This window comes from Thunnus maccoyii, chromosome 7 (assembly GCF_910596095.1).
Source record: "Thunnus maccoyii chromosome 7, fThuMac1.1, whole genome shotgun sequence".
Lineage (NCBI taxonomy): Eukaryota > Metazoa > Chordata > Actinopteri > Scombriformes > Scombridae > Thunnus > Thunnus maccoyii.
The window spans coordinates 22,811,117-23,039,712 of record NC_056539.1 but is presented as its reverse complement, the minus strand read 5'-3'; the positions used below and the strand labels follow the sequence as shown (position 1 = coordinate 23,039,712).

Below are 228,596 nucleotides of genomic sequence, written 5' to 3'. Positions count from 1 at the left end.
TGCAGAAGTCAAAGGGAGCAGGGCAGGTGTGCAGGGAAAAGCAGGCTGGGGAGACAGGAGGAAAAACAAAGGGCAAACAGAAAATCAAAAACCCAGAAACATAATCCTCGTACATATCCAGCAAGTTCATCTAAGAATATACATGAATAAACTTAAATACACAAGTACACTATAACCTGCAACCCCTCTTATTTACAATTTCATGATGATGCAGTTCTTCAAACACAGCACACAAAGGCTGTAAATGCAAATTATTCACATCTACAGAAACAAATGTTAACAAACTCCTTTTTCATACTGTGTTGAGGATGATGAACCTGTCAGTCTCTGGATAAAGACATCTGTTAAATGCTCTGAAATGAAGACGTGGAATGAACTGCCTACTGTATAACTTGCTGCATCTTTGGAGTCTAACTAGATGTGTCAAACTCCTCAGTCATATTCCACAACTTCTTTATAGTGTGAAAGCAAACTCCCACTCCCACTCAGTCCAGTTCAACAAACGGGAAAAGTCTGAGGGCATCTGGTGGACTGGTGGAGGATGGCAACCAAGGCACAAAGACCAGTCTGTGACAGGATCATGACAGTTGTTATTTCAGTATTGTTGGTCCAGTAATTCTGCAGCTGTAGTGCTCTCCGCCCTGCTCCCACCTACCTCATCAGAATGACGTCAATGTATCCTTCAGCCAGGCCCCAATTAATTTATACTTTGCATCATCCTGCAGACTCAAACTTCTATTTTATACAAATGTTTTCCTGCGTTTGACTCGCGTGACTCAACTCTTCCAATGAGGCAGTATGCGACTTGTCTCAAAGGGAATATGAATGACTAAAGAGACAAGATCAGCGTGCAGAAACAATGAATAAAACAAAACAAGGAGGCAATCTCTAAACTCAATGATGCTCGTTGCCGTGAGTCAAAGCACATTACTGAGCAGAGCTGACAGTTACAGAGCTACACTGTGTTTGTGTTATTTAGCAGAGCCGCCCACACAACCCAATATAGATTCAAGTCCTCTCTGCAATTCCAAAACCTCCTTCTGTCAAAACAATCAGAGCATATGTAGTAATTCTAATGGTTATGAAATTATAATGATGATGCCACCAATCAGCATACCAACAACACAGCTTACACACAGTACTGTAGTGGGAGAGTAGAGATAACATTACAGAATTGTAACAGTAATGATATTAACTTATTTATATAGCACCTTTAAAAAAAAGTTCTAGTGCTTTACAGTAAAATAAAACATTAAAAAACAATAAAATCCAATGTGTAAAAGGTAAAACAAATAAAACATAATTTAAAATATAATTACAACACATACATAATTACAACACTTAAAATGAGTTTTAAGAAGAGATTTCAACAGAAGATGTTGCATCTTATCGTGTGATGTAATGTATGAAGTGATGCTTTTTAGGTAGCTCGGTGTTTTGTTCTGGGCAAAATCTTACCAAGTAATATCATAAAAAGTTTTAAACTCGTGTGCGTTCATGGACTTGGATCTGTTGGTATTTATGTTCAGTTTTCAAGGTGTCTCCTCTGTCACTAATTCACAGCAGCTAGCATGTGAAGCTGGCTCGTGCGACTTCAAAAGGATAAGGTTAGTTGTAGTTCAATATGCATCATGTCTGGTTTACTAGATTCAGTTGGATTACATGTCTCATAATTTCCTGTTGTCCTTTCCCTTTTCAGAAACCATCTGGTTTCGGCAGCTGTGTCTGGTGCTGTTTTGTCAGAGGGGTCTTCATTTCATTTTCTGATAAGAGTGGAAACGCTAAAACTCCAAACTAGAGCTCAGTAACCAAAAATGCGTCTGGATGCATAAAGGTTAAAGCAGTATGTGCTGTGTGCTGGATCATTAGTCTGCGTCCTGCTGGGCTCCCTGACCTTTACTGGCTCAGCCAATTAGCTTTTTAAAAGGCTCCTAATGAGAATAGCTCCTCCTCGTACAAGAAAAAAGCTACACAGCAGAGAGCATTAACCTACATCCTGTACACACAAACACACACACACACATATACACACATACACCTCCTGCTTTTGTGACACAGGTGTACATTGACATCTTATAACCTACATTTACATATTGTACATACACATATGTATACCACACCTGTCCTTGTTTTCATTTCTCTAGTTTGCATAACTTGTCCTGATTTTTCAAGCAGACACACAGTGGCAGTCTCTAACAAGCAGGCGCATAATCACACACACCAGTCTCATTTTTCAACACCAATACACAAGAAAAAGCGTTCACAAAGGCACACGCACTGCAAGCCGTTGCTTGTTACAGGCTGTATTAGTGTATGTGTGTGTGTGTGTGTGTGTGGGTGGAGGAGGGTGAGGCTCGGTAAGGCAGACACACAGTAAACCTTATTAAGGAGGAGAGTAATGTGGTTGCAGCTGAATTAGCAGCAAACAGCAGCAGAGCATCTGTGTGCTGAATGAAGCATGAAGATCTGATGGCTCTGATTTACAGTCGAGACCTTAAAACAAAGTCAAAAGGAGATTGTTTTTGTATGACAGGCTTTGGTTTGCACATTATCTGAGAAGATGGTGGATGCAATTGATAATTTAGATGTGTTAGTTGTTTTTTTTTTTACATTTACTGTACATTCATATTTTGGGCATTGGGTTGATGCCAGAGTAGTAATAGTAATAGTAATGTCTGACTATCTACCAACCAGAGTAGAAAACAAAGAGCTTCCTTAAAGCTTGTTGTGGTGTGTCTGTAAATCTATTTGTGTTCTGAAAACCAAGATTTTTTCAGATTGTATCAATAATATTGTTGATTTAATACTTACCAGTGTCAAAATCAAGAAATTTGCACCATCTGTTGTTGCCCATTTGTATCTTCAAGAAATTGCAATATTCAGACTTACATAAACTTATTAAAATGTATGACTCATTTTTTCCGGACATGTTTGTGACGTAATATGACCTTCAAAAGCTGTCTAATCACACTTTCAGTCGCCTCAGTGATCAGTAATGACATGATCAGTTCAGTCAGACAGAAATTAACCATGTCTGCTCACTTGTGTTGAGACAGTCTGCTGATGGAAGACAAAGACTTTAAATATGGCCACCAGAGGGTGTCTTTCTACACCTGAAATATGACAAAAAGATGACGTTTATTTTAGAATGGATAAAAGGATGAGAATTAAACTGAATTAGTTCAGTTAGTGAAACATTTGTCTATGATGTCTACAGATAATTGTATCAGTGTCAGCCTTCAGAAAACATGCTCAGTCGAGTCCTTTTTGTTGGTGCTACAGTGTCATATGTTGCCAAAATCACAGGAATTTAAAGGTTAGAAACATTAAATGTATCTCATATGGCCAGTAGACCTGCTCCAGTCTTTTCACTTCTTTTTTCAGTGAGGGATTTTCACAGTGTTATGTTTATATTTTTCTTGGTTGTGGATTTTCAGAAAGCTTACTGAATCAGCCTCCTCACCAAAATGCACAGGAACAATTAGCTGCATAATCTGCTCTCCCTCCTTCCTTCAAACCATCCCACCTTCCTCCCTCTATTGTTCTTTTTATTGTCTTCCCTCCAGTTCAGCTCCATGTGCATTGAAATTTTCACTCGGTGTTTTTGTATTTCTGTCTGCCTTTACATGGTGATTGATTCTGGATGTTTGTGTGTGTGTACTGTAAGTATGTCCGTGTGTGCTTACTAATGGGATGTGTAGTACTTGCGTAGGTTTGTGTGTGAGCAGCTGTACACGTGGGAATTCATACGCTGTGTGTAAATGAGCATGTATTAAGTCACACTCATCCGCTGAAAGATGATTTCTGAAAGAGAGCCGCCTTTATTTTTATCCCAGTGTCAAAATTCTTATCAACTGAATTAATTTGAAGACAATTGGACAAAGCTTCATCCTCCTGCTAATCCCTAAGGCCTCTGGTTCTTCTACTTGCACACACACTAGCAGAAGCAACACTTATATGAAAGCTTTTCTTTTTTATTGATTGAGTTTTACCACATTCAGTTTGAACAACAACATGATACAAAAACAAAAATGTGTGCATTCACCCCCCCAGCCGACTCTTGTGAAAATTAAATTAAAAAAGAAAGTAAAACAATTCGAAACAAAAGTAAATGACAATAGACAAATACAGCGCTGCATAGTCTCTAGACAGTTCAAAAATGTTCAAAATTATGAGTTTCCAAAAACTTAATATAAGGACTCCATAAGCGAGCAAAGGTCTTGTCCTTCCTTTCTATGATATAAGTCAGTTTCTCCAAGGCTAGACTGGCTGCCAGTTCCTTTGTCTATAAACCCACAGAAGGTATGTCCTTGCTCTTGTATAAGAGTGCAATTATCCTTCTGGCTTGTGAAAGTCCAAAGTCAACGAGTAATTTTCCTTTCCAATTATCAAGCTGATACATTCAACCACACTCTTCAAGAATTGCTGTAGTTTCGTACAATCCCATAGACAATATATTAGTGAAGCCTTTTCCTCCCTGCATTTCACACAAGTGTCCAAAACTTCAGGAAAGTTCGCAATAGCCACTTGTATTGTAATAACTTCAATTTTGTATTAATAGACTGTGTCTGGGCCTTAAGACATGCAGTTCCCCCATCTCCTTCATGAATATCCTCCTTCATGTCTACTCTCTATGCCTCTAGCTTTCTGGAGGACAAATTATTTGAGTTTAACAGTAAACCATAAAACAAAGAGAACTGATCTTTACCATTCATATGTCTTAGAGTTAGTTCCTCAATTTTAGACAATAGAGGTACAGACAATAGTTGCTTATGTGTGGATGAAATATTTCAGCTGTATTTAAAGAAATGCTTTTTTTTGTGAATACCATATTTCAGATTACTTTCTACATAAAGGCCTAAAGTTTTTTCCACACTTTGTTAAACCACAACTTAAATCCTCCATCTGCGTTCTGTGTGAAACAAATTTTACCCCATATGGGGGAGGAAATTAAGCTTTTCTACTATACACATACACATGACACGCTTAGTTAACAATTTCCTTGTTACTTACTCCACACAGTACTTTAATAATCAGTGCATGTACATGTGTGTGAATTTGCCTTGTTGAGGCAAGACCATTTGTGGAGCTCTTGATCAAAAGAATAGTCTGAAAGAGCTCCATAGGCTCATATCAGAAACAATGACATCCCCCTCAACTTCAAAGAAATCTGGGGAAATTTGGTTATTCGCTTTCTTGTTGAGCTTTAGATGAGAGGATAGATACTACTTTCATGTCTACTACTCTCATGAGTACGGTGCTTGAGCCATGGATGTATAAAGAGAACTGGATACAGCATTGGATGCGGGGCCCTGTTCATTCCTATGAAAGTTGCTCAGTGGTGCATAAAGCCAAAAAAGCCACTTCCCGCTGTAAAAAATTACACAGATGAAAACATACTGTCTCCCCCCACACACACACAGACACACAGCTGTGGTAGCAACTTGTCAGTCACAAGGTAGCCACGCCTTAAAGCATACCCTGCTTTATCATCAGTTTTACTCTAAATTGGGCCATAATTTACAAAATGAACATCATGCTGTATTGAAGAAGACTTTAAACTATAGACTTCCCATAGACTTCTATACGAACCAACTTCTTTTTGGAGCCTGTGGAGTCACCCCCTACTGGCCGTTACAGAGAATGCAGGTTTATGGCACTTCCGCATTGGCTTCACTTTTCAGACCTGGAACTACCCGCTTGGTTAACCCACATGACAAACACAGGACATCAGGACCCTAATGAGCTAATGGAAGCCATACAGAACTGTTACTATATGGTTTTAACTATAACTTAAACTATAAAGATAACTCTCTTGACATACTTGCTGATAGTGTTTCTAGAAATCTCAACAGAACAATAAGCAATTTTTGTCTTTTTAACTGAAGTGACCATCATTGATCCATCTGTTGATTTTGTGTTTAGCTTCTACTACAGATGTGTTAGTTAGCCGCCACTGTCAATGTTGACACTATGGTTACTGTATCTAGGTAATAACTGACAGCACTGGCTGTAGAATCCATCACTTATTTATATTATTTATTTCATACATTTTTAAATTTTCATTTGCCACCTGCTGTGCTGACATTCCCGTTAAACTCCTTGCCCTGCTGCCTGCCAGTCTGAGTGTGAGAATTTATGGCTCTGTGAATTAATGGAGGCCTTGAAGAGACCCTGGGCGCAGAGGAGAGCTGTTTGTTGGAGGGACAGAACTGGACTGAGGGAAGGACTGATGGCTGGAGGCAGAGAAGAGGGATGAAGAGCTCATCTCTTCACCCTTGTCCTCAACCTTCCCCCTTATGACTTCACATGAAAAACGTGGTGTCCCAGTTTAAACTATGTGAAGTGAATGCCATAGAACAGATCTCGTTTTAAGGAGTATGAACCACTTTCACTAGTTAGTCACATGTTGGTGATTCAAAAATATATGCCAGCACCATCAGTTTTATGTACATCTACATTTGACTGATATTTAGGCAATTTAATTTTTTCACAATTTACTAATTTATTATTATTATTTATTAATTTATATTTGCATCTGTATGTATATTTGTGGGGATTGATACTGTTGTTGATCAATAACAATACCCCACCCCCACCTTCAGTCCCATCTGCTGTCATTTGCAATTGCTCAGGGATCAACAGATCATCAAAAAGCTTGTACTCTGGTAAAAGATTAGAGCCAATTCCAAAGCAACTATATTATTCTAGTATTCAGCATGATGGAATATATGGGTTCACTGTTGAAATTAAAAAATGTGAAAGTATATTTAAAAATACCAGTCTTGTTTACACAGCTGTTGTCCATATTCAAGTTAGACTGCTTGCTATACTTCCTGCTGTTCTCCACCTGGATGCAGATGTGGCCAGCATTGTTTGCCAGCAGCATCCAGCTGCAGCTGAGCCCCAGGCTCAGTTAATATGCGATGGCACACACTGACAGTTCCATTAAACCGTATTTATGGCAGCCACAAATAATCGATATGCAGAAACACCAGGCTGTCCGCATTCGCAGAATTGTCTTTGGTCCAGCAGTGCAATGCATCAAAATGCCATGCTCAGTGACAACAGAGACAATATGCACCATCACTGTATTGTTTGTCCCCATGGACCTCTCTCCCTCATTTTCTCTGTCTCTTGTCTTATCTTTCCTCCCTTATTGTCATCTTTTCCTCACCTCATCCATTCTCCTTTTGTTATTCCTCTCTATTCGAACAAACACTTCAGTCTATACTGAAAATCTTTCAGTTTTTCAAAGGTTATAAATTATACTGGGCAAGGTAGAAAGTACTATTGTATATATGTTGAATGTTCCTGTAAGGAGTGTTTGCCCTCAAATAAGTACTGTGCATCTCTGTAGTTAAACCCTCTCTACTCACTCCACAATCAGTCCCTTTGGTGCAGTAGACAGGATTTGTTCAACAAAAGACAGTCAGCTATACAACATATCGAGGATGAACAGGGTCAACGTTACAAAACAGACCAGCAGTGTTCAGGCTTACACAGCCACAGAGCACTAACTGTCAGTGGTGGGACTCACAGCAACCCCTCAGTTGAGTCATTCATTACGTAAAGATACAGTTTGCAGCTTTTTTCACTAAAGACAGTTCCCCTGGGATAGTGGAGGGACAAACCAATATACACAACACGACAACTGTAGAGTCATGAAAAATAAATGTGGTCAAAAGTGGAATTTCTAAAAAAAAATGCTATCAATGTTTAGTACTGGAGTTATTTTGTTTTTATTTCAACACATGGTTACTATAGAATGGTCAAAGTATTTTGTGGTTGATATATATGGTAAAGTTCAACAACTAAAACACTTGGTTACAGTTATGGTGGGATTTATTGCTGGTCTGTGCTGGCACATGAAGTCTGGTCTCTTGCATGGAAGTCAGATGCATTATATACCAATCCACCCACCACCCCAACCTCCACACCCTTGCTTTCCACCTCATTGCATAAGAGACACACTGCCTTCTCCATTGGCACTGTGTAATGTTGGCACTGGATATAAATTATGTGCTGCAGAATCATGCATTATAAATGTGAAGCCTACAGATACTCTATAAAGACTGTGTTCGTATAGTAGCAAGAGTAAAAGTACTCATTCACTACGACAGAGGCCCAGCTAAAATTCCTGGAAGCAGTAGTTCCAGTTTGGTCAGGCGCCCCATTGAACATGATGGCCAGATTTAGTTGTTTGAAAGCCTCTTAGGGACCCTGTCCTTTTTACGTCTCTAGCCACCACTACTGTTTGGGGAGGCTGCCTGTAGAGGGTTTTCTTAGCACAACCATGCTGAGAAACTCTGCAAGGTTACACATTCATCTTTCCTCTTTGCTGACATATTGTCATCGGACTGTGACATCCAGCACATACTGAGGTAGTTGGGGGTGTCCTGGTTGCCTAAGGGTAGCTTAGTCTGTGGTTTGATACCAGCTAGAGACCTTTGTTGCAAAAACACTTGGGCCATTTGCAGCCAAGTGTGACTCAGTTGGGATAAGAACCAGCACCTCTAGGTCTTAAGAGGTGGTACTCTGCTGGAAAATGTTTGATTGGGTTGGGAGCATATTGCTGCCCCAGCTAAGGGAGTTGAGAGTGTGTATATCAGAGTCATTTTCACACCAAAGAATAAGATGGAGGGAGTGTGATATTGACAGTGTATTGGTGTGGTATCAGCTGTGATGTAGGCATTCTGCCACTGCCGTGGTGAAGTAGCAGTTAAGCTTGAAGGCAAAGATTTTGAGCCACCACCTTTCTCAGCTATTATCATGCAGGTGGTGTCTTGGACAATACTTGAAAACAGGAAGAGTAGCCTCAAGAAGGAGCTTGGAGTTGGACTTGCCACTCCATTGTGATGAAGGAGCCAGAGGATGTGGTTTGAGTATCTGACTAGGATGCTTTCTTGACACCTTCCCATAGAGGTATTCTGGGCACGTCCAACCAGGAGGATATGGCTAGGGAGAAGGACGTCTGGGCTACCCTGCTTATTAGTCTCCCGCCACAATGTCCTCGACCCAGAGTGTAAAATGGATGGATCAATCAATGAATGGACATTCTTTCATAACTGTATTAGTTACTTCTACTCAATGGCAGTAATATCAGTAAAAATATTTCCTTTTGGAGCTTTAAAAACAGTTCTTGCCAGGGTGTTGTGGTTGTATTTGGAACATTTCACTTAACAGAGAGAAAGTGTTCCCTGGAAAAGTGCCCTGTAGCACTTCTAGTTGCTATTGACTGATCATGTAGTATCATTTGTTGTGATTTGAAAAGTTGCATATCTTCACTTCAGTTAGTATAGATAGATATTAATGTTAACTGGCTATATGCAATCATCTTAAACTGATATCTGTCATCAGTTGGGTGAGAAAGTAGCGATGAATGAAGAGCAGACAGAGCAGCAGGTCACCTGTTGAATGGAGTCACTTACAGCCAGCAACATAATGCTTAGTCATGATCAATCATCACCCACATGCCTCTCCTCTTCTTCTCACCTCCTCTCTCCTCTTCAATTTCATCCCCATCTTTCTTCCTCTGCCCTCTGTTCATCTCCTGTTTTTTCTTCTGCTCTTCTCCATGCTTTGTTTCTCTTTCTGCTCCCTCCCTCACCAGTAATAATTGTATTTATTAAGTTATATTTTAAAGTGATATTGACCCCTTGAAAATTAAAGTACTGCATATAGTACAACGTGACAATTTGAAGAAATCCCTTATAGAACATATTGTCAGCACCTATCTTCAGAACTTGCTTACTAAAAATGTTGTGAGAGCAGAAATGAAAATAATTGGTTCTTGTGAAGTTGTTGGTGGGTTTTCTGGTTATGGCTAGATCGAACCTCACTTTTGCCCAATGTCATGCATTAACCCATCTCCCAGTTTAGTTTAATATCCTCTTTGTATTTGTTTCCCCCTTGCTTTGCACAATTTCTCATAAGATTACATGTTCTCTAGAAAAGATAACAGTAAAGACATGACTCATTTTTAGGCTGACCAAATTGAAGCTCACTGAAAAAAGCTGAGTGTAAAAGAGGATGAACATGTTACCCCTTATTGGTGAGGCACTTTGCTTAGTGGTAGAAGCAAGTGTAGGGCAACTCCATGACTAATACAGGAAGCTCAAGGCCTTTCTACAACTTCCTACCTTTGAAAAAGCAGAGTGAAATATATCTGATCACTCAATTTAAATATTTCTGTTAGTGACTAAGGTGTAAATCCAAGTCAGATGTGACATACATTTTGTTTAAATAGTCAAATAGGTTGGAAAGAGCAAAAAATGTACATTTAATTTCTCAAAGTTAGCCTTCCATACTAAGGCAGTTGACATGGAGTGAAACATCTACCTCTAGTAACCTGCTCATGCCCAATAGAAGAGATTTAATCATTTTGTATTGTATATTTTTCAGTGTGAATGGCAGAAACTTTCAGAAAGCTATCTGAAAAAGTTTGTTTGGATGGAAAAATTGACATGCAAACTGATCTTTATTCACATTAGTGGGGACGTGGCCAGAGACACAACAGTCAGTACACTAAAATACCAGGGATGGGCAAGTCCAGATAAGCATCAAGTCAGAGCTGCCTCCCAGCACAGGAAATAGCATTATCTTTGTTTTCTCCTACACACAGACACACACACACACACACACACTGTCAACACACACACACACACACACACTGTCAACACACACACACACACACACAGAGTGACCTCTTACTCACCAGAGAGCCCCAGGTTGCCATAGAGATACTGCTCCCTCTCACTTCAAATCAGCTGGCCATTTGAAGGCTATGTGTGCATACATGCGCATCCATTTAGTTTTATGGTTGTTTCTTCATATGCATTTTATATGTCATATGCAAACAGGGTCAGCAGCTCTTCTTTGTTAATTTTATTGCATAGAGGCTCCACCTCTGGAGCCCAGTTGTCATTACTGTGGCATCTCATCGCTGGACCTTGACCTTTCAATCAAATGATTGTGGTGTGACTTCAGATTTTCTATCGGTGTAGTTTTAGAAGGCCGCGCTCTTTTCTCTGTTCAACCATGAGGCTATGACTGCTCATGCTACCAGTTCTTTCTCTGTTTAATTCAAACAAAACATTAAAATGTCGCTTTCTGAACAGTAAAGGATTTCACACTGTCCTTCATGGAACAGCGTCTCCTGTTTCTTTCCATCTGTCTCCATATTGAACTTGACAGTGGGAGTCAAACCTCTGGCTTGAGCTAATCACTGTAATGGATAGCTTGTCTGGCAGACTGATCGAACAAGACAACAAGCCAATGTTCATCTCATTGGTTTAGGCTCTCATTAAAATAAATGGTTGAAGTCTGTCTCATTAATACTCATCATAAAGTATTAACCTGCTACCCCACCTGTCGTTGAAACAGCAGGTGCCAAACCATCACTTCAACTTGACTTCTGCCTTTGTGTGAGGAATTTTTTTACACCATTTCTTCCAATTTATATAGTTAAAAATAACCTATCCTTGTATTTTCTTGACAATTCTATTAAATTATTTTCAAAACCAGTGTCACCTATGCCTTGAATGCAGCATCTGTGATCCAGTAACTGAAGAATAAGCCTGTACCAGTCTGAATAAAATGTAATACCGTAAGAGTGTTGCTGCTGGAGGACTGACTGACCTAGAAGTTTGAAGCCCAAACCTAGAATCACACATGAGCAGCTCACTGTACCGTCCCCAGAAATAGTCAGGTAAATCAAACTCTTCTTGCTGGTAATGACCTCTGCTCCAACTGGTTCTGTGCTGTGGATGTTCTCCTGCATTGCAGATGAGCTGGACTACCTAGTTAGTCTGTGTGTATGTGTAGTGTGAGTTTACAGGTGGGGTCTGAGCTCAAATCCAATATTTTCTGGGTTTTTTTTTAAGTCTTATCAACAGAAGAAAAATTTCAGGTCAGATTTAAACCACATCCATAAAAAGCTTGAAATTGCGTCGATGAAACAATCATGCATAATTGAGCAAGCATCTTTAATTTCTTGATTATAGAAATGTCAATGTTTTCCACAGCTTGTTTTTACACTCCATTTTATGTTTGGATTAAACAAACAAGAAATAATGTGTTGCTGGTAGGTGATTTTTGTTACCTTTGGACAAAGTTAGGCTACTTTAGATGTTTCCCTGTTTCTACTCTTTATGCTAAGCTAAGATAACCAGCGCCTGGCAATAGCCTCAAATTTAGCAAACAGACGTGGGAGTGGTATCAATTTACTCTAACTCTCTGCAAGAAGTAAGTGTGTTTCCTTACTGGCATGTAAGGACCATGCCTTAAGTTTGGCTCCCACTGCATCACCCATTACAATAGTTTCTTTTTCTTTTTACTCATATATTCAGGGATAGATAAAGCGCTCTCCTCTGATTCACATTCATCCAGTTAAACTCTGGGAGCTGGCCAGGACAACCAGAGTCTACTGAGCAGCACCAATAAAGTGGCTGGGGGACTGCACTACTTTCTGAAGAAGAAAACGGGACAGTGTGTTGTGTTCACTTTTCTCCCGAGGTGTTTCCAGCTGTTTTTGTACCACTGACCAATTTTCAAGATAAAAAGGCCTAGTTCTTCTTATCGACCCAATCTTTGCCTGTATTTTGGGCAGCTAGGGGTAAAATCACTTTCTGCAGCAGTGGAGGCAGTTTTCTAGCTGAATGAACACAGATGAAGTACTGAGCTGTACAACCAGCACTCCCTGCAGCTTTATCTCTTCGAACTATCATGAACAGAAGCTGCTGTTTCAGGGAAAGTTGTCTCCTTCATTTTCAACATTCACGGCACACAACCACAGACTCGCTGCCAGAAATGTTACTTATACCTGCAATAATAAACTTTTTCTTACTGTATATAAAAGTAAACAGGCCATACTCTGCGTGATCGCTCTGTGATGCAAGAATTTTCAGTGTTTTTCAATCATTTGATGTGTTAAGAGGGATTTATTTGGCTTGGTCAGTGGTCAGATTGCTGTCAATGTCACAGAGCACAAAGTGTCAGACAGACAAACACTAGAATTTCTGTCTGTGGACACTTTAAGGGCATAAGACCCTCAGCCTTAGAACAGATATAAGGGAAGGTTTGACAACACTTTTTGCCACTGGAAGAAAGTTGTCACAAAGTCCTTTAATTTTCTTTCATGTGAATGGTACTTTTTTTGAACTTTTTTTTCTTGTTTTGGAATAAAACTTATAGTATTCTTGTCCTATTGCTGTCCACACCCTTTCAAACAATTACAGTGAAATTACAGTGATATTTCACAGCATAAGCTAAGACTTATTTTCTTATTTCTGTCTGTCTGTTCACAATGTTGCCTCACAGCAAGAAGGTCCTGGGTTCAAACCCCCAGCCATCCCAGGTCTTTTCTGTGTGCAGTTTGCATGTTCTCCCCCGTGTTTGCCTTGGTTTCTGCTAGGTGCTCCAGTTTCCTCCCACCATCAAAGACATGTATGTAAGGGTTAATACTCCTGTCAGTGACCCTGACCACTGGCATTGGCAAAAGAACTGGAGTTGGTCCCTGGGCTGCACTGTGGCTGCCCACTCCTCCTAATGTGTGTGTGTGTGTGTGTAGGGTGGGTCAAATGCTGAGGATCGATTTCCCCACAGGGATCAATAAAGTACTTCTTCTTCTTATTTCAATTTCAAAAAGGAAACTTGGATGGACACCAGTTAAATTATTGAGGTAAGGTTGAAGGCTGCTGCTCTGCTGTGCTCTGTCACCATATAAAATAATTCCTTTTAACAGATGAGAGAAAAAAAATCACATCATGAGATCGTAGTAGTAAAGCATTTTAAAATCATCGCAGTTTTAAGTGTCAAAGCATTGCCTTAAATTGGTAAATCTGCACTTTCTGTATTGGTGCTGGGATATGTGCTGTGCATTGACTCTCACATAAACAGAGCACTGATTTTCTTATTAGCAAAAAATTTTAAAAGACCTCCAAAGGTTTGGTTTGCACAGAGCCTCTACATGAGATGTGCTGCAAAAAATAGCTGTAAATGAAACCACTATTATGACTTTTCGCACTTAATTTACAACAAATCTTACAAAAGATTTGTTTGCTCTCACTCACTCAGTCTGTTCTTCTTTGTTGAAGCTTTTTAATACTATAGCATATGATATGTCATTAATCTGAATCCCAAATCAGAAACCAGATACCTAATGAATTCCCTGACTCCCACCATCCTCATCTTCACAGCTGGTTCTGGGATTCAGCAACACAACTCATGTCTATGTTTTGTAGCACAGCTCAGCCCTCTTTGGTCAGCCAGTCCTGCCTTCTCTGTCGATATTTGCGTTGACTTGGTTGCCAACAGTAAGTAGATTAAGGGACCAGTGATTGAGGGCAAATCAATTACTGTAGCTCAGTGGTCTCTGTTTGGGGGTTTACTGTAGCATTTATTTACTGTTGCATAGCAAATCCCTCATTGATTCCTTCTCTTATATGAAGATTCTGAACAAACTGTAATATTCAGGTTATATTCCCTATTCACAGTTTATGTGTCTGTAGTGATCAATAGTTACTTTATTATCACCTTATATAATATAATCACCTGATAGAAGATTTGAAGAAACACATAGGCTACAGTGTTATTGTACTTTTTTTGGCATTTATCATCTAAATCGCTTGTTTCTAGGGGCCACTGTAATGCCAAATGGGGAATTACAAGAAGTCATATTGTGATTTATGATTTGGTATGTGTGATAGTATCCCTAGATTCTGCTAAGCATACTTAATTGGCAAGTATGACCTCAGTGTAGCCTACTTTTTAAGACATCTTATCATTTCCTCTAATTGCAACCTTCCGCAGATATTTTACAGTATCCCTTTGAAATGTGCCGTAAGCATTAGAGTATTGGTCCTTCGCCAGAGAGGTAGGCTGGTGTGTTATGTGGGGCGGCTCCTCTCCTCCCAGACCGCCCAGTATCGGACTCCGTCATTTCGCCTTCTCGTCCCTCACTTGTTGGATGTGTCCGTTTGAATTTCTCTCTGTTTTCAAGCTTCCTGGTGGTTCTTTACCCTCTTGGAGTCTTGAGTCAACCACTGCTGTGAGTGAAGGTTAACGCGTTTTTACGCGTAAAAAGCGCTTATCCCGAATCGTTGTCCCCGTCCTTACCTGTTCGTTAGCTCTAGTTGCTGCGCCGTGATTATGCTCCGTTTTTCGGTATCTGCTGTTAGTGGCTTTCTCTGCAGGCGTCCCTCTGACCTCTAGTCTGTTGGTCCCACGGCGGGAGTGTTGGGTTTTCCTCTCGGCGTTGTGCGTTCTGGACCCCGGGTCATCCTTGGAGAAGTTCCGCCGCAGTCCCATGCACAGCGCTTCTCTGCTCTCCTCCTGCTGCGATAAGGATGCTGGTGTCTTTTCATGGTCAAACTCCACAGGATTAGCCCGAGTTGAACAAACGGACCATGTAACCAGATCAGGTATGTGCACTGATAAAAGAGGGTTAAGGGGATCAGATTTTCTGATGGTTTGCTATATTTGAGCGTTTTCAGATTCTGGATTCAAATGTCAGTGGCTGTAGTTGTATCTCTGACAGTCACGCTCAGTGTGAAGGAGTAACCCCCATTCAGTTACAGTGTCAAAAATGTCACATTGCCAAAAATCTGTGACTCCAGCTATCTTTCCACTTGTAATTTAACGTGAAATGTGCCTTTAAAGCTGCCAGAGGAGATGAAGTGACAGTGGAGCAGCTCAGCAGTAGCTGGACTCTTGGGGTTTTGCCATTTTGCTTCTGCTATGATCTTCTTTCACACTGGTTCAGTCTGGACTGGGTGGCCTCTGCTGCTGCTGCTGCTGCTGGCATTTGGGAGACAGCATCTTCTCTAATTGAAAAGATGATGAGCAGAGGAAGGCAGTGACTGGCAGAGGCTACAGCGGGGGTCCCTACTGGGGTCACCTGTATTATAATTACATCATGGGTATACTTTGGAAGGAAAGAGAGCAGTAGGTGAAGGTCTCGGTGGGTTGAACAAATCACTCACACTGCAGGGGAAGAGAGATTCAATTCTCACTGGGGCTGCTGGTGTAGAAAATGGTTTGGTTTAAAGTGTTTCTCAATATTTTAGACTGAATATTTATTGATAATCTGGATATAATTAATGGATAATTGTTTTATGTAAGAGATGCTAGACTTAAGAAAAATCTTCATTTCACTCAGCCACTGTGGAAAAGTGAAAGATATTCTTAAATTTCACCGTAATGACTTTAAATCTTAGGTGACATCTAATCCCACTGTACAATAATGATATATCAAAATCACCAAGGTTTGTCTCGCCAAAATTATTTTGTTCATTTTTCTTTTTAAATGAAGTAATTGCTGTGTGTTGGTTACTTTCATTATTGCTGGCTGTAAGAAGAATTCCTTTTTTATAGATACAGTGGACATTTTGCAATAAGAAATAAAAAAAAAACGTAAACTTCTCTAATCTTGAATGTTATTTTTTTGTAAATTACCAATTTAGATCATTACATTGTGTTTAAAATCTGTCTAATCACTTGGGATGGCCTGTGCAATAAAATGGTTGGTGACTTAACCCTTTGTTAAAGTCCCCCCCCCCCCCCCCCCCCCCCCCATTATATAATGAACAAATTGGCAAAACCACAGTTAGATATGCCTTTACTTTGTGAACATGGCAGCATAAGTACAGTATGTGGTGTGCATTGATCTCCCACATCAATACCCAGCAGCAGGTGCCGTGCTGCTCTGACCCATTTCTCACAGAGGGAGGCTGGAAAATACAGCTTGACTAAATAACTGTAGAACAGCCTCTCTATATCCCCCTGTCTCTACCCTACCACACACACACACACACACACACACACACACACACACACACACACGCTTCTTAATTCCTCCACCTCCAGTAGCTGTGATACAACAGGAAGTGGGCTGATTTCCCAGAGGAGTCTGCAGTCGGGGCTGTCACAGCTAACACAGCAGCAACAGACAAAATGTATTTAATACACAGGTTGTATAATGGTGTGCTGTGCCAACAGTTCAAAACACTGTGGGAAATTACAACTAGCTGCTAGCAACGTTTGGTCTGCCAGAGCTAAGTTGTTCTGTAACAGCCAGTCTGGCTGGGAAATTAAATATTTCATTAACCTCGCTTCATTTAGGAAACAGTTAGCCTAAGCAGCCTTATTAACCCCGACAAATCCTCATGACTCATCGTTAAAGCTGCTTGGAGATCGTTTCTATCACAAACTTATCTGATTTTCACGTTTTTGGAATACTGAGAAGATTTGACCCTCTTTGGACCGTCCAAACCTCTCAGACAAACTGTCATTATTCGGTGTTGTGGTTTCACCTGACAGCAGCGATATATTGGTCACATACACCCATACCAGCCTGTGGAAGTTGTATGTTATTAAGCAGTGGAAAAGTTGCCCCAGTGATGCTAAAAAACAAATCTATTGGCTAATGCAGACACCATTCACTGGCCTTGTGTAAATGTCAGTATTTTAAAAGTTTTATAGCTTCCATGGATAAATGTTCCTCCAACATTTTGAAGTATCTAAGTCATGGTCGGACAACTAAAAAATACATTAAAGAACCTCAAATTGAAGAGTAAGACACAGTGGTAGAAATGATGTCATTCTGTCAAACACATATGGTTGAATTTTGATGTTAAACATTTTTGTATCACATCCAGTCAGGACTGACATAAAGATCTGAAGGTTAGGTGGCATTTTTTGTGACCCAAGGCATACTGTTATCAAATTATTGCCAAAACAGAGCCCCAACATAATCTCTAAAGGACTTAAACCTCAAAGTAAAGCCATTCTTACCACGGGAAAGGCCTGTGCTCCATACATTCAGTCTGTCTTGCTTTCTGAAGGCAGACCACTGTACTTAGCCTACCTTTGGTTGTAAAGTCATGTCTCGGTTCCTCCTGCTGACAATCCACTCAATGTATTTTCTGGGACAGTATTCATGGAAGAGTGTTTTAAGTTGTGATAGAAGTGCATATATGTGTCTGTGTGTGCGTGTGTTTGTTGGGTTGGCGTTGGGGTGGGTAGGGAGAGTCTAAAACTGCCCAGGGAAAGGGAAAGTGTTTCAGTGTTTCAGGAGTGGTGTGTGAATTATTGAAAAGCCCTCAAGGTTTTTCTGGCTTGCTGGATCGGTATTTCTTGCCGTACAATTGCAAGTCGACTCTACTATAGTCACACATTAAAGGTGAGACGAGCTGTGTCCAAAACTGCACTGCAGCATTAGCAGGACAAGAAACTGAACTCCAATGTCTACTTCCAGATTCAGTCAGTCAGACCAGCTCATCTTAAGGTATACCAGCTAAAATGTTAGAGTAGATTTGGATCTTCAGAGTGTCTGGAAGAACACTCGGCCACTTTTACCGATGGATGTATTAAACAAAGGATGAGGAACCCCTTCGTTCCATTAAAAGCTGCTCCCCCATCACAAACACCGAAAAGTCTCCAGTTTCCTATGATGATTATGATAATGATTAACAATTAGAGTCTGTCTTTGGCTGAGCCTGGTTGACTTCCTGTATTCATATTTTGTGGCTTCTCCAAAGAGCCACTTGATAAATCTATGAGGTCATGACACTGGAGTAGGTAAGAAGATTTGTTGGACTTTTCTCAAACCTTTTTTGCTGTGTGAAATATTGGATAATTTGACCTCTGAGGGTGTGACTTATTTAAATAAAATCACTCAAGAAGATTAGAGGGAAAATCTGTCTTTGGTGGAACTGCTAAAAACCCATAAACATCTGAAGAATGACAGGGGCCCCAACTAGATACTACTACAATGTATAGGCTTATCATATGTGTTTTTATATATATCTTACAAAGCTGCAACGATAAGTCAATTAGTCGATTGTCAAAAAATGAATCGCCAACTATTTTAATAATCTAAATATTAAATTACATTAATCCTTAAACATTTGAAGGGTCCAACTTCCCAAATATTAAGATATGCTGTTTTCCTCGTCATAAATGACAGTTAATTGAACACTTTAACATTTTAGACTGATAGACAGAACAAGAAAACTGAAGACATAACTGCGGCCTCTGAGACAATGTAAATGCAATTGTAAAATATCACTTTTTACATTTCATATACTAAGGGATTAATTGACTTGAGAAATTGATAAAGTAATTTGAAGATTGAATGATAATGGAAATAATTGTTTGTTAGTTGCAGTCCTAATATCTTCTTGTAACTATAGCTGTAAAATAAATGTTGTGAAGTAAAAAGTACAATGTTTTCCACAGAAATGTAGTGCAGTAGTAGCAAGAAATTGAAAAACCCGAGTAAAGTACCTTAAAATTGTATTTAAGTGCAGTACTTCAACAAATGTACTTACAGTAGTTACTTTCCACCACTGCATCTATCGCCTGAGCTGGGATGGGCTCCGGCCCCTCTTGACCCTCTACAGGATCAGCACAATCCTAAAGACTCTTTTATTCTGCTGGTACAGTAAATATTCCCTCTTGTAAACAGTAAATCAGAATCTGAGCCACTTTTAGTAGATGCAAGGTCCCCGTTGCTTGACCCAAACAAAGTTACAGTCACAATTTTAACCCTTTGAACCAACAAGAGACTATCCTGCAAGCTCAAGAATATGAGCAGGTATTCATTTTTTTTATGACTAGCTGGCTGGGATCACAACTTGTAACTCTCACTGTAGCGTTGTGGAAGATGATGTGCGGCGTGTGGATGCGATCGTTGCTCTGAAGCGCAGCCAGGCTGGGTGAGGATGAGGCCAGTCAGAGGAAGGCTTGTTGGCAGAGCTGGAGGCCTCTGGAACAGAAACACTGTTATCTGCTAACGTAGCTCTACTGCTGCTGGCTGCTGTATCTGTGGTGACTCATCAAAAAAAAAAGAAAAAAACAGACACACACACACATACACATACAATCCAGACATAATCCGACCGACAAACATACGCGCACACTAAGACACCCTTAAAATGATATAATACTCTTTGACATTTACATACTCGCACACTTACGCACATGCACTGAGACATAAACACAGACAAATACAATATTCTGAATTCTTACAAAGACACACGGTGATAATGATGAACAAAAACACACTCTTTGCTTTTTATTACTATAAATCAGAGTGACATTTCCTTCAAATCAACAACCACATGAAATCTTTCAACTCATCCATAGATTTCCTGTCATAGACATTAATAATACATGAAAGCACTACATGGCAACATAACACAAATTGGAAATGTGACAAAAGCATGAGTCGGACACAGTTGCCCTGGTCAGATAAATAGAATCGCCCCTCCCAGTAGGAAACCTGTTGTTACGAGTTTGGAGTTGAACTAAGTCACCGGAGCTGAAGATCAATATCCACCACTCATGACCATCACACCCTTTTATTTGACCACCAATTTCAACTTTAAATAACCTCCTTTAGTCTTTCCTAAACCTTTCCTGCTGAGGAAACACTTTCTCTCACTCGTCATACTTTGAGCTTCTCATATTTGTCTTAAAATATCTTCTTTTATGAAATTTCAGCCCTTTGTTGTCACTACCCACCAGCTCCCCAACTTTGTTTTATTCATCACTGAAATGTGGAACTGATCCAGTAACGGCTCTTTTACACAAGCACTGCTTTAAGCTTAAATATAACATTTACACTTGCGGTGAGTTATTTTACTGACGCTCATATGCAGAGTGAGCTCCAATACTGAAAAATAAAAAGGTCAGAGGTCACAGGACCCAGATAATATTCCTGTAACCTGAAGTGAACATGGAAGAAATATGTGCTGAAATATATATTCAGATATGAATAAAACATGATGCACAGCTGAGGTTTAGCTGTAATCCCGCTGACTGAGAATTTCAACTTGAAATGATACATTTATTCATAGCGTTTAGGATCCGGTTCATTTACTCCAGTCTGCGTCTCTCACCTATCATCCTTATCTTAATCCACTGTTATATACAGAGTCATAAACATGAACTGATATGGTATACTGTTCCCCATAACACATTTTGCACAGTTAATGTTTTTTGGATGATTTTTACTGCAAAACACCTAAATTTCATATAGTATATTTCATAAGTTTCACAAGTATGTAATTTCTAAAGGATATTGGATATTGGATTTTATGAGGGCACACTTTAAAAACCTCATGAAATCGAACAGAATCAATTATTGTATTTTATATATGATATATAAGATGACATCTGACATGCATTTCACTAGAGAGGGTGTTTTTGGTCAGTTGTGAATACTTTGTGGAAAACTTTACATGCACAATAACGCCATAAAAATACAATTTTATATGATCATTTTAATCATACTGTGGTTATAATTAGTTTTTAGTTTTTCGGGGCAAGCAAAAGCCTTACACATGTTACCTAAAGTATGTCAGAGGTCACCAGACAGTGACTATCATGTGCTCTCAAAGGAAACAAAAGTGCATGCAAACCAGGTATTTAATGAATCCATGTAAAACTGAGAAATCAAACTACTTCAAACCACATAAACCTTGTAATCTATATATTTCCTGATGGTGTTTTCTGTGAATGCAATTGATGGTCTTCTGATGAAATGTGTGTGTGAGGAGGTTGTGTCTTTTCCTCAAAGACATTTATTTTTTTATTTATCTATTCCCTCCAGCTTACACCGAAGTAGAAATTTAAATCATGTCACAAGTTGCGTCTCTTTTCCTTTGCCTGAAGATGGCACCTGGAAAGTAAGCAGCTATTGTTTCTACTTGCCATCTTTATTTCAGTGATGCCATCTTTATTTCAGTGATTATGGACATGTCTTCAAAAACTGTGAGATTTGTTAAATTATCTCCTAAGTTTTACTGATGTTTATTTTTGAAAAACAGAGGTGACTCGTGTGTAATAATCAGTGAAAGTCTATTTACCTGAGAGCCACAACTTAACTAATGCAGGCGGAGGAGAAGAGATTTGAGTCTTTGTTTATCCTGCAAGCGTTTCCTCTACAGTGTGTGTCTGCCTGGTTGTCAGCAGGATGGCAGGATGGCACAGTGGATTTAGTTACTGTCCTGTAAGCTGAAGGTCATAGGTTCAGTTTTTTTTTAACAGCCAATTGTTGAAACGGCCTTGAATAACACACTGAAATTCATACCTACTCACTCACTGTCAGGCTAGGGGCGAAGAAGACAGTCTTCAGGCCAGTTTACTTCCAATTTATCTGTCCTGACAGTTGAGGGAAAGCCTCGGAAGGGACTGAAGGTTGACAAAAACTTGACTTTACAGACTCAGTTTTGACAGACTGATAAGGACGGTCATGTGTTATATTTACAGTACAACGTCAGGTCTTCCTGGATAGAAATGAAAACATAAACGTGGAAGTACTGTGCAGTTTGTTTGAGGTCTAAACTTTGGAGATCTTGAGAAACACAGCTGCTGCACTACTTAACATTAACTGCTGTGTCATTAATATCATTTGTATATGCTTAAAAGTTACCATCAATAGTATGTATAGTTAGAATGAAAGCAAGTAACTTTCAGAGGATTGAAAATGTTGATCACAGTAGTTAAATGCATCAAGCTTCATGCAAATACATGGTTGTAACGTTAATGGTTCAATTCCTTATGGGAGAATAAGCTCCTCTGCTCCTGAGCAAGGCACCTCAGTAGCCCTACCTTCCTCATTGCTGGCTTTGCCATCTGTGGCTACGCTCCCTCAGTTTATTAACTGTCACAGATAAAATGTCCATGTGAATGTATGCTAATGTAATATTCGTGGTACATTACTGCCTCAAAGATAGAAGCTGGACCATTTCATTTCCTTTTATGAGACTGGCGTGCTGACCAGCAGAATGGAGGTACAGTAATTACAGCTTCTCTGGCTGCCCGCTGCCCTATACCGGGGTATGCGTTCAACGATGCTGCACTGCTGCCAAGTGTGAAAGAGAAGCTGGCATATCGGAGGACGGCAGGGGAGGAGTTGAGCTGTTATAATGAAACCTCTGCAAACCTCATAAAGCGGGGGGGGGGGGGGGCACAGAGTAGTATGCATGTTTCATGTCAGGTCCTTCCTCTGCTCAAGTTCTTCACTGTGAATCTGTCTGAACTGGACATAAATTAACAGGAAAATCGATTCAAACCTTCTAGTTTGAAGTGTCAGTGGCTCAGTGATTAGAAATGTCCCTTTATAGCTAGATGCTGTAGTTTTTTGTTTCAGATTGATTTTGTACAGTCTTAACTAGCTTTGGTTGTGACTGCATGTTTGTCTGTCGGCATGTTCACCCTATGAATAACCCACAACCTGTTCAGGTTGCCTCTTTGCCTTGTAACCAATGCATACTGGGATAGACTTCCAATGAGCTCAGTGTATAATTCTGAAGTGCAGCTTTTTAGTGTAGTGGACCACCATTTATAAATGCTTTAAAAGTTGTAACTGATGGCTTTATTTATGATCAGTACATCATTTACTAATGCTTTATAGGTCAGTTAGAGCCCTCAATAAGAATGACTTTTGGGTTGCCAGTCTGTAAAAAATACCACTGGCTGATCTTAATCCTTCCTATTTGGTAAAAATGCAGTTATAAATGTTGGTGATCCATTAATAAATGCTCATGACTTTCTCACTTTCTAATAAGCCATCAGATCAGTAGTTATAAATTCTAATAAATCATTAATAAAGAGTTTTTAATCCATCTAGTCTGCAATTTTAAATGTTAATATTTTGTTAATTTGGTCCATGTCATCTATAGCCCTTTTGCAGAACCTGCCAACACAAAAGCTGTTCTTATTAATGGCTTTTAACTGATAAAGCATTAGTAAATTATTTTTTAACCATTAATATAGTCATTAATTACAGCATGTAAATCCCCCATAGAGGATGCCTTATTAGAAAGTGGTACAGATTGTTGTTAAATGGATTATGTCTACTGTAGGGCAGCAATTAATGATTATTTTCATTATAGATTATTCTGCTGATTATTTTCTTGCTTAATCATTGAATCATTTTGTTTATAAAATGTCAGAAAATAGTGAAAAATGCCCATTATAATGTCTTAGAGCCCAAGATGTCGTCTTCAAATGTTTTGTTTTGTCTGATTAACAGTCCAAAATCCAAAGAAATTCAGTTTACTATCATATATGACACATAAAAGCTTCAAATTCTCACATTTGAGAAGCTGAAACCAGCATTTTTTTCTTAAAATATGACTAAAATGGTTATTTGATTATCAAAAAAGTTGCAGATTAATTTTCTGTCGATCGATTAATCGATTAAACAATTAATCATTGGAGCTCCAGTGTAGCTCTAGCGTTGTTGAGAACAATTAATGTGTGAAAACTGATATTGTAATGATTCTATCCTTCTTCAATCTTATGTCTCCTCCTCCTTTCACCTTTCAAATCATTATCTTAAGTTGTTCTTATTGAAGTTGAAGTTGTCTCCACTGCTGCAGCCAGTCGTACTATTCCGCAAAGTTTTGTTAGCTGAAAACAATAATATCACACAGTGCCCTCCTCACATTGTGGTGCTGGTCTGCATTTAAGAACAGGGATGTACAGGATGTTCAGAAGAAATATTCAGTGTCAACCCAAATCAGCATAATATTATGGTATGGTAAATGATAAAAGAACACCAGAAAGACCCCGCTGTTGCAAAAGAAAAACAAGTAGGCAGCAGTTATGGACAACAACTTGTGCAGCTTTACAGTATCTTCCAGTTTAGCAGAGCATTGCTGCAGGCTGTCGTGGGGAAATGGACTGAGCTGTGTGCTCTTTTCTGGCACCAGTCTGCTTTACATTCATGTCGTCAAATCCTCCTTCTTGCAGTAGTTTATAAGCTCTCTGCTGCAGGATTTGTGCCTGTTGTGATTTTTAATGGAGTCACCAGAAAGCACTCCCAGACGCCAGGAGCTCCTTCACTGATGTGATTGGATCGGATAGATTTTCAGAAAATGTTAAATAATTATGCTGCGTCATTATGCGTTTTGTGTCGTGTCTGTTGTCTGACCACGCTTTGCTGCCATCAACCATTTATTAAGATGAGACTGCCTACTGTCATAGATTGTTTTAGTTTTCCTGAGCTACTTTCTATCAAATTACACAGTTGTGTTTTCTCCAATAATTGCGATTTAAAAAGTATTAATATTGCATAATTCATGCATTGAATGCAGCATTTTCACAAAAAAGAATATAAACAAACACAACACACAGGATGAAATAATAACTTTACTGAAATTGTAAACTTTAAGATAAGAGAAGAGTTGCAAGATTAAAAACAACGTAGTGTTATTAGAAAAGCAAGGTTAATCAAATTAAGACATATTAGAAGAAGAATAGAGAAACACTTGTGTGAGGTTAAACAAAAGCCTCATATATCTCTAAGTAGTGTATTTAAGCGCACATTTGATGAAAGCCCAATTCCCAGTTTTCCTTTGAGTGGGGTACAAACATCTAAAATATTGGCAGTAAATCTAAAAAATGTTAAGTGTTGAAATAAAACTCTGTCTGCATCCATTAATTCTGAGATTTCCAAAATTTGTAAACATTATTTTATTTTTTTAAAAACTTTTGAACACTAGCAGTGATCATAAAGCAAAAACATCAGTAGTTTTGATGGTAGAAATTGCAATATTAGTCCAAATAGTAGTAGTGTTAGGAGTCCAGTTGTCACATCGGCAGTAACAGCAGTAGTCGTAATAGCTGTTATAGCCATAAAAACGAGTAGAAGTCAGTTAAGACACTCATAGCCATCACACTTGCCTGGATATCTGTTGATGGGCCTTTATGGAAAGGGGTGAAATTGAATTTGACATGTGTATAAAAATTACAGACGGACCCAATGAATCTTTCACTTCCCATGTGAGTAAAGGTACTCACCACATCTTGAGTCACAGCGAGTGCGTAGAAAGGCTGAATCAGGAGCTGGCAGACTCGAGTACAGTAGCCTGTATAGCTGCATAACAGCATAATGTACACCAGTCATAAATCTGCCAGCACTGTATACGGCATCAGAACATGCTCCAGAGTGGATGGAGTGAAAGACTCAAACTGTGTTCCAACTCTCTGTCGTCCTATCTCTCTCCATCTTCACGGCGACGAAGCCGTTTTATCGCCTGTATTGATCATGTGCTTTTATAGGGCCAAGAGGATCATTCTGGGGAGTGGTTCCTCACATTCATTGCGTTCTTTGCCCCAAATGACCTCGAGCAAAATCAAGTAATTGAACTAAAATGTTCGGTGTCATCAATCTCTGCCCACTGGGCCGTAACTGCTGCGACAGCTTAAGAGGGAAGATGGACTAACGGTTGGTTGAGCTCCTGTAGGTCGCACAGTACATGAGGAAGGTTTTCAAGGTCACACCTAAGTGTTTGCATCCAGGAAGCTAATCTACTTATCATTTGGAGCTTTATGCTGTCAAAAGCAAGTAGTTGTCTTGTGAAATAGTGATGGACAGTTTTTTATTTTGTAGTAAATTTTGGCATGAGGATCAAAAGGTTAGATTGGATATACAGTATATATATTTAAGTCTTATATCTTGATGTGTCCTTCTGGGTCTACTAGTACCACAAACGTATGCTCTCGTAGCACTGTAGAATTATTGGCATCAAACATCTGAACAGATTTATTTGAAAACACTTTTCAATGCGTGGCAAAACCCCTTTCAACCATTAATTATACAATATACAGTAATTAATTGATGAATGGCAATATGGTGAATCCACAGTAATCCTACAGGAGATGTTTTAAACATGGAACACAGTTTTCTATTCAAGTTTTAAATAGTTACTTAAACACGAAAATAGCAAGAAAGCTGGGTTACAACTGTCCTCTCCTGGTTGAACAGCTTCTGAAAAGACGTCTCCACTCTGTTTGATGACATCATACCGAAGATTTTAAAGTTGTCTGACCAAAGTGGGCAAAAAAATGTTCACGTGCCCAATGGGGAGGCAACTTTATCTCCGTATAACTCTCCATAGTGTTCACATGCCAAATGGCCCCATGACCCCCCCACCCACCACTTCCACCACCCAACACCCCACTTTGGCACTTTGGTTGACTTTTAAATGTCTGTCGGTGGTGGGAAGAGACTGAAAGGGAGCATCTAGTTACTCTTTAAAGATGACAAGATTTCCACCAGTAAAAATTTAAAATTTAAACTCAATTAATTTAACATACAGTTAAATCAATCCAATGTAGATATATTGGGATATAGTGGGATTAACAACATGGACACAATTACAAACATACAGTTTTAGACGTACAGACTGTGTTTCCAGTAATATCTCTTCAGCACCAAGGACAGCTCACATTCCTGTAGAGCAGAGTAGACCACCCAAAGTTTTCTAACTGATTTTATGTTTCCAGTGAAACTTGCTGCATGTACATTTCCCCAGAATTTACAGTTAGAGATTCTCTGCAACCACCAGCACAAAGGAGCTGTGTACAGTCAGCTGTTGTCACATTACAACATTAAAAACTAAAATCAAATAATCCAAACAGTTATCCCTTGATTTAATTTGGAGCCACCACTGTACAACATTAAGTTTCCCAGTGCAGCTTCAACAGATTATGTGCTTTTTGTTTTGACATTTTACCCATGATTCTACTTTTACAGTGAATAATCTTCATGAAGAAGAAACACCACATTTTCTAAACCGAAGCCCTAAATTGTGTTTACTTCACACCCACGCATGTAAACAAACACGTACACACATGCACACACACACACAGACGCCCACACCCGGCCGCAACAGAGACGTCGGAAAGAGAAAGCAGATAGAGGAAAGCCTTTGGAACGCCAGATAACAGGATTAGACAAATTACATTTCAACTGTGACCATGAATCCCGTTTGGATGCGCAACTTGTTTTCTCTCTCTGTACAACAGCAGCCATAGAACTGTGGCGTGAGATTACAAAATGGTGGTTTTCCAAAATAATATGTGCTGAAATTTATCATGAATCATTGCTGAGGTCAACACCTGAAGTTGTAAGGAATAGAAAAGAGTTTACAAGAAGTATGGTGAGTTTTTTGTCGACAATTTAAAAATATTTATATCCAGTTAATCAAATTGTCTCAGGCACCCCTCCCAAAAAGAGAAATCAGAGGAAAAAAAGAAAACAGAAAAGCCACAAATTAATCAGAGCATTTTCAGAGCCAAAAAGCACCAGTTTGTCATAAATAAAAGAAAACCAGTGAAAAAGAGGTGACAATGTGTCCTCCCATACTTTATGTCTATCACAGAGAGGTAAAGTATGGTGAGTTTAATGGAACAGATGAGCATACATAGAGATATACACATTCTCAAACTTATCTTCAAACACTGTCTTGTGCTATGTGGTTTCATTAAGAGCACTTCAGTTCCTCTCCTCCGGGCAACCCTGAACAGGATAAACAGCTGGAGAAGGAAGTTTGTTAGTCTTCCACTTACCTCATCCACATTTTGGGGGTGTCAGAGCGTCAATATTCAAGGCAAAGTAACCTTGTAAAGGCAGCCCACAGTTTCCATTTCTGTCATTTCTGTCTGTCTGACAAGGCCATGGATGAAAATGCACTGAAAGTACAGTCGATGACTGACAGTTCTCTCCTTCACTCGAACTTCAAGATGAGCACCTCCCAGACCTGAATGTAATGCCCACATTCAGTGCTAGGCTGTCTTTGTTTGGCTTCTGATTCTAAAACTGCAAAAACTTGCTGTCAATCTTTTTTTTTTTTTTAAACTATCGACCGAAATTATTTATTTAGCATTGACTGAGTAACATGATACAGTTAATTAAGTATTTGTCATTTTAAATTAATAACACTAGTTTAAATAGTTGAACATAAGTTTCAGAGTCATGATTTAAACACTCTCTAGTGTTCACTAATCTGGTACCTGGTACCAATCAATTCTCACTGGATGTTTCTTTGAGTTAAACCGTGTATTGCAAATGAGGGTTGGGTACTAAGAACCAGTTCTTAATTAAAACCGACTCTGAAAAAATAGGTACTCATTAAGAATGTATTTTTTGACTCTGCTTATTAACTTCTGCTGCTGTGCTTTCATCTACATTGCCCAAATGTCAACACAAGTATTTAAAATGTGAACGAGAGCCAAGATTGATCAGCATATTCTCCATGAGGATTGCTAAAATCTAACTATACCCAACCCTAGCAAAATAATTTGCCCTCAAGATGTAGACTGGCTTTATGTAGCTTTGTCACAAGCTCACTTCTGTACCCTTCAGACAAAAAGTTTAACATTATGAAATAGTCATGTTACTGTAGGAACACCTTCAAGAGATTTTTTTTACCTGAATGGATTCATGAACGTCTAAGCTTTTGAATGTAAAATTGTCCTGTATGTTTTAAGAACTAAGTAAGAATATAAGCATTTATTTTTGAAAACTTGCATTTTGGACGTTTCTTGGCCGATACAGGGACACAAGTCTTGGGTGAAAACCTTTATCTCCAAAATGTGAACAACTGAACCAGTCTCACTTTTAGCTCAACAACAGTGCATTTTTTAGGATTTGGTGGTTTTTGACTGGCTTTGACACGCTGAAAGTTCACAATCCCTCATCGATTTTTATCCAACTGAGAGGTAGTCATTTATTCCAAGGAGCGAGCAGGTTTGTGTCTTGCTAAAACATACCTTATTGGGAAAGAAACATTGGAACGTCAAACCTGTGGCATTTATGTTACAAGCTGGATGGCGTTCGTAGTGTGTTGAAAGAGGCACAGACTCACACAGGCTGAACGCTGGCCTGAGCAATTTAAGATCCAAAGAATCAATCTTGTAAAAATCCTCCAGGGTAGTCAAGGTCCTTCAGATGCTCCTGAAGACTGATGGCCGAGACTCCAGAGGGAACACTCCATCAGAGAGAGAGGGAGGCAGTGAGGTAGCTTGTAGATATTCTCATTACTCTGATTTGCCAAAGACAGCGTCTGGGAAACCTGCAGTTAAATAACACGAAGACAGACAATATAACTCATAGGATAGAGACAAAGGAAAGCACTAACAGAAGTGGGTGAAATGAAGTGCCAACAAGCTGATACAACAGGCTGATAAAACCCACAATAATGTAAAGACCAATGATTGCAGATGTAAATGCTTTTAAACATCAACACAATGTACTGGAGTGCAGTGTATCATACCATCGCTTAATCTAACATAATGGAGTGTAACAGAGTGTAGCATTTACAGTATAGCATAACAAAACATAATGACTCATATCATAAAACATAATGTAATGTAGCAGTTAAATGTAAGATATTATAGCATAGCATAACACGTAATGCAGTGCAGTATAACTAAATATGTAGTGCACCATAATGCAGTCTATCATAGCCTATACAGTATGTAACGTAATACTTTTACGAGTTCATCTGTTTTTTTACTTGAATTTTGTTCTCCCAAGTGTCAAAATGTTCTATTCTCTGCAGTTAACAATAAATATGGTCCTTTTGTGGCGAGGACACGTCATAATATGCTAAAATTGTATATCATTATACTCTGATATAGCCATTTTTTCGTTTTGCCCTAACAATCTGTCTATCCGTCAATTTGTAGTGACAGTTGGTATGAGAAGTTAATGTTTCTCACAACAAATCAAAGAAATATGCTGATTTAATTAATACTTGTTATTTCTGTAATTTGACTTACAGCTGCGACTTGTGCAGCTGCAAAGACGCCATCTATCATTTATCAATGTTTTTTGTGCCATTTTTCTGTAGCTATTTTTTATTTTAAAAAATTAAATTTTTTCAATTTCATTTTTGTAAAGGTAGCTAGCGAACTACGTAGGAAAATGACATCTCCATTCTTATTCCCACCTACAAAGCTCTGATTTGACAATTGTCTCTCCAACCAAGGAAAACAGTCATGAATGAGCACATTCAAACTGAACAAATTAGAAATACGGACAGTGATTCAGGAGTCTGGAAGCAGGCTACTTCCAAGTAATTAAAACAAAAAAAACAAACCAATAAAAAGTTAACACTTTAACTTTAATTGTCTCTGTAACTTTTTGAGTTGTAAAGTAAATGAAAGTTTTATTATATGATTTTCACAATTTTTTTTTAATTTACAAAATAAATACAGATTTTTAAAAAAGCTATTAATGAATCCTTCATATAAATGTAACATAATATGCCATTAGTATGGTGTAACATATTGTAATGTGTTGCAATCAGATGTAAGAGTTCACCATTCAAAAACATTAGCACCGCTAACAACCTCGGGATACACATAAGCTGACCAAGATGACTGACAGGTGTCAGAGTGGAGAATTAAACAGTGATAGTGGGATAAAAAAAAAAGTACTTTTATGCCACAAGCCAAAATGTTACAGATACAGTCTTTAAAAAAAACCCCAACAACTTGTCCAAAAGTAATGTATTATTAAAATGTGCTGAATCCAGAAGTTCCAACTTACAAGGTGAAATACCAAATGGTCTCTGGGTGGATTTCATCACCAGTAGTGTTCAAGTTAGCTGAAAAGATAGTTAAGATGGGTTTGTCAGTTAGATGGAAATAAAAAGTCCTCCTGGGCCTGGAAATAACAATTACATGAGTTCTTCTGCTTCAAATGTGTAGGACTTAATCAGACTTTATAAATACAGTACATTACACAACAGTATCGAGTTGAATTGTGGATTAGAAATTTATGGGGAGCGTTGAGGTTCATTTAGTAGATGAAATGCTGCTAAGTGCTGTGAAGACCCTGCTGTCTGTTCGAATGGATGTTTTATTAGGATGTCCTCATTTCTTTGGTAATGCATGAGTACATGTTTGTCTGAGTGAATACAGCACTGTATGTGTGTGTGTATGTGTGTGTGTGTGTGTGTGTGTTAGAGAGAGTCTTATCAGTATACAGGGCTCTTCAGGCAGTACGGGGGATTGAGGGCCACTCTAATCTGGACCCAATAGTGACTGATCCAGCTCTCTTTTCGTCTGTGCTCAGCATGCGTGTGTGTGTGTGTGTGTGTGCTGATGCAGATATCTTATTTTCCTCTACAGTTTGTCAAATGAAGTGAACTCGGATTAACTGAAGCAGCAGGTCTTTCTCAAAGTGCTTGCAGAGCAACATGTAAACAGGAGAAAACAAATCTGTGTGTGATTTTATGTGTCTGGGTAAAGGATGACACGGTGACAGCGGTGACTCCATTTCCATTTCCTCCATGCCGTACAAGTCACAGGGCAGGCATTAATTATGAAAAATAGTTTGGTGTACTGAGTCTGAGATTGCACGCATTGGAGAAAGTTATGATGAATGATGTTAAGAGGAGTCTGTCAGCTGCCATCCCGTTTGGTCTCCACAAATAATTGAAGGGTAGTGTACTTTCTGACAGAAACATGGTTTATGAGCTCAGGGCCAGTGTAGCGGTGCGGATCGCCGCCTCTGGGAGCAGCGCCGCCTGCTTTTCTTCTCCTCAGTGGAGAGTCTGAAAGGCACTTTCAGCTCGTTGTGTTTTTAATGAAGAAGCCCATTCAGATCCACTTACACCACTACATATCATCAGACAGAGATGTTCAACATATCTCAAGAGTTATTGTGTAACGCAGTTTGGCTCTTTGATTTTTTTGCTGAACTCACTTCTCTTTAATCTCCCTCCGCTGCTTCTACGTCAGTTTGTTCCTTTGTCCAGATTTCATAAAAAAGTACCACTTATTACATCGTAATTGTGTGTTTTGAGTGTTGTGCAGGCTTACTAAATTGTTAGAGGATCACTTCACCATCAATTTTACACATGAAGATCAGTTTACTAGTCATGTGGAGCACAATTGATAATGTCTTCTGTGGCTTTGACACTGCTTGAGAGAATAATTGCGGTGATTAAATCAATGGTTATCTCACTCTGGGATTGAAGACTTCAATGTTTTTTGCAGAGAGCCTACGTTACAAACTGGGGGCATTTACCATGCAGGGAGGACCTAATGAAAGATTTGTTCTTTTTTATAAATATATATTTTTTGACATTTTATGCCTTTAACAGATAGTGAAGGTTGAGAGACGATAGGAAGCAAGGGGAGAGAGACATACGAGTATGACATACAATAAAGGTTTGGTGCTGGAACGGAGCCATAAACATTGGGGTTATGTGGCATGCGTCTTAACAGGTAGGCTACCAAGCTGTGCCAACCTGATGAAATTCTATTGAATTGCATCATGGGAAGTTTGGGATCCGGTGATTTTTAAGCTTAATCCTGCCTAGGGACTAAAATTCAAGATATCTGAACCTCTACTGCTTTGATTTTGACCTCTCTTTTTAAACTCTGTCTATTGCAAGTGGAAGCACACTACTAAATTGCTGGAGTAGCCCTTTAAATTTCTTATCACAGATAGCAATAAACCAGTACAAAAGTAAAAAAAAAAATATCCAAAATTGATATTGATGTAATTGTTTCAAGCTTATTATTTATTCCCTGGTAGTACACAACAACAAAGGATGTCAGTATATAGTATATTAACTGACAAGATCATACACTATGAAATATAGGGCATTGTCTCTGGCAGGAAGTGATGTAATGTATCTTGCGGTAAACAACATGAACAGGCTCAATCTCATTAAACTGGTTTCTTATTAAATCTGGATTTTATTGACACCTTGCACCACGATAAACTGACTGAGTTCATTTATCACATCACATGTGCAGAACAAACAGTTCTCATGACAACATAACACACGCTAACACATGTCAAGCAGCATCTTAATCATAAGTGACAGACTGAGAAATCAGCTCATGGTGCAGATGTGCTTTATGTGAATGTGTACACCAACCTCCATAAACTGTTTCTGTCTTTCTTCCACCTTCCTCCTTACATACAATGCTTCCTTTCCTCCTCCCTTTCCTGACACCCCCAACCTATGCAAAAAAATGCCTCCCCCGTCCACTCCAATCATTGGTTTGACGAGTTTTTATCAGCAGGAATAGATTTCACTTCACCTGGACAAGCCTCAGCCTGCATTAAAACCCCTAACCAACAGAGTCCCTCGCTGCTAAATCACTTTTACAGCTGCTATCCCATAATGCCGCACATGCATGTGTGTGTGCGAGTGTCTGTTTGTGTGTGTATGAGTGAGTGAATGGGATGGACATGTTTAAGTTGTGCAGCAGTTGGAAACTTTGTTTTTCAAAGTAATTCTCTGCAAATTTTTTTTAAGTATTATGAATGTTGGTTTATTTTCTGTGTGAATGCAATAGCACAGCTGACCTACAACCTGTTTAGTAAAGAGTATCCATTTTCTATTCCAAGCTCACTGGTTACACTTTCCTATTGAAAAGGAAGCGATATGTTTTAGAAATAATACATTTTAAGATGTGCTTGTAATAAACAGAAAGACTGGACAGTTAGCGCAAATAATGATAATAACCTCAGTAGACTATGAAAGGAAAACAGCCTACAGAAAATTAAACTTCATTAACTTCCTCTCTTCCTCTCTTCCTCTCTTCCTTCCAGCATTTCCTTTTTACTTTTCTTTGGTTGATTACTTAGTTTCCTCTCCTTTCCTCTTCCTTCCTCTTTCGGGTCCTGTCTGTTTTTGGTGGCACCTGGAAGTTGCTCAATGTCCTCCTGATCAGATTCTTCTATAATTGTTTCATCCTGTTTTTCCATGCTGTATTTCTGTAATTTTGCCACCTGGGGTCTATTTTGGTACACACATCTATTGCATATTTGTCCATCCTAGAAGAGGGATCCCTCTTCTGTTGCTCTTCCTGAGGTTTCTTCCATTTTTTTCCCTGTTCTTTTGGGGGGAGTTTTTCTTTATCTGAATCAAGGGTCTAAGGATAGAAGATGTTGTATTCCTGTACTGATTGTAAAGCCTTGGTTTGTTGGTTGGCTTGGTTTGTGTGTCTGTGAGAGATTTTCCGTTCTCTTGGTGCCACCTTGTGGAGAAAAAGGTTCAAAGCTTCATGAATTCAACTGATTGAATTTCTGTTCTCATTTTCTGCTTCCTTCCTTCCCTCCTCCTTCTCTTTTTTCCTCAGAGATACAATGTGTCTGTCCAGTGGTGTGACTTCATACCTTTGACCTCTGATTTGACTTCAGTTAACCTTTACACCCCTCGAACACTCTTCTGATGTAAGTCTATCCATCCATCCATCCATCCATCCATCCATCCATCCATCTATCTATCTAATCTTTAAATAACCACCTCTGTTATCTCTCGGCTTTCAGGTGTTAAGCAACTTTGCAGAACGTGAGTATAATAATAATAATCACAACTACTAACATAAAAAACATATGAGTATTTATGATTGTAATTAAATGTCTGTTTCTGCTGGTGGAGGAGGGAGAATATTTCAGTTATACAAACTAACTGTTATAATGTCTGTATTTAACTAATTTACTGTACAATATGCATGTCATCTTTCTGATTTTCTCCATGTAATTGTAGAAAAGCCTTTGACTTTTGCTCTAGTCTGTTAACATACAATTTAGAGGCTCTATTTTCCTTCAGATTATACCTGATCTCTGTTTAAAGCTATACTGGCCTACAGTATGTGTGATTTCAATAAACTTCATATCTTTAGAGTGGAGAGGAGGCTTTTGTTGATGATGTCCCTTCCTGTTCCTGTGTCAGAGTTTGATGGAGAGCTGGTCGGATGACAGCTGGAACTGTTGTCATAACCGGAGGAATACTGGCCACAGTGATACTTCTGTGTATCATAGCTGTGCTCTGTTACTGTAGACTCCAGGTACTCCTCTTTATGTGTGATTGTGTCAGTTTTATAAATGTGTAAATCCCACACTAACAGAGATATGAGACATGACTGTAATTGCTGTTAAACATACTTTTATCTCTTCAATTTGCAAGATATAAAGATATAAAGATTTGAAGATATAAAGATACTGTAATTAGACAATACTGGCACCAAGAAATTCTTGTTATTTCAATTATTAAAACTTATAGTTTTCTGTACTTTATAATTCACAGTACATTAGGCAGTTACTGTACTTGATTTGCCACAGCAAATAAAATAATTCACAAACGAGTGTGTGCACAATTCTAAACCTCTATCTAAACTAAGTTAGTAATTTATTTGCATATTCTAACTTGAAGACTTATTTTCTTGTAGTTTTAATAATAAAAACTTCTACCTGTTCTCGGTGCATTTTATCATATTGTAGGAATGTTGTAGAAATGGGGGCTACTATTTTACAAAAGACAGAAAAGGCAGATAATTGTTCTAATATCAAGAAGATGAAAACTGAGTCTTCTAAATTCTTGAAATATTTGTATGGAGTGCAGCCTGTCTAATAACTCAGTGAGGTTGTATACTTTGTATCAGTGTTTGAGACCTTAAGAAATTAAGTAAGAGACCTTAATTACACTTTTGCCATACCAACAATTCTCTTTGTAGTACTACTGCTGTAAGAAGAATGGGTCTGACAGCGGCTCCATCTCTCAGCAACACTTTGCCTGCAACGCCTGCAGTGTCCCCGGCCTGGACGGGTCGATCATCACCCCACTGTCCCTGTCACCGCCAGAGCCGCCTGGATCCTCCAACCCCTCAAAACCTACAAGGGGGGGGCGCAGCTACTGCCCTACCTGCTCCCCCTACGACTCCCCCTTTTACATCCGTACCACCGATGAGATGCGCAATGGCGGAGAGCGCATCACCTACATGCCCACGCACTATGAGAACCAGGCGCTGGCGATGCCGCTGCCCGCCGTCCGAGGCTCCTTGCTGAGGGATGCCCAGCGTAGCAGGCCACCCGATTTCTATACCAACACCCGAGCCATCAGCACCGAGGTGTGACCACCCCAAACCGCCCCCCTCCCCCAACACCACCACCCATACGTACCTACACACACACACACACTCCTCACTCTCTTCACTTGCACACACATCTGTACCACCACTAACAAGACCCACAACAATGATAGTGACACCTACTGCAGCTGTCAGTGGGGACAAAAGGCCACTGGTACATAATCACGTTTATTTAGGGTTTGGGGTTTGGGGGGGATTAAAAGCCAACTGCTGAAGACTAAAGTGTAGCAGGGATTATTTTCAGACCTATTCACTTTATACGCATAAAGTTTTCATGTTCACAAATACAGTAATTCTGTTATTGACATTAGATAAAACTGTAGCTATAAGTTTGTTGGATGAAGAAAAAAATTGAGAGTATGGTTGTACACTGTCTGTTGACTGTTAACTGTGTCTTTACTGACTGAGGGCTATCTTAGATAAATTATGATTTTCCCTTACTATTATCTATCTATAACTGCCAAAAAAAGACAAAAAAGTAGTATGATGAAGCAATTTTTTGTCATGGTTTGCAGAACGGAGACTAAAATGGGTTTGCAACAGTTACAAGGGTAAAAGAAGAAAAAGTCAACACCCCCTCTGTAGTTTTCTGGATCTCTGGAAGCATGCTAGAGCTACAGGAAGAGGTTGGACAACTGAAGCTTTCTCTATGCAAGGTGTTTGGCAAACTACTGCAGCTCTTCATCTCCAGTCATCTCCTTTCAGCAGATTTCATCTCATCATGTAACTTTATCAGTGGAATATCGCGAGCACGGTGCATACCCAGTGAGATAGTAAGAAGCTGCACATGTAGATAGACCTGCAAGCATTTAAGGCTGGATTGTGGATTGCTTAAAGCCTCTTAGGTTGCCAGGTCCAGCACTGAACTCCTTGTTTCTCTCCTAATGTGTAAACTTGTAAAGGAGCAAAGACGCCTGAGTCCTACAAGGCGACATCGGCAGGCCTGAAATGAACTGAGTGAACTTCTCTCTACTGACAGTAATGCAAAAAGTCTGAAATGTAAATATTAATCAGAAAGCAATGAACGCATCTCTTGATCCCGTTGTGTTCTTGAAGGATTTGAACATGATGTATTTTGAATGAAGGAGTGTGATTTACTAGTTTGTGCTATTTTGTCTACACACTCCTCCTATACTCCTGTACTACTCTCATGTTGATACTTTGAAATGCAAATAACCATGTTTTTCTTTTCAAGTTGTTTTTTTTTTCATATAGTGAGAAAGTCAAAGTCCACATTTATGTGAATTAAACTGTTTCACAGTGCTCATTTTCTACATGACACCTACCCAGCATTGCTTGCGATACACAATAGTATTTCCTGTTATATTTGTCTTATTTGTCTGTGAACAGCAGGACTCAGTGATGCTGAAAAAGCAGTGCACGGTGTGATAATGTTGGATAATTTTGCAGGATTTTCAGACAGGCCTAGTGTTATTCTTCAAAAATGCTCTTCCCAACCTCTTTTCAGCAATGCACAACATAATTACAATTTAATTGAATAATTAAATACTGCAGTGCCATTACACAGTACACCTTCAAACCTCTCAAGACTATTTCACACCAGAATATATTGTTTTCCTTGGATGAATTACAAACGGCAAACAAGTGTACAGAGGACTGGGAAAAGTTCATCACTAAAACTCAACAGGTTTTATTTTAGTGATCTAAATCATGTCAGGACTGTCACTGAAAGACGATTCAGTGGAATAAAACCAATGTTTCTCCATGTTGTTCTCATTGTCACAGATAAGGAATAAATGTCATCATTCATTTATTTAGCCATTGTATTAACTATCTATTTTACTACTTATGTAACTAATTATCTTTAAAAACAGAATAAAAAGATTTTTAGAATTGTGGGTGAAACAGAAATCGTACATGATAAATATGAAACAGTAATATTTGACAGTGTTAACTTTTGACAATTAAAGATTTGTAACTGCTTGAAATGGCTTTTTGTGTGATTATTGACAAAACTACACATACTTACACAAGCACATGAAGTCTATTCAATTAGAAATACTTTTCACAGATGACTGTCTGCACGTTATATTCATTTGACTTTCATCACAATGTTGAAGGGAAGGTTTTTTTTCTTTTTTTTTCTCCATAGGTCATGATTTTAATTATGATTTATGAAGGCCATGTGAGCTCTGACCAGCTAATGATTGTCATGAGACAAACTACCGACAGATGCTTAAATTAATTTTCAGAACAAAGCATTCATTTTGCCTGTGTTCTTTCCTAATGGAGTGTCAAGTTAGGAAAAAAGTGACACTTTTCTATTGTCTTCTCTATTTAATCACCTGAAATAGAAGGAGAGAGAATTAAAAAATAAAACTTGACCGCACAGTAATACATATTTTTATACATGATAAAATATACATGTATGTGTATATGTATACAATAATAATAACAACAACAACAACAACAACAACAATAATAATAATAATAATAATAATACATAAATTATATAATATAATTTAATTTATAATAAATAAAGGCCTTTATAGCTATACGTATATACTATAATAATATGCTAGTAGAAATGCTCAATAGAAATGACTGTTGAGTGAATGTAAATGTGTAAACTGGACTAACTTGCAGGAGGACCGCGCATGCGTGACATTACGCTAACATTCCACACCGGAAAGCGTGTCACTAAAGTACCGAGTGATTCATCTTCTTAAACACATACGATCTTCGCTGCAACTCTTCTGACAGCTAGCAAGCAACTCTACATCGCTTTAAACAAGTAAGTTGACAGCTTGTTTTATCAACTACTGTGTTCATTTCAGTGCCTCGCGTACACGCAGCGCAAACAGAGGTGTTGTTTTTCCCTTTTTCTTTCTTGTCATTTTCCTCCGGAGGCGGACGGGGTGTTGCTGTGTGAGGTCGCTCCTCCAAACAGTCAAATAGTGGTCCAACTGTTTTGGACTTCGAGCTGGTTAGCTTTAGCCCTGAGGTCTAGCCTGGCACTCGTAGGTACTTCCTGTTTAGCCTGCACTCACCTGTTTACAGCTAGCTGCTTGTCCACAGGTCAGCCTTATTGTGGTCGCGGTGAGAGGAAAAGCCTGGTGACTATAGGGATAAGTTAGCTTGGCGCTAGCTAATCTTGCCTTGCTTGTCTCTCCCTATGTGTGTGTGAATTATGTGTCTTCATTAGCTGCACTCGTTTCCTTTACAGACCTGCCCAGTTGTGTATATATGACCAGCTCGAAAAGGCATTTCTTACATAATATGTGTCCTAATTCAGTTAATCCAGTAAATGGCCGTTAAACAGCTGCTTCAAGGGATAAAACTAGCCTGCTGCTGATGCTGTGATAGACTGTGAAATCTGGTCCAGGCCTCCAGTGAGAGCTGCAATAATATCACACAGCATGAATTAATGGAGAAAGATTTCAAGATTTTTTATTGTCATTCCGACTCATGTGAACGTAAAGGAAGATTTCTCAGGTGCTAGTGCAATAAGATATAAAAAACAAACAAGAAACAACACACGTTAAAATTGCACAAGTATAGAATAAAGACTGAAAAATAATAGTGAATATGATAGTAATTAAAAGTATAAGTTACAGCTTAAAAAAAGTACTAAAGTATGAAAGTCATAGCAGCAGTAGTAAGAAGGCTGAGTGTAGGCAGGACACAGGATACTACACAGCAGTGTAAGCAGTAGTCATATAGTAAAGTGACAGTATATTTAAAGTGACTGCAATGTTCATTTTGTTTGGGGGGAATTTGAAGCTGGGAGAAGTGTTACAGAGGCAGAGTTTATCAGCCTCACTGCCTCAGGGAAAAAAAACTGTTCCTTAGTCTGATGGAGCAGTACCTGCTGCTGTAAATGTCACTGATGGCAGGCAGACTGTTCCTGATAATCTTCTGCACAGGCAGTACCACCTGCTGCAGTGCTTGTCTACTGGCAGCGGAGCAGTTGCCATACCACACTGTGATGCTGGATGCGAGGATGCTCTCCACCACACACCTGTAAAAGGAAGTGAGGACCTGAATATTAAGTTCAGCCCTTGTCAGTGTGCCCCAACACAGATTTAATGGAGTTTTAGACATTCAAACCAGCATTTACAAACACTGACAACTGTCTCCTTGCCTGGAAATCAGAGCATCATCACTTGAATTAATGATGTCATCAGGTGACACTTTTTTGGAATTGGTCCATTTACTTGTACACTGTGTTAGTGACCGTGTCAATGGGCTCATGGAGCTTTTGTTAGAGATATTCTATCAAATTGAGTTTTATTTCATTTGAGGGCTTGCAGTTGTGAAGTAGGAAATGTTCTTATAGCTCAGTAACATCCCTGCAGCTGTTGTCATAGTGTCACAGCATTTGTTCCTCTTTCTGTGGTTCAGCTCCAGAATCATCACTACAGCCTGTGTCTTTGTTGATCAACTGAAGGGGAGACTTGACACTTAAAATTCACAAACCAGAATAATATAAGCAAAAAATATCACAATATGTTTGACCTTGAAATGGATTATGTGTGACAATATTTTGGGGATGACACTTGGTGCTTTTAGGAAGTGATCAACACGATATGAGTCACAGTATTTAAACTCAGCTTTTAATATTAGGAAAAGACACATTGTTTACAAGAGCAAGATATGATAATACCTACAATCCAAAATCATAACTTACCATATGGTTGATCATATTTGAAATGTAAAGTAGCTGATGAACTAATGATAAAATTAATAGTTTCCTTCACCTGTCTTGGCAGTATTGAATGACAGAGAAACACAGGTAATAGTTTAATTGGTTGTATTAAGCCTTCTGTCGTGTGTCTTGATGGAGAGGTACTTCTTTGTCATTAAGAAGTAGCATTACACAGCCAGCTAGAAAACTAACCAGTATATCAGGACTTATTTGGCTCATATTTCCAATTCATCCCTCTGATTCACTGACCTGCATGATCTCCGCCTGGTCTTGTTGTATGCAGTGTAATGTTGTTGCAACAGGTTGTCACAACAGTGTACTTCAAGTTGAAACAGTGCACTATTCATGTAGGTATTTAAATGAAACTACCATAAACAGACAAAACAGATGATACCGTGTACTTGATGATGAAAATAACCTGGAGGACTGTGGCGTTGGACCAAATGGGAAGTGATTAAATGGCTGGTATTAGGTATCCCTAGAAGGCAAACACCTTTTTGTGTTCATCAATAAGCCTCGGTGCCGGTTTCAGTTCCAGTGAATCAGCGGGGCTGCGTGGAATCACCTGGCTCAGTCTGGTGCACATGTTAGTGCTGGCTGAGGTTGCTTGTAACATGATGTGTGATGGATGCTTCTGAATAGAGGGGTTTTCTAGTCATCTAGACACCAGTGTACTGATTGCCATTAATTATTAGCCCGTTTGATAAACTATGATTTGATTGCCTCACAGTCAGAGAGTACAGTGGCCAGCAGGGACAAAATCTGAGAACAGGCAAAGACCAAAGACTGCACATTGATTATGCTTTTTAAATTGACATTGTCTCAAAAAGTTAGTGAAGTTAGACACTGCCTAACCCTAACAGTGTTATTGCATCAATACCCATTGAACAGGTTTGCTATGCTGCAGTGACAAGTCTGTTCAGTGTGCTTCTGTCCCATTTATTATCTTTTTGAATTGACACAAGAAAGCTGCCGTCAGCAGGTTGGGCAGCCTTAGCTGTGTTCATAGAGCAGGTTGAGTTGTTGCCATCATTATAGTCAACCAGAAGAAACACAAGGCCAAATTGATGCCTGTCTTTGGTTGAGGGAATGGTGGCCAATAGGAACAGTTTGCCTTATCACCCAGCCCTCCTGTGAAATGTCAAAGGTTTGTTTTCACTCATTCATCTATAAATATATATATATAACTTATATCATAGAATTTGATTACAGATTGGGTTTTGTTCTTCCTTTGTTGTCCTTATGTTATTCCTCCTATGTGGTGTCCAGGTCCATAAAGTTTAGAGTTCTGTCATAACAAGCTTTTAGATCTGCAACTAATGATTATTTTTATAATCGATTCATCTTCTGATTATTTTCTCGATTTAATAGATTAATTGCCTATAAAACATCACAAAACAGTGAAAAATGTCTATTACAATATCTTAGAACACAATGTGACTTCTTCAAATATATTATTTTGTCTGGATTACAGCCCAAAACCTAAAAATATTCAGTTAACTATAATTTAAGACCAAGATAAGCAGCAAATTCTCACATTTAAAAACCTGGAACCATCAAATCTTCAGCATTTTAGTATGCTTGACAAGCTTTACAGTGTTCATTGTGTGTGTTGACACTGTTGTATCCGTAACAAAACAGCAGGGCGACTCAGCCTGTAGACACACACACACCCTTACAGACGTAATGTGGCTGGTTAGCCCAGTGTCTCTGGGTGTTGTGCGGCACTGTCTACACCACCGGCCAGTCACAGTTTCCATGCAGGCAGTGGTTGGGTAGCTAGGCTGCCAACTGGGACCATACTGGAGGAGCAGGCTTTTAATGACTGGGTGCAAATTTGCTACCATGTTTACAGTTGAGTTGCAGCCAAAGAGGAAGAGATTGTCCGACTACACAACGACAGCAAGAGCATCCATAGCTAGAAACAGTTCAATCTTTAAAAACTGTTGTATGTATGTAATTACAGTGAAATGAAACGACCACATCGTAAAGTAAAATTTGTCTTTAATGGATAAATCAGAGTCACCTACCACATTTTATGGCAATAGTTTGGACATGATAACATTTGAAAAGCAATGTTTGGTCTTTGTTTGTTTTCTTTCTTGTTATCTATCTCTCTTTTTCCTGTTGCTGGTAAAAAAAAAATAGTTTAGCAGGTGCAGCTGTAGTTTACCTATCTCTTACACAAAATATTCTGTTTGTGTGTGTAAGAGAGAGAAAGAGAAAGAGGGAGATTATGGGATGTTCTGTACTGTACTTGCACAGTCAACATTAAGTGACTATGATTAATAGCCAGTCCAGTTTGGCTGGAGTGTGTTTACCACATGCTTCACGTCCAGTCTGACTCGACAAGGAGAGACAGGAGCTCCAACAGAACCGATGGCAGACTTTTGTTCTACATTACGTTAGTTTCCCAGCATTCTCTGTCAGTATCTGTGTTTTTGATCTGGGTTCTCTCTCCTTGCAATTCCTTGTTTAAGTGAATCAGTGGGAGTGTTGCTTGTCTGCATCACGCTGATCTGTGTAATTGAATAAGTGTGATTGGACCACGTGAATCTGTTGCTTTCCTCATGTATGTCCATGTGCACATGTGTTTGTGTGAATATAATTTGCCTGGGTTAAGACTGTATGAATGCCGTTTGCATGCATGTAATCACGTCCCTGTGTGTGAATGAATGCCTCCCTTATGCATTTGTTCTCAAACCATGCGGGTATTTTTATGGGTGCTCCTCCACAGTCTCATCATAAACGCTGCCGAATCAAGAGCTGTTTGTTTGCTGCTAGGGCTGTACAGTATTTACATATAATGCACTGTGTTTAATATATTGTCCTAAATGTAAGACAATACTGATTATAAGATAACTCTCTTCCCTTTTGCAATACCTGGTTTTAGGTAACAACTTTTTGAAGATAAGTAGCACTCTGAAAAGAGCAAGGTAGGCAGATATTTGACATATTTTAATGAAATAGAACACACTAAATTAATTCAAATTGAATAAATGTATAAAAGAAATAGAAGTGGGTGCACTGTGGGTGTATTTGTGTTACATATGGGTACACTTTGACATATTGCTACACCATCTCAATACTATATTCACTGTAGTTACAGTACATTTGTAAATGTGCTTAGAGGGAAGTAATTATGGTTTGTGAAAGCTGAAAGCAGTAGGTCTGCCAGGCTTCACTTGTTTCTGATCACTGATTAATATAGCTACCAGTTCTCTATCTTTAGTTAAACAATGTTTTAAAGCTGTTAAAAAAACCCCTTCTTATTCATATGTTAAAAATATTCTTGCTTACGTGCTTATAGCCAGGTATCAACTAGCTTAGAATGAAGACATGTTTGTTTGTGGTATAGTCCAGCTCATGGCAAAATGAATGAGCCAGCTAGATGTAACATGTAGAGACAATGGTCTGATGCAGACAAACTTCTGCTCGGTGTTTGTCTTTTTATGCTGCGGTGTCATACCACTACTGTTTTTGTTCTCATGGCCAGTGCTGCTTTGTTGATGTTGAAACAGAAGTTAAGTTAATGTCTTAATTACCATAAAAACAAGGCACGATATCAAACCAAATACGTGTTTACTCTTACGGACATTCATAAGAGTCTATTGGCTTCATAGCCCATACAGACCTGTCACACACGCACACACACTCAATTATGGATGACTTATCAGGTAAAGCATTAGCAATAATGTTGCAAATAGAGCCATCCACATCCGCAACGAAGGGAAGTTCACTGACCACATTTAGTTGCCAGCTTGAACCTGTTAGAGACTGTGACATGCAACTGGCAAATGCCTGAGTGATCTCAATGACACTTAATCACACTCTCAAGCACTGACAACATTTCTAGGAGTTGTGCAACAGAAGATTTCTGGTTGGGTTTACAAATTGTTCTTACTTCTTGGCTGGTATAATGAAATCAAAGGTGGTTTGTTCGGTGATTGAACAAGTATTGGCCCAGACTTGTTACGTATAAAAATGTGGCCTACAAAACCAAATCAGGAAGTTGTTTGGCTGGTGTCTGGCACGTCTTTGGTGTGTTGGTGTTTGGTGGTAGGGTGTGTTGTGGTTTGATGTTGCTGTACAATGTGGCCTAATAAAGGCGGATTTATTTATTTATTTAATAGGAAAAACATCTCAGGTCCTAAGCTGATATCTAAGTGTATAGAAAGCACTGTCTATGACTTCAATAATCAAGTAATTCTATAACTGACTATTATTACGGAGAAGAATTTTTACAGACTCCCTAATCTGTCATGGAAATGTCTCTTAAAGCAGTTCTGTCTTTACAGTGTGGTGCTTAAAATGTACACCGGCATACCAGAAAACATCTGCACAATCTAATGCCATCCCCTTTGTTGTGTATGCAGGCTGTACTACAGAGCTGGGTGGACAGGAGAGGGAAGGGGAGAGCTTTAATCCTGGTCTCCCCAGCCAACCCTGAGTAAACCAGCCAACCATGGATGACAGCTCCTCACTGGGCAAAGTCAGCAGCTCTACAGAGTCCGTGGCCACCGTCACCAGTGAGGAGTTTGTTCTGGTACAGTCTAGCGCTGCTGGGTCACCACAAGGCTCTGAGGGCAAACCAAGACTCAAGGTCAGAACCACACAGCAACAGACTTTTACATCCGATTTGAACAATATAACATATAATATTCATGCCCACATAGGATTTGACAGCAAGTGAGACAAGGTGAAGGACGAGGCTTTTTTCTCTCTTCTGTAATTAGTTTAGCTAAAGTATTTACTCAGTCCAAGAAGCTCCGTTCTCTCTTCTTCTGTATCTATAGGAATCCTTTTCCTCACTCTATTTTTACCTTTCTTTGTTTCTCTTTGCCCCCTTCCTCAACGTTTTTGTCTTTTCCTCTCTCCCTTAGATGTCTTGGAACGGGAGTGAGCAGTTGGAGAAAGCAATGGAGGAAGTGTTGGATGATGATGATGATGAAGTGAAGGTGGAGAAGAGCAGCGTGGAAAAGATGGAGAAGCACAAGGACCCAGAGAGCCAAGTCGTGGAGCCTCCACCTCCAGGTATACGCTCTGGATCTTTCAGGTCCATTTACAGTCATTGTGTCTACTTGCAGGCAGCAGTTCTTTCATTCACCCAACCATACATCACAACTGGGATGTCAAGTGGATGATACTTAGTGAATCAGTATTACTTCAAGTTAGTAAAATCTATAGTTTTTAGTTTTTTCTTTTTAGTTTTTAGAGTTTTATTGTTTGGCACTGTACTCACTGCAGTTGAAAATATCCCTAATCCTACTTTTACTGTAATGTAATAATAATCACAACTGACCAATGTCACTCTGACAGTAAGTATATCTAAACTGTCATATTTTAGTGAGTTTGGATGTATATCATCTAGGATGTGGGATAATGAGTCGCAATAAATGGATGACATGATGGATCAGTTCAGGCAAATCTTAAAGGCTGAGACCATAATGGAAAAATGTTTGGAAACAAAAATCTTTCATTATCCTTTCTCTGTTAAAGTTATTATGGGATATAGGTTTCAGAGATGTATAAGTATGTATAAATCTTCACTTTTCATTTTCACTGGAATTTAATGTTAGAGTGTGGGAAAAAAAAACCCAAAGTGCATCTTTGCATTAATAATGTTTAAAACAGAGCTGAACACCCTGAAAAGATTTAGCTGTGTGCATGCCTTCGACATACCAAAATCAGATTAGCAAGGCTGGTATCTGAACTCTGACATTGACTTAACTGCTCTGTGTATCAGTGGCCCAGACAGCTCAGCAGACATGAGTGCACAAACAACCAACACAGTGGTGGATACAGCGCTCTGTGCAGCTCAGTGCAGGATGAGTTATAGGTTCAAATCCCACCAGAACATTTTATTATTGAAACTGCATCCATTGTGCATTGCAATTATATTGATTATCTGGGATCTATGGAGTCACTTGACCAACCACATGTTAATTGTGTATTGGAATGAGACATTTTTTGTGATTTGATTCTCTCCTGGCAAACTTTGATGTAGCATTATGACTGTCCTTATGTTTTTGGTTTCATTTCCATCTTTGTTCAGTCCTGGTTTTGGTTTAGAAATGAGTTTAAAATATCTTGTACCCCTTTGTCTGCGGTGTGATTTTAAACCAGTTTCATTTGGAGACCAGAGTAGAAACTGATAAGTACCTCTTTCTGTATGCATTTTCGGGTGAAGTCAGTGGAGGATGATGTAGATGTGTGTTATGCTGTTCAGATGAAGCTCCTCACTTTCAGGTGAAATGTAACTGCTTGGGAGACCATGTGTCACAAAGGAAGGAAGTGCATTTTTGTCTCTTCCCCCAGTCAAATAGTGGAGTTAGCAACATTGTTAATAGTGGAGTTTGTAGCACATCAAACTGTAAAAAAATCAAGATGTGTTCAAACTTTTGCATAGCACTATATAATTATTTAGAAATATACTGTATGTGATGTATAACAGGTCTGGTTATTCTGGCAGCTGCTGAATGTAGGAAAACAAACCAGATCAACATTGGAAACTACATTTTAATTTCACTTCTGCCTTTTAATAACTAAACAGAGTTGTTTCATACATGACAATGATAATGACCATTAATTCTAAATGGAAGTACCTTTGGATGGTCAGTTGCTACAAACTTATTTTGCATAGACAAACTTTGTTTAACCACATAAAATAGTATTTTAAATTCCAGACAGAACAGGTTTTACATTTCGAACATGTTTTTATTTATTGACTCGTCGTTAACTTCACATCTTCAGTGGTGCCAATGTCTGGTGCTGCGTTACTGCTGACTGAACTAAGAGGAAATGGTTAATGTGGTGTAGAACTAAAGGCAGTCAACGGTGGAAGTCCAGCTGCTGCTCTCATTGTTCTGCTTCCTGTTTGCCAAGTGTGAAAGTTCCAGGTCAAAGGTAATTTTAAAGAAGAACCCATAACTTCCCGTGTCATTCGCTGTCATCTTCTCTTCATCTTTACTTCTAATCTGTTGTGTTTTTGTGTTTTTGTCTTTGTCTTTGTCTCTCACTCTGCTTAAATGCACCAGTCTGTGAAGCTGTCAGGCTACAGGATGTGAAAGTCCAGGAAATTCGGCAAAATGCTGACATGCTCCCAGTTCTCATGACGCTTTAATAACATGCCAGACTCATGAGAAATGTTGTTTTTGAATGCTGATAAACTATTATTATTTTATCTTTGTTAAAATTTTAGTAACCAGTCGAGAAGTAGACTTCCATTTAGCTTTGAGTCTGGACAGAAACCCCAATAACAGGTTTCAGTTTTTTAGAAAAACATCAGTACAATACAACCTCTCACAAACTTTCTGTCTGTCCACAGAGGCATCAGCATGTCCGACACCATCCAGCCCCACTGTCCTGGAAGAAGACAGCGTCCAGTTCAACAAGCTGTCCTACCTGGGCTGTACCTGGGTCAAAGCCCCACGCAATGAAGGAGAGGCACAGAGGGCGATGGCCACCCTGCGAGCTGAGAGTGCGATCCCCATCCCCATCACCCTGCATGTCCCATGTGGACCAGATGGCTCTGTCAGGTAAGCCATGCATTAAGACAGAGACTATGTGTGTGACTGTGAGAGACGGAGAGAGAGAAATTGAGATTTGGTTCAAATAGAATCGTCTGTAATAAAAGGAAAGTAAATTTGTTTGTTAAGAAACAGTTGTTTTACAGATTATTTAAACTGCAGTTTGGTAGTGAAAAATCTTAAGCAAAGGTAATCACAGGACATGTCTATAAAGACACTGAACCTGACTACTGCATCACTTTGTGTTTGGTAACACAGATCTTTGACACACCACAGATCACAGGTTCTATCATGTACAATCTAGGAGATCAACCGAGCAAAACTGGTTACATGCAGTATATAACAAAACTGAGTACACCCCTGTGCGATATCACTAAAATGTTAAATGATTCAAAATTGTATCATCTTACAATAATTGTAGTATTTTAGGGTGAAGTATTGGATATTTGATCTTATTTGTAATTAAAAACAGGTTAGATAGACTACATTTAAAATATGGGCCTCAAAGTACAACCTCAGTGCAAGAAAAGTGAGTACACCTGTGACCACTGAAACAAAAATGGTTATGGACATCCAATTAAGACTAACTGCCTAAACAAGGTTATAAAAGAACCTGTGACAACCACAACTTCCTCAGTTTTGGTCTGGGTTGTGTTTAACACAACATGGCTCCACATGGTGAGGAATAGCCTGAACAAGTCAGAAAACAGAATGTGAGAACAAGATCAACGGTAGGCTACTGAACAGAAACTAAAACACAGCAATGGTTAGGAGGTACAGGGAGACCTGATCAAGCTACCAATAACAGAAGGTGCAGTGGCTGTCCTTGAAAAAGGACGGCACGCACAATTTGCTATTCACACAACCTTGCATTGAAAAACAGACGGGCAAGTGCTTCTGACTTGGCACAAGGATTATCTGTGGAAACTGGTGTTTCAGTGACTGCTCAGACATTGCATGAAGTCAACCTCTATGGACGACGTCCAAAAAGAAAACCATTGCTTACAAAACGGCACAAAACTGCAAGATTAAACTTTACCAAATAACATGAAAAGAAGCACATGAATATCGGCACATTCTTTGGTCAGATGAAACCAAAATAAATTTGTTTGGATCAGATGGGGTCTAGCATGTTTGGTGTGGACCTGGCCAGGACTACAGTGACTACATAGTGTTGACTGTGAAACATGGAGGTGGGAGATCCTTCAAGTGAATTGGCTTAATTCTTCTTGAGTATTGTCTAAAAACTTTTTTATTAAATTTTAGTGATATCGACCAGGGGTGCTCTCAGTTTTGTTGTATACTATATAATCATAATTTATGTGCATGTTAAAAGTGCCCATTACCCCTGACGCCTGCAAGCCAGCAAAAGAAGTGAAATTGCACATTAAGTGGATGTGACATAAATAGGAGGAGGAGTAAGACTTCTCGACAATCTTGATTATCATCCTGAGTCATGAAATGAAAAGGGAACATGAAATGTTTACATACAGTAAAGAGGAAATGAGACATGACTTTTTTACCACTTTCAAAATGTTTGGTGTAGATTCATGCAGTATCTGTACCGCGAACTGTCAGTGATGTGGGAGACTTACCTCTTGACCGAAGAGGAAACTTGGATGAATACAAAGTTTAAATGTCATTTATAGAGTTGACTATTACTGTACAGTACTTATGTTGAACCTTAAGTTATAAAACAATATCTGATACCAATTTAATGTTTACACACAAGAGCATAAAGTTTCACAATGTTTGATTTCTTGGCTCTCAGGTCTCAAATTTATATATGAGGAGCAGGTTAAACCTTATGAAAGTCTATATAAAGAGGTCTAGAAAAGCAACATGCTAAAACTTGCTAATAAATGGCAAAATTGATTATTAGCAATGAAATAGAACAGGTCAGCTGATCTTCAGGCCATACATTTGTTATTTTTAACCGTTAACTGTAACTCTCCCCAGGATCGTGGACCAGGCCTCAGGCACAGAGATCGCCTCCTTCCCCATTTACAAGGTGTTGTTCTGTGCTCGTGGACGGGAGGGTTCTGTGGAAAGCGACTGTTTCTCCTTTACCGAGAGTTACCGGAGCTCTGAGGACTTCCAGATTCACGTCTTCTCCTGCCACATCAAAGAGGCTGTGAGTTACACAGACAGTATTACACATCGCAGCTAAACACAGTTTTCATTCCTTCATGAAGCATTTCATCCTGTTATGTGCAAAGGGAGTGACAGTGGCACTTATTTTGATAACAAATCTTTTTAGGTCAGAGTGTTTGAACCAGAACCACTTCGGATGACTGGCTGTTCAGTGTTGTAACATGCTTCACTTTATGTTGTGTAGTTAAACTATTTTTTTGTGTATTTTTTTCTTAAACGGCAGAATTGTCAAGCTGATGACTGGATCTGAATCTGGACTACCATAAATACCCATATCTTCCATCATAACTTAGAGAACAGACATTTATTCCTTTTATGTACTGTATACAGTACATGTACCTGTATACTGTTGTAGACAGAGGTGTATTGCAGTCCTACTGTATTAGTAGTGACACAGGAAAACCAACTGAGGGCACTGTTGTTGTCTTTTGTATTTTTTCCAATATTTTCCAGTCTATCCCACTCTTTTCTTTATTAGTACAGTATCCCTTGATGTCCATGTTCTATTTTTATTTGCTTATATTGATTCTATTTACTAATTTCCATTTGCTACTTTCTATTCATTTTCTTGTGTTTTCTCTCCAATGACAAAATATTTTAAAAAAAAAAATTTGTAAATATTTTTTTCTGTTCCTTTTCCCTCCAGGTCAGCCGCATCTTGTACAGTTTCTCTACAGCCTTTCGACGTTCCTCACGGCCGGCAGACATCAGGGACACGGCGCTGTCCAGTCCACCTGATGGCAACCTCTACACCTTCACTGTGTCACTGGAGGTCAAGGAGGAGGATGGCAAGGGCAACTACGGGTACTTAGTCCACACATACAAACAGTACTTAAGAAGGTAGAAACAAGCCTGAATTCAATGCTACAGATGTCCCCCCCAAAGTTCTTTAAATAGTACAATGGTCCTATTCATTTAAAATTAGGTACCATTTTTTATATTATATGAGAAAATTACATAACAATATGTATTTAGCACCTTGTTATGGAAACGGAATAATAGTGCCACAGTGTAGTTTGGTGGTACAGCTGCAACATCATTCCATTTTGTTAGCAGAGCCCTGTAATACATGCAAATTATACACACACATAAACACATGGACTGTGTCTGTTTCTTATCTGCTTGGGACAGTTGGTATCACAGATCTGTTTGTAGTTGGAAAGGTTGAATGTGCAGCTGCAATACTTTTTTTCAATACGTTTCCACTTTAAATGCAACATAAGACCCCGTATTACAGTAAATCCATGAAGAACAAGTAACAGAACAACTCTGAGCTCACAGAAGAAGCTACTAAATGAGATCAAACTTCATAAAACTTCCCTTTGTTATTATTAGTCATTATTTTTAGAGATTCAAAAGAGGCAATGTCTGTCATTAATTTTAACCATTCAAAGCAAAATCGGACTTTGTCTGACTTTTCAATTGGCGGAGAACAATCCTTTAGCACCACACCAATAAAGCCTGCCAGTGCAAGTTCAAAGACATAAGACATACCTGGTGGTAGGACAGATCTGTCTTCTAATAAGCACACCTAGGAAGATACTGGGCCCTATTTTCCTGGAGGTGCAATGTCCAGCACAACAACCAAATGAAGCAGTGCAAAGCCAGTTGCTGTATTTTGAACCCCGTCTGTTTCTGACGCAACATGCTGCCACTTCGGTGATTTTATCAACAAGAGCAAACTAAATACTTGTTGCAAACATCCTGCAATAAAAGATTAATGCTTGAAATACAAATAATTTCAATTAAACACTCCGACCAAAATCGGCACAGAAAATAACATTTAATGTGGTTAAAGCAGGAAAGTCAGTAAATCAGTCGGTATTTATCTATAAATGAAGGTGGGTAATTCTTACAGTATCTGTTATCCACAGCTGCTTTGTACTATATGAGAGGCTTCTCCTTCAGTTCATTAAATCCCTGCAGCATCTGAAGGCAGCAGGAAAGATATGCTGATAAATCTGCAAGCGTAGCACCAGAGCGCAGTGCCATTACGCGCGGTCGTTCACTGTGTTTACCGTCATTGAATTGCAAAGAACAACACCAGGCTGCTACAAAATAATCATACACACCTCTACACATATCACACTGGTCGGTTATAACTTGATATTCTGCCTTTTCATGTGGGAGATGTCCAGTAACCAGAGCTCATCATAGCCTCTTTTCCAACTTTCTTTTTAGCAAAAGAAATCTTATGTTTGATTCTTGAAACACATTGCAGTGCAAATGTTCTCGTGTAACATTAATTACTGAACTCTGTGACTGTTTGCTGAAATCCAGCCCTTTTGCACTTTGTGCTGCTGCACATACATGAACCAAAATAGCAGGTTAGCATGGCGACGCCCACACAGTCCGTGCGCCCAAGACCTACCACGCTGTGCTTGTGGTTGCACTTGTGTGGTTAAAATAGGCCTTCAGTGGTATATGCAACCAAACTCCAATGTGTTGCTGCAATATTACTGTAGCTGTCTATTATTGTTTGGCTGTAAAGACAGTAAACCTTATTTGCACACTAATATAATTTTTCCATTTTCACAACCCATAATATCAACAGTTTTAGAGATGGATTTACATTTTCTTAATGTTATCTGTTCTCTGAAAAAAAAAAGGCTCAATAGCAGAAAGCAGCAGAAAGTATGCTGTAATATATAATACACTCAGGGGAGGACTTGAGTGAAGACATTTCCTATTGCGTGTTTAACTTGGTTAGTCATGCTAAGGTAAGGAATATCTTACAGAGAACAAAACAAGGGGATTTAAATATACACTTGTCATCACATCAAACCATATTACAGTGCAATGATGCACAAAATGAAAATGCAGACAAATCTCTAGGTTTATATGTAATGCCCCCCTCTTTCTTCCTCTCCACAGTCCAGTCCCTAAGGACAGAGATAAGTTCTACTTCAAGCTACGGCAGAGTGTCCAGAAGAAGGTTGTGGTTTCAGTTCAGCAGATCTGCAACAAGGAGCTGGGCATTGAGAGGTGAGGTTATCAGGCTCAGGTGTGTGTTTCAGATTCACCTGGTAGGTATTAACGCAGAGAGACACTTTGTTTGCCTCTCTAGTATCACTGTAAAAAGAGATGATGCACGACGTGGCCCTGGTGACCTTCCACTGGGATGTCTTTGTTGCAACATATCATCACAGGTGCTTTATTGTGTTTCTCACCTTTTTCAGGAGAAAGGCTGAACTGAATACAATTTGAAAAGGTTTTCCTTTTCAACTATCTTGGTGTTGTACCACCAGAGTTTTTAGGGCCACTGTTTCACCAGGATGAATTAAAGAAGGTTATGATGTAGAGCTCAGAAACATGCTGGGTATGAATGAAGACAGCAAACAAAATCTATAGCCTTCATCAATGTAAATTATACTATGACTTTCCAGATGAAAGTATCAGACTGTTTGAACTGGCTTGCTTTCACAGGAATAGCACGCAAACTAAGTGGTGAAAATACTGCAGACGGAAGGCAGCAAGAATAACTTCCTGCAGTCCCTCATTTTTATGTGCTTATATGCTCTAGCAGCATGGCAGCGCTAAAGAACTAGGTCATCTTCATCACCCCCCCCCCCCCTTTTCTTCCTTACTCCCTTACCTCTTATTGCTATCAGAGGGAGACAGACACCTGCCCTATTCTTTATTTTTAGTGTCAGTTGCAAACCCCTATTGTGTTTAGAGCTGATCCTTTCTGAGGTGTTCAGCCAATGTTTGACAACACTTTATTTTATACATATATTCATTCTTGCCATTGCCTGTATCTTAATGGTTAATTCTTCTTAAGAACTGTATGGGTTTTGCATGATGTATGGTGTTCATGAAGTACATTATGTTCTCATTTATCATTATCGCTAAGCAACTGAATGGCACTTTGGTTATAAAGAATGTAATTTACCGGAAATTCTTTCTATCCATGCTTATAAATCCTATTGAAATGTCACTAATGAGGATACTTGATGCTTATTTTGCAAACTCAATATGAGTTGGGTTAACTGTACATTTTGTACTTATTATGCAATGCATTTCTGATGTAATGTACTGCTGAACATTTCTGAGAGATTCCCATGGTGGCCACTTGATGGCACCTCCAACCCAAAACTGAGTCAACTTTAGCAAGTGATGATGCTGGATCATTGTGGTGAACTAATAAACCAGGCTGCTTCAGAATAGATTGCATAGAGGACTTCATGGAGATATTGTTGATGGAACCGGTAGCCTTGGCCCTCCAAGAATGTCATAATGAGACCTCAGACAGGTGTTAAGAGTTACATCAGAGTTTTTTGTATTTTTTCTGCTTGTTTTGCACTCCCTGCGTGCCTTTGGTGACTGTACTGCACAAGGGAATTCTTGAGGGGTCAGGTCACAGCACAGCCTGTCCAGGTCTTCTTCAGACTGGTGATTTGTTATACTGAAAGGGCTTAAACATGCCAGGGTAGGTTCCTCCGAGCTGCACAAGACACAGATAAAAATGTTAACTTTGGCCGAGATAATCAGTTTGACATTTTTCAAATTGTCCTTTGCTTAATCCCGGTTCTTAAAATCTTCTGTGATGGTTGTGGCTCACTTATTCTCCTGTAGCATCACTGGACCAGAGTGCCGGCTTAATGTCTGAAATGTCTGAAAGATTATACTGCATTAATATTAGAATATTTATGAGTGTAGTTTGGTCAGTTTAGGGATCTCCACATTCCAGTTCCCTTTACCTCTCCACTATATTGACTCACTCTGCTGCAGTGGAATTGGTGATTATTGATTTGTGAGTGTACCTCCTGTGTCTCCCTTTATAGGTGTTTTGGGATGCTGCTGAGTCCAGGTCAGAAAGTTTGCAATAGCGACATGCATCTCCTAGACATGGTGAGCAGAACTCCGTTAGATTCACTGAGATACAAATTACAATATTTCATGATAGTTGGGAGTGGTGTACATGTCTTTTATTTGTGGTACCATGTGGAGAATTAGCCACTACACTGACCCACTAACCTTTTTAATTGGTCATTTAGAATTGAGTAAGGATATCTGAAGTTAATACACCCATAGATTAAGAGTAAACAGACTTTTCCTACCTGTAACAAACTATCATTATCTCTATTTATTTAAGTCATATTAAATATTTTACAAAAAGTGCATTGCAGTTTTGTATAACATTTTTTTTACAAGAAGAACATAAGCCATGAATTAATACCTACACAGGAGTCGATGGGGAAGAGCTCTGATGGGAAGGCCTACGTGATCACAGGAACATGGAATCCCAACATGGCGGCCTTCCAACCACTGAATGAAGACACACCTAAAGGTGAGACCGAGTTGTTTTCCTCATTAAGTGTAATATCCATACATATTGTCCAGCACAGGTTTGTACAACCACAGTGTCACCAATATTCAGAGTAGCTTTAAAACATTGAAAGATTCTGTGTCACTGAGCAAAGCGAGCAAACTAGCAAATTTTGACTAGTTTTTCAACTCTGCATAAATTGAGTTGATGCTTTTGTGCATTCTGTTCAGCTACATTTATGTGTGTTATTTGTGTCCCTTGACACAGTGCATCATCACTGGTTGTTCACAAACATATGAAGTAGGAATTATTTCCATACGTTATTGACAATTTGACATGGAACTGCACATGGCTCAAGGTCACATCTGGGAATTATGCAGTGCTTGCATTGGAGCTTGGATGTGATAATTGCTTTCATCCATTATCTAGCGTAACATACAGTCTTGTACCTGGCCTTGTGACCCGTAGCTGGTCAAAGCTTGGCATGTTTTCGTACATTGAAGCGTGAACGCATTGTGCCAGGCAGCGGGGACAACAGAGCCGCGGATACTCACTCGTGTGAGATAATGAATTAAAAGCAGCTTTTGGGGATTATTCTTATCTAGATCTTATACTGAAGCTATGCAGGTTTTTGAGCTTCATACACTTTGCTGCGTAATGGCTCTTTATTTTGCATGATTGCTCTTAATACTGGTTGGTGATGGAAATGAGAACAGGGCTTTTTTTGTGACATCTGCATACATGTGCTGTTGGATGAAAAACCTTAAGGACATTAAACACTGGAAACTGTAGATTTATTCTGCTGCACATGCAAAGAATACATAATAGATTGGAACAGGAAGAGGAATTGATTGATTTGATCGTAACTGTTATCTGAATATTAAGATCTACAACCAGAATTGAATTTAGACATAAAAGGAAATACTCAAGAACAGGTACACAAAAAAATAAAATAATAATGTAGTGCTTCATTAGGGTTATAAAACAGACTTGCTGTCGTCCAAAATGTTTGTTCATAAAAGGGAGTGCTGTCCTAAAGATTATTTTCATTTACTTGTTTTTGAGAACTCAGTGCTCAGATAAGCATGTCGCAGGTGTGGCAGGTGCATGGTGTATACCCACCTTTGGGCTGGTGGATTTGCAGTATGCCTAAACTAAAAATAGCCACAGATGCGTATCAGAGCACATCTTGGCTGCAAGCAATCATACAGTTACAATTACTTAGTCTTTCATGTAATCTGTGGAGTTAACTGTGTAGAAGCCACAGTCTACCAATAAATCACCACACTAGTGGCTGAATCATCATGATGTACCTGAGATGAAATGATTGGATTTTATCGTCTTTAATGGGGAAGTATTAACATGTGTTCAGGCTGGATCCCACAGAGTAGTACACCAAGTGTGTCCAGGCCCGAGAGCTTGCCTCACTGAATCCATTACAGCTAACAAATTAGACAACTTGGCAACTTGCTGACTCGAAGGCTCAGAGAGTTTGACTTGAAGGTAGATGGCAGGACTGTCAAAGCAGTCTACCTCAGAGACGTCAGGCAGTGTAAAGACCGACTAACTGAAACACACACGCATCCACAGCATCTACTTGTAAATCTTCTCACATCCTTAGCGGCAGAGTGAAGTGGTTTGAGAGTTGATACACATACTCTGTGATTGTTATTATGCTACACAGCTCTGTCTAAATTATTGATAAGAGAGAAATCCCATTATAAAATTAGATTTTAAACAAGTTAATGTTTGTACATCGTGTTTCAGTGCTCTAGTTTTTCATACTGTTCAATAATGGTGACACAAATTCATATAATTATTTAATATATTAATTTATATTTGAAAGCACATATGAAATATTAATTTGTTATTATGGTGTCTAGTGAATATGTGATGAAAAATGGCTGGAAAAATGCAGCTTTACAAATTCTTTGTCCAAAATGGATTCATGTATTCTTTCTTGTTATAATCTGTACATAAATTACAATGCTACATCTATTATAACATATCTTTCTTTTACTCTACTACTCGCTCTCTTTACTTCTAAGGGACTGTTGGTCGGAAATTTGTTGTAACCTGAAGCTTCAAACATGTCCTTTCTCTCCAAATATTTCTCTCAACCAGCAGTTTGTGCTTGACATAATCATAATTAATAATAGATACTTTTTGTACCTCCACAAGTTGATTAAAATAACCAAATCTTTCCATTGTGAAATAACTTCTCCGGACCCTCTGTCTCTTTTCCCGTTGTTCATTCCTCCTTTATAATTTAGATTATCCCCAGAATGGAGGCATTGAGTGATTACTACGTTTTTGGCTCTTTGCAGTCCTCGGCTGCACTATGAAAAAAAGTTGTTTAATCTTTAGAGCTCATCTAGTGGGACAAACATTTTCACTTACGAAATTGTTTTATATACTTTACTTGTGAATTTGGAGACATCATGGTCATGTCCTTATCCACTAGGGGGTGTGGCATCCCCACTGGATGCATGGTGTGAATTTCCTGCCTGCCAACAAAACTGTAGAAGCCAGTGGATCAGTTTATCGACATCACGTTACATAGACAGTTATATTTATGAATTTCTAAATTCATAGTAACGCTAGATTGTGTTAGGGATCCAGTGTATGTATTAAAATAGAAAGTAACCTCACCCTCATAAGTGACGGTTGTGTTCCTTCCTACCAGTTTTACCAGTTTTATCATACCAGTTTTTGGCTGGTGGACATTTGAGAAGCTGGTTATATTTTGAATGCCCTGGGAGCTACAGTGGAATACTGTAGGGCTGTTTTTCATTTGTTCCTGATGCTATAATCAACCTTAATAATAGTGCTGACACTATTTAGATGAGCTTCACTGACTGGCTTTGCTGATTTAAAATTGGTGCAAATAAAAATCCAGTCAAATATGAAACAAAATATTTAAAAAAATATCTAAAACAGTGAGCCTTATCAGTCACAGTAACTTTCTTTTTTCTTTCCTTTTCTCTGGTTTGCTCCAGATAAGCTGATCTACATGACGGTGGCAGTGGACCTGGTAGTGACTGAGGTGGTGGAGCCAGTTCGCTTCCTGCTGGAAACTTTGGTCAGGGTTTATCCATCAAATGAACGTTTTTGGTACTTCAGCCGCAAGACCTTCAGTGAGACCTTCTACCTCAGACTCAGACAGGTATCCCTTCTGTAACTACCACAACCCTCACAGAACATGCACACAATTTCATATTTTGTAAATTCCTATTTTTATGGTTCAAATATCTGTTGAAACCAAACTTTTTTTTTTTTTTTTGCCTTTGGGCGAGTTTTAGCCCATTTGGTGATTGGTTGCAGTGATTCCCCTAGGTTGACTGCTTTGGAGCGGGGGGGGCATATGAAAAACTCAAGACAGAGACTCATCAGCCAGACATTTCTCCGTTCCTTGTTAAAGAGCGGCTGAGATTGATACTAAAATGAGTATTGCTTGTCCACATTAAGTTAAGCTAACGTGTTGTTGCTAACTTCGGGGCTAACCCCCTTCGATAGATGAATATTTTCTTTGTTTTGAGAAGATGCAGCATTTATCAACTGACACGCAGCCTGTACTGTACATTTACTGCCAGATTGACAACTTAGTACTAAACTTTTCCTCTGCTCCCCTCGCGTTCACGTCATGTTTCTGCCGCTCGCGCAACTACACACACACACACACACACATTTACACACACATACACGCGCTGCCTTATTCCTTAACGGAGCTACGCTACTCTTGTACCTTCCACGTATATGTCCTTTGAAGAACGAAGAGAGGGTAGATGACTAAAAAAATCCACAATAACGTAGGGTGTTATTGTGCTCGTACAGTGTGTGAGTGAAAATCATTAGTAGCTCGTTAATATTAATGATTGTCTGAAATTTTAGCAGCGGCGCTCTTAATTTTGAATGAATATAGGGGAAACACTAGGTTGGTGGGTTTCTGGTTGGTTGTTTGGTTCTCTGACAGTACTTATGTGACAGCGGGGTGGGAATGAGCCACAGACTGTAAAATGTTGGGGACTACCCACCAGCCAGTAGAAATGATTAAACTTCTTTGATGAGTGCCAAAACACAGACTAAACAGTCTGATGCTATTGAGTTCCTATATCTAGATGCTATGTCTTGGATGATTCCGAGGCTATAACTAATGATTATTTTCATGATCCATTAATCTGCAGATTATTTTCTCAATTAATCAATTCATTGGTTAGTCTATGAGCTGTCAGATAATAGTGAAAAAACCTGTTATTATTTCCCACAGCTCCAGGAGATTTATTCAAATATATTGTTTTGTCTGACCAGCGGTCCAAATATGACATATGTGTCAAAGAAAAGATGCAAATCTTCACATTTGAGAGGCTAGAAACAATTAATTTTTGGCATTTTTGCTTGAAAAATAACTAAAAGGATTACTCGATTATCAAAATAGATGCCAATTAAGTTTCTGTCAATCGATTAATCAACTAATTGTTGCAGACTGATATCTTAACATCAATGTGGTTATGATTTATTCATGTTCAAGTAAAAGAAATAAGACCTTTTTAATATTATTTCTCAATGCCACAGAGCCAGTCCATTCTGTCATGATTAACCCAAAGCATTTCTCACACATTCTCCATATTTAAGTAAAGACTTACGATAATCAAAATGTAAAAATGTAATGACATAAAAATGCTATCACTAGTTTAAATTTATAAGGTTATTCAAGTTAAGTTTATTGATATGGCCCAATATTACATATGTCTCAAAGGGCGTTACAGCCCACAACAGCAACAGTTTCCAGCTCAACCCAAGCTCTCCACAAAGCCCAGGGAAAAGTGGAGTGAGTGGATGAGCAGCTTGGTGAATGTGTGGAGTGGAGGAGGAGGTCAAAGCGGGCAGCTTGGAGGCGTGGTGGTCTGTCAGTGACCAGTCAAATGCTGTACCCAAGAGAGCTGGTTGTTGTAAGGGCTTAAGATGCGTTCTGAATTATGCAAATGTCTCATCCGATGACTTCCATTTCTCTCTTTCCAACTGTGCTTCTCCCACTTTTTCCTCCTATTTTAACCATCCTCCTCTCATTGTCAAGCTGATGCTGTTGTTGACGTTCAACATGTTATTCCCACCCCTCCCACAACACAATTTCTGTGTCTGATCTCTTTTGTATTGCAAAATGTAGGATTTAAGGATTTGTAGTGTTTGTAGGGGTATGCTCAAAACCTCCAACACACTTATCATATTTATCCTGTGAGCTGATGTCTGGCAGCCAAATAATTAGTAACAACAGTTCACCGGTGTGATGGGTTTTATTGATAGCAACAAATGAACTGTATCCCTCCTGTATCTTACCATGAATGTGTAATGGTAAACATCACACCCCTGAAATGTTAGACCTTTTGAGTTTCCTCCCAACTTGTCTGATTAAAATGTGCTGAGAAAGAAAGTGAAGAAAGCACATTCTGTTGCCTCCCACCAACACAAGGACACTCAGCCTGAGCAGTTGCTGCAGGTGCTTTAAGATAAAAAAAAAAAAAATGCAGTCAAGCCATAAGCCTCTTCTCCCCTGTTAAAAAGCAGATCTCCTTTAGTAGACTGTGGGGAGCTGGCAAAGCAGTGGAGTGTGGGGAAGCTTTGGATTGTAGGGAGCTAATAAGAGGCTCTGTCTCATTATTGGCGTGTGGGTAATTAACAGCGGCGGTCTGACTCGTCCGCCTGATTGCCTCTCTAGTTATCTCCTCAGTAAATGGAAGAGTGTTGGACTGGTGCTGTGGTTAAGAGCTAATTAAAAGATAATATTGTGTGGTGGTTTTTGTGGAAGATGGCAATCAGAGGTGACACACACACATACACATATTTAAAATATGTAGTCTCATTGTCTTATTTTCCAAAAACTGTCATTAGCCAGCTGAAGTACCAGGGAATCATTATCGATGTCAACTTCTCAGAATGTTTTCTCCGTGTGCTTTACTGGGAAACAAACAAGGTGTAGGCTGTAGGTGAGATCATCTGTGTCAGGTTGATTTAGGCATTGAGTCCTGTCATGTTCACATCAAGACCAGATTCTGAGAGGTTTAAGACAAAGTTAAGTCCGCAATTGGGAAACTGTAATTACGTCTTTTCAAAAGCAATTATAAAGATTAAAGATCCCCTCCAGACCTGTTTTAAGATGCATATATAATGCTCTGCTTTGAATAAGAATTAGTGTCTGATACTAGTTTTTCCACAAAGGGTAAGTTAAATGATCTTGTTAAAATCCTTAAAATGACATCTACTCCTTCTCCCTCATTACAAATTCCAAAACGTATAAATATGCAAATATTTTTCATTTCAAAAGTTTAACTACTAGACACAAGATGCCTCCTATTTTACTGTAAAGTCCATTCTCAGTGTTTGTGCACTGGAGACTTAAAGTTTCCACATCACACTTGTGTAAGTTGCATACTGGACTACAGTTGGCTTCCAAACTATTTGTGATGTCACAAATCATGCTCGTAAGCCCATCCCTTAAAATGAGGTTTTCAATGATCACAGAGAAACTTTCCACTTTCAGCACATGAATGTGAAAACAGCCTTATAGTGTCAAACTCTGAATATACAGTACATCATTCTGCACAGTGAAGCTCAAACATCCAATTGAAGACACAAGAAGAAAAACATGTTTTTGAGCGGAGGGGAACTTAAAGGACCAGTGGGTAAGATTTAGTGGCATCTAGTGGTGAGGTTGCAGATTGCAACCAACTGAATAACCCTCCCCTGATGCTCCCCTTCCAAGCGTGTAGGGGAACCTACGGTAGCTGCCAAAGGCGCTCTCTAGAACTGGTGTTTTGATTTGGCCGTTTGTCCCAATGTAGACATAAGGGGCTCATTCTAAGGTAACGAAAACAAAATGACTCTTATTTCCAGGTGATTAAACACTAATGAGAACATACTTTTCATCCAGTTTCTTAAAGATCTGCAGTAATCGCAGATCTTTAATCTTTAATTGCAGATAATTGATTCAAAATTTGAGCTTAACCTACATGTTTCTGCGTGTCAACCCACTTTTTTCCTGGTGCTTGAAAAAATGAACAAAATATCAATTATCAGTTTTCATGCTTTTTAGATGAGCCCAAAAAAGCTTGAGACAACATCCAGAAGTTAATGATACCAAATGCAGAGAGTAATATCAGGTTTTTTGAGAAATGCCATCATTATTTAAGTTACACAACAGGTGAATATTGCTTTTTAAGAGAGAAACAGTTCATGATGCTAAAACGGTCTGTGAATTATTTGTTAAGGCAGTACTGCTATTTTGTGAGTTGACATGGTATTCATCTCACAGAATAATATTTAGCAGAGAGAGTGGATCTTTCTTCAGTGTCAACAAGAAATACTCTGTGACACTTTTTTCTTATTAAAAACCCACTAAAGTTGATACTGTGTCAGTACAGTGGACTTTTTTGGCCCGAGTTTCTGTCACAATTTGATCAGTGTAAAAGATTTACCACTTACGGTTAACAATTCACAGAGGCCTTAGCAAAGCAAATGTGTTACCTAAGCCTCTCATCACTGACTTGAGATGGTCATTAGACGCCATGCGAGTTGGGGCAGATCGATGCAGCTCATTGATCCATTCTACTAGGTGGAGGAGGGAGGCAACAGCACTACAGTAATTGAATAGACCAGAAATAAACATCAGTAGCTTATGACACTCAAGGTCAAGTCAGCTGGTGTCTTTGTTCTCTTGTGCAATTCTTTAGTTTATCTTGATCTTTAAACTCATACTTTGATTTTTGTGATTATTTCAAGAAATACATTTGAATCAACTTAAACTTAAAATGTCTGAATTTGCCAATTTTTGATTATGCATGAAAATTACCCAATCGCACACATTTCATGACTGAAAAGGAGACAAAAAGAGAAAAATGTTATATTACTGTAAAGTGTTTCCCCTAGGTTGACTGCTTTGAGGTGGCGGGGTGGCCTCAGGGGGTGGGTGGGATGTGTGGACCAAAACTTGGGAGACTCAGCAGTTGGGGAAACAACAGATGTGACTTTTCTTTGTCATTTATTAACTGACACACTTTAGCCTATACTGCACATTTACTACCAGGTTGACAACTTACTGCTTATCTTTTCTACTGCTGCCGCTTGCACACGCTCAACAACTCCCTCGCTACGCATACACATTACACAACGTCCTATTCCTTAAAATGAGCTACACTACCAAGAGTTTCTCAGGCAATGACACAGAGGTTGACTCACGTTTCGGAAGAGTGCTGCACAGAGACGCCCCCAACCGCTATTGATTTCCGAATGAATGGATATTTTACATTATTTTTGGCATTAGAAAATACATTGCTGTATGCTTCTTAAAAATAAAGAAATTCACAGATGATCGGCCAAGTCTTTTAACAACCTTTTGCCACAAAATATGAGCACATGAAACCATATTCAGTCGATGAAAGTTGGCTCAATCATTAACTTGTAAGTTCATATTGTTCAATTTTCCTATATCTCTTTACATTTTCTTACTCCTACTGTACTGTACATCATTTCACACCGGTCACTTAGCCTTGTCAGTTTGTGTGAGCTTGTTTGTTGCAAGTGGCTGCCCCTGGCGTTCCTTTTTCACTCGTCTTTTTCACTTGATTGATGGCTTAATTTAGGGACTTGCCTGCAAACTCCTTGGAGCCCACCTCAGTTGGGTTGCAGCAGGCCTTCCACCCCTGATGGCGGTGCTCTTCCATTAGTTCCTCACACTGGTCTTTTACTTTTACTGTTGTCATCTCATGGGACTGTGAGCTCTAGCCTAGCCACTTTCTTGATCGATTCAGACAGTTGGTCGACGTCAGGTCTAAGGGTGCTCATGCTGATAACCTTATTGAGATTGACCCTCAACTCTCAATCTGATACTGATACAATTGTACCTGTATAGTAGGTGATCTCTCTGGAGCTGGGACTGCTGTCTGTCCTGGAGAAATTAGAGGGGATGATTTGAAAAACTTGGTGCTAGGCATGAACTCTGGTGTTTATTTGGCAGCTATATATTGGTTATATCCTTTAGGCTGCAAATAAACACTCTACCCTGACTTCTCACTGTTTTTTTGCTGTGATTGAATCAATTAACTCATCATTGCCCATGTATTGAACATCTCGTGCTCTAAATGATGAAAAGTGCTTGTGATTTGTTGTTGGGGCTACCCTTTTGTTCAGATTTGGATTCCAGTTTTTATCTGCTAACTAAAACAGCATATTATGTGAATATCTGTGGAAAAAAACCTTTTTAACATTTTTGATTTGTGAACCATGCAGTTGAATGAAAATTAAGTGTTAGAAATTGTATACTGCAGATACAGTATGTCAATCATTCTTTGATCAAAATAACATTTATATCCAGTTAAAACTCTACTGTATATTAGTATCATTAAGGTATTCTTTTTTTTAAGATGAAATAAGTTACATTTTATTTTTCTATATAACTTGTTCTCCATTACATTTCCTGTGTGTGTTTGTGTGTGTGTGTGTGTGTGCGGATGCATACAGCAAGCACCAGAAAGGATGGGTCAGAGCGATGCTGTGTATGAGGTGGTGAGTCTTCAGAGGGAGGCAGAGAGAAGCAATGAAGGAAGAGGACGACTGGCCTCGCCCACTGAGGAAGAGGAGGCTGATGAAGGTATAGACAGCTCTCTCTCTTACTCTTTCCTCAGTTTTTGTTGTATTACCCTTTTGTTATTAGTAAGTATTGTACATAATCACCAATATGCCACAATGCAAAATTCTTTGTCTTTCAAACACCAGTTCTGTGTCTCTGTACATCTCAATGATAAGATGCCAGAATTCTTCATCAAAAAGCCTGCCCCCCAAATACACACACACACACACACACCACAACTCAACATAATTTGTCTTCCAAGTCTTGCTTGATTGAAAAATGCGCCCTCACATTGCGTAGTGCTGTACAAATCCCTCGCCGCCTTCAATATCAGAGAAAAACGAGACACTTCAGTGAACCTTCAGAGGCACAAAAAAGAAAAGAATTGCTTTACCACAAATAGCTTGTTGGAGGGAGCATTTGCTCAGCAGTCTTTTTTCTGGGTGGCATGAACGCCTCATCTAAATGAGATCATATGTCCAGATATTCAGTCTGAAATGGGGGTTTACCAACACACACAAACCCAGTGGGTTTTTTTTTTTTTTTTGTAGCAAAGCCTAGTCACAAGAACACACGTGTACCATTCATTGGCTGACATGAATCAAGTGTGAAGTTTAATTTAGCTTTGGCACATAAACATTGGCAAGCATGTATGTGTGTGTGTGAGTGTGTTTGAATGTGTGTGTATATGTGAGTTGTGTGCAAGTGAATGTGGCAAGCCATCTGATAACAACAATGTAGATAGATTGTGAGGACCGAGTTTGAGTTTGTTTGTATATGTGTGAGAAAAGGGCATGTGTTCTGCGGTTTACAACAGATTTTGTGTGTATGTGTGTTACACTGTGCACAACAATGAGCTGCAGGCAGAATCTCAGGAGTTTTGGATAGCTATTTGTGTGATTGTATGCACACTTATGTATGTGCTTGTGTGAGTGGTTTGGTGTGAAACTCAGGCCAATCCTGTTAGGGCTTGTTGGCTTATAGCAGTGCAGCACTACGGTGTCAAACCACCATCTATTACACCCACACCCACTTTTTGTTGAAATGAACAGCCTTCATCCAAAGTAAGTCCAACAAACCAAAAATTAATGACCTTCCTAACCACCTAAATAGTGATAGTAGTTTAAATGTGTCAAAATAACAACAATATGAAATAAAACACAAAAATTATAATTTCTTTTGTTCTAAATGTAGCTTTGGACCAATGCATAGGTGCAAACCAATCGTTTGGCACCAAACCAAGTTGCTTGAGATGTCAGTGCCCTGTAAGAGTCTTGATTAACACACTGAATCTGTTAATGAAAAAATTAATAAAATTGGGGGGGCTTTTTTATGCCTTTATTACCTTAGAGAGACGACAGGAAATGAGGGGAGAGAAAGGTGGGGTGTGACATTGGAACAAAAGTCCCCTGCCAGAACTGAACCATGGATATTTTGGTTGTGTGGCATGTGCCTTAGCCAGTAGGTTAAATCCATTTAGTTTAAACATGACCAATTAGGGTGGATATTTTCCATCAATAATGGCAGCTCTGCCAGATGGATGGAGGCAAAACAGCTGTAACACTGTCAGTTGGACTCTAGTGGTTCCCAAACATGACCCAGTTTCAGTCCACTAATATAAAACAGGACTGGCATTTCCGCCTGACCACTGGCTCAGTAGTGCAGGTGTCGCAGATTAGGCCTAGCCACAATTCAGACTGCACGCTCCATGATACTAGTTTGAGTGAAGGCGCACATTTCTGTGCTCATTTAGTTGTTATGTGTGTGTGTCGGTGTGCGTACATCCCTGCATCACCGTCCAACTTTCACATTGTGTGAAATATTGCTTCACAGCAGCTAAAATGAATTCAAATGTCAATCATCCCATACGCTGAAATATTTTAATTGTCAAAACAGACATGAAAAACAATAGAGATCTACAAAATCACTGTATATTGGCAAATACAGAGAAGATGCCTTATTTAGTCCAACAAATGTGGAAGACATTTTAACAGTATACAAAAGCCTGCAGCTCCTGATATGAAAGCACAATGGTGGGATGTTGACCGCAGCCCAGAGTGATGCTTTTAATTTAACAAATTAAGTGCCATGATTTTCAAAATCTTGAGTAAAAACATGAACGCCTAAAATATATACCTTTTGACATTGTGAAGATCTGATGTAGCACTTGAGGCTGATCTACATCATATTCTGTTGCTTCACTGTATTCTTTTACTGCTGCACTGCCAGCAGTCTTACTTTTTTTCACCTTGAAGCCCAAAAATGTATTAACTGAGTGGGAGGCAGAAATTGTGTCTCCTGTGTCTAGCTGCTGACTCGCCCCAAAGTCACAAGTCAGCCGCCAAGGCCAGAGCTGACGGCTTTCAACTGGCACTGTGGGAGCCATTCACAGGGCTTTTTCTATAATGCCCCACTCCTCCCCCCAGAGCTGAAAATTGGAGGCGCTCAGGGCCGTGGAGCTGGAGGTCAACCTCATTGTGTACAGAAATGAATACACTCCCAGTGTAGATGCCACCGCTGCGAGCGCACACACACATTCAATTCATGCGGATGTTTTTTTTTTTTTTTTCTTCTTGGAAGCTTCAATGTAGAAAATGGGCCTGAAGCGGACATTCTTTTTTTTTTTTTTTTTTCTTTGCTTTTCTTTTCACAGCATGCTTTGTGATTGTTGCTTATTGTGTTATTTATTACCTTTTCATACACACACATGTGCAAGCACAACACACACACACACATATACTGTATGTTCCTGTGTCATATTCATCCATGCAAACTGGGATCATACTGTATACATGCATATATCTATACAGTTCCTCTATCTGCACAATTCAACACAATGAGACAGAAAGAGCTTGATTGATTCAGTAAATTGCTGTCAGATAATTGAGGTGTAGATAAAAAAAAAGTGTTAAACATACTAAAGGAAATGAAAACAAAGGATATAATTAAAAGTACATTAAAACAAGGTAAAATATTAAACATATTGATGGTACTAGTAGGGAATTTCCTCTTTGCTTTAATGTAGACAAAACCAATCTACTAGTGGCTTCAACATCAGAGAGATCCTATTTGAAAGTAATCCTATAGTGAATGCACAGCCCCCTCTCCAGATTAAAAGGTAACGGTAATGTCCCTCGTCTTCACAGTTTCTTTCATCACCTGGTAAGTTGGCAGTGGCATTGGACTCACGCTTCCTTACCACGTGGTTCTAGCCAATCTGAGGACAGAGGCAGCAGCTTTGTGCTGGGTCTGAACCATTTGAAAGGGCTCATCAAGCATTTATAAAGACCTGAAAAGCTCCTGCTGAGGCTGCGAGGATGTATAGGAGCAGCAGTGCAATGAGCATAGTGGCTGCATGTTCTAGAAGAAAATGTCTTAATTCATTATTTAATGTCAAGGCCTTAGTAAAACCTTCAGTGGGAGTGAATGATGCCTGTTCACGCTTTTGTGAGCTGTTGCTGTTTTGGTTTTGTTATTGAGATATCAGTAAAGCTTAATGTCATGCCCTCAATGCCACCATTGTGCATTTTTCATGTTTATGTCAGTTGTGAAATGTCTATTTTATTCTCACTGGCATGAATAAGAGCTATAAAAATGTAGAATTTGGACTCCCTGAAAGACCGGAGACACCTGCTGTACTTCTTTTATGTAGGCCACCAGGATGCCATGATCAAGCAAGTTATAACATATTGTCATATTTTCATCTTGGTAATGTGATAGAATGAAAAACAATGAGCCAAACTGGACTGACACCAGCAAATGTCTTGCAGTTGTGTAGTGTTTTTGTATTTTTTTGTGGCAAAGGAAATTACTCAAGCTGAGCAAATCATAGTAATCGTTTTAATCGTCTCAACATTATACTGTAGTGAAATGTCTTTTGTCACAATGCTATGTTTGAATATCATCTGGTTAAATCGGCATCAAACATTACTTCTCATTGAGACAGAGAGGTTCCTTCTGTTTTGTTATAGATATAATACATAAATAATGTAGAAAAGGCTTTGTCTACATCCATTTTAATTTAGAAGGCCAGGGAAAAGATGCATTATAGAGTACAGATAAGTACCAGGACTAAGAAATATCGTAAGTATGGACTGAGTGAGAGGATAGGGAGAGTTTCTTCTGTTTCTGCGTATCATATTTATGCAGTGCTGCAGCAGTATTTTTAAATGACATGTGTAATCAGTATACATGCTGGACATACTCTGTGACTCTGTGTGTGGACAGTGTGTTTGTTCCAGTGGGCGGCTTATGTGTGGGAATCAGTTCATCTCTCCAGCAGCAGAGCAGGCCAGACAGTCAATTAGTGCTTCTGCATCTAAACACAAGTGGTTTGCTGTGCTGATTGCCTCTTGTCTGCCTTGCGAACCGCCAGACAGAAGCACAGCAATAATGGAAAGTGTAGGCACTGCACTCTCCTTCCTCCATTTGACTGTGTGGCATCAATATTAACAGGTTTTAAAATTTGCAGCACATTTAAAAGTTCCCTCACATGGATTTTTATTCAGTTTGTGATACATTTACTGTACATTTATAGCTATGATAGCTCTCACATAACTGCTACTATGATCTTAAAGACTCAAATGTGACATTCATGAGGTTAAAATGCCTGGGACATCTCTCTAGTCAGCAGAACTAGTGCAGTGTCTTGAGACAAGCGATGAAGCATCTTCAAGACAAAACAACATGTAAGAGACAAAGAAAACACAACATTTTCATTTTGAGGAAGTCTTAAAGGCCTTATACAAGATATTAGTATAAATCCTGTGTTCTCATGTGGCTGAAGGTCACAGATATCAGGATAGGAACTAAATGTTAATATCTATGTGTGTTTCCTGCAGATAGCGACAGTGAAATCTACAGTGGGACAGGAGATGTTTCCAAAGACTGTCCTGAGAAAATCCTGGAGTCCTGGGGAGCAATCCTCAACAGATGGTAAGGCTTCAAAAGAGACTGAAATTTGGACATTGAGACACAATTTTGAGATGAGATGTGGAGAGACAGTTTGAAGCTGAACAGAGAGGCAGAAGTAAATGTAAGGAAGGAGGACAATGATATGCAGGATAGAGAGACACATGAAGATATGGTATTGTATGCAGAAGTGTCAGCTGGATGACTTAAAAGGAGATAGATGGGGAAGTGTGGAGAAACACAAGGAGAAATGGAGATAAGACACAGAAATAAAAAGACTGGAGATACAAAAATGATTTATAGGTGAATGGTGTAGAAATAGTAGGAGATGGGCATGGGTGGAGAAAAAGTCAAAATTTAATAGATAAAAGCTACTGTTTTTCATTAGAGATGTTGAAATGTTCCAAATATGTCAGGTTATATTTTCGTGAAATATGTAAAACAAAAATGCACAAGATATTTAGAATATTTAGATTTTGTGTAAAGGTAATTAAAATCATAAAAACAACCAGTACAGCATTGGAACAAGGAAAGAATTTTAGTGAATCACAGCAGCAACAACTTATAGTAGGATAAAGCAAAGAAAAATGGAAACCAAAAATTGATAACATGGGGGTCGTAAAAGCAAAAAAAAAAGCAACATGAATTTTAGCTCTTTAGCCATTTCATCTTGCTCACAGGCAGTATGTCATGACACTTTGATGCTGAAAGGTGTGCAATACAAAGAGTATAAAGAGAGTGATCTGCAGGCCTGGGGGTCTCCTCCATTATGACAGTTTGATTGTTTTATCATTCCACTTTGTATGAAAAACAGTTTCCCTTCAGACACAGCTATTAATTTATCTGCTATGACACATACTGTCATACTTGTAATACTTTGTGCATTTACAACAGCCAGCATTGATACATACAGCTTTTGGTACCGGCACATAATTAACTGAATAAAAGATGTTTCTGGCTTTTCATTTGATTTTCACAGCCTGTTTTCTTGCTGTTGCATCAGCACAAAGAAGTGAAGTAGTTTATCAGGAAATTGCTTTCGTATGGCCTCAATAAATACATTATGATGAGATTTCAAGCATCATTAAAAAGAGCTGACAATGTGTTTTCAGGAGCAGGATATTTCTTTGTGTGAGAGAACCGTTAACAGCATGGCAGCACTGCGGATAATATTCTATACTACAGGGTGAAACCACAGCAGCTTTCAGTGGTTGTACTGGGAGGCTCCCAGTTTGAATATATTGTATGTACCAGCATGAATAGTCCTCCCTATCCGACCAGAATAGTGAGAAAAAAAACTATATTGCATAATGATCTAATTATACTATTGATATTAATAATAAGCTCCACTTTGTCATGAACACAAAATGAGTTTTGGTGCATCATGGGTACTTCAGTTCGACAAGCATTTACTTCTGCACCCCGCATGTCACTGTTACACCTAATATAAAAATGATTATCAAATCTGTCCAGCTGCTCTTCAAATTAATATAAGTGGTTGAATTGGTATAATTGAGATTATGAAATAATGCATTACCTGTGTGTGTGTGTGTGTGTGTGTGTATATCAGGCATGGGAACCTGTCCAGTCGTCCGAAGGGTTTGCCCTCATTGGTTCGCAGTGGCATTCCTGAGCCACTCAGAGCAGAAGTCTGGCAGCTGCTGGCTGGCTGCCACGACAACCACGACCTGCTTGAGCACTACCGCATCCTCATCACCAAGGTAACAAACACACACATAGACAAAGTAGGGGCGACTGCTTGTAAAAAGTTGCATTTTTGTTGCTGTGTAAAAGTACAGTATAAGGGCTAAAATGCATCCAGGACTTTCGCAGGTGTGTGTACTTCAGTTTCCGAAGATGCTTATCACATACTGACCTGATAGCTGGCACGCCAACAAGCTATCACTGTTTTCTGTTGGATTTCATGTCTTTGCAATGACTAAAATAATGACTCCTAACAACAGTCTAAGAGTTACTTTGATGTGTGTAGTTGTTGTTTGTTTCATGGCTATGCAGTCCCTTAATTCCTATAAACAGTATCTGCATATGAATGCAGAATCTGTAGGCAACTGGACAAGATTTTGGTACCGGAAGCCTTCTGGTTTGTAGTGCGAGTAGAATTGACCAGTCATGTTTGAGCAGGCTTCGGTTGCATACAGGTAAACAGTCCGTGTGGAGAGCAAAAGAGGTGAAACACATTGGCCGAAATGCGATCTCGGAACCCATCGATAATCGTCTTTTATTAGCTTTTTTAAAAATGTATCTGCATTCTTATGCATATATCTGTTAATAGAGATTAACCAAAATGTTGTCTGGTTGCTAATCAGACTGTAAACAATGACTGGTGCACAGAAGAGGAGGTCTTGGCCCAGATGTCCGCTATCATATCTGCTGGCTACACTGGAAGCCCCGACATTGCCCCCAGAGGCTAAATTGTTGTCAGACAGATAGCCGATGGGTTCCGAGATTGTGTCTCCATATTAACTTAAAATATGGGAAATAATCAGTTGTCTCGCACATCCTAGACGGTACTTTGTATTATTCCCTCAGTTGTCAGTCAGTAGGGTTATGACCCTTTAGCATACACATTGTTGAAAGTATTTTATCTTTTAATTACGTGTGGATCTTTTTTACACCATAGCTAATAATGTAGTAGATGTGTTGGTTTGGTGGAAACCAGATCAGTGGAGTTAGTGGTTATCATATAATGTAATTTATAATTTGTAATTAAATTTTTTCCTTGTTGTGTCTACAAACAGTATGTCTCAGGGTACCAACATATCTGATACTGCTGTCATTACTGCTTTTCCTCCGAACTCTCTCATTTAGCTCTGACATTTAAATGCACGCAGTGCTGTCTCAGGTCTATTACATCTCCTGCTGGCCCTTTAGCCTCCTAGAGAGCCCGCAAGAAATTAAAGTGAATTCTCTTAAAACGATATTAAATATTTAACTGCTGAGTGTGTTCACATGTAACATATTTAGTACAATTTAAGGAAACTCTGCTGTGTGTTGCCTGTTTGGTCTGTTGTGTTTAAGTTGATGAAACTGCTTTTATCGGATCTGGTGCACAACTGGGGGCACTGACACTGCCTGAAAAGGTGAGTCTGGATCTGCTGCTGACTGTGACCGCTAACAACAATTGCAGTTTACAATTTAAACTTTTTAATATGCTCTCCTTTAGAGTGACTTACAACTTTTGCAAGACTAGAACAAAGTAACAGTTAAAATGTAATCCTAAACATAAATATCCAAACCCTCCTTGCCAATATTGAAGACAACCAGTAGTAAGGAGGTCAAAGTCACGGTTAAGGTCAATGGTCCGATGCCCAGCAATAAGTGATGGGAGGAATTTTTCATTGACATTGATATTGAATCAAAATGGACTAGCAAACTCTTAAACCTTTGTAAACTTGGGTTTTTATTCATTTTTAAAACAAGTAAATGCAGTTCAACTGGGGGTCTATTAGTCATATAAAGACACTGCATGAGGCTACAGCTCTATGTAATTTAGATATGTGGAGACACCTTTGACTTAGTTACACATGGGGTCGATTGTGCTTCTGTAGCTCTTTCATTGTGTCATCCAGTGAATAGTGCTTTGCTTGATATTATGATCACAATTATTAATCACAATTATTTTCATGATAATACTTTAGTGTCCTGACATTGGTATTGATCAGCTTTTTTCAATCAGTTTTTGTTTTTGTATTTAATAAAACTAAAATCTTCAAAGTCCCCCCAATGTGAGAGTGAAGTTATGCAGACCAGGTCTGTGACCCATCTTAGGATTTCCAGCGAAAGACTTGTAAATCAGAAGGTAGAATGACAAAGCCCTACCGGACCAGACAGCAGCAGCACATGGAGGAGGAGGTGATATAAACACACAAAGAAGACAAAGATCCTCGCTTTTATGGTTAATACAATAGTCTTTCTCTTTACCTCACAGAGATGGGTGAAACTACCTGCCACAATCAATAAGCAGAGAGAGAGGGGGGTGGATAGAAGGAAGAAAAATGAAGAGAGGGGAAGAATGTGAACCCATAAATATGACACTGTAGTCACTGAGGGGAGAATTGGAGAAAAGGAATGTGTGTAAACATCAAGCGACCTGGCAGATTTCTCTCTTTCCTGAGTCACATATTTTTAGTTGTCTTTCACCTACTGTGTAAATTTCTGTCTTTCTTCCTCTCACCATCTTTATCTGTTAAATTGTGACAATTTTTCTCTTGATGTCCTATTTCTCCACCTTGCTCTCTGTCCTTTTTCTATCTCTCTCCCATGTTATCTTCCTTTCCCTCTCACAGCACTTCCAGTCTTCCTTTTCTATCTAGTGCTTCAACGTTTGTTTTTTCTTTCATGACCCATGTTTTTCGATATATCTCTCTTATTCTCTTTTCGTCTCTCCTTACATAAGACCAAGCTTCTGTAGTTCAGCTCATTTATTCTCATTCCACTGACTGGTCCACGCCCACATCCTCTGGCTTGCTGGAGTAGTGATGGTATTGATAGGCGGGTGGCCGGGCTATTAATAGCTGCACCAAATGAATGGAACTGAGGGAATATGGAGGGAGGGAGGGAAAGAGGGAACAGAGGCAAATGACAGCAATGGCGAGGGCGATGTGGAGCTTATTAATGTCTGTTGTCTGGGCTCAGTGACGACGTTAATGCTGATTGAATTCTAAGTAATTGGACTGTCGCCCTTATGGAAGGGGTATCAGTATCGTAAATCAGTGCTGTGTATCACCAGGGGTTCTGGACGGTCGTTGTGTTAGTGATCCACAGCTGATGTGTGGTTTCTGCTCTAGTGCTAGACCTAGATCACTAAAGCAGATTTCTGGTTATTTATTGTACTTGGATATTGAATTAATTTTGATTGTTATTTTTGAGCACTTGCACTGCTTTTCCAATGAAAAGTTTGCTTTCAACCAGGCTCTATGCCGAAATAGGTGAGAGAAAAGTTTGTTTTTCATGTATATGAGCATAAAACTGGAAACTTTGTCTTATAGTGTTTCCCAAGTATTATAAAGGTCCTTAAAAAGGCAGGGGTTTCCCTTAAATTAACTATCAGACACCCTGACTGGAATGTCCTTCAACGTTTCCTATTTCACCTTTAGGAATGAATCATGTGCACTTCCTCTCTTATATTATTTACTGTAGCTTGCTACTGTGACTATTTCTTTACTGTGTTAGTGACACAGTAAGGAAATAGTTTAGATAGAAAAGAGAGAAAAGGTTGAAACATTTCTTATGAAACCTATGTTTGTTAAGTTTGTATTTTGAAACAAAATTTGTGGTTCAAATGCATTTAATTTCTGCATGTCCAGTACATGGTAGTATGTGTAGCGGATTTGAAATCTAATTCAGATCACATCTGATTGCCTGTTGCATGGAGGACAGGTAGCAAGAGAGTATCGACACCTGGACAGATGAAGAAGTTTTATGCTCTTGAGGGAAAAAAAATAAGCATCATGAAAACAAAAACAAATCTAATAAACAGCCAAACTTTCATATTACTTGCTGTGTTGCTGCTGGTGTGAGCTTGGTGTATGTATGCCTGTGCTGTTCATTTCATGACTAATGTTTTAAGGACAGCAAATGATCATATAGTTAAAACAGACAAATGTGATCTAGTCATTTGTAAATTACAATATGGACAGCAAGTCTTTTTTTGTAGCCTGAACATAATAAATGTGTCATGTGCTGTCATCACTGATGCGCAGATGGACACACACAGACAGACCAACACCCACCATTGCCTCAAGGTGTTGATAATGATTAGTTATCCGAGTACACTGAGTAGTTTATTCAGGTACTTGGCTGCTCTAAATTACTTAGAGTGTGACTGGTTACCTTTCTCTTGTACTAATGTAGCACTTAATGGATACTTTATCATCAAAGTCAGACTCAGTCAGATTTATCTGGTGATACTGTGAGATGAGGTGATGCCTGCTCACAATCTGCTGACACAGGCTGCATGCAGTTTGGCTGATCAAAGAATGATTTTCTGAGGTAAAATTGTTTATTTGATTCCCTATCAGTGGAGATTAAGGAGTTAAAATGAGTCTGTATTTCACAGGGAAAAAAATATTGTAAAACTACTGAATGTGTTTGTGTTTCTGAGACTATAAATCATGTTGCAAACCTCCAAAATAATCTTGTGACGTCTTGTGGGGTCCATTCCCAAGGTGAGAACCACTGTGTTAGCTTACTGAGCACTTAGCAGCATGTGGCCTGTGGCCGGCTACCTTGATATCATAGATTGCAAGTGTCATGTTCAGTGGCACTGTTCAGTTGTACTGCTCTCATTTACAGTCATCACGCACAGAGTCACAAATACACAATCTGTCACACACACCATGGCCTCCGGGCATCTGAGACATTCACAAATAACTCCTTTCTCGGCTGGCGCAGCACTGTGTTTGGGGTCGGGGTTGGGGGTTTGCTAGTGACATTTGAACAACCTTTGCGTCTCCCTAGAGCTGAACAAGACCAAGGTGTGCTGCCACGCTTGAACCCGCAGCTTAAAAAAGCTCAGCCAGCTATTTCCAGGCCTGCCTTTCCAAAGCCCAATCTCAGTCACAGCACAGCCAGTGTGTTAACAGAGGTCAGGATCTCTCCACAGGTATGATGGCTGTAATCAGAAGCCTGGAACAGTGGTTTCACCACAGCAGGTCGTAAGAAGCCTGAAGAACTGAAGGATTTCCAAGGCGATTGTTTTGATTTTTATTCCTTTTTAACTTTTCTTTTCAGTCCTTTTGGACAATATCCTGCCTTTTTCTCTCTGGTTAAACAAATTGTACCAGTGAGAGGGAGAGATAATTTGTACTAATCATTAGCAATGGGTATTATTTTTATTGCATAGATTCTGATTCTAATTCTAATTCTGCAGCACCAAATTGAAATATATTACAATTACATCCATGCATGCGTAACTTGCCATGTAGACAGAAACACAGTTGTAAAACTGGTTCTCAATACCCAACCCCTACTACATATACTGTAGTATTGTGCCATCAAAGTCTTTTGTTTGGGTACTGTGGCTGTCATGGCCCCATCCCTGATGTTTTGTCCCATTAGTTATATCTGCTGAACACGCAATATTACTGCAGCATGGTTTTGTTTGATCAAGAAATGCAGGTGCTTGGTACAGAAGTAAGTGCCAGGTAAAAGTTTCCAAATGTGAACTCTTTTTCTGTATCTAACATTTGCCAATTTTATCCTGTACTTAGATGGAATTCCTATCCTTTCCAAAGCTTGTAATGAAATCTAAGAGCAAAGTAAACCATGGCTGTGAGGTGCTTTACATTTATATATTGAATTATTTTCAGGCCAGGCGCCAGCTTAACGATGACATTTAACGTCAGTGTACAATCAAAGGTAGCATCAGCCATGCAGCCAGGCTAGAATAATACTACTCCCACGCCTGATAACCCACATACAGATGCATGAAGTACAATGTACATAAGATAGGCTACCATGGTAACTGCCAAGGTCTATGGACTTCTCTCTGCTTGAAGTTGTCTCCATGACAATTCTCTGTTTCCTTTTGTCTTTGTCTCTTAACATTCTGCCTTAGTTCATTAAGCACTCGATATTTGGATAATTGGAACCTGGGTAGATGGCCAGCTACTTATGAATACACAGTCCCACAATTCCCCTACTACTTTTGCAACCTTGTGATGACCACTGCAGGCACTACTGCTCACTATGTCTGTGATGATTCTCAGTCATCCAGGTCATAGTTATCCAAGGAGGGTTGAATCTCTGGAGTCCCAGGTATTTAACCTCTGTGGGATCAACGACCCACAGAGGTTAAATACCTGGGACTCCCCACCAGTCAGTTAGAACTGAAGAAGCCCCTTGGATGAGTGGCAAAACGTCTTCAAGTATCTTCAACCAAGTCCAGTTGTCCTTGATTCAACCCTCCTTGGATACTGTACACTATGTGTATACATGTAGCACATTGTACACTTTCTCTATACATGTTGTATACAGTATACCAACACTAGTACAGAGAAAGAGGCTGGAGAATTTCAGCCTTCTTGGTTTCCTCTGATCAGTAACTTATGTTTTTAGGCAGAATGAAAATGTAGTTTGCACATGCTGCAGCCAGGTAAATATCCCCTCCAGCTGATATGTGGTGAGTGTTCTGGCGCAAAATGGTGACCATGCATCACCAAGGTGGGTGCTCATTTCTTCTTCTTCTTCTTCTTATTCCCCAGTAGGGGTGTCACTTTTTCAAAGAAATTATTTTGAATGAATTATAACTAAATAATTTGTTCAAATTATTTTGAATGCAACCCATGTAGCCTAATCCTTGAATATGTTTCAGAATTAACGTCATCCTAATCATTCGCGGTGCCTCTGCTGCCTCACTTCAGTGACAAGCTACAGTAACATTTCTGAGAGGCAGTTGCCTTTTACGAAGTCAATCCACAGCCTTATTTTTATCTATGTCTTTTTCAGCTTTCAAATCCAAAATACTTCCTTAGATGGTTTGGTGTCCTGATTATATGTTCAGCAGTTTGATTTTTGGTATGCTAGTTTTCACAATTTTGTGTTGTGATATTACATTTTCTTCCCATTTTCGAATGGTAGTTTGAATTTCATGTAAAAAGGACAGCTGTGCCATCTAGTGAGCTGGAGAGTTACAGTATTAAGGGTTGAGGTTTAGATTTCAATGCATACAGGTATCTGCAGGGACCATTCTAAACATTATATGCACGAGTGCTTGTTTCTTTATCGATCAGATTTACTGGAAACAGTGCTGTTTCAATTGATTGAATCACTGATTTGTTAAGTTGTTAAGATATGTAATTTGACATGATGACTTTATGTGCCCACATAATGTATATGTATACAATGATATGCCAATCTGTATTGATAGACAAACCTTTGAATTCCAAGTTTGGTGATATTGATGTTTGCACCTCTGTCAGACCTTGTGGACCCCAGAAATCCTTTCAAAACCTATTGATGAAATGGAAAATCATGCAGTGTGATCAAAGCTAAAAAAAAGTTATTTTTATAGGTTCTCAAACAATCACAAAGGAGGTCCTTAAACACTGACATTTTAGAGATACAAGATTTATACAAGGATTTCACCCCTAGCTGAAAATATGTATATGTATGCACAGATACACATTATGCACATACATAAACATAATTCCACTGGCTTAGCTGTGTGTTCTGCCACTAGTCTGAGGTCTCCCATCATTCATGGATGAAAAACATCCCCTTGAGGGTCCAAAGTCTTGTCAATCACCGCCTTTCACACAAAGATGCACACTCACACATACTCCCCACTATCCCATCCTCCTTCATAGTATCTGTTCGGACCAGCTGCACTCCATGGCCACAACACAGCCAAGCAACACCACTTCCATTCTCCCCTCCCTACAATATAGGTCTATTCACAGCAACCCCTCCCTTCCCAGCTCTGTGTGTGTCTCCATAATGCAGCCCTCAAGCTCCCATTCACATATCCACAGTAGGAACCCAGTAGGCACCACAAAAGGACACACTGCTTTTCCTCCACAGCTTCAGGAAAATCAATGTATGGAAGAAAAAAATCTGATCTGTCATTCCTGTAGTCTGGTCATTTTTATTTATCTAAACAAGCTATTAAGAGACACTGACACTGACAAGATATTGTCTATTTAGAGTTTATGGTAGATTTTGAATATCTATGGTGCTTACTTGCATGCATGTGTATACATAACTGTTTAAATGTGCATGTTGTTGAAACTTTTCAACAACATCTTTCAATTAACAAAAGTTGTGGTAAAATAATTTTAAAAATAAGGTATTTGTTATAGCTTTAATTGTGCTGCTATACTGTAGTGAGTGAGTGCTTACACTGTGTGTGTGTATTAGCACAGCCTCCTAGCCATCCTGACACTGATATGACAGCTCGGATTAAGGAGATCCAGCCTACAGCGTATTCTCTGGTCACAACACTTCTGTGTCTCAGTCTCCATACCGACTGTAGCCTCACAGCTAGAGTAGTGCTCTGCCTCTTCCTCTGAGCAGAGTTGCACCATCTTGAATCTCCTAATGTGCAAGAATCTTCATCAACAACATCAATAATATTTTCATTTAGGTTTTGAGCGAATTATGGACAGCCTTTGTCTAGAAAAGCTGTATAAGTAATGCTGTTTATGTGCAGTTTGAGCAAGAAAAAGCTTAAAATTACCCCAGTTTGGAGGAAAAAAGAAACATGTTATAACCCCTCAACATACAGTAGTGACACATACATAATACAACAGGCCTCCAACAGACTAAGCATTTCATGTTCCCTGTGAGAAAAGGACAATGCGATAATGTATTGTATGTGTTAGTGGTGTGAAAAATGCACATGTAAAATGCAAACTTGACCTGCATGTTACACAACTGGGTCAGGTTGATGTAATCTCCTAATATAAAAGGAACCAAAAAGTGCTTCTGAACTGTTGTGAAATAAAGCTGAGCTTTTAACAGGATGAACACGATCATGAAAAAAATGCATTTCAAATTAAAGTACAAAGAGATGTTGTTTACATTTGGCCTTTACATATGACTAAGAGATGCATCATGACCTACATGGTGCAAGGACAATAGGAGCTAGAGAATAATGAATATAAATATCTCAACCTGAGCAGCCGGACAGGTCTTCACCACCATGTGGTGTGAGATTAAATGAAGATGATAGATGGTGATTTCAGTAGGCAGCCTGTCTTTGACCTTTAGCTCCTCTTTACCATTCAACTCCAGCAGTCACAGTGTAAGCGGTATTGTACTGGAGGTAAAAATGTTAGATTTATTTTTTCTGTTAAGGCTGTATAACATAAGTTGTTGTCAAGTGAAATGTGATAATAATAGCTGTCTCTTTGTTTTCCACATGCTGAGAGGTACTGTAGCTCCTATCTTTATATTTGACATTTCCCCCTTCCCACTGTGTCTGATTCATACATTATCTCTGTTATATTAACCAGCAATAGAAGGTGTCTCCACAACTATTACTTCCCGAAACAATGCATAACTTGTTTTATTTTCCTTTATTTGACTAATTTATTGCTTCCTTACATAACTAACTTCACACTGGCTCTCCTCAATGGCACTGAGAAGCGGATGTAAATTTTTAAATGGCATTGCATTAAAGTGCATATAGTATACTCAAGTTTTCAAAGTTATGTTTTACTGGACTGAGTGCTTAAATTGTCACAGTCACCACATGGAAACCATATATAATTTAATAGGGAGAATTTATGATATCTGAATTTCCAATGCATTCTTTGTGAGAAAGATGGCAAGGCAAGTATGACATGCTGCACTAAAGGCAATGCCTACTGATGTTGTCAATACTTCAGATTCTTTCACTTGAGTGCCTTCAAACTGGGATCGGACAAAGCCTGGCCTATTGTTTGTAAATATAGATACTGGCTTCTGCTTGCTAAATCATACTAAAAAACAGGTTTAGTGTTGGTCTGTTGATCGTGCTAGCTGAATGTTTGTATACAGGCAGTGAACCAACACTAATCTTCTCCACTAACCACCTATCCTCAATATCCCAACCCCCAGACTTTTGGATGAGGGCGTTGTCTGTGATATAGGAGTGAGAGAAACCACTACATTTAGGTTTTACCCTTTAAGAAAACTAAAAGACCTGAAAATCCTTGATAACCAACCTTACAAACAATAATCTGTAAACCAGTCAATTTGCTCTATTTCTGCATAAATATGACCTAAAACATGATTAGATTCCCACTCAAGTCCTAAAACTAGATAAAGAGACATCAGTTAAACAAATGAGACAAAAACTTTACACTTGTTCATTTATTAATTGAAGAAAATGATCCAATGTTACATATTTGTGCATTGCAAAAGTATGTGAACCCCTAAGATTATCAGTTCATTTGAAGGGGAAATTAGAGTTGGGTGTTTCAATCAATGGGATGACAATCAAGTGTGAGTCTGGAAGGCCCTGCCTTATTTAAAGAAGAGAAATCTGGGTCTTCACTGTCAAACTCTGAGCTTCACAACACAGGTCTGCTCACCAAGCTGGAAAGGGTTATAAGACCATCTCTGAAGAGTTTGGACTCCACCAGTCGGCTGTCAGGCAAATCATATACAAATTGAAGACATCCAACACCATTGTTACCCTCCCCAGGAGTGGTCGAATAACAAAAATTGACCAAGAGCAGGTGTGTAATAGTCCAGGAGGCCACAATGGACCCCAGGGTAACGTCTAGGAAACTTAAGGTCTCTCTTGCAGTGGCTACAGTCGATGTTAATGAGTCCATCATCAGGAGAACATTGAACATCAATGGTGTGCATGGCAGAGTTGCAAGTAAAAAAGCCACTTCTCTCCAAACAGAACATTACTGTCGTCTACAGTTTGCTCAAGACCACATGGATAAGCCAGAAGGTGATTGGAACAATGTTCTGTGGATGGATGAGACCAAAATCAAACTTTTTGGCTTGAATGAGAAGTGTTCTGTTTGGCAATGAGCAAACACTGTATTCCTGCATAAGAACCTTATCCTATCTGTGAAACAAGGTGGTGATAGTATCATGGTTTGGGCTGCTTTGCTGCCTCTAAACCAGGACAGCTTGCAATCATTGATGGAGCTATGAGTTCTGAGTTGTACCAACAAATTCTACAGGAAAATGTCAAGGTATCTGTCTGTGAACTGAAGCTCAACAGAAAGTAGGTCATGCAGTAAGACAACGACACTAAACGACAAGTCGTTCTACCAAAGAATGGTTAAAGCAGAAGAAAGATAATGTTTTGGAATGGCTGAGTCAAAGTCCTGACCTTAATCCTAAAGAAATGCTGTGGAAGGACCTGAAGCATGTAGTTCATGCAAAGAAGCCCACAACATCCCTGAGTTGAGACTGTTCTGTAAGGACAAATGGGCTAAAATTCCTCCAAGCTGATGTGCAGGGCTGATAAACAGTTACTGGAAACGTTTGGTTAACTTGGTTAAATTATTGCTGCAAAAGGGGGCCACACCAGTTACTGAAAACAAGGGTTCACATACTTTTGCCTACCACAAATGTGTGAGATTGGATAATTTTCCTCAGTAAATAAATGAAAAAGATGAAAAAAATTATTTTTTTTGTCTCATTTGTTTAATTGCATTCACTTTGTTTAGTTTTAGGACTGTAAATATCTGATCACGTGTTAGGTCTTATTTATGCAGAAATACAGAAAATTCTGAAGGGTTCACAAACTTTCAAGCAGCACTGTACATACAAAGAAAAACAATATATTTGAAACAAAATACTCTTACACAATTTAATGAGGTCCAGTTTCAGAGTAAAATCTGTGAGGATGCTTCTGAAATTATTGTATATGAACTAATATGAGTTAGAGCATATCTGCTTAAGCATAGACCCCTTTACTGTTGCAGGCCATTCTTGTACCCCAATTTAAGACTTTATATCTTCTTGATGAAACTGAATGAAAATAGCCACCAAGGCAGAAATTAGAAGTAGAAACTGTCAATCATTCAATTTATGTTAAGCATAACAAAATGCTGCATTATTATCATCACCCAGTATTAACAAAAACGCCATGACTTCATGTAATTAATAATAGCCCCGTAGGCCTTACTGCAGTTGTGTCGGGATCATAAATCCTTGCATTAACATTTTTGTGTTGTCTTCAAGTGTGAAGTTTGTCATTTGCTTTGTTTTGAGTACTATGTGATACATGCTCTAGAAAGGTGCTCCAAAAATATACATTACTCACTCAATTACTTAGTTACCTTGTCCTGTTAAAGTCTCCTTGAGCAAGGTGGTGAATCCCCAACCTCCTTATTCTCTGTAAGTTGTTCTGGATAAACCTAAACGCCTATAATGTAGATCTAAACCCCCTGCCTATGCCAACACATTGTTGTTGAGACTGGAGTCAGCAGGAGCTCAGGGGTGGAGGAGGGTGGGATGCTGGGAAGCAGTAAAAGGTGAATCAGTCTCCACCTTTGTTTCCAAGTGGCCCCGCTGGCTTTGTTTGGGAGCAGAATGAATTATTAACGGTGGCCTTCTGGTCGTGTTTTTCATCAGTGTCCACCTCCAAAGGTAAAAAGCACTGTGCTGAGAGATCCCCATTGACTGGCTCCTGCCATAGTGACAACAGAACTGTCTGCATGATCTTATTTTTAGTCTTCATTTAGTTTTGTTTTTCTTTATGTTTCTCTCATTCTGAGCCCTCTCTGTTTTTCCATTCCTCTGTTTTTCTGAATGACCAAATTAATCAACACAGGTGTTGAAGAATACTGGTCTCAAAACAATTAAAGAGCTCTCCTCCTGAATGTCACCTTTACATGTATGCCAGTTCCCAATCATATTGTAGGAAACACATTATATTAGACCCTAAAGGGATATTTCATTTTACTGAGGTGGAATATGCTCTCATTTGGATGTTACAGACATCCATTAATGGACAATAAACCTCAAGCATATTGGCTTCCATTGGTTTCCTAAGTTGTGTCACCGCTTCACTGCTTTTATCTTAATGATGTAATGGTCAAATTCTAACACCTGTGACAACTGACCAACTACTGTTATATAAATTTTATGTGATCTGTGTTGTACATTTCTACCACCTTACTTTACAACTTTTGATTCAAATTACAATATTGTGATTTTACTCATTGTATTGTGTGAATCGCTGGCTTAACTTTGATTTGATTGTTCAAGTTGGTGATTTGATTTTGGAAACTGAATTAAATCAGTATTGTGATTAGCCAAAACAATATATTCATTTAATCTTAATGAAAGTTTATGAAATTATTTGGCAAATTGGAAAAGAAAGCAAAAAAACAAAAACATAACTAGGTTAGCTGAACTGCAGGTACAGATTGTAGTTCATTTCGCACATTGTTATTATAGATAGTGAAAACTTTGACCATCTATCCGCAGATGCAACTAGAAAGTTCCAGCCACTACTTCCTCCATATTTAAAGTCGGCGAGTAAGTGTAAGCCATTTTCATTCGGTTGAATGCTCCGCCATAAACAGGTGCTGTGTCAAAGAATTGAATTGGCTGCATGCCCATTTTTCCTGTATATTATTGCATCTTATTACATTTTCCTCAAGGACACTCAATCAGAGGCCTATGTTCAGCCATTGTCTGTGAATTGCTTTTCCTCTGGAAGGCACAGTTCTTGCTGTTGTTTAGATAACACATTTGGTTTTACTCTGATGGTTTGAAATGTGAATTTGACCAAACACTTTAGTTTTGTTAATAAGACAAGGGGAATAGTATGATGTTTCCTTTGTCCCTCTGCTGTAGTATGCTTTGTAGGCTGTGAGGATGTCTATATTTTTCCATTAAAGATTGTCTAGTGCAACTTTAAATGTTCACCTAAGCAGTAGGGCTCCCTTACTGACTCATCATGGTCAGCTCAGCCACCGAAATTATTTTTCTAGAGCATCTTTTTCTTTTCGCTTGTTGTTTGTGTCTTCATAGTGCAAAACCCCACTTCCTTTGTGATTGTCATGTTTGCTCCTTACAAACAATTTTTTTTCCAAATAATGAGAGCTGTCTACTCTTCCTGGGCCAGGTGCAGTGTTGTTTTCCAAAGTGGCCATTTTCCATCCAACTTGTAACCAGCCACTCCTCATTGACTCTAATAGGCTCTAATAGTGTAAAAAAAAAAGAGAAAAAGAAAACAAATATTTTAACAGTTAAGCTTAACTTTTCTTTTTTACAAGATCTTCCTGTCCAGTCTTGACACTTGACAGTTTCTTTCCATTCCCTTCTGCTCAGCTAATTTGCTGTCACTTGATCCTCTTTATCATCTGCTGGCCAGGGGATGCTCCCAACTGGCCGAAATGCCTGGCAACTGTAACTAAGGGGCAGACATAACTGTGCTAAGCTGTTGGTTAAATAAAGAATAAATAAAGTAACCAGATGAACCGGGAGACTGGAGAGGGGAGTGGACACATTTTACTAGGATTAGATGTTCCATGGGATTATGGAGGTTGAGTGTCATCCCATATAACTGTATACACAATGTATACATTATAGCATTATATTCTAATAACATTATTATATATCACTAACATTATATACTAATTAAACAAAGTGGCAAGCTGAGGCTGATGGTCACTGGCACTAAGAGGCTCTGCTTCTTCCTCCAAAGTAGAGAATGTAACAAGTGACTCATAAGGTTGTCATGAAATGTTCATTTTGTTATTTTTTACTGTGGCATTTTATCTCATGTCAGATTTCAGTGTTGTTGGTTATTTTTATGTATAAATTCATTAGACCTGTGTTTTTATTTAAAAACATACTGGGGCTGGTGAGATATATGAAATGGGAAGGGAGACTGAGAGGAAGAAGTGGGAAGGAAACAAGGAAAGGAAAAAAGAGGAGGGGTAAAAGAGAGGGGGAGGAAGGGGGGGGGGCTCTGGTTAATAGAAAATAGACTGTGAGAGATAAGTAATATGTAAATAGGAAATGTATCCAAATTTACCTCTGGGAGAAAGCCAGTGTGAGAGACAGAATAATGTGGCAGGGAGCCTCAGGTGCAGCTAGAAGGGGAGGAGGCGAGCAATGAGCGAGAAGCTGAGGGAGAGAGAGCGAGAGAGAGCGAGAAAGAGGGAGGGTTTGTGTGTGTGTGTGTGTGTGTGTGTGGAAAGAGAGAGAGATTGAGCGTGCAAGCTAGGGAAACTGTGTGAGAGGGAGGGAGGGAGGGAGGGAAGTGTAAGCCAGTCACAGCATCTCTCATTCTCACTGCACCAGGGCTGAGGGACTCTTCGTCCCCTCGCTTCCCTCGCTGCAGATTTAACTCATTTCCATCAGCGCAGTCATCTTTTTTTTCTTGCTTTTTACTTGCTGCTTTTGACAGATTCATCGTGATCATCTCCTCCTGTATGCCACGATCTAAGGATTTATTTATTAAAACGTGGGTTGTCCTGTTATTGGAAGCAAAAGGGGGACGTTTGCAGAGGACAGTGCTTAAAACTGGGACTCCGACTGGGACTTGGTCTTTCCTTTATGCTGCTAGAGTGGATTCTCCTTTTGTTGCGCTGCCAGTGTTTTGTTCAAGACGACAGACATACTGAGAGTGGACTTAAAGGCGAGGCTGTATAGGACCCTATCCCTCTACAACTAAACAGTACGCATACTTGAAAGGACTAAGGCAAGTTAGAAAATCTATGGTTGCATTAAGCACTTGAGGAGAAGGTGCTAAGCCTGCCCCCTGCCAATGCTTCAGAATGTCACAACAAAAATGCAAGTAACAAGTTTATGGGATAAATGAATGGATTGGCAATTGGTCCCCACACCCCTCTCTGCAAGTGTCTGCCACAGGATTGCTGAGGAGTCAAAGTGAGTGGAGCGCTGAGTTATTCAGCTGGCCTCTCATTGCTCCTGGAGAGTCCTTTCACCTGCCTGCATGGGAGTCTGACATTCAACACTTTCATCTGCTACTAGACTTTTACATTTGTTTGTCTTTCGCGTCTTGCAGTCCAGAACACTGAGAGGCAAGGTTGCACATTTGGATTTAAACTTAATATTACTTTTATGGCAGACCTCATCCAGACATTTTGATGCGCTTGGTTTTTACCTCATTCTGCCTAGGGATGCCTTGTAAACACATTTTCCCCCCAGTGCCGTGCGTGCTGAGAGAGCTGTGACATTATCTCCTGCGGAGATCCCCATGTTTTTCTAGCCTGTGTCTGTGTTTTGATTCAGACAATAGCTGGGCATACATGGGCTCCAGACACTGACCAGAGGACCACCAAAATAAGGGAAGCCTACTGTTACATAGTAAACACACTAGCTCCATTTCACAGTGAAACTTTGGATTGTATTGAAGGCTTGATTCAGAGATGGATGTAATTTTCTTCTCCAGACTTTGGTATACACCAAGAGAGACTACTACAAAGATTTTTCCTTTAAGCAATGATTGCCTGAAAAGTATTTTTGAAAGGTAACTCCACTCAGTAAATTTCATCTGATCTCTAAGTGTGAAATAGGAGCCATATGCTGCTTACTTACTTAATCTCTTCTGAGGATCTGTCAAGACAGAAGTGCTTTGCTTCATGCTTTAACCTCTCATCTTCTGTGCTCTCTGCCCTTGTGAGGACGGTTTATGCCCTCAGCCTCCCGGTGGCAGCCCTCATTAGAATCAGGAGATGAGGCCATAGACTGGCAGGCAAAGCAGCAGGGAAACTCGCCTTTGGGATAGATGCCGGCCACAGCACTAATACTACCCCGCTTTAGGTTTACTGAAGGAATACAGCTTTTTTTCTCACTACTCCTGACTGCTACCCACCCACTATTTTCACTAACCATGAGTGATTGGAAAAGGAGAGCTGAACGGGTTGTCCTACCCTCCCAGAGGCTGTATTGATTTTCCTCCAGTCAGTGTTCATTTGATTGAGACCCAGCTATGTGAGAGTAACGTGAAAGAGAGAGTGCCTGTGCTAGAGAGAGTATTGAGCTCTGTTAACTGAAGGAGGCTGCAGACACCCAGAAAAGAGCAGGAGGGGGGTAGGCAGTTCTCCAGTTTCAGACCAGCTGCCTTATGGGTGGCACACCACAAACCTGACCCACCTGGATAGCACCCAGAACAATGAACCAGTCTGAACTGACAACGGACCCTGTGCTCATTGCCAACACCAGCCATGGAGACTTCTTTCCCGACAGGGCCTCCAACCACTCCTGTCCCTTGGGCTGGGGGCTGAATGAAGGCCTAGAGGCTTGCGTTCTGGAGACTGCTGTCATTGTGCTTCTGACAGTGCTCATTATTGCAGGGAACCTAACGGTGATCTTTGTGTTCCACTGTGCGCCTCTGCTACACCACTACACCACCAGCTACTTCATCCAGACCATGGCCTACGCTGATCTACTGGTGGGTCTTAGCTGCCTGGTGCCCACCCTGTCTCTGCTCCACTACCCAGCTGGTGTCCAGGAGCCCATCACATGCCAGGTCTTCAGCTATGTCATTTCTGTTCTCAAGAGTGTTTCAATGGCCTGTTTGGCCTGTATCAGTGTGGACCGCTACCTGGCCATAACTAAACCACTATCTTACAACCAACTGGTGACGCCATGCCGGCTACGGGGCTGCATCACACTCATCTGGGTCTACTCTAGCCTGGTCTTCTTGCCCTCCTTCTTTGGATGGGGTAAGCCAGGCTATCATGGGGACATTTTTGAGTGGTGCGCTCACTCTTGGCCCACTTCTGCCCTCTTTACAGGCTTTGTGGTGTGCTTGCTCTATGCACCTGCTGCACTTGTGGTCTGTTTTACCTATTATCATATTTTTCGCATTTGCCAGCAGCACAACAGGGAGATCAGTGAACGGAGGGCACGTTTTCCCAGTCAGGAGATGGAGGCTGGTGAGGGTGGTGGCAGTGGACATCATGGAGGGCATGGACCAGATCGTCGCTATGCGATGGTGCTCTTTCGCATCACCAGTGTTTTCTATATGCTGTGGCTGCCCTACATCATCTACTTCCTGCTAGAGAGCTCCCATGTGCTAGATAGCCCTGCCCTCTCCTTCATCACCACCTGGCTGGCCATCAGCAACAGCTTTTGCAACTGTGTGATCTACAGCCTGTCCAATAGTGTGTTCCGCCTGGGCATGCGAAGGCTCTCGCAGACAATTTGCTCCTTCAGCCACTGTGCGGCTGATGACAGGGACTTTGGGGAGCCTAAACCAAGGAAGAGAGCAAACTCATGCTCCATCTGAAAGGATGACTTTCACAGGATGAGGATACTCCTGGAATCTACAAATGGGAATCATAAATCTCAACAAGCTGACCAGCTAGTTAACTCTCAGTTAAATTGGCAGGGCTCCATTAAACAGAAAACATTTTCTGTTGTAACAGCCTGTTAGCTGACACCAGTGACATTGCCTTGGTCACAATAAACCATGGATTATTGCATTACAAGCTTTTCAAGGAGATGGGTGTAGTGTCTATACAGAGAGATTTAATGAGAGAATGCTTTTATTCTATGGTATGTGACTTAGCTGTGGATCACACAGAAAGTAGTCTCCCCATGGCTTTTTCAGTCTTTACATCTCTCACTGTATGCCATCAGCCAGGTCAGACCTGGTGAGAAGACAAAACTGTAAATTCCAAAAGATTCAAATATTTCCACAGACATCAAATGTGACCACACTGTTTAATACCAGTTAAATTTTGTTCGTGTTGTGAATTAGATTGACCTTCTATTGGATATCTGCGTACTTTCTATGACTGTCATCAGCAGAAACAATATAATCTACACATACTTATGCTCACAAACCTGTTTAAAGGTTGTAAATGGATATTAGAATTTTTAACTATATGAACACACCGTGACAATGACAACAGCCATTATGCTGCTGATAAGTAACAGATGGTGTATGGCCTTGACTGTTTTCGACAGGAAAGTGAGCAGTCCTTTTCTGCTGAACTATTTTATGTTGAGACTGTGAACATGATGTGGGCAGGTGAACAGGAGAGAGATGCAAAAAAAGTGATGATATACTGGCCACATTTTTAAAATTTTAATAGAGTGATTGGCTAATCACTAATCTGACAGTTGGTTGAAATTTGGTTTAAGTTGTTTACTCAGACCTTCACTAAAATGGTCCTTTAATAGTGCAAAACAATCTTAAACGGTAAAACTCCAAATTAGCACTGTATAGATAGTTATGCAAAACATGCTCCAACATCACATCATCAAACTATCTTTACTTGCAAGAGGAGCACTAAAACCTTTAAATGAATTTAAAATCCTCAAAACAGGAATTACGTTTTCACTTAACTTTATATAGAGACTAATCTATAATGTAGACAGCCAGTTTCAACTCATTTAACACATTGCCTACCGCAGTAGTGTGACCTGCATCAGATTTTCTACAGATGATGTGCTGCTTCCATTTTTTTTTTTTTTACCAATTTAAATGTCAGCTGATTATGATTGGTCACCAACTGATTGGTGCACCCCTATGAAAAAGCACCTTATTTTCAAAATTCAGTAAAAGCATCTGTAGGGTTTATCCTGATTTGACACTGAGGCCTCTATATTAAGGGCAGTGATCTGATGCTCTTGGCTGATATCTATCCAGCACAGTGTTTTTTATGAAATAGCCCATCACAGCCAGGATTCCCACCATTGGTGTAGCATTCCTGATATGGCTGTGTTATGAGTATTCTGCTAACAGTTCGATCAATGTATATTGGATAGTGAACAAATAACAGATGTGACAAAATAAATTGCCATTGCCTAATTATGAATTTCATATATTTTTTTATTATGCAAAAGCAAAATAGATTAGTTACATTTTACTTCAGAAACTATGTACCTGAAGGAAGTTGCTTTTAACTCACATTTTTGCCTGTGTCACTTTTAGGAAAGGAAAGTGATAGTGGTGGCAGTGTAGACCTGAAGATGCCTATGACAGTATGTTATGTTTCCCCAGCAGTGGTGGACAGGGGTTTAAGTAAAAGAGATCTGATGTATCTGGTCTCTTTATCACTGTAAGGTTAAAACTTCAGTTATCTAAAATTACATGCTTATTTCTCATAAAGGTTTTAGGCTATCAGTAGCTTATTTTGCATTGGTTTGTGGTTTAATTTTGCCCACTTTCTTTCCATTTTATCAGTTCTGTTGCTGATGAACATGAAAAGTCACTGCCCTTAAACTACAGGCCTGACTGTCTATAGACTTCTCAATGCTTTTGTGAATGAACACATATGAATCACACTATACATTTTGGGGAAAAAAACATTTAGTTGGCAGCTAGGCTGTTTTTTTTCCATGGTATTTGTGCCCAAGCAACAGATGACTGTTGTGGGATGGGCAGCATATAAATCTTAAAAATGGAGTCCTTAATGTATTGTTTGTGGACTTCTTATTGGAGATGGGTAATTAACTGTATTCTGCTAAAAAAAAATTGTAATTCTTGTGTTCTTCTACTGTGCCCTCAGAGGTTGGTAAAACCTTAAGACTGTTCCCCAATCTGGGACTTTTGATATACAAAATGCAGATGATGAGTGTTGTGAAAGCAAACTAAAGACTGCCTTTTGGTTATGATTCTCACCCTTTGCCACAGCACAGTATTATAGTCATTCCAATCGATTTACCTTGTACATTCCCTTGAACATTGGATCAGTGTCAAAGCATAATTCATTTCACACGAATACAGCCACGTACGCCAGCCAACGACATATGCTATTTCCCTCTTTGCTCTTGTAGTAGTGTTGGTCATCTGTGGTTTAGGCCTTGCTTGTAGTGTATATGTGTCCATGCTAGAAACCAAGTGACACAGCAAACCCAGCCCCTTGATATTGTAACTGTTCCATTTTATGCTGCTCAACAGTACCCAGTGTAAGTCATTCCTCATTTTAAAGCTGCATTAAGTAATTTTTGACCACTAGGGACAGGAAGACTCTGAGCCTTTAGCTTATTATAGTTTAGTGGCATGTTAGCAAGCAATTTGATAGCAGAAAACAGAACATCATGAGCATTCTAGTCTTTCTAGCCACCTAATGAATGTAGGTATAATATTGTTTTAAGCCAAGGTTTGGTAAACAGAAAAAATAGCTGTCTTTTTTGGGTTATCTACATGCTCTAATTTCTTCACCAGCTACTCTTTTACTTCGGCTTTCTGCAGTTTCACATGAGGCAGGTAGCCTACGGTCAACTTGAAATAGTCCTGTGCTGGGAGTGGCTGCCCATGGTTTATGCTGTATGTGCCGCATCGTTATGGTTTTGTTGGTTCAGATAACTTTGATAACCAAATCAGTGAGGTAAAATCATCTGTAAAGCTGCAGAATGGGATGTTGATTCTCAGTGGGATCATCAGCATTCATTACCCTTTTACATAATCAGGAGTTGTTTGATTCATTGTTTATATGAAAAAATATTGCTTTATGCAGCTTTAATGCATTACAGATTGTTCTGTATACGTGCCTAAAGATGTATTTTGTAGGAAAAGTGAAAATGTGAAAAAGATGTTGAGAAGTAATTACTGTTACATGGACATGCTGCACTTTTTAAAAACATTTTCCAGCTATATGTGTGGAACATGAACATACCTTGTGACCATGTATATATCTGAAGGTACATTGGGCCTCATTCTAATATGTGCGTAGAAATGTTCTTGTGCGCATGCAAAATTACCGTCGGATTCATGACACGTGTGCATTGGCCAATTTTGTTCTTATTACTGTGCATATGTTAGTGAATCATAATCATTCTAATTTGACAGATGCGTGCCCACTATCGGTAATTAGCATACTATCACGCCCCCATTTCTCTATAAGGAAAGCTCTGTTGGAGCGGTGCAGCAGTGGAGAGAGCTGTCACTCATTGCAAAGAGGGCCATGATGGTTAAAATGTAGAAAAACTGAACTGCTGGTGAAATGCAAACAATAGTTTCAGAAGTAGAAGCCAGAAAAGGCAGATTTGGTGGTAAACATGTCATTGGCACAACCATTTGGAACCTGACGGTGAATCCTGTATACAGTCTGCATACTTGTTGCACCACTACCACGCAGTACATCCGTAACAAAATAAAAAGTTGGTTAATTTGTAGATCTGTGGAATTGATCTAAATAAATCTCTACCGTTGTGCCAGGTGCGCATCGTCTTTCGTCTCTGTCCACAACAGGCCGTGATGTAGCGACAGCAGAGCATCCCTCCCTGTGCCACCACTGAACTGTCAGGCTGTGAAGAACACTGAACAGGTTGCTGGTTGACAAGCTGCATATATCACGGCCAAATCTGATGGAGTAAATTAATCAGTGTCACATTCCAATATGGAAAGTCTGATATATAAGCCATTGTCATTTAAAAGTGGGAACAGGACAATTTTAATTTATTAATAATTCCATCACATTTATGATGATGATTTATGGATTACAACGGCTTAGCTATTAATTTTATAATTAGTAAATAAATTGTGTGTTATCAGCAATTTCACACTTTTAAATTTTGTATATTTAGGCCCAATCATTTTTTAAATAACTGGTTCTAATATGCTATTTACATTGATTAAATATTGACTATATCATTTTTTAAGACTGTGGGATGTTTATGATTTGTGTTCGAAGGCAGTTCTAAATTTCTTCGCAGAGTAAGAACAAATTCAGGTAAGAACATATTGATGAATCCCGGATTTGTGCTTAAAACGTTCGTACGCAGTTTAAGTACAGATTTGTGCGTGTGCACGTTCGTGAATGAGGCCCATTGTCATTTGATTTAGTTTTCCATGTTCAGAGGGGTTTCCACTTGAACAAAGAATTGTCAAGTCATTCATTTATCACAGCCGATCTGACTTATGCCTTCAAATGGGTACATGTTCTACTGTCTGACGTCTACATCATATCTGTAAGATAAGAGGAGACAGCAGATTTGTTTTGTTCTTGTGAATTCCCTTCTATGGCCATATGACATTGCGTATATGAGGAATAACAGTAGGGAACCACAGCATAGCCGTGTCAAATACTAGACTTAAGATAATTATTTTTTTATTTTGATAGCTCGTGTTTTTGGCGCTCCTTGGGAGCATAGTGCAGTGGGGTAGTAGATGAAATTTATAGAATCTGAATTAGTGCTGTATTATCTTCACAATGTGGTGACAAACAACAACATATAAGACGGGAGAAGGCAAAATTATGTAATTGCCTAAAATAAAATAGCTCAGTTGTTACCATACAGTGTAAAACTTGGAATATTACCATTAAAGTGGAGATTACAGTTTTTGGTCAGAAGTTGCACAAATATTAATTCCTTTGGTGCGCTTTTTTTGTAGCAGGTTATGTGAAATGTGTGTCTTGGCTCAGGGTTTCAAAACTCTAAGAGCCACTGAATGAATATTTAAAAGATAAATTGTTTATATGTGTCTGTATTACACTGACCAAACTGAAGTGGTAGAAAATCAAAACTATTATCTTGTTCAAACAAATAGTCTTATTTTCAAGTGCATTGAGTAAAAAGAGTTGAATTAATTACAGGATAATATGTATTTATTTATTAAGTTATTATGTTTAAACCTTTACACAATATACTGTATATGAGTATACTGTATGTAAAGTGCGTGTATCTGTTTTTAACCTGCTGTACAGCCAAAAAAAAAAAAAAAAATCAGACCAATTCTTACAAAGGTATGGCGCACCCATTTGTGTTAAATCTAGGCTTCTGATGTTTTGACTAGGAGGCAGAGTGTGTTAAATTACACAGTATCTATTTTTTTATTTTGAAATTTTGTCAAAGGCTATGGTCTTGCTGTTGCTGCCAACCCAATAAAGGTGAAAATAGTAGACATTCACATTTGTGTAAGTTGCTTTTGTGAAATGTGTGTGTTTCTGTAGCAGCAACCACTTGTTAGCCAATCTGCATTTATGTATTGTTGAATTTGAGGAACATTAATTGGCATAGTTATGATGATCTTTTCCCATGATTACTAGATGTTGAGGTTTCATTCATAACCAGCAGAAATCTCCAGAGCAACCGACATACTTGGCACCCATTTTAAGGAGTAATGAAGACAGAGATGTGGAGAAGGAGGGCTTGCTACTGTTTGGCTGCCAGTTTGAATCCCCAGACTTGTTTGGATCTGTGTGATTAGCTAAAACCTGTCTCAACATTGTTAATGTTCCCTTGAGCAAAATAATCAGATACTGAGCAAGATAGTTGGGTATACTTACACATGGATTATTTTTTATGTGATGAATGTGTAAGAATCACAGAAGTAAGACAAATATGTGTGTGTATGAAAAATTTAAATCTATGATAGCTGAAATGTCTGCCATCTTAAGAGCAGATCAAATGTTAAAGAGAGAGAATCTGGCATTAAAGACACCACCCTGTCATTTCATAGCCATTTTATCAGAGAATGAAGCCTGTAAGGGAAACTATTGTTTCTCCCAAAATGATCCTATACCTGTAAAATTCTGCCTCTGATGGATGCTCCAACTAAGATTTAATAAATTTCCACTTCCATAGTTTAAGTTTGTGTCTTAACATTAACTGCATGACAACAGTGATCAATGAGCACATAGCAACAAAGTTGGCAAACAAAGAAAGCAAAGACTTAAATTTCAGGTCTCTTCGTTTTCTTCTGACTCAGTAGATGGCTAGTCTCGCGATACCAGACAATCAGCCTGCCGAAGTCTGGGGATTTCTAAATGCACGGTCCCATTCTCCTCAGTAGTGAACTGCATGTCACTGCCCCAATATGAAGGGCCAACCTAAAAACTTTGGATTGTTTCTGCAATGCAGGTCTTTTCTTAAGCTTTCTAATTGTTTCCAGCCAGTTTTAACAATGAAACCTGGGAGATTGTCCTCAATCTCTATGAGCAAAGCATTTAGAGACTGACCTGTGAGTTTAGCAGATGGCTGATCAGGTGGCATTTGACAGGCTAAGCTAGGTAACAAATCTGCAGCAGGTTAACCAGTCCTTTGCCATTGGGAGTTGACGTACACAATCGTGTCTTCTCTCGGTGTGAACAATATCCTCATTATAAAGCCTGATCCCTTGTTCCTGGTTTTAAGTTGGCCTTTGAAATGCATACACTCAACCTTTTAGACTGCAGACGAGCTTCGAAGCAGCCGTGTTCCCTCTGTCTTCACCCAGGAGTTTAATAGAGAGATGAGCAAGCAGAGAAGAAAGGATGTAGCGGGAGGAGATTGAAAGGAAGAACAGCAGAGGATGGAAAGGAACTGAGTGGAGAGAGAAAATATGATGAGACATTTGGAGGGAAGAACGAGTTGAGTAGATTGCCTGAAAGAGAAGAGCAAGATGATAGAGGAAAAGAGGATCTGGAGGGGGAAAAAGGGAGGTTAGGGGAAAATATGAGTGGAAAGAGGAGGAGGGCATGGGAATGAAAAGAGGAAGGAGCAAGAGAGAAAGGATAAGGGGGCAGTTTTGCAGTCATTTATAAAATGCTGTTAAGATCTATTTTAGTAAAATGTTAAATTGTAAAAGGTTGTTCAACGTTATTTGTTTAGGGAGATATTTTCATACACAAACAAAATTTGCAAAATAGAGAATCAAATGTAGGTCTTAGGTTCTTCAACACACCTTATACTGTAAAAGCCATTTTTTTATTATCACAGTTCTTAGTAGCTTTACACAGCTGCACTATAAAAGTATGTATAATTATTTCAGCACAAGAGAACCAAATTTAAATTGTCATTTATAGCACCAGTAATTTTTTTATCAAGCTATTGAAGCTGTGAAAAATGCTCAATAGATCAAAAAGGGTTGTTGGATTTTTTAAATCATTTTTTTCCCCCTCTGTTTCATTTGTTTTGGAATGAAAGCCTGTATTTCATCCTCCTACCATGAAAACATTTCATCCATACTTACTATTTAGCCAAACCAAGAGCAGCTTCCAAGTCAAGGCCTGCTAAATATTCATGGCCACCGCTATATCAGAAATTCCCTTTTATTTCCACAAATGGCAGCACTTGCCTCACTTCCTCTTTCCCTTTCCATCTTGCCACTTTCCTCCTCCTCCTCTTTTCGTCCTGATTGAGAAAGGACCACCTGACTCTCTTTGAGGTGGGGAAGTCATAATTGGAGGGGAAGCCAGTTCCTGCCTCTGTGTGCTAATGGTGGGGGCTTGCGGCGCCCACCGAAAGCCTTTGATGGCATAAGGAGGACACACTCATACACCCAAACACCAACACAACCTCATACATCTTTCATGGCTTCAGTCAGCCTTTGAAAACCTGGGCTGCAGACTGTGGTCTGACAGCTGACAGGTCTTGATCTAGACATTGATTGTGTTTTACAGTATATAATGTGCTGTGTGTGTTTAAACATTTTTCAAACATCAATGTACAATACACATTAATAAGTGAGCATGCTGGCTGTTTCCCAGTAACAGCAGATGCCAACATCTTTACTCTGACCACAGTCTTATACTGGTGGCCTATGTAGCGCCACTGAAGCTTATGTGGGTGTGGTGTCTTGGTCAAAAACACTAACTGTAGTTGTTGAGGGGAGGAAAAATAGGTTCTCATTTTCTTGTCGTGTCCAATTTTCCCAGTTGTTAAGACAGAATTTGTAGAACGAAGCCCTGTATGATACTTATGCTTTGGGATTTTTGCACCAAACTCTTGCGTGTCTAACTGCTCAATGTTTGATGCCATCTTTGGTGTAGTTTGAATGTGCAGGAAGTTATCAATTTAATAAACCAAAAAAAAAAAAGTGACAACTTTAAATGCATACTTTTTCACTGTGTTTTGGAGCAAAGTGTCCAGAAATCGATCGATCGAACAATCACAATTTGAGACTAATGCACATGAGAAATAAAAATGATGATAATATAGTAAAAAAACAATAAAATAGATTTAAATAAAATAAGAACTAGATAAAAGCATATAACGTGTAGAGAGTGAAACTGAGAAGTTATTGTTTAATTCTACCATTACATCCGTAGTTTCAGTCAGTGCTTTGGTTTCAGTCAACATCATGGATGAGAATGTACACCACACATTACACTGTAAAACTGTATAATGCGATTCAGCTACACAACTGCATAGCAAATGTTAAATGTGGTCATTGATCAGGGAAGGCCACAGTGATGCTGCACAAAGTACTTGCAGTTTCATGAGAATACTGTGAGAGTCTCTCAGCAGAGCGTACAGTAGGGACTTGACATTTTAATCACAACACTGTGTCTTTTATTTTGTGAATGTTGCTATCTCTCTAATTGCCATGGTTGCTAAGAGGTTATAATCTCCATCCAGTAATGACACAGTTGCATGTCCAATCCCCTATAGTGGACCTGAATCCTGTCAATGCGCCTAGAGCAATAAACTGAACACTTACCTGCCCACAAATTGCAGGGGGTACCTGTATAAGAGTGTTGGAAAATACCTAAAATCTGGAATCATGGCAAGTTTTCATCAGCTGCTTTTGAGTTTCGTGCTTCCATTTTACTTTTTGGATTTTATGAGTGCCATTGGTGGGCTTTCTATCCATCAGTCGCCACTTGACTGCAAGCTTTCTCTTTCATCTCCTCTGAGTGCTTAAACTTTCCCAAATGTACACACTGGTTTCACTGGTTGTAAGTAACACTTGGCAAGTCTGATTTTGCAATTTTTCGCTTATTGTACTTTTAGTCTCTGTTGCATCATCACTCTTTTTTTTTTTTGTCTTGCGTAAGACTGACTCTCTGACTCAGAAGCCACATCATGAAATCCCACCTCACCCCTCAGCACCATAGCATCTCTATGGCAAGCAGCAACTATGAAAACCAATTTAGATCAGGGATATTTGTCTGCTTAGCCTGTGATATGACCAGATTGGCTGTGTTACTGATTTGGCCTGTAATACTTCTGCCTCGTCAGTAAGAATTTTCTAGGGCCATAAGGCTGCATGGGATATTTTTAACCTAATAATTCATTTGTTGTGTTTGCTACTTGACCCATAAAGGTTGTCTCTGTGAGTGAGTTATTTGTGTATGAGTTTTAAATCTTGAGAGTAAAGACATTTTTTGCAAACTGAGGATATTTTAGGCCCAGTCCAAATGTCTTCAAAGAGGTGTGGCGTGGTTTTATGGTTAATGTCAACTTAATATTTAGGGTAGAATAAGGCTAAAGGTTAAGGGTAGCCTTGTAGCTGTGATGCTTAAGGTTGTGGGCTAGGGAATGCATTACATCATAAATAATACAAACCTTCATAAATATAGTAATACAAACCTGTGTGTGTGTGTGTGTGTGTGTGTGTGTCAGCTTCCTCCATGGGCCCAGCTGCCAGCCTCCTGTGCTCTGGCTGAGGTTGGCATGCTCGGAGCCCTTTAATGGTCACACACACACACACACACACACACACACACACACACACACACACACACACACACAGCCTAGACATTGAGAGGGCATCAGCAGTGGATGGGGACAAAATAATACTGGCAGCACTATATATCTGGATGACAATTGTGGCATAGTGAGAGAACGGTTTGTTTTGTAGCAAAGATGGTACTTGCTCCTGAACAGTCACAAAAACACACAAATATGCCATGTATAATTTTGAATAAATAGAACATCTAAGCTCTTTGTTGATTTTTCTTTTTTCCACTAGATTTACATTTTTGTTATTTAACCTGGTGTAAAACATATCTTTCTACAACACACATTTTAGAGGAACTACCCATGCAAAGTGCTCACATAAGACAGATTTTTTGATTCAGTTAGATTCACAGCAGGCTGAGAAATATTCAATATTTAACAAGTAATACAGAAGAAAATGAAATATTAGGTGAGAATCTGACAAAATCGACAATTAGATTGACAGCACCTACATCAGGAGCTGAACTGAGCAGCTGGTTATTGATTTATTTTAACCACTGTAATGATTATTCAATCAGTGATTGATAGACTGCTCACTGTGATATACTGCACCACCTCATTGCTCCTCCTTTCCAATCTCTCCATGCTTCAAAAGCACTGACATTTTTAACAGTAGTAAATGTACATGAATTAGGTTTTATATATCGATATTATTAGATATTGGATTTTTAAAGATGAATAAAAAAAATCAATTCACCACAATTTAATTTAATAACTTAGTATGTTTAAAAATGTATATATTATCATGAAGCAGATATTGTTTAATATCTGGATGGACTGGATGAGTTTTTATCACTTGCATCAAAGCAAAATAAATCATCCTCTAAACAGTTATTGTTAATGGTGGAAGATAATGTTGGTCAAGATGTCTGACAACCCAAAACAAAGGAATTTACTTGGTGTTATTGTAATACACCAAATGATTTGTGTAATTAACTCACATTAATAAACATTTGTTGCAGCTTTTTAAGTAATGGTGAATGAAAACACTTGATGTTTTTTTATCATAATGGTGCCAATTTTTCACACTTAAATGTGTGAAACAGAATCCTGGTCTTATTCAGTCTGCCTCAGGCTGGGATGAATCCTTCTCTCTTCTTGCCCATGGTCAACACTGTCAGACAACTCAGCTCAGCTCACCACAGCTGGCACTTTGAACTGCAGACATTATTTCTCCTGTTTGAAAAGGATTTTACTGTGACATAAAGGAGAACCTTTGGGATTGCTTCAATCTACCTTCCCGACTACAGCAAAAAAATTTCTTCTCTGTTCATCCTTTCTAATTTGATTTAGAATCAGGCTATTCACACATACAGTAGAGGACGAAGACAAGAACCTTGACAGACCGTTGAGGACAAACCTGGAGTGTTTTTTTTTTTTACTGTTAACCTCCCTGCAGACCTCAGGTACTGAGGCTCTGCCAGCAGATGTACATCCAGCTTCTCTAATTCTCTCTCAGGGCATTTTAGCTGAATTAAATGCCATAAGACAGTCAGATTACTCCCATGGCTCCTTAGCATATTTCCTACCTCCCCCCCATCTCCCATTTTTTTATTCTCCCTTTTTCTGTCTCTCTCTATCTTGAGGCAGTGTTTCCCATAGTAGCACACCAGGCCTGGCTGTGTTAGGCAGTTATTTAGTAGTGATGGTCCAGCAGCTCGCCTCAGGCCATCCTTAATACTATATGGCTAGTTCTTTCTTGGTGGGGGCATTTAGCCATGCTACTGTTGTCAGGGCAGGAGGAGTGGAGTGAATAAATGAAGAATGGAAAAAAAGAGAAGTAGCTGTCTGATGTTTGCTGGACAGAGTCACTATTCTGTTTTCTTTTTATTGTGTCAAACAGTCAATGAGTAAATTACATTGTCAGCCAGCTAGTATATGATTAAGTACAGCAGTCAGTAAACAGCTGTGAAAATATGTGGAGAAAGTCACACTGTGCATTTTACGAAAACCACAGAATACCTAAGTTACCTTTTTTAGTTGGGTGCCATTGAGCCATTGGAGAAGAAGAGGGCGTGATGCAATGATATAATTAAAGGAGCGCCAGTCAAACCGCGAATGGTGGAAAACAAAGTAGAAAACATTTAAGTCAATATTAATTATTTCAGGAAAATTGCAGTCTCCTCACCACTTCACACAGATATGATGTTTTCATCTGTTGCTATTTTTAGTCTGTTCAGTGGACGTTTAAGTCCCATACTTCATTTAAGTCATTATTTATTCGCCAAGTCTGTTTCCATTGCACTTTATTGCTTTAATCAATACACCAACTTTTCCACCTCAGCCAAGCATAAAAACTTTTTTAATTTTCAGCGTTTCCATTCAGGTTTATTTATGTGCAAATTGAAAATGCACATGAAAACAGGCAACTGAAAGCCCACTTACTGAGATTTGGAGTGGGTAGGTCCTCGCTCCCAATATTTCAGGGTAAACACACCTTCACATTGTTAAAAAACATCTTAAAACAGTCTTAACCTACCCAGTTTCCTGTCATAAAACACACCTTTTATATATAGTATGAAGATATGCTTGGGGCTGATACTTACTTAAAAGTGAATGCTTCTTGTGTGTGCTGGTATGCACATTGTCTTCAGGTGCTTGGTCTGTATTTGGTAATTTGGTGTGTTTATTGATAGAGATCTTATGTTTATTCTATAGTTGCAAACAAGATATACTTGTCGCTGTTATTCTGTGTATGTAATGGTGGATTGGACTGTCAGCTATCCCATACTACATCCCTTGTTACTGTATTTCATTTACTTTAATTTATTTATTTATAAGAACAACACACATCTATCAACATTTTTGTAAATGTGCCAGTGTTAAGGGCCGTCCACACCAAGAATGATAAACATAACAATAACTATAAATATATAGTTTTAAAAATCGTTCTAACTTAAGTGGATGGCAGAGTCCACACCACAATTATAACAACAATGACAGTGGTGAACAATATTGTTGGGATCACTTTCAGAGCGATTTGATGAACGATAGAAACACTGACAGCCAATCAAAATCCATCCCCTAAATCATATGGCACAACAAAATCTCCATCTAGTCTGACATTTCCAGTAAAACTTCAAAACCTCCATATATCATTTTAATTCTGGAAACTGACTAATGACTTTATTTATTTATATTTATTTATTTTAATGTGGGTTTGCTCCTTTCTCACCTCGGACCTAGATAGGTTTGTCTCTCTTTTTTATACAATGTTGCTGGAACTTTGTTCTCTATTATAATGTAAAAAACGACAAAGTTAGCGACCCTTTTAGGCTTCAGATCGGTGCTCATACCGTGTATCCCTGCCACAGCGCAATGAAAGCTGGTTGTTTTTGTGCATTGCGCTTCAGTGTCTGCTACCGTCGGTCGGTGCAGTTTCGTCTGTAAATATTGGAACATCACAGCAACTGGTGTCCTGAAAATACTTCTGAGCAACACATTGAATCACCACCCACCCATGAACCCATACCCTTCTGGCCTTCTTTTTCTTTCTCTATGCAACGTACAGCAGTAACAAGTCATCAATACAGAACGTTATTGTTCATAAGTGTGGATGTTCATATTGTTATCGTTATAGTCATTGTTATAGTTATCGTTCTTGGTGTGGACAGCCCTTTAGCCAGATGGCTAATTTTCAACTGCAGTCCTTTGGCGAGATGTTTTGAAACCTATAACGTGATAAGACAGTAAGTGGAGTAGAGCATCTCCATTGTTTCTCTGGTTATTTCCAGCTGAACATCAGGATTTAAGAGGCACAGTGTCGCTATGGAAACCCTGAGCTGAGTCTGAAGAAGCAACAAGGTTTCAGAGAGTTTATTTGAAGTTTATAAATAGGGTGCAATTAAAATTGATGTTAACAGTGCCTCCAAAATAGCAACCTCTTCATTATTCATTCATGTGCGCTTTTATTTTGAAGATGCAGGGGAAGGAAAATGCAGGCAGAGGAGGAAGTCTGAAACCTTGTGTGTGTGTCTGTGTCTGCCTGTATGTCTGTTGTGTCTCCATCTCTTTGCTGTACAGACTTCAGACAAATTTCATGTAAATGAATTTGTCTCTTCTCTCCTGTTTCTTTCACACAAGTAATTGAGCAAGTATGTAATTTCAATCCAAAGTGGATTGAAAGACACAAAGATCCGTCTACACACGCAGATACAACAATCCACATAACTTTGTACACATCACTCTTTCACATACACATGGACTGACCCACTCAGTGTCTGACCCTCCATTCCCTCCACCTCTATCCTCCCTTGGGGTCTCCTGTTCCCACGTGACAGAGACTCAACTCATATCCTCCAGTAAAACCACAACACACAGAAAATGTCAGCTACCTGGGGGGATGCACTTTATCCACTGACCTCTTGCAGTGATGCTCCCGAGTGTGTGTGTGTGTGTGAGAGAGAGAGAGAGGGGGGGGGGGCTGGTATCTCATCCTGTTCTAGCACCAAATTGTGCCCGACCAAACCCAGACTGGAACAGCACAGCATGTTTTTCATATTTGTTTTTGCGCACAGTGCAGTTCAGTACTGTAGTTCTATTCAGTACTTTCAAATAGAACGTTACTGTGGCGTTAATGCTGCAGCAGGATGGGTACAGCCTCACTCTAAACCAGGGGTCTCCAACCTTTTTTCCTCTGAGAACTGAATTGACAAAATGAAAGTGACCGAGAGCTACTCATGTTTTACATTGTTAGTAACATTTATTCACATAGCTGATCTCCACCCAAACCAGCTGAATAAGCTTCTTTTGTGCGAACATTTACGAAATGTTGATATCTAACACCCACATTCTGAATCAAAACATCTTAAATTCAGCAGCATGTGCATGTTTTTTTCTGTATGCATTTCTTTCAGTGTGTCGAGCTCACACTTATACAAAACAAAACAATGTTATTTCTTATTTTACTTGTCCTTATCATCTGTCTGTCCACATATCACTGTATCACATCACTTCCCTTCATCTGTAGTCCACAGGAATGTGTTACATACATTCAGTCTTTTCTACAGTTAGTGAGATGACTGGCACTGCACAGTCAACAAGAGAGGTGTATGCTGGAGTGTATCCACTTAGGTTCACTTTTATGGAGTCATTTAAATGTTCGTCTGTCAGTCTTGTTCTGAAAAAGCTGTTTCACATAGGTGTGTAGAACCAAACTAAGCAGACATTGGGTACGTCTCAAGTCTCTTATTTTATGGCTCCTCGCTTCTCGCCTGAACAGGAAGTTCTTCCTGATGCGCCATTTTGACGAGTGTCCCAAGTCTCTTATTTTGCTCGGAGGAGCGAGGAGCAAGGAGGGATCTCTGAGGAGTGAGGAGCGAGGAAACATGAGAGCAGACTTCACGGAAGTCTTTTACCGGCCGTCTTTTCCTCTCTCCTCGCTTGGTTTCCTTGTGTCTCTCCTTGCATCCACGGTAGGAGGGACTAAGACGCAAGGAAAAGACGCAAGTTAGGGAAACGTGGATGCAATTTAAGAGACTTGGGATGCACCCATTGTCAGAGCTGCTTGGTGAAGGTTCTCATAGTTTTCCGGCTCTCCTAGGTTCCAGAAATGCTGTGAATGCTGTTGAGATTTTAGCTGGATATCATTTTGGAGGTTTATAACTCTGGCCCAAGCTTAGACAGTAGGTCAAAATATTTGCGTACATTCAAAATGTCAGCTGCCTCTGCATGGCTTTCCAACATCTTTGAGACTGAAGGGAAGTGCTGAAATCTTTTATTTTTCACTTGCTGAATGTTAAACAACAGTTTAGCTTTGAATGCCTTAACAGCACTGATTATATGACATGTTTTTATCTTTACCTTGTAACTGTAGGTTCAAATTATTCAGTTTCTCAGTTACATCTGTCAGGAATGCAAGATCAAGTAGCCACTCAGCATCAAACAGGGTGGTATCCTTCTCCCTTGATTCCATGAAAGCCTTGATTTCACTCAGCAGGGGAAGAAAGCACTGTGGTTTCTTACTCATGCTCAACCACCTGACTTTAGTGTTGAGAAGGAGATCCCCATACAGTTTGAGGCTCCCATGTTGCTTGGCCTTTGCTCAAATGGATGGTTGATAATCTTAACAGCAGGTGTCATGACATGATCAAATCCCATAACCTTTGCACATGTAGTCTGTTGATGACTACATGTGATAGTTCAGAAATTTAGGAAAGTCCAGGTCTGCTTTGCAGTAGGCAATAAATGTCCGCTGCAAATGTCATAGCTTTCACTCTGTCAGTTGTTACAGACACCAGCTTTTCAACAGGGACCTTTTTTCCACAAAGTAGTCCTTCACAGCATTGTAAATATCAACTCCTCTGGTTGTAGTTTTCAGTGGAAGCAAGGTCAAAAACTCTTCTTTTATGGAAAAGTCATCAAACACCATCTGAACGAAGACAGCCAGCTGGGCTGTATCACTCGAATCCACTGATTCATCACACTGAAACGAAAACTATTTGCACTTCGCCATGTCCTGTTCTAGCTGCTCCACTGCATCCGCAGATAGCGAAGACACTCTCCTTGCCACAGTGTTAGCACCAAGTTGTACATTGGCAATAGCAGACATAATTTCTGTCTTACTTTTATGGTCCTTGGATAACGTTTTCGTCACTGCAGTCATCACCTCTTTTACAATCTTGCCATCGGTGAAGGGCTTTTTGTGCTTTGGTAATGTGTGCGCCTCTTTAAACGAAGCCTCTGTTGCTGTGTCAGCCTTCTTTGTCGGTTTGGTAAATAGAGACTGTTGTCTTTTCAGCATTGTTTTCAGCTCCTTTACCTTCTTTGTTTGTAGCCTGCTAAGAGCAGGAAAGTCCCATGAAAAGTCGCTGTGGTCTTCGGTGAAGTGGAGCTCGACATTACATCTTTTACCGGCTGACAATACTCGCACTCGCACACACACTTGTCATTCAAATTTGTGAAAAAAAAACAAAACTCTGTTTCCCACTCCTCGTAAAAATAGTACATTTTTTGCCTTTTATTGGCCTGGATATTTCCCGCAGTCAAATCTGGCAGTGTGCTTGCTAGCCTGCTAACATCACCTAATGTTGGCATAATTGACATAACCAAACTTGACAGCAGCGTAACTTGTTTAATTGACAACTGGCAAATAATCACTTGTCTCAGAAGGGGGCAGGATGTCTGTAAATTTGATTGGACAGAAATTTTAAAAAGTTTACCAAGTGAATTTGTGTTATCAAATTTTGTACATATTCTTTGAACCTTTAGAGAGCCACTCAGAAACGGGTAGCATGCTACTGGTAGCGAGTGACATGTTTGAGACCGCCGCTCTGGACAGCACCAAGCAATGAGTTTTTCAGCTTAAGGAGCAAATTTAACCATGGAGATATTCAATTTACAATCAGATAAAATAGAGAAAAGAAGTAAATCATCACATGACAGAAGTTGAAACAAAATGTAAAAAATGAATCTGCAACACCAATTGACTTGCATGTGTTGGAAGGCCTTTTCTAAAACATGCTGGTTGGATAAAGAACAGACCCTTCCAGTAAATCATTTGATATTTTCTCTGTAGTGTGGTTCTTTGTGTACTTGACCCCTAGTTAATTAGTACTTAATTAATTAAAAAGAGAGGTATTGGAACTACTAATAGCTGTTCTGTTAAGTGTTTCTCTAACCTGCTTGCATGTCACTAATTTCACTGGAAGCAAAATGAGAATTTTTTTTTCTTTTTTTTTTTTTAAATTATTTATTTGCTTTCTGTCTGAACACTGTGCCTGCACTCCCAACTCAGCTTATTGAAATGCAGAACCAGCCGGACCATTAAAATGCCACAGCAGTGATACAGAGACAGATGAATTTGCAATCTGCCAGGCGTGCCAGCTGTTGCCCCCCAACACTCAACCCTCCAGGGAAGCCTCTAGAAACTTCCTTGCTAGCAACCAAGGACAAAGGCCTCAGGGGTAGCTGGTTTTTAATTACAGGGCTGCCGTCCTCTGCATATCACACCAATAGACTATCCCACTATGTTCCGCTGAAATGAGGAGTGTTTGGGGGAGCCAGGTGTGTACGCAGGGAGAGATGGTGTCATTATCACGTCCGGCTGTCTGACATTGTTATGACTACAAGATAGACTTTGAAGTTATGATACAATCTGTGTTTTTTGCCGTGACATACTTTCAGAATTGGCACCTTTCTTTGGAATCTAAAACACAAGAGGACCTATTTTCAGTTTTAGATACAAATCTTCATTAATTTGGGAGTTTGTAAGAAGACTCAGGGCCATTTTTTTCAGGTGCAGATGTGACACATTTTGCCACAAACATACTGTATGCAATGTATTTATCAAATAAGCACATCAGGCTGGTGTCATATTAGTGAGTGTTTGCAAGGTGCACCTCTTTGGTCATTGCGTACGCATTTAAGGGGAGTGTCATGTACATTATGCACATTAGGAGTAAACATGTTAACAGAGGTTGATGTAATTATTAATTAATATGTATTAATATTAGTATTCATATGTATTCTACTGGATTTACTGAGGTCATGCAGTTTACGATGGTCAGTTTTGAGTGGGAAAATTATTCTCTGAAATTGAGTCTTAAACATAGGGCAAATTGGATTATGTGGCCACAAAGAAGGTTATAGAGCGAAAATACATATAAATTTAAAAACTGAAAAGCCATTATAGAAAAGAAAAACCCTCTCTCTCTATTTGCACATTTACGCTACACCATTGTCTTAGTATGTCTGGCCCTCAGTGTCTTAATCATGAGACCTGGTCATGTTCCTTGAACTGCAAACTCTGGTATTCATGTACTCTGGTACCTAAATTCTCCAGGTAGAACTTTAAAGTTTAATCCTATGCTTTATAATAGTAATATATAATAATATAATGCCAGACAAAACAGAGAGTGTGGTTCAAACGATGTTAAAAATTTTATTAGTGGACTATTTCATTCAAGTAAAACAGTTTATACCTCATTCAGCCCTGTGGGTTTTCCTCACACAGGGAAACCAGTAAGGGGTGTCTGCGGAAATTAATGGCAGACCTTTGAATTGCCTGGAAAGCATTTTATGTTTAGCTATATGAGGCAAGGTTTGCTGAACACACATTTTTCCCCAAAAATTCCACTGATCAACAAAGGGAAATCTCACAGAATAAGGCCTTTAACCTACTTTTCCAAGATATTCAATTATTTTCTCCCAGTATTGCTGTTTGTCTTTTCTACAGCAGCCATAAGGGGTTTGTTAGGCCACCTAGTAGTGGTGAGGGAGGCTGTACCACATCAAAGAGTGATATCAGTGCACCTTCTGTATATTCCAGTTATGATTATCAGCGAAGATTATCTTAATTATTTTTTCAATCATAAATAATTGGATAAAGAAATGAATGTAGTCATTGAGTGGTCATCATCATTATAGTATACACACTGTGTGTGTGCATTCATGTGTGTGCACGCATTATTCTTCCTCCCTCTCCTCTCCTCTTTGTCTGTTTTTTGGGGGGTTTACGTCAGGTTTTTGTGGTCCAAACGCAGCCTGTTTGTCACTTTCAATACTGGCCTTCCACTGATGGAGCTGCCATCTATCCAAAAGATGAAGAGGCTAGCTCATATTCTGGCTGTCAGTCATTCAGCTACCGCTCTCCTCTTGCTCTCTCCTTGTGTCACCCTGCCTCCCCCTGTCTGTCTGCTTGTTGAAATCATTTCTCCATCCCTTCATATTTGTGCTCTACATTTTCTACTATCCCATCTGTCTTTTCTTCTCTCTTCCAATCTCTCTTTTATGCCTACCATGTATTTTGCTCATTGTTTCTGGGTTCGTAGCACACTCTGTAAACTGATCTTTTCCATTTAAATGTGAGGGATGTCCGTATATAACAAAAGAAATGATGGAACTTCAAACTGATCAGAAATTTTCTTCAACCAATTTTGAGACTCTGGCTTCATGTGGACTCTTGTCTGGAGGAGATCCAGGGTGCAGCCCCTCAACAGACGTGCTCTTTAACACACCATCCTGCTGGTTCATCACAGCCTCTGTTCTCTAGCACGGCCCATAATGCACCACTCCCCACTCAGGCTGAAGCCAGGCTCAGATGGCACAGCACTTGCTTTTGTTTCCTCATTCCTATCAGTAGGAGTGGTGTTGAAAAGCATTGGATTTATCCAATTGATCCATCACTCTGCCAGGGGGAGAAAGAGGAAAATGAGCCTTCTGACTGAGAGTAGGATCAATAATTAGGCTTGACAGTATATGGAGATGAGTAACACACATACAGTCCTAGTAATGATTTCTCTCATCATCTTCAGGTGTATGTTTTACTCTGAAACCTGCCTTAGGGAATTGTTAACCCACCTAAGAGAATTTTATCACTATTTGTTTTAATGGAGGGTGTTAGTGACAAAATGCTGATTAATGTTTAAAGGTTCGTCCCTATCTTGATAATAATACAATTCAGGGAGGAAATACTTAAAATTGAATGAGATGAAAATGTAAAAATATGAAATGCTTGCACAAAACATTGTCTCTATGACCCCCTTGTTCATTCTCCTTCAGTACACCAGCAGGGCGCTACCCCCTCACATTATTGAGAATATTCTAGATGAAGAATTTCAGCTGGTGTCTAACTAAATGGATTTAGTGTTTGTCATTTTCCACATATGTAGTATACTAGACTAAATACAGCGTTCATGTTGACACAGTAAATAATGCTGGACTGCCATTTTTCACCATGTTTATTCTCACGTTCTTGTTATCTTGTCACGCAGAGCATTCTTATAATTTTATATCACAATATCAATATACATTGAGCTAGCACTTTATTAGGGACACCTGTACAATCCAATACAACAGCTCTACTATAAATTCTATTTTTACAAAGCTTATACATTTTCAGTTTTTGTTAGCATTGTCAGAAAGGTGATAATTCTACTCTTTTTATTATTGAAGTCGTAGTGGGTGGTGGTGGTGTACTGGAGTGCGTTATATTGGAAAGTGTTTCTAATATTTTGTCTGTTAATATACATGAGTAGAATTCATGGAAGAGATGTTGTATTGGATTACATTAGATTTCACAGGTGCTCCTAATAAAGTGTTTCCTGAATGTATGTCTTAAATTTTTAATGTGTGGTCCACAATCTGGGTAATCTATTAAGAAATTGTTAATGGATATAATAACCGGATAGGAATGTCTGTTTCTGGCTAATCCAGCAAATTAAATACCTGACATATCATGGTTCTTTATCACATTTTTGAAAAAATCTGAAATCCAATATTGCCACAGAGCAGTCCGATTAATTGATTTGCAGTATTGCCCACAATGGTCTAATACACCCAGTGATGTAAACAGGATCGTTACCACGTTATAAACCTAAACACATGTACAACATCTCATGGTATATATCAACATATTGCCCACTGTAGAGTACAGTGACATCTTTAGACATATTTTGGAAAAGTTTTCATATAGCAGACAAAGCATTGCCAATCTGTTGTGTTAACAATCATGCCATTAAATTCAGATGGACCTTTTGTTTTTGCCAAAGCCATTGCTTTCCAGCTATAGACTGTGTTATCTCATCCGGTGATCACTGTTTCACCACAAGTGGCAGTTACTGAGGTTGTTAAGTAAAACATTTAGGTTTTGTCTCTAGCTGTGCTCTCTCTGTAATTATTCTGTACACACAGTTTGACTTCGTACCCAGCAATCTGTCTTCATGGTTGCCTCCAGCGGTTTAGCGCTAGCAGCATCCTCTCTGATTGGCTGGGCTGTCACTTTAGGACTTAGTGGGCTCTGAGTGTTCAGCTGTCTGAACCCAGCGTATATCACTCCTGCCTCCTCGGTTTAGCAAAGCGTGGCTGCCTCTCTGGTGAGGGGCTCACCAGCAAGCACCCGTGGGCCCCAACCACACCCAGGAGTTGCATAACACTGTCAGAAGAGACAGAGGGGTAACTTGAGAGCTCACAGCTCTCTATAGAATGGTATAATAAGGAGAAAGGCTGCCTCTAAGATTCTCCATTTACATTTTACATTTTGAGCATTTAACTGCCACTTTTATCCCGAGACATTTAGAATGTGAGAGCAGGTAGGCGGGTCATTATGTTGCTCAAGGACATTGTGACAGGATTCATTGCTGTTGATGGACAGACTGACTCATGCTTCAAAAGAAAAATGTTGACATATCGACTTTGTGCTCTGAAGCACACATCAGTGTTGGCATAATTTTTCTGACCTTACTCCACTTTGTGCATAACATGTCTCATGTTTAAAAACGACCTCAGCCCTCAATACATGCAGTAAAAATCCAAAAAGTCAGCTTATCTGTTCTCAGTGTCAGATGTCTGACTCAGTCGATCACTGACATTAATAGACTTTAAAGATACAAATCCTCATCCCTTTCCAATATCATTTCAACCATTCCCCAGGAATTTGAACAACATGCCTGCAACCTCCTACTGTGGTGCTGCTTTAGTCATCTGCACAGCTGCTGGAAGCTAACACACTTTCCAGATTGGATATTATGTTTTGTTCTACAAATGTAAAATACGTAAAATAAAGAGTCCACATGATGCACAATTTGTTCTCTAGAACACAATCTACCTGTGGGGTATCTTTTTACAACTACAGGTGATTCTACACCATTCTCTGCAAATGTTGGCTCTCTTTCCCTTTTTAAATGTGCACTCACTGAGCCCTGATACTGTACCACAATAAAGTGGTTGATGCAGTCTTCCATGATTTTCTTTCAGTGGAAAAACTCGACCTGTCCACCTGATACATGACAGCATGACTAGACTTCACCAAGGTCATAGTTACCGATGTCAGCCAGAGTGAGTTGCCGGTGGCCCTGAAGGTCTCCTGGTTTAATCTCTTTTCTCCCTATAGAGAGGGAAAAGCTAACAGAGCCTAATAGTCAACAAGGCAAACAGTAAGTGGACAGAGGACTTAACCTGTCAGCTGCAGGAGCACACTTGACATGGAACAACTCGGATGTCAACTCAGCTGTACCAGCTTCCAAATGAACTGTTTTTATCATAGAATGACAGGTGTTGGCTTGAATTGCCTTCAAGCTTAATATAAATTGAAGCAGAGTTCCCAAGGCAATGATTAACATTTAAAATATCCCCCATCAAGCATCTGCCCTTTTACTGCTTTCCTCTACTACTGTTGCTGCAGAAGCAGTTTAGTTTGAGCCGTTTGAGCCTGTTCCTTCACAAATCTTTATCTTACCTGCTGATCTAAGAGTAAACAAACCCAAACTGGGTTAATATAAGAATTTTTTAAATTTAGTTTAGCATTCTCATTAAGTTATTTATTTGTAGCTTCTCATTATTGTTCTTATTAATTAACTTGTTTCTCTTTGCTGTTCGTCTCTTTATGTTCCTCCGTCATGTGACTCGTTCTCTTTCCTCCTGTAAAGCACTTAGAATTGCATTTATATGAAAAGGTCCTATACGCATAGCAAATATCACATATTTAATTTTCATGCCAAACCATTAGTTGCGTCCTCTAGTGACAAACGTAACAAAGATTAAATGATTTGGTTATATAGGTTGAAGGACATGATTGTCAACTGTGCAAAAGAACCAATAAAAAGGAAAAAAAAACACTGCAGAGCTTCATAAACCACTTGGAGAAGTGTGTGAGTTTGTTTGAATTTTCATAGTTCCTCAAGCTGTGTATTAATACAAAACATAACATGTATAAAAGAGCAACATATGCTCTTTTATACATGTTATGTTTTGTATTGATAGAAAACTGTAGAATAATCACACATTCAAATACTGCACCCATTTCTTTTTTGTTGTATAAGTACAAATCATAACATGCTTTATACATCATGTCTGGAAAGCATTGCAGAGAATTTGCTGTATAAATAAACCTGGTCTGACAGTATAGCCTCAGGTGTATTACTCCTCTGTGGCCATAGTGTGTCTCCAAACTGGTTCTTTTGCAGTGGGAAAACTCTTGACCTACTGGACCTGTGGCACCTTCCACCAGTCAGGCCAGTAAGTTTAAATTAAATGCTGTTGGATACAGAGGCATGTGGAGGTGGAGTGCAGGCTTGGACACATCAGCAATTTTTATTTTTAGCTGCGCGTGTTAAGTAGGTTACCTGTTGGTGAGGTCTGAGTAATGGACTGTCTGCCCAACAAGCCCCCAGGCTACAATTAGAGGAAGCCTCTCATTCCCCTCTGTGTACATATCTGTCTCCCCTCTCTTTATCTCTCTCGGCTTCTGTCTCAATCTGTCTCTCTCTCTCTCTGTTATCTGTCTTGATCTCCCTCTGTCTCTCTCTCTTCCCCCTTTTGCTCTTTGCTTCTCTCTCCTCCCTTCTCTCCTTATTTCCGTCTCCTTTTCTGTCTTGTTTTGCCTTCAGTCAGTTTAAAAGCTACCAGGGGATAAATCTGACGGGTACACACAATACTGAGGAATACACACTCCGACAGATACACACACACACACACAGTGCGTTGGATACAGACTGATGCTGGACAGTGTCGATGTAATCCCCCTGCCTGTGCTAATGTTTTTTTAATCCCTCCATATTTATTATGTCATCTGCAAAATGCTGAGAGATCCTGGGCTGATATGTAACATTCCAGCTCATTTGTGTACAGGTGAATGATACGAGCGTGTTCATGTCAGCCATTATATGCGTGTTATTCTATAGTTTCAACACACAGATAATTGTTTTTCTGTGTTTAAGAGTTGGAATTATGTGTTTTTGGGTGTACTGTACTGCTTTCATGCATTAATCGGTGTACATTAGCATGTATGTGTACTGACTATGAATGCCATCATGAATATGTATATATGGTTCTTTTTACACAAGCTTTACCATCTAACAGGCTCTATAGGCTTGCCTTTCTGCTTCTGTGAAACAGCTTATTGAAATTTATATGTACTGGTTTTGCCAATTGGGGAAGATTCAACATCGTCACACCTCAAACTGCCATTCAGTGCTTTTTTCAGCAACTTAAACAGCAACATGAAAACGAATGGAAAAAGGATTATCTGCAGTCAAGAATGGCCCGTCTTTTTCCTCAGATGTGATAATGCCTCTCCTGCTTGGTCTTATCGAAGCCACAGATCCTCTGTCCTTCTGTTACTCCTGTCTAGGAATGGAACAAACACACTGCTAACTGGCTTCTGGATCCCCTTGACTGCCTCTTGCATTGATCAACCTGTGGCAGCAGTGATAAGATATTCAGGCTGAAGATCCTTTGGATGATGGTGATAATAGTGATGATGCTGAGCTTTTAGCTTCTGCCCACACCACACTCAGTAACAACATCCGGCTCTCTCTTCAGCTGTCTTCAGAAGATGATTTACCTTTCCATGCCACTACTCAATTCTCTGCCCAAGCCGTAGCAGGGTGGGCAAACATCTGGCTTTACCCCTTTAAGCCCACAAAGCCTGTTAAAGGGCAAAACACACATTTCAACTTAAGTTCTACGTTATGCTGTTAACTTTTTAGATACCAGGTTAGTGTTTGACTAACATTTTTGGAGCTGTTACTGGAAGAGATTGGTGGGACCGTTTTGATTAGCCGAAGCAGCACATGCAAATTTTCAGTGCAGGAGTGAGAGGGCAAAACAATAAAGCCTATTCAAGGACTCTGCTTTTGCTCATAGGGTGATGGGGTATAGAACTTGGGTTCATTGTTTGTTTTGTGTTTGTACAGCAGTGTACAGCAGGGAGGTGGAACTGGGGCACTGTGACGGAGAACTGATGCTGCTGATGAGGCTGCAGTTCCTCCTGAACACTTCAGCCTCCCTGCAGAGATCAGAGCTGCCAGCTTCAGCATTCACGAACACACACACACACACACGCACACACCTAAATGAGCAGCATATAACTCTTGTTCCAGCACATGCTTAGCAAGAATAGGTATACACTAATCAGCACAGGACTGCAGTAGATTAAAGGAACAGTCCACCATAAAAAAGAACCCAGGAGTGGTTAAGAGTGAGTAACAGCGACTTTTGCTTTTTATATTCGCTAAGCAAGCTCACATTTTCATGTGACATCGCTTTCTGTGGACCATAATACAACTTGGATGCAGTATTTCTACCATTTACTCTTCCCTTGATGCAGTGTTGGAGTGGTGACTGTGATGATGACAATAACATGTCAGACGATCACAGAATTACAGAACTGTTGATTTCCAGAATGAAAAATGTTCCCACAATAATAATAAGCTAATAAGACAGTAATACTGTATCTCATTTTACATTTACATTTTTCATTTAGCATGTATCTCGTACATTAACCTACTATACATACTATTTAATTTCTTTAAATATCATGATAAGCATGAAAACCATTACATTGCATTTTATACTTATAGAATCGTATACACATTTATCTCTGTGTGTATGATATGTGTTTATTTTTTGATTTTGTTTTTTCCTCAGCTTATTTTATCCACTGATAATTTCAGTCTGTTAGGAGACCTGAACAGATTTCCCTAAATGTTTGCTAACAAATAAAACTGGTCTTGTCAGGCTGCACACTGAGACCATAGAGCTTAAACGTCTTAGCATGTTTGCTTTCTACACAGAAGATGAGACAAAAAAATTATGAGTAAACATGCAGGTCGAAGGAGAGGAGGGAAGAAAAAATGGAATAGGAGAAGTGAGTAAAAAAGAGAATACAAGATGAGCGAGACCACAGAAGTGTTTAACAGGGAAGAGAACAAAGTGGAGAAAGCAGAAGAAGAGGTGGTACAGTAGGAGATGAAGTAGAAAAGATGGGAAAATATAGAAAAGGGTAGAAGTCATAAGAGGGAAAAAGGAGATGGGAGTAAAGAATTCAAGTAGAGAGGGAAAAGGCAGGGGAATTTCTAAGAGAAGAGAGAGGATTCAAGACGAGGAAGGAAGAAGGAATTTGAGCAGAGTAGAGGACGTCTGCTCCACTTTTTTTTTTTTGGTGGCATTTTTTGAGTAATGAGGCTGTTAATTAGTGGAGGCATGCATGGTTTATTAAATCAAAGTGTTTACAAGTTTCACTGTCAACCAGATTCTTACTGGTTCTGATGTTGCCATGGTAATTACAATGTCATAAATGTGTTTGTTATTGATAGGCTTGCTCATAAAAAATTAATACATTAATCAGTAGTCTATAATATTTATTAAATATATTAAAAGTAATGTTTTTACTTAGTAATTAAACTGTTCTTTATGTGGTCCTGCTCTAATTAATGACAAAGAAACCAAACTATGTTGATGTTGATACCATAAGAAACTTTTCCACAGTATTTCACCTTTACTATCATTGCACTTTGGGAGGATGAAAACAAATCTGTATGAAAGCAATTTGGTTGTTTAGTCTTAGACAATGTCCACACTAATACGTTTTCATTTTAAAATGACATTTTAAAACGACAACGATCTCCTTTCACACAAGCGTTTTAGCACCATTTCAGAAATAATTATCTATTGTATTATAATCACCAATTATTGGTGAACAAAATTAAGTAAACATGACAAACTGTAGCCTACAGGTCTTTCTTATTCTACATTATCATGTCAAAGAGAAACCGCATTCGTCAGTGGTATAAGTTATGATTTTCAAATCTCTCAGCTGAATCACAGCTCTGGTAATAAGGCTTTTTTCATTCTGTACTCACACAACTCTCCTTTTAAGCTCTTGCAAGCGGCCAGTTTAGAGACCAGGAAAGATTTTCAAAATTTGGGATTCCCATCCTCTAACAAAATATTCTGTGACAACTTTGATAGATGACCCTGCCTGGTTGGTATCTGCAGTAAAGACATAAGGTGGTGTTTTCTTGTCATTTTGAATTAATTTATCATGGGAGAGCATATAGCATGAGCCAGCAGAAAAGTCCTATAGTTTTTGAATGACTATATAAAAGGAAAAACCTGCTAGCTTAGCAACATTAAGGTTACGAACAACACACTAACCTTAACTAAAAGGCTCACACTTTAATTCAAGAGCAGTTACTAGCTCCATTAATCATCTGCTGTTGTGAACATGTCATGTACATGACTAGTCCCTAAATATAATATGATCCATCACTTTTCATACTTAAAATTTCCAGCAAAAAAACATGGTGTTATATGTGGGCCAATATGGTATTTAGAGGGGAGGTGATGTGTCGGGAACTTTTCTAATTTTACTGGAATTAAAGTTGGAATTTGTTGAACTTAGTTGGTATTAATGATATTACTATACTGTATATGTTGGTGAATAATTCTCATCATCCCTCTCTGGTCTGTGTGGTGTCAGGTTAATGTTAGGGGCTGTGTTTCCCAAGAGGATTTTATATGTTGTTAATATACTACATACAAATATAATTTATCTTTTTTTTTTTTTGTTCCATTTGGGGAATTTGTTTTGCTGTCAGGTTAAAAACAACCACAATCTCACACAACACTACCTTCATTCCTGAAGAGCTGCCTGTTTTTTTTTTCTTTTTGTGCCGCAGTGGGAACGCAATGTAAAACTGTTAGTTCCATTTCCAACACATAATACACAGAACGACACACCACCTCCACACTACAAATCTCATTAAAGCATTACACACAGTTGTGCCAGCAGCTTCTATCAAACCCTTTGGTGTGTGTGTGTGTGTGTTGTGGATATGTATGTAAAGCACTTAAACCATACGTATTTGGAGTCATACAGAATAAGTAAATTGTAAGATATTGGCAACATATAGTAAACAAGGGATTATATTTAGCTAATTGTAGACTGAAATATCAAAATACAGTAGCGATAAATGAAATATAATTGTGTGTTTGTGATTATTTCACAAACATCGGGAGCTGTCTTTTTTTTTTTTTTAATTTAAAGAATGTGACTGATTCTTAATAATTATCAGCCTTCTGTCATAAGCCTTTGGTTGAGGCTGGATTTCTTTTCTGATATATATTTCTTTCCCAAGTTCAATTTACAAACAGAAAAAAGAATTGATCAACAAAAATAATCTAAGAGAAAAAACAGCAAACCAGAAAGGTTAGATAAAAGGTTACATAAAATTACCATTTAACATAAGTTATAAATAAGGTATGTAGCAGGTGTTATGTAACAAAAACATTAGCATGTGGTGCCACTGGTGGCTGAAGGGTTATTTTAAGGTGCCGGCCATGAAACACATTGTCCCTGATTTGCGTCCGGTCAAACACCTTTGTTGCATGTCATTCCTCTCTTCTCTTCCCCTTTGTATCATTTCTCTACTGGCTGCTATGTAATAAATGCTTAAAATTTCCCAAAAATTAATAAACAACCCCCAAAACTAAAGAAAAATAGAATAATATAAATTAAATTGTGTACAAAACAACCAAAAAACAACAAGCTAAAAACCTTTACAGTGTTAAATCAAAAGCTAATACAACAATTGTGGGTCATTGACATCAGAAAGGTAATTATATCTTTTGGATCTTTTTGATTTTTTAAAAATCTGCTTCGGAGAGGAAGAGGCTGAAGTATTCAAATCTTGCCACCATCATCTTCCCGGTAGAAGTTGGCTTTGTCGCCACATAAGCTGTGCCCCCCTAGTGAGGGACATGGGAATAACTGGAGCGAAGGAGGAACGACAAGTGTTGGAGTAACACCTAGCACGAGGGCTGGCTGCAGGGGGTGGCAAGTCCCTGTCACTACTTCAGCATCAGGAGATAGTTTCTTGTGGCCACTGTACTGATCAAATTATGTTAGTCTGTAAGCGATCGCAAAAAAAAATCACTAACCTACGTTGTTGTACAAGCAATCTCAATTTTTATCTTTTTATGGTGGAATCTCCCTGCACAAATATATGCAGACAATAGGGTACAGCCTGACAAAGGCTCCTCCTGGTAGACCAAAAACAGAGAGAAAGGGACAAGACAGTTGATTTAGGTTGGAAAGATGATAAAGGATTAAGACAAGTTGATCATACGAGCATGATACATTTGAAATGTTATCCACAAATGTGCAGAAAGACTCCCTTTCCTCTATATGAGACGCTTCTCGCTTAAGTTCCCCCCTTCTTTCTCGACATTCAGGAAACAAGGAGAGGAAAGAAGCAAGAAAGATGAAATTTCTCTCTCATACACACTCTCCCATTCTGTCTGTGATACACACAAACACACATCAAGGCCAGTCAGGCTCAGGGCTGGTTTATCTGCAGCTTACAGTGAGTTGATGGAAAATGCTGTGCTGCCAGTCTTCTCTCCGGTAGTGTTTGCACTGTGCGTGTGTGTGTGTGTGTGTGTGTGTGTGTGATGGCGTGCATATGACTGACTGTGTATGTGTGTAAAAAAAGAAAGTGAGAGGGAAATAACAGTGTCTGTGTATGTATGTGTGTTTGTGAGTGAGAAGCACACAGGAAAACAAGCAGGCGTGTTTGGTGTGTGTGTGTGTGTGTGTGTGTGTACACTGCAGTGGCTGTGGATTAGACATTACACAGACTAAGTGACTGAGGCCTGGGGAGCGCTGTTGCAGGAGGAATGGGGCAAACACTAATACATATACACAAACAAACACAGCAACATAGCAAAGATTTGCTGGTTTATATCATAGTTATGAACTGAGTCACTTCTCTGTTGAGCTTGAGACATTGCCCTTTTTCATACAAAGTAACGCAGTAAACAATTTTAAGAGTGTGATAAGTGAAAACGTCCTGTGTGCTGAATTGAAAAATTCTTTGCTGTTCTTTGTGCATAAGACAAAGCATTTAACTTGCACCGCCTTCACTCATGGAAAGGACATCAACGCATGTTTAAGTATTTGGATTTGATTTTTGTCACACGTCTAAAGCATTTAATGCATGTGTGTTGCAGGATTCAGCCCAGGAAGGTGTCATCACCCGGGACATCCACCGCACCTTTCCTGCACATGACTACTTCAAGGACTCTAACGGAGATGGACAGGATTCACTGTACAAGATTTGCAAGGTGAGTCTGAGATATCAAATTGAGGTTGTGGAGGGGCATTTCTCTAGAAATAGAGTTGGCTATCAGTAATATCAAGGGATTATATATGAATGTATGTTACCTAAATTTTTTGTATGGCATCAGGGAACAGAAGGCAAATCTAAATATACACTCTGTCATGCTGCGTTACAAACTTTTTTGAAAACTTTCCTGCTGGGAAGTGCTATGAGATGAGCAGCTAATCCAAACTTGTGCTAAACCCTGCAAAACTTGAGTCTATCCCTCTGTAGCCAACCATTAGGTGTTTTTTTTTTTTTCTCGCTCTTTGTGGTCTGGCAAGTCTCAATAGGCATTTGCTGGGCATTTCAAGTTGGCTGTCCAATATATGCCTTTACTGAAACATCTACATGAACTCTTCCTACACAAGACATACCAGGCATGCGCACCACTCAGTGGACAGTCATTGATCTTTTCTTCCAATTTTCAAAGTGGAAAAACATGATGGTTGTTGTGTAGGCGTTAAATTTCTGTCAAATTACCCACCGAAAATGGCTCTTGAATATCAGATTGGAGTCAAGAAACAGACCATTTAGTTTCACAGTGCTTCATGCTTTTACTGTAGATCTCTAAGGCCTAGTTTAAATAGTTGATAAACACAGTTTGGACAGTTTTAGAGGCAGGAGAATAGTCATCATTTTAAAGACTCAACATAATTCTATGATTAGTCTTGCCTCATGCTGTTCGGCTGATTCTCAGTAGATGTCCTGGAGACTACTAATTGATAGTGAATGATTTGCAAGATGTAGCCTGTGTTTGGAGACTGTAAACTGCATTATGGAAACTACAGTGTAATTGTATTGTATTTTAAATTTTGAGGCAAGGTGAAATAGGGCCCTGCAAGTACTAGTATATCATCTAAATGTTGAAATCCTGTTATAAGAACAATGTTCTTTTGGTAAATACAGTGAGAGTTGGAATAAGCCCTCTGTACTTTCAGTAAAACGAGACAAGATAAATATGTGGTTCAATATACAGAAGACACTGAAAAATCACACGTAAACCCCTTTTGTTGATGCATCCTTACAAAATAAACAGCACCCTTAAAAATGAATAATATGAAATGTAACAGTGTTATATTAAAAACTTAAAGCCATGCATACAAACACAGTATTGAACAATCCTTCACATTGACCTTTGAAGGGTCAGCCACAAGCCTTGCATCACAAAAACATGCAGCAGTTCCCCCTTTTCATTAAAAATGAATAAGGGAAATATGTGCTGTAAGGAGAGGTTCCCTGTGGACTCATTTCCTGAGGTAATTATCTGTGAAGACACACGGTACATTTTATTCAGACAAAAGCCAAGGTCAACACTACTGTAATGTATTAAAGCCAGTCTTAATCTCTGTCACTGTCCGACTCCTAACCTGACTGCAGCTATGAATTCAACCAAGATGGCTTCTCATGAAGACATCTTTGCAATGCAGAAAAAAAGATCAAATCTGCAGTCAACAGCATGTGTGATTTCTTCAAGTTAAATATTAATATTCAAAAAAGGATATTCTCATTTATTAACAGTTAACCAAGCTTTGGAGTGATTGACAGACTTCTCTACAATTGCATCTTCAGAGTACTTTCTTAATTACTTTTCAACATTGAAATGGTTCACTACGCATTACTGGTTTTATTCAGTAACAGAAGAGATTTTTCACACACTCGTTCTGTTGACTTAACAACCATGACTTCAGTGAGGGACAGCCAGAGGTCACAGTGAACTATGTATAATCAAAAATGACCAGATCTAGAAATGTTTAAGCACAGAGGAAAAAAATTATATGGAGCATGAACTAAGTAGTAAGTCTATTAGCAACTCAAATAGCCTTCATTACGAAAATTCGCCCTAACCACTATAACAACATAAAATAAAACAACTTCCTAAATATACATAAATGGCTTATCTAAATATAATGCAATAAGAAATATGATTTTAATACATTTTCAGCTTTTATGGAAAATGAAACACATTCTTTAACAGATGTAATATGGATTAATTTTATTCATTCATTCATTCATTTACTTGCATTTATGAAATTGAACCAAATCAGTCCAACTACAGATCAAGATAATTTATTCCTCCTGAACATTTGCACACCCTGTGAATATTTGTGACCATGCAAATTATGTGCACCTGTACATAACCTGTCACGCTATGAACTATGTTGAGGGAAGGAAGTGGTCTTACTGGTGAAAAATAATCATCCTAAAATGGTCCTGTGAAGAAAAAAAGGCCCTGCACACCAACAAAGAGCTAAGTAGATAGTAGAAAAAGAACAAGGAATATTTCGATCATTAGACCATCTTTCTATAACATCTAATTAAATTCAGTGGTAAGAAGTAAACATACTTAAAAGCTTACCCTCAGTAATTATGTAGTGAACAGAAATCTGTGTGAAGGACGCAAAATCAGATGAAAGGAGTGTATATAGGGTATACTTTAAACACAATTATGGATATCACAGAAGTGTTTTGTTTATTCTTTAAAATCAAAGGTAATTTTAGAATGATGGAGTTTGAACTTTTGCTCCTTTGCATTTTTCTGGCGCTGCAGAAGTAGAGTATGGCCGGTCAGCGCTCTGGGAGGACCTGTCAGGAAGGGTTAGTGTCCAGTCTGGACCCAACTAGGTCAGTGGCGAGCCAGCCTTCATTTGTATGCAAATCCATGTAGATTTGCTGCTGATAAGGTTGGTTGGATCTTGAGGCATGAGTGGGTTACAGGCACAGAGGATCCAGGACAAAGTGTATATTCATCTTCATATCCTACTCAGTAATAAGCCTGGAGTCTTTTGTTTTCTAACCTTTATTCTCTGGGGAAGGTCAACTGAGTTCTGTGCTCTTTTTCAGTCTGACAATCTGCTTCATTCTCTTAATGTTCCACTCAGTCACACTTCCAGCTAACCTGTACAACCACAGACATCTACTGGAGGTCATTCAGAAGGCCCGCTGGAGCAGTCAGGGGTTAAGTACTTCACTCAAGGGCACGGTGACAGTGGGTTTTTAGGGAAAGGAGAGCATTATTCTCCCAGCTGGTGGGAGGATTTAAAACCTGTGAGTCTCCAATAGATGGATAAAGAGAATATCCTGAATATTTCCATGGAAACGGAACTTAAACAGAGTGGGGGAAAAAAAACAAACATGGTAACGCATTAACCTGCCTCATCAACCGAGCTAATGTTGCGTATCTCAGTGATCACTGAGTGTTTCCATGCACACATTATTCAAGATACTAGTTCATATCCTGGTGACCACCATCCTGATCAGATTTCCATATACATGAAAACACATTGCAAGCAGGGTTTGTTAGAATAGAAATTTCCCCGCTTTCTATTCTGAAGCTGATGCTGCCCTTTGACCTCCAAGAAAGAAAAGCTGTTCGCACTAAGCAAAAATGCATCACAAAAAATGAAATTGCCATGGAAACAGCACTTGGAATACAAATTCTTAACAGTCAAAACTTTTATTTCTCTACATGCCCCATCTTATCTAGTACTTCTACAGAAGGAATATGAACTCCAAATGTATATATTTATATCCTTACTTTTATAAATAAACCAATCACAAAAGCAATACCTTAGAAATACCTCTTTTGCAATACTTCAAATGAGATCTGAATGTTTTCACTGCTACAGAACTTCGTTTACAGATTATTTTCATTCAAAATCCCAAAATCAAAAGCTATTCACCACTGGCACAATTTCCTTCTCAGTTAGTTTCCAGCATTAAACTAAAACACTTCGGAGTGAGGAATTCAGGTCATCATTGTAGAGCTGTTGATTGATGAGTAGTTGATTAATTGATTAGTCAATTGCCAGAAAATTAATCAGAAACTATTTTGATAATTGACTAATTGTTTAAGTTGTTTTTAGTCAAGTTTAGTCAAGTTTTATATTATTGTAAACTGAATATCTTTGGGTTTTGGACTGTTAATTAGACAAACAAGATGTTTAATGTCATATTTTAGGACAGTAAAAATGTGATGAACATTTTTCAATATTGTCTGACATTTTGTAGAGAAAACAATCAAAAAAATAATCAATATTAATAACTGATAATTCATAATGAAAATAGTTGCTGCCCTAACTCATTGTCTTGCTCTAGACTTTGATAGCACATATGGTCATTGATGGATCCAGTGGCCATTGCAGGATAAACCTTTAACCTGCAAGTTTTTGTCAGGGCGACCTGAAAGAATGAACCAAAAGTCAAAAGCTCTCTACATTCTTGCACTTTTGTAGCATTAATACCTGACAGGGTGTTTTTGTGTTGGTGTAATGGTGTACCTTAGGCAGCACTAAGGAACCTGAAAAATACATACTGTACAATGATTATCAACACTTTTGTACTGTCAGAAAAGTTTTCTTCAAAGTTATATACATGTAAGGATTAAAACTGTGCTTATTGGTTATGAGAAACTAGGCATATAGATTGTTAATAATCCACCCCTCTGAGCCTATTATGTGCTCAGGCTAACAAATTTAGATTTCTCCCACCAGGACCTCCCCCATCCATCTGTCAGCATGCACTTCTCCCAGCTGAGTTGGGGACGTGTGAATGCCACACTCCATCAAGCATGTCAGCTTGTAGATTACACTCCAGACAGCTCCACAAGACTTCTCCATTACCTCCACATCAAACCCCAAATTAGCTGAACAGATCAGCAGTGGAGCTCTGGATGTCCACACTAATTTTTCAAGCATGAAAAGAGGGAAAGAGTCCTCTAACCTAATGTTCAGAGAGTTAACTGCTGTTACTGTTAATAAGTCCATCAAAGAATGAGCATCCTGCCAAAATATCTGAGGAAGATATTGAACCTTTACCAGCTTAGTCATTTCAAGCGGTGGTTCTGGATGAGAGCTGAACATAACACATAATATGTAAATACTTTTATTGAAACAAACAAGTTAACTTTAACTCCACTGTAACACCCCACCAGGTGTACAACTCAACCTCAACACTAGGGAAGATTTTAAATGGATATCTGTACTATGTTCTTTGGGTCTGTGATCAGTTCTGGTGCTGCTGACGTCTTAAGCATTTTGAGCTGCCGGGCTGAGGCCTGGTTTTGCCCACCAGCTGATAGGTAGAGGTCAGGTGATCTTGGAATGGACTCTGGGTTGCCCTGTTTGGTGCCTTGCTCAACTCCCATTTGGGCAGTCATTAATTTGTTGTTCAGTGTTGATGTTATCTTTCTCCTAGCCCATACAATATGCGTTGTAATGATGTTAGCAGATAAGTTGGTTCAGTGTCTCCCTTTCTTCATCTTCACTTTCTGCCACTTTCCTTTTAAAAAAAGAGTAATTTCAATGGCTTTGGACACTTTTGCCTCCCCTTGGATCCTTATTTACACTGTGAGAAGGCCTGTCTGCTTGCTCATTAACATGATTGGTGAGGTGTGTCAACCACCAACCGTTCCGAGACTCTCCCTCATCTGAAGGTTACTCTCCTAGATCGGTCTTACATGCTTTAATGAGTGAACCAGCTACAGTAGGTTTCTTATGTTGGACAGGCCCCCTCTTCTCTTGCTACTGCAGGGGTGAGCAGTGGTGTGTTATGGCATGACTGAGTTTCTTTGCGGTACGGTACAAAATCAATCAGACTTTAACAGAACCAGTGTATTCTGCCTTCCTATCCCAGGCAATGATGGGTCTGTGAATGGCAGCTAGTTTCCATGATTTATTGGTGCCAGGATAGTGAGTACATTCACCTGGCTTTTGCCTTTGCTTTATGCCTTTAGCACATTTGAATTAAAAGCCTGTATAAAATAAAGCACCATTAGCTCATCGTTCTACTCTTAAAGGTGCAGTGTGTAGAATTTAGTGGCATCTAGCAGAACAGGCTTGGCAGAAATGGAGTATTTAGTTTGTTGCGATCTGTAACTTGACCACTAGATGCCACTAAATCCTACACACTGCACCTTTAAAAGTCGCTAACTTGTTGTAAAGACTTAAAGGGTAAAAGTGTGGCATACAAGCAAAGATCAAGCATAGTTTTCTAGATTTTTCAGTTGGTATTTGGTGATCTACTGTATAGCTAATAATTTCTCATTGATCAAACAATAACATACTCTTCAGTAACTTCTCCAGTTGTCCTCAGAAAGTGGGTGTAGGATTTCAGTCTCATGTTATTAGATACAGGGACTTTGCCATAGCTCGGGATTTAGTGAGTAGATGCCTCACAGAGAGAGGAAGAGTGAGAGAGGTTAACACTGACAGAGACAAAACCAAAGATGGGGAGAAACAGTCTCCAGGGAAATTCCTCTGGGGAAAAAAAAAGAAAACACTAGCACTGGAGAGAACCTGTCTCTTAGGAAATGTCCTCCGATGTCTGTCAGATCTCTGTCTGATGCTCTGACAATATTTACATTAAAGTGATAACACTAGTACCGCCTGGAAGATGAACAAGGCACTAAGCTTTTAAGATCAAATGATGTACAGAAGACTTACTCCTGGCTCTTAAAAAGAAGCTGAAATTCCTGATCTTACTGAAAATATTACCTTTCCATGGTCACAAGAAACACTTGTCACAGCTACAGTTACGGTTCAGTTCTGGTCAGACTTTTGTAGCATGTCAAAAACCATATTATACGCATTATTATTCAGAAGAGAGTTTTATTGTATCTCCTAAAAAATGTCTGGAGTGGATTTTTAAGAAAGTTAGGCATGACATTTGTTACAAATTATTGTTCGTCTTAATATTAATAATAGTTTTTACTCACCCCTAGTACCACCACCATACAGCCTCTATAAGGTTTATTTGCCTTATTTGGATCACATTATCCATCCAGCAGTCTAAAGAATATTCACACAGTATTGTTTCATCCATAGCCGTAGTATAATTGCTAAGAGTCCCAGTGTTAACAGGATATGTCATTAGAGTTCGTCTGAAACAATCAGCAAATAGTCAGGGTGTTCAAAATGCCCACTGAGAAGCCAGTATGTGGTTGCTAGCATTTGTGAGAACGGCGGGAGTAACTATGACTCTCTTAAGGTAGCCAAATGCCTCGTCATCTAATTAGTGACGCGCATGAATGGATGAACGAGATTCCCACTGTCCCTACCTACTATCTAGCGAAACCACAGCCAAGGGAACGGGCTTGGCAGAATCAGCGGGGAAAGAAGACCCTGTTGAGCTTTTTCCTCACAGCATTTTTTGGGTCATTGTAAAGTAACTGCACCACACCTCAACTTCACATCAAAGGTCTCTACTGTCGCCACTCCTGAAATTATTAGTTAGTATACAGTGGTATGTTTTGATTGTGCTTACTGGGTTTGATAGGCTCCAGAAGGGTAAAATATCATCAACTGATTCAAAACCTCATTGTATAACTTTCAAGTGAGGTGAAAATATTGAAATCACAGCAATTTCTAATCTAAGGTTTTTAAACACCCTTGACTAATATCAATGATTTCTAATATTTTGGTGATGAATTTAAGTGAATTTATTTTTTTTCTGTCTGTCTTCATCTGTTTTTCTCTCAGGCCTACTCTGTCTACGATGAGGAAATTGGTTATTGTCAGGGGCAGTCATTCCTTGCTGCTGTTCTCCTGCTACATGTAAGTAAACTTGTCATCCACTGGAGATGAGTCATCACCTCCCTCATACAGTGCTAACACTTTTGTTGTTCTTCTGTCTGTTTTCTGTACATATATTGTACATATTCAGTACAGTACATATACAATACTATATGCATACATATACATATATATATGAATACTTTTCAGATACTGAGAAAAATAAGAGACAAATGAGACCCTGTAACATAACAAATTAAACAACAAAATCAATACATACTGTTGGAAAAAATATATATATATAACACCTCCTGTACATTTACTTGAGCTCTGTAGTCCTCATATTTCTCTGTTTTTAAAATAAAAAGCACTCCTGAGTTGCTGGAATGTTACATTGATGTTCCTACAGACAATGTTTGAGGACAGGAGTCAATCAAATCTTCAAGGTTAACACGTTAATGAAAAATATTTCAGCATTGTGCAGAAATATTTACCATCTTCTGAAACCAAGTCTGTTAACTTGTAAAATGTGTAATAAAGCAGAACCAAGACAATATAACAAACTAAATGGAGGTCCGCAGAGAGAGAAAGAAAGAATGTCTCTGTAAAGACAGTCACTGACTGCTGGAATGAAAACTGTGGCAGTTCAATTTGGATGAATAGAGGGAGTGAGAGAGTGTGTGAAAGAAAGTAAAACTGAAAACATGAGACAGTGTCATAGCACGAAATGAGGAGTGAGAAGGAGGTGGACACCCATTCTCTCTCACACATTTATTTCCAAGGTCATTGGCAGACACACAGTTCTTTTTATGAAAGAACATATTTTCTTTTTGAATGATTAAAGTGCATTGCAATTTGTCTGAATAAAACAAATGCACACATTTAATTTGAGGGAGGTGTTAGAAGACAGATGGAGGAGAGACCGAGTAGTAGTCACATGGAGGCGGGAGTCCCAAGAGCGGTGGAAGTTTGGTTGAAGTCCAGATGACAAGGGCAGCAGAGGTTAAAGATGAGAGAGACTGAGGGAGGAGGGAGTGGTCAGGAGAAGGTGGGGTGAGGAGAGACAGTAGGAGAGTGAGAGGGAGAGGAGAGAAGAGCTATGGATGATTTTAGTGGAAGAAGTATAGAGAGGTGACACGAGGAGAAAAGAAAAGAGGAACAGTTAAAGGAAAAGAGAGGAGGAGGAGGCTGTAAAGATGATGATGAGGAGAAATATAGAGGAGAGCAGCAGTAAAAGAAAGAGAGGTTATGCAGGAGGAGGAGGCAGACAGGATATAGCGAAGAAAGAGGAAGAAGGGAGAGGTTATAGAGGAGATGTCAGGAATATTAATAGGGGTTCAGGTTTACCTGCAGGAGCCCATTCAGCCCCAAACACATACTGTCACTCTGATTAAATATCACCTCACGGTCTGCGTGTGTGTGTGTGTGTGTGTCTGTGTGTGTGAGAGAGGAGAAATAAACCCATATACCCACACAGACACACACTCCATTTCAAGCTTTCTCTCATTCCTCTTATCTCTATCCATCCAAGCAACACACACACACTAAAACACACAGACAGTGAACCGCTCACACTTGTAAACATATTTTGTACCCACTTGCACATGCAAACACCTTGAAGTCTGACCCTTTCATATCATTCACACATTCACCTTCTTCCTCTGTCCTTCTATTTTCATTTAGAGCCAGTAAAATAATGTAATCTTTTTTTAGTACCAGATGGGTGGGGTTTAAAAAAAACTTTGTAAATAGAATTTGACCCTGGTCTGGCAGCATCACAGTGCCTCACAGTAGCTGAAATGCAGATAGAGATAAGCAATTAATCTGTTTCTTGTCTTGAAGACTGTGTATCCGACAAATGTCCTGCAGAGCTCCTAATAAAATATCCTGGTTTTCTTTGTGGCTACAGATACATATTTTGGCCAGTCACTTGTTCAAAGTTTTACTGTGTTTCATGTAACTGTAGTTTATGGTTACTCATGTTGTTTCAGATGCCTGAAGAACAGGCCTTCTGTGTGTTGGTGAAAATCATGTACGAGTATGGCCTCAGAGCTCTCTACAAGAACAACTTTGAAGATCTTCACTGCAAGTTCTACCAGCTGGAGAGGCTGATGCAGGTTAGTGATACAATATTTTATAATGTTCAAAATGCAAAGGAATGTATTACAATCAATGTTATGGACAGTAACATGATGATGAGAGGACGACCCTGACTGGATGGACAGACAGTTGGATGTAATAAGGCATCGACTACAAGTCAGTTTGTTCGTTGATCTGTGTTTCTTTTCTTTGTTCATTCTTTGCACGTTTTCCCAGGCACCTCTGGTTGTACTATAGTTTACGAAATGATTTTTCTCACCACTTATTGGCCGAAAATTTAAACAATTCAGCCTTGGGGAGCACTACAATTACAGGTCAAAATTAAAAATGTTTAGCAGTCATTTCTTTCTATGCCATAATTTTAAATGCCATGAAATTCACGTCACATATCTTGCTGTCCTTGTTGTACAGACTAGTCTTCAGAACCATCAGTTTCCAACATATTTGATTTTCCACAATTTTATAGTTTAAGAATAAAGGTCCCTTGGGCTGTTTTAATTTGATTAATGATTGGATGCAAGGTTTATATAGTGAAACAATACTGGGTGCCACTGATACGACTAGCAGCCTTATAAAAGTATTTGCATTTTCCATAAAAGCAAGGAAAGTTTGATCATATTCAAATTTATAGAGCATGTTACCAGCGCTTGCATCATTTGTGGGGGACGACATGTTTGTTGCTGCCTTGTTGACTCATTGTTTCTGGTCACAGAATATAATAAGAATTAATTCAACAGTAAGTATGTGTTTGTGAGACTTGCAGTCTCTGTAGGTGAAACAGCGTTCTTTCTGTCTGTTGAAGCTGATGATTGCTGGTGTGAAGTCCATGCAGAGTTTAATTTGGCCCTAAAATCCATTCCTGCCCTGCTAGCAGTCGTCTCTCAGGATTACTCGGTTAGCATCGACCAAATGTGCTCGATGTAAGGATGTTAGCATTGACTGCTAATTATTAGCGTACTGGTGGGAGCTCATTATCTGATCCAGTCAGGTGTCATGTGGCATGATAAGTGTTGGTTGTCAAAGTGGATCACTATCTGGCTAATTCAATCCTTTATTCACTGTACATGCATGGACACAGATCCACTATTTTCACTCTGACACCAGCTGTCTCTTCCTTCTTATGTGTTCAATCTAATTGTAACAAAACAGATATATATAAGAGCAGATAAACTAGATAACAAAAACAAAATTTATGAGGAGAGTGATGAGTTAAAGAAAATTAATAAGAACATTTTAATGCCCTCATTAACTGATTTAGTACACATAATAATATAACTTTGGCAATGCCGAATTTTGCTGCTTATACATATTATGCATTATATACAACAGATTGCTCTATAAAATGAGTATATCTAGTCTGTTAAAGATTTGTAAATGTCAAACTTTGTGATTGTAGTTGTTTTGTGTAATATAGTATCTTTTCAATTTTATCGTTTTTCTGGAAGTTTAATAATGTGTGTTATTTATGAATAATGTTTCTGACTGTTTGGCAGCTAGAACATGGTACTGAATTGTGTTATTTGTCCTTTAAAACTTTTTTTTGTTCTTGGGTTTCTCTTGAAAGAGATTATCATCTCAGTGGGACTGGATGATTTAATAAAGTTTGAGTAAAAATGAAGTAATGTAAAATTGAAATGACAAGCTGAGCCACATTGTTATGTTCTTGTAAGTGCTGTTTTATCTCAAAGTTCCTCCTCTACCCCCCCCCCCCCCCCTGCTCTTCCTCCTCTATCTGCTCCTACAGGAACAGCTTCCAGACCTGTGGTCCCACTTCCAGGAGCTGAACCTGGAGGCACACATGTACGCCTCCCAGTGGTTCCTCACCCTCTTCACTGCAAAGTTCCCCCTTTGCATGGTTTTCCACATCACTGACCTGCTGCTCTGTGAGGTACAACTGGGTGCAATGCACTACAGTACATTATACTTGCAATACTGGGAGAGGATGAAGGGAAGGTCTTCCTTTTAGGAAGGCAAAAGGAGTAGGAAGGAGATAGAGAAGAAGGTCATAAGGAAGATAAAGAGGGAGTGGTGGAGGTTAGTGGGAAGTTAGTAGGGAGGATGGCAAGCATCAGTGAAGGAGGAGGGATACATTAAAGGAAAGAGGGAAGGTGAAGGATGGAGAGATAGGATTGGTTGAACCATACAGCTACTTAGCAACTATCAGTGGCCACAAGTAGAAGGCACTTAAGGCAAAGCCATACTAGTGCAAGCACTGATCCATCTGCATTCTGCCCTTTGGTTTGAACTATTATCTACCCAATATAATCAGTACAGATGCGCCGATCAGGCTTTTTAGGGTTGATGCAATCACTGATTTAATGTCATTAGGATTACTTTACTTGACATCTATCACTGATTGGTTCTTGTTCTGAAACATTTTCACATAAAGCTTCTCTGAAGAGGCCATGCAAAAGCCAAATTTCTACATGTTTGTTAGCAATGCTATTTTTATTTTGGACTCCTTCAAAATATTTATATACATTACGACTAATTCCAAACCACGTCCTGAACTTCAAAAATCTGGAAAGTGTCTTTCTGATGCCTTCTGACACGTTGACAACATACAAAACTGTGCAAACACAGTCCTCTCACGATCACCAGGCTGCACAAAGAACACTCCCTGTCTTGACAGCATCTGAAATCCCACACAGCCCTACAATGGTCAACATTGCCACCTTGAGTTTATGTGGAGTTAACAAATGTAAATAATAACTAATAATAATAATAACTAAATTAACATAGCACCCTTTTAGATTAAAAAGTCTTTTACAATCAAAATAAAAGGATGCATACATTCAGTAAAACACCAAATACAAATACAGAGCATTAAATTGAGGTGTACATGCAAGAAATAAAAGTAGGTAAACCAAGTATGTAAACAATAAAGACCATAGGTCTGTAAAGATTCTCAGTCATCCAGGTCATGGTATATCCAAAAATGTTGAGTCTAGACCAGCTGGACTTATTGCAGGTTCTTGAAGACGTTTCTTAAAAAAGAGCATTCTTACAGAACTATTTTTACTTGGAGTCTCTTAGTCGGGTTCTGGTAGGGGACTTCAACATGCAAGTACAGTAGGTAACAACTGAGAAACCTGAAGGGGTTCCCTAGATCCGAACCCCAGTAGTGGTTTGTAATGGACTCCTGTTCTAATCACTGACTATTTGTAACAAACACCATGTTTGAACATACTGTAATGTAGTGTGTAAGTGTGCTTGCTACCAGATCGATGGAGCATGCGTAAACGTATCATCTGTTCTGCAGACACATGTCTCAGACATTCAGGTGAAAAAAGGAGCAGGCTGATCATACCTGCTGGTGAGTTGGATCAGGTGTTACGTAAAGATGCCAAACAGACCTAGTGAAGCTAAATGTGTAATGAGGGTGCACTGGGAGTTTCTGGCTGAGGCCCCTTTCTGGACTTGGAACATGCAGTTTTGTCCTTATGGAATATAAATACTGTGTTGGCAGCATATAAACCCAAATTAACAAGGGGCCAAGAACGGACCCTTGTGGAACACCATTCCGAAAAAAGCAGATGAAGAAGAGTCAATACCCATACCAACAGCTTGAGCTTTTTCAGAAATATCATAACAGTTCAAGAGCAGTACCACTCAGACACATTTTTCTGGGTGACTCAGCAAAATAGTATTAACCTCTGTATTAAATAGTGACCAAAAATGTAAAGCACAAAACCTTATTAGTTATTAGCATTACTTGCAAGAAGCATTTTTAGATCAATTGTCTCTCCCTCTATTGGAGTATATTAGTGTATTAGTTTTATGTTTGTGTGTACAAAACAAAGAGAGAAAAGTGATGGATTATAGTGTTTCTAATATTTTTTGTACTGAAAAGTTTCATCGCATAAAACATACAGAAGTCCAATGTTCTCTTTGCTTCCTGCGCCCTCCATCCTCTCCTCGTTCTGCCTTCCTCCCCCTCCCCGTCCTTCCTCTCTTCCACTTTTCCGCCCTCCCTCCCCCCTCCCTTTCTTTCTGTCCTCCCATTGGCCCCAGGCAGAACAATTAAAAGTTTCCCAGGTCTTTCTCACCCAATGAGCCGCATGATGAGAATCTGCTCATTAAACCAAAATTCTCATCTCCTGCATCCCTCTCTGTCTTCCCTCCTCTTCTTGGCTCTCTCCATCATCTTCTCCAGCTCCGTATTGCTTTCTTTCTCTTTTATCTTCTTTTGCTTACTTTTTCTTTCCTTACCATTTCTATATTTCTGTTTTTTTCTCTCTCTCCTTGTTCATTGGCTCAGTCTTATATGTATTAACCCAGTAGTTTCTCTATCATTGTCCTTGCTTCCTCTCCTTTCTGTTTTTTCTCTCATTTTTCTACACAGCAACCTGTCATTGCTCCCCCTCTTTACCATTTCACCAGCTTTACTTGTTTGCAATTTATTTGTATTTACTTTACAGTCATCATCTTCTTTTGTTTCCTCTTCTTTCCTTTCTGTCCTTGTTCTCTTTCCCTGTCAGCTTTTTTCTGTTATTAATCACTCTCTTCATAGTCCCTCAGTCATCTTCTGTCTGGCTTGATAAAGTCTCCTCAACAGTTTACTTGATTATTGTTTCACTCCTTTCCTGTTCTAGTTCCTGCTACATATTATGTTGTGCTTTTTCCCCTCTCCAAATCATTGTTATTTTTCTTTCCTCTTAAAACCTCCCTGGACTATCTTGAAGTAGTAAGTCAAAGGCTAAAAGACATGGTTTTTTCCACTGATGCCATAGACTTAGTTGGCTCTAATGACTGGTGGGGATTCTCGTGCTCCTTGTGGGTCTGTCACACCTTGAGATGATGGTTTTTCTTATTACTTTTGAGTCTTTGAGGTCATTTTAGAATTATCATTTCTTTCCATGATAGTTAATAGTGACCATTTACTGCTGCTGGTTATTTGTATGAAGAATATCACATTTGTTGTGGTAAAGAGTGGCAAAAGGGGGAAAAAATCCTGTGTCTTTAACTTCTTAACTCTGCTTGACTCCATCACAGTTAAACTAAAATCTGAAGCTTTGTCGGCAATCATCCTGTAGTTTTGAGCTTTCAGTCCTCTCCCAGCCTGCTGCCCTGCCACCTTCCCAGTCTGTCATCATAACTCCCCTCCCTGTATGTTTATCCCTTTCTCCCCATGAATCTGTCTCGCTCAGAAACACACACTGTTATTGTCTTTCTTTCTCTCATACACACCTTTGATCCTGCCTCAGCACTGTACCGCCATCTTGAGGCCTACAAAGATAGGTGTGTGGAGGCAGAGCTCCCTCTCTCTTTCCTTATTAGTTATTTTTAGAGCTGTCCAGATATTTTTAGCTCTGTGTTGCCATGTGAACTGGTTGTCACGGAGACCAAGGAGATGGGTGTTCCCATGCAGAGCTGACATCAGCTTTACATTTTCTTTCTGTCTGTGTCAAAATCATGCGCATTGTATTGGCAAGGGAGGTAAAAAAAAAAAATGCAATGTATTATCACAGCATACATGTACATAAATCAGTGAATAAAAACAAAACTGCATAACACAATGATCTGCCCTGAACAGTAATCACCAGGAATAAATAATTTATATAAAATATAATACATGTATGATTAAAACAAAGTCAAATTTTAACTTTATTTGTTTTATATTTTGCTATTTTCCCTTCTCATCACTTTTACTGTGCCTCTGGTCTGTATTGTTAAAGACTTAACTCAGTGCTCTTAGTGAGGATTCCTTTGTGCTGCTAAGGCACCTTAACATTTAATTATTGTACTTATATATTTCAGAAACAATTGACAAAATTCCCAAGTGGTCGTAATTCTTGCAAACATGCAGTGACAGCTTTAATCGAAGTGCAGATTTTTAATTTTTTTGTCATTTGTGTTTCTTTAAGTTGTTGCAATATTCTGATAAAAGTCCGATCTTTTCATCTTAAATCTGGAAGAACAGGAAATTTGTCTGCAGCATATAAGTTGTCATGAACTCAGATGTCCTCATTAAATACCGGAAAACGTCTTTGCATAGGAAAGGAATTGAAACTCTCTCCCAAGCAGCAGTGAGGAAGTTCTCAGTCAAGGGAAAGCTGAGCTCACCAACAACCTCCACATACCTTGAACATGACGGTTTATTTCTACTTGTTTTTGAGTTTACATCTTATTCTTCCTCTCTCTGTTCCAGGGTCTGAACATCATCTTCAATGTAGCCCTGGCCCTGCTCAAGGTTAGTACTGACCTCATTCTCTCATTTATCTAAAATCATCCATTTAAAAGTAGCTCAACTATCTGATCAGTTTACATGTATAAAACCCTTATAAAACCCTAAGCATAACCCATCCAAGTTATGCTTAGTGTTAGATTCCTTTTGCTTTATTAAAAGATCTCAGTCTAGATCACCTGAGAAAATGTTTTTTATTGTGCATCATGATATGTATTTGTGTAGTTCTTTGACTTTGCCCTTGGAATGCAGATCTTAGTGTCAAAGCTGCATTGCTGTAAGTATTTGCAGGAGAAAATAACCCTCGAACACAAGTGATTATGGGTAGAACAGACTGATTACTGGGTTACTGGATTTGAATTAAGAAAAAGGCAGACGTTTGTTCATTGCAATTAATTGGCATTTGTCGCCCCCTAATGCCCAAAGACAGAAACTGCATCTTTAAGTGAGGACAATGATATGTTCTCTAAGACTCATTTAAACAATAGGGTTAAGTGTCCTGACGGAAGCCAGTCTATGTCACAGTGACCAGAATTGTGTGTGTGTGTGTGTGTGTGTGTGTGTGTTGTGGAGGACTTATTTTATGGAGTCATGCCTTTCAACTTATTAAATTACCATTATGTTGTTTAAAGCTGAATTTGTACAACGTGTATTTAGTTATCTCCAGGTCCGGGAAGAATTTAGATAATGTTATTTGTTTACATCCTCCTTGTCCGAAGCTGAACTTATTAACCTATGAAAATAATGTGTTAAGCTAGAAGGTTTATCGACCTTTATTTTGAGAAACTGATAAAATGGTGTATCATCTCAGATTTAGAATTAGAAAATTGTCCATTACAAAAAAGGTTGGATGTGGTTTAACAGAAACATGTAGGAACACATCTTATTAAACAACCAACAGACAGACAAAAGAGTAAATATTACTACTTTAGTTAAAATAAAGTATAAATTTTGTCAAGTCATTGGAAAAGAAAGTGAGAATAATTAATTAAAAAAGAAAGAAAGCCAAAATAAAACATGTTACAATAAATAAACATACCATATTTAAATAAACATATTTTTTTGAACATTGCATGTTGTCTGAACAGAGTGGTGTAGAATTTCTATTTATTGTGTTACCAGATCTGCTTGTGGTGGGTTGGATCGATGAGCTCTGGCAATCACTGTGTCATATTGCATGTTGCTGTCTGGTGGCTCAATGTGGATATTAATTTGTCAGGACAGTCGTGTGGAAGTCATGATGAAACTTAAAAAAAAAAAAAAAAACACAAACAACGCATGTTTGTCTTATCATGTAGTCTGTGCCTCAGTATTGAAGCATATTAAATACATTCTTTACTAATAATAACACACAATGTCTCAGAACCATGTTTGATTTTGTTTATTAATTTATTTTTATCAATTTTCAAGTGTCACTTTTTGTGACGTGGCATCTGTAAAATCTTAATGCCTTAAAATGAAATGTACTGGATGGTAGTTTCCAAGATTTTACACACAAATTTTGTCACAAAGAACAAAGATGTACTGTACTTCTCTTAAACATCCCTGAAGTTATCCAGCTGGTGGAAATCAGGTAAAATAAATTCACACTGAAGTGCAATTTTAAGCTCATTGTCAATAGAACATAAAATCACTTAACATGGTTCACAGTTTGAAAAATCCAAAAAGACAATATGGCTGATCATCAAGTTAACCAAAATGATAATTTTTGTTTTACTTCCACAAACGTATTTATCAATTAACCATTAAGAGGAACATGGAGGCTCGCAACCCCCAATCAGCTCATACCTAAAAATATTTCCAGTCAATTATTAATATATTTTTATTTATGTTAATTAATTAATTAATTAATCTTTTTATATTTATTTGTGAGGCTTTTAAAGTTTTTGCAGTGTGTTATAACAGACACTGATGGAAAAGTATGATGCTAGAAAAAAAAGAGACAGAAAATAGCCCCAAATTATTATTACGATGCCCTAATCAAGTTTGTTTGTTCCCCATAACCAGTCCTTATATATTTAATTTAACTGCCAATACTGTGTCTTTGTCTAATATTTATATTTTCCCACATTTATATTTACACACCAACATAGCCTAAAATAGAACTGGTAAAGCCAATCCAATGTTTACAGATTGGCTTACAGATTTATTAATACAAGTCAGAGTTTGCTTTAACATACAGTAGTTATACATTCAGGCTTTCCTCTCTAAATGAATCATACATGTTTGGTTTTAAAAAGCCCTCCCGCTCTATATTTTAGCAATAATGTATTCTCTGTGTCATAGAGTGACACATGTGGTGGATGTGATGGTTAGAAAGAGAGAACAAATGAGGATGTGAAGAGGGAGGAAGGGGCTTCCACTGCCTGTCTCCTATTGGCCAGGCATGACGGCATTCTCCCCTGAGGCTCCCCCCTCCCTCCTCCATCCATCCTCCTCTCCTCTCCTCTCTCACCCCCCCTCCCTCCATCTGTGTTCACCGCCCTCCCTTTCCTGCTTAGCGGACGCCATCCACATCACTCTTCACAACAGGAACATAAGCTATAGCGTTAGCAATCTGGACGTGGAGGAGAAAAGCTTTGTGTTTTTGTTTTTGTTTTTTTTAATTTTCTTTCCTCTTCATCTTTACCTCACATGGATTCCTGCTTGGAGCTTCTTGTCTCCCTCACTTCCTCGTTCTGTCTCTTCTTTACCTTCTACTCCACCACCCCTGCCTTCTCTTCCTCTGGCATCGGCTGGCTGTGTATTTCTCCAACACACTACCTCTGTCCACCAACCAGACCTCTGCAACGGAGCCGCCCCTGCTAACTGCTAGCAATTAGCTGTTAGCATCACAAAGAGAGAGAGAGAGGGAGAGAGCGTCAGAGAAAGAGAGGAAGGCAGAGAGAGTGAAAAAGACAGAGGCGGTGGAGGGGAAACACTGTGTGGTTTCTTTGCTTTGCCTCGCCCCAGCTGATAGCCAGAACCATCACTCTTGATAGCACAACCACACACACACTCATGCAAACACTCATCCATTTAGCCTGTGTTGTTGAGAGGTAGAAGTGAATTCTCATCTAATGGAGCTGGCTTCCTATCTAAAGGATATACCGACTGCTATAGACCGGATGCCTTGCTACTGCCGCTAATGGAAATCTGCCAGAGGAACAGACGATGGAGTCCACACTGGAGCTGTTGACTGGACTGTGCTTTTACTGTTCTGTGTCATGCTGTCTTTTGGAACTGGTCAGAGTTCAAAACGGAAGGTTATATCAGTGACGGAGAGCAAAAATACCGAGAGGCTAACAGGCTTATGGCAAGCACACTTTTTTTCTCTTTTACTCCCTCTTTCCAAACTCATGTTGTTCTTTGTGCATCGCTGCCTTGAATCTGACTCAACGAGTTCAGCATCCAGTCAGCCATAAACCAACACAAACACACAGCGCATCATCATCTCCTGAAGGCAGAAAAGTGCCATACCGCCTCGCTAACAGACTACATCTCTGCTTCTGCTATGTCGTCAGGACCGCCTGCTCAGGCTTAGACTGGAGCTCTTCATATAAAAGGATCCATGCTGTTATTTTTTCAGGCCATTTTACATTTCAAAGAAAGCTAAAAATCCTGTCAGCTTCATACCAGGTGCGGCCTCCCATTTAGAAACGTCGTACAAAAACGTACCAACTGCTTTGATGTGTCGTCTCACATGCACCTAGCCTTGAGCGTTAAAGCCACTCAATCGTGCGGACTGAGGGGGATTTTCTCTCCGTCTTTGAAGTCTAACAACGAAGGAAAAATAAAAAAGGTGGAGTACTTATCCATCACTGCTGTTTGCCGGAGCAGCAGCCCACGTGTGGAGCAGCTTTGTTGCTAGGCAACGGGATACTGTATTTGAATTGGTTGGGGGAGTTTGGCACAGGAAGATGAGAGTGGGTAGTGTGACTGGATTTCAAAGTGAGTCTGGCAGGTAGCTGGAAGACTCAGCATTATGCAAAAGGAAGCATCAATACGTCATTTTCTGACTGTAATTTTGTCGCACCTGGTGGTCATTACTGGGCTCTGACAGTGGTGCAAGCTGAGTGGCCTCCACTAACGTCTTGTCCACTTGTCCAAATTGTCTGGTGCCCAGATGAACTGCCTTGGATGCCTGGGCTGTGCCTCCTGTGGTGTTTGTTCCTATGAACATCTCTTTGTTTCTTTCCAAGCTGGCATCCTGAACATCAGTCTGTCGTGACACCGCCTGATGTGGCAATATCAACTTCTCTCCCCAGTAGGTCAGTGACCTTGTTCACCAGGACTCAGCCAGTGGGGCTAGACACTGACCCCAACACAGCTCTCTGATCACCTAAACTGACTGCACATACCAACCTTTTTGCTCCCAGTCCATCCCTCCTCCAACTCAGAGAAACCCACTGTGACGTTTGGACGACACGCTGGAGTCATCTGCCACCCTGGCCCCGGAGCGGGACCACCCCTCTCCCTCACCCTGCCCCACCCCACCACCATCTCCTCCACCCTCCCCTCCACCCTCTCCTCCTCCTTTACCGGCCCTGACCCCCCATCTGCAACTTCCAGCAGTGCGCGGGGCAGTGGAGGACGGAGATGGAAAGGCAGAGGAGAGGGCCCACAGCAGTCAGGCCTCAGACGACTCCTTCTGCAAAGTGATGGGTCTCCTTGGGATGGGACACCGGCTCTTCGTCCCCAGGCTGCTGGCGGTGAGAGAGGGGAGACTAGGAAACAGAGAAACTGGATAAAAGACACGGAACATGCAGGGCTGGTCAGGTTTAGGGTTATAGAGGAGTGGTTGTAGTTTGACATGTGTTTTATAGAGCTATTTATGATGACAGTGCATGGGGAGAAGAAAAAACTACTTCTGTCTTTCCACATATATTATTTGGCTAAAGAAATATTTATTGCATCATTGTGTGCATCTGACCCATGACCCTTGACATCCTCCGAACCTGAAGCTTCCACATTCTGCTGTGGACCTCTCTGTATGCTATGTTAGATCGATGTGCCAGCCAACTGCCTAAAATAGTATTTACAAGATGGCTAGCCTATGCTTTCTGCTATTAGCCTTGAATCTTGCATGAATAGATATCTATGGAAAACTCATACAAGAAGCAGCTCTTGGAATGCAAATGTCAATCAAAAAGGGACACCTGTCCCCACTGTCTCATACTTATGCCTCCTAGAATTTCATGGTAGTTGTCCCCATAACCTCCTTTTAGATTTAGAAGTTTAACATAGTTATACCATGGTCTAGTCACATTCTGATGTCCATAATATCTTGGGATAGATTCTAATGTCAGTGCATCTTTACACCACAAGATGGTGATATTGATGTTTGGGGTTTTTTTAACACTTGCTGTTAAAACTCCATGCTCCTCTCAAAATCACCCTTCCCTACATTCATATAATTTCACAGATTCACACTCATTTGCCTACTACGGTGCCAGTCTCATGCTGTCAGCCACTGAGCAACTGCACTGCAGTAGTCAGAGATTTTGTATATTGCCGAAATGCAGCTTTATTAGTTGTTGTTGAGGGAGGGGAGTGCTACCTTTCAAACAATTCACTTTCCTGTCAAAGGCTTATTATTCTCTAACCTGTAGGCTCCCACACCATTGGTTAGATTTTATGTGGTATATTTTTTTTATGCTGTTATCCTGAATAATTTACTGTGACGTCAATATTAGAATAACCAAGCAACAAATGATAAATAAAGCACTTTCAATGCCACAAGGATCCTGTAGGACACACCTGAGAAGGAAATGAGAACTAAAAGGCATGATGAAAATTGTTCCCAAGGTGAACGCCAGTAGAATGGGAGGATGGGATGTGACAGAACATCAAGACAGGAATATGAGGTGCTTTCAGCTTCCAATAATAGATAATGGAAAGTGACTGCTGTTCTCACTGTAGGGGACAAGTGATATGAGTTTAGAAAACAAAAGTGCAGCTGTTCTTTTACAAAAGTGGATCTAATGGATGAGTAAAATATTAATTGTTACCATTTGTATCATACAATTTGACAAGATATTGGATAAACCCAGTCTGACTCTAAAATTATGAATCTCATATAAATGTTTTAATCTTTCAGGAGCAGAATTGCAGCATAACTATTCTCTCATTGCATGGAGTGATGCCTTTGTCATAAGAGAAAGATGTGATTTTTGTCAGAGACACAGTGCTCTCGATTGGTTAAATGTAATTTAACTTAACAAAATCAATTATGCCTCTCACAGATCAACATTACCTTAATCAAATTGTTTAGTCAATAGCCTCATAACACCAAATGTAGAGGTCTAATGACAGCCAGCACTTGAGAAGAATGTGTTGGAGATTACTCTGTGCTCTGCATGTCCGATTCTTAATGACCATCCCTTGTTTACTGTTTTCCACCAAAACCTCCCCTCTCCTCCCACCTCCTCATGTCTCCCTCCAGACGTCTAAAGAGGATCTCTTGCAGGCGGACTTTGAAGGGGCTCTCAAGTTCTTCAGAGTCCAGCTCCCTAAACGCTACAGAGCCGCGGAGAATGCTCGCAGGCTTATGGAGCAGGCCTGCAACATCAAGGTAAGGACCTCTACAAAGAAACACATCGCAACTGCAATACCTAAACTTGAATATTCCTTACTTTCACCCACTACTTAACTTCAGCCTAATTCAAAATTGAATCATAAAACCAAGAATAGTCTGTTGATGAAGTGAGAAAAGGCTTAAATGTCCTTACTGTTGCAAAAAAAAACCCCAACATTGGTGTGCAAGTGTTCCTGGATTCACTATAGGATAAGTCCAAGCAACACAATAAGGAATTCCGTTCTTGGCATCTCCCACTGAGACACAAATACATGTTATCAGAGGGGTCAGAGGTCCTGAAGGATATGGAGTAGTGGCTGGTGTGGGAATTGATTCCCTGACCTTCTGCTTGCAGTATGGAGTATTTTCTACCACAGTGACATCCCTGGCTCATGCACAGTACATTGAATCTTGGATGTAAATGGTTAACTGCACTTGAACTGAGTGTTGAACTGTACACTGGTGTCTGTGTTGATGTTTATGATTTGTATCTTTTCCTGTTTATGTATTTGGTGTCCAGAGTCAGGGTTATTTGTGTTTTATTTACACTTTACAGAGATTAGCTGTAAATCATACAGAGTAGGTGTTAGATCTTCTGAGGACTTTCAGGGACTTTCTGTTGCTAAAGATTTAACTTGTCTTTAGGCATGGAGTTCATCACTGCTCTTTCCAACTCCTATGTGTTCATTTGTGTATTCCAAACAAGCCTGAAATGTAAAACGCATCACTTCCTGTGCAGCAGGAAGAAGTTACGAGTATTTAGAGCAGAAAACCTTTTAGGAACTTGATATCGATATGTGTGTTTGAGAAGCCAGACGGAGAGGGAGGAAAATGTCTCAGATAATTACTGCATTTTTTAACATATAGTTTAGTTATGCTGGCTGGTGTTTCCTGCAATGTGAGATATTAAAAGTTATTGTTGCTGCTTCTTTCCTCTGTTTTTATTGGTCTTGGTTGTGTATTATCGCTCATTGGTCTGAGCAGTAGTCTAACTTCAGCAGATAAAAGAAGGCTTCAAAGGATAGTCATATTTTTCATACAGACTGTGTTTTCACTGAAATTCTCTTACATGCACACACACACACACACACACACACGTTATCATCCTCCTGTTGACCTTAATGAGGCTGCTGGCATTTAGGGAATTTGCTGAGGTCACCAGAGACCGAAAGGAGTACACAGTGTATTTGACATTGTGCATGTGCGTGCGCGTGTGTGTGTGTGTGCGCGTGTATATGTGTGTCAGCAGACTGTGTTATGACAGAGGAAGGAAAGAGTTGACAGAGAAAGATGGAAGAGATAATCATCCTCCCTCCACCCTCCTCTCCTTGTGCTCTTGTTACTCTCCTTGTGTCTTGTTGTATCTACATACAGTTAATATTTTACATTTTTGGCATTTTCCAACTCTTATCCAGTCACTCATACAGTGAGAAGACAGATTGTGATGTAGTGCATGCTCAAGGGCATGTTGGCAGGACACATGGTTCTAGGTGCTCAAAATCCCTCTGTTAGGGCATTTTTGTGTTTTTTTTTTGTGTTTTTTTTTTTAACATACAGGATATCCTGCGCTGTGACTCACTGTTTATCTCTGGTGGTTTAGTAGCTTTATGGCACTTGCGCAATCCTGCAGCAATATAACATGTCATTTAGCCAACACACGCACACATACTGTACATGTTCACCAACTGAAATACGCATACTTTCACAGGCATAAACACACAAACTCACAGATGTAGACATAGACACGCAAACTCACAAATACATACTTTCACAAGCAGTACTTTTTCAAAACTTGTATATGTGTTGTATTGGTTACAAATGAAAGGAGAAGTTAATGATGGTGGTGTAGAGAGAGATTTTGCTCCAAATGATTGTAAAGGCCAAAGCATATGACTCAGACTTTTTCCCTTCCTTTTTTACCCCTTCTGTATGTGTAAACACATTTACAGTCTTTTACATGATTATGGACACTCTCCTTAACATGCACGCACACATGCACAGTACACACACACATACACACATCCACTCTCACACACATACTAGCAGCAATTGATTTAAAATGCCATCAAAACATACTTGCTTTAGAGGAGTGAGCGAGGGACATCCAGACAAGAGAGAGACTGTGCGCAGGGAGATGAAATGAACTCAAACAGGACTGTCAGATAGGCAGACTTAGCCTGAGGACAGACAGAAGAACTTCATGTCTCTCTCTGCTCATCTCTTGATCATCCCTCGCTGATCTTTTACTACCTTGCTGTTCCTCAGTTTCTTCATATTTACTCACACTTTTTCTCTTTCTATTCTCTCAGACAAGCCTTAAATACACTTACTCTGTTGAGTTTATTTCTCTTCTAGGCTGTCTTTCTCACACACTCATATACACACATCACATGCATTAACTCAGAGCTGTGTGTCTGTCTCTATTTGCACATGACACACACACATTATCTTCATTCTATCTGATTGGGTCTTGAACTCTTATCATTTTCCTGCTCAGATCACAGCAATATTGCAAACATCTATTCACCCCATGGGAATGCTGGGAAATGCCTTGGGCTAGACCACGTTTGATTCTGGGTAAAAAAAAATTTAAGGGGATTCAGCCATTTACAAGGAAGCGACTGACCAAAACACCAACTCAAAGATAATATTCATGAGAGAAGAGAGAAAAATACTGTCATGGTCTACACATTTAAACTGTGTGCATGTTCTGAGTTCTTTAACTTCTTAACTCAAAAATGTCTTTTTTCATCTGTCAGGTTTTTAAAGCAGTCACTCTTTTAACTTTTAAAATAGAATTTTCCCTGCGGATAGAAGTATATAGAGCAAGTCAGTCAGAAAGAGAGATTAAGAAAAAAAAACAGCACAAAAGAGAGAAAAAATAAGAAGGCGACGTCACAAAGCCTCACATCACAACACAGAACGGCACATCATCTCACAGCATACTACACCTGCACACATGGATCCCACATCCCGTCTTTCCACACCAGGACTTGTCACACTATCCACCATGCTGCGCTTTTATCACATCCGTCCCACATCTCCATGCAAAATCACATCACGTTACATCTGCAACTAGTAGTTATTTTTATCGTCAGTTATCACTTAGGTATTTTTTTCAAGCGATTGTTTGCAATAAAATGTTAAAAAAGGTTGACATTGCTTATTTTGTCTGTGATAAAATCCAAAATCTAAAGGTATTTAACTTACAGTGATTATAATCAGGGTACAATTTGTGAAAAAATCAGAGCGAGAGATGTTTTTGAAACGTTTTTATTCATGAAAATAAATCTAAACCTATATGGGCCTATACAGACTATGAAGCACATTAGGCTATGTCTTGCAACTGTTACAGTAACATTTATAAAATAAGTATGAATTTCAATAAAACAATTATGAAATGTTATGTCAAGTTCATGCCTTGTCCTTTCCTCATGCAGACACATAGGAGATGTGATCATAAACAACAAAACAAACGGTTATATGCTAATTTAATATGCCAGAATTAAATCCTGAAACACTCTTTCCTGTACTGTGGATACTGCCTGTCAGCCAGACGTGCCAATACACTTAATGTCATCCTTACCGGTCTCTGTTTAATTTAGCTCTATGCATAGCGAGCAGAAAACTTTAATATTGACTAGAAAATAATCACGACATGCAATAGCATAATGTGCTGTCATCATAAAAATAAATAGGCTACAGTAGATACCTACTTGTCAGACTAAGTCTGCTTTGATGACAGACTTCTGTCTTCTTTTTATGCTTTCCTGTAGAGGCAACATATGTGGTGTGTCGCCCCTCTTTTACCCATATCTCTGCAGATCTCAGAGCAGGGAAGGAGGCAACCCCTGCTCCATTTACTGTGTCATCACGTAGCCTAGACGCCATGTCATCTCTACTGTCACACGAGCACGAGCGCTAACGTTTCTGATTTTAATGTTGTTTGCACTATTGACTGTTCTCACATTTCAGCCCTTTACTTAGATTTTTTAAATAGTCTATTTTTATTTTAGATCTTTTATATGGTCTATGATTGACACAGCATAAATCATTGGGATATATAAACCGGAGGCAAATCCCCCGGCAAATCGCACCCTGATTATTAAGCAGATAAAAGTAGAAAATCATTGCATCCTGTGAATGTTTGGCATTTTTTGCTTGGAACATGACTTCAACAATTAATCGATTATCAAACTTGTTGTGGAATATTGATCAGCTAATTAATTTTCATCGTCTATAGACAAAGTCAAACAACATGAATGTGATTGCAACAGACCGACAAAGCTGATGCTGGTACCACACCTTAATGAATATCTACTCTCCAGTCAGCCAGGATTAGCAATAGAAGGAAAGAGAGGAACCAGAGTGGAATGATTCTCTTTTCCACCCATAATGAATACATTTGTTATCATTTGTACATGACGTCGTGTGGTGAATTCTAGATTAAGGCGGTCAATAACTATACTACTTTTCTTGGAAGAATGTTGGAAGACCTGCCATGCTCAAACACCTTCAAAGCAAAAGGGAAAACCAGCTTGTCCAAGCCACTTTGCTTTCTCTTCACTCCCCCCTTTTACATATTTTTCTCTGTCAACGTCTAAATCGGATCAACTGAACTCTGTAAGCTGCTTAAAACAGCGAAAGAATTCACTGGCACCTTGGCTTGATGAGCACAACGGGTAGTAGGGTGGCTTAGCCTTTCTGGGGATTATGGGAAGAATTTGAATTTCTCAGCCTCCTTAAACATCCGCCGGACCGCAGCTGGGGTGATGACTTTTCAGGACTTCAGGAAAAAAAAAAAGAGAGAAATGTCGTATATTCATTTGCTGCTCAGGGTTTGACTGATTAATCCGGTTTTTACCAAATCCCTCCCAACAGAAAAGCTAAACTTTAACAGTCTGAGAACAGAGTGAGAAGGAAAAGGAGGGAAGGATGTGTGTAGTGAGACCTACACACTGTAGTTTATAGAGAAGTAAAGATATAGAGTCACAAAGCTACACATAATAACTGATTGAGTTTTCTTTCTTTCTATGTTTTTAGTCATCCATTTTTTATTCATATATATTATTTCATAATATATTTTAAAGAATGTTATTTTATTCATGTCATTTATATTATTTATGTATTTTGGATAAATAATTCAGATGTGTTTGTAATGCATTCATCTATGTGCATTTGCTTGTTAGTGGTAGAGAATTTTTCTCAAAAAACTGGCCCTCATAAATTTAAAATGATGACAAATGACGGCAAACTGCACTTATTGCATAAGTGCAGTGTTCCAACATCAAATCTGTTTTGGAGTAGACACCAAGGCAAGAGACAAGTAGCTTTACTGGGTCACAGTAGCGTACATTTGGAGGTAAATCTCCCTTATTTCATGTGTCACTGTTCTCTGAGTGACAATTCTCCAAATGACTTCCATGAAGGAGCCAGATAGATAGATAGATTCTGTGGGAAAAAGCTACTGTACAGTATATTCAGGCATCGTCCAGGGCAGCCATGAAGTTGCTCTCACTTCACTTCCTGGGTTTTAGCCGTTGGAACGATGTGCAGTTGTGAAGTCACTGTGGTTGATCTGACAACTTCCTTCCTATGTCTCTTAACCTCAGACACACACACACACACACACACATAAACACACACACAGTATAGATATGTAAACAAGCATTTTAAACAAACCTTTATCTTTATGTTCATCAACAGCAGGAAACAGAAAAAACAAAACCTTGAGACTGCAACTGACAAAAGAGAAAGAAAGACTAAGAGAGTGAAGCAAAGAGAGGCACAAGAGAGAGATGGAAATACTCACTCAGTGGAAAGGAAGAAAAAGCAAACTCATCCTCCTCCTTTGTCATACACTTCTAGCGTTACAGAGAGGGGGAGAGAGAGACAAACAGGTGTGTTGTACTGCCCTTTCGCTCCCCGCGCCCCTCCTCCTCTCCGTGGGCGGGGCTCAGCTCCTGAGGGACTCTTGAAAGCAGCCAGTTGCCTCCTCCACTCTCTGAGAGAAACAAAACCTGTCAGCTGCGCTCCTCTCCTTTCCGTCTCCACCACTTTTCCTCCTCCTTCTTCCTCTTCTTATTCATCCTCTCCTCCTCCTTGCTGCTTGGAGCAATCAGGAGTCAAGATGATGCAGGAGGTGTCCATCATGGTGGCATACGACGCTCATGTAGTCGACCGGCCGGGTGAGGAGGACACCCTCACTCGCTTGGTCGCCCATTCCAGACCTCTCAGAACTCCCAGATCGGTGGTAGGTCTGTTCTCCAGTCATATTGTTTCTTTCTCTTTTTTTTTTGTCTTTCTTTCTTTTGTTTCCTCTTTAATCTACCCTTCACTCTCAGGGTGTATGCCTTTTTTAATTCTGGTGGCAGATATTCCCAACTATTTCTTGCTGTTTTTAGAGAAGAGAAATGGAGGAAAAGGAATTCACCTGCTTCTATCTTTTCTTTTCTTTTTCTTTTATGTTGCTTGTGAGCTATCATTTTAATATTATTTTCTCTCTGGCTTTGTCTTTTCTTGCTTTTTCTATTCAGGTAACCTGTATGAATTTGCTCATGAAGTGGAAAATGTTGAATTCACAGAAACTTTCCTTCCATGCGGTAGATGTGGTTGTGGACTCGTGTACGTGTGCGTTGTTTTCCTACTGAAAGTATGTTGGTTGTTTGAGGTTACAGAGCTTTGTCAGTCAGTTCAGACGCAGATGTCGTTTTTGTGGCTGTCAGTTTGTTTCAATTACTGATACAAATTTGGAATCAGTGGAGACCTTGTGTGTGGGTGTGTATGTGTTTCGCTCAAATGGGTAATTGAATTCCATGGCCTAATTTTACTGGAGATGTCCAGTTGGCTTTGTCCTTATTTCAATATTCAAACTCTTTTGGACTGCCACCTCATGTAAGAGCAGATCACACATCTCCACACACGCATTTTCTGTGATCCCAGCCTGGAGGTTTGGGACCAACTCCATTTTCTGCTGCAGGGATTCAGGTCAGAAATCTAAAAGTGGGCCTGGTACCATTTCCTGCAGCACCAGGCATCTTTAATCCCTTTTAAGAATCACTGTGGCCCTTCTGTCTGTAAACTGGCCTTTAACATTTTACACTGAAAGCAAAGCATGAGGTTCGGTTATGCATTGGCTGCTTAGAGCCCTGAAACTGCAGGTGTGTGTGTGTTTCTGACAGTAACCATGTGTGTTGTTGAAGTGGCCTTGAGCAAGACGCTGAGCCCTGTACATGCTCGCTGGTTGTAACTCAGTAGAGCAGGTTCAGCTGTGTCCCTGGAATTTCAGGAATATCACTGAATGAGGTTTTGATATGTGTTTTCCATACAAAAGTCTGGGAATTCACAAGGAAAGTCTGCATATATTAGGGAGTTTGACACATGGATTACTTTCCTGGAATACTGTTAATAACTTACATTGTAATGCTAGTGCTTATTTTACAGATTTGCTCACTGTAAGTAACTCTGGATAAAGATATCAGCTACATGATGAAAACAAAATATTAATGTTAAGAGCAGCAGTCTCTCTGAAGGCAGGGAAAGTCAGAGAATTGGCTCAATTCTCAGAGGAAGTCAGGGAATAGAGGGAATTTTGTAAGTGGGTCATTTTACAGATTATATTTTCCAAAATGTTTCATATATTCATTGCATAAGATCTTTTTCAGCCCAATTGTAGCCAAAACCAGACTGAAAAACATCAATAATTCAAGAAAGAGCAGCAGATTAAGGGTGATGTTGGGTGTCTGATGCAGTTGTCATGGAAAGGTCATGGATTTGGAGATCCTGTTTTGATTATAGTTGTAGTATTTTTGAGTAAAGGCCTTGCCTCTAAAGGTAAGGCATTGCGTTGCATTTCATTACAGTCATACTATAGTGTTTGTGTGTTTTAAGGGTGTTGGAGAGCAGCAGGTTGCATAATCAGTAGCTAGACTTCAGCCTATCTGTCAGTGACTCCTGTTTTATTGTGTAATCCAAAGAGAACACTAAAGATTTACCGGCTTGTAAAACAAAAGGTGAATTTTATAAGATGTGAATTAAAAACTCTTTTTCATGTTGTGTAATAACATAAATCAAGAAGGAACACCTCTTCTTCCTCATTGAAGTTGTATATTTTATAGCAGTAATGAAGTGTAGACCTCAGGAGACCCAGTTTCAGCCCCTCAACATGCTGTGAGCAAAACACTGAATCTCTACCAGCAGCTGTTCTCCAGCTGACCCTGATCTCTAAAATCTGCTCTTCTCAACCAATAAGGGTTTAGTGTATCGAGGACTTATGGTTCACTTTCATTCAGTTCAACTAATTCAGATTCACTAGATTCATAGTGAAGAACATTGTTCTAATATTGACAGAGACTAATTTAAACAAAATCATGATGGAGAAACTGAGTCACTGCAGCATGAAATGGCAACGCATACAGCAAAGAAGAAGAAAGAAACATTGACATCACATAAGAAAATACCATCAAGTCTACGGTTCTGAAATGACTTGCATGGTAATTTCCACTTACTACAAGCAAATTTCTTGGATTTCTCACAACTTAACTTCATATGTGTAAGTGAAGAAGAAAAATCACACGTACTGGCAGTTTAGTTTTGTTAACCTGCAGAAATCTATGTCGAACCATCTCATTACATACTGGAAGCTTGGAAAGTATGACTGGTACATCTGTAGCTGATAGGAGAAGGCTTAAAGGTGTTAAATGAGTATGTGAGAGGAGATGAAAGCACAAGAGAGAGGTTGGTTTAAGGGACGTGTGGGTTTGTTGGACTCTCAAAACCAAAACAGAAAATCTGGAGGTGTATAAAATCTAAAAGAACCGCACACATCATTCTGTCCCTCTCTTTCTCTGTGTCTGAAGCATACGTTTTATGTTTTGGTCATTAAACTTGGACTGTGATATGTGTACAGATTTTACACAAGCGAGCTGAGGGGGAAGTCTGTCCTTATTAATAAAGTTTTGTCGTGTTGTGTTGAATATTGCTTAGAAAACCGCAGCAACTTGATCAAATGATCGTGAAAGAGCTGCCTTTATAGTCTTACTGCACTGTGTGAAACATGAGCTTCGTAAATTTAAGGTCGGTTTGATGTATCGAGCCGTAAAAGAATTCCATCACTCCCACTGCAAGAAGAATTAAAAAGAGATTAAGTGTACCATAATGAGGTAAACTGTTTTTGAGAGGCCTTCCTACACTCAGAAAAGAACACATTTTTGGAGGCAAACAAAAAAAAAATGACGGTGTTTGACATTAAAGTGGTCAGATTAAACAACTCTGATAAAACAGTTACTGTATTACACACATATTGACAATTTGTTGATGTTGCAGGTGAAAATCCTCTTATCTCCAAAAATGTCAACTTTCAGAAACTAAAAAGGTTCTCTGTTACAGAACAGCAGTTCACTTCCTCAATCTATAGCTGAGAATAAAACATGATAACGAGTGAAACTGGATTTAAACGTAGATCGGTGGCATCCAAAACATCTCACAGCACTATGAGTGTGTAAGTGACACTGTTGGTGCCTGCAGGAGAACACCACGTTCAGTTTGTCTGCATTGTTTTGTTACAATAAAACTTTTATTAACCAGCGAGCAGGGACCAAGCTGCTCTTTCTTCCCACACAGATAACAAAAGAATGGGACTGAATTCTGTTATCTGCCGGAGAATTGTGCGTTAGATAGATTACAGTGTGACGTTTATTCTCCTCAGCGGTTCCCGTGTCATAAAGGTCAACCCACAGGTCAGTGGTGAGGACAGGTAATGACAAGCCGAGATAGTTTTATTTCCCTCAGCTAGTTTTATGGAGGAAATCAACTTTAAAGTCCTCAGATTTCTGACATGTTATCGGGGCATTTTATTTACTTAGCCTCCTGGATGTACTTCATTTGTGACATGGACATTTCTGTTCCCGGGTGTGGTCAAACTATTGTGAAATGCTGTAAATTTCAAGCTCCTTTTTAATACCAAACTGGCTGTCAGTGTCAAGATTTATTTAACAAGGCCAGTAAATGAAAAACAAATCAGACTGATGGACTAGAAAAAGATAAAGGGCTGTATCTGGCAAAAAGAGAGGAGAAACATAAAATAAAAAAAAATAAAAAATAGTCACAGTGTCATTGTAAATTATGTTTATAGTAGTGTTAGTTATAAAGTAAGTTTATCAGTTGTGTAGATGCCAGACTGAAGCAGACTGTGAAGAAGTAAATAAATTTAATTCAAAGTTAAACAAGAAGAAAGGAAGGCCATTTATTGATTTTGGAGGAAAAACTATTTGTCCCAGCAGCAACATTTGAGATACAGAGGACAATATGAATAAATGCTAAATTCAAGTTTAAAGTAATCTTCTCTAACATTCCCTATTAAATAAAATAAAGTTAAAGTATGTTCTCCTCCTCTGACTGCACTGAAACAGAAACTTGTACCCAGCTTTTGCACTTCTTATTAAACTTTTCTTCCACACAAGAAAATGTGTTTTACCTGTTGGATTCTGGCTTGTTTGAAATTACCAGAAGAAGGAAAGTTAGCAACAAAGATGGATAAAAGTATTCTTTCTATTATTCAGTTTCCTTCCTATCTCTTATGAATGAAGAAATATAAACCTCTCAGTGAATCAGGTCCTAGACTCCATAATCAATAAAGGACACACACAGACATGCCCACACAAATACACTCATGCCAGTCTCAGAGGAGTGGTCATGTGACAGAGATTGACCTGGAATTCCCAGCCCTAACGGTGGGCGCTATGGCAACGCCGTTCCTACTCAGGGGAGATAACATTACCACCCACCTGAAGCAGACACGCACACATACATGCAGTTCAATATCACTCGGTCATCAGTGTTGTCTCATGTTTTACTGCTGTTTACTTAAAACCACCGAGCTAATATTGTATTTTTGGTATTTTCGTTGCATCACTTGGAGTGAAAGTCTTAGTAGTGTTTTATGAATTAAAGGAGTTTCATGATGGTTATAGACGCCTCACAGAAAACAACAAGAATTTTCTTCCTTACTGAGTTTCTTATGTTTTTGGCAGATACTGTATATGGTATGTTTATTTCATGTGAACCGTACTTCCAGATGCAGAGTGCATGAAAAATGCACTTGTGCACTTGCACTTGTGTTTGCATTGCCTGGTAGTTTTTTGAGATGAAAAGATCTTAGACAGGCTTCAGTGAACGCAGCTCAACTTTCTGAGGCCTTTCTGCCATAACTAAGGTCACAAGTTTAAAACTGATTCTGACTGATTTCATCAAGTTAGATTATTTTAATAACTTAATATGACTATTTGAGGAGCATTTAATTAGACACCATTCATGCATTGAAAATAAAAAGAAGAAAATGAACAAACTTACTCACTTGTTTACCACCGACTCTAATAATAGATGGAGCTGTTTTCCCAACATGAAGAAGATTTTGAAGGTACAATCAGTATTTTTGAACATATAAATTACAAGAATATTCACATATAATTGAAGAATGAGAAGAGTGAGTGTTTTTCCATTTTACAAACATGATTTGAACAAACATTTAATAGCATCAAAATGGATTAATAACTTTTGCTGTATATTTAAAAACTCAATATGGACATAATGGCAGCCTTCAAGCCCTGTGTTTAGTAGTGGCACAATGAGATTGCATTGGTAGCAGAAAAGTGAGGCTAAGTTCTAACCTGAACAGCTAGTGACCACAACAAAGTTAGGACAGTTTTGGCTACACGTCGTACCAGTTTCTGTTGTCTTACAGCTCAGGAGGAAATGAACTGACTTACACTGATATGTTGGTTGTGTAGCTCGTAGTGTGAACCGAAAGTTTCTGATATCTGGGAAGAATTCTTTATGGCCACTGGCTTGTTTACAGTCAAATGTATAGTACTGTCTGTATGTAGTGTAATGCATATTGTATGTGCAATGGGTTTCTTGCATTTCCACATCATATCTAGTGTGAAAATAGCACATGTAGAGAACAACATAAAGAAACATGTTCTGGTCATAAACCTTGAGAGAACAGATTGTGCAAGAGTGGAGAATGGAAACTGTGCAGCACAAACCACAATGCCGCAAAATGTTAGCAGCTATATAGAGAAATACTTCAGTTAGTTTTGACCTGGTGTTACACAGTTATCCGTGTATGTCTTTGCTGGGTGTGGTGACCTCTCACGCTTTCAGTTTCTTTTAATGTTGGTGATTTCAAAACCGAATTCTATTGCTTATATCAACATCGAGTAAAATCCTGCAGCATCTTAACACATTTTTGACATACCTCATTAAAAAGGCAGTGTAGTATGAGTGATAGGTGGATACTGTTCTTTGAAGCCCTATCAAAGTGTACCTGAGCATTACACCCCTACCTGCTGCAGGCTGCGAATTACTTTTGACTCCTCTGGTGAAATGTGAATTTGTGTCTCGGGGAGAAGGCCAGAAAGGAACGATGACAACACTGAGAGAAGGGTTGCTGTTGGATGGTCACTAGTTTTAATCCTGTTCCTGAGAAATTTAGAGCCGAGGAGGAAACATCTCAGCGACAACTACTGAGCATGATCAAATCCTTTGAAAATATAGCAGCTTCACTCATCACGGTGTTAAAAGCCAAAATGGTGCTTTTAGTACAAATCCTTTATCTTGTCTCTCCAAATAAATACATTTCTCCCCTTCCCCACAAACCACTGGGATGGGATTTTATGAGGCAACTTTGTGTACATGAAGTTTACAGTAAAATAATATCTTTGCTGGTGTTTTCAGGTTCCAACCAAAAAGCTGAAGAAGTTTGAGAAGGAATATCAGACGCTGAGAGAGAGCCAGCTGCAGCAAGAAGACCCCATCGATCGATACCAGGTAGGACACACAGATATCTTATAGCTTAATTTTGTTGCATTTGTTACTAGTGGTACATTGTTTTATTCATCCTACCAGGTGGTGAAGTTACACACTCCTTCCTCTTTCATACATTTCAAGGATGTGATGAAAGAGCTGTCCTTGTGTTGCAGGAAAGGCATAAAATTTATTATGCACGCTCCTTTTAAGTAGCTGAATTAAAATTAGCCATGTTTCTAAGATTAGAAATCTGTGAATTCAGCTCTGTTTTGTCAAACTGTGCCTTTGTTAATATTTGTGACTTCTCACAACACTGACTTTTATCATTATCGACCCTAACATCTATCAGATTTATTTTTAGGGTTGTTGTCAGAGAGTTTTATAGCTCTTTATTTTGTCTGATTCTTCAAAAATGTAAATAAAAAAAAAAAGGAGAGGTGAGGTAGATATTTAGAGATTCAGACACAAACTGTCAACAGACAGCATCTCTTGCTTTCATTTGTTCCGTGTTACATGTTTTCTTTCCTTTCCTCTTGTTTTAAATATGTCATTCTTGGTTTTTTTTTCACAAATCTACTCATGGCAGAGTATAATAGATTTTTTTAATTTGTCTTTGGAATTGGGAAGCTAGGGTAGAAACTCGCATTAGTAGAGCTGTTCAATGTCATTTATTTTGTCTGCAGATTATTCATATCTAAATAATAGATAGATTCTTAATTGAAGATTTTGTACTGTTCCTTTAACAAGAAGTTTTGAGGTAAATAAGTTTTAAAATAAAGACCCAGTTCTTCTTTTTGTTGCTTCTTGCCAAAAAGGTTATGGGCGTTTCAGAGCTCCCAGAACATTTGTTGCCTAGAAGCAAGCAAATAGCAACATATCAAACCACTTTTAGCAGGGAGGAACGCCATTACTGTATGATTTTCAACATAAAAAATTGTTGATGCTGATATATGTAACTTTGTGCTGCTTGCTTGTCAGGTACAAACTGGTGTGATGATTTTTTTCCCCATTTGTGCAAATAGTAGTTCATTTCAGGAGACAGAAGAAGCACTCCAAAGCAATTAACAGTAGATATAACCTTTTTTAGACCATGGCTGGGTAACCATCACATTTTGACTTACTGTAAAAGAAAGTCTTCATCAGCATGTGTAGAGGTTTCAACGATTGTATCATATGACAACTACAAATATCATCTACAGCCACCTGGCTAATTGTGACTGTGGAGGACAGGGAAGTCTGCTGCTGACTAAAGTCAGCTGTTCCTCCAGTTTTTTTTGCAGCTACTGGCTTGAATCACCGCTCTTTTTCAAGCCTCATCTTCATAATGTATTAAATTGAAGTTAACATCTCAAACTTGGTTTGCTGTGTTATCCTTCCCAATTGAACAAACTCAAAAATGCATGGTGGTCCAGCTAAAGCCGGGACAGCATTTCTTAGTTTATGAAAATTCTCAAAATATTTTGCCCCTATTGACTTGTATCCTTGAAAGAGCCAGAAGGTTCAGGTACAAACAACAAGAAATCTGCCCTCTCCCCACTAAACACAGCAGTGAATTCAGTAAAACTCTGATGATCTTATTTCAAACTAGAATATGCTTGCTGAAATATCACAAAAAGGGCAATGGTGAGAGGATAAAATCTAGTATTAATATCAAGAGAAGAATAAAATAAATAGTTCAATTAAATATTAAAGCATTGTGTATAATGAAACCAGTATTTGATCTAATCATAATACAGAAACAACCAAAGAAATTTATATCTCAAGAAAAAACAACAGAATTACATGTTTTTCCCCGAAGGCAAAAGTAATATGTTGGTATAAACAATGGCGCTGTACTGTATACTGTGAGCTGCTGGTTCTGGAGGGAAGGAAGGAAGGAAGACTTTTAACGTAGATAAGATGTTGGACCAGAGCCACCTCCTCTGCAGCCAGTGGAAAGACTTACAGAGCAAGAAGACAAAGCAGGAATGTTCCTGCCGGTACATTAAATTAAATTGTTCACGTTTTATTGAGGGTACGCATTCAAGGACTTTACTTACTTCATGCTTACTGGTTTTATACTCCAGGTTTAGGTATGTACTCTTTGTATTTGCACTGTTTGGGGTGTGTATGTATTTGTGCATGTCTCATTTGTTTTGTATGTGTGAAATCAGTGTGTGAGTTTTCGTGCCAGTGGTACTTTTTTTTTTTTTTGCTGCTTTCAATGGTTGTCTTTATACATAATAAAAGCATTTTAAAAAAGGAAAGAGCGAGAGGGAGAGAGAGTGAGGCTGGATAGCATCAGACAGAGAAGGGAAACTCCTGTCGGGATCATGTGTTAAACTTTAGTCTGTGCTGCTGCAGCTCGATATGAAGACGTTGTGACTCTGGACAGCAGCACGGTAAGCTGCCTCTGCGTCAACTAAGATTTTAATACAAGACATTTTGCACTTATGCTTATGGTATTTAGTATTATTTAAAGTAAAATCTTTGACATCAATCTTTGATATGTTTCTGTTTTCAGTTTGTTTTTTTCTGGATGGTCTGATTTAGATGTGTTCACTGAGGTAGCTCTGTTGGCAATGTGTTTAAAAGTAGAGGAACTTCAGATGTTTGATTAGTTTAAAATATGATGTACAGTATGAACAGCTGCAGCAGAGAAGAACCTCCCATTCAAGATGATGTAGGTCTTCTCTCTTGTTTGCCCAAATGAAAGACATTACTTACAGTAGCTACTCACAGGAAGTGATTAACTGAATCTGAAGAGTGGCATACAAACTGTCTCCAAAACAGCAGTGAATGAGTGCTGAACTGGACTGACCAGTATTAGATTATTTTCCCTTCATCTCATTGGAACCTGTTGATAGATTATAAAGCATCACAGAGCGATAGAGCTGTTCCAGTTTACTGACGACAGCTTATAGGATCATTTTTTAAAATATTTATAGCTGTTTAGATCTGCTGAACTTAAAGGACAACACTCCTTTTTTGTACATAGGTGTGAACTAGAGCCAAAGTATCAACCTGTGTGTGTCTATGTGTATAGATGTTCAGATGATTGTGTATTTGTACTTTGTAATATGTTGTTTTATACTTGTATCAATATAAATGTGCTCAGCTTAACTATACAGTTTATTTATACTATTTGTGCATACATATGCGTGTGTATATGTGTGTTTGGGTGTGTGTGGTTAATTAAGGATAACAGAGGACATCGTTGTAAAAGTGACAGGATATCAGGGTCAGATGACCTCTCGTAACCGTGACAACTGTTTTGTCCCATTAAGGCATGGCCATCATGTGAGACTGTTTACAGCAGACCAGTAGTCATGAGACTCCACTAATGGTCTACAATGGGGACTTTAAGATGATGTGGGTGGGATGGGGGGGTTTGGGTGCTGGGCAGGCAGAAGCTTTATTAGCTTTATTAGGTCTTTAAGCTGCATCAATAAATTAAAATTGAAACAAATAGACTAGTAACTTCTACATTTTCCTGATCAATGTTTTCCCAGACAGAACTGTTTTTTGCAGAAAGATTATCATCAAATCATGAAGTAAATAATAAAGTGTTTGTCCAACTGTTGTTGTCAGAGTTATCACTTTGTAGATGCTAAATGTTTATATTACAGCCCCCGATAGAAAAACATCATATTCTGTGGTGAGACTGAGTGAGTGTGATGAAGAAATACTTCTCAGAGATTCTTGATTTTACTGTATCATTTTATCAAAAGGAGGCGAATCTTTTTACATGTTCGGTTGACATTACAGACACTAATAGCCTCTGCCATCGTGTGTGTGTGTGTGTGTTTGCAGAGGGAGAACCGTCGTCTTCAGGAGGCCAGTATGCGACTGGAACAGGAGAACGACGATTTGGCCCATGAACTGGTCACCAGTAAGATTGCCCTTCGGAATGACCTTGACCAGGTAACAACAACTCCAAAGGATGTTGTCAAACCTACTGTATACTCTGCTTACTTTTTTGTTAAATTAAGGACGGTGTAATAATTTACAGTAGTGTTTGTCTAGTTGTGTGGTGTTCGCATGAAGTGTTTGCTCCCACCTGCCATCATCTCTTGTGCTGTATGTAGTGCACAAATGGAAGCAGCCTAAATACACTTTGAATATGGGTTTATTTGATCAGGTAATCACAAAGAGATTGAGATCTTTTTTGAAGTGTGACTTGAGTACAGCAGAAGAAAGAAGAAACATAATCTGTCACACACAAGCACATAAATACAAGCAGCATGCAAATGATCTCTGAATTGCACTGCATCAAGAAACTTTTGTAGCAGAACAATTTCAGAAATTGAGATAATTAAAAACCCCATATCAGCATAAACAAACAAATGCAGCTGTCAGTGGAAAAGCATTTCCAAGCATCTCCCAGGTTATGCAACACTCTGCCTGAACAGCAAGGTGCATATAAGCATTTCTCTGAACAACCCACCGCACCACAGGAGGACTGTGGCTGCATTAAACAGTTCTCAGTGTGAATCTGTGGAGCTGTATTAATCAGCAAATACTGCTGTAAAAAGTGCAAATGTTCTGGTGCATCAAGTCAGAGTTAAATACTAAATCTATGATTGGTGCACCTCTGCATTTGAAAACATGTTTGTGTACTCTGGTTGGGTGAAAAAGAAACTGTGGTAGAGCAGATTTGGTATGTAATGAATGATCTGTGTGTGTTTGTGTGTGTACGTGCACTCAGGCGGAAGACAAGGCCGATGTTTTGAACAAAGAGCTGCTGAGCACGAAGCAACGTCTGGTGGAGACAGAGGAGGAGAAGAGACGACAGGAAGAGGAGACGGCTCAGGTAACATCTGCCCTCCGTTTACGTCCTGCTCATTAAGCTGGAGAAACTCAGCCTAAACAAGCTGCATGCCTCACTGGTCAACTGGCTCAATAATGTTTGGAGTCAAAGCTTTGGTATGATATTGTATTTTGATTAATACATGTAATTTTAAAAAAAGCAGCACAGTATGTCTCCTGTAAAGTTGGCATAATGGTTTCACTGTGTTTGGTTAGATTTACTTAAAACTCCACTGAAAGACAAAATTAGTAATTAATGACTTTAATTAGTTTCAGTCAATGACCAATGAAAATGCAACAACATCAGCAGATGGCTTGTAGTAACTATAAGTCAACTTGTCACAACAGAATAAGTACGCTAGGTAATTAGAGCACAGATCCAATAGAGTTGTTGAGAAAACAGTTCCTATAATCAACATTGTAAATGATTCTCAATGGTTGTGTAATTGTTACTGATCAACAGTTCAATCAAACCCACACCGAAAAATCACGGCCACTATTTTTTACCATTTGAAGCAGGAATAATCTGCATTTTTAGAACTTATATTTCTTTATAACATGACTTATTTTATGGGAGGGGTCACTTTGGAAAATGAATCTATGATGTCAAGTACTTTGGGGTTTCCTGTGTTTATGTACTGTGTGAGTTTGAGGTATAGTATCTTCAGAATTTAGGTCAATGAGTGGTACATAGTTACTATTGATTGCCATTGTGGCCAGTATGGGGAAAGTTACTGTTTATGAACTCTTACAGAGGGATTAATTCAGTATAGTACTAAAACACAGTTACATATTAATTTGAAAAACCTGCACGGTGGAAATGTGACTGTTATTAATTCTTGGCAATGCTATTTTATCACTCTGACATTTTCATCTGCAAACACAGTATGTTACAGTGTTACATCCTGTTACTTTATCATTCTCATCCTCATTAACATAAGATTTTATTACTTTGTCATCTTATTCTGTCCCCTCCAGCTGAAGGAGGTGTTCAGGAGGGAGCTGGAGAAAGCAGAGTTGGAGATCAAGAAAACCACAGCGATCATCGCTGAATACAAACAGGTTGGACAATTTTCCATCAGCTATATTTGAAATTTAAAATAAATAATACAACTGCAAACATCTGTTCTGTAAATAATTAATAATAGTTGTAATCTTATTGAAACTTTACCACATTAGTATAACTCTGACATGTAGGACACAGACAATTCAAAGCATTTATCAGTATCCAAAACATTTATTATTGCTTTGCTTGAATTTTATCATACTCTTATAATTTTTACATTTTAGCTACAAAAACATATTTCTTGCTCCTACAATAAATAAATGTTTACACAGAGTAAAGAGCGGAAAAGACCGTAACTGGACACCAAATAAAGTTTGGTTTGTTGACTTTTCCTGGACAAAATACTTCAGTGTATCTTATATCTTATAGTTTAAATTCATCATCTCTTACAGTATCTAACCTGACTTCCTCTCCATGTTTCAGATCTGCTCCCAGCTGAGCACCAGGTTGGAAAAACAGCAGGCAGCCACAAAAGAAGAGCTGGACATTGTCAGGGTGAGATTACAGGCACTCACAAGCTACTCTAGAGGGCAGCAGATGCAAGTTAGGAGACTTTCAAACTCCTCACTAAAGCCACAATATGTTGCATCAGAGCAACAAAGGATTTTGCAGCACTATTCTGTCTTTCAGTTATAATTCTGCTAACATAATAGTGACAGTCAGACAAGCCCGGTTTGGTACATTATCACACCCATAACGAATCTGATTGCACAAATAATCCCAAGCTGTTCTCTTAGCCCTTGTCAAACATGTGATGTTGCTCTTTGTGGGTGTGGCAGTGTATCCCTTTAAACCTGGATAAAGATTATGACATTTTGATTTTGTGATGTGTTACAACTACACTCACACTGAACATTGTACAGATGTTGAAATGGGAATCATTCTAAAGTATACAGGTTAGAAATATGTGTAAATATAACACTTCTGCTTGTGCTACTCAGATAGCTCAGTCATGAGCTGTTAATGTACTGGCATTTATATTGCAATGATAAACTTCAATAAACTCATGAAGACAAGAGAAGAAACCAAATTCAGAGATCAACATTGTTGTAGTGTTTTTTTAATATAACTACTAAATTGTGCAATGATTGACTGCTGTAGCATGTCAGCTATGGCTGAACTGTGCAGTGCTATTTTTGGACTCAACAAAGATTGTCTGGCTGTAAATGGGAGGGTGGAGTTGTGCCTCCAATATGATGAAATGCATGAACTGTGAAAATTAAACTTCCCCTTGAGCACTAAGTATATCGCAATAATATTTTTAAAAACTAGTTTTTAAGGTGCCTGTTTGTGAGGGTCTGGCCACAAGGCAAAAGTCAAAATCAAAGGAAAAGATGGATCACACACAAGTCTCTATACTGAAAATATCTATCCAATGTCTTCATCAGCATCATCATACTTAAGATGAAAAATTGGATGCATATTTTTTTACATCAGGACTAAGAGTTTGCAGTTAATCTTCTTCTAATCCAGAATATTATTTTCACCAAATGCATAAAAATAATGTGTTCTGCTAGACGAGATGTGTTCTCCTGTAGCATAGAGATGTGTTTGCTAGAACATGTGAATGTACTTACAGAAGAACATAGTTTTTACCTGTACTCACATGTCTATACAGTATATGTTCACCCACCTGCATCCTATAACATTATGTATGTGTTGGTTTGCCCTTGCAGAGTAAAGTAATGGGATGTGACCACTGTAGAGACCTGTTCAGCACCCTTGGGTCCCTCCAGACATCGTCCCCTGGCGGAAACAAAACAGCTTCCGAGCCAATGGACGAGGAGAAGGACGGACTGAAGGAGCAGCTGAGGCAGCTGGAGCTGGAGCTTGCTCAGACCAAACTGCAGCTGGTCGAGGCCAAGTGCCGCATCCAGGTCAGCAGCAGCAGCAGCAGCAGGGAGGGATGATGATATCAGCAACCATCAGATGCAGGGCAATATACCAAATCAGTAGGAGTAATAGAAAGTATGTAAAAAGTGAATAAAACTTTAAGAATGATCCACAGTATGGTGGTTTCACAAGAAAATAATAGTTGATGATCATAAGTGATAAGACAATAGAAGTAGATGAGTTACTTCATTGCCTAATGCTCAAAAATGTGTTTTTTTTATTATTACTTCACTTGGATGTTTGAGCTTGACTGTGCAGAATGATGTATGTGCAGAGGTTGACACTAAAAGGCTGTTTTCACATTCATCTGCTGAAAGGGAAAAAGTTTCTCTGCACTCATCGTAAATCTGAGTATAAGAAGAGCATGATTTGTGACATCACAACTAGTGTGGAGCCAATCGTGGTCCAGTATGCAAATTACACAAGCGTGATGTGGAAACAGTGCACAAAACACTGAGAATGGACTTTACAGTGATGTATGATCTTGTATATGGCTGTTTAACTTTTGGAATTAAATATATTTGCATGTTCATAGATTCTGGATATCGCTAAACTTTTAAGAATCTTTAACTGGGTTAATGGTAATTTATTTTGTGGAAAATCCATCAAACATTAGATCAGACTCAAATCATTATTCCAGACAGAGTATCTTTAAGTCTTAGACATGCCTGGAAGTGGTCTTTAGTGGGAAAAAGGACATCAAGCACAATATAATATCAAATTATAACATATCAAAACACAATATTAAATCAAGGATGCAACTAAAGATTATTTTCATTATTGATTAATGACTTTTTCCAGATTAATTATTTAGAAAATAGAAGAAATAGAAAAATAGAAGAAAATAGTGAAAACACCCATCAAAAGTTCCCAGAGTGCAACATGATGCCCTGAAATTGCTTGTTTTGCCCAACCAACAGTCCAAAACCCAAAATTATTCAATTAACACTATTATAAAACAGAATAATAAGTGAAATAAATCTTCACTTTAGAGAAGCTTGAACATGCAAATATTTGGAACTTTTCCTTGATAAATGACCTAAACAATTAAGCAATTATCAAGACACAGAGCAGTGTGTTTGATGGACTTACAAGAAAAAAACATTACCTGTCCAGGTTTGACTCACAGTGCTTTCCTCCTCCCTGCTCCTCCTGCTGACTCCTCTCTGCTCCTCTTGTCACTCTGCAGGAGCTTGAGCATCAGCGGGGAGTCCTGATGAACGAGATCCAGGCGGCCAAGAACTCTTGGTTCAGCAAGACTTTGGGATCCCTGAAGAGCTCTGCCTCCTCTTCCACTAGCTCTACGTCCCAGACCCCCTCGTCTCCAAAGGAAGGTCCTGCCTAGAGTACTCACCCTGCCCGTCTCTTTCCCCCTGCAGGACGCACACTAGAGCTGAGGAACAAAAGTTGAAGAAGCAAGCAGTGGAGAAATGCAGTATTCCTTTTCCTGCCTCTGGCAAAGTGGAGCTTACTGGCTTTCTGGACTGTGAAAAGCTGAAAAAATGAGGGAACAAACTGGACCGTTGGACCGTTCGAGTGAACTAGAAAGTGTCTATTGACCTTCTGTGCTTCACAGGTGATGAGAAAGGTGAGGGTGACGCATCAGTGAGGCTGGAAGTTAATTTTAAGTTCATTGGTCGTTGCTGACATTGTTTTGTTGAGTTCCATCTCTAAAAACTCATGAAAAGAAAGCTGATTTAACACACAATGTTATCCTGTATGTAAGTCAATAATTTAGCTCCACCTTGTGGCCAGACATTGCTACTGCAGAGTTAGAGTCATTTTTTTCTGGGTAAAGTAAGTAGCTGAGAATTAAACCTGCATTCAGTCTCACAACTGGGATAATATTTTCAATGATGGTGATACAGCCACATCATAGTGGTGTTATAAGTTTACTGCTTAAAAATATAGTGATATAGCTCAGCAAAGCCACAGCACTCTGAAAAGGAATACTGCATTGAATCTTAAATCAGAACAACACAAAAGTTGTATTTCTTTATAGTAATATAACGTAAACAATGTTGTCATATAAATATGTATAACTAATTATTGATTTTTTAAATAATCTTGTACAGTTCTTTAAGAGAAGAAAAAAAAACAAGGAAAAAGTTCTTTGTTAAATTTTTTTTCTACTGTTCGGAATTTGAATGTCATCTCTCTAGATGTTGACGTAAGCACAGTGTGTGATCGACCTGGTCGAGTCCAAACGCTGAAGAGCCAAAAAGTGACAACCTGCAGAATTCTTAATGTAGGTAAAGGCCCTACTTATTTAAGCTGTGTAATATTCCTCTAAATTTCACTAATTTGATTTTTTTTAATTCTCAATTCCAGTAATGCCTGTAAGTATTTAACTGGCATTTCTATTTTACGTTTTATGTCACTGGATAGAGATTGTGTAATGTTTGGTTAGCTGTGATCACGACAGAAATGGGCTCTCCGTTCCCATTCTGTGTCGGTTCCGTCCTTTTATACTTTTAATGATTCAGTTTAATTCATAGTCAAAACAACATTCACAGTTAGTGTAACAGAATGCCACACATCTTCTGAAGTCTCCAGTTTTACAAAAATACACAGTTGCAGATTGACCCTGGTTACATATTTTTAGTTTTGAAAATGTGTTAAATCTGCCCCCTTTTATGCTCTTTGTATGTTTTAAGTTTGCACTAGCAGTGCAGGTTCCTCTCTGGTGTCTGCACTGCACACAGTCAGCATAGTTTCAGACATCAGGGCTTGTGTTCTTCTACATTTTCTGCTGTTCATTCTTTTCAAGATTTAAAAGCTGCAACCACAGAGTCAGATAACATTGTCAACATGGATAAACTGAGTGTATCATTCTGCATTATGTTATACTTTGCATCTTGTTAATCATCTGACTTTCTACACCTCTTTATACTGTTACTGTCATCCAAAGCTCACTGTAGATACCAGTCAGCACATTGACGCAGGCTATTTTATCTTAATACTACAGTGAAGGCTTTAAAGTATCTATTGTGTAGCACAATTTATCTCTAAATAAGCGCCTAGCATAAAGTTTATCAGATTGAGTTGCAATATTTCATCAGTGTTGCCAAATAGTCATCAGGCCATTTGCACAGCTGTGCCAACACCTTCTTTGCCCTTCATCATGTTAAAAGAATTCACTCTTTTGTTATCAATTTAACCTTAAGAGGATGACAACATACTGTGGATATCAACATTTCATTTTCAGCTCTGTTGCTCAGTGCTAACATTTTAGTATAAACTATATTGAATGATAGCAGCCAACTAGGTAAATCTGGCAGTTTTCACTAGGAAATAAGTCATGAACATTTGGCAAGTTGCCATATCACTTTTAGTTGAATGAGATTACTTTGTTTTTTTAGGAAGGAAGGCTGTGAGTAAAATGAACAGCAGAAAATAGCTAAAAAGATCAACCAACCACCATGAGCTACTGATTTGTAAAGAAAAGGAAAAATTAATAACACTTCATATGTATGAGCTGCAGTATAGGTGCCAACAGGCCTGCTTTACTGACACTGGAATCAGCCTTTGGACTCTGACCAAGCCCATGTGTAATTGTTTGCGTGTGTGTTTGAATGTATGTATGTGTGTGTGTTCTGCACTGTAACTCAAGTGGTTGAAGTTGAAATGGTTTCTTCTTCACGTGGCTGCCTTTTCTGTTGATGACTGAAGCCGTTGACTGTTTGAAATGTCAGAGAGCGTCAGCTGTGCCATAACAGCCTCCCTGGTCCTGACAGGCCGACCTCCCCTCTGCTCCGTCCACAGTGGTCTTCCTTTGTGCTCCCAATGACCTGAACCAACCTCACCAACAACCATGTCATCTGCTCTTAAACAAAGATCTGCTGAATACCATTTTCAGCAGTGCCCTTCACACATTTCAACCAAGAGCTTCCCAGTACAACCACCATCTTCTGCTGGTGGCCACTGAGCAGCTCGACAGGAGGAAATAAACCAATAACATGTAAAGGGAGTAAAAAGAAGCTGACGGACTGAATAACTTTGAATTCCAGGTGTGTTTAGCGTTTCCAGGACATTCCTTCTTCACTATCGTGCATCATTCTTGTCGGTCGCATCTGTGACAGTTACGAAGTCGTACAACCAGTGTCATGTAAACTGTGGCCAAGCTGGAGAGAGCTCCTTGTCTTTTATGTGCACTAACACAACATTGATATTTTAAACACTATTTCAAGATGTGTGTTTGTTTAAAAGTTATCCCGAGCACAGAGCATAATTATTTTTTAACTGATGATTATTGTTGCGGAGAGGACAGCTGCCAATTTATAATCCACTCTAATTCACACTTAATTTCAATGATGCAAAAGCAGGCAGCGAGTCAGATTAGATGTGTGATGTGTGTTGTGTAGTTAACAGTTTGCTGTAATATCACAGTCCTGCTACACAAAAGAGGGCCTGCTCCTCAACTGGTCCGACTCAAAACTGTTTGCTGTACAGTAACTGTACTGTAACTGTCTGACCTGCATTAATAAATTTCAGTTTTTCTGTTCATTTATGCACTTCGAGCTTTTATTGAATAACTGGAGACTAAATGGAATTACTCAATTTAGGGATTTTGTAGGGTCTTAATCAAGTGTCCAAATTCTCCACGACATCCAGTCTGGCTGGCAAGAGCTTTTATTGTCATTGACGTGACTCCAAACACAAGCTGAATGTAAATAACATGCAACATAACATACATTTGATGATGACAAACAACTGGATAACTGGAAAGCTGTTTTTCTGGCAGCAAAAAGACAAAAACTGTAAAGAAAATGAATTATTACAACAAAATTTTATGAAAAAGAACACAGCTGGAATGACTTAAAAACCAAAATGTCATGAATGGTTTGGTAGCAGTGGACTATGTACAGACTAAATACTGTGTTTTCTTAGTATTGAAACTATCGGTACAGTGATGGTTCTCACAAGACTTTACCCAGGATGCACAACATTTTGTAGCCGTTTTTGCTACAGAATCAGAAAGAAAATTTAGTATTTTGCAGCTGAATGACACAATCAAAATGAGGATCAGCTCAGCCAGTAACTGAAGGTGCAGTGCAGTCACAGGACACGCTAAAAGATCTACATCTCTCAGAATTCCGAGGAACACTTGGGAAACTTCCAGGCGGAGGTGAAACTAGTTCCTAAATTCTGGGATTCACTGCTCACCCTGTTAACACCATGGATGTATTATAAGAATGGTTAACAGTGAACTAGCACTAGGCAGGATCACATGCATGGATCATTTTGAGGGACATTTCATTACAGTTGCTCAGGTTATTGTGTCTGCTGCACACATACTTATTCTTTGGTTTCAATGTTGCTGAATTTGTCACTGATCTCATCAAAGTAATTATCAGCGAAGCGAAGCATCTGGATGATGGCGCTGAGCAGCAGGATGTCAGTGTTTGTGTCCAACTCCAACTCTTCACTGTAGTTCTTCACAGGAACAATACAGGACAAAGGCACACCGAGCTGACCACTTGCTTCCTGCATCTGTATCACAAAGCACAAAAGATTTAAAATATTTTTTCTTAGGACCTCAGAGAATTGTGCTAATTGTGGAAGTGTTGAAAAAGAGTATTAGTACTTTGGTTATGGCCACTCATTACAAGTCAAATAAAACACATTATCATAATAAATAATAGATAATAAAAATTGAATATAATGGTTTGATAACCAACCATCCCACCCGTGCTCAAGTAGATTTGGATATTTCTGAACTCAAACGAAGGGAAATCAAATTTTGAAAGACATTCACTGGCTTTTCAGCTTATATCTTTCCATGAAAGCAAAAACTAAGACAAAAAATATTTTTTTCTGTATAAAATCCTTACCATTTCCTTAATGTAGCCACTCTGATAAACGTTTCTCACATCCTTCATCACCAAAGGGCAGGCTTCATCTACTTTAGTGAGCAGGACCAGCTGAGGAATCCCTGAAAACACCAAAGAAGAAGAAATGCTGTAGATTTTTAGGTATCAGGCAGTCAAAATATTGAGGTAGCACTTCTAAAATACTTTTGACTATTGATTTAATGAGCTAACTTTTCTTTAAACATTAGCTTTTCAAGAGAAAACTAAAATCACTCACTTATTTACTCATTAATTTCCCCCTGTAATCAATAGTTTACTCTAAAATGAGCTGTGACACTACATCGTCACTGACGGGTATAGTGTCACAACAAATTTTTGCATCCATAAAATAAACAGCATTGCATAATGGGGATACAGAACATATAAGTTGTTAAAAAATGGTCTGCTACATTTTCTGCATTAGATTATTTTCTACTGAAATTTATACTTCTCATACACATAACCATAAGTTAAGCTGCCAACAAAATAGTACAATATTTTGACCATGTACCTGAATTAATCAAATAATAACACATGATGTGTTTTAAACCTCACCTTCCAAAAACAAAAAGTCTAAACCGAGTCTAAATAAAAGCTGTGTTACTATTAAAAAGTCTGGGTGGAAGTCAATAGTGAAAATAAAGTAAGATGAACTGGAGGAATGCACAAGGTGCCAGGCTTCAATATCACATCATGAGGTGAAAATAACACCTGTGCAACATCAGTCAAGCTTTATCCTGCACTGCACAACTGGTTTGGTGAAGACTGATGAAAAGTTCTATTGTTATTATTGAATGAGTATTGAACTTAAACCAAAAGTATACCTTGTGTTTTTAGCCTATTTGTTTACATTGTGTCACATCTACGTCATCAAAGATCATGCTGCTTTGGCAACTAGCAGTTCCTGTTTGTACTGCATAGACAGCAATCACCTGGATTTAAGTTAACACTGAAGAAAATGAATCTGATGATTGGCCTACAGAATGTCACAAAGTAGTACACTTTTTAAAATTGAATAAAGAAATAATCCATTTAAAGATATTAGATAAAGACCTGAATTTCATTAGTTACCTCTATGGGGCCCCTTGTGGCTCAGTCGCTCTATATGCATATTGTACTATGTTGAGATTTTGAAAACAGACACTTTTATTGATATTTTCTAAGAGTGTGCATACATGTCATCAGTAAAATGAAGCAGGACTTGATTTTACTGACCCATTAAGTTGACCTTTCTGCGAATAGCATCCAGTTTTTCCTGCACCTTTGTGGCCATGATAGAAATCTTGCAGGCATCCATGACGTAAGCCACACAGTGGATCTTGTCCTTGAGCCTTGGACACTTTCGATAGCTGCTGGCCTCCGATTGCAGAGGAGCAGAGGGGTTGAACTGAGTGATACAGTTGGAGGGAAAGACAAGGACAGTTTGAGTTAACTACAACTGAGTCAATGGTTCATACAATCAATATCCTGCTGAATGTAATAATAACAATACTAATAATAATACTAATAATAATAATAATAATAATAATAATAATAATACCTTTATTTGAATAACATTTTTCATACAAAAAAATGCAGCTCCAAGTGCCTTACAGAAAAATAAATTGCATGCAACAAGTGCTGCACATCAAAAAAAGGACAAATGAAAAATGAACATAAAGACATGTAAATGTACATAATATTACTAAACATAAGATAAAATAAAGTGAAAATACAATGTGTACTTAAATGGTGGGAATTTGAGACTTAATAAGAGAAAGTATTTCGCCATGTGTACTCAATCTTTAAATCAGCATCTAGGTCTCTGAAGCCATAAGCATAACAGAACCTCCCGTTTCCCAACGGACACAGACTCACCACCAATCTTGATTACATGAAATAAACCTCTATCAGCTTACCCCAGAACATCTTCCCACAGGTTTAACCTCATTTTGGGTCTTATCTGTGTCGGGCGCTACCCTAAGCTGCCCCAGAAAAAAAACACCCATAGTGGTGTGTGTTTTTTAACCCCCACAGCACCACTCTCTTTTTTTCTCAAACCTACCAACCACTGACCTCAGCACCCATGAAACACAAGACAGAAAATAAACCCACTTGATAATAATAATAAAATAAGATTAAATAAAGTGAAACTAGAATACATAGAATGCATAACATAAGATGGAAGATAACACCCACTGACATATAAAATATAATACATATTGAATAATAATAGCAATAAATTAAAATAAAAATAAAGTTAAAACATAGAATACATAGAATGTATAAAATCAAGTAAAATAAACATTTTAAAAGAAGTGCAGTAGTGCTTAGGTGCGAAGCTGACCGAGCGAAAAGATAGTTAAAGACTAAAGTGAAGAGTTTTTAGTTTTCTTTTAAAAATATTTGTGAGCTGGCTTCCCTGATATCTATCCGTAGTGTATTCTATAGTTTTGGGGCTTCACTGACAAAAACTGCATCCCCGATTTTCTTTTGGCTGTTGCTGGGAATCTCCAATAAACCAGCAGCAGATGATCTCAGTGTGCTTGAGGGCAAATAGTTAACAAGGGAGTTAGCAATGTAGCTTGGTCCTAGCCCATTAAGGGCTTTGTATATAAGGAGGAGGACCTTAAAGTCCGTTCTAAATGTTACAGGAAGTCAGTGCAGAGCAGCTAAAACTGGACTCATGTTGGACTTTCCTTTTGGTTCTGGTTAATAGCTGAGCTGCAAAGTTTTGAATAAGCTGAAGTCTCTGAGTGTTTTTCTTTGGGAGGCCAGTAAAAAGTCCATTACAGTAATCAAGTCAGCTTGAGATGAAGGCATGAATCAGTTTTTCAGCATCTTTTTGATTTATAAACTGTCGTACTTTGGCTATGTTTCTAAGGTGGAAAAATGATGTAAGAAAAAGCTGTACCTGATAACGGTCAGGCAGGTGACCTTTGAGGATACAGCTGATATCATCTATATCAAGCCCCGCCCCTGTGCTTTCCTCCAATCCCATGGTATCACACAGGATGATTGGCAGAGGTTTTCCTTCTCGTCCCGATTTCACAGAGTAGGTACGAAACTGTCGGGTACAAGGTGATGAGTAACAGACCATAGAATGGGTACTGGGCAGGATTTCCATTTTGAAATTAATCACTGCAAACAGAAATCACTAAGTCATTAATGTAAAGAACTGACCTGTGTGGTGAGGCTGGTGGTAGAAGAGCCAGCGATGGCCTGACTGGTCACGTGGCCTCTGAATACAGAGTTAATAGAATTGAAGAAACTGGACTTTCCAGCTCCAACTGCTCCTATTAACAAGACCTGAACCTGGGACACAGAGCTGACCATGGGTTTGTAGCTCCTAATATTGTCCATCAGCTCCTTCCTCTTCCTGTTGAAACATTAAAAGATAAAGAACTTTTTCCTTTGAAAAGGTTTTTAGTTGATTTTGGGTTGGTTGTGATAGAGGTTTTTTGTGCATAACCAGTTGACCTCCATCATGGTAGCAGTCATGGTTACAAATTTATGACAGTTTCTGAAGAATTGTACATTGAAAACAGTAAAACCAGTAAACACGGCTAAGTCCATCATTTCTCTTCTCTCTATCTCTCTATATAAAGCAAGGAATCTCTGTCTGTCTGTATGCAAGTTTGTCCTTCGCATATCTCGAGAACCATTCATCCGATCTACTTCATACCTGGCAGGTGGATTGCTGGGGAAATGAGGAAGTGCAATGTCAATGTGTGAAGTTGTTTGGATGAGTGGTTCTTGAGAAATATATAAAAAATACCTCACAAAAAACATTGGTTTACTTCTTCTGCTGGTGGAGTCAACGAACGGAAATACAGACAGCACCACTCTGCCATTGTAACCCACATTGTGGTCGGAGGTGGGATTACATCCGCAGTGTTAATGCAGGCACATTTTGAACAGGCACTACAGTTCATCCAATCAACTTCAGCTCAGCTAAAAATTGTAGTCTCCAGATATTCTGCATGTGAGGCGTTTAGGGAGCATCAGTAAATTGTAGCGTCTACTGATAGTCTGCATGAGAGGCATTTAGGGGACAGGCACTGCTCTCTCTAGGTACTGAAAAAATGTGCCTGTTCGAAACAGGCACATTTTGAACAGGCACTGCATTAGTAATCTTAAACAGCTGGTAGACTATGTCCAGTCAAGCATAGCAGCATTGCAGATCATGGCATGTGGAAAACATTCATTATTACATCCAAATCATTAACTCACTTTACTATTTTTTCAATCATCAATTTCTGTCATTCTGTATATGATATAATACACTGCACTAAGCATAGTAATAGCATTATGTGCAGGATGGTGGCTGTATCCAGCTTACCCAGATTCCCAGACTATCGTCCTCCACGGCTTCTCAAGTTCAGTTCTTTCTGTTGAAGAGAAAAAACTTTTATAAAACAATTTGACAAAAATATTACCAAACTTTTTTTTCTTTAAACAATACTACCTAAAAGTAGCAGTGATGATGGACAGTAAAGGCAGTTTTGCACAATGACATTATTTTGAGATACTGGGGGGGCGTTTTGTGGGGTTTTTTTCAGTCATGGGGAGGTTCCAAAAATATATAATAACTAAGATGGGAGGGGCCTTTCTTTTTTTATAAAATCAAATATAAAATTCAGCCCCCTTCCCCGCTCCGATAACTACCGTGGTCTCCCTAAGACACATTAGTTATTTGTTAGCTAGTTTATTTGGTTTAATCTTGAAAAATGATTTGAACAATGAACAAGAGTGGACAATAATATGAGGGAATTAAATAGCGGTGGACTATAGGTAGTCGGGATGCTCAGATCATGACACATCATAAAATATATCATAGACCTTGTATGTATTTCCCACAGCAAGGCATCAAGTAGTTATTTAAAGTTAACTCACCCTCAACTTCATAGACTTCACACTCAGTCAGCTTGAGGTCGTTGCCATGCATGTCTGCAGCATTGAAGTTGTAGTAAGTTCCTGGATCGCTATAAACTACTGCTTGATTTCCATTGACAAGAACCAATGCTTCTCCAAAATATGGACCAGAGTTACCAATCATTTTTACCGCATATATGGGACTGGTGACTGGATATTTGTGGAGCTTTTCTCCACTGAAAGTGAAGAGAAAGGCCTGGTCATCATGCACAAACTGTCCAGACTGACAGAAAGGTTGTTTGGTGTAGCCTCCAAACACATAACCAGAGGTATTATAGCCCACAGACACTGTGGGACAGTGGTTGTCACATCGTTGGTGGAAGGCTGCCCCGGTGAAACCATGGATGCTGGCCTTGTACAACAGCTGTAGCTTCACATTTCCCAGCTGTGAGCAGATCGTTTTCTGCTGGTTCTTGGTTAGCATGGAGTTCATAGTGGATGGTTGGTCTGCAGAAGTTTCTAAAGGATGCTGAATGAACCTGATGCTGATGTTTTCTCACTTCAATGTCTAAATACAAAAAAAGACAAACAAAAAAAACCACAAATGCATTAAAATTGCAGGATATTTATCCTAACTTACTGTAGCTTGGTTAATCCGCCAGGATAAACTACATTTATGCATCATACAGGTTGTAACTTATCATCAAAGTTCAATTTGTTTGTAAAATCATTGAAATGAGAGTGCTCTCATTCTAATCAACTAACGCTGATTACAGAACATAAGAGATGAATACCATTTACATAAAACCACTGATAACATCATAAAACTCCATTCCACAATAAAAATGGTTAAAAAAAGAGGTGCAAATTAAATAAAGTTAAAATTAGAGTTTACATGTTCTTTTCATGCATATTTCTTGGCTGGAACTGAGTGGATCAAAAGAAACATGAAATGTTTTATATTCCTGTAATGTTGTGATTGATAAAATGTGATAACACAATGAAAGCATCAATTAGTTCACTAGCTGCTGTCTTCAAATGTACTGTAGCCTATCTGGCCACTTTATTAGGAACACCTGTGCAGTCTAATGCAATCCAGTACAACAATGGTGAAAGGTGTTCCTAATATTTTGTCCACTCTTTACATACATGAGGGGGGCAAAATATTACGAATAGAATTTATGGCAGAGTTGATTGCATTAGATTGCACAAGTGTTCCCAGTGAAGTGACTGGTGAGTGTGTAATTCAAAAGGTAACAGACAAATATGTTTCACTGTATCCAAGTTTAAAGCCCAGTGTAGAAATAGTTGTTTAACACATGGGAGGAATTAACATTCCTACTCTTAATTCGGTTTGTCCAACCTTGAAAAACACAATGTATAAAATAAAACTAATTAAATGTACTTTCTGATTTCTTATTTTCAACTCTTCATTTAGTTCTTGAAACATGCAAAAGTCAATTTTCTTTTGATCATTTTTCATCAAAACATTTTTAGATACCTTGGCAAATTCAGACTGAAACTATAATCAGATTTCTTCTCAGACCGACAAGAAATAGTCTGTCACAGCTCAGTACATGTTAAAGCACAACACTTAACTTTCTATTTCCTCACATGGACAAACAAATGGTCAGCCACACCTACATATTGCTGCGGCAAGGATACCGAGTCCAAACGTTTTCTCCCCACATCACAAGCAATTCAACATCATCACACTGGTGTCTAGTTTTTTAAAGAATCAGTTTTAAAACTGTATTATTGTTAATCCAGAGAGTGCTTTTGTTTGTTTTTAACGTATTAATCATTACAACCAATTGTCCAGCACAGTTTTAATGTTGAATGTCACATCAGCGCCACATACCATCGATCATAAAAATCAAAGCGTTCATAAAAGTTTGGCAAAATAAGCAACCCTCATATATTTTCAGCCTTACCTCCCCTTCTCGACAGTTGAGTTGAGAGGTCTCTTAAATTGCATCCATGTTTCCCTCACTTGTGTCTTTTCCTTGCGTCTTAGTCCCTCCCACCGTGGATGCAAGGAGAGGCGGAAAGGAAACCAAGCGAGGAGAGTGGAAACGAGGAAATTTGTTTTAAGAGACATGAGACGTTCTCTCCTCCGAAATGTCACGTGAAGCGATGTCCGTTTCTGATGACGGCGACAGCTGATCACAGCTGGATCCGTTGTCAGTCGGCTTTAACAGCTGTAGAAACCATTTCTACTCGCGGAATGCGTTTATACTATTTATTGTATTTTTTTGATAACCCTGATAGTGAATTCATCATTCAATAACCCAGAATATGATCATTTTTTCTGAACACTGGAAAATATATATTTGGCTAAATGTTTCAGGGAAAATGGAAATTATGTAACTCATATCAAACCCGACGCCCAGGAATTTTCAGCCTCACATGTGACTGAATGGAAATGACGATAAATGATGTAAAATATAAATGTGTTTAACTGTTATTATGGATAAAATTAAAGTCAGGAAGAGTCTGTCTGTCAGAAAGAAACAGTTTAATGGAGGAAATAAAAGATCATGAAAAGAAAAATCTTTCTAATACATGACGAAAGTTGTTAATGGTTCTTTTGTTGATCAGGTCGACAATTAACAGATTTTTAACTATATGATGAATATATAAATACACATTAAACTTGGGAATGATACACTTAAATTTAATCTGTAATCTGTCTCCACTTCGGTATGAAACTGTAGTGATGTATCAGATCAGTCAGATCAAGTGCAGCGTCCAATCAATAACTGATATCCAATAAGGGGGCGTGTCGGCCGTTTAAAGACTTCCGTGAAGGCTGCTCTCATGTTTCCTCGCTCCTCCGAGCAAAATAAGAGACTTGGGACGCTCGTCAAAATGCGCATCAGGAACAACTTCCAGTTCAGGCGAGGAGCGAGGAGCCATAAAATAAGAGACTTGAGACGTACCCACGATGCTTCCTTTAGACACGTGTTCAGGTTCAACAGGGTGCTGCCTGGTAGGCTAGTCACGCACCAGCTGACAGAAATGAAACTGAAAGTGTTTGTCTCTGATGTAAAAATCAGTTTAAAGGACAAGTTCACAATATTACCAAGTCGGTCTTAAAACAACAGTCAGGGGACCAAATGAACATAGAAAAATGTTTTTCTTACTGTAATCATTCTTCCTTTTCATGATGGCCATTAGAAGATCCCTTCATAATGCCCTTACAATGTAAGTGATGGTGGCCAAAATCCACAAGCCTCCTTCTGTAAAAAATGTATTTAAAAATATATCTGAAGATAATATTAAGCTTCAGTTCAAATGAGTCAAATCAAGTTGATATCTTTCAACAGTACAGTAGTTTTAGAGTTCCTCTTTTTGTTACTATACTTGTTACTAAACAGGTAAACACTGTTTGAGAAAAACACAAAGAATTTGATGCTAAAAAGACTAAATGTGGCAGATATCTATTTCATATGACTAACTCAGACTGCTGAAGCATTTTCATTTTAATGCATTTTTGTTTGTGATCATCACATACTTGGTAAACCAGTTGTAAATGTTTTTATCTTCTGTCAAATCAGTTCAAACAACACAACTTTTGTTAGTGTTATCTATCTTATCATCCATTGATTATTATTGTCTTTTGCATTTTTTATTGTGAAAATTTTCTGTTATTTTAATTTAATTTACTGTGACTGTGTGGACACACTGTGGATTTTGGCCCCCATCACTACCATTGAAAGCACATTTAAAAAGGATCATTTAATGATCAATATGAACAGGAGGAATGACTACAGCGAGGAAAACCTCTTTCAGTGTTCACATGGGCACCTGACTGTTGTTTTAAGACAGACTTGAAAAATTGTAAACCTATCATTTAACTCCTTTTCATTTAAAACAAATTTGACCTCCTTACTATATAACTCAGGTGTTTAGCACAACTAATTGGCACACAGTGGGCTTCAGGCATTCTTATCCTGAATCTATATGAGGCGAGTTCACTTGCTTTTCCTCAACCTCTTCTGGTTTTCCTGAGAGAAATGAGTGAGTTTCTTACTAAACTTTCCTGAAATGACAACCAACTTCAGTACCACTAAGTTTATTACACAGAACCATCTAAGAACTTGTCCATGGAAACTGTTTGGAAAAGGGCAGGCACTTTAAAAAAAAAAAAATCTTGGCAGGTGATTGGATCAACCGTCTGTCTATCTCTGTATTACCTTGCGAGGCAACTAGATTTGCAGCACTGACTGGATTCTCACGTGGTCTGGTGATCTCATGAATCCAGATGCCTCGCAAAATAAACTAATCACTGTGTCATTGTTGGGCCTACTCTATCAAATAGCTGAAAATTGTGGGAAAAGTCAATGATAATAAAAAGAAAACCTATGTCAAAACTTTAGTTTGCACAATTATGACTGCATTAATTCAACCTGTTGCTAATTAATTCCTGCTTTGACAAGTCAAAAATTTGCAAATCTATCTATCTATCTATCTATCTATCTATCTATCTATCTATCTATCTATCTATCTATCTATCTATCTATCTGTCTGTCTATATACTTTTCTTTCTATATATATTTTTTCAATCAACCTATTAAACATTCATTTTTTCTTTTCTTTTCTTTTCTTTTTTAATTTAGGTTTGCCTTTTCTACTACGATTACTATATCATGATTTCTATATCATGAGCTGTTAAATGGGAATAGCATGTATGAAAACTTTGAAAAAATAAAGTTTTAAAAAAAATAATTCAAAGGATGAGTCTGATGAAGAGCGTCAGTTCCTACAGACCGAGCTGTGAGGAGGCAGAAAATGGCAAAAAGTATCCATTCTTGGAATTCAGTTTATTTATTTATTGCACTGTAAGCTGTTGAAAAACATTGTGTTCAATAGACTCAAAACTTATAATTTAACTTTGGCAGAACAACTTAATTTCTCTCTGTTAAGAATGCTGTAAACCTCTAATTAAATAATCAATTAATTATTATTATTTTTTTTAAATCTATTTGTGAATTATAACCACAAATTTACTTTATAAAAATGACAATAAGTATTTAATCTTGAAATTCAGTTTATTTATTTATTGTTTTTGTATTGTAAGCTATTTTGGTGTCTGTCTGAGCAGGAGTACCTTCTTCCCTGTTAGGCTTGGCAGCAGGTTCCCTGTGGGATTCATAGGGTCTATGTTAGACGGCAGCGAAGGTGGGTAGAGCTCTTAGCTCGGGAGCATCTCTTTGGCTGTGAGAAGGTCACCTGCTTCCTGGTTTCTTCACACCACTGGTTTGGTGTGTGTAATTACTCCCCACCACTTACTGCACAAAGACTAGGGATGAGTTAGTTAGCCAGCTTCAACTGTTGTAGTTAGCATCATTATAGGTGTAAGGCTCTTGTTCTCCTGTTGCCCCGGGTTTGGTTTTCTCATGTGTCCCAGTCAAGGTTTGTAGAGAATTGTTTGGGTGTTTGGTTGTGAGGATGGCTTCCCTTGTAGATAGTTTCATTCAGCATCCTTTACAGTCTTTGCTGGAGCATTGCACAAAAGATCATCCTCTAAAGTCAGCAGTATTGAAAGTGTATGAACTTGTGCCGGATGCATACCGCCACTCATTTTCAATCTAGGAAAAAGCTTGAAAATCAGACCTACAATGAATTTACCCATGATTTGATTTCCCATTTTAACTGCTGGGGCACAGCATCTAAAGTTGACACATTTGAGGATCTCTGCAACTGGGTTATCCTGGAACAACTTAAACTCTGTGCCAGAGCATGTAACTACATTTATTAATGAACATAAAGTAAAAACTCTCAGGGAGGCATTGGCGCTTGTTTGGGCTCTGCAGCATTTCAACATCTGTATTGGCTCTGGAGTATCTTCGTTGTTAGTTTTCACTGACCATAATCACCTTACATTTTCCGAAGTTCCTGCAAAATCCTAACCAGAGACTGATGAGGTGGTCATTGTTCCTGCAGCCATACAATTTAGACATTTGACATATTAATGGGGCTGAAAATGTAATTGCAGATGTGCTTTCTCGTGCACCAATGAACCCTTAATTTCATGCTGCTGATTGTTTCTCATTTCCATGCTCTCCTCTAATCATCTTTCTGTCCTTCATCCCTTTAAATTGCTCCTGTGGTACCAAGGATGCTAGGTTGGTGGGGACGGAGGGATGCACTGGAGGATGCAGCCCGGAAGGAGAGCAGTACTGATAGTGGATTATGGGTAATGCATTAACTACGACAAATTGGTAATCTTAAAGTGTTGGTGTTAATGTTTATGATGTGTAATATGAGGTTCTTAGTAGAACTCCCTTCTTATGGAGGGGGGTGTCATGACCCCTCCTTTCTGCCTGCAGTGGTTCAACTGGCCACTTCCTGCAGGAGCTGGCAGTCATGGAGGGTCGTTAAGGTAATGCAATGACACCTGGGTAGACCTCAGCCAAAGCTATGGCTGTGGTCGAAAAGTCGAAAAGTACATCCTATTGTCTTTTTGTAACCACTTTTCATTGACCTTGATGAAAAACATCACAAGGTCACAGAAAAATGTGAAGGAAAATTCATAAGGACTTAGGAAAAGACAACTATGGTGCTAAGAGAATCCGACTCCACTACGTAATTATGCAATGGTGGATGTTATTGATGTAGGTGTGCCGTGGTGAAACTACAATGTTCCAAAGATGGACTACAAAAATTGCATCTTAGATACTTCGCCCTGTGTGTTCATACCATATTATGTTATGCGCTATATAAACGGCGGTGAAAAATATGACTTCATTGCCAAGGTTTGTATTAAAAAAAGGAATATAGGCTACCAGTCACAAACTGAAAAGAAATTGTCATATTGAGAATGCTAATGTTGTATGAAAATAAATGTATGCATGATAGGCATGCTACTGTAAATGTTATCATTCTTAAGTTTCAGACATGTTGAAAAAACATTGTCCCTTTTCCTTGAAAGACAGACTTCCGTGTTTATATTATTTATTAATTATTTATTTCTATCCTGATAGTGAATTCATTATTTAATAACCTGGAATATGGTCAGGATTTCTTTTTAAATTTAAATTGTCACATTGAGAATGCTTGCTCACGCTCACTCTCCTGAATCCCAATTATTGTATGAAAGTAAATAAAGGATAGTCAACTGTACCCTATGCTAAAGGCAGTCAGGGAGGGTTGTTAAGGTAAAGGGGATGACACCTGGGTAGACACTGAAGCACTGGAGCACCTTTCCTTAGCATTTAGAGAATTCGACCAGCTCTTATCATGGTCACCTAGATACTTTCATTGTTAGGAACCTTCTAAGCAAGAAAGACTATTCAACCATAGCCTATAACTACCAGTCTGGTCCCATTGGGTACATCCCAAGTCTCTTAAATTACATCCACTCCCTCACTTCATTGTGTCTTTTCCTTGCATCTTAGTCCCTCCAACTGAGGATGCACGGAGAGAAGCAAGGAAACCATGCAAGGAGAGAAGACACAAGGAAATGTGTTTTAAGAGAAATAAGACGTCCTTTCCTCTAAAGTGTCATGTGAAGCGACGTCTGTTTCTGATGACAGCGGCAGCTGATCACAGCTGGATCAGCTGTCAGTCATCTTTGACAGCTGTAGTGACTTCTGATGGAGTTTGTGTCTGCATACATGTGCACTGTGCTGACACTAATAAAGGCTCAAAGATATCATTGCCAGCAGCTGTTTTCTCTCTGCAGCCTGTTACCTGTTTGACAAACACCTGCACATGAATAAAAACCTGCATTCTGTATTTACAGACCCACCGTGTCCTGCTCAGAGGCACATGAATCATTTCTACTGGCAGAATGCATTTATATTATTTTTTTAATTATTTATTCATATCCTGATAGTGAATTAATTATTTAATAACCCAGAATATGGTCAGGGTGTATTTTTTGGACTAAATGTTTCAGGAAAAAGGGAAATTATGTAACTCATATCAAACCTGTTGCTCAGGACTATTCAGCCTCACATGACTGAATGGAAATGACAAAAAATGATGTATAATATAAATGTGTTTAAAATGTGTTTCTTACTGACAGACAGACTCTCCCTTAATTTTATTATGGATAAAATTAAAGTTAATCCTTCCTCATAGCTCCTCAGAGATCCCTCCTCATTCCTTGGAGCAGAAATAAGAGACTTAGGATGGCCTTCAAAATGGCAGACCAGAACAACTTCCGGTTCGGGCGAGGAGCAAGGAAATATCAAATAAGAGAGGATGTACCCATTGTCTCCCTCTCTTCTAGGCTCCACATCTAACCTAATGCCTTTTGTAAGAAGTTATGTTTTTATTTCCAATAAAACATTCAATTGACACTTAACCTGACTTGTCCCCCCTCTTTGTCACATGCACTGAACCGGTTTGTGACACCAGCAAGAGCTTTTATTGTCATTGACACGACTCCAAGCACAAGCTGAATGTAAATAACATGCAACATAGCATACATTTAATTATAACAAACATCTGAATAACTGGAAAGACAAAAACTGAAAATGAATTATTACAACAAAACCTCATGAAAAAGAACAGAGCCCGAATCACTTAAAAACCAAACTGTCATGAATGGTTTGGTGGCAGTGGAGTATGTACAGACTAAATACTGTGTTTTCTTAGTCTTGAAGCTGTTGGTACAGTGATGGTTCTCACAAGACTTTATTCAGGATGCACAACATTTTGTAGCTGTTGTGAAACATGGAATGTTTGTGTAATTCTTTATATTCATTATTCCACAGTAGTCCTGAGTGACATTTAGTTTATACATAACATCACATGTAGTTTGTATAATATGTAAGGGAAACACAAAAAGCAAACTGTAAATTTAAAAAAAAAAACTTGTCCAATGAAAGATATGTGGCAGTACAATTTATACATATAATTTGACAACATCTAATGTAACAACAAAACTATATGAAAGAGTACATGAGAAGAAGAGGGCAAATGCAGATGAGCACTAATAAACTTAACTGTGACTGCAGTCTCAATCACATGAAACAAAGAACAAAAAGATGAAGACGTATAGTTTAATATAATGCAGTAAAGAATACATTTGCATACTTATATCATCATAAATGTCTGATGTGTTGGCTGGTCAAACTTAACTTGTAATGAAATGTCCCACTAAAAGCCAACAAACTAATAAAAGTGTTTTTCATTTTTAAAAGTATAAATGATACGAAATAAATCACAATCACATTTCAGACTGATGTCATGTAAAAACTTTATCATGTAATAATTTTCTATTAATATAAAATGTTTGCTACACAATCAAAAAGAAAATTTAATATTTTGCAGCTGAGTGACACAATCAAAATGAGGATCATATCAGCCAGAAACTGGAGGTGCAGTGCAGTCGCAGGACGCTTAAAGAACTACATCTCCCAGCATTCCAAGGGACACTTGGGAAATCTCCAGGAGGAGGCGCACCAAGTTCCTGAAGAATTCTGGGATTCACTGCTCACCCTGTTAACACCATGGATGTATTATAAGAACGGTTAACAGTGAACTAGCACTAGACAGAATCACACGCATGGATCATTTTGAGGGACATTTCATTACAGTTGCTCAGGTTATTGTGTCTGCTGCACACATACTTATTCTTTGATTTCAATGTTGCTGAATTTGCGACTGATGTTATCAAAGTAATCATCAGCGAAGCGAAGCATCTGGATGACGGCGCTGAGCAGCAGGATGTCAGTGTTTGTGTCCAACTCCAACTCTTCAGTGTAGTTCTTCAGGGGAACAATACAGGACAAAGGCACACCGAGCCGAGCACTCGCTTCCTGCATCTGTATCACAAAGCACAAAAGATTTAAAATATTTTTTCTGAAGACCACAGAGAATTGTGCCAACTGTTGAAAAAGAGTATTAGTACTTAGGCTGATTATGGTTACCCATTACAAGCCAAATAAAACACTTGACTAATAAATATTGAATATATTGGTTTGATAACCAGCCATCCCACTCATGTACCAGTGCTCAAACACTGCCTGCTGAGGAAAAACAGGAGAGAAAAAACCTGTTTGAAAAAAATAAAGTTGGAATAAACTATTCACTAGACTTATGTAATTTATGTTTTGCCACTCATCCAAGACACTTCACAGGAGTCCCAGGAATTTAAACTTCCTGGGTTGTTCACCATGAGAGCTGCTACATGTGAGCCATTAAGGTCTAATTTACCATGTGACTCCATGGTGTGAAAGACTTGCAGAGATTAAAATGAGGTCACTTAGATTTGTGTTAAGAGTGTCTTCAATCCTACACAGTCAAGTAGATTTGAATCTATCTGAACCTAAACTAAGGGACATGAAATTTTGAGAGACGTTGACTGGCTTTTCAGCTTATATCTTTCCATTAAGGCAAAAACTAAGAAAAAAACACTACAATAAATCTAGAATTTTTTTCTGTATAAAATCCTTACCATTTCCTTAATGTAGCCACTCTTATAAACGTTTCTCACATCCTCCATCACCAAAGGGCAGGCTTCATCTACTTTAGTGAGCAGGACCAGCTGAGGAATCCCTGGAAACATTAGAGAAGAAAAAAACTGTCTCTCTTAAAAGGTCCGGGCGGAAGTCAATAGTGAAAATAGACTAGGACATAGTGGAGGTTGTGCATGTGATGGTAGACGTTCCAGATGAATATAAAGTTAGTTTGAAGTGTCAGTGAAAAAAAAAAAAAATAGAAAGCTATTTACCAAAACTTTGGCAAACTCCCCTCTTCTATTTGCATGCACATTTGATGGTCCCTAACTTCAGCTGGTCAGTTGCCTGTCTAGTGTCAAGTTGCGCAAGGTGCCAGGCTTCAATATCACATCATGAGGTTTAAATAACAGCTACAGAACATCAGTCAAGCTTTATCCTGCAATACACAATTAGTTTGGTAAAGACTGATGCAAAGTTATATTGTTATTATTGAATGTGCGAGTATTGAACTTAAATCAAAAGTATACCTTGCATTTTTAGCCTATTTGTTTACATTGTGGCACATCTATGTCATCAAAGGTCATGCTGCTTTGGCAACTGGCAGTTCCTGTTTGTACTGCATAGACAGCAATCACCTGGATTAATGTTAATACTGATGAAAATGAATCTGATGATTGGCCTACAGAATGTCACAAAGTAGTATACTTTTTAAAATACAATAAAGAAATAATCCATTTAAAGATATGAGATAAAGATGTGAAATTCAGTAGTTACCCCTTGTGTGTACATCAGGACTCAATTTCACTGACCCATTAAGTTGACCTTTCTGCGGATAGCGTCCAGTTTTTCCTGCAGCTTTTTGGGCATGATGGAAATCTTGCAGGCATCCATGATGTAAGCCACACAGTGGATCTTGTCCTTGAGGCCTGGAGACTTTCGATAGCTGCTGGCCTCCGATTGCAGAGGAGCAGAGGGGTTGAACTGAGTGATACAGTTGGAGGGAAAGACAAGGACAGTTGGAGGTTACTACAACCGAATCAATGGTTCAAACATTCACTATCCTGTTGAATATATAAAAAGCTGTACCTGATAACGGTCAGGCAGGTGACCTCTGAGGATACTGCTGATATCATCTATATCAAGCCCCGCCCTTGTGCTTTCCTCCAATCCCATGGTGTCACACAAGATGATTGGCAGAGGTTTTCCTTCTCTTCCCGCTTTCAAAGTGTAGGTACGAAACTGTCGGGTACAAAGAGATGGGTAACAGACCATAGAATGGGGACTGGGCAGGATTTCCATTTTGAAATCAATCACCGTAAACAGAAATCATTTAGTCATTGATAAATGTAAAGAACTAACCTGTGTGGTGAGGCTGGTGGTAGAGGAGCCAGAGGTGGCCTGACTGGTGACGTGGCCTCTGAATACAGAGTTAATAGAATTGAAGAAACTGGACTTTCCAGCTCCAACTGCTCCTATGAGCAAGACCCGACACTGGGGCACAGAGCTGACCATGGGTTTGTAGCTCCTAATTCTGTCCATCAGCTCCTTCCTCTTCCTGTAAAAACAGTAGAGGATAAAAAACTTTTTCCTTTGGTGAAAAGATTGTTAGTTGATTTTGGGCTGTGGGTTGTGACAGAGATTTTTTGATCATAGCTAGTTGACTTCCATGATGGTAGCAGGTTAATTTGTGACAGTTTGTGAAGAATTGTACATTAAAAACTGTAAAGCACAGTAAACATGAGAAACAATATGTTGTATAGACATGGAGTTCATCATAATTTTAAATAGATAAATCAAGCACAGCAGCATTGCATATCATGGCATGTGGAACACACTCACTTTACTATTTGTTCAATCATCAATTTGTGTCATACTGTATATAGTATAGTACACTGCACTACAGTAAAGCATATTAATTGCATTATGTGTAGGATGGTGGCTGTATCCAGCTTACTCAGATTCCCAGACTATTGTCCTCCAAGGCTTCTCAAGTTCAGTGCTTTCTGTTGAAGAGAAATTCCTTTTATAAAACAATGATCTTATTCAGTTTGATAAAAAAATAAAAATTAGACAACTTTTTTTCTTTGTGATGGGATTACATGACACATTAACAAAACTTGATATCATTAATATCATACACCATATTTTATGATACTAATAATAATCCTTTTATTGTTTGGGTTCATTTATGCAGATACTGAATTAACCCAATGAAATTTAACAAGTTCAACAATAATACCTAAAAGTAGCAGTGATGATGGACAGTATAGGCAGTTTACGATTACATTATTTTGAGATACTGTTTTTTTCAGTCATGGGGAGCATGGGGGCATTAATAAGTAATAAGCATGACATGAAATATAAAATTCAGTCCTCCTTCCCACTTCGATAACTACCGTGCTCTCCCTAACACATATTAGTTATTTGTTAGCTAGTTTGTTTGGTTTAGTCTTAAAAAATGATTTGAACAATGAACAAGAGTGGACAATAATATGATGGAATTAAATACTGGTGGTGCTCAGATCATGATACATCATGAAATATATCATAGACCCTGTATGTATTTCCCACAGCAAGGCATCAAATACGGTTATTTAAAGTTAACTCACCCTCAACTTGAACTTGATAGACTTCACACTCAGTCAGCTGGAGGTCGTTGCCATGCATGTCTGCAGCATTGAAGTTGTAGTAATTTCCTGGATTGCTATGAACTACTGCTTGATTTCCATTGACAAGAACCAGTGCTTCTCCAAAATTTGGACCGGAGTTACCCATCATTCTTACTGCATTTCCAGGACCAGTGACTGGATATTTATTGAGCTTTTCTCCATTGAAGGTGAAGAGAAAGGCCTGGTCATCATACACAAACTGTCCAGACTGACAGAAAGGTTGATTGGTGTAGCCTCCAAACACATAACCAGAGGTATTATAGCCCACAGACACTGTGGGACAGTGGTTGTCACATCGTTGGTGGAAGGCTGGCCCGGTGAAACCATGGACGCTGGCCTTGTACAACAGCTGTAGCTTCAAATTTCCCAGCTGTGAGCAGATTGTTTTCTGCTGGTTTCTGGTTAGCATGAAGTTCATAGTGGATGGTTGGTCTGCAGAAGTTTCTAAAGGATGCTGAAAGAACTTTTGATGTTTTCTCACTTCAATGTCTAAATACAAAAAAACAAACAAACAAAAAAAACACAAATGCATTAAAATTGCAGGATATTTATCCTAACTTACTGTAGCTTGGTTAATCCCCCAGGATAAACTACATTTATGCATCATTTTGTAACCAATCATCAAAGTTCAAATTCTTTGTAAAATCATTGAAATGAGAGTGCTCCCATTCTAATCAACTAACGCTGATTACAGAACATAAGAGATGAATACCATTTACATAAAACCACTGATAACATCATAAAACTCCATTCCACAATAAAAATGGTTAAAAAAAGAGGTGCAAATTAAATACAGTTAAAATTAGAGTTTACATGTTCTTTTCATGCATATTTCTGGGCTGGAACTGAGTGGATCAAAAGAAACATGAAATGTTTTATATTCCTGTAATGTTATGATTGATAAAATGTGATAACACAATGAAAGCATCAATTAGTTCACTAGCTGCTATCTTCAAATGTACTGTAGCCTATCTGGCCACTTTATTAGGAACACCTGTGCAGTCTAATGCAATCCAGTACAACAATGGTGAAAGGTGTTCCTGATATTTTGTCCACTCTTTACATACATGAGGGGGGCAAAATATTACAAACACTGAAACTGAAAATGTATAAGCTTTGTATAAGTAGAATTTATGGCAGAATTGATTGCATTAGATTGCACAAGTGTTCCCAATGAAGTGACTGGTGAGTGTATAATTCAAAAGGTAACAGACAAATATGTTTCACTGTATCCAAGTTTAAAGCCCAGTGTAGAAATAGTTGTTTAACATATGGGAGGAATTAACATTCCTACTCTTAATTTGGTTTGTCCAATCTTGAAAAACACAATGTATGAAATAAAACTAATTAAATGTACTTTCTGATTTCTTATTTTCAACTCTTGAATTAGTTCTTGAAACATGGAAAAGTAAGTTTTCTTTTGATCATTTTTCATCTACACACTTTTAGATACCTGGGCAGATTCAGACTAAAACTATGATCAGATTTCTTCTCAAACAGACAAAGAAGTAGTCTGCCACAGCTCGGTACATGTTAAGGCGGAACACTTAAGTTTCGATTTCCTCTCACTGACAAGGAAATGATTGCCACTACTACAAATTGCTGCAGCAAGGATACAAAGATTGACCATTTGTTTGTCCAATCTTGAAAAACACAATGTATAAAATAAAACTAATTAAGTGTTCATTCTGATTTCTTATTTTCAACACTCCATTTATTTCTTGAAACATGTAAAACTAAGTTTTCTTTTGATTTTTCATCTACACATTTTTAGATACCTTGGCAGATTCAGACTGAAACTATAATGAGATTTCTTACATTATATATTATTTATATTATATATTTTCTACTTCAGATTTATTCAGACGAAGAAGAAATGGTCTGCCACAGCTTGGTACATGTTAAAGCAGAACACTTAACTTTCCATTTCCTCACATGCCCCACCTACAAATTGCTACAGCAAGGATACAAAGACCAAAAGTTTTTTCCTCACCTCGCAAGCAATTTAACATCATTGCACTGATGTCCAGTTTTTTAAAGAATCAATTTTAAAACTGTATTATTTTTAATCCAGGGAGTGTTTTTGTTTGGGTTTTTTGTTTGTTTGTTTTAAAGTATTAAGCATTACAACCAATTATCCATCACAGTTTAAATGTTGAATGTCACATCAGCGCCACATACCATCGATCATAAAAATAAAAGCGTTCAAAAAAGTTTGGCAAAATAAGCAACCCTTATATATTTTCAGTCTTACCTCCTTCTCCCTTCGACAGTTGAGTTGAGAGGAAGTGGCATCAAGGTGTTTGCTGCAGACACCTGTTCAGGTTAAACAGGATGCTGCCTGGCAGGCTGGTCATACACCAGCTGACAGAAATGAAACTGAAAGTATTTGACTCTGATGTGAAATCAATTTAAAGATAAGTTCACAGTTTTTCCAAGTCTGTCTTGGAACAACAGTCAGGTGACCAAATGAACATAGAGAAATGTTTTTCTTAATGTAATCATTCTTCCTGTTCATGATGGCCATTTGAAGATCCCTTCATAATGCACTTATGATGTAAGTGATGGGGGACAAAATCCGCAGTCCTCCTGTGCAAAAATGTATTTTAAAGTTTATCTGAAGCTAATCAATCAATCAATCAATAATCCAAATGAATCAAACCAAGTAGATATCTTTCAACATTACAGTCTTTTTACTACCAAAGTCCCTCTTCAATTGCAGCTCAACAGGGAAACACTGTCCAAGGAAACACAAAGAGGTGATTGATGCTAAAAAGACTAAATGTGGCAGATATCCACCTGATATGACAAACTCAGACTGCTGAAGCCGCATATAAACTTCAGATAAACTTTTTAATGCATTTTTGTTTGTGATCATCACATACTTGGTAAACCAGTTGTAAATGTTTTTATCTTGTGTCAAATCAGTTCAAACAACATAACTTTTGTTAGTGTTATCTATCTTATCATCCATTGATTTTTATTGTCTTTTGTATTTTTATTGTGAATTTTTTTCTGTTATTTTTATTTTATTCTATTTTATTTTTTTCTGTATTTTTGCAAGCAGGAATATGTTGGTTATCATATTGCTAATACTGTGTGCTGAAAACCAAATAAATAAACTGGTAAAAATAAATAAATAAAATGAATTTTTGCACAAAATGACTGTGTGGACACACTTTGGCCCATGTCACTTTCATTGAAAGCACATTTGAAGGGGATCTTTTAATGGCCAGTATTAACAGGAAGAATGACTACAGTGAGGAAAACCTCTTTCAGTGTTCACATGGGCACCTGACTGTTGTTTTAAGACAGACTTGAAAAATTGTAAACCTATCATTTAACTCCTTTTCATTTAAAAACAAATTTGACTTCCTTACAATATAACTCACACAAGTACTTTAGCACAAGTACTTGGCACACACTTGGCCTCATACATTCTTATCCTAAATCTATATGAGGTGAGCTCATTTGCTTTTCCTCAACCTCTTCTGATTTTCCTAAGAGGGATGAGTGAGTTTCTCACTAAACTTTCCTGAAATTACAACCCACTTCGGTACCACAAAATCCTTACCTGATGTGCCAGATGGTTTGTTAGACAGTTTCCATGGCACATGACACATACTTGGCACATGTTTGGATGAACCATCTGTCTATCACCGTCTTATCTTGCAAGGCAATCTAATGCAATCCAGTACAACAATGGTGAATGGTGTTCCTAATATTTTGTCCACTCTTTACATACATGAGGGGGGCAAAATATTACAAACACTGAAACTGAAAATGTATAAGCTTTGTATAAGTAGAATTTATGGCAGAGTTGATTGCATTAGATTGCACAGGTATTCCTAATGAAGTGACTGGTGAGTGTGTAATTCAAAAGGTAACAGACAAATACGTTTCACTGTATCCAAGTTTAAAGCTCCCATGTAGAAATAGTTGTTTAACACATGGGAGGAATTAACATTCCTACTGTTAATTCAGTTTGTCCAGTCTTGAATAACACAATGTATACAATAAAACTAGTTAAATGTACTTTCTGATTTCTTATTTTCAACTCTTGAATTAGTTCTTGAAACATGGAAAAGTAAGTTTTCTTTTGATCATTTTTCATCTACAAACTTTTAGATACCTGGGCAGATTCAGCCCGAAACTATGATCAGATTTCTTCTCAAACAGACAAAGAAGTAGTCTGTCACAGCTCGGTACATGTTAAGGCGGAACACTTAACTTTCGATTTCCTCTCACTGACAAAGACATGATTGCCACACCTACAAATTGCTGCAGCAAAGATACAAAGACCAAATGTGTTTTTCCCCACATCACAAGCAATTTAACATTATCACACTAGAGTGCAGTTTCTTAAAGAATCAATTTTAAAACCTTAACAATCACATCCATGGCATCCACCCGATTAAATCACTCAGGTGATCAAGGCCCAGCTCCAGGTGTGGGCTATTAATCCAGACAGAGAGTTTTTTTTGTTTGTTTGTTTTTTTAATGTATTAAGCATTACAACCGATTATCAAGCACAGTTTAAATGTTGAATGTCACATCAGCACCACATACCTTCAATAATAAAAATCAAAGTGTTCAAAAAAGTTTGGGCAAAATAAGCAAACCATTATATATTTTCAGTCTTACTTTTGACGGTTGAGTTGAGAGAAGGTAGCGTCACGGTGTTTGCTGTAGACACCTGTTCATGTTTAAACAGAATGCTGCCTGACAGGCTGGTTCACAGGTTTTCAAGTCTGTCTTAAAACAACAGTCAGGTGATCAAATGAACATGGAAACATGTTTTTATTGCTGTAATCATTCTTCCTGTTCATAACGGCCATTAGAAGATCCCTACATGATGCACTTACACTGTAAGTGATGGGGAGACCAAATCCACAGCTCTCCTTTTGTGCAAAATGTATTTAAAAGTTTATCTGAAGCTAATATTAAGCTTCAGTCCAAATGAGTCAAATCAAGTCAGTATATTTCAATGTTACAGTCGTTTTAGAGTCCCTCTTTTTGTTACTATACTTCCGCCACAGCTCAACAGCTCAATACTGTCCGAGGAAACATGAAGAATTTGAAAGAGGGAATTTGATGCTAAAAAGACTGTAAATGTGGCAGATATCCACTTGATATGACTAATTCTGACGTTTATCTGAAGCCTCATACAAGCTTCAGATAAACATTTTTGTATGTGATCATCACATACTTGGTTAACTATTATGAAAAAGGTGACTTTGTAACTGCAACTTTTAAAGGGGTTCTTTTAACAGCCAGTATGAACACGAGGAATGATTACAGCAAGGAAAACCTCTTTCAGTGTTCATATGGACACCTGACTATTGTGACAACGAACAAAAAATAAAAGTCACCAAGAGGCTAAGTGAGGGAGCATTGTGCTGCTGACTCGCTACACAAACAACAAAGCCATTTCCAAGCAACTACGTCCGATCGTTTATTTCCACCGTCCATATTTTCAGCATACAAGCAGAGTAAAGCAGACAAGGCAATGCAAGGCCATGAGCATTACACACATAATTGCAGTAAGAGCAGTCAACAAAAAATACACTCTCCCTACTCACCCCCTCTCCATGCTGCCATACAGGTGAATATATTCCCCCATTCACTCTAACACTATCTCCTGACCACACCCATGTGACATGCATGTAAAGCACATAGCTTATTAAAGTGATCTTTACCACCACCTCTGTCAGTCAGTAAAGTCAGTCTAACTGTAAAAACAAAACTGTCCTCTCAGAGCTGGGAGTCAGACTTCTGCTTCCTGTAGAAGAAAGACCTTGGTTGTGGGCCTTTTCAAACAACTGGTCTTGGTCTTAATCAACAACCTTTGTACAAATCTTCTCCTATCTGGGAAGGTTTGGATGACTTTTCCCATAATCCATGAGTTTCAAGGTGCTGTCTCATCCTTGATGAGCATAATGTCCCCCACAACAAAGTTGCGCCTATTGCCAGGGCACTTCTGACGTTCCTGTGGCAAGTATTCCTTGGTCCACCGCTTCCAGAACAAATTAGACATGTACCGGACTTGCTTCCAGCAGCGACGAGCATAGACGTCATCTCTTTGGAATTCTCCTGGTGGTGGAGATGGGGAGGTCTTTAATACCAAAAGATGGTTAGGCATTAATGCTTCCAGGTCATTAGGGTCAGTAGAAGCCTTGGTGATCAGATGACTGTTAATGATGGTTTCTACTTCACAGAAGTGCGAAGTCCCTCCACATTGTGATTCTGCACCTTGAGGATGGAATTGAGACCTTCGTACAGACCTAATCAGTCTTTCCTGAGCTCCCCCATGGTGTGAACCAGTTGGAGGGTTAAAAACCTACTTGATCTCCTTCTGAAGGAGAATGTAATTTATCTGGGCATGATTCCAACTTTCGATGGCCTCCCTCAGCTCACGCTCTCCTCCAACAAAGTTTGATCCGTTATCAGACTGTATTTTCAGGACCTGGACATGTCTCGCTATGAATCATCATAGTGCATTGACAAAGGAATCTATATCCAACTAGCTCATCTCAGCTCATCTACTGTGAGCAAACCTCTATATGCCATGTCTTTGACCACTCCCTTTTCATAATCTGAGGAAATCGTCTTTTGTTCACTTAAGTCAGACTGAGTGAAAGCCATGTCCAAACTCTTCCTCTTCTGACTAAGGACAGGAGCAAGTTCTTTAGCCAAATAATCCAAGCCACAGTCCCTCTCAAACAAATCCAAGAGGAGAAATGATGGATTAGATGAGTGGTTGCATCCACATCCTCTGAACTCTATACAGCATTCACTGCAACACAGACTTTGACTTCTGGATTGTCTGGTAGAAGTTTGCCCCCAACAAACTGGACTCATAGGCCAGTCCTGTTCAGGATGCAAAAGATATGTGGGTGCTGATAGCCAGGTCTCACTCCTCAGGAAAACATCTACCTTTAATCCGCTGGAGACCACATCTGCAGGATTGCTTGAAGTGTTTACATACCTCCATTGAGATGGCTTATCTTTACATTGTGGCACATCTACGTCATCAAAGTCATGCTGCTGTAAGGCATGAAATCACCTGGATTAGTGTTAATACTGAGGAAAATGAATCTGGTGACTGGCCTACAGAATGTCACAAAGTATGTCTTTTTAGAATAGATATTTAAAGATATTAGATAAAGACCAGAAATTCAGTAGTTACCCCTTGTGTGTATGTCAGGACTCAATTTTACTGACCCATTAAGTTGACCTTTCTGCGGATAGCGTCCAGCTTTTCCTGCAGCTTTGTAGGTATGATGGAAATCTTGCAGGCATCCATGATGTAAGCCATACAGTGGATCTTGTCCTTGAGGCCTGGAGACCTTCGATAGCTGCTGGCCTCCGATTGCAGAGGAGCAGAGGGGTTGAACTGAGTGATACAGTTGGAGGTTACTACAACCGAATCAATGGTTCAAACATTCACTATCCTGTTGAATATATAAAAAGCTGTACCTGATAACGGTCAGACAGATGACCTATGAGGATACTGCTGATATCATCTATATCAAGCCCCGCCCTTGTGCCTTCCTCCAATCCCATGGTGTCACACAAGATGATTGGCAGAGGTTTTCCTTCTCTTCCCGCTTTCAAAGTGTAGGTACGAAACTGTACAAGTTGATGTGTAACAGACCATAGATTGGGGACTGGGCAGGATTTCCATTTTTAAATTAATCACTGCAAACAGAAATCACTAAGTCATTGATAAATGTAAAGAACTAACCTGTGTGGTGAGGCTGGTGGTAGAGGAGCCAGCGATGGCCTGACTGGTCACGTGGCCTCTGAATACAGAGTTGACAGAATTGAAGAAACTGGACTTTCCAGCTCCAACTGCTCCTATTAGCAAGACCCGACACTGGGGAACAAAGATGACCATTGGTTTGTAGGCCTTAATAATGTCCATCAGCTCATTCCTCTTCCTGTTGAAACATTACAAGATAAAGAACTTTTTCCTTTGGTGAAAAGGTCATTGGTTGATTTTGGGCTGGTTGTGACAGAGAGTTCTTGGGCATAGCTAGTTGACTTCCACGATGGTAGCAGTCATGGTTTCCAAATTTATGACAGTTTGTGAAGAATTGCACGTTAAAAACAGTAAAGCACAGTAAACATGGCAAACAGCATATTGCACAGACACCGAGTCCATCATAATCTAAAATAGCTGGTATAATATGTCCACTCAAGCAGAGCAGCATTGCAGATCATGGCATGTGGAACACATTCATTATAACATCAGAACCATTAATTCACTTTACTATTTTTTCAATCATCGATTTATATCATACTGTATATGATATAGTACATTGCACTGCAGTAAAGCATATTAATAGCATTATATACAGTTCACTAGCTGCTATTTTCAAATGTACTGTAGCCTATCTGGCCACTTTATTAGGAACACCTGTGCAGTCTAATGCAATCCAGTACAACAATGGTGAAAGGTGTTCCTGATATTTTGTCCACTTTTTACATACATGAGGGGAGCAAAATATTACAAACACTGAAACTGAAAATGTATAAGCTTTGTATAAGTAGAATTTATGGCAGAGTTGATTGCATTAGATTGCATAGGTGTTCCCAATGAAGTGACTGGTGAGTGTGTAATTCAAAAGGTAACAGACAAATATGTTTCACTGTATCCAAGTTTAAAGCCCAGTGTAGAAATTGTTGTTTAACACATGGGAGGAACTAACAAATAAAACTTTGCTTCCCACATATTCTGTCAAACACTTACAGCAAGGAACTTATGCCCAGGTGTTTAGCACAACTATTTGGCACACAGTGGGCCTCATGCACTAACCTAAATCTATATGAGTTTCGTTTAAAATTATCTGTTCTGTTGTGTTTGAGGCCATTTTTCAAATATTTTTACTAAAGAGTAAAATGAGCAGTGTCACATTGTAGAGTTTAAAGTCCTGCGGTCCAAAATCAGCAGTTGATCACATAAAAAATGTAGCAATGTCAGTACTGGTATTAGGGAAACAATTAGAAAATATTTATGAAGCTGCCAACAATGTGTCAACAGAGCCTGTATCTAAAGTAAAGGTGGGCGACGTGACAGTTACAAAGATGAACAAGAGAATATTATATAATAGATGTATTTTCAGGTGTTATTACGGCGGATGTTGGAGAACTTGCATAAAGGTACTGAAGCAGCTTTCACAGTGAGAGTTTTCCTACCAGTGATTGAACCATTAAAGTTACCAAGTCAAAATATACAAATATACAAAGATCATACAAACAAAAAAAGTTGTCGAACCTCACAGTAAATTGACAATAATGATGATGACAGTATGAATACAATAATAATCTTGCATTCATTTTATAAATTATTTATATTTTTAGTTGATTTCAGAAACATGTCAACTTTAAAGTAATTCAGATCAGGGAATTGCAATTATTTAGTTTATATATGTATTTAGTTTTATTATTTGTTTGTTTATTTATTTCAAATAAGGTATTTTCAGAAACATGTGAACTTTAAATTTCATTGTAATCCCCAAATCAAATAAGGTGTTTTCCCCCTGTGGAGAAAGGCAGACTATCTCTACATGATGACTATGACAGTCTGAACCACTAGGAAATTTCATTCCTACCTGAGAGAAAATTCTAATTACAGGAAAATTGATGAATGTTTCCTTAAACCACCTGTATGTACCACTCAAGAACAATTCCTTTGAATGATTCTTGTATGAGGCCCGATACTCTTGATACAAAGAATAGATTATTCAATAAAATGTTACAGACTGCTGATTTTATTCTGTGTTATAAAAACGTTAAAAACATTACTAAAAGTTAATGCATTCTGTAAGAACTGCATTGCTGCATTTCCAATCTTAACACAGTTGCCAACAATTTTACAATAATCTTTTCATTAGTCAGATGATGCCTGTTTTGTGACTCTGGACACATCCCTGAACCAACCTGTCTAATGGCTCCATTGCCCACTGGTCAAAGAGACTGATGCTACTATAAAGCTTGCTGAATGTGCTTCCAATAAACTCCCTTGTAGCTTCTGGAAATATCTCTATGTGACATCACTGTCAGTTTGGCCACTTATGCAAAGAATACGGACTAAGAAAAATACAATAAGAAACATTCAAATGTAACATACACTTAAAGGACCAGTGTGTAGTATGATGATCCCTGTTGTATTTGGTTGTATTTGTCTCTAATCTGTCTGTCTCCCCTGCAGGTGACTAATTGACTCATTGCAGTGACTCAGTGCACCTGGGCCCAGTGTACTGACGTTACTTAACCATCAGCTGTAGTCTCTCTCGCCCTCTCTGCCACTCTGCCGCTGAGGGAACCCTCTCTGCGCTCCCCTCCAGTTACCCAATTTGGTTTGGTTTAGTTTTGTTGCTTTTGTTATTTATTTTGCTTTCGTGCACCTGACTACACCTAAACACACACCCTCACCATTCATGCACCTCACACTGATCTCACTGATCTCCACATACTTTATATATTTAGTTGTACCTTTAATTTGATCTAATTTGGTTATATTGCTTAATAAAGCTTCTTTGCTTAAATGTTTGCCATGGTGTGGTCTCCCTTTTTGTTGTGACTTCCTGAGCCGGGTCATAACAGTAGGATTTACTGGCATCTGGTGGTGAGGTTGCAGATTGCGACCAAATGAATACACCTCCCATCACCCTCCCCTTCCAAGCGTGTAGGAGGACCTAAAACATGAAAGGCCTTCTCTAGAGCTGTTTGGTTTGGTTTGTCCGTTCTGGGCTACTGTAGAAAAACGGCGGTGCAACATAGCAACCCGCTCCCTATGTAGATATAAAGGGCAATTTGTAAGATAACGAAAACACAAGATTCTTATTTTCAGACTACAGAGCAGCTTCTTTCCTCAGGCTGTGAGACTCCTCACTTCATCCTCTGCATTTTGTGAATAGTTGTGTTTTTATTTACAATAAAAAATTCAATCAGCACTTTAACCTGACTTGTCTGCCCTCTTTGTCACATGCACTAAGACAGTTTGCGACACCAGCAAGAGCTTTGATTGTCATTGACAAGACTCAAAGCACAAGCTGACTGTAAATAACATGCAACATAACAAACATTTAATTATTGCAAACATCTGAATAACTGGAAAGTTTTTTTTCTGGCAGCAAAAAGACAAAAACTGTAAAGAAAATGAATTATTACAACAAAACCTCATGAAAAAGAAAAGAGCTGGAATGACTTAAAAACCAAAATGTCATGAATGGTTTGATGGCAGTGGAGTATGTACAGACTAAATACTGTATTTTCTTAGTCTTGAAACTATCGGTACAGTGATGTTTCTTCCAAGACTTTACTCAGGATGTGAAACAACAAAAATATGAAATATTTTTTGTAATTCTTTAAATACATTATCCAACAATAGTCCTAAATCACATTTAGTTTATACATGACATATACAATTTGTGTATGTAAGGAAAATTGGAAAAGCAAACTGGAAAAAAAAACTTGTCAAATTGAAAGGTATGTGGTGGTACAATTTATACATATAACTTGACAACATGTAATGTAACAGTAAAACTGTATGGAGGAGTACATGAGGAGAACAAAAACTGAAATGAAAAACATGCAGTTTTCTGTGCAGATGAGCACTAACAAACTTAACTGACTGGAGCCTCAATCACATGAAACAAAGAACAAAAAAATGAAGATGCACAACTTAATGCAATGCAGTAAAGAATACATTTGCTGCTTTTATCATCATAAATGTCTGATGTGTTGGCTTGCCAAACTTAAGTTGTAATGAAATGTCCCACTAAAAGCCAAAAGCAAAATAGTTTACTGAAAGGGTTAAATGTAGCTTACCGTAAAGGGGGGTGGGGGGGAGTGTTGCGTGCATAGAGCCTATTCTGGGATTCACTGCTCACCCCATTAACACCATGGATGTATTATAAGAACGGCTCACAATGAACTAGCACTAGGCAGGATCACATGCATAGATCCGTGAAAAATGTGTTTGTATTATCATCAACGTAATTATCAGCATAGTGAAGCATGTGGATGATGGCGCTGAGCAGCAGGATGTCGGTGTTTGTGTCCAACTCCAAGTTTTCAGTGTAGTTCTTCACGGGAACAACAGAGGACAAAGGCACACCAAGCCGAGCACCCGCTTCCTGCATCTGCATCAGAAAACATAAAAGATTTAAAATATTTCTTCTGAAGACCACAGAGAATTGTGCCAATTGTAAAAGTGTTGAATAAGAGTATGAGTTTGGTTATGGCTACCCATTACAAGCCAAATAAAACACATGACAATAAATATTCGATATATTGGTTTGATAACCAGCCATCATGTACTAGTGCTCAAACACTGCAGTTACAACACTGCCTGTTGAAGAAAAACAGGAGAGAAAAAAACATTTGAGCAAATAAAAGTTAGAATAAGCTATTCACTAGATTGATGTAACTTATGTTTCGCCACTCATCCAAGACGCTTCACAGGAGTCACAGGAATGTAAACTTCCCAGGTTGTTCACCACCAGAGCTGTTACATGTGAGCCATTAAGGTCTAATTTAATATGCAACATCATTTTCTCATGTGACTTCCTGGTGTGAAGGACTCACAGAGAGTAAAATGAGGATTTGTGTTAAGAGTGTCTTCAATCCTACACAGTCAAGTAGATTTGAATCTATCTAAACCTGAAAATAACTTAAAATTTTGAGAGACTTTGTGGTTTTTCAGCTCATATCTTTCCAAGAAGCAAAAACTAAGGAAAAAAAAACATTACAACAAATCTCCTAATTTTTTTTTTCTGTATAAAATCCTTACCATTTCCTTAATGTAGCCACTCTTATAGACATTTCTCACATCCTCCATCACCAAAGGGCAGGCTTCATCTATTTTAGTGAGCAGGACCAGCTGAGGAATCTCTGAAAACACCAAAGAAGAAGAAATGCTGTAGATTTTTAGGTGTCAGGCAGTCAAAATATTGAAGTATCACTTCTAAACTTCTAAAATACTTTTTTGTTGCAATTTCAAAGCCTCTTTTATATGTGAAGAACAATTCTAAACAATACTGATTTCTTGAACTAACTTTTCTTGAAACATTAATTTTTCAAGGGAAAACTGACTGTATAAAACACTCACTCATTGAATCATTCACTTTTCCCTGTATTTAGTAGTTTACTCTAAAATGAGCCATACATTGAGATTTTGGACACTTACTAATCATCATTTTGCCTCCTCACTGACAGGTATAGTGTCACAACAAATTTTTTCATCCGTATGATATAAAGCATTGCACAGTGGGAATGCAGAACATACAAATTGTTAAAAAATGGTCTTGTCTGCTTCATTTTCTGCATTCAATTGTTTTCTTCTGAAATTTGTGCTTTGCATACATATATCCATATGTCGCCAACAAAATAGTACAATATTTTAACCATGTACCTGTGATTTAATCAAATAATAAAAACATGATGTTTTTAACCTCACCATCAAAAAAGAAAAAGCCTAAGCTAAGTCTAAATAAAAGTTGTTACTAATTGATGTTAATACTGAAGATTAATTTTCTTCAGTATTAAGAAAATTAATCTGATGATTGGCCTGCAGAATGTCACAAAGTAGTTAATCTTTTTAAAATATAATAAAGAATATAATCCATTGAAGATATTAGATAAAGACCTGAAATTCAGTATTTACCCCTATAAGTCCCCTTGTGTACATCAGGACTCAATTTTACTGACCCATTAAGTTGACCATTCTGCGGATAGCGTCCAGCTTTTCCTGCAGCTTTGTGGGCATGATGGAAATCTCACAGGCATCCATGACGTAAGCCACACAGTGGATCTTGTCCTCGAGCTTTTGAGACCATGGAGAGCCGCTGGCCTCCGATTGCAGAGGAGCAGAGGGGTTGAACTAAGTGACACAGTTGGAGGGAAAGACAAGGACAGTTTGAGTTAACTAAAATCAATGAATCAAACAAGGGATTTTTTGCTGATATCCGTTATACTGATATTTTCCAACCCATTGTAGCCGATTGCTGATGCCAATACTGATATATGTTGTTGCTAGTCATGTATCTGTTGTTGTTGTTGTTGTTGTTGTTGAGAGAGTATGGTCTAGACCTGCTTCATGTGAAAAGTGCCCTGAGACGACTTTTGTTGTGATTTGGCGCTATATAAATAAAATTGAATTGAATTGAAATTGAATTGATATACAAATATTTTTTTCCAGCTGGCTGAGGAGACCATTATGCATGCAAACATAGATTGTACTAAGTATGATCAAGAAAGAAAATATATGAAGGAAGAACCTAGGAAGACTGGAGTTCAGGAGCTCAGTGTTTAATGAACCTGCCAAGTGGATGAAGCAGTCGAGTTTTCTTTGAGTTTATTAGACAGAATTAATGTGTAGGATTTAATGTCCGGTCCACACTCCACAGAGCAGAGGGTGGTGGTAATGTACCTAATACGCTAGTTGCCAACCGCCATTATAAACCAAAAAGAAGATTTTTTTCCCCAGGCAGAGTGGTACATCCTGTCAGCTGGGATGTTTCCTATTTGTGCTGCCAAACATAGCAGCTTCTCCGAGGACTGTTTCACCCTGACAGGCAGCTTGAGTGAAGTGGAGCCTGCAGAGGAAGCACCGGGACGTCAAGGTGAAACAGTCCACGGAAGGAAGCACAGTCAGGCAGCGGAGGAGAAGGTAACAAATTGCCCTATCAAAATCAGTAGACATGTTAATTTCGGGCCGATGCCGATATTTCATTTTAGAGCTTTTATCGGCCAATACCAATGACGTGGGCGATATTATCATGCATCCCTGGTTCAAACATTCACTATCATGTTGGATGTATAAAAAGATGTACCTGATAAAAGTCACGCAGATGACCTTTGAAGATACTGCGGATGTCATTTATATGAAGCCCCGCCCCTGGGCTTTCCTCCAATCCCATGGTGTCACACAGGATGATTGGCAGATGATCTCCTCGTCCCTCTTTCAAAGAGTAGGTACGAAACTGTCAGGTACAAAGAGATGGTTAACAGACCATAGAATGGGGACTGGGCAGGATTTCCATTTAAAAATCAATCACTTCAAACAGAAATAATTAAGTCACTAATAAATGTAAAGAACTGACCTGTGTGGTGAGGCTGGTGGTAGAGGAGCCAGTGTTGGCTTGGTTGATGATGTGGCCTCTGAATACAGAATTAATAGAATTGAAGAAACTGGACTTTCCAGCTCCAACTGCTCCTATGAGCAAGACCCGACACTGGGACACAGAGCTGACCACTGGTTTGTAGCTCCTAATACTGTCCATCAGCTCCTTCCTCTTCCTGTAAAAACAGTAGAGGATAAAAAACTTTTTCCTTTGGTGAAAAGATTGCTGGTTGATTTTGGGCTATGGGTTGTGACAGAGATTTTTTGGACAGAGCTTGTTAACTTCCATGATGGAAGCAGGTAAATTTATGACAGTTTGTGAAGTATTGCACATTAAAAACAGTAAAAAAAACAGTAAACATGGCAAATAATATGTTGTATAGGCACCAAGTCCATCATCTAAAATAGCTGGTATAATATGTCCAGTCAAGCATAGCATCATTGAAGATCATGGCATGTGTAACACATTCATTATTAAATGCAAACCATTAACTCACTTTACTATTTTTTCAATTATCAGTTTGTGTCATACTGTATATAGTATAGTATAGTATAGTATAGTATAGTAATACACTGCACTACAGTAGAGCATAGTAATAGCAATATGTGCAGGATGGTGGCTGTATCCAGCTTACTCAGATTCCCAGACTATAGTTCTCCACGGCTTCTCAAGTATGGTGCTTTCTGGTGAAGAGAAAAAACTTTTATAAAACAATGATCTTATCCAATTTGATAAAAATATTACCTAACTTTTTGTCTTTGTGAGGGTTTTTATTATTTTATTTTATTAATATCATACACCATATTTTATGATACTAATAATAATCCTTTGTATTGCCTTTTGCTTGGGTTGATTTATATGTATAGACAGAAAGGGCAGTTTTAATAAGCTGGCAGGGCCCTTGCTTTCTTATGACATGAAATGTAAAAATCAGTGCCCCTGTCTACTCCGATAACTTCCGTGCTCTCCCTAAGACATATTAGTTATTTGTTAGCTTGTTTATTTGGTTTAGTCTTAAAAATGATTTGAACAATGAAAAACAATGGACAATAATATGAGAGAATTAAATTCCTGTGGACTATAGTTTGTCGGGATGCTCAGAACATGACACATCATGAAATATATCATAGACTATGTATGTATTTCCCACAGCAAGGCATCAAATAGTTATTTAAAGTTAACTCACCCTCAACTTGATAGACTTCACACTCAGTCAGCTTGAGGTCGTTGCCATGCATGTCTGCAGCATTGAAGTTGTAGTAATTTCCTGGATCGCTATGAACTACTGCTTCATTTTCATCGACAAGAACCAGTGCTTCTCCAAAATATGGACCGGAGTTACCCATCATGTTCACTGCATATCTTGAATTGGTGACTGGATATTTTTTGAGCTTTTCTCCATTGAAAGTAAAGAGAAAGGCCTGGTCATCATGCACATACTGTCCAGACTGACAGAAAGGTTGATTGGTGTAGCCTCCAAACACATAACCAGAGGCATTATAGCCCACAGACACTGTGGGACAGATATAGTCACATCGTTGGTGGAAGGCTGCCCCGGTGAAACCATGGATGCTGCCCTTGTACCGCAGCTGTAGCTTCACATTTCCCAGCTGTGAGCAGATCGTTTTCTGCTGGTTCCTGGTTAGCATGAAGTTCATAGTGGACAGCTGGTCTTCTGAAGTTTCTCAAGGATGCTGACTGAACCCTTGACGTTTTCTCACTTCGGGGTCTAAACATAGAAAAATAAAATGAAAACATAAATGCATTAAAATTGCAGGATATCTATCCTAACTTACTATAGCTTGGTTAATCCCCCAGGATAAACTACATTTATACATCTGCTGGATTTGGCAGGAGTGCATTTGGTTATTAGTAATAATTCATAATTATCAGAGATGATTATGAATGATAAAATCAAGAAATTATTAATATTAATTAATAATGCAGGGCACCAACTGTTAGAAAGCCTCACACAGGGACATCGACTGTTAGATCTATGAGGAGCACAGTTGGTTATTAGCAATAAATAATAATGATTAGAGATAATTATTAATTATAAAATTAATCAAATTATTAATATGAATGAATAATTACGGGGCACCACCTAGACACCAGGACCAATAACCAAACAATAAGGTAGTCTCATAAAAGAGTTCACCTAGAATGCTAATATCTGAGGAATACCAACATTCACAGGTGAATGAAGAAGGTTTGAATTCAAACTCTGACTCTCTCAATCAGCCACTTTTCACAATATATAAACACAGTAATTACAAAAGACTTCTCTTTAAAGATATAACAGTGTTTATTAAACATTAGCGGAGTTAATAAAGAGCAGACGCTTTGATCAATAAACCACTGTCCTAAAATCTAATTCTACCTGAGCAATAACATACATAATACAACAGCTATGTACAGTGCAAACATATGGAAGGTGGTGTGTGGGAGACAAGATGGCGACGTGATCTGGTGTGATGATGTTGGGTGAGAGTTTGGATTGGCCAATGTGACAATGGGAGGAAGTCACATCATGCAAGAACCAAATGGACCAAATGACCACAGTGTCTTGGTTAGGTTTGGGTTACCTCCTTTAGTAAACTGGCTCATGGAGGGACAGAGCTTCCCCCAGTGCAGGTACAATGGATAGGCAGAGATTTCTTGGTGCAGCCTGTACTTAAAGGGGTGGTGATGTCACAGCTGTGTAGCCATGACTTCTTCTGGTGTTGGAGTGTCTCTGCCAATGAGAGATGAGCGTGTCCGGATTTAACACCAAGGTGTTAACTGAGAAGAGCATGTTGGGAGATGGAGTCCGTTTTGGACTCCCTTTGTTTGACAGGCGCTCTTACTTGTTATCAGGCTTTGTGACATTTGTCTCATGCACATGGAGTATGAGGCCCAGCACATTATACAGGCTGCAACCAATGATCAAAGTTCAATTTGTTTATAAAATCATTGAAATTAAAGTGCTCCCATTCTAATCAACCAATCAGAACCTAAGAGATAAATACCTGGTGGATCTCAAAGGCCGACATGTTTCAACAAGAGACACAGACACCTTAAGAAACTCAAATTCCCAAAGTCAGTGGTTGTTCGTACCCATGTGTGAACTCCACCCTTGGACCCGGGCTAACAAAGCTAGAGGTTCACCTCTTCTTTTTTTTTTTTCCTCACAGCTCAGCCTGCAGCAGAGTCGTTGCAGCAGGGCCGCAACCCTCCTCTCTCTCTGCCCATGCTCTTACCAGCAGGAGCTACTCCTGCAGCCTATAGCTATTTGACCCAGTGTGAACTGCTCCAAGCAGACACACACAGTACTCTCCTGAACAAGCAGCGGTGCAAGAGCCTGCTTAGAATTCAGCAACAAAGGCAAGTTAGCATTGGGCTGCTAACTCTGACAACAAACGGACAATCAGCGACCTGGGCCCTCTGACCTGCACGACTGGAGCACCAACTACCCAGCAAAGCCAGCATCATCCAGCATCGGAACCACAACTCTTTGCTGGACTCAACAAAGCAGCAAACCAAAGCATCTCCTCTCCATGGACTTGGTAACGCACTGGGCATAGCATAGAACGGCACATGGCTAAAGCACAGGACTACTTAATTTAATCAGTGTCAATGTATATGTATTGATTTGATTTAAGGTTGTTAATTAAGCTCCATTTTTGTGATGCCTGTTTATAGTCAGGTTATTGAATAGCCACACCACTAGTTGATGTTAGCATGGTTCACAAATGTTACATCCAGCAACTTGCATGCAACTAACATCTTCCTAACCTGACACCTTTATCCTACATCAATTGGCCTTGAACAGAGACCCACACAGTTAAGAGGTTTAAAATCTAGCTTTGCACACTTTGCTTCACTTTGTTTCAAGAAACCACATGTGCTGCCAGAAACCACTAATAAAAAGATAGGGGGAAATTAAATAAAGTTAAAATTAGAGTTCACATGGTCTTTGCATATTTTCGGGGTTGAACTGGGTGGATCAGAAGAAACATGAAATGTCTTTATATGCCTGTAATCTTGTGAATGATAAATTGTGATAACACAGTGATTAGTCCACATGCTGCTGTCTTCAAATATACTGCATCTTAGATATTTCTATATATTTCTTCTCAGACTGACAAAGAAATGGTCTGCCACAGCTCGGTACATGTTAAAGCAGAACACTTAACTTTCGATTTCCTCTCAGATAGACAACGAAATGGTTTGCCCCACTTACATATTGCTGCAAGGATACTAAGACTAATTTTTTCCCCCCACATCACAAGCAATTCAACATCATCACACTGGTGTCTAGTTTCTTAAAAGAAATAATTTTAAAATTGTATTAATTGCATCCACTCGATTAAATCAATTAACTATTGATTTAGTCCTTTCAGTCCAGGTTCAAATCAACTAGGTGATCAAGGCCCAGCTCTAGGGGTGGGCCAGGACTGAGAGTTCTTTTAAACTATAAAGCATTACAACCTTTTGAATTATCTAGTATAGTTTGTATGTTGAATGTCACATCAGTGCCACATAGCATCGATCATAAAAATCCAAGTGTTCAAAAAAATTTGGCAAAATAAGCAACAATAAGCATATATATTTTCAGTCTTACCTCCTTCTCTTCTTGATAGTTGAGTTGAGAGAAGGTAATGTTCATGGTGTTTCCTGTAGACACGTGTTTAGGTTTAAACAGGATGCTGCCTTACACTGGCAAACAGTTCATACCTTATATGTCTGTGGTTCATGCACCACCTACCAAAGCTGGGAGAAATGAAACTGAAAGTCACCAGACAAGAGTAATTTTGCCTTCTGAATAAAGCTGTTTGTCTTTGTGCACAATCCCTCCCGTTCAAGTCTGTCTTATAACAACAGTCAGGTACCCAAATTAATATTGAAATAGGTTTTTCTTGCCATAATTATTCCTCCTGTTCATACTGATCATTAGAAGAGGAATTGTGAATCATTTAACTCCATTTCATTTAAAACAAAGTTGACCCCCTTACCATATAACAGGTGTTAAGCACTACACAACTATTTGGCACACAGTGGGCTTCATGCATTCTTATCCTTAATCTATATGAGTTTAATTTATAGTTACCTGTTGCGTTTGAGGCCATTTTTCAAAAAATGTTACCAAAGAGAAAAAAGTCAAGCCTTCAAAAATCAGCAGTCAATCACATAAAAATTATAGCAGTGTCGGTAGTGGTAGGAGGAAACAATTAAAGAATATTTATACAGCTGCCAACAACATGTCAACAGAGCAGAGCCTGCATCTAAAGTAAAGGTGGGCGACGTGACAGTTACAAAGATGGACGAGAGAATATTATACAATAGGTGTATTTCCAGGTGTTATTAAGGAGGATGTTGGACAACCTGCATAAAGGTACTGAAGCAGCTTTCACAGTGAGAGTTTTCCTACCAATGATTGAACCATTAAAGTTACCAAGTCAAAATATATAAATATACAAAGATCATACAATCTAAAAAAAAGTTGTCGAACCTCACAGTAAATTGACAATAATGATGATGATGACAGTATGAATACAATAATAATCTTGCATTAATTTTATAAGTTATTTATATTTTTAGTTGATTTCAGAAACATGTCAACTTTAAAGTAATTCAGATCAAGGCATTGCAATTATTTAGTTTATTTATGTATTTAGTTGTATTATTTATTTCAAATAAGGTGTTTTCAGAAACATGTGAACTTTAAATTTCATTGTAATTCCTAAATCAAATAATGAACACCATTCTCATTGTCTCTCTCTCTCCTAGACTCCACATCTCTCCTCATGCCTTTTGTAAATAGTTATGTCTTTATTTCCAATAAAAAATTCAATTGGCACTTTAGCCTGACTTGTCTGCCCTCTTTGTCACATGCACTAAGCCAGTTTGTGACACCAGCAAGAGCTTTGATTGTCATTGACACGACTCCAAACACAAGCTGAATGTAAATAACATGCAACATAACAAACATTTAATTATTGCAAACATCTGAATAACTGGAAAGTTGTTTTTCTGGCAGCAAAAAGACAAAAACTGTAAAGAAAATGAATTTTACAACAAAACCTCATGAAAAAGAACAGAGCTGGAATGAATTAAAAACCAAAATGTCATGAATGTTTCGGTGGCAGTGGACTATGTACAGACTAAATACTGTGTTTTCTTAGTCTTGAAACTATCGGTACAGTGATGGTTCTCCCAAGACTTTATTCAGGAAGCACAATGTTTTTAGCTGTTGTGAAATTTGGGCAACATAAATATGAAATGTTTTTGTGTACAGTAGTCCTAAATCACATTTAATTTATACATAGCATTAGATATGTACTTTGTATAATATGTAAGGAAAACTCAAAAAGCAAAGTGGAAATTAGATAAAAACTTGTCCAAATGAAAGGTATGTGGCAGTACAGTTTATACATATAACTTGACAACATCTACTGTAACAGCAAAACTGTATGAAAGAGTACATGAGGAGAACAGGGCAAATGAAAAACGTATGCACAGTTTTCGATGCAGATGAGCACTAATAAACTTAACTGACTGAAGCCTCAATCACATGAAACAAAGAACAAAAAGATGAAGATGCACAAGTTAATATAATGCAGTAAAGAACATTTGTATACTTGTGATGAAATGTCCCACCAAAAGCCAACGAACTGATAAAATCATGTAATCATGTGATCATGTAAAAACATTATAAAGTAATAATTTTCGATTAATGTAAAAATTTGCTACATAATCAAAAAGGAAATTTAATTTTTTGCATCTGAGTGACACAATCAAAATGAGGATCATCTCAGCCAGAGACTGGAGGTGCAGTGCAGTTGCAGGACACGTTAAAATAACTACATCTCCCAGCATTGCAAGGGACACTTGGGAAATCTCCAGGAGGAGGCGCACCAAGTTCCTGAAGAATTCTGGGATTCACTGCTCACTCTGTTAACACCATGGATGTATTATAAGAATGGTTAACAGTGAACTAGCACTAGGCAGAATCACATGCATGGATCATTTTGAGGGACATTTCATTACAGTTGCTCAGGTTATTGTGTCTGCTGCACACATACTTATTCTTTGGTGTAAATGTTGCGGAATTTGTTACCGATGTCATCAAGGGAATTATCAGTGAAGCTGCTGCTCAATTTGTCACTGATGTCATCAAAGTAATTATCAGCGAAGCGAAGCATCTGGATGACGGCGCTGAGCAGCAGGATGTCAGTGTTTGGGTCCAACTCCAACTCTTCACTGTAGCTCTTCAGGGGAACAACACAAGACAAAGGCACACCGAGCCGAGCACTCGCTTCCTGCATCTGCATCACAAAGCACAGAAGATTTAAAATATTTTTTCTGAAGACCACAGAGAATTGTGTCAACTGTTGAAAAATGGTTTTAGTACTTTGGTTATGGCTGCTCATTGCAAGCCAAATAAAACACATGACTAATAAATATCGAATATATTGTTTTGATAACCAGCTATTCCACTCATGTACTAATGCTCAAGCACTGCTATTACAACACTGCCTGCTGAAGAAAAACAGGAGAGAAAAAACTGAACAAATGAAAGTTAGAATAAACTATTGACTGGACTGATGTAACTTATGTTTCACCACTCATCCAAAACACTTCACAGGAGTCACAGGAATTTAAACTTCCCAGGTTGTTCACCACCAGAGCTGTTACATGTGAGCCATTAAAGTGTGATTTAATATGCAACTTCATTTTCTCATGTGACTTCCTGGTGTGAAGTACTGGCAAAGTAAAATGTAAAAAAAAGTAAAGTAAAATGAGGTCACTCAGATTTGTGTTAAGAGTGTCTTCAATCCTACACAGTCAAGTAGATTTGAGTCTATCTGAACCTAAAAATAACTTGAAATTTTGAGAGACTTTGTGGTTGTTCAGCTCATGTCTTTCCAAGAAGCAAAAACTAAAGGAAAAAAAAACATTACAACAAATCTCCTAGAAATCATTTTCTGTATAAAATCCTTACCATTTCCTTAATGTAGCCACTCTTATAAACGTTTCTCACATCCTCCTTCACCAAAGGGCAGGCTTCATCTACTTTAGTGAGCAGGACCAGCTGAGGAATCCCTGAAAACACCAGAGAAGAAGAAATGCTGTAGATTTTTGGGTATCAGGCAGTAAAAATATTGAAGTATCACTTCTAAACTTCTAAAATAAGTTTTTGTTGCAATTTAAAAGCCTCTTTTATATGTGAAGAACAATTCTAAACAACATTGATTTCTTGAACTAACTTTTCTTGAAACATTAGCTTTTCAAGGGAAAACTGACTGTATAAAACACTCACTCATTTAGTAATTCACCTTTCCCTGTATTCAGTAGTTTACTCTAACTACTCTACTTCAGGAACATCGTATATTCTTTTCAGTCTATTGAGTTGACTCACAGGAGAGACAATTAATATTAAGGACTTAATTACCTGTAAAACAAAAAAATGTTGTCTATATGATACAGTGTCCATGTGGTAAAATATATAAAGGTGAAATATCTCATTCCCTGAGAGAGCATCTCACTGAACACAGGAGCTCCATTAAGAGAAATGATGTAATCAGCCCTGTCGCAAGACATTTCAATGAAAAGCAACATCATATTTCATTTCTATTTTTCATAGGCATAAAAGTGATTTAGTCCAGCCCAAGAGGTGGTAATGTCAGTTTTCAAAGTTTATCTCTGGGGGGCATGAATGAGGATTTCTTAATTAATGAGTTTCTGTAGAGGTTTTTAAATACCTCTCATTTATGTGGTTTTCTAGTGGTTTTTATGATGTATTATTTTATATCATTGTAAGATGTATCTTTTTGCTCTTTCTATACACAGCACTTTATAAAGCTTTTTATCTATACTATTATTATTATTATCATTATTCTAATCAAAGTGTTTTTAATGTATGCCATATCAAATAAGCACATTTTTGGATTAACACACCTTCTGTAGAAACCCAAGTACCACCCCTTAGTTGCACTTTTCTAGTTAATGGACCAAATATGGTGTCACTCATGTCCCTCCTTGGACACTCCCCTTGCCTCTCTGTTAATCTGGGACAACGATTGGCCTGAAGCCACGTGACGATATATCCAACCCATCTTTGTAGTTGCCCCATTGGCTGATATGTGCCTAGATGTACATGATTGGGTGTCCTTTTTTTTCAACCTTTTTTCAAACCTAACTTACTCTATTTAAATGTTGTCTGTAATGTGTTTTATGATGACCCTGATGAAGGCCACAAGCTAAAATGCATCAGTCAAACAATAAAGTTGTTCTTTATACTACAAGTTTGCTGGAGTTCTGATCGCTTTAGACTTTCCCTTTTCCGTGCACCTTGGAAGTAGGTGAAGTTGTGCCGGAAACCCCTACTCTGCAGGTATAGTGTCACAACAAATTTTTGCATAACTTAGAAGTTGTTAAAAATGGTCTAGTCTGCTTCATTGTCTGCATTAAATTGTTTTCTATTGAAATTTATACTCCTCATACACATATCCATAAGTTAAGCTGCCCAAAAATGTATATCTTAACCATGTACCTAAATTAATCAAATGATAAAACATGAGGTGTTTTAAACCTCACCTTCCAAAAATAAAAAAAGTCTAATCTGAGCCTAAATTAAATGTGTTACTATTAAAAAGGTCTGGGTGGAAGTCAATAGTGAAAATAAAGTAAGATGAACTGGAAAGTGTTCATGCAATCATGAGAGGATGAAAATAAAGTCAGTTTGAAGTGTAAAAAAATATATAACGCTATTTAAATTTTTTTTTGGCAAACTCCCTTCTTCGATTTGCATGGACATTTGATAGTCCATAAGTTCAGCTGGTCAGTTCCTTGTGCCACACTTCAATATCACATCATGAGGTGAAATTAACACCTGCGGAACATCAAGCATCACAAATGTCAAGCTTTATCCTGCACTGCACAACTGGTTTGCTGAAGACTGATGAAAAGTTATATTGTTATTATTGAATGAGTATTGAACTTAAACCAAAAGTACACCTTGTGTTTTTAGCCTATTTGTTTACAATGTGGCACATCTATGTCATCAAAGGTCATGCTGCTTTGGCAACTAGCAGTTCCTGTTTGCACTGTAAACCTGAATTAATGTTAACACAATTAATCTGATGATTGGCCTACAGAATGTCACAAAGTAGTATACTTTTTAAAATAGAATAAAGATATAATCCATTTAAAGATATGAGATAAAGACCTGAAATTCTGGGGCCCCTTGTGTGTAAATCAAGGCTCAGTCACTCTATATGCATATTGTTCTATGTTGAGATTTTGGAAGCATACACTTTTCCTGATATTTTCTAACACTGTGCATACATGTCTTCAGTAAAATTATGCAGGACTCAATTTCACTGACCCATTAAGTTGACCTTTCTGCGAATAGCATCCAGTTTTTCCTGCAGCTTTTTGGGCATGATGGAAATCTTGCAGGCATCCATGACGTAAGCCACACAGTGGATCTTGTCCTTGAGGCCTGGAGACTTTCGATAGCTGCTGGCCTCCACTTGCAGAGGAGCAGAGGGGTTGAACTGAGTGATACAGTTGGAGGGAAAGACAAGGACAGTTTGAGTTAACTACATTGGTTCAAACATTCACTATCCTGCTGAATGTATAAAAAGCTGTACCTGATAACGGTCAGGCAGGTGACCTTTGAGGATACTGCTGATATCATCTATATCAAGCCCCGCCCCTGTGTCTTCCTCCAATCCCATGGTGTCACACAAGATGATTGGCAGAGGTTTTCCTTCTCGTCCCGATTTCAAAGTGTAGGTACGAAACTGTCGGGTACAAGGTGATGAGTAACAGACCATAGAATGGGGACTGGGCAGGATTTCCATTTTGAAATCAATCACTGTAAACTGAAATCATTTAGTCATTGATAAATGTAAAGAACTGACCTGTGTGGTTAGGCTGGTGGTAGAGGAGCCAGAGATGGCCTGACTGGTCACGTGGCCTCTGAATACAGAATTAAGAGAATTGAAGAAACTGGACTTTCCAGCTCCAACTGCTCCTATGAGCAAGACCTGAACCTGGGACACAGAGCTGACCACTGGTTTGTAGCTCCTAATACTGTCCATCAGCTCCTTCCTCTTCCTGTGAAAACAGTAGAGGATGAAAAACTTTTTCCTTTGGTGAAAAGATTGTTAGTTGATTTTGGGCTGTGGGTTGTGACAGAGATTTTTTGATCATAGCTAGTTGACTCCCATGATGGTAGCAGGTTAATTTGTGACAGTTTGTGAAGAATTGTACATTAAAAACAGTAAAGCACAGTAAACATGGCAAACAATACGTTGTATAGACATGGAGTTCATCATAATTTTAAATAGATAAATCAAGCACAGCAGCATTGCATATCATGGCATGTGGAACACACTCACTTTACTATTTTTTCAATCATCAATTTGTGTCATACTGTATATAGTATAGTACACTGCACTACAGTAAAGCATATTAATTGCATTATGTGCAGGATGGTGGCTGTATCCAGCTTACTCAGATTCCCAGACTATCGTCCTCCAAGGCTTCTCAGGTTCAGTGCTTTCTGTTGAAGAGAAATTAAGGCCTTTTATAAAACAAAGATCTTATTCAGTTTGATAAAAAAATAAAAATTAGACAACTTTTTTTCTTTGTGATGGGATTACATGACATATTAACAAAACTTGGTATCATTAATATCATACACCATATTTTATGATACTAATAATAATCCTTTTATTGCTTGGGTTCATTTATGCAGATACTGAATTAACCCAATGAAATTTAACAAGTTCAACAATAATACCTAAAAGTAGCAGTGATGATGGACAGTATAGGCAGTTTACGATTACATTATTTTGAGATACTGTTTTTTTCAGTCATGGGGAGCATGGGGGCATTAATAAGTAATAAGCATGACATGAAATATAGAATTCAGTCCTCCTTCCCACTTCGATAACTACCGTGCTCTCCCTAACACATATTAGTTACTTGTTAGCTAGTTTATTTGGTTTAGTCTTAAAAAATGATTTGAACAATGAACAAGAGTGGACAATAATATGATGGAATTAAATACCGGTGGTGCTCAGATCATGATACATCATGAAATATATCATAGACCTTGTATGTATTTCCCACAGCAAGGCATCAAATATGGTTATATAAAGTTAACTCACCCTCGACTTCATAGACTTCACACTCAGTCAGCTTGAGGTCGTTGCCATGCATGTCTGCAGCACTGAAGTTGTAGTAATTTCCTGGATTGCTATGAACTACTGCTTGATTTCCATTGACAAGAACCAGTGCTTCTCCAAAATATGGACCGGAGTCATCCATCATGTTCACTGCATATCTTGGATCGGTGACTGGATATTTTTTGAGCTTTTCTCCATTGAAAGTGAAGAGAAAGGCCTGGTCATCATGCACAAACTGTCCAGACTGACAGAAAGGTTGATTGGTGTAGCCTCCAAACACATAACCAGAGGCATTATAGCCCACAGACACTGTGGGACAGCGGTCGTCACATTGTTGGTGGAAGGCTGCTCCGGTGAAACCATGGGCGCTGGCCTTGTACAGCAGCTGTAGCTTCACATTACCCAGCTGTGAGCAGATTGTTTTCTGCTGGTTCCTGGTTAGCATGGAGTTCATAGTGGACAGTTGGTCTTCTGAAGTTTCTCAAGGATGCTGAATGAACCTTTGACGTTTTCTCACTTTGGTGTCTAAATACAAAAAAACAAACCAAAAAAAAACACACAAATGCATTAAAATTGCAGGATATCTATCCTAATTTACTGTAGCTTGGTTAATCCCCCAGGATAAACTACATTTATGTATCATACAGGTTCCCAGATAGCATACGGAAGTGGGCCACTTCAGGTAATGATGTGGCACTGTTGGCCTTCTTCTGGTCTGCACAAAATGGATGTGAGCCTGAAGTGGCCTACATGTAAAATAACAAATATGGCCCAAATATCCCAAAACAAATGTGGACCATTCTTGGCAAAGATGCGGTGTTCTCGGCGATGTGTAAACTGGATGTGACCCTAAAGTCGCTCATGTGATACATAGTGAATATGGCCCAAATATCACAAAACAAATGTGGGCCACCTTTGGCAAAGATCTGGCACAGTCGACAATAGTTAATGTGGGTGTAAACCAAAAGTGGCCCATATATGGTGCAGCAAATGTGGCCCAGTTATCTTAAGACATACCTAGGCCAGTTCCGACAAAGATACGGCACAATAAGCACTGGAGTGACTTGATGTGAAACTAAAGTGGCCAACATGTGATATGGCAAATATGGCCTAAATACTATACAACAAATTTGGCCCACTTTTGGCAATTGTATGGCACAGTCAGCACTGGTTGTCATAGTGTGAGCCTAATGTGGCCCACATTTGAAATAGTAAAAATGGCCCATATATTGCTGAACAGTATTGGGCCACTATAGGTAAAGATGCGGCACAATTAGTACTGGCTAATCTGAGAATGAGCCTGAGGTAGCCAACATATGATGCAGCCAATGTGGCCTGTTTATCTTAAAACATATCTGGGCCAGTTTTGGCCAAGATACGGCACACTCAGAACTGGCTAATCTGGATATGATATGATATGAAATGAGATATGATTTACTGTGGTTCTAAATTAATCATAAAATTTTAGAGGTGAAGCTCAGTGTAAGTGCATACACACCGATAATGTTTACAACTGGGAAGGTAAGATTCTCTGGAAATGCTCCCAGAAGATTATTTTTCTACAGCAAAGTGTGCCCTAGCCTCCTCCTCTTACAAACATGGAATTTACTGTTCTATGTTAGTCCAGGGATCATTGTCCTAACAGTCCAGCCACAGTCCCCACCTCTAGTCTAAGAACTGGTTTCCACTGCCTTTTTTGGTGCAATTAGGGTTGAACTCCACATGTACCCAATTGAACGGATTAACTGATAGCACCTTGTTGGGGACTGCACAGCTTAAGGCAGCTGTCTTTCCAGTGACACACAAATGCTTTATCCACAGGTCCCGGAATTTGCAAACCATGTTGACTGTGGTGACTGCAAAAACAACGTTGCTAAGCCTGTTGCTGGCAAACAGGAGTGCAGTACCAAAATGCCATCATTCCATGCAGTATTTGAGCCAAATGAGGATATGGAATGTATGCCGGATCAGGGCCAGAATAAAAAATGAACTGTGGTCCAGATGTGGGCCAGATCTGGTTTATTTGTTTAGTTTTTGGTTTACATGTAGCATTGCTATGGTTTGCTTGTGGCCTGGATCTGGCAAACAGGAGCGGACCGCCCAAGTGCCATCATTCCATACGGTATGTGGGCCACATGAAAGTGTCAGGTTTGGGCCGGATATGGGCACAGCAATTTTGCTATCTGGGTTATAACCAATGATCAAAGTTCAACTTGTTTGTAAAATCACTGAAATTAAGAGTGCTCCCATTCTAATCAACCAACACTGATTACAGAACATAAGAGATAAATACCAATGACATAAAACCATTGACATACATTCAACAATAAAAAATATTTTAAAATACAGGTGTAAATTAAATAAAGGACATTGGTCCTTTAAAAGTCCGATCTTGAATAATACAATGTATAAAGTAAAACTAATTAAGTGTTCTTTCTGATTTCTCATTTTCAACACATTTATTTCTTGAAACATGTAAAACTAAGTTTTCTTTTGATTTTTCATCTACACATTTTTAGATACCGTGGCAGATTCAGACTGAAACTATAATCAGATTTCTTACACTATATTTTTTATATTATATATTTTCTACTTCAGATTTATTCAGATGAAGAAGAAATGGTCTGCCACAGCTTGGTACATGTTAAAGCAGAACACTTAACTTTCCATTTCCTCTCAGACAAAGAAATGGTCTACCACACCTACATATTGCTGCAGCAAGGATACCAAGACCGAATGCTTTTTCCCCACATCGCAAGCTATTTAACATCATCACACTGGTGTCCAGTTTTTTAAAGAATCAATTTTAAAAATTGAAAAATTGTATTAATTGCATCCACCTGATTAAATCATTGAACTCCTGATTTAGTCCGTTCAGTCCAGGTTCAAATCAATCAGTTGATAAAGGCCCAGCTCTAGGGGTGGATTATTTATCTTTATTTTATTATTTCTGGACTGAGACTTCTTTTAAAGTATAAAGCATTACAAACTTTTGAATTATCTAGTACAGTTTAAATGTTGAATGTCACATCAGCACCACATACCATCAATAATAAAAAGTGTTAAAAAAAGTTTGGCAAAATAAGCAACCCATATATATTTTCAGTCTTACCTCCTTCTCTTCTTGATGGTTGAATTGAGAGAAAGTAGCATTCACAGTGTTTCCTGTAGATACGTGTTCTGGTTTAAACAGGATGCTGCCTGGCAGACAGTTCATGCCATATACATCCGGCGTTCATGCACCATCTACCACAGCTGGCAGCAAGTCACCATAGAATAATAATTTTGCCTTCTGAATAAAACTGTTTGTCTCTGATGTAAAAAACCCTCCTGTTTTAAAGTATGTGCTCAGTTTAAAGGACAGGTTCACAATTTTTCACGTCTGTCTTAAAACAGCAGTCAGGTACCCAAATGAATATTGAAATAGGTTTTTCTTGCTGTAATCATTCTTCCTGTTCATACTGACCATTAGAAGATCCCTTCATTTCTTTTTGGTTTATAACAGCGTATTAGGTGAATTACCACCACCTTCTGCTCCGGAGTGTGGACCAGAGATTAAATCCTACACATTAATCCTGTCTGTCTAATAAGCTCAATGAAAACTCTACTGCTCCACCCACTTGGCAAGTTCATTAAAGTTTTATTGCTGAGCTCCTGAACTTTTGCCTTCCTAAGTTCTTCCGTCATATATTGACTTCCTTGATCATACTTAGTACAATCTAAGCTTGCATGCATAATAGTCTCCTCAGCCAGCTGGGAGAAAAAAAGTGCATATATTGGTATTGACATTGGCAATCGGCCACAATGAGTTGGAAATAACGAAAATTTGGATCTGGCAAAAAATCCAATATTGTGCATCCCTACTTTATAGCCAACTTTAAAGGTGCAGTGTGTAGAATTTAGTGGCATCTAGCAGTAACTCTGGTTCAGTGTTTTGGAGAATCATTGGTTCTTGTCAACAGAAGTCCAGGAATCCAGGGGCCTGTTTCAGAAAGCAGGTTCAGCAAACTCTGAGTCTAACCCTGAATGCTGAGTTGATGAACCTCAAGATGGGAAACTCAGAGTTTTTGGTTTCAGAACAGCTGATCAGAGTTTGTTCAATCTACTCTGAGTATTTTCACTCTGAGTTAAGCGCGTGTGTGATGAATAAAAAAAGCCATCATCAATGAAGCCCCGATACTATGAGTCACCATGGCAACAGGTAAATAAAAGGCAGATCCTCCATTTTAATCCAGTGGACGTAGAGATATTAATGCATGTGTGTGTGGACGCTGCACATTTATCTTTAAAAAAGATAAACGGGAAAAGTGTCAATAAGTTAACACAATAAAGTTTTATTCAGTGTTGTCCATTAATTCATCATTTACCAGTCTTACATTTCCTTAATGATGATAAAGTGGAATCTGACTGTGTATCAGGCTGCAGCCACATTACATTTTAAATATATTTGTTCAACTTTTATCTGATGGACAAAACACAGGAGGCAACAACTGAAGATGAAGTTAAAGATTTAAAACACATATGGATCAAAGACATAGAGACATGACTGTAAACTCGCAGTCTGATCCAGTAATAATTTGTTTCGTGATTTGCACTTGAACAGGCATTGAGGTTAAAATACAGAATATTCTAAATTTTTAGACATCTATTTGTATCTCAGCTCAACAACATTCAGTGACTTTATTTCAGCTACTTCAACAAGTGCAGTAAATTTAAACATTGTCACTGAAATGCTGTTAAAAAATGTTAAGATTATGCACCCTATTTAAAAATCTTACTTTCAAACTACATTCTGCAGCTGCACGACAATCCTGCTCACTCAGCATATTAACATATAATCTACAATATTATAGGAATGATGTCCCGTCGGTGCGACCAATCACATCATGAGTGATAGAGATAATTATTCATTGATCCCACATGTCTGAAGCTTCATACCGATATTACAAATTTAAACTTTATTACACATTACAAGATTACACATTATGTGCAATAAAGATTTCAGGTCAGGAGCTGCTCCAACAAACTGACAGATTCACAGTGTTATAACAGAAGGACATTCAGAGGTTTTATTCTGAGCTGAGGATGAATTCACGTTGTGTAATATCTGAATGTGAGAGAAAAAAACGCTATTCAAAGAAATGACTGAGGCTCATTAAAGCGGTAACTTTAGAAAGTCCTGAGTAACAAACTAATATCCAACCAGGATTTAGATTCTTACAGATAGTGAACCTCCTCTAATGAATGCAATTTGATATGGACTGAATGAATGAGGAAATGAAACAGCGTGTCTGGCTCTGTAAGAGGGAGGAGACAGAGAGAAACTCAGGGTTTGTTGAAGAAAACCTGCTTCACAGAGTCAGTTACTGCGGTAACTGACCCCAAGTTTAAATTAGTTCTCTCTCTGAAACTGAAAACCCAGAGTTTCCCTCATCTCATGGTTAACAAATTCAGAGTTTTCACTAAACACGCTTTCTGAAACAGGCCCCAGGAAATGATTACAATTTTAATGCTGCAGACATGCATGGCAACAACCTAAAGCTGACTATAGCTGAGTATAAAGTCCATGAAGTCGAGGGTGAGTTAACTTTAAATAACCATATTTGATGTCTTGCTGTGGGAAATACATACAAGGTCTATGATATATTTCATGATGTACCATGATTGGATTTTTAAGACTAAACCAAATAAACTAGCTAACTTGGGCAGGGGGGCTGAATCTTACATTTCATTTTATAAAAAATTAAATGTATTTTTTTTTAGCTACACACACACACACACACACACATATATATATATATATTGCAATAAATCTTATACCGTTGGAGAGTCTGTTTATTTCCCTTGGTGTCACATTTGTAAGGAACATGCATTTGTGGGATGAGCAGCAGAGCTGAGTATGTGGGTTGCGCTCATGAAAAATATGCCAAATCTTCTCTGCCAATGCGAGAAGACACAAATTTCCTCACTTTTTGTGCTATGTTTAGATATATATCTTTTTGGCTATATATATATATATATATATATATATATATATATATATATATATATATATATATATATATATATATATATTTGGACCCTCACAAATACTGGAGAAAAAACACACAGACCCTTTCCCCAGTATCTCAAAATAATGTTATTGTGCAAAACTGCCTTTACTGTCCATTATCACTGCTACTTTTAGGTAGTATTGTTGAACTTGTTAAATTTCATTGGGTTAATCTAATATATGCATAAATCAACCCAAAAAAAAGGCAATAAATAGGATTATTATTAGTATTATAAAAAATGTTGTATAATAGGCTATTAATGATACCAAGTTTTTTTTTTTAATTTAAACCCACCACAAAGAAAAAAAAGTAATATTTTTATCAAACTGGATAAGATCATTGTCTTATAAAAGTTTTTTCTCTTCAGAAGAAAGCACCATACTTGAGAAGCCGTGGAGGATGAAAGTCTGGGAATCTGAGTAAGCTGGATACAGCCACCATCCTGCACATAATGTTATTACTATGCTTTACTGTAGTGCAATGTACTATACTATATACAATATGACACAAATTCATGATTGAAAAAATAGTAAAGTGATTTAATGGTTTGCATGTAATAATGAATGTGTTCCACATGCCATGATCTGCAATGCTGCTGTGCTTGACTGGATATACTATACCAGCTATTTAAAGGTTCTGTATGTAGGAAACAGAAACTCCTTCTCATCAGTTACATCTGTGGCCGTTCAGCTTCTTTTCTGCTCTTTTGTTGAGGAAATAATGTTGTTTTAGCTGCGACTTGTCATTGCAGGGGTGTTTTGTTGTGAAATGTGCAGTGGTTGATGGAGGCAGCTAGCTGTTTCATTAGCTGGAGAACTTATATCTGCAGGGTGTTTCTAGTCGGATAGCACCGTTTTTGTTGTGTTGTGTTGGTTATGTTAGTCGTTTTTTGACGTTAGCGGGAGAGAGGCAAGGCACTCAGGAGCCTGCAAAAATGTCACTTCTGTTGGATTTTGCAGAAAATCCAGCCCGGGTCCTTCACATAGAAATCAGTCCTCAGGGTGTTACAGACAACCGAGAAAGTTGGGGAAGGTCTCATTTTTTACGTTACGTTACTACCCATTCGCTCATTGGCAATAAAAAACTATTAATACATGTAAAGTGCTTCACAATTCTACATATAGAAACTATACGGTTACCAAGTAAAAATATAACAAGATCATCTAAAAAGAAGTTTTTGAACCTCACAGTAAATTGACAACGATGATGATGGTGATGTATGATTACAATATTAATTTTCTATTAATTTTACAAGTCATTTATACTTTTAGTTGATTTCGAAAATGTGTTAACTTTAAATTCATTGGATTCCTAAATCAAATAAGGTGTTTTCCCCCTGTGGAGAAAGACAGACTGTCTTTACATGATGACTATGACAGTCTGGACCACTAGGAAATTTCATTCCTACCTGAGAGAAAATTCTAATTACAGGAAAATTGGTGAATGTGCAAGTTTTCTTAAACTACCTGTATGTGCCACTCAAGAACAATTCCTTTAAATGATTCTTGTATGAGGCCCAATACTCTTGATACAAAGAACAGATTGCTCAATAAGATGTTACAGGCAGCTGATTTTATTCCGAGTTATAAAAATGTGTTGATTAGAATTAAAAACATTATGAAAAAGTACAGTTTTACAAGGCAGCTTAAATCCCCTACATGTAATATGTGATTCTAGCTTTAATATTATAACTCGGAGTCACTGAGGACAGACATTTTCAGATCCTACACCCATGGACTTTATTATTAATTAATTGAAGATGATTATTCAATTGTGAAAAATGACTTTCTTAAAATTTTTAGAAAGGCATATTGCAAAGGTTCAGAAATCTGACTTTAGCCCTGTGTTTTGTGTATTGTCCTGGAAATACAGGTCAGCATACTGCAGGATGTGGTCGACAGCACTAAGCAGAAGCACATCAGTGTTCACATCCAGGTCCAACTCTGATGAGTAGTTCTTCACCGGGACAATGTAGGAGGTGGACATACCCAATAGAGCTGCAGCTTTACCCATCTACAAAAACAAACACATGTGACGGTAAGAGATTTCCACACCATCTGCTTTTATTTTCTTCAGCTGGTTGAGAACAATGCCATGCCAAACTAGATGGCACACTTGAAAATGCAGATCTCAAATAGTTTGATCTGTAAGGAGTTAGAATAAAGGTTCTTACAAAAGTTAACTCTCGTTTAATGATACAATAGCTCAGCAGTTACCAACTGCTATAGCTCATAGCGGTTGGTAATAAGAAAAATAATAAAACACACCAAAGTCAGCTTTTCCCATTCTGGTTAAGAGACAAACAAATTAATGAGTAGTAGAGTAAAATGTCCCCATCTGTAGTCTGCATGGTGAACAGTCACAGGCACTTTATAAGACATGTTGACTAAATTATTCTTTCTTAGTGTCTGTATCATGCACTACATTCATGGTAATGTGTGTAGTGTACGTTAATTTCTCTTTTATAGACAATTTAGAGGAAATGCCTCTGAGTCTGGATTTTATTTACTGGATTTTCATTAACATATTTCAACCTACCATGTCCCGAATGATGCGGCTCTCGTAAACCTGGGTGACATCTTTGGCCGTTTCTGAACAAATCTTGTCTACGTGGGTCAGCAGAGCCACCTGGTGAACACCTAAAACATAAAATAAAATACTGTCATAAAGGTGTCACCACAAAAAGAATCAGAGAAACAGCAGTTTCTCAGTTAATTGTTACATTTTAGAGAAATAAAGTACAGACAGTAAAGATTTCAACAGTACTTTTTTTCAGCTGATCACTATAGAAGGTTTCAAGCCCCTTGCTGTTATGCACATTAGTCCTGCTGCTCTTCCAACAGTTCCCAGTGAAATCTTAATACAGTACAGGGTTAATATGTAAATCAAAAAAAACTAATTGAGAACAATTAAAACAACATTTAAGAGAAAATAGCCAAATCCATAGGACCTCTATATGCTTAAATTGACACAAGTATATTTCACGAATGGCTTTGGTTTTGTTCTGTAATGTCACAACAAAAAATATACACAATGAAAAATGCTTCTGATGTGACAGGAACAAACTATATTACATAATGGCTTGTATGTGGCAAGTGCCCAGTTACACTGCAGGAATGAATGTGTCATCAATGTGTGTCTGAAAATATCTTTGTGTAGGTTTGTTGTTTGTCTTGTGCTCACCCAGGTCACTGATGTGCTCTCTGAGCTGTTGGAAAGTGGTCCTGAGGCCTTTGGGGTAGGTCGAGATTTTGGAGGCATCCACCACAAAGGCCACACATTGGATCTTGTCTTTAAGACTTGGCCTCTTCACATAGCCAGAAGTCTCTGACCTCACTGGCTGATCTGGGCTAAACTGGGAGAGCAAAATGAAGAGATTCAATTTTCAAAAAGTATAACAACTCATGATGCGTGTGATTGCTAATTATTACTATACACAAAGTACTGATGAGGCTGACGGGACTGTCATTAGTTTTGCAAGTATTTATTCAAAAACCAAATACTGGGTGAATTAAAATTTTGACCAGATGATGGTGCTGGATGAAAAGTCCTGAGGGGGACATGAATATCTCTACCAAAATATCATGGTAATCCATCCAATAGTGGGTGACACATTTCACCTAAAACCACAAGTGTTAACCTTATGGTGGCGCTAGAAGAAAAGTCAGAGCGTTTAGGATTCATCTTCTGAGAAACATGAATATACAATATTTTTTACTAATCCATCTAGTAAATGTTGAGATATTTCAGTCGGGACCAAAGCGATGGACCGAACAACAGACATCTTTAGAGCCACACTACTAGCATTGCTAAAAACTACAATAATAATAAAAATAATACAGTATTGATCCTGTTAACCTTGTGTCCCTCAGGTACATGGCCTTTAATGACAGACAGGATGTCATGGAGAGTCAGTCCAGTCATTTCTCCATCACCCAGGCCCATAATATCACACAGCACCAGTCCAGTAGGATCCTCTCCCTTCTGACCACGGATGTTGAAGGACTGTAGCTGACGCAAACAAAAAGAAAGTCAATGACACGGTCACTAAAGCTGTGACATCATTTGACGCAATTTATGAGATTTCACACTGCTTTCTCTGGAGGCTTCATTCAACTTTTTCACAAATTAAATCCATAAGATCTGTAAACAGACTTGGGAGTGTAAATTTGAATTTGAAAGAATAAACTACAAATAAACTAAATTATCACTCCGTAAATAACTTTGAATTTAAAAAGATGGATAGCTTTAGTCATTTGTTGCATGTTACTGCTCCGCTTCTACCTTCTTGGTGAAGCTGGTTGAGGAGCAGCCCACCATGGCCCGGTTGGTGACTCTTCCATTAAACACAGACTGGACTGAACTGATGAAGCTGGACTTTCCAGAACTGACCGGGCCCAGGAGGAGAACCCGAGTCTGAGTCACCTCCTCACAGCTCGGTCTGTGGGAGCTGATCGTCTTCATCAGGCTCGTCCTTTGCCTAGGTTTGAATTATTTTTAATACTTTCAATATATATTATAATACTTTCAATTTAATACTTTTTTTTCAAAGTAGCCAACAGCTCATGGTATAGAAGTAAGCGCAGCAGAAAAGACCAACCAAAACTAAATAAAACAAAAGAAAAAAAGCATATTAAATAAGTTGATTGAAAAAAATATTTATATAGAGGGAGAGAGAAACAGAGAAGTAGATTTGATATTATATATATTTATCTTGCTGTTCAGAATAAATAAAATAAGTAAATAGCAATAGTGTAGTTTCAGTTTAAGTGTATTTATGTATATGAGTTGGTGGAATGAAGGTAATAGTGTTTAAAATAAGTTTTTTCTCTTTAAAATGAATTAGTTTGACTGCTAGTAATTAGTAAATAGTTGCCAACCCAGCTCTACTCACTCTTCTGTCCAATCCACTTCTCTCCATTGAGATTCCAACTTTGGCTGAACTGCTGAAGAGAGTTTAAGAATTGATGAGTTTTAATGAAATATCCAGTATTTGGAATGATTCACCTCCTCTGAAAAGTGAAAGAAATTATAAAAAAACTGACTATTTTAATATATGTTTCATTTGCATGTTACTCATTGTATTTTTCTTAGTCCATGCTCTATGGATATGTGGCCAAACCAAAAGTGATGTCACATCCAGATATTTCCAGAAGCTACAAGGAAGTTTATTAGAAGCACATTCAGCAAGCTTAACACTAAAATCAGTCTCTTTGACCAGTGGGCAATGCAGCCATTAGACAGGTTGGCTCAGGGATGTGTCCAGAGTCAGAAAACAGGTATCAGCTGAGTAATGAAAAGATTTCTGTAAAATTGTTGGCAACTACGTTGAGATTGCAAATCCAGCAATGCAGTGCTTATAGATCAGAATACATTAACTCTACTTTTAATGATTTTAACATTTCACATAGACTTCTCCTGAAACTCATCTGCTCACAATATTCTCAAGCTTTTTCTTAATGAAGGGAAATCTCAGTTCATTTACTGCATATGAATATGCAGAGGTACTGAACTTTTTACACCCGTAAATATGAAGCCATTATGTAAAGGAACACACTAGGTTGGTTACTTACTGTATGTAAAAAAGGAACAGGGGCAACAGTTGCCATTTCAAATATTATTTACATATATGTATGTATGTATGCATGTATTCAAATAGTCTTTGGTGCATCCAAAAAATGTACAAAAACTTAACTGGAAGGTAATGCTTCCAATCTTTTGTAGGACATATTTAGTAGCATTGCTGGTTTTTAACAAATGTATTTGCATGGAACTGTTAAATAGCTTACCTGAGAATGTAAATGAAGGTTTGCTCTCCTCACTCTCTGTTGAACTGATGTTTGTAACTCTGCTGAGAGTATCTGCCTTGTGCACTTTCTTGGCCAGTAAAACTTCGGGTAAAGGAGTTGTGGTTATGGGATTCCCCAAACTAAAGCCGGTAAAACTGATGAGGAAAACAATCACATGCATCAGAAGAGCATAGATAAAGCAAAGGAGCAGTAATTAACTTGAATGTTCCTGGTTTAAAATTTACACTTAAAATACTATATGCAACCTAAAAATGTGAACAAAAATTAGCTGCAGCTGTTGAAATGGACAAAGAAATATAAGTGAGTTTCCCAAAGTCAAATAAGGCAAAGACTCAACCCAAACGAGTTTTGTGATGAAATCTGAAATTTGACCCAAACATAGCATCCGACTCTGCCTTTTCTGAACATCTTCTTAGATGTAGGACAATATTGTCAGAGTGCAGGCTAATGCCTGTGCCTTATAACATGTGGTGTGGCATAAAATGATGTGATTCTGAGCAATAAGTGCTGTATGATGAGTTTTTTATCTACTTGTAACAATTAGTAAACTGATGCTATTATCACATATTCCTCTCCTGTCTCCTGCAGTCTAACTCAATATTATCTTTATTACATGTGTTAATTAAAACTAAATCCACCATGAGGAATACTAAACATCTTTGAAGGATTCTGGCAGCTCATCAACACCAACTTTGTAGGCTAATTTTTAGTAATCTCATTTATATGTCTGATTTAAAATATTTACTGTAGTTTCTACAATGTGAGGAAAAATGTTAAAAATGTTAAGTTATACACATAAACCAACAACCATGAGAGGAAGTTAAAGCAGCACTTCAGATCATTGTGAACCAATGATGGCCTACCTTCCCTCTCTGCTGTTATTCTCCTGTGTCTTCTTTCTCCTCACACAACTTGATAAAACTATATTTTTTGTACTGTTGGATTAAGTAAAAAATATTGTTGATACAAGGTCAACAAAAGCTGTATTATTATGTACACCCCACGGTATACTGTAGTTGCTGCTGCAACACTAAAGCTTTCTCTCAAACTCCTCTTTCCACAGATCAAGGACACATTACAGACTGCAGGGAGTACTATAAGGTAAAGTAATGTAAGCAACACTGGTCTTCATGACAAACAAGACACATAAGAAACATTTCTTTCACCACAGATGCAATAAATAAT

General features: G+C 38.6%; 6 protein-coding genes across 24 annotated transcripts in view; 3 read left to right on the top strand and 3 right to left on the bottom strand.

The window, feature by feature from the left end:
* Window positions 1-14,677: 14,677 nt before the first annotated feature.
* fam163ab (family with sequence similarity 163 member Ab) lies at window positions 14,678-38,573 on the top strand. Of its 3 annotated transcripts, none has more exons than XM_042416876.1 (6): window positions 14,678-15,422; window positions 34,912-35,005; window positions 35,102-35,123; window positions 35,508-35,622; window positions 36,289-36,681; window positions 37,218-38,573. In XM_042416876.1, the coding sequence occupies exons 4-6, from the start codon at window positions 35,530-35,532 to the stop codon at window positions 37,227-37,229; spliced, it is 498 nt and encodes a 165-aa protein (XP_042272810.1). In that variant the 5' UTR covers window positions 14,678-15,422; window positions 34,912-35,005; window positions 35,102-35,123; window positions 35,508-35,529; the 3' UTR covers window positions 37,230-38,573. The 3 variants fall into 3 exon arrangements, with proteins under 3 accessions (XP_042272810.1, XP_042272811.1, XP_042272812.1); XM_042416877.1 differs by having other exon boundaries at window positions 35,458-35,622; XM_042416878.1 differs by having other exon boundaries at window positions 36,289-38,573.
* A 782-nt stretch (window positions 38,574-39,355) lies between these two features.
* On the top strand, window positions 39,356-198,789 carry rabgap1l (RAB GTPase activating protein 1-like). Of its 4 annotated transcripts, none has more exons than XR_006096984.1 (27): window positions 39,356-39,457; window positions 45,748-45,974; window positions 46,255-46,405; window positions 48,699-48,909; window positions 50,860-51,034; window positions 51,701-51,858; window positions 53,929-54,039; window positions 55,839-55,905; window positions 56,242-56,344; window positions 59,323-59,489; window positions 65,834-65,963; window positions 70,784-70,877; window positions 72,424-72,574; window positions 121,383-121,496; window positions 129,010-129,084; window positions 131,034-131,159; window positions 132,887-133,030; window positions 137,294-137,335; window positions 143,754-143,882; window positions 156,621-156,713; window positions 160,485-160,595; window positions 161,380-161,484; window positions 162,459-162,542; window positions 162,970-163,041; window positions 164,223-164,423; window positions 165,629-166,687; window positions 198,449-198,789. XR_006096984.1 is itself a non-coding variant. In XM_042416860.1 (26 exons), the coding sequence occupies exons 2-26, from the start codon at window positions 45,837-45,839 to the stop codon at window positions 165,782-165,784; spliced, it is 3,108 nt and encodes a 1,035-aa protein (XP_042272794.1). In that variant the 5' UTR covers window positions 39,356-39,457; window positions 45,748-45,836; the 3' UTR covers window positions 165,785-168,949. The 4 variants fall into 4 exon arrangements, 2 of the variants coding, with proteins under 2 accessions (XP_042272794.1, XP_042272795.1); XR_006096985.1 differs by lacking the exon at window positions 198,449-198,789 and having other exon boundaries at window positions 165,629-166,027; window positions 166,602-168,949; XM_042416860.1 differs by lacking the exon at window positions 198,449-198,789 and having other exon boundaries at window positions 165,629-168,949.
* Window positions 88,985-90,554, top strand: gpr52 (G protein-coupled receptor 52). Its single transcript, XM_042416875.1, has one exon. The coding sequence runs from the start codon at window positions 89,425-89,427 to the stop codon at window positions 90,541-90,543; it is 1,119 nt and encodes a 372-aa protein (XP_042272809.1). The 5' UTR covers window positions 88,985-89,424; the 3' UTR covers window positions 90,544-90,554.
* LOC121900483 (interferon-induced protein 44-like) lies at window positions 169,054-208,115 on the bottom strand. Of its 11 annotated transcripts, XM_042416862.1 has the most exons (13): window positions 204,553-204,778; window positions 204,001-204,049; window positions 203,402-203,541; window positions 195,980-196,035; window positions 195,712-195,864; window positions 195,457-195,628; window positions 188,173-188,721; window positions 187,518-187,566; window positions 186,923-187,118; window positions 186,650-186,802; window positions 186,373-186,544; window positions 185,560-185,660; window positions 183,629-184,927 (listed from the first exon to the last, which is right to left on the bottom strand). In XM_042416862.1, exons 1-13 carry the CDS (start codon window positions 204,713-204,715, stop codon window positions 184,733-184,735), a joined length of 2,148 nt encoding a protein of 715 aa, XP_042272796.1. In that variant the 5' UTR covers window positions 204,716-204,778; the 3' UTR covers window positions 183,629-184,732. The 11 variants fall into 11 exon arrangements, with proteins under 11 accessions (XP_042272801.1, XP_042272805.1, XP_042272806.1 ...); XM_042416863.1 differs by lacking the exons at window positions 203,402-203,541; window positions 204,001-204,049; window positions 204,553-204,778 and adding an exon at window positions 200,071-200,085 and having other exon boundaries at window positions 195,980-196,175; XM_042416867.1 differs by lacking the exons at window positions 183,629-184,927; window positions 185,560-185,660; window positions 186,373-186,544; ... (8 more) ...; window positions 204,001-204,049; window positions 204,553-204,778 and adding exons at window positions 169,054-169,932; window positions 170,274-170,374; window positions 171,507-171,678; ... (3 more) ...; window positions 175,167-175,713; window positions 177,080-177,178.
* Window positions 208,116-209,054: 939 nt separating this feature from the next.
* On the bottom strand, window positions 209,055-218,738 carry LOC121900485 (interferon-induced protein 44-like). Its single transcript, XM_042416874.1, has 8 exons — window positions 218,661-218,738; window positions 215,531-216,073; window positions 214,872-214,920; window positions 214,277-214,472; window positions 214,004-214,156; window positions 213,736-213,907; window positions 211,351-211,451; window positions 209,055-210,673 (listed from the first exon to the last, which is right to left on the bottom strand). The coding sequence occupies exons 2-8, from the start codon at window positions 216,000-216,002 to the stop codon at window positions 210,431-210,433; spliced, it is 1,386 nt and encodes a 461-aa protein (XP_042272808.1). The 5' UTR covers window positions 216,003-216,073; window positions 218,661-218,738; the 3' UTR covers window positions 209,055-210,430.
* A 4,413-nt stretch (window positions 218,739-223,151) lies between these two features.
* Window positions 223,152-228,596, bottom strand: part of ifi44g (interferon induced protein 44g) — a 6,775-nt gene continuing 1,330 nt past the window's right edge. The window contains exons 2-9 of one of the 4 annotated variants that reach the window (XM_042415606.1): window positions 228,275-228,346; window positions 227,391-227,545; window positions 226,496-226,547; window positions 225,886-226,081; window positions 225,460-225,606; window positions 224,785-224,956; window positions 224,140-224,240; window positions 223,152-223,614 (exon numbers count right to left, since the gene is read on the bottom strand). In XM_042415606.1, coding sequence (XP_042271540.1) covers window positions 223,423-223,614; window positions 224,140-224,240; window positions 224,785-224,956; window positions 225,460-225,606; window positions 225,886-226,081; window positions 226,496-226,547; window positions 227,391-227,545; window positions 228,275-228,346 — 1,087 coding nt within the window. In that variant the 3' untranslated portion in view covers window positions 223,152-223,422. Of the gene's footprint in view, window positions 223,615-224,139; window positions 224,241-224,784; window positions 224,957-225,459; window positions 225,613-225,885; window positions 226,082-226,495; window positions 226,548-227,390; window positions 227,546-228,274; window positions 228,347-228,596 lie in introns of all 4 variants that reach the window. The other 3 variants (XM_042415605.1, XM_042415604.1, XM_042415607.1) reach the window with 3 other exon arrangements.

What these genes read in the sequence shown, in the direction of transcription:
- gpr52 (XM_042416875.1), top strand. Translation starts at nt 89,425, where the DNA reads ATGAACCAGTCTGAACTGACAACGGACCCTGTGCTCATTGCCAACACC.
- LOC121900483 (XM_042416862.1), bottom strand. Translation starts at nt 204,715, where the DNA reads ATGATGGGTAACTCCGGTCCATATTTTGGAGAAGCACTGGTTCTTGTC. An exon ending in CAGAAAGGTCAACTTAATGG is followed by an intron (nt 188,722 to 195,456) that starts GTCAGTAAAATT and finishes TTTTGTATTTAG; the next exon opens with ACATTGAAGTGAGAAAACAT. An exon ending in ACCTGCCTGACCGTTATCAG is followed by an intron (nt 186,545 to 186,649) that starts GTACAGCTTTTT and finishes TGTATCACTCAG; the next exon opens with TTCAACCCCTCTGCTCCTCT.
- LOC121900485 (XM_042416874.1), bottom strand. Translation starts at nt 216,002, where the DNA reads ATGAACTCCATGCTAACCAGGAACCAGCAGAAAACAATCTGCTCACAG. An exon ending in CCACCAGCCTAACCACACAG is followed by an intron (nt 214,157 to 214,276) that starts GTCAGTTCTTTA and finishes TGTACCCGACAG; the next exon opens with TTTCGTACCTACACTTTGAA. An exon ending in ACCTGCCTGACCGTTATCAG is followed by an intron (nt 213,908 to 214,003) that starts GTACAGCTTTTT and finishes TGTATCACTCAG; the next exon opens with TTCAACCCCTCTGCTCCTCT.
- fam163ab (XM_042416876.1), top strand. Translation starts at nt 35,530, where the DNA reads ATGACAGCTGGAACTGTTGTCATAACCGGAGGAATACTGGCCACAGTG. An exon ending in TCTGTTACTGTAGACTCCAG is followed by an intron (nt 35,623 to 36,288) that starts GTACTCCTCTTT and finishes TTCTCTTTGTAG; the next exon opens with TACTACTGCTGTAAGAAGAA.
- rabgap1l (XM_042416860.1), top strand. Translation starts at nt 45,837, where the DNA reads ATGGATGACAGCTCCTCACTGGGCAAAGTCAGCAGCTCTACAGAGTCC. An exon ending in TCTACCTCAGACTCAGACAG is followed by an intron (nt 59,490 to 65,833) that starts GTATCCCTTCTG and finishes GGATGCATACAG; the next exon opens with CAAGCACCAGAAAGGATGGG. An exon ending in ACCGCATCCTCATCACCAAG is followed by an intron (nt 72,575 to 121,382) that starts GTAACAAACACA and finishes TGTGTGTTGCAG; the next exon opens with GATTCAGCCCAGGAAGGTGT.